General features: G+C 41.9%; 5 protein-coding genes across 6 annotated transcripts; 1 reads left to right on the top strand and 4 right to left on the bottom strand.

Moving 5' to 3' along the window:
• Nucleotides 1-23,796: 23,796 nt before the first annotated feature.
• On the bottom strand, nucleotides 23,797-32,588 carry LOC119702085 (synaptojanin-2-binding protein-like). The gene is made up of 4 exons (XM_038139563.1): nucleotides 32,373-32,588; nucleotides 28,330-28,466; nucleotides 26,705-26,800; nucleotides 23,797-25,272 (listed from the first exon to the last, which is right to left on the bottom strand). Exons 1-4 carry the CDS (start codon nucleotides 32,437-32,439, stop codon nucleotides 25,132-25,134), a joined length of 441 nt encoding a protein of 146 aa, XP_037995491.1. The 5' UTR covers nucleotides 32,440-32,588; the 3' UTR covers nucleotides 23,797-25,131.
• Nucleotides 32,589-35,418: 2,830 nt separating this feature from the next.
• On the bottom strand, nucleotides 35,419-39,565 carry LOC119701951 (disintegrin and metalloproteinase domain-containing protein 20-like). The gene has a single exon (XM_038139270.1). It carries the CDS (start codon nucleotides 39,563-39,565, stop codon nucleotides 37,334-37,336), a length of 2,232 nt encoding a protein of 743 aa, XP_037995198.1. The 3' UTR covers nucleotides 35,419-37,333.
• A 5,522-nt stretch (nucleotides 39,566-45,087) lies between these two features.
• MED6 (mediator complex subunit 6) lies at nucleotides 45,088-57,260 on the bottom strand. 2 transcript variants are annotated; one of them, XM_038139098.1, is made up of 8 exons: nucleotides 57,109-57,260; nucleotides 51,557-51,716; nucleotides 50,442-50,533; nucleotides 48,163-48,245; nucleotides 47,328-47,436; nucleotides 46,756-46,871; nucleotides 45,982-46,009; nucleotides 45,088-45,601 (listed from the first exon to the last, which is right to left on the bottom strand). In XM_038139098.1, exons 1-8 carry the CDS (start codon nucleotides 57,128-57,130, stop codon nucleotides 45,474-45,476), a joined length of 738 nt encoding a protein of 245 aa, XP_037995026.1. In that variant the 5' UTR covers nucleotides 57,131-57,260; the 3' UTR covers nucleotides 45,088-45,473. The 2 variants fall into 2 exon arrangements, with proteins under 2 accessions (XP_037995026.1, XP_037995027.1); XM_038139099.1 differs by lacking the exon at nucleotides 46,756-46,871.
• A 16,607-nt stretch (nucleotides 57,261-73,867) lies between these two features.
• TTC9 (tetratricopeptide repeat domain 9) lies at nucleotides 73,868-112,764 on the top strand. The gene is made up of 3 exons (XM_038138735.1): nucleotides 73,868-74,363; nucleotides 95,682-95,864; nucleotides 101,400-112,764. The coding sequence occupies exons 1-3, from the start codon at nucleotides 73,997-73,999 to the stop codon at nucleotides 101,477-101,479; spliced, it is 630 nt and encodes a 209-aa protein (XP_037994663.1). The 5' UTR covers nucleotides 73,868-73,996; the 3' UTR covers nucleotides 101,480-112,764.
• A 17,555-nt stretch (nucleotides 112,765-130,319) lies between these two features.
• MAP3K9 (mitogen-activated protein kinase kinase kinase 9) lies at nucleotides 130,320-191,344 on the bottom strand. The gene is made up of 11 exons (XM_038138017.1): nucleotides 190,751-191,344; nucleotides 185,437-185,850; nucleotides 163,797-163,977; nucleotides 156,446-156,594; nucleotides 152,881-153,056; nucleotides 150,654-150,894; nucleotides 149,421-149,543; nucleotides 148,519-148,672; nucleotides 142,875-142,987; nucleotides 141,399-142,214; nucleotides 130,320-141,047 (listed from the first exon to the last, which is right to left on the bottom strand). Exons 1-11 carry the CDS (start codon nucleotides 191,049-191,051, stop codon nucleotides 140,566-140,568), a joined length of 3,150 nt encoding a protein of 1,049 aa, XP_037993945.1. The 5' UTR covers nucleotides 191,052-191,344; the 3' UTR covers nucleotides 130,320-140,565.
• Between the last annotated feature and the right edge of the window lie 14,575 nt (nucleotides 191,345-205,919).

Here is a 205,919-nt window from a genome sequence, read left to right as displayed (position 1 = left end):
CCAACAAAGTCCGACATTTTTTTTTCTCTCCAGACATTGCCAAAGGAGATCCATAACTGCTTTTGAAAGTGCAAAGCCACAGCTCAGGGTTAGGCATGACGACATGCAACATGGCAGGGACCCCCGCACAGTAATTTCATCTGGACTAGTCGTTCCACAGGTGGGCTGGACAAAGTCACACACATGGTACAGGGACTTGATCAGCACCCTGACCTCCCCCCCAATCCCTAGGTCTCCAAACCACCAGTTCAAACTGTGCCATTAACCATCCATCTCAGCAGCCTGTGTCTGAAGGAGCAGCTTGTGCAAGTGGGTAAAGGTTCTCCTTCTTACCATCTCAGAGTCTAGATATTCCTCAGAGGATAAACTGAGCCCCCACTGTCATTTTAAAGGCTGTGGAGCAATGGAGATCTTCCTCTGCAAAAGGCTAAGCTGCATGGTTCCTGCCCTCACTTGTGAGACAATCCGCCTACTGAAACTCAGAGGCTCCTGCTAAACCGTCACAGATAGCCTGAGACTGTCACTTTTGGATATGCGTCCTGCTCTAGAGAGGGTGACGTTTGAAGGAGACTTGAAAGGAGGGGGAATAGCAGATATTAGGCTGATGTAACTGGAAAAGAAAAGCAGCACTACAAGGTCTTCCCACGCTTACCCACATGCTTATTAGCTAAATTAACTCCAATGACTGCTATGCTCAGAGTTCACCAAAATCAATTAGAGGCTTAAATCAGATACACATTCCAGAGACAGACATTTACAAACACTTAGGGTTGGGGAAAGGTGACAGACAGCCACAAGCTTCAATGTTTTGTCCTGTAAACATTTCAAAATTAATCACCTAGGGGAAAAAAAAAGACTAGAATTCCACTTCTAAACTTGAGAGATAGAAGAAGGGGGGAATTAAAACCAAAACATGTCTTGAAACTAATCATACTGCTTCAAGAGATCAAAGCCAGTCTAAGTGTGCATTTGTTATTTAAAGGACTTCTGCTGTAGGAGAGACAGTAAATGTCTTGCACAAAACTTGCACATTAAGACGTGGATTCTCTCCCTCTAACTTGAAACAGCGGTGAGAACTACATTACAAATGTCATTGCTTCAGGCTCCCTTTTCTGCCCCTTCACAGAGAGGAGTTCCACATTGTGACTTAGCCTCATCAGTGTTTCAGTGATCCTTTGAAAATTCCTTTTTTAATGCCATTCTACTCTAGACAACTTATTCCAGTTTCAGATAGAAGAGAACAGTCTGAAATCAAAGATCTCATTAATATGAGTTGTTTTGCAGTCACATAAACTCTTCACAAGGCTTGGTTTGCTTTGGGCTGTGTTGAAATGTTTCATCAACAGCTCAGGCTGATGCCAGTTGAGAAAGTGAGCTGCTCTATTTCAGGAACATGAGTACAATCCCACAGATAGCCTTGCTGCCTATAGGCACCAGAGCCCATATCTTGTGTTGTAAAAACATTACAATATAAATGAATTGCAAATACAGAGGAAAGGTCTATTCTTACTACTTGTTAGAGCAGCTGGAATTAGAGCTTTGGGTTGTGTTTTGAATTCTTCTTTTAAGCTGGTTTTAGGACAAAGCAGACACATTTTTTCCATACATACACCTAAAGCTAGACAGCACCTTCATTCACATTTAAGCAGCCTGTTGCAAGCCCAAACTTTCTAAGACTCTCCACATTCTTAGCACTCCCTTTAAAGGGATTCACATATTTGAGTTTATCCAAGATCATCCCCACTTACTATTATAGTAGAAGTGCATCCTCAAGGATTGGTGTCTAGAGGAGACAGTGTGGTCTCATGTGTGTTCTTTGATTAAGAAAGAGGTGAAAAGGGTTAAAAGGAAATTAGTGCTGCTACCCAGCATGGACTAAAAAAACAAGAATCAGGTACAACCTTAAGGAATTACCTGGTAGATTAAGCAAGGCAGTCATTAGCTGAGAACTTCAGCCACCTCCTCCAGGTTGCAGTCACATTGCTGGGCACTGTAAACAGAGCTGAGACATTCCACTGGGGGCAAGAACAAAAGAACAGCAGTGCAACAGAGAAATAATGGCTGTATTAGAGGTGATGCTCTACCTGCAAGTTTGCCTGCTTGTGCTGCTATTCAGGAATTCTAGTTTAAATTAACGCTTTTCCTTAATCTACCCTCATGCTCTTTTCAAAGGCTCAGAAGCAACCCAGCAGACAATGGGGCTTTCAAGTATGCTTCACAGCAGGACTGCCCAGTTTAAACTTCAAGACACTTAATGGTCTTCTCTCAACATCAGGTACACCACCTCTGGCTGTCCATTACATTTTTTGACAACTTGTAATTTTGAATTGTATAAAGTGCTTCTATGTATGTCAAGTTGTCATTATTACCCCATTTTGAGTACATTAGCAAGTCCTCCTTAAAGAAAATTTAAATTGGCTGTTGAAAAACTAGAGACAGTATTTTTTCAGATCCTTGAGAATGGTGGAAGGTATGCAAGAATAAAAAGGGAGTTGCAATTCCTGCCTTCCATCTACAGGAATAAATCATCACCTGGACAGGTGCTGGAGCTTTGTAACCTTATTCTGGGTGTATGAGAGGAGGTATTTTGATTAAGCAGTTCAATCTCACTTCTAACTGAGGCACTTGCATATACCAAGGATCTGACTGATTCTGGTCAGACCTGAGTATGGGCTATGGGAAAAAACAGGGAGAGAAAATCAGCACAGGACGCCAGCAATGTGCTTTTTCCTTGTGTAAGGTAGCATATGAAATATTTAACTTCTTATTGCACCACAAAGGGAAAGAACAACACTCAAATTGGATTACTTCAATATTTTAAAATATTTCATTCAAGACTATGGGGATTTGTAGCTCAAAGCTAGGTGTGCGTTAGTAGAAGGGAGAAACAAAGTTAATATTTGCATTTAATTCCCCATTGAGTCAATCCTGATTTTACATTTAATTTCCCTTCTCATTCACAACTTTTTAATATAAAGCTCCTTGTTAAGGAGCAATGAAGGCTGACAGCTCCTAACATGACTGGCAGGGCAGGGTCTCTGCCCTCTCCAGGTCTCTGTCCTACAGACCATGAGCAAGGTGTGCAGGGCAGGCCTGCAGATGGCCACCACATTCAGCCACAAGTCCAGATCATCAGGCAAGTCTATAAGAATAAGACATGTCTAAGGTCAAGCCAGGACATCAGCCCATGGGTTGGGCCCAGCAGAGCAGAGCTGGGGAACAGGATCCCATCTATGTCACAGGGACAGGGACTTATGGCCCCAGGCTGGGCTGAAATGGCGCTCCTGGGCCATGGAAAGGCCCCAGGGGAACAGAGGACTGTCTCCTCTGTTACAGAAAGCAACACTGTCAGGAGAGCCAAACAATGTACCCGGAGACTTTCAACCCAGAAACCAGGATGAAAATGCCAAACATGCCTATGCTAAGGATTAGGGAAGTAGTTGTTCTTATTATTGCTATTAGAAATTCACAGCACAAAGTATCACGGGTCAGAAGCAACCAACAGATGCAGTTAAAGGGACAGTACACAGTAATTTGTGCTGTATTTCTTGGAAGCAACGCAGGCTTAGTGTCAGAGGGTTTTTCCACAGCAACATCTTCATATTATTTATTTCCATTATGTTATAATAATGTTTGGAGGCTGTGGCAGGGGGCAGGGACCCATGCACTGGACACTAGATGAATACAGAGAAGAGTGCACCTACTCAATGAAAAGTGGTAATTAAAGATGTGACAGGCAAATGGCAAGAGAAAAGAAACATCATTAACCCCACATCACAGAGGTATGCAGAAGCAAAGTGACCAGACTTCAGCCAAACAGCATAATCTGCTGTATAGTCAGAACCAAAGAGAACTGAAGGGAGGTGCAATGCCACACTTGTAAAGAAGATAGGAACATTTATCATAAGATGCAATCCAAAAACCCACAGCCTGCTTAACCCTGAATGCATCTAAGCTGCCTCCCTCTGGGACGAGGACAACATTTGTTCTGCTGCTGAGCCTGCCCAGAGCTTCCCCAGCTGAGGCACTGTGCTTCTTCACTCCTGCTGAGTCTGACAGAGGCCCAGGAATCAGCATGGTGGCATGTAATACCCCCAGATCACTCAATCTGCCTGATTGCTCTAATGCATCCTACTGTGTTGAACACAATCTCGAAAAAATGGCCACGCTCCTTCAAAAACACTCTGTTGGGGCCACTGAATGCCTTTTGTATAATCACCTGTTTGTTAGATTAGAGAGAACTGGAAGCCTGGTCTTACATTCTCACAACACCTTACATCCTTCTTGCTCACCACACAACAAAGAATTCAAGAGGCCTGGGCTCCATTCCCAAAGTGTTTTATGCATTTAACACCGGGTGAAGACAACCAACAGAAAAGGAGACAGAAGCTCCAGCATTTGTTCCTACATATATTCCCCAACTACTAAGCAACACTGTTCCAGCACACTCAAGCTGTCTATGGATTAGTGTCCAGGGTGTCTTCCTCAGTCAAGCAGTCATATTCTTTGGAAAAGTGATCAAAGCTAGTGGTACAGGATATTAATTAAAGAGATGAATATACTCATCACAAAATTAGTCACAGAATTTAGGTATTCCTTTTTCTATAGCTAAACCTCTCTTTGCAGTCCTTTCAGAGAACCTGAATTTCTTTATAAAGGAAATAAATAACAAAAAGTATTGAAAGGTGTTTCAAAATTGGTCCTAATTCTTAACTTTCCTATTACTTTTCTAAATTGTATGTTCAAAGTAGGGTAAAATGCAACTTGCATGAGCTAGTCTTTAGAGCCTGTTAATAGCAGTTAGTAATTACAGGTGCTCCACTGTCTTCTTTGATTGCGTGAATTCCCTTAAAAATCACTGTGGTTGGTTGCTGGGTTTTTTCAGAATACTGCAATGTAATTCCCTTTCCTTATTTTGCTTGCCACTCATGTTGGGTGATTAGCCAGCACATACAATAGAATGCTGCAATTCTCTGGGGCTATTATAACATTCCAACAATACAAGGAACTTTTTAGCTTACAGAATAAAACAAACACCACAGGTGACAGCAGGTGCACCCACAAGTGCCTTTTGATAATTTCAGTACTACTATTACCACCATAATGTTATGACCAGCTTTAGCTGGTTGATTTTTTTTTTACCAGTTTTAACCCCTCACTTTAAAACCCCTGTTATTTTTAAAGAGTAAGCTATCAATCTATGCCTAAGCAAAAATGGTAGCTCTCCAGCTCCCCAAGAGTACTTCATCTCGTTTGGTTAGATACAGAGACTGGGCAGCTCATTCCCTCGGAAAAGCAAGAAGGTATGGCTTTAGTGTTACACCTTTAAGTTGATTCATTTGATCTCTGAATCCAGATAGCTTTTTACAGCTTTACAAGAGTTAGTGATGGGTTTTGTTTAACCCAATAAATTCTGTAACATGTGCCAAGAGCGCTCTAACAGGCCCCTTCATGAAATCCACGAGCAAACAGGCTGTGCCTAACCATTAGACATGTGTGCACTTGGGAAATGACTCAGTCAAGCCAAAACCCACTGCAGTGCCTTCTCAAACAAAACTCATATACAAAAGCATCATTAAACAGTGAAGGAAAGTCTGCTGATAAAGAAGAAAATCTAGCAGGATTTGGAGATAAACTCAGTAGATATTTTTCCTCTCATTACTCCCACCCTCAAATTATCACATAAGCCTACTGTGGTACACATTCTAGGTACCAGTGGTTTTGAGCACTGTTATAATGTAAGCTGAAATCCATACCAAAGGAAACCAGTAATGGTGTCCCATCCCATCCCACCTATACTCGTTGAGCTTAGTCCATGATCTTGGCAATGGCAAATGAGCCCACTGCACAAAGGCAGCCTGTGGCAGTGCATGCTTTCCATTTTCTGCCTATTCTTGTTGGCATCATGAGAGTGGCCCCATGCTCAGTCACCATTTGCAGATTTTCACAAAGGACCTGTTAATCTCTCACAAGTCTAAATGAAGGGAGATTCTGTTTAACTGTGCCAAAGCAAAAAGCTGTATTTGTTTCTACAGAGCTACTGAAATCCAAAGCCTGAGATTAAATACATTTGTTATTTAGAAAGACAGAAGCTATCACAGATGTCATGGGTATGTATTGGTCAAAACCAGATTCTTTTAACGGAGCCTCCCCATCTTACATTTATCAGCAATCTTGTAACACAAGTCAGATTATCAGCTGAACAGCAAAAAAATGTGAACCCAGCCACCCAAAAGGTGAAGAGAAACAATTATGTCATGCAACAATGATGAAGAAAGTTCAACTGGAGCTAGGGCAGAGAGGCTGGGAGAAGCACAAAGGCCTCTTGCAAAGTTGGTGGAGTTCATGGATGCAAGGATGTGTTTCTTACCCCTCGCTAACCTAATTCATCCTGCCAGATTTTGGGATGCTGTTCCTACCCTGCATCCTTGCTAATGTCTCAGTCTGTTCCTGCAGTTCCAGGACCGTGGCTTTCCATGAAACACAGCCAAATGGCTATGCTGCAGTAGCCACTCTCCAAACCCAAGCAGAACAACTTCCTTTCACCCAGTCAAGAACCAGGGAAGGAGGAATGGGAAAGAAGCAGTCCTGGCTCCTGAAGGCATGCATGGACAGGGTAGTCATCAGAGTCTTGGTTGCCCTTTCTCAGGGCTATTTTGCTCCCAGCAATTTGTCCTGTGACCCACCCAAGGACTGATGCCAAATCTACATGATTTCTGCAGGTGGCAGAGATGACAATATCACCATTCCAGCAAAACTACATTTGCTGCCTTCATTACTTTACATATTTCTAACTCATGAATGCTATGAAATGCCACAAAGCACTAGTGGTATGTCACTAACCACTCCAGCTTCACCACAGAGATGGCAGCTCCTGTCAGGACTACTATCAATAGTCTCTGAATCATTTTGAGATGAATCAGACTGTTCAAAAATTTAATAGTCATGCACCAGCTTTCTGCTTCCTTACAAATTATGAGTAATACTTGCATTGAACAAGGAACTAACATTTTGAAGAAAAATAATCTCTAATTCTCCCTGTTTTTCCTGCCACTGGCTAATACCAGGGCAACAATTTTCAGACTGCTGAATAAAATCTTCTCATGAGAAGTTATCTTTAAATGATGTGGGGGAAAGATTACATGAATGTTTTCCAAGTAGTTTTTATCTTCCTAAGTATTCTTGCCATACTACCTGCTCCCCAGAGGATGAGGAGGCTAGGTGGCACTGCAGACTAATGGACTAGTTTATTACTATTGGAATTAATTGAGTTTGGTGATGTTCTCAACAAGCTCCATAGCTAACAGATTTCTTCAATCCTTGATCACAGAAGAAATCAAAGGCAATGGGCTTAAGGACATAATTTCTTAAGGTCAGTGCTGGAATGAACAGCCAGTGGGAGAGAACTCACTGCTCAGTCTCATAACTTTGCTTGATGTAATGGAATAAGGATATAAAAATACTACTTCAGTCAACATTGCTTCAGACTTGTATCAGAGTTTGCCTGTTCTGCGAGTTCCTCATATAACGATCATGAACACTAAAGAACACATGCTCCCACCTACAGCCATAACCTAACAAAGAGTGATATTTGCTTCTTTCTGGTGAAAAAAATACCGTAATAAAAATTAAATAAAGTTAAAAATAAAATAACGAGCATTTTTCTTCCTATGTTGCCTATGCAGTATGCCAGTATCAGAGGACTATCTATGCTCCTAAATAAAAAAAATATTTTATCAGTAAATATTTATCAGTTATGGACATATCATCCTGCTAGCTCAAAAAAATATACACAAGAGTCTGTTTCCACCAACAAAGCAAAAACCCCATAGCAGGCTTGCTCCTCCCTGTGCTTTTCTCTGTCAGTATCACTTCCAACACCTTCTCTCTGTCTCACCTGCTCCATAAACACACACACACATCTTCAGTTCTCTGAATTTTCAGACTTCCCCAGACCAAACACTTTAGCCGTGTTCAAGCCCCTTCCTAGAATCTACTGCCTGTTGATTTCACCCCCGACTCTGGTTATTTTATTCCACAAAGATATTTCATTTATGTTCCTGCATCTTGAAAAAACAACAAGTGTCTGCCTTGCCCTTACTGGCATCTTAGCACAGCAGTAATCACATTCACCTTTTATAGCAACAATAATTCTCACGTATAAAATAATGGCAAGGAAGACTCTGCAGCTCTGAATTAGGGTGAAGATCCTAAAGGACAGGTGTTCACAGAATAGAAGCTCCTACATGATTATTCCTTAGAAAATGACTCCTTACTGAAAAGCCCAAAACAGTCTTGGCAGTATTCTAACAGAGGTAAGTTCAAGTCACAGCACTGGAGGCTAATAATAGCTTGAGACAGAAAAAAATCTTGCAGCTTCTCAGATTCTTCACCCACTTCTATAGTGTAATTTTTCTTTCCTGCTTTATGACTAATATTTTGGTTGTCACGTGTTAAATCAAATGTTATAACATGCCTTAAAATCACATGAGGATTGTAGCTTTCAGTCTCCAGGTAGACCTTGTCTAAAGAACCTGGGAATTTCAATTATGCCATCTGCTCTTTCATCTGCTGCAACAGGATAATACTGTGATCCTCAAAGCACATCACACCTGCTACCTTGATTTCATATGCACCCTTGTTGCAGTTACACCTGAATATTTAGTAAAAACCTAGCATCACTGCACTTAAAGAGATAAAATGGTTGTCCATAAGCTAAAGTTCCAAAGATACCAGTTATATCCAGACTGCACCCATATCCTTCATATGTCTTACTGGACCAGAAGGGTACTAACCTACTCCTCAGCCCTCTCCCTTTCTCCTGTTAGAGGGCTGTGAATTCCCAGACCAGCACCTCTCTTCCTTTTTAACTCCTAATGTCACCCACCAGATGTGGGGAATGGCAAAACAAGTAAAAAGTGTGCAAGAAGAAGTAGCTTGTACATATCACCCCTACTGCTAAACCAGCACCACTGTCCTTTCTCACCAACAGGATGAGAAAATAACTTCTGCTTTCTAGTCTTATCTAATTTCCTCCCAGTTTCCTCTTGCCACAGAAGGAGGAGACATCTTTGAGTCCAAGAGGAAATACTGGCCAAAGAGCTCATGCTGATACAATGATTTCAACATCTCCTCTGCAAGGCCAGAGGGCAGCCCCTGTGCTTCTGTAACCCTGAAGCAGCCAGAAGAGGGAGATGATGTACAGAGAAGCTGATGGGAAAAGGGGAAGGAGAGGGGGAAAAAGGCAGAGGCAGCAGCTGAAAACTGACCCTTCTTGAACCCATCCCCACCAGGCTCAGCTTCTTATCTGTTCCTAGTCTCTGTTTTGATTTGCACTATGAAGTCTGCTTAGTCCTTAGTATCTATTATTTTATGAAGGGTAAGGAACTAACTGGGCTGCTAGCAGAATTTCTTTTTAGAAGTGATAAAAGAATTGGTGGGAAAATAAATCAACTGGATTGTAAATCAATTGAGTTTAATGGGCAGTCTTTGTTGATCTAGAAACCAAATATGTCAAAGTAGTCATGGCAATAGCAACTGCTTCTGGTACATTTCAACAGCTACAAAGCTCAGTCATGGCAGTGCAGCAGCACCACCTGTGTTCTTTGTGAAACAGACCCAAATGGTGCATCCTATACATTTTCTGCTCACCATTAAAGAGGAAAGGAAAATGGCTGGCAGGAAGCAGAAGCCCAGCACAAACCCTTTTTTGGCCTAGATGTGCCAAGGGAGCAAATGAGAAAGACACCATATTGGCACTACCATCAGAGCACCCTGGCTGGCAGACACACCAGCCTGCTCATGTCTGGGACACAATTCTAAGTGGGAACCAACAAAGACTGCAATTAATCTATTTATACCAAAGGGAAACTTTACTATCTGAGTGAAAAAGAAGAGACAGCTCTCCCAGTGCCAAAGCACCAGAACTAAGCTATGCTGAGCTCTGCTGCAACACAAGGGCATGCTTCTGACTTAGCAAGAACTATGGAGTGACTAAGCCAAGGGTACGGTCTCAACAAAAGGAAAACAAAAGAAAAGGAAAACAATTTTAAAAGACACAATGTGAAGATATGCTGAAATGAGTGGGTAGAGGGTAATGAAGGAGAAATATGTGATTAATATTCATCAGGCCTCCTCCATCCTGCCCTGAAATTACCATCTGAAATGCTCTGGAGGTTCCTCTGGGATGGCAGAGACTGTACCAATTTCAGTACACAAGGATTCAGAAATTACAGGCCAAAAACATCACCAGATAATGAGGGAGAGGGCAGTCAAACAATGAAAGGGTTTAATACAACTTTGAGACTGAAACTAACTGAAGTGTAAAGTTACAGGTACATTTTTTGATTATCCCCAAAGGAACATGGATTATTAGAGCAGAAAAGGAAAGTCTAATGAAACTAAAAATATTGGCAAGGACATTTTTCCACAAAGGTGCTCAGGCTTTCATGAAATATACATGCAAATAGGTGTATATCCACATCTACATATAGAATCACATACATATAACAAACTTTTGACTGGAGTTCAGTGCACTGTTATTCTCTGTATAGCACTTTGTTAGAATTCCTTTGCTCACTACCCTGAGTCTCTCCCTGGAAAATGGAGAAGAAGGGAATTTGCTTCTTTTGGTAAATCCTACTGGGACTGTATGGGACAAAAATGTTTCCTGGAAAAGGAGAACAAACAAATGAGCAAAAGATCCCAAACAACTAGCCTTTCGGATGAAAACCACAGTTTTTACTAAAAACAGATAGCAGTAAAACAACTCTTGTCAATATAAAGAAAGGCACTCCTTGCAAAATGGAATTCCAGCAGGAGATGAACCTTTCTCCTTCCCAAGCTTAAAAGCATCCCAACCTCACCAAGCATTAAGGCCTCAATGAATTAATCCCTAGGAATTCAAGCAGTGCAACTCCCCCTTTAGCTACCAAGTCACATACCCCCACATCACGCACTCAGCCATCATGCTAAAATGCAGGGGGTGTTGGCTGTGTTTTATATTCTGGCCATACTCCAGCGGGGCTCTTGAAATGTTGCTGTGCTGATGGAATTTAGCTTGGCCACATTTGCAACTGTTACCGAAATCTCAAATGCAATCAGATACAGGTCAGTGTTTTCCATTATACTGAAGTGCATTGCTTTAGAAATCTCTGTGTTAATCGTATCCCTTGTACCTGGTATGAGAAGAGAAATTCAGATGCTAGATTCTAGAAACTGTTGGTTTGAATGAAATTTCTTAAAATCTGCTTAGTGGCATCTCCCATCCCTGCCACTCAGCTAAACTTATCCAACCCAGAAACGCATCCTGACCTCAGCAGCTGAGGGACAGTAAACAATATCCTTCACTCCAGCTCAGCTGTGTTACTGCCAAGATACTCCTGTATCAACTCAGAACACCTGAACTAACCATTTATGAAACCCACTGCTAGCAGAAAGGAAACTCTCACATGTGAGGTCTTGCAGATATCCATAGGGTGTGTAACAGCAGAGCAGTAACCCTACTTTCCATTCCATCAGCATTTCCACAAGGGCTACATCCCCATCCCCCTTGTACTTACTTTACTCCACCACTCATCACTGGTGAAAGATGAGCCTGCCTTCCTGGGACTATAATGCAAGAGGGAATCAATTTCTGTAGGAACTGAAGAATCACAACCAAATGTAATCTGAAGAGCTCCCTGTAAACCGCCCTGTGTAGCTTCATCACAGCTCAAGAATCTGTGAGGGAGGCAGCATCCAGAAAGAAGGAAGTCAGAAACAGTTAAAAGCAGAAAGAAGAAATATTTCAAAACCACCATCCAGCAGGGTTTCTGAGTTTACAGAAATTGGCTAAGGACCACAACAGCACAGAAATGGCAGTCAGCGGGTGTAAGTAGAGCAGATAGGCAAGAGATGAGGATTTAGGAGGAGACAGAACACAGAGCTGTGGGAATCAAGGTGCAGCTATCAGAGGCATGTTTCACATGTGCACAAGGGCATCTCCAACCCCTCAGGACTGTTAGGGACAATATTTGTACAGGTGCTTGCCATACCTTGCAGCTCTACTTTTCCTTGGAAGAGTTGCAGAGTCAAAATTCTTTGGTAATCTCATCTTCAGATTTACTCAACAAGGGTCATAGCCTATCCAGTGTCTGACTTGCTCAGGTCAGTCTATAAGGAAATGAATACCTTTGCTCTCATTCATACCAACCTCATCCTTCTAGCATGCTGGCCCAAACCATACTTTGTTCCTTCTTGCAGAGTCAGTAAAACACTAACAATACACAGGTCTTAAAGTTATGATGGTCCTTGTACCTGGAGTCTCCCAGTCTCACCGAGTTGCACTAGTTTCTCAGGTGAAGGGAGAACATGCATAGGCTCAGCAGGAAACATTCTAGTTCGGGTTTCTGGTGGATACAACATATTTCCTGGAGGGTGCTCCACTATCAGTGCTGCAAGCATGATGTTGTTTTCAATCATCTTCTCATTTCCCTTTTGACCAGCTCACATTCACACAGACACTGCCCGGGAGGCACAGCACCCACTTGTGACAAAAGTCTGCAGACTGCAGCGGTTGCTGCTCAGAAGTGTGGGGGGGGGCACTTCACTCTGCTCTCGAAAGTCAGCACCAAGGTTGTTAGATTTATCCCCAGCATAAGCTCTCTGCACTGACAGAAGTGAGAGGTTAAAACAGACCAGATGAAAACTCTACAGGGAAGCATTTCAGAGGCAGGTCTTCTAGGAAAGCTTTTGCCTCTCTGAGAAGCCCTGGTAGATCAGGAGAAATAAGCTTAGCATCAGATGTCCTTTGCTCAGCCCGATTGTTGGAAGTCTTCTGTTTGCTGGAAAAATGCCAGGCCAGAGCTCTGAACACTGGCAGGAAAAACCTGCTTCCCACTCTGGCAGGAAGACAAAGTCAGCAAGAGGAGAAGACATGGCCACAAACATTTTTCCTGACAGCAACTCAGCTCTAACGCAGCTCATGTTGCACCTCCAAATTGCAGAGGTGACAGACATGTTCTGCTTACTAGAAGAGTGCCAAAGAGAAAAGTATGATCAGTGAATCCTTCGTCCTTCTCCATTATTAAAGAAAATGCTGTTTACCTAAATGAGGAGGAGGCATTCAGCCACATGAGACAGCCACAGGATAGGTGCTCAAAGAACAGATACACCCAATTGAGCAATGCAGAGTATGTATAAAACAGAAGCCTGCTTCCTGAATAAGCCATACCTGCCAAACAAAATGTCTTTTTCTAACACAGGGTGCCTTTGACATTTGCCTTCAGTCGTGAGGAGACTTACAATTCATAAGTGCCATAACCATATATATATAATTCATCAGCTGTCTCCACAGGACTGGAAAATAAATCAGAACAAAACCATAGCCTATCTTAAAGATGCTTATTAACATGTTATTCAATGTGCCAAATTAATTTTGCTTTGTGTAGCTAAAGGATTCCTTTTTTTAGGATTTTTCTTTGTTTTTGAAAGCACTTTACCTTAAAATGTATTACACTTTGAAAGGGGTTTTCTGCTCAGAATTCATGTTGGTTGCTTTGCTTTTTAAAAGCAACATCCTTCTCCCAATATATTGAAACTATGGACAGAAGCCTCACTGCACTCAGAAGCCAAATCAGACCCAAAAGACATAGGCAGTAGGTTTCAGTGCTAGGAAACGAGAAATTTCACAGGTTTGGGAATCATGGCATGGGGGAAAAGAGGAAGGGTCCTAACCATGCCTGGAGAGCAAGGCAAGGTGTAGGGAAAGAAGCAGAGTTCATGTGCCAGTCAAACCTGCATAATGAGGTGCAGCCCAATTCTGCAAAGTGCTGAGGGCTTCTCATAGTGATGAGAACTTGTGGTGCCAAGCCTCTGTTCACTAAATCCTAAATACTCCTATAATGGTTTTAAAAGAGAATTGCCAGTGATTCCTCCCACAACAAAAAGAAAGAATACCCCTACTCTCCCTGCTGCTGGGCCTCCTTACAGCTTTCAATATATGCCCAGTGGTTGATGCTCACTTATTCTATCTGAACTCACCATGCTGTTTATAGACAGTAGCGGAGTCTGGATGTGACCATGATTCCAGGGGGACGGGAATAGGCCCGGGTAGCAGCCCCTGTGTCACATAGCCAGGACTGCATCACTGTGCACATGCTGCTCCATAGAGGAGATCCCTGTCACTGCCTCTACTGATCCTCACACTGCTTGCAGGGATCAGTACTGCAAACAGGCTTCCCAGGAGGCTTTGACTCATGGGTTCTATGTGAGCAGCACTACTACACTTTCTAGGGGAGTTTGTAAAGACTAAATCCTTTTCATTCCTGAAAAGCTGGGGCACAGCTTGCCCTGAGCACCACAGAAAATTAATTCAGTACTTTTTCACTGCCACATGGTTCCAGACAGCCCAGGCCCTGATTCCTCCACCCTTCCAACCCCAGAGTGCTGTAATGGCTCCAATTCCTTCTGCTCTGCTTCTAGATGGCTGGGAGTAGAAGCTAGCAGGTGCCAAAGTAAAGCTTTTAGCATCTCAGTGTAATAGGCAGCAGCTGCAGTATTCTGGGATGCCCCAGCACTAAAAGTAATAGTGACTCTAGAAGAGCTGTTCTTGACACTTGCCACCACACAGCTTGACACATGCTGAGCTGGCCATACCCACTACGGCTTACACCAGTTGTGTTTATAGCTGCAGCCTGGAAGGTATTTTAGGATTAAATCCAAAGTCTGCCACCAGAGACACAGTCTCATACCTTACATGTCTAAATGTTGATTTTTGAATAGCTCTCAAACAAATGGATTTTGTAGGTAGTTAATATATAAAACAGGCATACAGAAGTTCAGACATTTAAGATGTACCTTTGCAGGGAATGCTTAGGAACAAAGCTGAGTGCATGAAAATGGAGGTGAAGCAGTTGTGAGCCAGAAGTGACAGCCTTCAAATACTATCACTCCTGGTTTAACTTCCATTAAAAATGACAGGATAAAATGGCTCTCACAACAGCAGTGCTGTGAGAAGGAACCACTACCAGTGCAGGTATCTCCAAAAAGACAGCAGTAGTCTGAAGAGGAACTCAGATTATCAAATTTATGTAGCTCTACTCCACTTAATTAAAACACTTCTAGTAATTAGGGCATCCCACTGGCTTTCCCTCCTGACTACCTCCAGATCCTCCTCCTCCTTGAAATTCAAATTTGAACTGCCCTGAAGCATGGAGAGTGTTTAAACTCTGGATTCGTTTCAAGTTAATAAGCAGATAATGGCAAGCAATGGAGTTTGGATTGACACTTCCATCAAAGTTCAAGAGAGTAAGACTGAGATCGGAAATATGCATTCACCTCCATTCACAGACAACTGTGGACATTCAGCCTTTCAATCACATCAAGAATTAATCTGTCACATTAAACCTGGTAAATCTGCATAACTTAGATGTGTGGTCAAATAAAGGTAAGTTACTGAACATTGTCATTTTATTGGCAAATTGACTGTAAAATGACCTTTTTTTATCCTATAACTGGGAATTGTCTGAGCTAAGGAAACTCTCAGCAGACAAAAAAATAATGGATTCAGACATATTTCTATTATGTCAGAAAAACAGTCTGCAGAGTAAGGGTCCAAGAAAAGACAGCAACAGCAGAGGGGACTAAATACAAGTATATTGTAAATCAAACCCTGGCACACCAGTATTAATTCCATAGCTGTCAAACCTACTTCCCCCCATACACACACACCTCCTCTCATTTGTGGAAAACCTGCAAGGCTAAAAGAAGGGCATTGCATTAAAGCCAGATTAAGAGAGGCAACCACAATGTCCCTCTTTTTTTCCTTCTTAAAGTAGTCCAGAATCAACAAGGAATCAACAAGGAAGCAACTAGGTCAGATCGACTTTTGCAGCCCAAACCATATTTTATCATTTTGTTCTTGTTCTGAAAAACAAATAAGGAAAGCCATTTTAAAACCTTAAACTATGTTTTCTGCATTTGCATAGATCACATTGTTCAGCTTTGGTAGAAGGTTGAGCATGAGCAGTATCCCACCTCATTAAATCCAGCTACCCTGCAAGCACAAAATGCATTCTATGCCACTGTTAGCAATGTTATTGCAGTTCTACTGCTGTGCTGTTGAATTCAGGAGGGATTCCAGCCTATGTTTCTGCCCATTAGGAAGACTGCCAGCTGCTTATTTGCCTCCACCTTCCTGTTGCCATAACAGTTGATGCTTGAAAGAGGGAAAGATAAAGCCAAAGAAAGGAAAGGGCATTTTGTAGATAAAAGAACCTTATCTGCCAATATCCTTAAGTGATCTTCAGTTCTGAACAAGATACAAGAGTGTAACAACCTGTAAATGGAAAGCAGCTGTTAGAACACCACTAATTACATGGTTCTCCACAGAAATAAGATAACTACCTCTAAGGGTTACATATATCACTCCCTCAACACTACAGGGTCACTATAGCTTTATTAAATTGTCCCAGAAAACAATTCACTCCCTGTTGGGAGATCTTCCACTTGCTTCACTGCAATATTAATAGATCACCCCTTGCTGAGTCTCTCTCAGTGCCATCATCTGTAGAGGACTGGCTCTGACCACTGTACAGCTTCAGAGTTTGTGGGAGGCACAACCCTGTCCGTGACTCTTCAATGAGCTGAGAACTGACAGCTTCCCAGAAGAGTCCCTTAAAGAGAAGCTCCTTCCAGAGGCAGTCTTTTGGGTTGGCACTCTTTTGACTTGCAAAGTAACAGCAAAAAGACTAGAAAGTTAGTATGATTTTTGGTTGAGATGCCAGTGCAAAGCTGTAGTATCTCTTAAGATCAGCTTCCAGTCTGGAGGACAGGAGCATAGAAAACGCTGTATTGTTACAAAAAGGCACAGGAAGCAATCTGGAGAACTGTATGTAGAGAGAGTCTTACTTTCATTTCTGGTAAATTTGAGCAGTGAAGGAATAGGAAAACTGCAAGTTCATGGAGGAGTGAAACACAAGAATCTCTACTCAGAGCTCACCTGCAGAAGGAGAGACGGGAGCTCTCTCTTTGGAACAATCTTTGCAGTCAATGACACACCACCAGCCACATCAGCACCCTGAAGCCTATCTCCATGTGTGGAAGTTCAGCTGCCTTGAAGCTTGATAACAAAGGTAAGAATTCATCATAATCAACATAGTACATATTGAAGCCAGTAGAAAATCTAGGAATTATTTAATAAACTCTCTGAAAGACTTTAGCAGTCTGCACGCCAAACATGAACATACATCACTGTCCAAAGCAAAGGCATTTCTGGGGTCACTCAGGCACTCTAGAGAAGGGGCTAAGACTTACATTGCTTTTGGTAGAGGGCTGCACATACAGAGCTGCAGGAGAGTGAGAGATGAGTCAGGAGAAACACCACAAGAACCAGAAGAGTAGGAGAAGAAAGAAAAAAAAAAAAAACAAAACCAACAGAACAAGCAGATATAGCTTGAAGAATAATTCAGGGAGTGTTGGTGCAAGATATGGGTAACTTCTTAAAAGAGACAAGGAGGAAACACAAACACTAGCTGTTGTACTAGATGAGAAAAGGACCTTAGTTTTTTTTAATTGAGAAGTAACATCAAAGATTCCTATCCTTCCTATATTCTATTATCACCTTCCTTAGAATCAACAACCCAAAGAGATTTGGACTGTGCACAGCAAAGAGTAAGGCCTAGATTTTGAACTTAAGAGACTAGATACACAGTAAAAACATGCAGCCTTATTAAGAGCAGCAACTTTTACAGAGAACTGGATAACAAGCTTGCTTTACCTAATATCAAGATTCCAATAATAATCTGGGCGAGTTAGACCTTGCTCACTTTCTTAATAAATCAGCTGAATGGCTCCTAGAAAGCAGCATCCTAAGGACACCCTCCAGGATTACAGTACAAAGAAAAAGCATCGCCTATTGTAAATCTTTGATTTTATCAATAAAACACTTCGCAGGAAAGAACAGGGGAACAAGTCCTATTTTTCAGAGGCATCTAGTGAAGTTCCCCATGGTGCAGTAATGAATAATTTTTATTTGAGTTGCAAGAAGTAAAATTTGATAATTGTGACCCATGACTGAGGGCAGAAAAAGGGGAATAAATGAACATTTTTCCCTCAAAGACAGATGGTCAACAGCACGCTTCATCAACTCTTAACACTTATATGTATTTTGTTAACATCTGTGAACTGGAGAAGCAATACAATAACAGTATTTTAAATGATATCATTATGTAGGTTTTATATAGGGAGGTGAGACCTTTACCTGACTAACTTAAAATATAAGACTGTCCTAGCAGGTTTTCTAGTTAGTGACTTAATTTTCCCTTCTGCTAAGCCTCTAGTCTAGTAAAGAGTATCACCTGTCTAGTTCAACCACTAACTCTCCCTGTTGAATTGTTTTTTTCAAATATCCAAGAGATTTTATAAGTTTTCTCGTTAATTTACAGAGAATACAAAACAGTTTTATACTATTATTAGCAAGGGCTATAATCAAGAACCATTTGGGAAACCAAGTATACTTCTCCCTGCAGCATTACCCTGGTAGAAAAAGCTAGTAGCCAAATTTCATTTTCATTTCAGATAGAAATTTACTCCTCCACAGTCAGAAAAGCAGAGTTTCATGAAAGGGGTACTAAGATAGAGTTTGTCTTGTCTTATGAAGACAAGGCAAGACATTTGTGCCCAGAAAACATCAAAAGCTCTAGATCTTCATATAGCAGCATATGTCACAGTTGAGACAACCACAATACACAGAGTATCACCCTACAATATCAGAAAGCTTTAAGCATTTGCACAAACAGAGTAAGACCTGCCTCACCAGAAGGCTTCAGGTATCTGCCCATACAGAGCAACATCAGATACTTCTGAAGGCTACAAGCAGCTGCTCTTGTTCTTTACGCCAGCCTTTTGTACCCTTATGGTTCATGCATTGCACCTGTGTGCCCTTTCCTGATGGGTCAGTGCCCCTGGGCACTCCGTGTCTCATTATCTTCAATGCTGCTCACCTGACCCACACAGCTGCAGCCCATTGGGGATGAGGCTCAGAGCACCTCAGCACTCCGTGTCTCATTATCTTCAATGCTGCTCACCTGACCCACACAGCTGCAGCCCATTGGGGATGAGGCTCAGTGCCCCTGGGCACTCCGTGTCTCATTCTCTTCAATGCTGCTCACCTGACCCACACAGCTGCAGCCCATTGGGGTTGAGGCTCTGTTGCAGCCCCACTCCCAATTACCACTAACTGTGTGACTACACTTCATGGTGTGTTTTTATAGGCTGTGCTACTAATGAGCAAAAGAGCACCTAAAAAGAGCACCTAAATATATATTTCATATTGATGACTCTTACACGACTTCAGTATTCTAAGGCTGCTATTGTAGCGGGATTTGTGGCCAGACATAGTTGCTATGGGTCATCGTCAAATCTCTTTCCACTTGAGAGCAGATCTTCATTGTTATGGGGCAGCTGTGCCTTTTCCCGAGTTCCTACAACCATCTGAGGCACCTTTTGCAATAGCTGACCAGAGGCAAAGTTATCCATGTGAAGGTTTCTTCCATTCAGAGAGAGGACAGAACTTCAACAGAAGCTCTGCAATTCCAAAACCAGCAGGGATTTGGAAAAAGACCAGATTCCTAGAAAATAGTTGGTGCCTGTGAACTATTGCTTAGAAAGCTATGGCATTGTCTCCACTCCAAACACTTGGTCCGGCAATGTGTATTTGAGTTTGTATGACATTTGGACCCAGCTCCCTTGTTTGGAGTTGTCCCTACCATGCAAATGTTCATTAATATCATCCTGAAAGAACAATCAATGCAGCCTCTTCTAAAAGTGAGGAACTGTTTAGGCAGTGAAAGAAGTACAAGGCAAGAAGAACATCCCCTCTCTTTGACACAGATAGCTCCACTGATGGGCAGATTTTCCTCCTGCTGTATGTAACTTGATACTTCTAGTATGCAACTTATTATGGTTTGTAAAGCTAAAGATGTGCTGGGTGAAATATTAAAGCTCTCTATTCTCTGCCCTCTTCCTGTCTTTTTAAGGTTATTTCAATAATTAACATGTATCCCCTTAGCCAAAGGAAAACAGTACAGCCAGTTCCTGATTCTGGCATAGATCATCTTGCTGGAGAAGATCTCCATGCAGCCATGTGTGCAAGCATCTGTGAGCAAGTGGCTATGAGTGTCAGCTCTTGAACAGTCTGTGTTGTTAAAGCTTGGGGTAAACACACAGGCCCCCAAATGATAAACTTAAACCATACTAACAACTGTTTGAGAAAGAGTTCCTTCATCAATAACAGCTATTAGCACATCCGAATCTGACTCATCCCTTTTACCATCTGCACAATGTGTCATTTGCACTAATCTCTCATTTTCTTTGCTCCACATTCTTCTTAGCAGTCATGCTTCCCAACTTGCAGGAACATTTGTATGACCCTTCCCTATAAAACAACAATCCCAATGTGTATTTAGATAACAAGAACATTGCACTAATTTGATATTGCCACCTTGGAAATCAATGGGTCAAGAATTGCTAATGAATCACTAATGCTCAGTGGGTGTATCTTTCAACAGGCACTGATTGTACAGATGGGCCATTTCTGTATTTACACAGTATTAATGCATTCTTTTCATCCATACTTTGCTACACACTTCAAGCTATGTTCAGCTAGATTAAGTGTAACAAGCACCCTCATGAAAAGTATGGATGCTAAAGCAACATAGCATTGCAAAGGATTTATGTGGACAATTGTTAAATGACAGAAATATGCCATCACTGCTGGTTTCACAAAGCAAGCATTCTACTTTCAGCACCTTAGGAGTTGATCCATATGGGAGATGTATGGAATATTTTTAAAAGGCATGTCAAGCAAGTTGAGTTTCTCTCAGAATCAAAATCTCAGGACAGCTTTGTGGCACACTTGGATTGCCCTCCTGTTAACTCATCCCTGTCCCACGGCTTTAATTTTGGTGATTTAAAAATAGATCAGCACTTGACAAGTAACAGCCATTTGACAACTATCTGCCATCCTCCTTCTCCTCCCACCTCTCCCCACTGCCAGGGGAATCATGGTGGGAACACCAGCTTAACACTGGGGGTTTTTCTCAATGCTAGATGTTGAACCTCTGTATCTTCTCCTGTTTAGCTCTGCATCAGAAATGGTTGCCTACAATCTCACCTCTAAAATGTTAAATGGCATGACTGTTGGAATATATTTCAGTTAACTGAAGCCTTTGAGAAGAAATCCCTTTAAATTTAACTGCTTCAAAATCAAGACCTTACGCAAAAAAATATGCCTGCCTTTTGGGCAAGTAGGACCTGCTTTGCAAAGAATCAGCACAGATGCTTCCAAGTCATCAACAGAAGCACAAACCTTGTCTTTTAGCAGCAGCTCTTGAATCCTCAGGGTTATCCTAACCCTTCTCCATCTCCGGCCCATCTTCCATAATTAGAGCCTTTCACACCAGCCCACATCTCTCACATCTACTGCACTGTTCACCTTGAACAGCAGCATACATGTTCTGGCACCAGCAAATGAAACAGCATTTAGAGACAGCAGTAGCAAAGTGCTTTCTCTGAAGCAGCATTTTGACTAAGTTTTCTTGTTTTATAACCACAGCCACAGAAGTCCATGTGCGAGATTGTGTTTGATTTATTCTCCAGCTTCAGCTAAGAGAGTTGTAAAAGCCTAGTTAAGAAAAAGCAAGCTCTTGGGAGTTGGCTTAAATGTGCTTTGTACTTATCCGTACCTTAACAAAAAAAAAAAAAATGCAGCAAAGATGGCAATAAAAACTCCTCTTATGGGACATTAGCATGGTCAACGATGGGAGTCCCACATGGTTGGAACTGGATTTTACAAAGCAATACAGAAACTGGAAAGGGTACACAGAACCACAGAAACCACTAAAAGAGAGAAAGTACCCTACACAGAGAATCTGAAAGGGCTCAGTTGGCTTCATCTCTTAAAAATAATGTGAGAGGTAAGGCAATTACAACACATAAATCCCCTCAAAGGGAGGAACTATCAGTTATTAGAGGCCTCTTTAATCTAGCACTGAATAACCTAACAAACCAGTTGTTGGAACCTAAAGGCAAATTGAAAGCAAGACACTTCTCCCTCCCACACACTGCTTTCTAGTTTGTGTTAATTAAAAACTGCCAGAAGCAGTGCACCTACCAATCTTCAGACCAAGTTTAGCTGCTCCCTCTCACTGTTATGCTCTAGTAAAATATGTATTCTTAGCACATACAGTTCTGAAGACTGAGACACAAATACTTAGAATATACATAAAGTCAAACTAGATAGATTTGTCTTTAAATTATGGGCCTGAAAATCCATTTTTCAGCAGATCACCATGTTCACAATGCATTTGAGGGAATAGATGAAAATGGGAGAGAAACATGGGTATTCAAGAGTTTCAGCTGCGTTCAGTATCAATGGCAAATGAGTTCTTAAACAAAACAAACAAACTACAGTTAGGATGCTTTCTGTTTGTCTTCAGGATTTCAACTCACCTTTTGAAAAAACCCCAGAGATTTAAGTTGTAACAAAAGGTAAAATTCTCTCTGATCACTTGTATTTACAAGCTGTCCTCACTAGATTTTTAAAAATTTGCTTCTTCTACAATCATAGAAAATGTATATACATCACTCAGTGCAAAGATGAAACTCAAGGCTTCAGAAACCACATGGTGGAAAATACTTTGGAAAATCATGGAAAGGTTAGGTGAGACAGTCCAGCTGCTGAAAGAAAGGAGTATGAGCCACAGTTCACAGGAGAGTTTGGGGCTGGTGTATTTTCCACTTGGGTTTGGTCAATAAATGGGACAAGAGGTGGCTGGGGATTGGAAAAGGGAGTGTTTGGTACCAGGCAGGTACACAAAGGTGTTACTCACTTTTAGACTGGATGGTTTAAATCCTCAGTAAAAACTACTACGCAGACTTCTGAAAAAGCTACTCAGTGGCAGTGGCAGTTGAATAATTGGGAACACTGTGCACAAGAATGGCCTTTTCTTTTTTAATAAGCCACATCAATTATTTGAGTACTGACTATAACCCTTCCCCTCCCTAATAAACTGCCTGCAATATAGATGGCAATCATGTCTGAACAGTATCAAAGTCACAAAACTGAAAGGTTAAACAAACAAACAAAAAATCCCAAAGGTTTTGCTTTCTCTTACTTCAATGGGAAATGACTACAACTTACCATAACCATCCATAAATTCTCATCCTCCTAGTCTGTTCCACATACTTCTCATCACAGAAACTCAACTCAGGCAAAAACTAAGAAGATAGGCCATTCTCTTAGTGTCTGCCTCTTTATTCTGAAGGATGTGATAAAACAGCGTCAATTTCTAATCATCCATCTTAACACACACATGGGCTGCACATGGACACCACAGCCAAATATTCAGAGCAGGTCACTAACAAGCTGGTTCACGCTGTAGCTGTGAAGATCTGTCTACACAGCAGCCCTTCTGCTATCAGGCACAACTGGTTTGCAGGCCAAGGCAAGTCACTGCATGCCTTAGCCCAGGCCAGTCAACATCAATATTGTTCCCAAAGTCCCCTAAGAACATGGAACAAAATTCTTCCTGTTTCCTCTTCCCCTTGCACTAGAACAGTCTATAGGCCAAAGAAAGATTTCATGTGATCCAAGTGCTCTGAAACTCCAAGGTGATTTAGGAATGCCATGTTCAACAGCATAACCACTTCCATCTCCAGCAGACAGCAGGAACACAGCTCTGAGCAAACACAACAATTTCAATACATCAGCAATGTCCTACGAGAATAGAGATCAGTAAAGCACCAGGACACCAGTTTTTCTTTGAAAACATATATTGCATATATGATCTCCTCTTTGGCATCATACAGACCAGACCATGCATTTTGCTTTTCTTTTACAAAAACAACAAAGCACATTGATTTCTTGGAGACAAGAGAAACAGGTCTTACCCACAGAGCTCCTATCAAGCTGGGGCATTTAAATCTATTCAAATCACAGTGAGGAGATGAGACCCTAGAGGTAAATTCAGCCATATACTTTCCAGAGGAGGGTCTCTTCCCTCTGGTTTAACCTGCTAGGCTTTACCCTGGCTTAAAGCTGACTGCCCATCTCCTAAACATCACTTAACTCTTCACAAACAAGCAAAAGCCAGGACAATCCCAGCCTGCTCTCAGCTTCTCCCTTTCAATCATGATAAGAGTCTTCTTACTGGAGAGAGCAAGTTAGTTGCTAGAGAAAACTTTATCTGAAGCATTCCATGTGCAAAAAGATAACCCCCAAAACAGACCTCTAACCTGAGAGATGCAGACTTCAACCCACCTGATGAATGGAGGAACTACTGCTCCACTATTAATTTAAAGACTGTTGTGCAGCTTCAGCATGCCTGAATCTCTTGCCACCACTTATCCTTGTGATTCAGGTGTCTGTCTCTCTCCAGTATGCTAGCATTTTGTGGAAAGCTTTCTCTTACAACTCTGACCCAAAAATGAGCAATCATTGTGACAATGAAAATCTTCTTCTAGCAGCAGGCTATCTTCTATCTTTCCACAACTGGCAAAATATCTCACCAATACTGCATATTGCTGTTAAATCAGCAGCTACACTGAAGATTTTACCTGCAAAACCACAGATCAGATTTTACACGTTTAAGGCATTTATTTAGCAACAACCAACAAAACTTCAATGGGAAAAACAATATACCCTTTGCATTGCCTCTCTTTATTCATGGTTTGGACAGAATTCATTAGATTCAAGAAAATTCTGTGGAAACAAGGCAAAGCCTCTAGAAGATGTTTTTGATTTAAAACCACTCCCACTCCCTTTAACCAAAAGTTAAACCTTAAAATGTGGAATAGATGAGTGTGTTTGAAAGTTCATGGTGCAAAATAGAGGAGGATGGCAAAACCGCCTTGATTTGTCAAAAAATACAGCTATCCCACTCTACATAAACACAGTCCTCTCACTTCCCTTTTTTCTCTCTATTTCTATCCACCCTGCAACAAAATCAATATATACGAATATCAGCAGCAACTTTGACGATAGGCAATGATCCTTTTTGGCATCAGTCTGTGACAAGATTGTTGATTCTCTATCTTTAAATTGCATCATAGCTGTGTAAAATACGCAGTGATATCCCAGCCGTGAACTCCTCACATCCGCTGTCGATACCTCAGCAAGATCCAGACTGCTGTCGCAGCAAGCGCCAGGCCTGGCACAAGAATGGCTGCCAGAGGAAGCCCACCTGATTCTCCATCTCCTCCATGACCCACAGGGCCATTCTGTGGTTGCAACTACAAGGAAAAAAAATTATTTATGTCAGAACCCATAACAAGAGAGCCCCCAGTTCTGTGTCTGGACCAGGTGGTTCTGAGTTTCCCAAGGTACCTGCAGACTCCACACATTAAGGGTTAAAACAGCTTAGGATGGACTGAACTTAAATGCAGGGTACCCAGTCACTACCAGGCATCTTCATGTTTCTCTGCCACTTTCTAAACTAGGACTCAAGTGGAGCAGGACACACCTCATACAGCAGAAAAATGACACACACATACCCTTTCACCCCTTGAAGCACTTGCCACCATACCATTTCCTGCTCTCTTTACCAGGAAAAAGACATCAATAATTCTCTCTGGTTTTCTTACCTGCCTTATACACTGGTCCAGCAGACATACTCCTTTGTTAAGGGAGTAGAAAAGGGATCCCAGTAGATCAGTATTGATCTATTCATCTATTTGGGTAGATCAGTATTTCTTTAATCAACTTCCATGCTATCTTGGGATTAAGGGTTTATCTCTTTTTACATATAAAATGGTGCCAGTATATTTAAAGTATAGCAGTCCATATTTCCTATTATTGTAAAATCATTTATGTTGGAAGGACCTCTAAGTTCATTAACCCAGCACTGCCAAATTTACCATTAAACTAAGCACCACAACTGCACGTTTTTTAAATGCCTTCAGGGATGGTGACTCAACCACTTCCCTCAGCAGCCTGTTCCACTGCTTGACAACCTTTTTTCAGTGAAGAAATTCCTAATACCCAATCTAAACTTGAGCTGATGCAACTTGAGGATGTCTCCATTTATCCTGTCATTTGTTGCCTGGGAGAAGAGACCAATCTCCCCCGGATACAGCCTCCTTCCAGGCAGCTATGGAGAGCAATAGGGTCCTCCTGAGCTAAACACCCCCAGCTCCCTCAGCTGCTCCTCATCAGACTTGTGCTCTAGATCCTTCACCTGTTTTATCACCCTTCTCTGGACATGCTCCAGCACCTCAGTGTCTGTCTTGTAGTGTTGGGCTGTACACACAGTTCAACACTAACTTGGGTGATGGCCTCTGAAACAAAAGGACTTCTGTCTCCAGTAAGATTGTGGCCACTGAAATAAAACTGGGCAACTTGAGATTCTGTCTTCACGCACAAAACTTTACCTCTGAGAAAGGAGAACAGTGAGCAAACACAACACACTCCAGCAAAACAAAGACCTGGGGACATCTCCAAACTCACCTTTTCACTGATACAAAGGTTACACTGGTTACAAAGTTATACAGAGACAATTACAGCTGAGGCAATGACAGAAGGTCATAGGTCAAACAAAATTTTTATATGCATGTATCACACTGAGCACCTGGACACAGTACTCTTCTTCCTCATGAAACAGCCCCCAGTCATAGAAACCATTCTAAACTGAGCCAGAAATAGCCCCAAGGAAGAGGTAAAACATACCCTGCGCTGAATTTTCAGAGACACGTAATATCCTGCATTCCTGAACAGTTCCACAGCATCCTTGTGCCGCAAATCCTTCAAGTCTTTGCCATTGATCTAGCAAAAAAGGAAAAGGAGAGCCAGATGCTGAAGGTAAAGAAAGCAAATTTTTAATGATGCAGGCTAACATATGAAATATAAGACAAAAATCTTCATGTTTCACAAAATTCTGCATTTGGGGCATAATACTATAGTCATAAAGATTCTACCTAATTAATTAATATGATGATGTATTTTTATATGTTGAGACAGAACACGAGAAACTCCAAGTGTTCAACTCCAAACATAGAGGTACTGAAAAAAACTACCTGGAAGCAAAATAAGAATAAAAGACCACAGTTGTGTCAATAGCAGCTTCTGATGCTGTTGCTTTACTGGAAACAAATCAAAGGTGTGATTCTGACAGCTAATAAACATAAAAGAGCAGCTACAGCAAAATTATTATTTTAAGTCTCTTCCCTTGTTTCATCCACTGGTGTACCTTTGAAATCTCTCTGTTTGAGAGAGTGTTGTAAACACACTTTTATAAGCACACTGATGTAGCAAAGCCAACCAAAAAAAATAAATTACATACATACATACTTGGCATCCACTTGATCCACTTGCAAATGCTAGGATTTCTCTGAATTTAAAATTATATATCATGGCACAGGGTTTTATAACCCACTTGATTTCATTCAGTGAGTGAATTCATCCTACCTTTTCATTTGCACCCCCATTATCCCTAACTGTATCCCCTAAGATCACATCCAGTGCCTCCCTTCTCTTCATATTTAGACAACCCAAACACAAGTACATAAATATTAAACTATCAGGAAAAAGAGAATATTCTCTGTTTAACTTAATATCACTTTCTGGATCAATAATAGGCTCCAATTAGTGCAAGGCAGTCTATAGAGGCTAAAAAGATCACACATGGAACATAATAAGCAAAAGTAAAATAAAACTAGGGAGTACAAAAAGGTTGTGTATCATACTAGGAGAGGCTACTTTTTCACCCATCACTTTGTAAAGCTTGTTTCTTGCATGATTGCCAGCTATCTGAAGAACCAGTGGGCGCAAACATCAGACACTTGAAAACAATTTTCTAAAAGGAGAAGCAGCCTATATTATTCTTGAGGAGCTGAAATGAAGAGAAGAATATTATGGCCTAAAAATTTTATTGTTTAAAAACTCCCTGTGCAAAAGGATTAGAAATCATGGATTACCAGTCAAAAAATGGAAATTTAAGAGGTGGAAAACCTTTACTTACACATGTGTAAACAATAATCCATAGTGAGCAAGAGAATGCTTGATGGATTCTAAAACCTTAGGGAGGCAAGTCACAGAGAAAACACAAGCACAGCACCACAGAGCACTTCTGTGGCAAATCAAGAAGGCAGAGGAGATAATCCCATGTGTAGAGGCACTCATCTCCCTAGTGCTCAGAGCTCTCCCCAGACCCCGCAAGGCAACTCCTCCATGGAGTGTGCTTGGGATCATCTAATTCATTCACCACATCCTCTCTATGCACTGTGAAGGAAAACCTGCCTCTCACATCACGTCACTGATCAAGAACACAGGGGACAACAGAAGAAAGGGCTTACCGCTAAAATTTTATCTCCTTCTTGTAATCGGCCATCAAGGTAAGCTGCCCCATCCTTTTTGATCCAGCTGACATAGATGCTGTTGTCATTGGCAATGTACTGCTGATCTGTCCCACCGACAATGTTGAAGCCCAAGCCTAAGGCAAGCCAAAGAGAAAGCTGATGAGAAAAAGCTCAAAGCTTCAAATGTTCTGCTGTTTCGCTTGTTGGGGACTGGACCCTCCCGCATTGTCTTGCTTTCTCCAGCATACAAAAACACACAGCACACAAGTCTCCATTATCCTTTCCAACCACCCTTCCATTGTCTAGAAGTTTTCCTCATAAAACTGGTCTTGAAAGCAGAGGAGAGACACTAAATACCTGAGGACCCCATTTGTGTAACACTTCATTACACAAAACACCTGTGAGCTGTTTCAGGTGAGCGCTGGGGAATAGTGAGGAGCCTGCCATCATTTCTGACATGCTGATTCAGCCCTCAGCAGGAATAAACTTCTTCAGCACAACATGAAAGAAAATGGAAGTATTCTGCATTTCACATGAGATTATAGTAAATCACTACCTTTGAGCTACAAGAAATCACCTCTGACAAGCATTTTGTGAGCTGGGAAACAGGGTAAGGAAAGGCAAGGAGCATTAGACCCTGTCTACAGATGAGGAAACAGGCAAGGAGAACTGTGCTACCAGCTTGAGAGCACCTAGAGCTCAGAAGACTCCCCTTCCACATCCCAGGAGCTGGAAATGGTGTGCTTTGCCTCCAAGAATAAGATTAGGCTCCATGAAGCTACTTCAAATTGTACAAAATCACTTTGTTCTGTTTCATGAATTCAAACATGATAGGAAATAAAGACAAAGTTTGCAGATTTAATGCAAAACAAAAGGGAATACACATACATTTATTAAAACTGATGTCCACTATGCATTTTTGCCATTTTGCATTATTCTTTAAAGGAAGCCTCAGTTACAGATATCTAGCTGGATCCAGCTTCTGGATTAAAGTTAAGACTTCTTGTTTCATTGAAACCCAGAAGAACAAATAGAATTTTTAATCTGGAAAACCAAAGATTACGAGATTTCCCACTGCACATGCAGCTAAGTTTCTCTCTAAATAAAAATACATGACAAGGGACAGGAAAGACTCCCTAAGAGGCTTGCAATGAAAAAAAGAAAGAAAAGCCAAGGAAAAAGAAAAAAAAAAGCAAATACGCAATCAAAGTAAATGGAAAAAAAACCCAACTTTTTTTTTCTGATGTGAGCCAGTCATCCAAAAGCTATTGTCAAGAACAACTGAGGGCAAGTTCTGCCCACGTTCAGCCAGATTGATTTATTTGTTTTTGTTTTCTTTCTTGTTTTCTCTCTAACTTTGGGACTGGAAACCTGGGAAGTAGTTTCAAATGAAAGTAAAACCACCTTATGCCTTCTGGGAAGCAGCATTTTAAATCAGTCACAGGAGATCAAAGCATTTACAAAATGAGTCATGGTATTTTAAGTGTGCATATACAGCTGGGAAGTGAAGAAATATTAGCAGTAATTTTGCCACACCTTTTTTTTCCCTTCCCTTCCTGGCAGCTTCAGACAAGTGAGGGAAAAATGAAAGCGAGAGAAAATTGAAGAAATACTGACATTTCAACTAGAATAATATCTATTCCAAGAAGGGCCTGTTGCACACAGTAATACACCTTTCAATAGAAAATGAAAAGAAAAAAAATTAAAAATCCACACTCCTAAAAATTATTTGCCATAAAGCAAATAACTTAGGAAAGGGGAAAATCAATACTACAGAAAGTGTAAGGTTTAATCAACATTTATTAAAAAGTCAGAGAAAAGGAATCAGGATGTTAGAATACAGTGATTTTCTCTCATATATTAAACCTCTAAAATAGGTGTGTGTGTGTGTATATATATATATATATATATATATATATATATATGTATATGTATGAAACAGTATAAATTTTGCAACTTTTTACCCATGACTGGAAAAATAATCAAGATCCACAGCTTTCATCAGTAGAAGCAGATCTTCATGACACAGAGGCAGCAGTTTGTGCTAGACCAAATTAAGTATTCACAGGGCTTTTTCACTGTGTCTTTCCTTTCCAGCACTCAGACTTGCACTCTGCCTAAAAATATCTTCCCTATCAATCCTCAAGCTCTTTGCTATTCTCTTCCTTCCAGTTCATGCAGCCACAGAAAGAGACAGAGTGCAGCTGGAAGAAAAGGAGCAAGGGGAGAGAGCACATAGCACTAAATCTCTTGTCTATAAGGGACCAGAAGCAGAATGGCAGAGCTTTAAAAGCAGGCTCTGGGCTTAACTACTGACCCTCCCTGAGGCTGCAGACGTCCCTATGCCTCACTAACCCTCTTTGAACTAAAAAAAGTCCCCCAAAAATGCCTTAAAAAAAAAACCAGGACTGGCAGGATTAGGAAATGAGAGACTGAATACAAGAAAATTTGAAAAAGACAAATATACACTGTTGTGCCACTGGAAATATATTCACAACCAATGCAAACTTTTGCCAGAGATGTTTAGCATCAGATCTATTTTAAAAGTTGCAGTCAAAACTCCAGTTCAAGAGATTACAGTACCCAATTGTACTTCACAGATAAATGTTCTGTTCCTTCCACAGAAATGAATAATAGTTCACATAGCAAGTGCATCAAGGCCAGAAGGGGATGTAGGACCTCCAAATCAAGTAACATAGTTAGAAACCTAAATCAAAAGATGCACAGCCCATCTCGATGACTGGACAAATGCTGCTCATGGTAATTGAGACTGAAATCACAGTGGTCACATTCAAGACCATTCTCAACTCTGCCCTTTAACATTCCCTTATACCTTCCTTAAAATTTTAGCTCCCCTGATGTATGGAAACAGCACTACCATCGGAGCCTGCTTCATTTGGCACAGTTTTCCCTGAAAAGCACAGCTTCCTTAGCTTAAGCTCATGGCTATGCAGGTAGGGCTACACATCTTTCAGACCAGAGGCCAATCTGGCAAGCAGGAGATGCAAAGGGCTGCTCGCACCCTCTGGGTTCTGATCACCAGCATGAGGGCCAGGACCAGCACCAGCCCTGCACAGGACCTACCTCCACCAGAGAAAGGAAACACACACACCAACAACGTGGGTGCTGGGGTCTCTGGGGAGCCCCTGGAGCCAAGGCTGCCCAGCAGCCACACCCAGTAGTTGTGCAGAACAGAAGGGCTGCCACGTTTTCATTCCTACTCATTTAAATTAAAGAGAAGGCCTCAAACACCGAAGTACAACTCTAGCTCCAAAAGCCCTCCTGGAGCCTGCCATTCGCTATAGCCAGGATTTTGGTCCAGAGCTGTACATTTCATGCCAACTTGCCTCATTTCTGAAAGCGTCATTTGAATGGCACCATAAATCCTATAAAAAATGTATGGTTTCCATGAGCGCACCTGCTGTTGAGACATGAAAAGCAAAGCCAAAAAACGCCCCACGAACTGCCCTATTCCCTCCTCCTTCCAGCGTATGCTCCTCTCTCCCACCACCCTAAAGCATCTCCAGGTACGCTGCACCAGGAACGCCAAGCTGACAATACAGGGGACGGCCACTTGGGCACATGATTTCCAAATGGCCCCCGACTCAGAGCATCCAACGCGGCTGGGCGCTCAGCAGCTGCCGCCTCACTTGGAAGCAACAGCTCCACCGGAGATGGCAACTTCCAGGGGAAACCGGAGGCGAGTTATCCGCAGGGACACCAGACTCCACCGGAGCTCCCGCAGAGGACGGACTCTGACCCAGCCAGCTCTCCCTCACGCACAGCACGGGTTATTCCCGCAGCGGCGTATCCGCCACGGCTATTTCCAGGGGAGGCCCCTGGGCCCAGCACCTCTAGGGCGCTGCGCTTCTTTCCTCGCCGCCGGGACCCTCCCTCCGGTGCCCGCCACGGCCGTCCCGCCGGCCGCCGCCACCCCGGGCTTCCGCTCCGGCCTCACCGGGGGCTGCGCGGCCTCGGCGGCGCTGCTCCGGCCCGGGAGGGGCCGCGGACCCAGCGCGGAGAGGCCGCCCCTGCCTTACCTGAGGGTCTGCGGGTGAGGCTGATGATCTCCTCGGCGTAGCCGCCACCCGCCACGCTGCCGTTCATGCTGCGGCCTGAAGGAGAACTCGGCTCCCGGGGCAGCCGCTCTCACCTCCTGGGCCGCCGCCGGCCGCGCCGCGGAGCGCTGGGAGTTGTAGTCCCCGCGGGACGGGGCTGCTCCCACCGGCGCTCGCCGCAGAGGCGGAAGAGCAGCGGGCCCAGGGGAGCGCGGCAGAGCGTCCTCCTGCCCCCGCACCTTCCCAGGCCCCTGCGCGGCATCTGTGCCTGGCCCTGCCTTGCTCCCCAGGCTGGAGCTGGTTTCCTTAGGAAGGTTAAGGAGTAGGCCATAGTTGTCTGGGGTAGGCGTAGGAGAGAAGAAAGGGGATAGATGACCTGTTCCCAGCCCTTTTAATTGTCCTCACAGCAAACTGAAAAACAGATCAGACCGTGCTGGGCAGGAAAAAAGCCCAATACAGGCAAGTAGCACAGACAAGTAGCACAGACAGCATCCATGCCAACGCCGAGTTACCCTGCGGTGCAATAAAGTGATCTAGATTCAGAAACACAAACGGTGCATAGAAACACCGTGCCGCTCTGGGACAAGAAATACTTAACTAGATCCTGTAGAAGGTGTTTGGTTTGAGGATTTGAGAAATTTCTTCAGAACTCTACAGAACTCTAGATAATTACCTAGCAAAAAAAGGGCAAAGTAGTTCAACTTGCTGTGTAACAGAGGAGCCACTTGAACCTGGGACTCTGTACCTCTGGGTTTATTGAAGGAATAGATTATTGGGAAACAGCAATAAAAAAATTATCCTTTTCTATTTCAGCACATGCTACAAGTGTGTCAATACAGACAATGACAACAGGGAACAATCTCAGTTGAACCACCTGACTGCTTGGCACTACAAGGACAGCCACATCTACATGCTGCAGGAACCTCTCTGATGAAAATGAGCACCAGCTTATCTGGTCCTCAATGTTACACTTTTATTTGTTTGGTATTGCAGTAAAGATAACAGATGTTTTTGACTGCATTCATTCCAAGATTATCTGCACTTCTGGATTCCTGAATTTAACAGGGAGAGACAACGGGGCACTGGATCTCTGACTGCTCCATTAATGCTTAGTGCTAAACTGAGTGTTAGAACACCTGCCTCAGAGCTGGGAGACAGGCATTCAAGGTCCAATTACACTTGCAATGATGAGCAAAACCATGACTCTTGTGATAGACTTCTTTGTTGTTGCTAAGCAGCATTCACCTTAAGTTGAAAACTTCCCAGTGTCTCATACTCTGCCAGTGAGGAGGTGCACAAAAGCTGGGAGGGAGCATGGCCAGGACAGGTGGACAGAGGGATATTTCATACCACAGAATGTCCAGTATATAAACTGGGGAAGTTATTTGTAAGGGGGCCCAACACATTCTGGGACAGGCTGGGTATCAGGCAGCGTGGTGAGCTTCACTTGTTTCTCTTGGGTTCTGTTACTCTCAACTCCCATTATCATCATCATCATCATCATCATTATTATTATTATTATTATTATTGTTGTTGTTGTTGTTGTTGTTGTTGTTACTATTTTAGTTGTTTGCATTATTAAACTGTTTTTATCTCAACCCACAAGGTTTACCTTTTCTTTCTGAATCTCCTTCCCGCTGGGAGGGGTGGGAGGAGAGTGAGCAAGCAGCTGCAAGGTACTTGGCAAACTCCTTCAAGATACACAGTGTTCCTTAGCAGCAATTTAATGTATTTTAGAGATGACAGCCTTGGCTTAGAACAAAACCAATTTTATCTTGATCTGAGATAACAGCAATGTTAAGTAGTTTTTAGAAGTTTTCTTTAGCCAGGAAGAGATTTCAAACAGGAAACTTGGGTATATTGTAACTTAGTCCTAGGCAGCTCCAGGTGTCATCTATCACAACTGGCCTGCCACGTATTAACAGCTACCTAAGCTTAAATACCCTTACTGCACTGGCACAGATCATTTCACAGAATCACAGAATGGCTTGGTTTGGAAGGGACATTTAAGATCATCTAGTTCCAACCCTCCTGCAATGGGGTTCCACTAGTCCAGCTTGAGTCTTATTTCCTCCAGCACCATTTCATGTACTACAGTGACCCACATCTCCTGGGAGATGGTGCAGCAACATTTGCAAATTGCCTCTTCATGTACAAGTGACTTACATATTAAGCAAGTTCTCAAATCCATTTAAAGCATTTTAAAATGCAGTTAGAATCAGGAGGGGAAAAAAAAGGGAAACCAGAAAGATTAGGACAACTTAGACCTGCACCTTCACAGCACCTTCAGAGTAGTGGGGCATTTCTAACAAACCACCAGAAACATCAAGTTTTTCATTGCTGTGTTGAAATCAGAAACAACAATTTTTCCAAGGAGAAAATCTCAGAAAGGGAGCTTACACATTTTATGAAACATAGACTAGGTTTGTTGAGATACATGTCTGTCTTCCTCATATGGCCCAAGAAGAAATGGGAGAAAAGTATACAGAAATACTCTTATCCAAAGCTCACTGAAAGTCTCCTCCCAATTAAGTCCTGGTTTTGCAGAACAATCTTTAAGCATAGAGAAAAACAGAAACTACAGCATTTTATTACTTTATCTTTCCCAAAACTGCATTTGGAAGTAGGCTAAGTTGTGCTTTCATTTACACCTCTGTCTCTTCAGTATGCAGGTCTGTAAACAAGAACTCCTTGACTCTGATGTTTCTCAGTCTCAGCACAGATCTATACTTGGCAATTTATTGTATACTATTGATCAACAATGGCAGGCCTCAAGGTGGCAACCTGAAACTTCTGCCACTCTTTTTGTATTTAAAAAGCAAAATAAAAAAGTCTTAATAGGTACTAGATGTGCGTAGGTAGTTGGAAGGTGCTGGGTGTAGTGCTTTTGTTACTTTTTATCTCCAGCTTTCAATTAATTCACATCTCTCTTGTCTGTCTTCTATCCCTTGTTTGAAACACCTGAATTACAATTGTTTTTTCTCAGAGGACACCCCTCCCACTCCCCCAACCCCTAAAGGAGGCCTCTGGTTATGAGGAATAGATGTGGTGTTAGTCAAGAGCAGTTATCTTGCCTTTTGACATAAATGCAGGATCAAGTTTTCATCATCTAATCAAAACCATCTATGTTCTATCATGACAATAAGCACAGCCTAAACAAACAATGTGTTACCTCATTTCTGCAGACAGCATAGATAAATATTTAAGGACCCATGTGCTCTAGACAAAAAGCTGGGAAAAACTGTGTATCACATGCTTTGTATTTCACATCCCATCATAATGGAATTGGCCCTTTTTGGATAGAGGACACAAAAAAAAATACACATAAAAATTACAGGAAAATGCATATTCTAAAAACATATATTATATATTTGGGAGGCAGCAAGAGTTGACCATAATAATTTGTAGAGTCACCAACATCTTTCTTCCCAAACATTGCCAAGTGTTGGGGTACTTATCCTGCCTTGACAGAATGTTTGCTAAAAGTGTGCTCTTTATTTTCTAAATACAAATAATTATTTTGTTAGCAGACAAGTGCATTATAGCCCTTTATCCTGAAACACCTTTAAAAAAAAGGTTTAACTGTGGTCTAGACTACAGACTCCTCTTCGTGCTGATCTGATAGAATGGTCTAGTTACTGCTGTAACAGAAATAATAACAATAAAACTTACTGAATGGCATTTCCATGTCCCTAATATATTTCAGAAGTTAGACATATTTTATGTTGTGTTAAAAAAAATTAAAATGACAATGCTTCTGTGTAGCACTCCATAGAGCTGCAAGGACACATGCAGTTATAGCTGAAGAAAGAATCAGAGAGTAAGCCAAAAGAAACCCCCTGAGATAGTCAGATAAAACATCTATCAAATATTGCAGGTGTTCTAGGTAGGGGACACTTGCAAAATAATTCCAAATACTTTAGAAATTCTGTTAACTTGGGGAGCCCCACAGACAGCTCCTCTTAGATACAACAAAATACACAGCCTTCTCAGAAGCAGCCAGCAGTCAAGACACCGGAAAATTTCCAGGAGATAAGAACAATTTGTTCTTGTGAAATGCCAGATTTGGTGTGACTACACTGTTGACATATATTTTACGGTTCAGAAATGCAATGCTTACTGGTTGTGATCTGGATAATCCTTCTCTACTCTTCCACAAAAGGAAGACCCTGTTCCCTATGGTCTACCTCCCTCCTGAAGGACTGCTCCCTCTAAACAGCCAGAAGCACTTGTGAAACAGACACCTGTATCTCTGTATCTCACTGCAATAGCCGTTCCTTACCTGTTTGTGTGTCACAGATGAGAATTAAATCACAGAGACACAGAACCTTCCAGGTTTGCCTGGAAGGACCCAGTGGGGACTGCAAGTGCAATTTTTTCTCTTTGGTTGTTAACCAATGACAAAAGATGTTCACAAACATCTTTTCACTGAATTGAAGAAAACATTAGGTGAAGGAGGAAATTGAAGCAAGTAGAGTAGCAAGTAGTTTGACATCTGCTCTTGGCATCCCTATGTGATAGTCGAGACCCCAACAATTTCTATCCCGAACAGGAGTTTGGACTAGCGTGACATGGTTCTGCAAGAAAGGTATTTTGACTATGTTTTCACACTGACTCCTACAAGTAAGACATCTATCTACACCTGTTTTAAGAAGTTTGCATTTTTATACTGTTTATATGAAGCATAAACACAATACCTGCAGTTTTACTAATTACATCAGTTTAAGAGCTCAGGGTACAAAGAACAGCATGCCTTACTGCCTGCATTTATTAACTTAAAAGAAAATATACAGAGATAAGATTTACTCTGCATTTAATATCACATGAGATTAGAGCTGTTCAGAACCCGTTGAATTATTCTGATGAGTTATCAGATGGCTCTGCTAAAGGGATATTTCCTCAAGAGAATCCAAAAATACTGCTTTTTTATCTTTCGTGGATTTTCACTCACCAGCAGGCGAGTTTTCTTTAGGAACTTCTCTTTTTTTCCGTCTTTGAAACAACTGCAATTTTCTATGGAATTGGGCTTTTATCTTCGCAAGCCATCCCTCTACTTTCTGTTTATGACGGATGGAAAGGGCTACTCCAATGATACACATAGAAAAAAAACCAAATAGTAACAGTCTTACTTTTGCTCTATCAGGCTTCCTGAATGGAGGGGGTCCACTGTCAACGCTACCTCCGAATCCTTCCAATTCACAATATGGAGGAGCCCAGCCATACTCACAGTGACAGTTCTTGCGATTGTTACACACTCCTCTGTCATGACACTTTGTCATGTTGCAGTCATAGTTCAGCACTAATACACTCATACACGTCCTGTTGATACAAAGCATATCACTACCACATGGTGTGCCGTCTTCCACAGCTCCCACATCTGCTTTTGAGATCCCTACGTGATAGTCGAGTCCCCAACAAATTTTATCTCGAACAGGAGTCTGGACTAGTGTTACATGGTTCTGCAAGAAAGGTATTTTGACTACATTTTCACACTGAATCCTACCACATAAGACATTCTTAGTACTGCATTTTGCAAAATAGATATTGTCACGAATACCACAATTCCCAAACCGGTCACCTTGAGTATTCACTGCTTTGAAGCAATCTAAAGGGGCAACCTTGGCTTGTTTGCCAAAGAGAAGCTGACACTTTTCATTGTGGGAAGAACATTTTCCTTGATAGCAATAAACACCATCATTGCAAGGAGTTCCATCTTGTAGGTATACATCCACTGGGCACTGAGGGGAAATCCCATTGCAATACTCTGGCAGGTCACAGCTGCCAGTACTTGCTCGGCAGAGTGTTCCTGCTGGAAGGAACTTGCAGCCCTTGCAGCATTTTCCAGAAGCACAGTCTGAACCTGCAGTAAATGTACAGTTTGCGCGGCAACAAGGATCCCTTCGGCACCTCGCTGCTGAACCACAGTCACACTGCTCTCCCCTTTCTACTATCTCATTCCCACAGTATTCACCTTTCCCAGTGTAGAAACTGCCAGGTGCTGGTGGCTGACGAAGGCACGGAGCACCATTTACAACCAGCTCAAAGTACTCTTTGTAACTGCAGTCACTGAATGAATCCGTTTCAGCGTTGTTTTCATACATAATGCACGTCTTGCGTTTGCAATTACATTCCGGTTTATCGTGGACCATCCCAAGATTATGGCCCAGCTCGTGGACAAATGTGATAATCATTGAAGACAACTTTTTCTCAGTGAAGGAAACAACAGCCGCTGACCAGTGCCTATCACACACTGTCCCTATATATGCCAATCCCAGGCTGCTTCCAAACCACTGAAATGCAAATAAGTGAGCAACATCGTGGTACATCCGAGGTAACAGGTCTTTCTTTCTCCAGGCGTTAAAGTCACTGAGTACCTTGGGAATAGAGCTAGTAATATTTATAAAGTTATATTCAGTCCAGATCTCCAGTCCTATAAGAAACAGCCGGACAGAAAGCTGTTTGTACAAAATGTCTCCAAAATTGATGACTTGCATGACGTGCTTCAAGACTTGGGATTTGCTCCTGCCCGAGTTCACAAACCGCACGTGGTCCACGACCACTACCATCTTCACATACCTGATATGCATCCACCAGTCCTTCAGCTTTTCGTTCTCCTCCGCTGCCTTGGGAGCCTTGAACCACGGCAGCACAGCCTTTTGTTGCTGCAGCACCTCCGGCGTCAGTCCGCAGCTGGTTCCCTCGCGGTTGTCGTCCTCCTCCATGCGGTAGAGAATGTGCCGAAAGGCCGGATCGTTGGGGACGGGCTCGATCTGGTAGGTATCATGCTCCACCCAGAGCACGCCGTCGAGGCCCCTGCCGCAGGTGCTGAGGGCCACAAGGGAGCCGGGGCTGCCCACCACGTCGCCCTGGTAGAAGCAGTTGTCCCGCACGAAGGGGTGCTCCTCCCGGCGGGCCCCGTCCCGGCCGTAGGTGACCAGGGTGAAGGGGCGGGACACCAGGCCCCTCCTGGGCTGCAGGCGCAGCACCCGCGGCCGCCCGGCCACGTTCAGCCAGTAGGAAAGGGCCGGGGCGTCGTCGCCGCCGCGGGGGCTCAGCTGCCGCGGCACCGTCACCCAGGCGCCGCGCGGCTCCGCGGGCCGCGCCCCCCGGGCCCCGGGGCACCCCGCCGCGCCCAGCAGCAGCGGCAGCAGCAGCAGCCCCGGCAGCGGCCCCATCGCCGCCGCCGGCACCGGCCGCCCCCGCCCGAGCCGAGATAGAACCTGGAAGGGCCCGGCCCGGGCGGAACCGCCCCGAGGCTCCAACTGCCGCCGTGCCGGCCGGGCCGGGCCCACTGCCCGGGAAACGGCACCTGCGGCATCGCCGAGCGCTGCCCGGGCGCCTCCAGACAGCCCACCCTGCTCTTTGAGCCAGAACAGAGGCTCTTGTGAGAAGGAATCAGTGAATTTGCCTCTCACAAACACGTTCCCAGTTTTTAATAATCTTAATTTCAAATTAATGGGTATTTCTCCTCCTGAGCAGACACAGCGAGGACAACCCCCAGTTCAGCTTCACACTCCTTGTCATAGATGTTTGTATTGAGCAAAGGGATCATTTGGCTAGACCACAAGAGGGAAAATCTGTTTTAAAATCTCAAAAGGTTGGTTTTTGCTTTTTTTGTTGTTTTTATTACTGGATAATTTGTGAGTGGACATCATAAATGGACTAAGGCTTAGAGTCAGAAATGAGTAGGTACAGAAATACTCTCTGTGGTGACCTTAGCATGTCCCTACTACGGCATACACGCCCTCCAAGAAAAAAGGTAGAACCAGGGGAGAATTCACTTCCACTATGTTCTATAATATAGATGTAAACTAATAGTACCGAGTGTAAAATCCTCAACCCTATCTACACCACAGCTGCTACATACCTACAACAATGCACCTTAATTACAGACAGCACTTATGCAGGAGCCATTTTCCCACATCATGTCCTCTCTAAAGACTTGTGATTTCATAGCACTGGAAAGAGAACACTTACAGGTACATCTACCACTGGCTACCATCCCCATTTTGAATGCCACAGCTCTGGCAAGACACAACCATAAGACAGTGATCTGGGTTGTGGTAAGACAGATATGCACACTGGTTTTCTAGCACATAGTGCTGGGATTCAACACACCCACAGCTGTTACCTTTTAGGAACTCTTTACAACTTTCTTTTCGGCACCACAAGCACATTTGGGATGACGTTCAACCTGCTATGGCCCTTATCTTTCTCAGCTGCAGGAGGTGTATCTTTCTACCATCCCACATGGATCTCAGGAATCCTGCTCTTTGTCACCAACTTCTGTGTGCTGACCATCACCCTGGCACAGGCAGCAACACCTAATCTTTCAAGACAGGAGACAGGCACTGCCCCTCTGGAGGCTGGGCAAGAAAGAAAGAAGCAGCTGGCAGACTGCTTAGAGCCTCCTTCTGCTGCCTTATGTCCCAGGGTCCTGGGAGGGCTGGTACCTTATGCTGTGCACATGGCAGGCCTAACTAACAGCCGTGGAGATTACCAACTACTGTCCAAAGGTGCTTCAGATTCCGTGGTTTGGTATCCTGCAAGCATGGCCAGCATTAGCAGCATAGCCCTTGAAGACACTACCTCAGATTCAAGGAATGAATATGGAATGCCTGCTTCTATTAGGATCCATCTAGAAAGATCTTTCTCGATATCAATCTGAACTCATGACCTATCTATTTTAGCCTTATTTTCCTATTTGTTTTAAAATTCTAGAAACTGTTTCTGGTGAAGTCTTTTATGTGCAGCTAGTTTTTGAATGCTTGTCCACTGTTTTTCAATTATCAGTTTTGCATTTCAGTATTGAGAACTACATCGGATTATGTCTCTTGAAATAAATATAACCCAGACCACAGTAATGGAAAAATCCTGTTACATAATCTGCGTGCAGTCTGTAGTGCTATTTTTAAATGCAAACTTCTGCTATGTGATTACTCCTCAAGTTATACAAAAGACTCTACTAAATCACTCTGCCAATCTGCAACCCCTTCCATCCCTCAACATGAAGTTGCCAACTACTTACTTTCTCTTTTAATATAAACATAGCTATACAGTTAAAACTAGAAAATACTCAGGTCTCAAAGCATTAGTATAAAGCTAATCTATCCCCTTTGCCTTGTCCCTCCTATTGCCTACACCCTTCTTGCTCCAAGAACAGCTTGCCCTGGCAAACAAAACGTAATGACTGACCAGATGGCATCCAACTTTCTTTCCTAGGAAAGGGGTACCAAAATATCAAATATGGGGCCAGAGTGGCAAAGAGGAATGTGTGAGAGCAACACATAGCCTGGTCAGACCTTACTTAATGAAAAGATGACAAATACAGTATTTCTGCTGCACCTGAGACACCACTAGCTTAACACAGTAAACTGAGGCAACCAGAGTGCCCCTCTCCTACAATCTGGCTGGATTTTTGCATGCACGTGTACACATACACACACGTACATACAAATATGCGTAGCTGTTCATGGGTATGCAAACACTTATATGTACTTTCAGGATCTGAGGAGAATTGTTTCTGTTAGAGTTCCAGGTAATTTTCAGCTCCTGATACTCCATGATTTAGGCATAAGAAAAGACCTTTTGAAGTCTGAATGGTTATTAACTAAGAGCAAAAAGTAGAGATAGTTCTCTTGTTCATCTAAATCTCTCCTTTATACAGAAGAAAGTGACGCACTAACAGATTTCAGACATGCTTGCTGCTTTCCCTTTCATCTACAAGCTAGAAATACTGAACGTCCTTTGGAAGGACTTTGGACTTCACAGTCAGACTCTACATCAAGAGAGAAAAGGCTTAGATTCTCATGCACTGAAAAACATTACTGACTACAAGCTAGCTGCTTAATATTTCAACAGTAATATCTGACATAATATCACTTCAGTAAATGAATATCTCAGCTCACTTAAGTGATGAAATTATTGTAGAATATCTGGTCAGCGAGTAACAGGATCAGATCTTTCAATTCCTCGTATGCCAAACCTTCAGCACCGGACAGCTACTAGGAAATCAACACACTGGTAACGTCCCTTGCTGCTTTAAAATGCAATTTGCACAGGAAAGAAACCTGGAAAAGGTTTATCACATTCAAATGCTTGTTTTGTGAATGGAAGCCATTTGCTATCCTCTCATTAGCTTAGATGCTGGCACTTTAACTCAGATGGGATCAGACCAGGAATCCATCGCTTTTACCGTCCTTTGACACCAGCCAACACCAGGCATTTCTGCAGAAGGCAGAAAGGCTGCTGAGAGATATCAATGTGAGGATAGTCTGCCCCTTCATGTTCCACCCTTATCTCTGATCAGCTCAAATTCTGAGCATGGAGTATAATGGTTCAGTCCAAATGTAACTCCAATTCACTTTCATTTACCTGTCCCTCTATTCTTGTACTACAAGACAGAACAAGAGTACTTTACTGTCGCCATGGTATTTTCTGAAAAATCCCTTTGCCAGGATTTTTTCTCCTGAGAAGCTGAGAAGCCTCAGAGGAAAAGAAAAACAGTAACTCTCCGCTGCTGTGGAATGCAACAAGTGCATCTTTTGACTGGTCCATGCTGGTTGTTTCTAATTAATGACCAATCAGATGCAGCTGGGTCAGACTCTCTGAGAGTCACGAGCCTTTGTTATTCATTCCATTCTAATTCCTTTCCAGCCTTCTGATGAATCCTTTCTATTCTTTTAGTATAGTTTTAACACAGCATTTTTAATATATCATACTAAATCAGTCTTCTGAAAAATGGAGTCAAGATTCTCATCTCTTCCCTCTCCTGGGACCCCTCAAACACAGTCACACTCTACTTTCCTATTTGTTTCGCAACTCCGTTTTATAAAGACTTAATAATTGGCTTCCAAGTGCCATCATAGGAGAAACTCTATCATGCTCATTTTACTGCCCTTCTTCAAACCCTTCTACTTTAGGGAAATTCCTTTTCAAACACTGAATTGCACAACACACTTTATTTCAGGTGAAGTTCAGTGACTGATAGAATATTTTGCTCATACTATATTGCAGCATGCATTTTTTGCAACAGCTGTATGTGCCTTCAGCAATAAGCAAGCTTTCTTCTGCTAGTAGTGTTAAGTTTTTCCTTGGTGCATGAATAGATAATTTTCTCCATTTAAAAAACCATACCGAACCAAACAAAAAAATAAACCACCAAAAATCCTCCACAAACCAATGCGCAGTATCCTAGATCTTCATTAAGTGCAGTCTGACATCTGTCTTTGTAACTTTTTCCAAATTACATACAGGTTCTCAGCTCATTTAATGGCCATTTCCAAGGACTTTATTCTGGCCATCAATAGCAAGGACTGCTGAGGCGCCTCACCATTCATGTCTCATTTCTGGAAATCCTGCATTTCCTACATGGGGGTGGATGAGGGAATGGCTTTTGTGCTTCTTCCACTACTTGCTTTCAGAGGAATTTCTGTAATACAAGAAAGAACCAACCCCCTTTTTTTTAAAGTATATTCACAACACCTTGTCTGGTTTTGAGCATCCCAGAGTAACTGCTTTCTATATTTTCACTCGATCTGATAGTTCACACTATCTTCTTATCTACTTTTATCAACATTTTGAGAAATGGCTGTTCAAACCTGATCCAGGTATGAAATAAACCTAATAAGCGCTCAAGTACATGAATATATGAATTTCAGATCTGTATCTGCATTAACTGAGAACAGCTATTGGCATATCTACGTCTTTTAACACTACAGCTTTGGATTATATGACAAAAATGACATGGATCATTCTATCATTCAGTAATAAATAGCCCTGACAGGTCTTTCTATCATTCAGTAATAAACAGCTCTGACTGGAGAGCTAAGTTACTGAAAAAGAGTGTCTTGTAACCTGAAGATAAATTTGACACAGCTATCTAAGCATACTTTAGTCTTTCTGCCTATCTACATTTTGGCTGCTGTGTACAAACCTTTTTCTTGCTAACTACAGTTTACTGCCTGAAAATGGGTAACAGCTGAGGAAAGAAAGCAAACTATTTCAAGGTTCTCTATTACTCTATTTCACTCTATTACTTCAGTGAAAAACCAAAACCAAACTAATAGTAATTTCTTTTTAACAGATGAGTTCTAATTTTTCTGAGGAAAAAAAAAAAGGTTTATGTAAGCAATATGCTTAAATAAGTGCATAGGTGACAGTGACATTTCTCTTCCACTGTCCCACTTCTGCAAGTCTAAAAGGCACATGTCCAATGAAGGAAGAAGGAAGTGCCAGGAGCATAGAGGAAGAGATGTGATTGATATATTTGAGTTACAGTGGAAAATTAGAAATAGAAACAGCTTCCCTGAGTGTGCAACATCAAGAAATCTTAGCCTGTTTTACACCATAAATCTCTCTCCCAAAACACTAACTTCTATAATAAACTATCAGCTTAACCATTAAGTAAAACTCTTGTCCAAGAATATCTAGAAACTGAGACCATTCTGATATCTAACTACATAGATTTGAGGGTCCAGTTAGCAAATCTTTTTATCTTTATCCGAAGAACACTAGAGGCACAGCAATTTGTAGTGGACAACCTAACTTTTCCTCCTCAAAATAGAAGACAATATATTCCAATGTCCAAGAAAAAAAAAAAAAAAAAAAAAAAAAAAAAAAAAAAAAAAAAAAAAGCTGCCAGTGCCAGCACATATAACACATCTGCTACTAACAAAGTAAACATTTAAGAAAGGCATTCCAGCAGCCAGGAGTTTTATTTGCCAAGAATTCCAATTCCTTTTTATATATAAAAGGGTTTTTTTTCTTTTTACATAGGAAACCTAGACACAAAATATGCAGGAGTTTGTAAAGATTTCAGGAGGCTGCTGAACATGTCCATGTAAAAACCATTCTCAGAAGTCAGCATTCAAAATAATATGAAGACTGAAAACAGCTCCTTTGAGGCAGCTCACATCCTGACATTAACATCTGCATGAGAGGTTTCTACAGAAAAAGCTGTTACAGGGATCTCAGTCCCTGAATTATCAGTCTCAGTGGAAGAGCTTAAATATAAAGAAAAGGGAGCAAGAATCTTCTGTTTTCCAGGTTCTGACTAATCCAGATGTGCAACAGCTTCTCCCTTCACTGGAGTCTCATTCGTTTTTCAGGTGGTCCTTTAGCACCAGCACTCTGAGCATTCTTTACAGTCTCTTTTTCCTCTGTCTTGACAGCTTCGGGGACTGGTTCTGGTTCCTTCTTGATTTGATCCACTAGAGATGTAACAGCAAAAGAAAGTTAAACCTCTGATTTTCATTCCTAAAACACTCTTCAGAGTATTTAGAAAATATTGTTGATGTCACAAGGGCAACATTAATTTCAAAGGTGTAAGAATAATAAGCAGAGAATAAATTCATACTTATATCAGTTAAAAGGTGGAAGAGATTGAAGTGATACAGTTCATGCCTTTCCTCTTTGGAGGCTGCCTATGATCAACTCAAAGACTTCACTCTAATCCATTACTTTGCACAATAAGTTAATGCCAGGATTCCAAACCACTTCACGGCAGCAACACCAGGAGCTTACATGGCAACTGAAAGATACTGCATACAGAGCCTATTTTTAAAGTCTTGTGAAAATATTACAGTTTTACCTGGGACAGGCTTTTCTCCAGGCTTTTGCTGTGAGGGAAGAAAAAAAAACCAACACATCAGTGGAACCAAAGTTGTAATTCTCAACCCTTCCTGCCATTAATTTAGGAATTAAATGCAAATAATACACTCTTATATGTAAGAGGTGAGGGTAGAATGGGTCACTAAATACACTTAAAATCCAGTTAATATTTTATAACATCCAGTTTTTCCTCTTACAACTGAAAAACATTAAAGACAAAAATATGCAGTTAGCCAGTTTTTCCCAGGATTGGCTGAGGAGCACTTTTGTGAGATGCTGTAAACATAATTTCCTTTGCTCCCAAGCAGAAGACTTGGTGGAACAAATGGCTACCAAAGACAATCAGAGGTAACCACAACAACTTCACAGAATGCCAAGAATTTCCATGCTAACTAATGAGCCTCTAGAACAATGGAACAACTAAAAATACCGTGATGGCCTGATTGAGCTCACAAAGGAGGAAACTGGAAGCATCAGCAACATCAGATAGCTGAGAACAGACCCTCTGTGATCAGATAAGGAAGGTGTATGATAAAATTCACTCTCATAGTTTTGCCAAGGTCTTAATGACTCCAGTGATTACAAATGGAGATCCTACACTCTAATATGAGCCTTCCATGTCAAGTTTGTGATCTAATCCATGTTACTATTGCACAAATACACAAAATTCCCATTCAGTTTCTCCTGTTTGAATACCTATGACTGTCTTTTAAGTTCTAAGTTATAGTAAAACTGTGGCTTTTGAGTGTCATACCTGGACAAATCTGGGTGGAAACTTTTGCCTTAGGTCTAAAAGCAATGCATCTACTCGTTGTCTTTGAAAAATAGAGCTTGGTTCCTCTTTCTTCTTGGCTTTTGGTTTAGTTTTCTCTGCAAGTCACAGAAATATTAGAGAAAGATGTATTAAAATTTATTTTCTCTTAACAGCTCTTTGTTGTATGACAAGTTGGTATTTGTCTCTCCTATGAACTTCACCTCCATTTTCTCACTGACATAGGTTTGTGCGTTTTTTGTGGAAGACAGATTAAGGATGATTTTTACCTCCTGACAAACTGGCTTGGCTTCTGAAAATGCGTTTTGGTCCCCAGTGGGCTGAAGAGTTGCCCACTTTGTTCACACACAGTTCATTATTTTCATCTCCCACCCATGCCTTGATGTTCATTCCCACCAGCACCGAAGGGCAAAATTCCTTTCACCTGCTAGAGAGCCCTAACTTACCCTTCAGACACTTCATCTCACCTCTCCACCATCACTGGGCATTGCCTCAAGCTTTTCTCTACGTTCCTTTCCTCTCCCAAAGTATGCAGGAGAAACTAACAATCATACCTCGTTCTTCCTCATCTTTGAAATGCCACCAGTAGCCTTTGGATGGGTGATAGCGACAGTAGGACATAGCTTCTTCAAAAGCAGACTGAATTCCATGCACTGCAGTGAGCTTTCAGAACAAGAATGTAAGGCATTGAGTTCAGAACTCAGGAAGAAAATGCAATGTAAACTTTTGAAGGTAGGTATTTTTAAATAAGTATTCTATATTCATTTTTGTTCTGGGAAGGGAACTTGGAATATCCAGTTTTGGACTGAGAATGTAATTTTTTTAACAGGTTATTTCTCACAAGGCTCTTCTGGAGTGCTTTTTTAAACTGACAGAAAAACTTGCATAAAACCAATAGTTTACAAGAACAGAAGGAATAAAAATAAACTTGAGCAACCAATTTAAGAAGAAATACCACATCAATTAAAAACATAAGCCTCATTTAAAAATAAATATTACATTAGCCTAACATTAACTTTCCAAAGCAAGCTTCACTGATTATGTATTTAATTACTATTTCATACGTATGTCAAATAATTTTAAAGTTTTGATTATTCAAACTTCATGCTGTTCTGCCAATTGTGTTGCTTCAGTTAAACATCCTTGTTTAAGGACAAAGGATCAGGATAAGCATCCTAGTTTCTGGGCAATACTGCACTCTCACAAGATCTTGCATTTTCATGTGGGATGCACACAATATTAACCAGTGGGGTTTGTTTTAAATTACTGCACCCTTACTACACAAGATCTTTCCTCAGAATAGTGAAGAAGATATTTAAACAGCCTGAGGGACAACCAAAAGTAAAAACAGATATAAACCAGTGTACATCAAATGCACAGAACACTTACAACTCTGGAGTTAATGACAGATCCTAAGTCAGGTGCTTGATAAATCACTCCAGCAATAATGTAGTAGTCAGCCAATGGCATAACTGTGGGAAGGAAAAGAAAAAAAACATGGAATCACTTTAAAGCTCTGGCTGAAGACTGTATTTGTTGCTAAATTTCAGTTGTAGCAGTGACTGAGAAATTGCAATATTTCTCTAATCACAAAATTTTCTCTTGTTAACCTTTTCCTTCAAGGTGCTTTATTTGCACCTTAGGCACAGACTGATAAAGAGAGAAAAACCAATGTTTGCTTTACAGATAGAAAAGCATGTGCTGTAAAGTCCTGTCCTATTGCAAGCAAATTATTTGCTTCCCTGGGGTTTTCAGAGTACACTGGAACTACTACTAGTCAAGCGAACTGCTCTGGAAGTAATTCCACTAGCCTTGGCTACCAGTAGAAACCCATAATAATGTAAGATCTCACTGTTCTGGATTTAGCTTTCTCTAACTTCTACAGTCCTCTCTGTAGCTACATTTCCCAGATCCAATAGAGTGAAGCACACACAGAGCATGCTTTTCTGAATAAGCAACATTCTGCCAAAAAAAGACTACCTTCCAAAGGCATTTGCTAAATCAGATTTGGAACCTCTACTGACCCATCAAAAATTCTTGTCCATTAGAGCTGCAGTGCAGAGGAACATTACAGTTGCCTCTGTAACTCTGCCAAACATCGTTCAACTGAGAAACCACAGCAATGCTCCCAGCTTCATATTCCTAAGGACATTACCTGTGCACACGTGTTCCAGTTCCTCCATCTCTATTAACAATTCATCCAGTACTTGAATTTTATGAAGCATGGACACCTACTTAAATTAGCAGTCCCAGACAGCTGGGTGCATATTACAGCCAGTACCCACTTCTCCTCGAAAGAAAAAGGATGCTTAGCACTTCTTTACAAATGGAGCAAGACACAGAACTGCAGTTTTATTGTCTCACAGCTCTGTACCAGGGTCTACTCTCCTAGACAGGCAACTCTCCCTAATCATTGATCTAAAGATTTTCCTAATATCACTTCAAACAGTCTTTAAGAATTTAAAATATAAATACATGTGTTTTAAAAACACAGAGAAGCCATAAGACCTGCATCAGTTGTATTTGAGTATTCTACACTAGCTACACTGAACTAAATTAAATTTCAGTTTTACATCCCCATTCCCATGTCTCAAATACACTCATTTTTGTACCCTGATGAAATAAAACACATGGTAACATCTCAGCTAGGGAACTATGCAATGCAATTAAGGTACCCAGCACAAACTTTACAGTCACAGTGAGAAAAATGTTACCAAACAAGTCTCAGTTAAGTTCTACCAAACATACATCTGCCTTACAGCATCAGTCTAAAGACACATCCTGTGGGAGCTCCAACTCCAGTTTCAATCTGAAAGGTGCCAAAGCCAGAAATTAAGGGCTGCTCACTTTTAGAAGCTATGTTGAAGATCTCTAATAAAGAAATAACTCAAACAATGTACTAAAGAATCAATCATACATGTTTTCTCAATTTGGAACTGCAATGTAAACAGACTATTATCTGATATAAGCAAATAAGAAACATTACAAGACAAGGCAAAGCCCTGTAAAGACCAAAATGCATATACAGAACCTAAACCGCTAAGAAAAAAGTTAAGAAATAACTAGCACTAACCCTGCCTTTCTTTCCTACAAAGCTTACTCTGAAATAACCTAAATTATATTATATGAACATGTAGTAAACAGATAAGACAATCCAACGACTATTGAAATGTGGCTACGTATTTGATTATTCACACATACACAAAGAAATTAAAGGTTAAAAATAACAAAGCCAGTTGCATGCAGATGGGAAAAAAAAAGCTAAGGTATTTGATTTAAAAACTGGAAAGTGACACTGTAGGAAGGAATGGTGCTGTTACCACAAGACTCCATCACAACAAGACATGGACACTCTTGCATGGCCTAACAGATAAATGCAGATAAATGGAATGAATGCTATTAGCAATTTCCTGTAGGAAAACCTAGCACAGGGCAGCAGTCTCTCATTTGCTGTTCCCATTTCCCCACAAGATGGCACTCCCTGCTGCTGGCACACTGCAGGGAACTGCCGCAGAAAGATCTCCCCGCCACAAGGCCTCATACCCTCCCAGTTAGACTAGAGATTAAGACAGAAAAGGGGAAACAGAAATACTTAGACACAACTTAGGAACTGATAAAAATAACTGACTGATGGCTTCTCAACAGGGGCAAGAAGCGAGCGACTGTACCTTGTGTTGGAGATTGCCTTTGCTGCTTTCGGATAATGAAGAGAATGGGCTCTTGAGCATGGAGAAGGATGTACTCCACTCCAACCATCTGGCTGAGAAAGAAACAACCAGAGTAAGTATCTTCCTCCAAGTAAAATCTGTAGGACATGAAGAGCGACCAAATGGCCCGGCAATAAAGCAACAAAGTTCTGATGCTTTGAAAGCTCTTCTTTATAATGTGCACTAAATAAAGGCAAAGGATTTCCTGAGGTAGCTATCAAACCCTAGGTGCATAGACAAAGGGAGTTATAACAACCTGATACAACACAAGTAGAATATATTAGCAACAGATAAACAGCAAGAAAGATAACAATCATCATGGAGATGTCATTTAAATACAGCAACAAAGAACTGGTGTATGATGTGACCATCTGTGTGTCTGATGTAAAGGCCTCTCTGCAACCACAGTGAGAACGAGTGACTTTACTAATGCACTTCTAGCTCTGCTTGCAAACTCCCTATCATATTGTGGAGTCTTTAAATTGTTCTTGAACAACTTGCTTGTGCTCAGCATAGCAGATGGGGAACTGAAAAGAAAGTTAACTTGCACATGCAATCCCAATACACAACCATATGTGATCAGTTTATTTACAACACTCACTACTCTTATTATCCACACTAAAAAGCCAGCTCTTTGGAGGAATTATGTACTAATTATGGCACACAGCCAGCAGTATATGGAAACACAAACTATTTATGAACTCAGAGTATCCCCTAACATAAACTCTATTCACAGCAGAAAAAACATTTAACTACATTACACTATTCAGGTCCTGTTGAGCAGGGAGGATGAGAGAAGACAGCTTTTCTATGTCAGAGAAATATCTAAAGGGTGATTTACTGGAATCTCAAAAGATACACAGAATCCTTCCAGCTTAACACCTCCTTGAGATGGCATAGGAAGAAGTAGAAAACATCCAAATACAGAAAAAGCTGGCCTTGCTGGAAAGTGGTGGGACTAAAAAGCACAGAACAGAATGAGCTTTCCAGCATGCTTCCATTCAATCATCAAAGCCTCTGAATGGAGGGACAAGGGATACTGCATGCACATCAACCAGATGCAAATTACAACTTACTTCAAATGGTCCAGGGTCATCCGCTGCATTTTGACGACTTCATTGTTACATGTTCGGTCATAGAAAGGGTTACTTCGCTCTGAGAAATAGTCCAACACACTCCCATTGTTTAATATTGGAATCCAGGAGCTGTCAACCCAGGAAATCCCCAACAGATTATCTGGGAAAATAAATCTACACTGAGTTCCAAAGCAGTCAAAACCACTACAAATACATCCAAGAGTAAATTGACAGCAGTTAACAATTACAGCAGAGAAAGGAGCTGGAACATAAACACACCAGCTAAAATTAAAGAAGTATTTAATAAAGTTCAAATAATAATTGATAATCTTTGACCTTCTGCAGGTTTCTTAGCAGTATACAAAAACAAACCAAAACAAACAAACAAACCCAAAAAACAACAGCAAACACAAAGATGCTATCTTTGGGCAGATGCTTCCCAGTAACCTTGAACAAGAGATTCTATTCCTGACTATAAAATTAGTCTGCCAAATTGCCTGCATCAAATTACTTGTTCCATAACTGAGTGGATATTACAGGTATCAAAATACTGAACACTAACAATTATATAAAAAAGCAAGCTTTTTAAATGAACATAATTTATAAGCTACAAGTCATAATAGGCCAATTAAATCCTTACAGTTTTAAGGAAATATGAATTAAAGTCCCTGCATTTTGTTATCACACTGCAGCAAAATGTTCTTCAAGCACATCAAAGAAACCAGCGTCAACAGCCAGTTCCACAGGCAACAAATTTGCTATCATTGGAGATTCAGGAAAAAAACCCTGAAATTCACTGATTTTAAATCACAGCAGCAGCAAACAGAATTTCCTAGACACAAGAAAGCAGGAAGACACATGCATTGTTTAGATTAAAAAAACCCTAAGTGATGAGAAGTTGCTGAAGACTTACTGAAGATCTCAAATTCCCTCCTCACAGGAGCCACTCCCTAAAGTTCACACACTATATACATACCCTGAACTCCTCCTTATCATTCCAATGAGAATATTTTACTTCTGTGACAATTCAGCATGCTCAAGGATCATCGGATCACTTTCAAAAATGTCAGCTCATACACTACTAGCAGCTTTTCTGAGGAAGAGTTATAAAGCAATACTACCTGCTTAGCAAACCAGGGAACATGCAACAGAAATAGCTACACGTAAACCATTTTTCCTTGCTAATCTCAGAATTTTTAGCCCAACTGTTTCTTGCAGGGCAGGGAAAGGGAGGGAGAAGTCTAGAGGCATTCAAGTTATTTCACACAGACTATTCTCTCTCCTTACTACAGAAAAGGAAATCTCAGAAACGTGGCACTAAGATCCATTATTAAGCACCCATCGTGGTAACGGTGTTTATTCCAAATACCATTCAAATCCAAAACAGGTCTCCTTTCAAAAAATCTTAAATCTTAAGCACTTGCATTCTTCTCACTATAAACTCTCACATTATACTTCAAATACAAACTTTCTTCATTTGTATGATTAACAATACCTGCATTTCGCAGAGGATTGTTAGGCAAGCTTTAGAGATATATATATATATAGCTATCATGCTGTATATAGGCTGATAAATGTATCGTAAAATGGAATATAAAGTTGGACTCTAAGACTCAATTATCCACAGCTGCTTAGTGCCAGTATTTATAATTGCCTTTATAACTAGGAACATTGTTCTCTTAACTATTCTTGGAAAGAGGAGGGGAAGAATAAAACAAACCATGAACCTGACATAGCTGTCATACTGAAGGGGGTACTGTTTATTTCGGGTATAAGAAAGGACGTCGTTCCTGCTTCCCTCTTCCTTTCAAAAATAGGACATCTTGCGCAAAGCATTTCTTGTGGAATTTGCATCACAGATACAAAAGTAAAGTGCTTGTGACAATACTGCCAATCTGTCATGATTTTCAAGACAATTTGGAAGACAAGCCAGCAATCCATGGCAAAAAAGAAGAGTAATTCACACAATGTGCTGAATCTGGCCTTGTTGGCCAGGTAGCCCATCACTATGCTTTGACAAACCAAGAAGAACAGTAAAGTAGCCTGACAGGGTATTGGGTTTCCCTGACCAGGTCTGGCAGGTGGAGTTACAGGGGTGGCTTCAGTGAGAAGCTACTGGAAGCTCCCCCATGTCCCACAGAGACAAGCACAAACCATGATAAGGTGTTTGTCCCCCTGCAGCCCATGGAGATCCACAGCAGAGCAGAGATCCAGCTGCAGCCCCTGGAGGACCCCCCAGTGGAGCAGGTGGATGCCCAAGGGAGGATGTGACCCCATAGGAAGCCATGCTGGTGCGGGCTCCTGACAGGACCTCCGGTCCCTTGGACAGAGGAAGCCAAGCTGGAGCAGGTTTGCTGGCAGGAATTGTGACCCTCTGGGGACCCATGCTGGAGCACTTTGTTCACATTTCTCCTGATGCCCAGTGCAATACAAGCCACGCCAAGCAGCCCCACAAGTTGCCAGGCCCTGCAGAGCTGCCAGGCCATGCTCACCGGGGCAAAGCAGCCTCAAAGCTGGCCCAGAGGGTAAGGCAGGTCAGAGGCCATGCTCGTTGTGACAATGGGCACTTCTCCATCCTGACCCGGCTCTGGGTGCTGCAAAGATCTTGGTAATTTTGGAAAAGTGAGGGATTGCCTGTGTAACCAAGATAAACATCCTGCAGAGAAGGTACTTAAAAATTGTGAGCAGGTTGGTTTAAGTGCCGAATATTGATCGGTATTATTACTTCTGCCAATTTCAGAGACCAAGAGAGATTAAGCAAAATTTCTTGCTGACCTGTATTTTAGACCATATATGGCCTGGCTTCAAAAATTTGTGGAGATAAAATATACTCATACTCTTGGATTGGTGAAAATGCAGATGTTGTAGTTTCAGTAATATCTGTTTTGAATTTAAAATGTAGTCCCACATGATGGTAGGCCCAAAGGGATACACAGTAAAATTACACCAACAATTCAAATTTTCAGAGCTGCAAAATTTTGAATTTTTCATACTGGTTTTGATGCGTCACGCTGAAAAATCTGGGATGGTTTTTCATAGGTAAATCCATTGATCATCCAACACTCTACCTTAATTTCTAACCTTTCTGTTCCCCAAATTCAGGGAATATTATTATCAGCTTCACCCTTACCTGAGTCCCATTCATTTTTGAAATACTTAACAAAAGTGGCTAGGCTTAAATCTGTTTTACTGGAATCTATCAGCTTTTGGAAACTGTCATGTTGACTAACAACCCTAAGTGGGGGAGTTATGCAGGCTATATTGAATACCTGTTTACAGTGAAGAAGAGAATGGTACTAAAGAAGGTGAAAGGGGAGCAATAGGCAGAGGACACTGGGGTCTGAAAGGGCTCCCACCCTTTGGCCTGAATCAATGTACTCTTGGTAGGCAGGAAGGGACAATTAGATGTAAACATTATTTCTGACTATGAGAGGAGGGGGCTGGTGGAAAGCCCAAGGCATTCCTGGCTGACCTCACACCTCCAGTACAACCAGAAAATGAAACAATACACTTCAGATCAACAGCAGAGCCACACATCCAGCAACAAACAGAGGCAAGGGCCTGCCTAGTAAAGTTACAATACCAATTGCTGGGGCAATGGGAAAAGAGTTTTACAGCCATTCTCACAGCTCGTGGACTGTCCCAATTTGGCATACTAAACTGACTCACGGGTTTCTATATGCCAGAATGTCCCCTTCAATTGTCAAGACAAGACTTACCATGCAAGTTGAATGCTCAACTTTTTTTTGAGAACTGTGTATAGCTAGCTATGCATCTCACAGAAAAAGGCATGGAAAGCTCAAATCTGCTTACCAACAAACCAGACCTCAAAGGAAGCTGAAAAAGACATCAGTACTGACTGCTGCTCAGAGTATCAATATGAACTTAATACCTGTAAAGAAGCCTTGTTCAGCATATAGGCTGGTACAGGATTTAAGAGCAGTAAATCAGATACCTCAACTTGGTTGTGTGGATGGGCTTCTTCTACCAGGTGAAAAAGCCCATTTCGGAACAATAGCAGTGGAGAAATTCATGGAGGATTGTCTCCTGTGGGAGGGATCCCACCATGGAGCAGTGAAGACTGTCAAGAGTCCTCCTGGTGAGGAGGACAGAGTGGCAGTGTCAACCTGCGTGAACTGATCACAACCCCATGCCCTGTTCACCTTTGCTGCTTGGGGGAGAGAAGTTTAGAGAATTTCAGAGTGAAGTTAAGCCCAGGAAGAAGGAAGTGGTGGAGGTGTTTTTAATATTTGGTTTTATTTCTCATTATCTTCTTCTGATCTAACTGGTAATAAATTCAAACAATTTCCTCAAAATGAGTCTATCTTGCCCAAGACAATAACTGATGAGTGATCCCTCCCTGCCCCGATCTCAATCCACAAGCCTTTCATTATATTCTCTCTCCCCTGTCTGGTTGGGAAAGGGTCGGCAACAGAGTGGCTTTAACCCAGCCAAGATTAATCCACTGCTGATAGATTAAAAACAGAAGTATGCCTCAAAATCTACTTAATATATTGAACTACATTAGATAAAAGACTTTGAGGGAGCTTAAATTGTCTGGTGTAAGACAGAAGGTTCTCACATCAGCTAATAACTTAATACAGCACTCCTCCATTAATTGTCTACATAGTTCTTTCATATAATCTCAAACAAGGCAGTCAGAAAAACACATAATCATTAAGAACTTAAGAAAGAGTGGAAAGAATTTAAGGACTACACATAATCATTAAGAATTTGAAAACTAAAAAAGTAGAAAACCTCTGTGGCATTATCAAAATTGACCCATCATGAGATTTCCCTAAATACCTGCTCTTGTTCATTCTCTGAGACCACCACACAGGCTTCTGATGTTATTCCATTCAGACACTCTTACGGAGAAAAATAACTTCCTTTCCTATGGCCTCTGAACCCCCACTTCTCTCAAAGCTCAAATTCTTCACAACAATTTAACTCCTACTTTGTTTAAAACATAAATATTCTTTAACACTTCGGTCAAATATCACTTCTTCAAAACACAGTCTCCTTTTATTCATATCCCTGACTCCACACCCAAAGGTTTTTTGTTACTTCAGCTTTCTTTTCGGCTTTCCTAACACCTGGCCTGCCTCACCACATCCACCTGAAGCGCTCTTAAGATTACCAGCCTCACTCGCTGCTCTGGTCCTGTGCAAGTCCCGCACACGCGCCAGCGCCTCCCACTTTGCCCCACACTTCAGAGCTCTTTTTTAGCTGCTCCCTTACATCGCCATTTCATTGCAGGACCTTTTTATCCCCCTGATAAGGCAGAGTCTACCGGAAGGAAGTTTGTTTTCCCCAGGCGGCCTGGATAACACGCTCGCAGCCTGCCGCACATCCAAGAAAACTGCTTTTTGGGCAGCTTTTCCGCCCGGCCGTTCCAGCTTCCAAGGACCGTCACACCACCACACCGACCCTCCCCTGCGGCCGCCCCGCGGAGGGCTCTGCCCCGCGGGTGGAGCTGAGCCCAGGCCGGCGGGCAGAGCCCCGAAGCAGCGGGGAGCGATCCCCGAGCGCTGCCCTCGCCCCGGGCCTACCTCGGATGTCCACAGCCGCCATGGCCGCGCCGCGCACGTCCGGAGCGGGGCGGGGCGGCGCGCAGGAAGCGCCTTGCAGCGGGGAGGCGGAGTGGGGCGGTTGCCGTGTGCCCGGAGAACGCCCCACGTCCGGACGCTCGGGCGCTGCCCAGGGAAACACCTTCCTGAAGCGAAGAGTTGTGCTGCCTCAGCGTCCCACCATAAGTAAAAGTGACCTGCGCTTCGCCTGAATGGTGTATAGCCAGAACGACGGCGCCAGTGCCGAAAATCGACATGCTCGTTCGGAGCTGTTTGCTCAAAAGGGGAGACACGAGGGTTTTGCAGTCGTTCTCACCTGACCTTGGCCCGCTGGCATTTGCCGGTCATTTTCAAAGTGAAAGTGTTGTGGGCCACAGGTTGCTGCTCTGCGTCACCTCTATCCAGCTTGAGCTGGCTGGAGTGGCCCTAATTTAGTTAGCCATGTGGGAATAATAGACGTTACAGTTCCAGTCCTGAGGGATGGTCCTTGGCATTTTGGCTCTTAAGTGAACTCGTCAGTCATCAGTCATTTATAGAGTGAAGAACAACACTCAGTGGGTGGAGGAATATACAAAAACCTGAAGATTAATAAGCTCCTTATTTAGATTGACAGTCTACCAATCTGCTGTACAGAGTGCCCAATACCCCTATGTCATGCTAGCTGTACCTCCAGGGGCTCACCGTGCCTGAGCCTTTGCTGCCAAGATCAGCCATTCCTTGCTCGCAGTAACAGAGTCTAAGAGAGCCTGGAGTTATCACCTTGCTGATGGCACATGATCGTAATTGGTGATGGAATCTCTTGCCCTTCCATTAGAGGCCTGTGTGAAAAAAATATAGGAAGTACTTTACTGTGTATGAAGTACAGGAAAAGAATATTATTATTGTACGAGAGCAATCAAGAAGTTAGAGCAAAAGAGAGATCATGCTGCTTATTTGCTCTCTATTCATACTAGTCCTCTCATACTAATGCATTAGGAGACAGACTGTAATTGCAAAACCACATACTCCTTTTATTTTTTTCTTCCCAGGATTCCTATCTCATTCAAAATGTTAAAGTCACTATATCATTTGTGAATATTCTGGGCTTGTTTTCTGTGAAGAAGACGTGCCTGCAAAACACTTGCTTTACATGTTTCAGGTGTTGAAAGATGTGAAGATAACAAGCAAAGGTTACAGAAAGTGACAAGATCAGACAGAAAAATGCTGGTTTGGAAAACTGGACTCTAGCCTTGCCAGTAGCATAGTCATGCATTAGATTAATGAAGTTTTTTCAGACTCAGATGTATAGATGTGCTGAACCCTCAATACAAATAAAGTAAGGCTGGTCATGCTTTGTGAGTTTTGTAATTCTCTGCACACTGAGAAGTTAAGGTCTCTAAAATCTCTCACAGTTTATTATTCAAAATAAGATTTTTGTAACCTCAGTGTCTCACAGCTGCATTTCTACAAGGGAGCTGATAACAGGCCCCTTGGCTCTGAGTGGTTCATGAAAATAAATTTAATAATATCTGCAAAAATACAAGGCTGGGATGGTAAGTGTTCTGAGAAAATCTTTTCTACAAAAGATTTGCTTAATTGGCAAAGTAAGTGAAATAAGTAAAAAGGATTGAACAGTGGAAGAAAAAGTACTGAACAGAAATGCACTGTCCAACTGTAATACTGAATTTAGAAGAAAGCCACGAATACACAGTACTTGGTATAATTTAATAGCACAACTAGATTAAAAATGGAATCTAACCTTAATTTTTCCATTTCATTATTTGTGGGTCCTTGTCTTTGTCACTGAGATAATATTTTGTGTAACGTGTGTTTCCATGGGATAATTCTCATGTGTGCACACTGCAGATCCCCATTCATTAGTTAGTTGCTACTGGTTAGCAGTTTCTACCTTTGCCAAACACATCTATCTAGTGTTATCCACACCAGAATGTTTCAAAATAATACTATGATAGGTTGCCATTCTAAACCAAATATCTCTATGACCCTGTCATGAACAATCCTCCTGGAGAGAAAAATGCCACCCGACATAACAGCCATCCTTCTGGAGCATCTCCGATGCTCTGTTTCATTCTATTTTTGTGCAAACCATTTCTTTTCAGTAGCAAATGTAAACTCGACCTCTATTTTAATTATTCATGTTGCCCATCTTTCCTGCTGACTCTGCACCTCTCCTTAGCAAGTATGTCTTCAGATGAGCTGAAAGTAAAAGATTCTTGGCTGAAAAGTAAAGATTCCTGGGTGGGAAATGATGGGGCTTGATTGCTTACAATGAATTTTCAATTACATGGTGAGACTAGCCAAAGCACTTCTGGAAAGAATTGTTAATCTGGTAACATTTTCAGCTTCTGCTATAGCATAAAAGACAAGGGCTTTTTCACCTGGCTTCCTCTAAACGGAGAGTCCTAATGAGCATTGGAGTTCTGTCCCTCTTAGCAGGAGGTGTGGATTACAGATGGAGAGATAATGAAAGCTATCACATAAAATGAGGAATTTATGTACACAGCTTTTGATGTCAGAGAAAGGCAATGAATATTTAGACATATTCATTCCATTTGTGCGCTTTAAAAATGCATAAAACACTTGGATAAAAACTGACACCTTTTCAGGTCCTGGTGTTTGGGTGTCATTTAGTGTCACTCTCCCTGCAGTGGAATTATTTTTCTGTATTTCTATGGTCAGAGCTAATGAGGAGGCTCATGCTACTATGCTCCCCTATGCATAACAGAAGAGACTGTCCCTAATTTACAATGTTTGCTATCTCCAGTGGATGCAGGATTGTTAGCACTGAGTGCTCCAAACCACATTATGGGTACAGCAGGGAGACTACCAAGGAATCCCTTTATAGTTACAAATAAGCACAGCTAAACTGAGGGGACCACCTCTTAAAAAGGATGGAAAACCATCTCTGTGCACATTTCTAACAGTCTGCAGAGACTGAACAAATAAACTAGCTGTATACCTTCAGGTGAAAAGTATTGTTTACAAATCCTTATCATTAAACTCTGGGTGGTTTCCAAAACACAATAGAGGCTCCTGAACAAAGATATCATCACAGCACCTCAGATTCTGCCCATCTGCATTTGAACTCACAGATTAATAGTAAATATCTCCAAGTCCCATTCTGTGTTCCATTAAATCTAGTTCTGCAGTGAAGAACAAGGGAAATTTAAATTCTTATGCTAATGAAAAATTGCTGGTCTTGAATTACTTATGAAATGAGCAATTTGCTACTGGTTTATAATAAATAGGAATGGGAAAATATTTTTTAAAATTCTCATCTCATGGTCTGAGGTAAAGACATGTAAATAAACCAGAAAGAGAAATGTATGGGCAATCAAAGAAAATGCTGAAATCACAAAATGTGTAAGGAGAGAAAGGAAATGTTTGAGCGGGCTGCCATGAGTTCATCACCCATATTCTAACATTTTTGCTTGTGAAGTTTCTCTCTTTCCACCCTGAAAGCACTTATATTGCTGGTATCTTCAGATGGCATTACACATGCAGTCATTCACAAAATAGCTTCCATAGGCCTCAAAAGCCATCACTGAATTCTGCTTTAGAAACCCACAGCACAGCCAAATTGCAAAATTCTGATTTTTAAATCCTTAATCAGGCACTTTTGCTGACTTCAAAGTCTGTTAATTTCTCCTTTCGCTCAGTACATCTGCATGTTCTTTTCCTTTTCCTGAGATGCTGTTTTCTGCACAGTTTTTATAAATACTGCTAATCACATGCATTGACTATAAAAAAATTAGCCAGGCTTGTAAGCTCTTTTTTTTTTTCCTGGAAAAATGCCACTGGGAAAATCTACCTAAAGTGGCTGCAATGATAGCTGCAGCCAGTGCCCTTCTCAAAACTGTGTCATCTCCCCCTCCCGCCTTGTTGCTCTCAGCTCTGGGCTGCAAAGAGCAGAGGAGCTGGGGGACACTAGGAGTAATGTTCCTGGCATCCTCAGAGCATTTTAATACATCTCATAGTGCTTTATTAGAGTCTCCTGTTTGAAGGAATAGGGAAAGAAAAGATGAAACCCTGCTAACAGTCTAAAAGCTTCCTGAAAACAATTAATCTCCCAGTAAACCCCAAAAGGCTATCTGTCAAGAAGTTAATAAAGATGAAATGTCAGGATGCCACATGGCTGCTAACAACTGCAGGCAGGAGGGGAAATGAGCTTCCAAGCAAAGAAGCACAAACTATGTCATCTTGCATATGATCATGTATAAAAACCAGCAACTGCAGATGCTGACTTTTGTGTCTCTGCAGACATCTGTGACCTTAGCATCTCTGCTGCTGCATTGGCTTTGTCAACATAAGAGCCCATGACAAAGAAGGACGCAGCAAGTACAATCTATAGATGTTGGATCACCTAGAGGGGACTGGTGGGAGAAACAGAAACAGCCCCATGTCCCTAGAGCTTCACAGGTCACATACAGGCCAAAATCCAGCAAGAGGCAGATGAAGCTGTCAGGCAATTCTGGAGTAAGGCCTCCATCCCATACAGATCTACTTGTGTGCATTTGTCAGCTGGATTGGGAGTCAAGCAATGTTTTATTTCCCCCCAGTTTCCAAAGGGCAGATCAGGGCCCTGGAGTACAGCAGTGGCCCACTCACTGCCAACAAGCAAACAGGATCTGCTGACAATGAAGGCTTGCCCAGAACGGGGAAGGGGAGAAAAGCAAAACAATCTTCTCACCATACACCCTGTTTATTGCACATGTCTAGCAATCTGATATTCCCAATCTCTGGACTGCACCACAGCCTTGGCATTTGGTGGATACCTCTCAGAAAGCTTTGAATGCCATCATTTTGCTGTGCATTGTAACCTCAAATATGGCCAAATTGCAAAGTCTTTGATTTTTATGCCTTTAAGGCAGGCACTTGGCAGATCTGAAAGAGTTCTTTAATAAAATAGTCTCTCTAGTCTGATGAAGAAATCAAGATTTATTTTCCTGATTTACTGTATTTTCTATTGAAAAACAGAGGGCTTCAGTTTGGCAGTGAGCCCTGTGCTTCCCAGTGGGAGAACGCAAAGCATGGACAGGCTGACCAGATCAGGAAGTGAAAAGAAACACTTAATTTCTATTAATTTCAAGATTGGAGAGAGCTACAAAATCCAGCAAGCGGCAATGGTGGCAGAACATTATTGAAACTGTCTAGCAATATCTCTGCTGCAACAACTGCAGGTCTCATGATGCTAAAAGGGGTCTGTTTCACTTCAGTGAAGAATTTACATTTCTGCTCTGTCCATTGAGTCACAAATGCTTTTTCTCTGCACCTTCCATCTCTCTAAAACAGATATCCTCACCTACCATTAAATCTTAGTGTGCACACTTCATCACTTGTCTCAGGTACCTAAGGAGCCGGGCAGGTCCTTAATTTGAGCTCTTTTTCCTTGCTCTCCTTTTGCATTATTTTTTACTGGTGTTGGTTGCCTGTTAACTCTAATACCTTTGCTTTCTTCAGAGAAATTTTACGTGTCCCCACCTCAACAGGTACTGAAAAAAACATATTATTTACATCCTGGCTGCACTGTTTATCTTCATCTGTGCCTCCACACTATCCAAAGGTGAACGCAGGAGAGTGGCCCAAGTGTTGAGCCCAGGTAATGGCTGCACAGCCAGGGCTGCTCATCCCTGGGTCCAGAGCAAGCGGGAGTTCTACACTAATGTGTAAGGTAGGCAACCTGACCTATTTGCTGGGCCTGTGAAAAATGATCTATAACAAAGTGTTCCTTCCCTGCTGGGTAATACTGCACACATCAAAGGCAATTGGACACTGTTTTGGAGAGAGGAAAGGCAACATACGCAGTTTGGTAGAGGTGGCATGAGTTTATGGGGGCCTTTCATTTCAACAGCTACATGGCCTTTTGACTGCTTAGTCTGATCAAGGTATTTTCAGAGAGGGGATTTCCTTGGTCACTGCAAATGTGGCTGAGAAGGTGTGTGTTCCTTTTCCCTTGCCTTCAGAAGTGGCTGCAGAGAGTGTCATTATAGGCTTCACTTTGTTGCCCTATAGCCTCTAAGGTGCAAGGTCCTCTATGGGGTCAGAAATTACTAGTGAATTGATGATCAGCATGGGCTCTGATATCTACAATTTATAGAGAAATCCCACTCTCAGGAGGATCTATCCCTTCTTCTGCAGGACTAACAAAATTCCTATCACAGGCTACATTAAAAAATTCCAGATTTCCCTACCCAAATACAGGTTATCTTATCCTTTGCTTCAGTGGGGTCCCAAAGAAGCAAGGTAGATCCCTTGGGTATCAGAACAGTATCAGCCCATCATGCTGGTGCTGCAGTGTCCATCATCAGAGGCTGAGATCAGAGCTGCTATGCCACTTCACAGAAACTTCCAGAGCCTGTACTTGAGACCCTGAGCTCAGGATGTACTAAGCTGGGACAAAGTAGCTTAGCAGGAGGGCACTGTCCAGTACATTTTTGCACATGTGAGAATCCTCCATCTGGGATATTCTCCCAACCACATCAGCCAAGAGTGAGCCAGCTGTAAATACTTACATTGGGCTTTAGTAGGAAAGACTAGGTTAAATTAATTAAGCTCACATCACAGAGATTCAGCATCTGCTCCAAACAAGTGATGAACCCACACTGATACCAGAGCTTCATCTGTATAATGGAAAGAGCCATAGCACCCCTTTACTTTGCAGATCATACTGAAGTCAGCAGGCATGTGGCAACTGACAGAACATGGTATTTGCTGGGGTATTTGCACATCCAGCAAAGAACTAGTCGTGTTTTTCTATCAGTGCAATAGAGAGTAGACCAAGGACACTTATGGATTAAAAATCAAATTATCTTATTTGATCATTCCCCCCCCCGTCTCTTCTCCCCAGTGTTTTAAACATTCCTTTTGTTGAACAGGAAAAAATTAGAGTAGCAAGGCAGGAGATACATTAATATAGCTGATCTACTGGAGTGAAGCCAAACCAGCAAAGCCAGGAATGTGTTTCTATAGTACTTAGCACAGTGGGGCTGCACTGGGACTCAGAAGCTCTCGTAATGCAGTGATAAATAATGGTAATAGGAACATCAGGAGATGAATACAGACTAACTGTATGACCTACAAATCTGTCAAAAATTTACATTTGCCATCAGCATACACCACATGACTGTCCTTCACAGCTTGATTCAGTGCCATGAAGCGTACACTGTTCTGCAAGGGAAAAAAACATAAGGCAGGGCAATGATCACCCTTCATCAATAGGGCTGTTTCTCCAGGATGGGCTTCCCCAATATGGGACAAATCAGCAGCAAAGTGTTTTGCTCACATTTAGAGTGCTGCATCTGTAAAAAATTGCATCTGTGGGAAATTGCATTTCTGCCCAGCAGGAAATGTCCTTACATAATCAGCTGGGGCTCTGTACAGAGACAGAACAGCTTAAGCCTTACCAAGCAATGCAGTCTTATACAGCTGTACAGCCCCAAAATAATCCTTGTTTAATGTCTGACACTTTACCAAGTCTCTCTCTATCTCTATTTTTTTTTTTTCCAAGTCATAACAAGATTTGGATTTAAGGAAGGGTAGGTTAATTTTTTTTTTTAAAGGCAAGAATTTTCTTGCCTTTGTAAATCTACTATCAGACCTGTGGTGAAATCAATATCTTCCAGATTTTAGCTCCAGGATTACTGGAGTATATTTTCCATCTATATTGTCCATCTATTCAACTCACTGTTGTTTTTCCTTCCTAAAAAGGAAAGGTGAGTGGAGAGGAACATTATATGGCTAATGACTTACTAGCCTTGGACTCTATTCTGGGCAGAATAATTGATCACTTCAAACTGATTCTCAAGTGAGTATCAAGGACACAGAAGCAGTGGCCTAAATTTTTGTGTTGCTCATGGGTTTTCTGCTTTCTCATCCATACTGGCTTTTATGGCAGATCGAATGTCTCCTCTGTCTTTGAACATTTATAAAAAAAGACACAGAAAGCTGCATTTATCCCATATTTCTCTTTCTATATGAATTTCATTTTTTAATGCACATGTTTATCTGTTTCATAGTCCTCTTTAATCAAATTTATACAGTACAATTTACAAAATTCCTAAAGCCTCCCAGTACAGAATAAGCAATCTTGCTAATAAGGTCAAGCATAGCTTATTCTTCTAACTACTCTGCATTTTTTAGTACTGGTATTTTTAAGCCTAGAACTGTGATGAAAACAGTCAAATAATTGTACAACTTTATGAAGGAAGGCAACAGCCCAATGAGAGATTAACCTAGGCTGATCCTCATAAGCAAACCATACTTACTTGAAAACCAGAGGGTTAAGAATTAAATGAAGTGTGGATACTGCAGTCATTGGGTAGTTAGTTGACAGGACATGCAATCAGAAAATCAAGTAGAGGCACAGTCAATGAGTAATTAAAAAATTATATTAATACAGATATTTTCATTTTGGAGGAAAATAGTCCATTTTGATTCTATTCAGTGTCCTCAAGGAAATCATTATTTCCTGAGCTAGCATGACACTCCTGCTCAGGGCTAAGAAATTATTGTGACAGGTGTGCACAGACAAGTAGGTCCATAAGGACTGGTCATCTGACTCTCCTCAGGGCAATATCATTAATGTTAGCTGTGCATGACAGCTTAGGGGGAAAGAAATACCTTTCAAACAGCCTACCAAAGCAATGACAGTGTGTTGCAGGAACCACTAAATAAATTTTCTGCAGTGAACTCCTCAATGAGCTTCGACTGAATAGGGATAGTACTAATCTACATGTTCACACTTGAGACCTTACACTGGCAATATTAAGTGGACCAACTAAATGAGTTTGAAAGTCTTTCACACATCAAGATCCATTAGAATTTCTCTTCTCTTTGTAGGATGAAGCAATGATGTTTCCTCACTCAGCATTCATTTAAGCTCTCAGTATGCACACTGTTATACTGATACCACACAATGCTGGCCACCTTCCATCACTGCAGTGTCCTGGAAGATGAGGCCTGGCATGGAAAGCTGTCTGGATGGGGAACAGAACCATTTTTGTAACAAAATTTGAAAGATGAGAACCTCACGTAAACTGCGAGGCTGATGCTACTGGGATCACACACAGATGGTAAGTCTGTGACCACACTGCCTGAGGCTTTGTGCTCACCAGACCTCACAATTTTTTTTGTAGGAAATCTGGGAATGCACATCCTCAGGAAAACCCCATATGCTGCAGGACAAATGTTGGAGATACAGCAAGAAGCATTCCTCTTTCATAATTTTTCCTCCTTTTTCTTGTAAGCAAATCACCCATATATGCGGTAAATGAGCTTAACGATCTCCACGCAGCGTTTACTCAAATGGTTTCATTTGAGCACTTCTTTAGATACAAGTATCCCCATGCTCAGAAATGGATCTGTCTCTAGGATGAAGTGAGCCATCTGCTTAGCTGGGCACTGCAGCTCCCTCAGCATATTAGGAGAGAGAGAGAGATAAGCAAGCAGAATAATTACATCCAACTGGAAAAGCAAGAACAAATGCATTTACACTGAAATTTGACCCAGGCCCTGCAGTTTACCCTTCAGTCTCAATAACAGCACAGGCATGTTAAAGGTCAGGACCATAAAACACCTTTGTCTCACCTCTCTTCCAAGGATAGCACAGCTATCCGAGCTGCAGGGTCTGCCAGTCTGCTGACAGAGTGGCTGAGTGCTCTCTTAGGGGACAGTACCATTTACTGTATCGTCAGCCACACTTCCTGAAATAGCCTGTTTCTCCTCAGAGGCCGTTCTAATCACCATCAACAACTTGCAGGAACTTTTGAGACCAGACAGGAAAACAGCACAAACTCTCTCTTTGACATCAGCCCAATCAAGTATATCTAGCACAGCAAGAGCCTGCCGAGAGGGCAGGGTTTGGTACCCCTCAGGAAGGACAAAGTTAGTAGGCATTGAACTGTTACCTTAGTGAAGACTGTGCCATGACATAAGACAATGAAAATGGATGGGATATGCAAGACAATCCTTGTAAACCCTGTTTTTCAAAGACATTGCCAAACTAGGAACTTTCCAGACAACTCTGCTTGTTGTGAGATCTTAACTCCTTCGCACACTGCCAGATCAGAAATTAAAAAAGCAGACACTTCTCTAGCAGGTCTGCTCGCTCTGTAAAATTACTGCCCCTAGTTTTCCTCTTGCAGTTCAGCAGAAGTTGGGAATAGTTGTGTCTCGCACAGCTATTCTAAAACAATTAGAAGCACAAGCATTTCCATTTGCTCCCATGTGTCATTTTTAATCTCATAAAAAAAGAATAAGCCACAAAACTAAGAGAGAGATAGTTTTTCCAGCTTAGAGGTAATTAGATGCACTTTTGAAGTGTGCCTTTATGATACCATGGAAGAATTCAACTGTATGAGTTACAGCTGTATGTGCAAGTTGAACCCATGGGTGCTGGTGTGAGCTCTTCAGGTAATGGGCAAGTAATGATAAATATGCACTTATCTTGGAATGTACTTGCAATCACTGCTTGATCCTGAAGATGAAAGCATGGTGTAAAGACTAGGCAACGGTCCTGATGTGGAAACACAAACTGAGCATGCTTTACTACTGGTGACCTTTTGGATGGCGTTTCTCTTCGGAGTACCAGCAATTCAAAGTTCATGGGGAGTCAGTGCATTTTAGGATTCTTTTTTGTGTTGTTCAGCAATTCAGTTTCCAGTTAACTCACATACTGTGTCATTAGACTGAAACCCAAGTGACTTACTTTGTACTCCTGGACAGATCTGAACACCAAGTGTCACCTGGCCACTCTTGGAGTTAAGTGATCTTTACTAACATTGAACTATGTGCCATTTACCTGGGCAGTAGGAGGATGCCAGACATGAACAGACTTGCAGTAACTGCTTCTATTAAGTCCCTTATTCCCCACTAATGCTGCTCAATATGCAGCCTTTCAGCATTATGGGAATGAATGCCTTCACCTCCATGGAGGATTGGAACAGGCACCCTGCCAGGCTGGTGGAACAGCTGATGTGCAGTAACTTGAGCCCGTAATGCTGTGGTGTAGCATTAGGCAGTTCTGTAGGTTTTCCTGGGGCAGTAGCAACTGACAGTGGAGTGAGGGTCTGCTTCCTTAGGGTCTCAAAAAGCATCGTTCTCAAGTCAGATATAGATCACTGCTAACTCAAAAACCTCACACCACACCTCTTTGCCCAGTGTAGATGTGCCTCCAGAATCAGGACAGCTCTGGATGCTGGAAGATAAGATAGAGGAAGAATGAGGGCTGAAAGATATAGGAGTGCCTATTATGTGGTTCTCAATATCCATCTGATAAGCAAGATCTGGATGTGATTTTTTCCAGATCTATTCTTTTCACACACAACAGAGGAATCAACCTTGCTGCTTTTTTTTTTGTCCAGCCTGAGTAAAGTGCAAGAGCTACCTGGACACTGGAGTTCACTTGAGAGATTATAGCTGTAACCTGTAGATGGGATGTCAACAGCTGATTTTAAGAGGTTAAAAGTGTTTTTCAAACTTTTTTTTTTGCAGCATTTCCTTCCAGTATGACTGTTCTGCAAATCAGAGTACTCACTTTTAATTAAAGTACAAAAAGAAACATTGGGAATTATGTTAAATTGTTGTGATTTGACCTGTCCTGGGTTCATGGGTAAACCTCTTAGTAAGCAATTTGTTACTGCATTTATAAAAAAGAAGGAAAGAATCCAGAATGCTAAAACCAGAATTTGCAACAGTTGTTTTAATTCTGAACAGCTGCTCTGTTTAACCATCCACGTCTTAGTATTGTCAGCAAGCATTTTTTGTGACAAAGATGCTGCTCATATATACACACGTGCAACGGCTTGCCACGGAGACTCTCTTATTTGCCTGCAAACATTTCTGTGGGCTATTCTTCCTTGATTGTATACTATTCCTGGGAGATTCATTGTAGTCCTGATTAACCATTCTCAACCAGGTGGTCAGCAGGCATCAAACAGCTGCAGGATGAACTTACTCAACACAGAATGCAGACTGTGGAAGAAGACATGCACAATACTCGCCAAGTGTGTTGCATTTGATGGACATTTGTAAACAAAGGATCTCATATTTAAAAAGGAATTTTTTACTGCAACAAATGATATAGAGAGATCAAAGAAGTGTGTACCAAGGTGTTATCTTCTGTTAAATGTGATTTTATTTCCCTTTCCTCTCTTCCTTGGATATAACTACGTAAGACAATTTCCCCAACAAAGGATTTCAGAGGCTTCTCTGTTTTTGTTCTCCTGGCCTTTCAGAAGTTCTTTCTTTTCATTTCCCTGTATGTGGACATAAAAGGCTATGCTGCAGAGCTTTACATACAGTTTGGAAATAAATAATGGATGATTGAGTAAGCTGGTGACAGACTGTAGCAGCAGCAGCAGCTGTGTATGCTGGAAGCTTGCTGCTGTTTGGGAATTCTGCAGTTGAATTAAGGCAATGAGGGATCTCTTCTGTTCACAGGGGATTGACACCATTTTCATCACAATAGGAAATAGGTGAGGCTTGTGCTTTGGCAGGAAGGATTTGATGAAACAACTCTCACATAGTCAACAGTCCCATCAACATGAATAAATGCACAAGAACTGGACTGAGGCCTTAAATGCTGTACTGCTTTTCAAACTGATGCCTGGTTTTCACTATATATAAACTTGCTTCCTCATAGCAGCCTTTAGAGTTCCAATTTATAAAAAGCTCACCTAACAGCATAAATGCTACAGTGGATTGACATATATCTAGAAGAATCATAGAATGGTTTGAGTTGGAAGGAATCTTAAAGATCACCATGTTCCAACCTACCTACCATGGGCATGGACAACTTCCACTAGTCCAAGTTGCTCAAAGCCCCATCCAGCTTGGCCTTGAACACTCCAAGGGATGTGTTCTCTAGAAGTTTCTCTGGGCAACCTGTTCTTGTGCCTCACCCCCCTCATCAAAGACAAATGTCTTCTTTATATCAAATAAATCTACCCTCTTTCAGTTTGAAGCCATCCCCCCATGTCATAACACTACCTGCCCTTGTTAAAAGTCCCTCTCCAACTCTCTTCTAGCCCCCTTTAGGTACTGAAAGGCTACAATAAGGTCCCCCTCTCCAAGCCTTCTTTTCTCCAGGCTGAACAACCCCAACTCCCTCCGTCTGCTTTTGTAAGAAAAATTCTCCAGCCCTTCAATGCCCCACCAGAGCCCAAGTGCCCAGCCTCCTCAACTGTCTCAAGAGCCTTTCCAATTTTCTTGCAGCAGTATCCTGAAATGCAGAGAATCTGTTCCATATGCCTGTAAATTAATTGTCTTATGTGCAGGCAGAAACAATTGTACCTGGAGGAAGGCTGGGACAGCTCACAGATATGTAAGATCCAGTGTTTTTCACAATATTTACCATTTCCCCCACGTCTTCCAGCCAAGAATAGAACTCCAAAAAGACAATTTTCTTCAGGTAACCTGTGAACAGGAAATTATAGTTTAGTGAGTCACAGATCCTAAAATACCCTATGAAGCATGTGACCTCTGCATAATACTACTATTAATAATAATTAAGCAATGCAAGTGTATGCTTTTGGAACATGCTAAGGAAAGCTCAGTGCGGAGGAGGAGAGACAGGCACACTCAGGCAGTTTTGGATACTCACAGCACCTGGGGGCATCCAGATAGACAGGTACACCCCATCTATTACAGAATGGGAGAGATAAGCATGTTCTGCTTCTATGGTCAGAAAATCCCTCACCGTTGGGCTAAAGACAGGCACAATAGCTAATATTGACCAACATCATGACCTCATCTCATGGCACACAGGTAATGACTGCAAACTGCCTTAATTTTATCTGAATGAATGTGTGCTTTACTTCACAGTTCAGCGCATCAATACAGTATAATAGACTTACTCCTTCTGATGCTTTCAGGTTCCTGTCATATTTTCAAGCTGAATATCACTAAAGGTGTTGACCACTGGCAAGCCTGCATGAGGAGTCTAGTGGGCCTGAGAGAGCTGAAATCTAGACCTGAACATCACATCATATGTTAAATTAAATGTGAGATATCTCAAGCACAATTCTTGTCTGACTTGGAAAGGTGACAGCTTCTCATGTTTTCCTTCAAGCACCACATTCCTCTTCAAAAACAGACAAACAAACAAAAGCAGTCCCTTATGCTGTGGTCAGTGTGGTGACCCTATGTCTGGTGTGATGTCTCCTAAATATTTTAGTACAGCCAACTCTATTTAAGTCCTCTCCAGGAAGAAGGTTCTGGTGGACTAAACTGACCTTTGCCAGTCATCCTGCACATCTTATGGCAGGTTTGAATTCTCTGGCTGAGAGATCCAGCTCTCAGCTGAGGGATACTCTTTGCTATCAACAAAGGGTCTAAGTTGGCCAATAAACAGCAATCATTCAGACATTTCTGTTATGGTCTGTTTTGGGATTTACAAGGTTGTGGCATTCATCCTTATAGGCACTAGCCATGTCAGGAAGAGAGTTTGGACATTTCTGGAAGAACTACAAGGTGGAAAACTCATTTGAGTGCTTAGGCAGAATTTGGGACTAAGCCACAGTTTGGTATATTCAGTATAGTTCATAATGCAAGGACCACCCAGTTTTATCACTATTTTGTGACCATTTCTGACCAGGTCTGCACCTATAATGCCAGTGGCCACTGCCAAGTTCTTCCGTAAGAAAACTTACACTTTGCATAGCTTGTTTCTGACTACCACTGTTGATCTATAACCAAAGGAAGAAATCACAAAGAGCCCTTAAGCAGAGGGGGTGGGAGAGGAGAAAAAGTCACTTATGTCTCAGTGCCCCCTATGCCATGTAACTCCACAGGCTCAGGCAAATGCTGAAAAAGGGAAGCACCTTCTCCCAATGTCATTTTACTACATCACTCTCCAAGAAAACAGTTCCTTCTTCGATAGCTTCTGCAGCTGCTCAGATCTCAGCAATTAATCCTCTGTGGCAATCTCCTTTCCTCTGGCAAAGTCAGCGTTCCAGCACAAGAGATATATGTTGTCCTCGTGAATTCTCCCAAGCAGCAATCAATAATGGTACAATGAAACCTCTGAAATTACTTAAACCTACTTTGTGTAATATGACTAGCAGACAGATTAAAACAATGTCCCAACAGGAATTTTCCTTCCTTAATATTTAGGTTCCACACATCAATTCCACTCTAGCTACTGTGACTAATATCCACCACCGCCACACCCGCCCCCCAGGATTTCCTGATTTTAGATCACATGTACTTTGAGCAAGATTTGTAAGTAATTTATCTCACTCTTGGGCTTGAGGTACCTGAAAATGCTGAGTATCCATTTCATAAAGTAAGATTTCTTGAAGATGTAGCTAGTAGGGCACCTGGAAATGAAAGCACTTGAAATCAAGTAATCGTTGCTCAATAACTTAGCTATAATTTCTCTTGTGAAAGCATTTTCAAATTTGTACTTCTGTCACAATCAGCATGATGCTATTTGCTTCTCCTTGTGGCTCTGGCTTTTAGATTCAAGTGAGTAGATGAGTGTCTGTCCCACACTGTGACCACAACCTCAACAAGATCCAGAAACATAGCAGCAGAGACCAACATTACTAATGCAAAAAGCACAACTCATTTGCCCTGCTAACAAGGACTTATCCAGGCACCAGTCCCAGACCTGCATTAATACCTTTACATGGAGCTATGCCACACATTTATCCTAGTTTGCCCAGCACTGCAACACCACATGCCACCACAGTAGGCTGTACATACCCCAAAGAGAAACTCAAGTCTCCATTCTAAAATGTTCTCATGGTTGTAGAGAGAAGCTTGAAAACATTGCACCACAGCTGCAGCCTTACTATGTAAGAGTTGCATGGGTAATGAAAAGATGCATCCCAATATATTATTGTGAAAAAAAAAAATCATTGTGTTTTTTTTCATCCATCCTCTAGTTTCTAAGTCTGTGATAAGACCTACAAAATATCGTGGCACAACAATGCACCTAAATACATCCAACTGCTCTAATATTCAATGCAGACATGGTGTTAGGCCTAACAAAACAATGCCTAATGCTCCACACAGTTTTTCTGCTGCTGGTCTGCAGCAGGAGAGTCACTCCCCACTGATAACCCCAAACCAGGACATGTTCTAGGCATCAGTGAACATTGACCCATTTTTCAGCAGCACATAGGAAAATCTGTTTCAGGGAAATCAAAGTCCCTGAGTTACTGGCGCCAGGGCAGTTATTGGTCCTTGGCTTCTGCTGCCCTGATGCAGAGCACACAGGAGATTTCATGGTCTGGCACTTCTTTGCACAGTGATACGGAGTATACACACCAAAACATTTCGAGGGACCATGAACAGGTGTTGATGGTGGATGGCCACTGGTGGGTTCTGGGAGAGGATCCGGGAAACTGGGATGAGGAGGCGAATGGAGGAGATGGAATCCCAGCCTGCCGACAAGGAGGCGAGACCCTCAGGTACGGGAGGGAAAGGCACAGGGGAGCAGAGGGGACCCGGCTGTGGGGGCTGGAGTGAACTCAGTCTCAGGGAGAGCAGGACGGCGGGCGGGGGTCTGTGGGGTCAGCCAGTCCGGGGAGCTGAGGGTCCCGGCGTAGACTGCCCCTTGCCGGGCCGGCGCGGTGAGCGGAGCCGGCGCATTCCCACTCCCGGGGCTCGCCCCCTCCGCCCCGCGCTGCGCTGGGCGGGGGTCGCAGCGGAGCGGGGGGCGGCGGTGCCCGCGGCGGGCGGCGGGGGCGGGCGGAGGCGGGCGCCCCGCGGGCGGCGGGGCGAGGGAGGAGGAGCGGCGGCCGCCGGAGGATGGGAGCGAGCGGCGGAGCCGCGGAGCGGCGCGGGGGCAAGGCCGGGAGCGCGGCGGCGGGCGCCGCGGCATCGCCCGCGTAGGGCGGCGCGGGAGCCGGGCGGTGCCGCGGCCATGGAAAGGGCGAGCCCGGCTGCAGGCAAGCTGAACGCCGGCGGCCGCGGGGCGGGCGATGGGCACGGCCCCACCGGCGGTGCCCAGCCGCGGGCGGCGGCGGCGGGCAGCGCCGAGCCGGGCGAGCTCATCGGACGGGCGCTGGATTTCAAGAGCGAAGGGGCGCAGTGCTACAAGGACAAGAAATTCCGGGAGGCCATCGGCAAGTACCACCGCGCCCTGCTGGAGCTGAAGGCGCTGCTGCTGCTGCTGAGCCAGGAGCCGGCCGGGCAGCGCCCTCCCGCCGCCGCCGCCGCGGCGGGGCTGAGCGAAGAGCAGCGGCAGGCGGTGGAGGCCATCGAGGTCGACTGCTACAACAGCCTGGCAGGTCAGCGGGGCCGCGGGCGGGGGGCGGCGGGTCCCCACCTGCGCCGCGCACACCTCCCTCCCCCTCCGCACAGCAGCGCTGCCGCCCCGCTCCGCTCGCCGCATCTCCTTCCCTTCCGCTGGCTTCCATTTTCGCGTTCGCGCTCCCGCTGGGCACAGCCGTGTTGCTCTGGGCAGCGCTGGGGAGGGGGCGCACGGCCGCTTCTGGCGCTCGGGCTCGCCGCGACCCCCAGCCCTTCTCCCGGGCGGCTCCATCCGCCCGCCCCGATGAATCCGTGCCCTCCTCCCCCGGGAGACAGGTGGCCGGGCGGCGGTGCGTGCGTGGGGCGCTCCGGCTGACAGAAATCGTGGTTCGTGAAATGGCCAAGATTGCCTGCTGCGCTGTACCCTCAGCCCGCGATGTCCTTCAGTCCCTTCGCCACAGCTCCGGCTCTGGAGCCCGTAATTTATGGTATTACAGAGAGACGGGCTCCAACCACATTTGATGTAGGGAAGGGGAAGGGTTTGGGCGCAACTGCAATACCTTCAAATAGTTCTACCGGATACAAAAAGAATGTTTTGGCTTCCTAGCACTGAAAGTTGAAAGCCAATACAGTCTTGGCTTTTCACTAGCTTCCAGTCATCACTGTGGTCAGTAGACATTTGATCATGCTTCCCTTTGCTCCTTGCCATCTGTTTAGAAGTGCTGCAGGAAGATGGAGAGGAGTGGTGGGGGATTTAACTACTTTGTAGTCTGATTCTGAAGTCCTTACAGAAACAGAACTCCTGTTGACTTCAAGAAGCTTTATCCAAACAAGTGCAGGATCAGATGTTATTTTTGGTCCCCAGCAGCACATAGTTTTTTTCTTTCCAAACCTGAAAGCATCTCTACAACAAAAACTTGTGCTTAGGTACATACTGGGAAGAGAGCATTCATAACTTGGACAAGATACACAAAATAACAGCATTAAAAAAGCTCTGCTGTTTTCCAGAAGAATGAAGGGTCACTCGTGACCCTTTATATCTTTTGGGGTAAAAAATGGTGCAAATCAGGATGTTAGCTTTTGGCTTTCTAGACAGCGTTCGTTAGCTTTGTTTCCTGTTCTTTAGTGCTGGAGAAGATGCAGTATAAAGTGAATGGTTTGAAACACCGAGCCAGCATCCTCTCATCATAATGCATGCCAATCTCTTACATTCAACATGCCTTTTGGAATGTAATGGGGAGCACGATTTAGCTCCTTTTCATCATGTTTCCAAATACTCTTCCTTCAAAAGCGTATTGAAATCTCGTAGGTAGAGAGGCAAGGGAGATTTCAGAGTGATACCATAATTGCACAGATGTAATTTTGTCTCTCTACAAATTTCGGTTCACAGGTTTGTTAAAATCCATTGATTGTATTTGGCAAGGATCATTTAGATTGACAGGGTTACACAAAGAGCCCATAATACTCTGAACAATATAGCTTAGTGAGTTCCTGGGCTTGAAAAAGGGCTCACAGGCACTATCTCTGTTAGATACAAATGAGACATGGTAGGTAGAAGGTAAATGAAGTGGGAGAGAGAAATGGAATTTGCTTCTGTGGCGCTTTCTGCCAGTACACAAGTTCCACTTGCTAGAAATGTCTTGGCTCCTGCTGTTGGAGTAGTCCTGTGTCATTGTCACTATCCAGCTCACTTTTTTACAAAGTTTCATGTTTGTGCAAAGAATTTTTGTCACTGTTGGTTGTATCTGATCTTGTCAGCAGAAGCAATTGGTGTGAGAAACATTCTCCATCTTTATCCTAGATATGAACAGATTTTTTCCTAAATTTAACCACTATGAACACAGGAGGAGGTGAGTATAATTAACCCTGGACTTACAAGCAGTACTTCTCCTGGAATAACCTCACAGCAGGTCAAGCTGTCATTTTGCACAGGCGGTTGTCACATGTTTTCAGTAGATGGCATGCACAGAGCAGAGAACAGCATTTGTCTCAGAAATGCATAGCTTCATGTGTGTCTGCTGAGCTATCTGCAAGCAATTTTAAAGAAATGCCCTGCATGCTGGAGAGGGGAGTGTGCAGTTAAACTGGAATTGCAGTGTTTTTATTCCTAGCCCAGTCACAGAGCTCCCATTCTAGCAGGAGGATCAGTGAATTCACATTGAAAGAGAAAGGAAGAGAGGAGAGGGAGTTTCCTCAGAAATGTAACAATAATTAGTATATATTTCTAATAGCAGCTTCAAGATGTGCAGCAGTGAGACTTCATTTTCTAAGTGTGATGCAGCAGAAGATACCAGTTTATTTACACTGTGGGCTCTAGCAGAGGCACTGGCACATACTGTTACAGCTGAAATCAGTGTTACTTGACTTGGGGAGTAGAGGAGATGCAGGGAGTTTTGCTTCTGAGCACTGCTGGCTGCCTAGAGCTGTTTCTAAAATAAATAAATCTGTATAGTGCAGAACGCATAACAGCAGTACATGTTAACTCCGGAGAAGGCAGCTTTCACTTAGCTCTGAAGTATAGCCGGTAGCATTACCAGCTGTCATCTGAGCGTCCTTATTATCAAGTTCTTTTAGCACCTCCACTTACTCTCTAAGCCTGGCATTTGAGAAGCCCACCTTGCTTTTGCACTGTTGTTTTTCATGTGGGCACCACACATCCACCTGTCAGAGATGCTTTGCATCACAGCTACAGATGCACACACACATTGACTTGTTTAGATGCAGCATGAGAGTCAGAGGAGAGCATCAACTATAGGTAAATATACACATAGGTGAGAAATAAACCCAGAGGGTTTTGTGTGATCTCATGGGTAAAGGCTGGGGTTGTTAGTTTGGTTTTGTTCTTAAAATTTTTTAAAATCAATTGCATGAGTAGGCATGTGTGGGCAAATACTAAATGGTTTTCAGTGCCTGTCATTTCCTGCTGAAGGTAAATTTAGGCAGAGGTGTGCACACAGATTCTTGTTTAGGTCCACTTGTTTTGTAGAGCACCTTCAACAGGCAATTCTACTGTAAGATGGGGTTGCCAGCTCACATATTTATTAAAAGCCCCCCAATATTTGGTGTGTTTTCCAAGGTCTGCTGTTGTAGAGCTGCGTGGCACATCCACAGCCTAAACTATTTAGCCCATTTCAAAGGATCCCAGATTTGCTGGGTCTTAAGTTCTTGTGATTTTTAAAAAATTACTATTTTAAATCAGTCAAGGATTTTCAGAACTTGCCATTGGCAGAGCTGCTCATGTTTATTTCACTAAGCTGCTAGCTGGGCTTCATTTTAAGCTCCAAGGGTTTTGCCTTAAAGGGACTGCCCTTCACAACTGTGCTGCTGCGTTCTTGCATGGGCCTGCCAATACCCCATCATTTTACCACAAGTCATTCTGATGGATGTCACCAGAGGCAAAAGCAGCAGCATGGCCAAGGCTCCCAGAAATTGCTAGGGTAGGCAAAGACAAAAGCCTACCAGCAGCATAGAGCCTTGCGGAATGAATGCAGGGTTGTAACGCAAACAGTCCTTTCTTTATGACTCACTGGCGGTCTCTGACCTTGAGGAAGTCATTTGACCTCTTTTAGCCTCTCTCAGCCCTATTGAAAAATGAAGAACAAGGACCACGATCTCATCCTGATGGTGCATTCAGCTGAGTTTTCTAGAAGTTACTGGTTTGTGTTCTTTTAAAAAACAGATGGATGTACAAAGAATGCTTGTGGAAAAGTAAACTGGCCAAATACACTTCAGGTCTTGATCTCCCTTCCACTCGTACAGCATATTTGATCTAGAAGAAGCTCAAATGCTTTAGGTACTGCATGCAGACGGGGGTAATTTATCAACTACAAATGCAACCATTAAATGCAATGATTATTTTATGCCACCATTACTGCCTAAAAGTTTACAGGATTAAAAGCACTATGTCTACTCTGCAGAGAGAAACAAGTCCTAGTCATTCCAAAGCAGCAAAATGCTAAGGGTAAGCACAGTTTTAAGCTTTTCTGGTGAAGGAATGTTGCAGTGTGATAAGCAAACCTCTGTTGATTTTCCTAAGCATGCAGAAATTCTAGAGCTAATTCTGGCAGGAGAAACAGGACCAGAGAGAGATCTGGGGATGATGAATGGCACTGGGGGATCTGGTTGCTAATCCTCCCTCTCTGTGCTAACCAGCTGTATTATCTTCACCAAATCTTTCGTAAACTTCAGTTTATCCATCTGCATTTTTGAGTGCTGTAAAGCTGTTAATGAATGTAAAGTAGACATAGAGTGCTTATATTCCCATTCAGGTACCTGTAGTTTACTATAGGAGTCTTGGCAGAAGGGCACAACTGCTTGGACAGAGTATTAAAAATTTAGCTTTCCTAGTACATCTCAGTCTGGAAAATTATGTTTGGCTTCTTACACTGGCATAAATTTGCACTGGTATCATTCCAATGGCTATGTGAAGGTCATAGTGACAGTCCCACAGAACATGATGTGTCCAGCAGCATAGGAACGTTTTAGCATCCTCAAGCTGGGGTGTAGGTACTACTTCCAATTAACGCCAGTTGCATGGTCTTCTGTGAGTAGTTCCAGTGAGAAATCCAAATACAAATACTTATAATATGTAATCCAAGTAAAAATGTAACTAAACTTGAGAAAAGCTGGTAAAACTTTCCACTGACCACCCACTAGGAGACGTCAAAAGGAGTTTCTGCTAAAAGCCCATCCAAGTATATAGCCGTTAGCAAGTACAGACTCTACCAGGACACATGGTGCTGTGGGTGTTAAAGCAGTCTTGGATTGTTGCTTGATGTGATGGGTTTTTTTAATGTACTGCATCAACAAAAACACCCTCTATAAGGATGCCATACAGTGGGAAAGAGGGGCAGCAGCAAACAGTGCAGCAGGATGTGGTCTGCATTTCCACTTCTTGGCAGGGGGTGTTTCCTGACACTCTTGTTTTAGATACATCTGACCAGCCTGAAATGCTTGGAAACTCCTTGTTTTACAGGACTGATGCAATTACAGCTCCAGGGAGGTACAACTGCAGCAGAGAATACACACCAATGACTGTGTGTGGTTTTTTAGTGATAGGCCCAAACTCTGACATGTACTTAAGAAAGATGTGGAATTTAAAGCTATTGTGATGAATTGCTCTTTAGAAATAATCAATATTTACCTATTCCTTTTTATTTAGGATAACAAAGATCTCCCCTGTCCATGGAGTTTCTTGTGCATTGAAAGGGTGGGATGGAAATACATCCAGATGCCAGGGGGGCGTGAGAGAGGGAAGAGAAAGGATAGCAAGCTGCCACCAACCTTGGTTTAAGTGATATGTGTCTGAGACCATCTCTTGCTGAGGCAAAAGATGTGTTTTTCTCCATATATGTCACTATTCATCCCAAGCCTTTTTAAAACTTAAGGCTCTGTGGGTTGCAGGTTTTTTGCAGCCATTTCTACCACAAGTTTAATTCCCTTTGCATGAGGAGAAGCCTATTCCAGCTGACTTTGTCAGCATTTGCCTGAAACAAAGAACTGAGAAGGTATAGATCCCCTGGCCAGACTGTCCAGAGGAGCTGCAGTCTTGATCACCTGAGATCCCTCAAAGTTTAGCAACAGCTTACTATGGGAGGTGAAGCAGAAGATACTGAAAATCACAAAGCTCTCCAAGAACAGAGTGGTTAATTTGTTTACCTAAGAGTACTGCTTGTTTTCCACCATGAGAACCCTGCTGTTTTCTGAGTTCTGTAGTAGCACATCCTTCCAGCATTACTCCATCATCTTCTGAAATGTTGTCCTAGAGTTTCCTTCAGCAAGAGTTATGCAATGAGTCACAGCCTCTTACACCTCCACAGGTTTCTATCAGTGCTGAAGATGGTTCAGCTGGTTCAGTGAAACCTAGTGTTAAAGCTGGGTCCCAGTCAATTGGTAAATACACCCATGAGCTTCATAGTTACCACCTTTTCTGGGAGCTGGGCCACTTCTGAATGGTTCAGCAGGTGGAACATCCTTCTCTTCTTGCTGTTCACTTGGGCTTAGGCCCAGAAATGTCTAACACAGCTCCAGGCCTCTTTCTCCAGCCTTTCTCTTTGAACTGCTTATCAGTTCAGCAGCACATCCCAAGTTCCTTGTCACTGTCCTCTGGCATTGCTACAGATATTCCAAAAATGGAAGATCATCAGGAGTTCACAGATTAGGATTTTAAGATGGTAAAGGAGCTGCTGTGATGAAAGGAATGGTAAAAATAAACCGTGTAAATAAAAGGGGAGGTCTAAATGTTGCCAGCTTCTTGACATTGTGTTATGTCTCAGAAAGTAACATACAAAGGACTGTGAAATGGAGGAAACAAAATGAAGAAAGGGAGAAAATACTTTAAACATTTTTGAGAAAAATTACTGGCTATTTATTTGTTCTCTTGCTTCATGGATGAGAAATTGATAGGGAGGGAAGACAACTGCTATTAATTCTTGTTTCAGCTTATTCAGATGACCATACCAGTGACTAATATTGAGGGTTAAAAATGCTTTGAAAAAAAGTCAGAATTAACTATCATTAACTAGAGTGGTGTTACTAATGGCTGCTCAGGAATCTCTCTCCTTTTGTTCATTTCTGCACTGCATCTTGGATGGGAAACAGTAGGCTCAGGACATTGATGGATGAATGCAGGTAAATCTTGTGGTGCCATGGAGTGCTACTATTCTGTTCTCTCTAACAAAGATTGTAGATTCAGTGCAGTTTGTGGAAGCTTTGCTGGAATTGCTGAACGTAACTCCAGCTGGGGCACGCTTGCTTAAGTGAAGCTGAGAGGTGGTAGTAGTGGTTTTCTACACTTGCCTAGGCAGCTGAAGATGGTAGCCATTGAATGCGGGGCTGGAGCAGAAAAATCCATCTCAGGATAGCCATTTGGAGTTTAGGACACTGACAGAAACAGCACTAAGACAGTTCATGGAAATGGTTTAGGCAGTCATGTTTTTTCTCTGATAACCTGTGGCAAAAGTGGCAGCTGGGAGCAGTGGTCTTTAGTTGTCATAGCTTGACATGGCAGAATTCATCCTTTACTATGCATAAGCAATAACTGATGTCATGATCTTTACTTCAAAATCTGCTCCATTTTCCCCACTTTCCAAAATTCTTGACAAGCCATTGCCCTGAGGCTCATAGGCTGGATAGCACCATCTGCTTCTCCTTGTCTTTGTCCTGTGTACCCAGTTCTCCCATCATATGTCTCAGCACAGAAGTCGGGGCTGCTTGCACAGTCCGTGCCTCTACCCTTTGAATTCCTTTGCTTGCTGTCCCAGTTGCAACACAGCTATGTCAGACTTTTTGACCTCCCACACAAAGCTTTGTTCCTTCCCAGACACCCCCAATCTCTGTTATGCCAGTGAGGTCCTCTCATCCCCTCGGTGGGTGGTGTGACATTTACAGGAATCCAGTCATTTGGTGCTGGTTACCTGTTTTTGTGTGACCTCTCTACAACAGACTGTACGTGTGCAAGCATGAGACCCTATTCCTTATCTTTACATGCTGTGTCACTCACCTTGATAAAATCACCAACTCTTCCAATCAGTGCCACGAATTCTAACACATGCTTGTCCTGTGTAAACATGACCACAACTCTGCCCATCACAGTAGCACATACTTGACTTGAAAGCCTTAGGCAGTGTAAGTCACCATCACTGAATAGTTCTGCAGTAGCCTCCCAACAGAAGTGTGAGGGGAAAAAAGCAATCCCATGCTATTTGCACCTTTAGTAGTTGTGGATGTTTTCCAGAAAAACATAATTGCCTGACAAGTCCTGTGTCTCAGGGTCCTGACTATGGTGATATGTCAGTCCTTTTCACTCACATGTACCAGGAACTGCAACCCTGTACATGTCCCTGAGTGCAGAAAACAACCATCCTTACATTGCTACATAAGCTTTTCAGGACCCAGGACACTGATTGTTTCTTGCAAGGTTACAGCATTTTTCCTTCTCCAGCACGTCTGTGTTTGACAGATCAAATCTCTGCCCTACTAAAGCAACTACTTTTATAGCCACTGCTCAGTATTCCCTCTCTTTCTTTAGTGGGAGCACTGCCCACTGCATTTACTTGCTGCCAGTTAGGGGGCTGTCAAGTAGATTGTTCTGCATCGATGGCAACAGCAACTCCTTTCATATCAGAGTGGCAGACAGCAAAACTCTGATAATCTAGCTGTCGATCCAGTTGCCTGGGAGCTGCTGGAAAGAAACAGCTGGGTCAGCCAGCAAAGAGCCACCAAACTAGTGTTCCTCAAATTTTGATTCCAAAGCTTCTTTGATGCCTTGAGTACAACTGCCACTTTGCACACCCCTGGCATTGTTCTGGCCTGGCACATCAGAGACATCTGACAAAAAGCTCTTTTCCTACCTGATGAAACTCAGATGAGTTACCTTGAGTATAAGTCACCTTATTCTTGCTATAAGTCACCTTATTAAGTAAAGCAAAAGCGTTCAGGGCCCTCTTGGTAGAGCCCAGTCAGGCAATGGTGAAAATTTGCTGCCCATCTGATGAGTCTGTAAGGTTTAGCCTAACACGTAAAGACTGCTTTCAGATCAGCTCAGTTGGATGCTGCTTATCTTCAGCCTTTTCCAGCTTGAAAGACTCCACTGCAGACAGCAAATCTGTTTACTGCTACCTGAAGCAGGAGACAAGAATACAAAACAAGCAATGGGGTATCCGTTGCCCTGCACATTCCCTAGTGTATGGGAATTTACTCCTGAAGTAAATTAAAAGCTGAAGACATGTCTGGGACTTGAAAATTTATGTCAGACCTTTAGTGCTTCCTTTGTCTATTCCTGGACCAATGTAACTAACAAACATCTGCCCCTGGTGTGCTGTGTTATCCCTGCAGTCACCATGAAATCCAGAAATGTACTGTGATATGAAAATCTTTCAAATCATTCCTCTGCTCACTCCTGCTTCCAGAGAGAAAGAGGGCAGAAAGATTTTATTTCATCCACACTTTCAGAGAATAAATCCAAGCAAACAGGAGCTGCCCAAGGAGAACATCACACTACCCAGCTGATCATGAAGAAGCAGAACTGCAAGATCAGCTGAAAGAATGAGAGAAGGAGTGTCTTAGGGTGCTCTGGAAAACCATCCTAAGTCAGCCCCAGCTGTTTTCTGCAAAGGCACCATTTTTGTTGTCTAGTGATTCAAAAAGGATCAAATTAGAATCTCTGTACCATACCTGAAGCCATCATTCTTTCATCAAACAATGTGGTGGAAAGTTAAGCCTCAGCTCCTTTAGTCACCATATATTTTTAATACTAACATACTTCAAATCCTAGATTACTGTCCTCTTAAATGTTTTGAAATGATTAATTGCTTAAGACACAGTAGTGTGTTCATGTTGCAAGGAAACCAGAGCAGTGTAAGATCCTCACCCATACTGGAAGTACAAAGCAAATGGATTTATTTTCCTTTTTACATTCCCTAACTACTGTGATGGAACTCAAAGTGAGGCAGCTCACGGGGTGGGGTGGTAAATTAAATTAATAGATTAATACAAAATAATTTTTAAGCCCCAGGTCTGATTAACTTGGGAGTAAAGTGCCAGAAGGTATCATGGAGTTAAAGAACCTAATAAGGTTAGAAAAGAAGGCTTAGACATATAGCTAATCAGAACATTCACTGCCCTATTAAATAGGATAAAAATTGAAAAGCAAATATTACATTTTCATGCTTGAGAACAACTGCTAACTGGTTTGAATTTTTGAATAAACTTCTCTAGGATTTTAATTTCCCCATCTATGGCCATGTCACATAAGTGACTCAGTCATTCTTTGATCATCTGGTGTATTCACATCCTTTTCCTCTTCGTTTTTTTACAACTCATGAGCTCAAAAATTTTAGCAAAAAAATTCTTAGTATGGTCTTAAATTTTGTATCACCAAATTCTATTGCAAATAAATTTACTTCTGTGTACCATGTCATGTAGTTCTTTATATATGACATTGTCATCCTCATCCCTTTTGACAGTATTTTTGAACTTGACAGTCAGTAGGTCACTGAGTTTGGCATAGGGCTATTAATAAAGCACTAAACAAGCTCCATTCTGAAATTATTCCTGAGATATTCTACTAGTGATCTCTTTTCAGACTAGTATCCTTGGCAGCAGAACCTAATTCATCACATAATTGTTACACTGTATCTTCCGCTTCCTTAGCTTAATCCAAAAGGCACAGTCAAGACAGAGAATTGTATTGATTCAGTACAATGGCTTTGGTGTTTCTGGTGCCTGAATACAGCCACTGTTGGTGTGGAAGTTACCCCCAATCAGAGATGCACTCCTGCCTCATTCTTCCACTGCCAGCAATTCACTGCATAGATGTCATTTATGAAGGCTTTGGAAGTGATCTGAGATTTTTACCTGAAGCGCTTTGCCACAGCTTAAATTAAAGAGCAAACATCTTATTAGAGGACTGGCTTATGCTTTTGCATGGTTCAAACCCTGACTTTTTCAAGCAAATAATATTCTGAATCATCCTCTCATCCTCTGGTCTTTAGTTTATTCATTTTCAGCCTGATTTCCAAAGGAAATGAGTCATAAGTACATATGTTTTCTGCTGTCTGCCTGTCAGTCCTCTCTCAGTAACTTTCAAACCTGTTGGCCAGCTTGATTTGATAGGAAGAGAGATGTATCAATGATACTAAACTAATATGGTATAAATGGAAGATAGGGAAGAAGCAGGGACACTAGAGGCTCAACTGCATGACAGGGTGATGCTTTAACTGCCTCTACGTGGCCTGTCAAAGCTCAGGCGGTGGCAGCCTGGCACAGGCAGGGTGAGTTCACTGTTGCTGACAAATCACTCTTCTCAGTAAGTTTGTTTAATGCATGTTTAAGGAAAATAAGGTTGAGAACTTTGTTTTATACCTCTCTTTGGTTAGAAAACAGTTAACTTTTGATTTGCCTTTTTGGTTCTGTCAGTTGTTCTCTCTATCCCTCCCACAAAGGCATAAAGGTTTCTCTCTGTTTCAAAACATCATTAAAATGGAAAAGCTTTAGGCTACATTGGATCTGGATAAATAGTATGAATGAGTAATTAATTTAATGAAGGAAATATTCCTTCTCATTTGACATCTTCATCTTGCCAGATGAATCTTTTCAGCTAGGGAGAGTTCAAGGAAAATCCAAAATCATTTTAGTCCCAGTCAATTTTACATGGTAAGCCTGCCCTCCACCCCTCAGCAGACTCTGCAATGGTCAGCTCTTTCATGTGTCCTGGGAGGTGAACCGTGAGCCACCACAGGGCACAGCACACAGATGTTATCCAGCCACGTCATCATGCCTTGTTCATGGTACAGGATAAAGTGCTAGCTTTCATCCCAAGCTGAGCATGCTGCAGTAAGCCAGGCTTGAGGCCATCATGGCATGCACAACTGTCTGTGACTTCACTGGAGAGCCTTCATGCTGTTCCAGCTGCATTTCACCGTACTGCTGTCAGTTGTTTGACCTACTATGAGCAAAGGATGCATTTCTCTGCAGCAGAGAAAGCAGCTTGAAATCCCTCATGTCCTCCAAAGTGCTTCCCTATTTACAGAAGGCCCTCTTTGTCTCATATGGGTTTTGAAAAAATACCATAATTCCATTAAGACCTTAATTTCAGTGTTTAATATATTACAGTAAGAATTATAAATATTTGATTGTAGTTGTTGGAGTTGACTGCTGCTGAACACCAGACATTTACTAGATGGTTGTCTGCTGTTGATGATATCTGGTAAAATTCTTCCTACTTTTCCCTTGTGAAAACAAGTCAAAGACAAGATTCCTTCAGTGGGTGTCAATACCAACAGGAGGCCAGAGGAGGAAGGTGTACAGTGCAGAGAAGGTGCCACAGTGAGAAAGTAAAGCAACACAAGGTGAGCAAAAGCAAACAGCAACAAAGAGGCTGTGGAATAAATAGCAACTGGAACAGATCTGAAAGCCAAGCATATCTAGTTGACTGGACTCGACTGGATTAGATGACCACTGATTCTAAAAGATAAAGACAGGTCAAAGATTACTAGATAGTCATAGAGGAGGAAACCTCCAGGGTGTTTAACCTGGCAGATCAACAATAACAGCCTTGGCAAAAACAAACCATCTCTTCTAATGTGGCTGCAGTAGGAGCTAATATTTATAGAATCAAAATGTCATAGTAGTTAAAACCTGACTGAATGTCTTGCTCTATCAGTGCTTTGATAGGACGTTGCTCCTACCTCTCCTGGCTAGAAAAATGAAGGTGCAGTATGAAGATCATGTCCATGTGAAGCTCTTTATTTTGGTAAAATAAAGATTTGCTGACACATAACTAGAGGCATATTTTGGCTTCACCAAGTTCTTGTTTGCTTGAAATCTAGATTTTAAATACTGCTTTAATATTACCACTGCCAAGATTTTTCAGTAAGCCTCTGGTTTTGATTTGAAGGACTAGTAACTACAGGAAGTGGTACACCAAATACTCTTACAAAACAGAAGCTATGGGGATCAGATGAAAAGCTGGCTGAAATTCCTTGCTTCCCAAAGCCTTGGCTCTTTGAAGGAAAACTGCAATATTACATCACTGAATTTGTTACAAAAAGGAAGCAAAAAGCACCACAAACTTATCTTAAAGTAGCTTAAGAATCATTGTACAGAAATAATGAACACTTTTAAATAGGCTCTTCAAACCTACAGAAGTATGAGATAGTGGAATATAATCACATAGCAAAGGCCAGCAGTCATGCCAGCTGTTCTTAGATGCTTACCTGTCCCCATGTCTGGCCAGGATGTTGCTCTGACATCCTCCAACAGGACCTTCTGATAGGAATTAGAACTAAATGACAGCTGTCAAGGGCAACCCAGGATGTTCATGCTTTGGGTGTTCAGGACAATCAGGAATGGAACTGAAGAGCTGTCAAGAGTCTTCTATCCATACCCATGGGTGGTACAAGTATACAGATAGGACATATCTCAAGTAACATTTGCTTAACCTGTTCTTAAGTATTTGCAAAGCTATGAATCTTCACAATTTTCCCAAGCAGTCTCTTTCAAAGGTTTATTCTTTTCACTGCTATAGAGTTTTTCCTAGCTGGAATGCAAGCCTTCTTCTTACTTTCTGAGTACAAGGAGAACAGATAGTTTCCTGGTTGTAACCTTCTTTGCATTTGAGTTGCTTTTTTTCTTTCTATGCGGATAAATAGGGTGAGCCTCTCTTCCCTCACTGTCTTGGTGAGGCCCTGTCCTCTCTGGACCACTTGTTATTGTCAGGGTCCTCCTGTGGATTTTCAGCTGAATTCCTTTCCAACTACCTGTTCATCTGCTTGAATTACACACTTGGGTTTTTTCCTGCGTATCTGTAGGACTTTTAAATTGCCGCTGTCAAACTGCATCCTATTTTTATCAGAACACCACCAGCAATTTGTGGGGATCCTTTGGAATTCTGCCCCTAACTTCCAACAGATACTAGCTTCTCACAGCTAGAAGTTATGGGCAAATTGACAAGACTGTCATTTAGGTCTGTACAGACAATACCAAATGCCATGGGGCCTAGGACACATCAGTGCAAACTACTTAACGTTGCCTTTCATTTTGTTAACAGAATTAAGTCTATTCATTTAGACTATGCTCCTTCAACTTGCTTAAGAAAATGTACTAAAATTTGTCATTTAACTACCATAAAAGCCAAGATATCTAGTGTTTTTCTTTTATCATCAAGATTGATCATCCTATCACAGACTGAAGTTAAACTGATCTGTTCTGACAGCTCATATTAGTCCTAGGGTAGGCTGCCAGCCCCAAAAAACCTGACACACAGACTTAGCAGCTCCTTTGAGAACTACTAAATACCTTTTAATGTGTACCATGGTGGAAGCACCAGCATACTTCAGTCACTGCTACTGCCTCTCTCTCTCCTAGAAGAGCTAATTGAAATGATGAGGTTGAGATCTTTCTTCTTGATGGGGTGTGAAGGACTCAGGAGCAGCAGAGAACTGAAAGAGACCATGCTCTGTATTGGAAGGAAAGCATTGCCAGGATGGCAGGAGGGGGAGGAACAGTTGGTATCTGTTCACAAACTGAGTCAGGCTGAGAAGAAGGGGAAGGCTGTTTGGAAGAGGCGGCTCACTTTGGGCTCTACAAACATTTGTGGATCCACACTTCATTTAGCATTAATCCCTCCCTATGGAGAAAGGCAACCTGTCATACAGTTTGGATTTTAATTTTCCACCCATTTCCCTGCAAGCAGAAACATACGGGTATGTTTAGGCCTTTTTGGTACCTGGAGAGGAATAAATGAGAGCCACTGGCTGGAAAGTTGTACTGTCATTGTAATATTCCATTTTCATCCCATTAAGGTTCTCTGGGAAATAGGAGTCAGCTGATCAGATTATTGTCAGACATTATCAAGCTGTCTATAATTAGCTTTTTATTGGTGAGAAGCCAGAAAATTCTCTTTGTTTGCAAGCTTGGACTAAAGAGGAAGAAGAGAAATATTTAATGGAAGAGATTGTTTGGAAACTGTAGATCCTAATTAGTGTCTCAGTCTAGTAGGGAAACTGCATGCAGCATTTCTCTGAAAAAATAGATATTTTAAGCATCCTCTTTTGAGGAATGCTTGTTTGCATTCTTGAAAGGCACAGCACACATGGAGCTCTGTGGAGATATGGATGTTTTTCTCAGTTCCTCTACTACAGGCTTCTTACATTCACACGTTATATGGCTTCTTTTAGTGCCAATCTATTGGAAATTTAGCACAAGTTAAAACATAGGTTAAAGCTTGGGCTGTGCCTGCTACATGTAGCCTGTGCAGTTTACAAACTCAGGATCAATAAATCCAGAGAAATTTGGATAAGCATTCCAGTAGCCAGTTCTTTTTATGCTGTATATTAAAATTACACTATTTAAGTCCAAGGTGACTTTAAATCTAAAATAACCCTTTACATTTTCAGCATCATCTAGTGAGTCACATGTTACCTGATTTATTTTAGAAGTTAATTATATTCAAATTACTAACACATGACTGACATTTTCAGTCTCATATAGTAATAGTATCCATTTTAATTCTTCCATGAGCATTGTAAACTCCATGTGCTTTTTGTCAACACCATTTACACAGTCTGCAGCAAACAGAGATTAATGATACATGCATTAGTGGCATGGTTAGAAGGTTGCTGTCTAATCCAAGACAAATATTTTTTCTTTCCGCACCCCCTATCCCCCCGCTGCCTCCTGTTTGATGTGGGTTTTGTTATTGTTATTATTGTTGGTATATTCCAATAATTTCTCTTCCTAAATGCTTAAACTAGAACTTACCACTACCACGTTTTCTCTTTTCTGAGGGAGAGCATCACCAAGCCTTCCAAAATACAGGACTCTCTCAGTCTGCCCTGATATTTTGAGCCTTAAAGAGATGTGAGAACAAAGCCTGTTCAATGATATATGAAGGTCTTAATCAAATGTCTGAATAAAACCCTGAAGGAATTATATTAAAGTGTCAATCATGGAATTATATTAAAGTATCAATAATGTTTCCCAAAGTAGAAGCCCAGAGGAAGAATAGGAACCATCTTCCTGCAATTAAATAGATTTTAAAGTGAACTGCTGGCTGCTATACCTAAGGTGAGATCATATCCGAAAGCGAAGTATTTTTCAGAGTTTAATTGTGTTTATTTCTGGGAATGACACTGTCAATTTGTGAAATACAGGTTGAGTTTGTAGTGGCTGGAGTACCTAGCACTTGCTAAAGAGGAACAATCCATGTATGTTGTTAAACTCTGGTGGTGGAGTCAAGAATAAATACAATTAAGAGGGAAGATCCACTTCAGGTTCAAGCAGTAATTAGTTTAGCTACTTCTCTCTGCATTGCAACTAAATAAATCAGTATAGGCTGTTTTTTCCTTCTAAGGGTTGAAAAGAAAAGTCATTTGGATTCAGACCTTTCTGCACAGGTATATAAGAGTGGTTCAACCACATGACTTATCATTAACTCTTGTACAGGACACCTACTCCTTGCCCTGCTTGCAAGGGCAGCCTTTTGGCAGCGCCAGTTAGTGTCCCTTGGTGATATCCCAGCATAGAGAAAGGTGATCCAGAGCAGGAGTGTGACTGTGGTTAAGTGATGTGCTGGAGATGCTGCTGCCATACACAGCTAGGGAGACTGTTTTTTTCTGTCTGGATTTCACCGCTATAAATGCTCCTCCTGGTCTCCAGGCTGGCTGCACTGTCTGCTATGTCCTTAGCACAATACCCCAAACTCGTAAGTTCACATCTCCACCCATTTTACCTCCCCAATAGACCTCAGTTCTCACTCATACACTGCTTTCACCAGAAACCCCCTTATGTGCCTCTGCCCCTCCATCTTTCTGTCATAACTAAAGCAACGCCTCTTAGCCTGGTTTCCACTTTCTGCTCTTTATTCCTGTGACTAGTGAGCCAAAAAGAGGATTTTTATGATCTCAAGGTTTTCAGATGACAACATTTTTCTGGATCAGATTGTGCTCAGGCTAGACTGAATATTCAAAGGATTTGGGTACCAGATTCTAAAGCATATCTCTACAGAGTACTATATGCGGTACCATACTGGTTTTATTTTCAGAAGGTTACCAGTTGGCCAGCTCAAGATTACCTTGAGGATAACAGAAGGCACTTGCTTGACACAAATGATATCTGCCAGATTTCTGTTTGCAAAGCCAAACAATGAGGGCATGAGATGCATTCAAAGAGGCAGTCACCAGAGATCTTTAACTAGGGAAAAATAAGCTATGTTTCCCTAGCCTGTTTTTCAAAAATACCTGAACAGTCTTGTCCGACATTTTCCAAGAGCAGATATCAAAGGTAAATATCACACATGGAATATTTTGGGTCATAAACTTAAAAGTCCAGCAAAGTTATAAGCAGCTGACTCTCAGGGTAAGGCACAAAAAAATCCTAAAAATAGGCAATGCAACCAGCTTACCTGAGTGAAAGCAAACAAAACAGGAGTTTGTGAAACCTGAGTTTGCAACCCAACATCTTCCTGTAAGGCAAAGGGATTTTCATCTCAGTGTGCTGAGCCCAAGGAACATGGCAAAGAGTAGGAATGCTTGCACAGCCCTAATGCTGCTTGTACAGCAGTTCAGCCCACTCTCTTAGTGTTCTGCAACATGGATAGGCCTTGAGCTTTACCTACACTGGGAATTTAGCCACCGGTATAAAATGTGTCTGGACAATTGTTCTGGAATGAAGATTTACCCTTTGGTGAAAATTCCCAGCTAAGCAAGTCTCTTGATGTTGTTGTTCAAAACCTCCATGTTAAAGCCTGGACATGCTACTCCCAGACTTAGGTTTTAGCTCAGCCAAAATTAGAAGCCAAAATTTAGGGCCAAAATGAGTTTTTTGCATAACCTGCAGAGGTATTCTCACAGAAGAGGTTTCTGTAGTAAGATGCTAACTGACAGCACTTTCAGTTGAACTTCATTTTGAGGGTTCAGAGAGTAGCTATAGGAAAGCTGAAAAAAGAAAAGGTTGTTTGTTTTTTTTTAGGAAGAGATTCCAGATGCCACTTTATACAAGCTAATAAAGAGAAGACGAAGGACTTGATCAGAGTCTCAAAGTACCAACACAACCAGGATACCTAGGCTTTTCAGGGTAAATTGAAGGTAAACAAAAATCAGTATAGAAATGTAGTGATGTTTCCTAAACAATTAAAGTTATTAACCATTAGGAAAAAAAAGCTCTCATTGATCCCTTCTCACTGGTACGTGTCAAGCCTAGATAGCATCATGAAAGATACTCTGAAATTCAAAATTATTTCAGGGTAGAATAAAGCAGAATCCAAACCCCCTGACTGCCAGGATTTTAGTTACAACTTCACATCATTGCTCGCCACAGCTGCTGGTAAATGTTAAAGGTGTAATGTATTTTGGCTCCACAGGTGGTTTAATCTTTGTTTTGCTCAACCTTGTGCTGAACAGGGCTATACAAACTAGCTCACTTATCTACTGGTACCAGATCCATACTGCACCTCTAAAATGGAGCTGGCTGGCATAGATTTGAATCCACTAATTAAAATGTACAAATCTAGGCTTAACATTACTCTTGTGATGAAAAACAGCCACATTTTCTATTTCCTTGCTTAAACGTCAGCAGTCAGTTGGGAAGCGTGATGGACAGGGCCCCTCCTCTGGAGCTAATAGCATTAACCTTCTCCCTGTTTCCAAGGCACATTACACCCAGTAGTTTCAAGATGGTTTTTATTTGATTTGATTTGATTTTACAGCAGATGGGGATTCTTCATCACTATGTGACATACATAGGCTTAAAAGTTAGGAATTACTTATTGCTTAAGCTGACACAATGAATTAACTGCCAAATTGAGAACAATAACCAAATATGATGGATAACTGTTGCATGCTGCTGGAAGCAGCATAAGCAACCTTTCTGAGTGGGGGAGATGTAATCACCAGGTGCTGTATTACAATGACAACAAGACCTGCAGGGAATGGGCAACTATAGTTTGCCTCTGCAAGTAAAGAGCACCCTTCTAATCACCAGTGAGTTACTAGAGCTGGTGCTGTGTAGGATCAAGCCCATTCAGTTTCAAGAAAGCAGGAGGATGATCTGGATAAACGTCTAGATTTGGTCTCTCTGAGTGAGCTCTGTTCCTCAGTGGGATTCACCAGGGGCCTCTTACAAAATTAGAAGGAGTGTGATAGGGTGTTTGATGTGGTAAAGAAACACTCCTAGCCAGAGTTACATGTCTGTTTGGGAAAACAACGCATTTTCAAAACAATTCTCCCCTGACTGAATTAGGTAAGAAGTAGAAAGATTCCATGTCTCCTCCATTTCTGAAAGCTGCATTACTAACAGCCTCAATATTTTCATTGGATCACAGTAGATTAAGATCATTTCAGGCCACCAAGAACTGGAAGCACGCATGTCTAAATATTTATAAGGGAGATACTCCCTTCAGGTTCATTTCTAGCAGCCGCTTCCAACACTGGCTCTCCAAGTGGCCAGCTCTTCCAGCAGAACTGCTTCCTGCACATCCATCTGCTCTGTTTGTTCAGATAAACACACGTCTCTCCTGCTGGCCATGTGGTGCTGACTTCTCCCCGCCACGTGCACAGTTAGTGGGGATGCCCTGCAGAAGCTTTACTGTGAGTATGAGTCACAGAAAGAACCCAGCTGGATATCTGGAAACCCATTTGGGTTTATGAAATAGCAGGATGTGGGAGAGTTTTTCTTCTCTTTTCAACGAATACTTGAAGCAAGTACAGTATGGAATTACTGAGTTAATATACGTGAATAGACCACCTGTCATTTTCCCCAGAGTCATTTCTGTGACTCTCACTGGAAATACCAAGTAGCAAATGAACAGAGGAACTGAAATCTACCCCCTAGTTGCTCTGAAAGGCAGTTCCACAGAACATGAAAAGCTGGCTCAGATTGGCAGTGCGCAGAAAGCTACTGCCACTGCTGTACATGTTACTGGTCAGCAGATAAACAAAGCAATCCTGTTTCTGGGGCAGCGAAGCCAGCAGTAAATTTACACAGCCATCTTTTCAATAGCTTTAAAAAATAAAGAAAAACAAGGCACAGTCATTTCAAGCTCCATTAGAAACAGAGTGAGAAAAATCAATGTGTGACAAATAGGAAGGGACAAACTCTGGATAAGGAAATGCCACTAAGGTTTTAGAAATATACGTGTTTTTTAACTGGCAATCAAGTAACAAATCAGAATCTTTCAAAATACCTATGCACATAATGGCAGGAGCTGTTAGAATATATTGACATTCCATTATTAAAGCAAATGGGACACAGCTCTTGTTAGTAATGGCTCTGTCACTTAAACAACGTACGCACAGTGGGACTAGTTCTGCAGTCCTTGTTGAATTCGTCTCTAGCATCAGTGCTCTGGTTGTAGAAGCCTGTCTATGACTGTTCCCAGTAAGTTGTTTAAGTTTTGAAGGTGTACTTGGGTTAGAAATGTATTTTGTCCACATTAAGTGGTTGTGGATTTGGACAAATTTAGGTTGGAAGGAATCTCTGGAGGTCATCTAGCCAGCCTCCTTCTCATGAAGGAGGTTGATACGGAAAGGGTTGTAGGGCTTACTCTAGGGGTATGGGGAAAGGGGATGAAGAAGTGCATCACATTTCTGACCCAGCACCGTATCCTTTCAGCTGCAGTTACTGTGCAAGAAATGAAATCTGGCTGTTCATTGGTGACACCTGACCTGTGATGACTTGGATTTCCAGGAGCACTGAGTCTCCTCCTTGCCAGAGACACACTGAGTAACACCACCTGCCATGGGAAATTTCTTCCCATGCCCTGGCATTTGACACTGCCAGCCTCTGAACTGGTCCTTGCAGTGGCATTCTGCCTTCCTTCCCCAAATTGTGTGATTCTCGAAGTTGCCTTGAATTGCAGCACTAGATGGGCTTGTGTTGCAGCACAACTTCATTTCCCCGGAACTGTGACTGCACCATGTCCTGTTCTTGTCAGTGTTCTCCAAGCCATATTAATGCTCAGGTCACCTGTATGAGGTGCCCTCTGGAGTGGGCACTACAGAAAGCCATGAGCACAGCTGTAAAGCGTGGCTCAGGGATTTTCTCCTTTCCTCTTTATTTCACTCCTAGTTGTGGGAAACTCACAATGGACACTTTCTTCAGCTCCTAGACATTTATGCAACAATTGTCCTTCAGCACAGAGAACCCTCAGCATGCTGTTTATTTACTGTTTGCCTTTTCCTTTAGGAAGTCGGCAGATCCCACCTCTGGGAATGAACTTGTGTTGCAGTGCTTAGCAGAAACAAGCAGCATAGCACATTTGTTCCCTGTACTACAACTCCAGGTGTCTCTGGTTTGCTGACAGCACATTCCAGCAGGGCAGAACCTCTTGTCATTTCCTATAGGAAAACTCTATAGAGGATCTCCTGGATAAAAGGCAATTACATATTATTTTTAAACCTGAGAGCCTTGGATTAAGCCAAATACAAAATCTGATCCAATTTATCCCCTTTTTCCTTGTCGGATAACTGTTAGTCCACCTTTTTGTACTTTTCAGAGCTCACAGTGCTCAGTCTGGGAAGCGATTTCACAACAAATGAACCCAGCCACTGCCATGAGACTGTGTGGCATTCCAGAGCTGTGGAGGGGTGTTTATGTTCTCCCTCTCTCCCCCAGTGTTTCATGTGCCTAGGTGTCTCCCGGGAGTAAACACAATCCCTTTGCTTTACAATGCCAAAAATAGAAGCATTGGTATATAAATTGCGAACAATCGGGTTTGGCAAACAATCCCTTTCTGAATCACGGGGCTGAGTCATTTCCCTCACCTAAGCTGCTCTCCCTTGCACATTGCAAGAGCAGGGGGAACTCCAGCACTAATGTTTTCCTGTCTGTCTGTCTGCCATCCTCCCCATGCCCTGCAGCCTGCCTGCTCCAGGCCGAGCTGGTGAATTACGAGCGGGTTAAGGAGTACTGCCTCAAAGTGCTGCAGAAGGAAGGCGAGAACTTCAAGGCGCTCTATCGATCGGGAGTGGCATTTTACCACCTGGGTGACTTCAACAAGGCCCTCTACTACCTGAAAGAAGCAAGATCCCGCCAGCCAACAGGTATGGAGAAGGGAGCAGGGATGTGGCTTTGCACTGAGTGCTTTTGTATTTCTTTCCATAAGATGTCATCTGCCCCTTACTTGATTGCGTTGATTTCCACAGGGATGAGCATGCATAATTCACTGTATGTCCTTGCCTGGATCCCCTTCAAGCACTCGTGGATAGTGCAGCAAGATCACAGTGCCCAAAGATTAACTGCTGCCAAGGCTGCAGCATGACCTGGAAGAAGACAGTATTGCTGGAATGCTGAGGGTGTGGAGGGGATCTTTCCTCTCTTTTCCTCACTAACTTATTTTTGAAGAAGAAAGCAGGGCAGGGAAAGAGTGTACCCCAACAATTACATTTTCTGACTCTTTGAGAAAAAGCTTTTTCCCCTTAGCAATGCCAGGAGACTATTTGTGATCCTCAGTAGCCTTCTGCCATCTCAGTAAAGGGTTAGTATTCTGCTTTGATCAAGGAGACAGACATTTACCCACAAAGGATTCATCAGGATGCTTCAGCTTCTGCCATGAAATCAGCCAATTCCTTGTTAAGTATCTGTCATCCATCTGTCAAAACCATTCAGTTCATTTGGGGACAGCAATGAAATTATATATCCAAACAACTGAGCCTTGCCAGAGCAACCATCTCCATGCTAACCTGCCCAGCCTCAGAAGTTGGGTGAAAGGCCAGAGATGAGGCAGAGATGATGCTTTTATTTTTCACAAATCATAGGGAGATAAAACAACATTGTGGTTTTAAATAGAAAGGAATTTTGTAGAACTCAAAATTAAAGAATTTCAAGAAAGTAAAAGGAAGTCACTTTACTACAGAGTAGCTCTTCATATGAATCTGAGAGGAGTGAGAACTGCGTGGGAAAGAGGGGCAAGCCTGGGTCCTGGTGGAGCATGGTGGAACTGATACTCATTGAACTAGAGGAGGGAAGGGAGGCTGTTGGAGCTGGCTGTGCTTGATGTCCTACAGACATTGGCCCTGCAGGGCTCCTGCAGTGGCTGTGCCCTGGAGGACCGTCATGGAGGGTGTGCTTGGGAGCGTGCTGGATCTCCTTCCTCTTCCACCTCCCCTAAGGGTGCTTAGTCCCATCTGCTGTGCTTGGCCATGAGCTCCGGGCAGTCTGACAGCACAGCTGTGCACCCCACACTCCCAGAGCAAATGTGTTTCAAAGCTCAGTTTAGCCTATTTTAGTTTACAGTGTGCCCTTCTGCTTTCAGCCAGTGCCAGAACCAGGAAATGGAGAAGCATATGCAAGAGAAAAGTAGTCAGTGGAAAATAAGTTATCCTAACCTTGAAGTTTTGACTAGATTCAGATGTGAAAATTTTCTTTTAGCTGAACAGCTTAGCTTCCATTTTTTAAATATATTTCTGTGCTCCCTTAACACCCCCCTCCTCGTGATACTATTTATTTCGTATTCCTCATTGCTTCTTGAAATAAATACTAATTTATTCAACAGCAACAACTTCAAATACCATTTGCTACAAAAACATACCAGAAAGTGTCCCTAAAGGCCCTTAATGTATACAAAACCCAGTTCTGGCCTTCAGCTCTGCATCAGACGCTTTCCTGTTATTTGTAGACCATTCAAGGCTGTTTTTCCACTGTTTTATTTATGATTATGGAAAACTTGAAGGGCATTCAGGGGGAAAGAATTGAATATGTACAGTAAGAAAGGATGTGGCTGTTAAAACGCAGTAATAGGAATTAGGTAGCACTATCAAGAATTATTATGTGACCCGGAATAAGTCAGTGTCTCCACTTTAAATGTCTCCATCTGCAAAGTGTGATTGTTTTCCTTTATCTGAGGTTTCACCAGGCTCACTGGTTATTATTGCAGTCATGTTCTGTGTGTTCTTTTTCTTTTTTTTCTAATAAGGAATGTTTTTGGCACAAATCACTGGCAGTTATTCTCTTTGATGGGAGAGCTTTTGAATGGTAAAGAGGAATTAGTTAGCAAAGGGGTTTAGTGTTCTAAAGGGCTGTCAGCACAGCAGATCCCTTATGGCTATTCACTATCTGCCCAGGGTGAAGGAAGGTTGGATTTGGCCTGATTTCTTGTGCCACCTCCAAACAAAAATCACAAAAGCAGATTGAAATAACACGAGATAGTTGTATAACCCTCCTACTAAGGGAGAGGGAAGCTGCTGTTAAGTCATATAAAGCATGCATAGACCCTCCATCAGCTCTCTGTCCAGAGGTTGGGGCAGCATAGGCAGCCAAACATGCACCTTGCTGCAAGCCTTGTTCAGCCCTCTTCCACTGGGGCTGCATTGTCAGGGCAGGGACTGACTGGGATAGAGACCAGACCATCAGCTGGGAATGGCCTGGTAATGTCAAACACTGGTCCCTGCTGTCCCTGTACTGGGGGCCCACGTTCAGACATCCCATGGGCTGCCTGAACCAGATGTTTTTTGTGCTGTGCATCACAGGCTCGCGGCTGCACTCAGGCACTGCCTTCCTGCACCCCTGTGACTCAGAAATCCTGGGAACAAAACCCAGGCCATGGTGTCTGCACAGCAACTGGGATCTAAAGCTACAGGGGAAGCAGAAATGACCTTTAAAATACCATTAGGCCACTCTGCAGAGAGACACAGGCACAGTCCTAAGAGCCAGGAAACACATTCCTGTTGGAGCTCTAGCAGTACCTCTCTGCATGGGTGTGACCCCTTATCTGAGTTGTTCTTACTTATTTCCACATCAGCCAATGGGGATCACTTTTTGTCCATGGAGAGATCAGTGGATCTGTCTTCTCATTAACATTTCCACATAACTTTGAAATACTTCTGCAGGCAGAGCTAGTATGGTGCAGTACTGTTTGGTAGAAAAAACTTGACAAAGACAGGGCTCCACTTCTGTAAACAGAGTGCTGTTCTCATTATTCTTCCTTGGTAAAATAATGGCTCTCAAAAAGGAGGTAAAACATGCCAAAACCAGCCTGAGAGATCTATAAATATCTTGAAATGGGAGTGTCTCCTACCCTCAGTCAGGCTACAAATTATTTTGCCCATGGCTTCCCAGGCATGTCAAAATCTCCCAGGTGAGTGAAGCTGTGCCATCAGCAGTCACTACCTTACCTGAAAGCCAAAGGAGGCTGGTAGCTTTTCCCCATTATGAACCCACCTCTGCCCCCTCAGTGAGATGCTGAGTCCCTGCGGGCCCAGGCAGGTGGGATCTCCTCACATGCCCACAGTTATCCCTTCTCAGCTGCACCAGGCAGGCATTCCAAGCGTGGACCTCAGCAGTGGGGATGTGTACCCAGAGCACAGCCCATCAGAGCCTAGAAGAGCACAGAGCAGAGGTCACAGTGAGATGCAGGCAGCACAGCAGGACCCTGCTCAGGCTGTGTGTCCTGCCCTGCATTCATTTCATTTTAAGTCAGCCAACTGCACTCATTTCATTTTAAGCCTAAAATTCAGGACTACCCCCTCAACTGAATTTTTTCATTCCAGGAGGCTGCACAACTGAAATAATTCTGGTTTTTTTAGAAAGCTGCTTGAAAAATTGCTTGGCTGTTAAGAAGTGCTAATGCATAAACAGTCCAGGATGCTGGTGCATCTTGTTTGACAGAAGCAAGAGCAGAATTCTTAGCTTCATTAAAAATGTCCCAAATGGGTCAAGGAGCTTAGTCATCAAATCCCACCCTCTGGAGTGCCTAGGATGATGTAGTTGAACCTGCAGAAGACTCAGCAGGGAGACCCATCTCACCAGAGACAACTTGAGAAGTCACAACAGCATGGCCATGGCCCACAGATGCCCAGTGGCATGTTTGTGGATAGCTCTGTGTGTCAGGAAACTGATCTGGCGCTGATTCAGCACTGGCAGAGGGCACAACAGAGATGTCCTCATCTTTAAAGGAAGCTTTGCACCCACAGCTGCTTTGGGGGGTGCAATACCCACCCTCACTAGTGCTGGACATGTTCCCAGTAATTTGTTCATCACTTTGAAAGCTGAAGCACTTCTCATTTCCCTAGCTGGTGTGGAACACATTGCAGTTTGAATGAGGAAGGGATGAGATTGTCCTCTGATTGGACTGCATTGCACTTCTGATTGGTGTCTGAGGATCTAATAACTTCAGTGGACCAAGCTGACCCTGGTTGGCTGTCAGAGCAAGGCTCTGAGCAAAGAACCATTTTTTAATCAATACAGAAATGAAAATGGCTTTCTTTTTACTTGCTTGCTTCTGGTACTACATAGCTTTTGCCACTTTGTGGGTGCCATGAGTGTGTGAAGTTTTCCTCATGATAGAAATCAGCTTGGTTTAAGAGAGGATTGACCATGACTGCAGAATTATTAGCTCTGTCTGGAGACATGTACTCATTTAGATCAACCTTTGATTCAGGGTGAATCAGCTTCCCTTAGGGCTGAGGCCAGGAAGTAAAGCCAAACTCACATAGGTCTGTGTGATGTGTTGATGCTCTGAAATTCTGGAAGGAACAAGAAGACTCAGCTTATCACCTGCACAGGGCTGGGATATCACAGCTTTCTACTAGGATAGATCAGTGGTTCTGTACCTCTAGGAACTTCATTAGACAAGATAGACAAGGCAGTATGCAGCATATAGCATATGTCAAAATTGCTGAAAGAGTGTAATGGTGGAAAGACATCCAAGCAGAAAATTTAAGGGAAGAAGGGGTACAAGACAATATGAAGGATGCTCTTCCCAATTCTATTCATCATGGAAAAATGTGAAAAGAGTGGAATAGGCTGTAAACAGAGTGGGAGAGTGAAAAGGCAGAGTATAACTGCACAAAAAATGCCTTTAGGGGCTTGCATGCAGGTACTGCAGGAAGAGAAGCCAATAGAGGTGTGTCATTCCACAAATACAGGCCAGGATAACTATAGCAAAAGCAAGGCGACCCCAGCCGCAGGGAAGAATGATGCATCTGACTCCACTGATTCAGAAGGCTAATTAATTACTTTATTATACTATACTATATTAAAGAGATACATGCTATACTATATCATACTTCTTATTTCTAACTACTAAAAACTCATGACTGTCAGCCGACAGTCCCGACACACACGTGTGGATTCTATTGATCAATGAATCAAAACACCATCGCCAGAATCCAATCAAGTGATCACCTTGGGTAAACAATCTCCAGAATATGTTCCACTTGCGCACAAACACAGGAGCAGCAAATGAGATAAGAATTGTTTTGATCTCTGTGCTTCTCCAGGAAAAAACCTGAGAGAGAGAGAATTGTCTCTCTCTGTTCAGAGAATGTGAATCCCACAGGATGACCTGGATAGTTTCAGCTGTGTGAGTTCAACTGTGCTGACCAAGTGTAATCAGAAAGTAAAAACTAGCTGAGGCAATACTGTGAGCAGCAGGGATGGTGAGCACCACTCAGACCACGCTCTCCAAAACCAAAGGTTCCGGGTTTGGTTCAGTGCCCCTTCCAACTGGTGCTGTTCCAGCAGACAGTGCTGGAGCCATGCTGCTCCCCTCTGATGTATCAGGGATGAAGGTGCATTCTGTCTGCCACAGTGAGTTGTGTAACCATACCACCATACCTCTGTGTGTTCTTTCCCTGCAGATACCAATGTCATACGATACATCCAGCTGACAGAGATGAAGCTCAGCAGATGTTCCCAGAGAGAGAAGGAAACCTTGTGAAAATGAAGCCACTTCAGCTGAAGTGCCCAAGGGGGAACATTTCCTTCCTAGAAGCTCATTTGGTGGATTTTCCCATTTGCTCTGCCTCATCCTCATCTCCTCATCCATCCACTCTCCCTTGCTCTTCATTGAATACCAGTTTTGAAATGAAAGAGACTCGGACGCTGGATATGGCTGCTTGCCAGCCATGGTAATACCCCTTCCCCGTGGCAAAAGAGCACAACAACTACAGCCAGCCTTGTTCCCAGACAGTGTCACACACCTGGAGTAGGCAATGCTGGGGGACCTGCCTGGTCCCGAACTGACTGCCTATTACCTATTAGGGAAGCAACCCACAGAACAACGACTTCCTGACCAGGCAAGTTGGAGAAAGAGGGTTTCTGCTCTGAGTGATCACTGGAGCTTGGAAGAGCTAAGAAACCAAGAGAGCCACTGGTCATTCCACAGGGAACAGCAAATGCCTTTTTACCATCAGTTCCCTCTGCCTGCTTCTCCAGTGTGTGTTATTGGTCTCCAGTGAGAGCTCACATGCTCCTAGTCTAATGTCAGTGAAAACTGTTTCTAAACATCCTCTTGATGAAAGCACAGAGCACCCTATAAACCCCCTGCAGAGCTGTCCCAGTGCCAGAGGAGAAGGCTGTGGGCCACCACAGAGCATTGAATGGACTGTGAAAGCATGGTGTACAGTGTGAGGGAAAAACTGTGAAATAATTCATTAAAGGCAAATAAAAATTATTCATAGGCAACAAGTCTGGGCATTGCTTTTCAAAGGAGCCTCTTCGGTTCCCCATGTCCAGACAGGCAACATTATCTAGGGAGGGGGCAGTATGGGGTGGGGAACAAGGGACGTCTCCATTCTTACCTTGGCTCTACCAATGCCTTGCTGTGTGATCTTGGGCAAGTCACTTTTAGCCTCTTGGTGCCTCAGTTTCCCTATCTGTACACTAGGGATAATAATACTTCCCTACCTCGCAGGGGTGTTGTGAGGATGTATCAGTTAATGTTTGTAAGTAACAGTACAGTGATGTACAGTGCTAAGTATTATTAGTACATTGGATTGAGGTCTTGATTCTCCCACCTTGTGTTGGTTCTTCCTGTGTCCTGTTTTTTTTCTTTTGTAGGAGTATGTGGTGCTGACAAGAGGGCAGGACCAACAGCTTTGAAGCCTATTTTGGTGGCCCAGAGGGCCTGTTTAGACCTCCAGCAGTTTGGTCTTCTCTGAGAGCTTTGTCTCCTTGGCTCAAAGGTCCTTTTCTGAAACTGCCAATAATGGGATCAGTAAGTGCCACAAACATATTCTCAGTGTAACTTGCCCCAGCAGCGGCCTACAGGGACATGTTCCCAGTTGCAAGATACACATGAGTGGTTTCATCCCATGGTGGTCAGTGTCAAGTGAGTGTAGTCAGAGTTATTTCACTTGGCCCTGAGCTGAAACACAGAAACTGAAACAGAGCTAAACAGACAAAGTTCGGCCAAGTGCTGTGTGCTTTGGTTCCAGCAGACATGGTACCTGCAGACAGTTGGCTATGGCATCTCACATTCCAGCTATGGTATCTGGCCACATTTTTTCTCCAGACGAAATTCAAGAGAGTTGTTAGAGAAACATCAAGAGAAAAGGCAAATTGAATATAAGTCAACAGTGTATCCTAGCAGCCAGGAGAGCCAACTGTGTCCTGAGAGGCACAGGGCACAGCATTGCCAACTAGGCAATGGAGGGGATTGTCCCACTCTGCTCTGCACTGGGGCAGCCTCACCTTGAGTGCTGGGGGCAGTTTTGGGCACCACAATATAAAAAAGGTACAAAGCTACTAGAGAGTGTCCAAAGGAGGGCTACAAAGATGGTCAAGGGCCTTGAGAGGAAGCTGTATAAGGAGTCGTTGAGATCACTTGGTCTGTTCAGCATGGAGGAGACTGAGGGGGGACCGTATTGTTGCCTTTAACATCTTCACAACATGAAGCAGAGAGGCAGGCACTGATCTCTTTTCTCTAGTACCCAATGACAGGACCCAAGGCAACAGCATAAATCTGTGTCAGGAGAGGTTTAGGTTGGATATTAAGAAAAGGTTCTTTGCCCAGAGGGTGTTTGGGCACTGGAACAGCTCCCCAGGGAACTGGTTGCAGCACCAAGCCTGACAGAGTTTAAGAAGCATTTGGACAATGCTCTCAGGCACATAGTGTGACTCTTGGAGTTGCCTTATGTTGGGCAGGAGTTGGACTCGATGATCTTTGTGGTTGCCTTCTAGCTCATGATGTTTATGGTTCTATGATTTTATGAAATCTCTGTCATTATCCCTGAAAAAACTTCAGTCATATTATTTAGTACAGGAACACATCCAGCTCACATTGGGGGTGGGGAAGAGACCATCTAAAAGTCGCATGTAAGTCCCTGAAATAAGACAGACCTACCTCAGTTGTGTAGAACTTAAGATCAGCTGAGATGGCACAGTTCATGTTCCTCAGGTGGGAGATGGAAAGCAGCTGCTTCTCAAAATCAGGAACAGTGTGCAGCTACTGTAAAGGAAAGGGCTGCTGAAGGCAGCACAGTCACCTTCTTCAGATGGCCCTTGGTTCACACATCTGGGTCACAAATAGCCAGCACCCCTGCCCATCACTACAGATATCTAAGCAATAAATGGAACTACAGCTCCTAAGAGCACAATTTAAAGACAGAGAGGACAAATGAGGGAAATTGTTTAAGTAATTGTTAACCAGACCAGAAAATAAAGCTTAGGCAGAGATGTGCTTGGATGCATGCAAGATGATGCATAAAAGACAGTGCTAGTAAGATTCTGGTTCTCAGACACATGCAGTCTTCTATCTCCTAAATATATCACAGCACACAAAAAAATTCAAATAGAGGTGACTCTCCCCTACTTCATATTGCTGATGACAGTTCATCCTGCAGCCGCATGTGTCTCTTCACTAGGAGTGAAATGAGGATTCATCCTGCAGGCAATGCAGAAGAGGACACCACCTACGCAAACAGTCTCTGCCCCAGGAAAGCTCATGCAAGCAGAGACAGGCTTGTTACTCATGACCTTAATGTAAGAGAAAGGGCATTCTCCAGCCACTGGAGATGTAAGGCCATGGTTGTCATTTTGTCAAGGAACAATTTTAGCCCTCACAATGGCTTCACTGACGTACTGTCCCTGCATCAGTGCCATGTACATAGTAATATAAAAAGGGCACAGCAGGCTCCAGTCTCCTCAGTTTTAAGCATCTTTCCCTCCAGGAGCACTGCAAAGGGTAGAGGAAAGAGGGAAGTCTTTGAATGTGCATAAGAAAAATATTTCAGGGAGCCTTCAGGTGCTACACAACAACCTATTTTCTTTCAGAAAATTGTTGTCCTTACATACACAGACAACCAGGGCACCTGTAAACAGTGACACTCACACCAGAGGCTGGAAGAAGGAAGTCACCAAAGAGGGAATAGAGTCGGGAACTGTTTCATGCAGTGACACTGAGTTTGAGAGAATTATGGACACACCTTTTCCAGTGAGTGGTCCTTAGCAGCCAGATGTGGAGGTGTGGGCAGAGGCCACCCAATTCCACCCAAGTTACACAAACCTTGTTGTAGGGAGTTGGAGACACACTGTTGGAGGTAGCCATGTCCACTACAAGTTGATGGTATGTTTCTGCAGAGCAGTCAAGTAGCAATGGGAAGATACACATCCTGGAACTCCGAAAAAGTAAACAAAGCTTTAGCTCAGCCAGGTGGTGAATCTGTATGTCAACATGCAGTACACAGGGGAATGAACACAGACCTGTAGCTATACTCAGCAGGGCTAAAATGTCCTCAGTGCAATGAGAAGTGAGCCCATTCATCCATCTCATGGTAAAACAGCAGGAACAAAATGGAAGGTGCCAGGCAGAGCAGTAGGACAGCAAGCAGGAACTGAGGTAAAAGGAGAGGGATGATATAATCATGGGATGCAAAATGTGAGCCAATCCCAGGTTCATGGGCAGAATGATAATTGAACTAGAAAAAAAAATGACCAAAGGCTTAGACACTCTATTTGCAGTTCATAAGAGCGCCCAGTTTTGGCAGGATACACAGCAGGGAAAAAAGAGAGCAAGATTAGATGTGATTTTTCCACTTGGAGGGGGCAAAAGAGGGGGAGGCTTCCTTCCTGCTGCACAATCATTTTTGAAAGTGCAAGGAGAGGACAAACAGATGCTGGCTGTGGAAGTCTTCCAAATATGTGTTAGCAGTTGCTGTTGGTAAAGGGAACTTGAACAGGGTGGAGAAATCTTTGTTTAAACTAGGGAGAGGGTATGACTAGTTTCCAGAATGGATGGGAAACAAAGGTCTGGATATTCTTGCTTACTAGTGAAATCCAGGAGCCTCTAAGATGAAAAGGAGGGTCTTGAGTGCAGAGCAACCCCTTTAGCTGTGCATCTTGATTTAGCTTCCCCAGAATTCCTCTGCAAACCTCATCTGTGTAAATGTAATCCCCAAAATACAATGAGTATGCCCAGGAGTGGCTGTGTTCTCATGCTTCACATCACATCTCCAGAGAGTTTATTGGCACTGTTTTCTTTATGCTCAGTCCCGTGATGACACCCTTTTGACTTGCTTTTTTCCTAGGAGCAGGAGAAGGGAGGGGTATACACTGGGTGAAGGTGAAATCGAACTAAATTCACACTGCTGACTACCCATCTTCTCTGGTGTTTATTCGCCTTTCCTCCTGCACCCTGAATGACGGTGATGCTCTTCCCAAGTTTCTATGGTGAAATTTCTTGATCTGCACAGTATTTTAAAGGCTTGGGCCGGAATTACTTAAATAAGGAGGAACAGTGGTGAGCTAACATGCCTCCCAGGTGGGATGCTTGGGAGGGTGCAGTAAATGATCAGGTTTCTTAATGCTATCCATGTATTTGCATAACCAATTACTAAGGACACTGCAGCTGGTAAGAAGTGGATTCCAGAGATTGTTGTTGAGGAGTACCTAGGTTACTAAGGTGCTGCAGGCTGTACCTGCCAACAACAGCTTTGATGCTGCCTCAGTGTAGGTGATGAAAAGACAAGGCACTGTCCTGGCTCCTCCCACAGCTGCAACTGAGTGAAGGTAAATTTATGCATTCATGATAAGAACATAAGAAGAAACCTGTATGTAGCTTTGAGGCAGTTAGCAGCTTGTGAGATGCAAGGGCATATTAGTGGTCCCACAGATGTAGGGAAGGGAAAACCTCCCCTCTCCTTTGCTTCCCAGAGACAGGTGCTCCCCCTGTCACAGCACAGGCCAGCTCAAACTGTTCAGCCCAGAGAACTGTACCTACAGAAACCCTTTCCAGTAGCAGTTGTGCTTGAAATCAGGAAATAAATAGACTGTAGTGCCCAGGAAATTACCTTCTTACTCTACCTTCGTGCTCACTCCTTGTCCTTTGGATGACAATATTCAGCCATGGCCATGGTGAATGAAGCTGCTCTCCAAGAGAGGCTTCACAGGCCCTACCACAGCCTCCTTTTTTCCTTTACTGCCAGCCAAGTCTTATACACAGCAGCAGCTCTGCAAAACCTACTTCCACAGCTTTTCCTTCCACAGGGCTCCCCTTCACCGCATTTTGCCTGGAGGGAACATGAGCCTGTGCCAGCTGGTAGCTACCTCTGGCAGCTCCCCATCACTGGTTAGGAAATAATTTGTAATGCAGCCAGGTGGAACTGGCAAGGGCATCAGGAAATAAGAAGAGGAATTTGGCTGGGGCTTTGGGGCCAACACAGATTCTCATACAACTACTGCTACCAGATCTTCAGTGATTCCATGTGCCCAGGTGCAGAATGCCCGGGATCACTGTATATCCATCCACAAGGCACTCAGAGAGCTCCCTGTTGCGCTCCACAGCCTACAGAGGAGATTGCAGATGAGCTCAGAGGAAGGGTGAATCACCCATGTACTCTCTGCATCGTACTATTTTCTCCTCAGACCTGAGCTAATAGAAGCATATGAGCATATATTCTATTGTCTATTGTCAGAGCTTCAAATCAAAACTGTGATTAATCTGAAACTGTACATTTTTTATATTAGACCCAGTTTACCTCAGTACTGCAAAGATTTGGTGTTAACTTTGTGTAATATTGACATCTAAAATGCAAAATATGAGCACTGGAGATGACAGAACAACTTTCTATAAAGAATTCTGCCAAGAAAAAAATAATTTCAAAACAAAAGGAAAATACCTGGTTACTAATAACAGAAGTGATATTTAATATTAAATCATCTCAACCAGTGATTTTTTTTTCAACATTTATGGAGGCACTCCTCAGTCTCTGCCTATGTGACTGTACGTGTGGGTGGGGGCACAAGGGTGTCGTGGGGTGCAGCCCTTGGGGGAGAAATGTACAAGGCAAAGCTAAACCTGATCACATCCTGCTGCCCAGTCCAGGACCTGCTCTATTCAACCAATTCTGACATGTTCTTCCCAACTACTTGACTCTCTTGAAATGAGAGCAGGGCAAATGCTTGGTTGCCAATTATTGCTGTTACCAGTTACCAGTTCTGCAGGCTTTTCTCTGGCCATGGATCTGCTGTGAACATATAGTGGCTTACACATGCTCCCCACGGAGAGGAAGGAGAAGGTATTCCAAGGGAAGCAAGAACTTCATTGAATGTGAAAGCCAGCCAGAGTGAAAACTCACATGACAAATCAGTAAAAGCACATGCAATTTGGAGTCTGGGGTCCTGTTTGAGCAAGAAAGCAGAATGAGAGTATCTCAAAGGACAGTTTAGGTGGGAAAAGGAACACAGGAGAAAGAGACATTGATACCCATACCTGAAAGTCTGAAGGACCCAGCAGAAGCTCTGACACCAGGGCAGAAGAAGGGTTTCTGGAATGGGAGACACGAAAAGTGAAATGCAAGAGGAAATTCAAAACCAGAATGTGGTAGAAAAATTAAAAGATAAGAGTTGATAGCAAGTCGTCCCATCCCAGTAGGATTTGGGCATCTGGGTAACCAGATCCTACCACAGCTCTGGCTCTGGAGGCAGAGGGAGGAAGAGTGAGGACAGTATCATCCTGAGGACACAAGGAGGAGACCTCAGGAGTGGCTGTCCGCTGGATCTTTAAATCCTGATCCCTTTATTTTGCCTTTGTATTGCTTTCAATGTCATGAACCAAGAGACAGCCCAAATGCCTTATCCTGATGTATTTCTTAACACATGACAGCAGCATCAGGGCTGGGGGAACAGGGATAACAGGGTCATCATTTTAAGACCTATATTAGCTGGAAATGGTAAGCCACCTTCATTATGGTTTTGGGGACAGAGTTATTCTGAGCCCTGAAACAAAGCAAATGACAGTTTTTTTCCAAGGCTGATATTTTCTTGATAACTTTGATTTCCAGCCCTTATACCAAAGTTGTCCATAAAAGCAGGCTGCTGTTCCAGTTTGGTAGGGGGAGCTATTGCTGTCAATACTTTTGCTTCAGCAGTGGTCCAAACTCAGATGTAGTTGCACCTGGTTCTTCCTGCAGCAGCATCTTTGACTCACGTTCTAAATGTCGTTCAGCATGTGATACTAAAATTAAAGTGTGTTTTAATGGCCACAAGAAAAAAGTACATATTCAAATTATCCAGGATGAAACAGATGGACTGTTTCTCTGATTTTGCTTAGTGAAGACAGGTGGGGAATTTACAGTTGGGAACGAAGGATTTTCACTTAACCAACAATGGATGGTTGGCAGCCAGTTTCGTGATGGCAGCCCAAAGAAAGCAGCTTAGCATGGCCTGTAACAGTCTCAAGGGAAAGCCATGTGCAGGATGGACCATGTTTTTTGGCTCCCTGAAAAGAGCAGATGATAGAGCTACAGCCTCTGCAGGCTTCCTCCACTTCACACAGCAGCCGTACAGGGTTGCAGCAGAACTTTTGGCAGCAGATAAACCCCCAGGCTGTTTCACATTCCCTCCTACAAACTTCTGGTTAGAGAAATGGCCACAATCAAATGGCATATTCCTCACTCAGAGGTGGTCTCCTGCATTTTGTTGGGGCTGAATTAGATCCAAACTGACAGTTGCTGAATTCAGTAGGTTGTCTTTGAGGCTCAGCTGGCTCTTGGCAGGCTCTGAGCATTGACTCAGGAAGAGCATATGAGCCCAAGGACACAAGCCAAGATGCCAGCCCTTTCCTGGGGTGCTTTGGATGGCCTCTAGCTAAGCAAGATATGGGGGATGAGCCTGGGTGCTCACAAAAACAAGGTCTTGGCCTCAGCTGAGCAGAACAGATGTGTGACCCTTTTGTGGTCCAGAGGCCAGTCCCTCACATCAGCTCCCCAAGCTGCAGGGCGGTGTCACAAAGCCAGGGCTGACAGCTGACTGGCACATCCCCACTGCTAACAACCCTCACGGGCTTTGACTATCCCAGTCTTTGATGCTGGGTCTACACTGTCACCCTGAGGTCTCTCTTTCTAAAAGCCCTTTAAAACTTCAGTATTAAGGACTCTAAACATCAGCAAATAAACTGTAAAAGTCCATGAGGTTTTTTAGGTGCTCAGAATGGCTCTGGTTATCACTTCTTAATGTTTGTGGCAGGCAGTCCTGTGGGTTGTTGTGTCACACAGGCCTGAGCTTCCATATAGACATAGAAAAATAGGTACTTTGCCAGTGGCCCAGCAAAATGGAAGAGCTGAGTAAGAGAAAACCTTGCCTTGAGCATCACCAAACCAACATGTCACAGCATCCCTAATTCAAGTTATCACCTCAACCTGGCAATCTCAAGTTGCTGCTCAACAGGCCTTCAGTGTGGAAGATTTGATTGATGTCTGGAAAATTATTTCCATATGACAGAAGACAAATAGCTGTACACAGGAATAGAGTCTGAATCTGCAGTCTACAGGTAACTTCATAGCTTGACTGTCAGATCAGGGGTTGGGAATACAACACTCTCAGTTTGGAAAATTCTGAAACTTACAGCGTACACGGTGTGCTGGTTTTAGCTGGGGTAGAGTTAATTTTCTTCATAGTGGCTGGTATGGGGATGTGTCTTGGATTTGTGCTGAACACAGGGTTGATGATGTAGAGATGTTTTTGTTATTGCTGAGCTGGGCTTACACAGAGCCAAGACCTTTTCTGCTTTTTGTACAGCCACACTGGTGAGGAAGTTTGGGGTGCACGGGAGGCTGGGAGGGGACACAGCCAAGGGCAGGTGACCCCAGCTGGCCAAAGGGACATTCCAGACCATATGACGTCATGCTCAGTATATAAAGTTGGGGGAAGGAGGAGGAAGAGGGGGACATTTAAAGTGATGGTGTTTGTCTTCCCAAGTCACTGCTGTATGTGATGGGGCTCAAGAGAGCCCCATCCCTCCTCGAGATGGCTGAACACCTGCCCACTCATGGGAAGCACTCACTTAATTCCCTGTTTTGCTCTGCTTGTGTGAACAGCTTCTGCTTTCCCTATTAAACTATCCTGCTCTCAGTCCAGGGGTTTTCTATCTTTTACCCTTCCAATTCTCTCCCCAATCCACTGGTGGGGGAGTGAGCAAGCAGCTGCATGGGGCTTGGTTGCTGGCTGGGGTTAAACCACCACACACAGTCAAAACTCAAATCAACAGGAAAATGAAGAACCCACAGTAGCATCAGTACTTGTTCTGATTAACAAATGAGCTCCATTTTTCTTCTCAAGCAATAAATCTCCTTCTAAGACATATGCTGTTGTTGAGAGACATCCTTCTTATTTTCTGTGTTCTGGGACAGCCATGTCCCACTTCTCCTGTTATTAGTCTACAGACTGATGTGGAGCTCTAGGGATCCCAGATGTTTACATCTTTGTGATGTCAGATGGACTCACTTCACTAATGAAAGATGGCTGTCTAATAAAAGATAAGATCTCTCCTTTTCACTCATCAGCAGTATAAACACAAAGTCCCTGCAGGGACTTCACAGCTCTGTTCATGATGAGCAAGCCATGTCATATCATACTATAAATCTGAGGAAGTACCAGCTCTGAAAATAGGACTTGAAAAGATCCTCAAGAGAACATGTACATCACCCCATTGCCTTAAGGCAATTAGGTCAGATCAAGTTAAACTGCTCCTGAGTTTAGTTTATCTAACCTGTTCTCAAAAGCCTCCTGTGACAGAATATCACTGTCCTCATAGATAAAAAGTTAAGAGACTTCTTACTACAGCTTTAATTGTCTCCTTTGCAGTGATTTTAACTAATTACTTCTTGTTTCAGCTACAGCAGATATTATCAAAGAGTTGGTCTCTGTCTTTGCAGTAAGTCATTATGTTTGTGAAAGGCTCTTCTCTAGGACTGATCTTTTAGCTTCCATCAAGATTTCTTACACTCAGCAAGTTTTCTGGCTCCTTGCTTGTTCTACTCATTCTCCTCTGGATTTCTTCCAGAGTGTTTACATGTTTATTGGAGTCCTGCTGAAAGCAGGACAGTTTCTCTAGCTATGGCCTTCCTGCACAAGACAGAGCAGAAGCATTATTTCAGATAATTATTTCTGATATATGATAGGCTGCCTTACATATTTGCTGTACTAGCAAGATATTATTGACTCACGTTCAAGTCTCACCCCAGACTGCTTTGATTCACTCCAGTTTTTCTTCTATGTTGTCGTCATGTCCTTTCATATTTCTGCAGACAACATTCCTTACTGAATTGCATCCCATGTGGCTGAGAAACCGTCAGATTCCACAAAATCAGACATCACAATTCCTTTTCCATAGAAAGAACAGATCTGCATCTCTGCCTTTTAAAGGATGCATGTGGTCAAATTTTAAGAAGAAGTAAAAGTAAGATTCAGCATAAAGTACCAGGTTTTGGGTGGGGAAAAATCAATATACTTGTTCCACTTCTGTACCATTGTTAACAAGTTCTACTGCACAAGCTCAGCAGTGCTTTTAGCAGCTACAAAAAACACTTGAAGCTGAGAGTCACAGGCTGTTGGGATCATCACTCACAGTGTCTTTCATCATGCAAAGCAACTCCTCGCTCCTTTAAATTATGTTGCAGAGTCAGGCACATTCAGATCTTCCAAAATAAGCAGGATTAATAATGCCTGAGCAAGACTGGAACATTGAAGAACCAATGGCACAAAAATCGAGTGTTATTCACCACACCTTGCAAGCCCTTTCCCCAGCATACCCCAGTCAGGCAGAAGATTCATGTTTCTTTCAAAACCTTCTAAGCAAAGGTCACAGGCAGTGCAGCCCAGAGATTTGAATTACCAAAGCTCCTGTGTGTCTTGGTTTTTTAGCAGCTCATGCACCTGACCATGAACAGAAAACCAAGTGATGCTCAACAGAAATGAAAACTGAGGATGAAAGATGGAGAAAAAAAAAGAAAAAAAAAAAAAGGAAGAAAATACTAATTGAAGTTTGTAACGATTTCAGTGAAGATTATGGCTTGGCTTCTCTTCATAGATTTTTATTCTGTACTCACAGGTAGTGAGTAGCTCAGTGACATCCAGAAAGACATTCTGAATGTCTGACTTGCTGTTTGCTCTTTCCTAGCAAGAGAAAGTGTGTGCAGCCAAGGACTTGGCTTGGTAGGTCATGGGTTGGAATGCACACATTCCAGTGCTTCCGTCTTTAATCAACATGTAAGAAACAAATACCGTTACCTCCCCAAAGCATTGAAGCAAATAATGCTATTTAGAGTAGCTGAGGATCTGACAGATTGGGTACAGTACTGAAAGTGGATCAGAGGGGAAGAAAAGTAGTGTAGGGTACTAGAGGCTGGACTTGTCTCCTAGTTCTGCACTCTCACTTAGCCCATGTCAGAGAGCTGTGCTGAGCCCCACTTCTCACTTCATTGAACAAGCCCCATCTTCAGTTGCAGAGTATGGAAGAACTCAACAAATAACATTTCCAGCACACTTTTGAAGGGACCCTATGAGCATGAAGTATTACTGCTGCTGTTGTTAGGATTAAGAACAGAGACTGCTGCTGAATAATTCATTTGATGTGAAAAACAGCCAGCAAGTTGTTGAACAAAAATGATGTACAATGAGACATAATTACAGAGTGGTTGCAGAGAGCAGGATGCAGATGGGGCTCTCAGGTTGGTTGCTGGTGACATCAGAGCATGGACAAGCACAGATACGTGTTGGCTTGCATACTTCTTTTTCTGAATTATTGTATCACTTTGCCTTTAACTTTTGAGATACTCAAGGACTGCCTCATTTGGAGGGGCCATTTCTGGTGGAGAAAGAGGATTCACTATTCCCAGTTTTGTAGTACTTACCATTACTGAGAGGGCTCTAGAAGTCTTAAGTACTGCTGACTGAGAGGCACTATCTTGTCACATCAATACTGGTTTCCTTGACAGGAGGAATGGGCAGAGCTGCTAATTCCCCACAGATGTTGTGGACACCAAAACTTTCTGTAGCAAATTTTAAAAATTGGAAGGAGATTCTGTGCCTCAGATTGCTACTTGCAAAAAGATACCAGCATTCACAGAGCCCAGCCTGCAGTGTGGGAGCTTTAGAGCTGTCTCTGTTTTTCATCAAATCACACACGAAAAGCTTTCTCTGCCTTGGCTTGGGAAGAAAATGAATTCCTCTTGACTCTGCTTTCTTTACACCCCCCCCCCCCCAACACCTAGAGTACTGCATCCAGCTCTGGAGTCCCCAGTATAGGAAGGACATGGATGTCTTGGAGCAGGTCCAGAGGAGGGCCATGAAGATGACCAGAAGGCTGGAGCATCAGCAAAAAACAGACACTAAATCAAAAACTAAACCAGAAACTGAGACCTACTTCAGCCAATTTGTCATCAGAATTAAACAAACAACCAGAACTTCCAGATACTACTGATAGATTCAAGTCTGGCTTGGGAGACTGAATGACAAAATCCCTCCTGTATCCCAGGTCTCTGGCTATTTCTCACCTGTGAGCCAGATTCAAGGGATAGGGAGCTTGGAAGATATGGATGGCTTGGAGCCAGGGAGACAAAGGGGAACACGAGAAGAGGCTTTATCCTGCATTTCCTATATAATAGCCAAAATACCCTTCTGTTCTTTCTCATATATTCTAGAGAGAGCACAACTGAAGTGTGAAGAACTGTTTAGTGGATTTAGTAATAGTATTGATCTTCTGTCATTTAAAAAGGGTCTCAGGGCCTAATCAGATCTGTAGAAGTGTCTCATTATTTACTTTGCCAAAGGAAAGGATTAGATATCGGAGAAAGAAAAGGCCCTTCTGCAGGCATGGGTTTACTCAGCAGGATGCAAATCCATTCCATTTACTCCTACCTGTATATGTGTTTAAATAGGAAAGAATCCAAACTACCCTCAATGAGATTCTGCCTGGAGGAATCAGTACAGTAGCAATAAACCGAAGTAGACTCAGCAACACAGCAAATTGACTCTTAGATTTCCAGCATCCTGATTTAGTTCCATTATATGGTCATATATGAAATGACAGCAGAAATCGTACTCTTGATGACAGAGACAGATTGAACAAGTTTTCACCTTCTGAGATACAAAGGTAGAAAGAGTAAACCAGAAACACTCTGATGGCATTTTTATAGTCACTTTTGAGACAATAGAAAATTATCTTATCACACCATTGCCTGTAATGTCCCTACCTCAGAAAACAGTGATGGTTTTATTTCCTTGACACTTGAACCCAACTTAACTTCCCAATCTGTCTTTCAGGGTGGCTGCAGATGAGACAGCCCATTTTGTACCTATGTTGTGGCACAACTGAAGCTATGCAGACATGGAGTAGCAGCTGTAGAACTGCCTACTCAGCCCATGTTGGGTCTATCAGCAGAGCAAAATATTTCAGGTTGAACCCAAACATTGACTTTGCAGTGAGATTTCTTTTGCAATGATATTTTTTCATGTTAACATTCCAGATATTATCAGTACATTCTGAGATAGGCACACACACACAGACATATACTTGCATGATAACTGTAATGAATAATCTGGTTTGATTTGGCTTGCAGGAGATACTTTAAACATCTTTTTACTTAAATTCCATGCAAACTCTACGCCAGTTTCTACTGCTGAATTCCACAAACAATACAGCTAATTCAAGAATCTCTGTATTTTCCATCACTGGAAAGATTTTGTGTTAGTTCTTTCAGGTACTTCTTTTTAGAGACTTACTTAAAACACCTCAGTGTTTACCACAGGAGCCTTGCAGGTGGCTTGCTTTCTTGGATCAACATTGATCTGCCTTGCTCAGCACTGTCATTGTACTTATTCATCCTGATGCCCACTTGCATTTAGTCATGGATTTGCCATATCCCTGGCAGGTTTATAGTTAAGTTAATGGACTGTTTTATGGGACTTGAAGGTTTTGGACATCCCCTGTGTCCCAACTACATACTTGAAGAAAGGAAGGTGCACAAAACCGAATGACCAAGAAAAGGTTAATTCTTTCATCTTTTAAGCACAGAAAACAGGGTTCTTCTTCCAGGTCAGAGATGCATTAGCAGGTGAGCAGGGTATTCCCTTGGAGCAGCACAGGCAGGCAATCCCAGCATGACCTTCAAAGCACAGGGACATGGCTCCCTGAATCAGAGGCTTCAGCACGGGAAAAAGAGCCAGTGCCAAATTTTAAGAGAAGCCTGAAAGTGACTGACAAGCCCACAGACTGTGCCGAGGTGTCGAGAGCAACAGAAGGTGTGCTGCTCTGCCATGGCAGCTGCAGCACTGGAGAGAAGTCCCCAGGATGGTGGCTGCTCCCAGGGCAGAAAGCCCAGGGCTGGCAGTGGCAGCTGGAGTGGCAGAGGGCAAGGAGGAAGGGGTAGTGGGAGTGTAAATTGTCACTTCTTGTATAACCAATGGATTTCACCTGGCAGTCACTGATGGACAATAAATTTAGAAAGAAAGGAACACCATTATTTTAGTGTTCCTCTTACGAAGGTGACAGCATTGGAAAGGTGCTATTTATTATTTACCTGCGCTGTAATACCTTACATACTTTAGGCTGACATTAGAGTCCAGTATCTCAGAGACACTTTAATAAACCTGTACCTTTGTAAATCTGATGTAGATTCAAAAAGCCTGCAGTGGCAGGAGTAGCCAGCTGCTACAAATACATTCTCTGATTACAGGAGTTCCAAGGCAAGAGTAGCTTTGTCTAAAAAAAGAACCTTCCCCTTATGCTCAACCATCTATTTTGTACAATAATTGAATGTCTGCTGAAAAACCGTCTTGTGATCTGTTGCAATAAAAGGAGTATGTTTGATCATAGCTTGGTTTTGCTCCCTGAAATGCTGCAGCCCACAGCCTTTAGGGCAGAAAGCCTGACATGTTCCTTCTCAGAGCACCTCTCATTCATACAGAAATGTTTTGAGCCCCTTCCACATTTTACCTAGAGTGCCAGAGCCCTTTCCTTCCTAAAGCAAAAGCCTTCAAGCTCTTCCTCCACTGCTGGAGTATTTCTTACACAGAAGGGTACCTTGGGCTTTCTATCAGGTTTGTAATCTCCTTCCTAGATTTCATGCTCTGTATTATATCCACAGTTGATCACAAAAATAGATGGCAGTTTTTATTTCATGCTCAGCCTGAACCCTACTGACTTAGCAGGAGCAAGGGAGAGGTGGTGAATTCATCTTAGCTTGCATCATATCCTCTCTGCACCTTTTTAGCTATAGGAGGACCTGCTATTTTATGAACGCAATCTACTGCAGTAGATCCAGACAGCAGTAAATACTTTACTTCTATTTTTTTCATTTGTCGTCACCTTGAATCTAAATCAAGTTTTACAGCCTAAAACCAGATATTCCTTAGAATTGCAGATAATTCAGCACAAGTAAAATGCCTTTTTTAGAACTATATTCAATAACAAGCGTTAGTAGGAGTGCTAACATCATTAGGAGTGAGGAGATGTTTTGGTTTTAAATTCCTGATTTCATGATGCTGAGAAGCACATCACACTTGTTCTGTGTTGTACTCCAGTGGCTGCTGCAATGTCAGCTGCAACACCCTCTTGGAAACTACAAAGAATGGATGTCCTCTTCTGAGCTGGGTTTGGGTACCTCCCCCAGCTCACACATACTTGGGTGCATGTGTGAGAAAGTACATGAATGCACAGGCACATACACGCTTTAGGGTATTTTATATTTCCTGCAACTGTATCCCACTTGCCAAAGGAGATTGTTGACTAATAGCCTCTGAAGCTCAATGCATAGCTATTCCAGCCTTTCCCTGGCTTATTTTCTCCCTCACTGAAACAGATTTCAATTCTACATCAGACTTTCCCTCATGCAGATTAACATCATCAATTTTTGTTTTGACATAGGTGACCCCACGACATCAAGAGATCCCTGGTGTCTTACATGGCACCTGCTCGCTGGCTCAGAAAATCACATCCTTCCTTGGCTATTCTTCACCAGCTCAGCTATTCCCATCATGCCTTTAGTCTTACCCCAGGCAATATGACTTGCATGTGAAAGCTTATACATTTTGTTGTTCTTTGGTACAAAGAGGTTGTTTATTGGAGTGATGCCCAGAATATCACTTGTCTTTTTTGAGCACACATAGGCAGGAAAGGGCAGGAGCATATGAAGAGAAGGAATTTAAAGTTGTATCAAGGTCTTGACTTGCCTCTTCTTACCTGTACAGGAGAGTATGTCATCTGTAACACCTACCTTAGGGGAGGTCAGAAATTACTCTCCTTTCCTTGTCTGCCACTGGAGCTAGAACAGCAAAGACTGGATATGAGAAAAATGTATTCAGCCCACAATGCCAATCAGAGGGTCATTAAATGGGACTAACAGAAATCAGCACCAAGTAGCTGTTAGGAACACCTGGTACTTCACAAAGTGAAATGAGTGGAAGAGCATCAGACTCCCAGGATAAGGGCAGTTCCAGAATATTCTATGCACAAAGGCAAAAGTACCTCTAGTTCCCTGGCCTCCTGTCCCCTCACGTATTTCCCACTCAGTGGAAGACAGTAACATACAATGACAGCTTGGGACTTCATGTCTCCTGTATCATTCACATCCTGTTGCTATGCTGGGTCCTAAGGGGCAGAGAGAGCACCAGGACTTTTCTTCCTTTAGTTATGAGGAAAGTTCTATTCCTTTCTCCACCAAAAGTTATTTTGCCATTTTTGGTTTTGATGTTACCATTTGATGTTAATCCACAGGTGACTCTATTTCCAGCCTCAAATCCTTTTCTGAGGTCCTGATTCTCCACCAGCATTTCCTTTCTCTCTTTCATGTAATGTAACGTTTATTCCTTTTCTTTGAATCAATACAGCTTTATTTAGGAGGCATCTTTCATATTTAGGAGGCATCTTTCATAGCAACTGTATTCTGAAATGCCTGTGAATAACTCCAGACCATGGCCTGTATATGGGACAAAGCACTGCAAGTGGTAAATACTGCATGGGGTCAAAACATTCAATCACACTTTGTTTCACCAAACCTCATATCATGGACTCCTCACTTTTTCTGCATCTTAGAGATTTTATATCTGCATACTTTTCCTCTCCCCTCAAAGGCTTTGTCCTTTATGCAGTTCTGATCACAACCACATGAAATCCTCGGGAAGGAAGATGTTCTCAATTAAAATATGTGCCCAGCCTATATTTGCAATGGGCACTGAGATGCCCACATATATAGCTCCTTACCTCCCAGAATATCCAATCTCATTAATTCTACCTACGTTATTGAAAGTATTGCTTATTCAGAAGAGGCATTGAGTGCTGACCCCAGGACACCAGCACAACATGCTACTGTAAGAAGTACCCAGTAGCATACACTGAAGCACTTGTACCTGCCCTGAGGAGGACACTTTGAGCCCGGGCTTGTCAAGATCTCATCAAACAAAAGGCTATCCTGTAGCAGGAGGAGGATGAGAGGCATATAGGTGGCCTCTTGGAGGAGGGAAAAAGGGAAAATGACAGTTCTTCCCCAGCAAAGCTTTAGAATTTCTATATTCTCTCCCTATACATCCTTTGGCAACCTCCCAACCCTTCTCACTCTCCACACCCACTGATGCAGGAGTACCAACACTAACTTCTGCAGAGGCATCTTCTGTAAGCGCAGGTTTGTCCCCCTGAAATACGAGCAAAATAAGGGGCAAAATGGGAGGAAAGAAGACTGTCATTAAGACTTATTTGGTTTTATATGACCAGAGTGGGAACAGGGATTAAAAAGTAATAGCACATACAGTGAAAAGTAGAAGCAGCAAAGACCCCATGTACTCTAATGCCCAAATGACTTGGTTCCCCTCAGGACTCACCGGTGTCCCCGATGCTTGTCCTGCCCGCTGGAGTGTGTGGCAGATAACCACTGTCTGCCACTGAATGTCAGCACCTGCCTGCATCCCTGGACCTGGGAGACTCAGGAAGCCTAATGCATTTATCTGAAGGGCTGGGAGACCCTGCCATGCCCAGCAGGTCAGGAGACAGCAAACACAGCTCAGGGATCATCTCTGGTGGAGTGCGCAAGGGGACCCATGGCTTGGACTGTGCGGGCTCAGCACTGCTGCTGAGCAACGCTTTGTGTAACATACATCACTGCTGAGGGATGCTGAAACTGTGTGTTTTAAGTTTTGACCAAGAGAAATGCTGTAACATTCTGCATTCACACACCAGTAACCCTCCTTTATTAGCTAAAGCCTGCAAAACTCACAACAAAACATTTGACTGATCCTCTGTGTAGAATGCAACATTTTCTTAGGAAACAATTATCAAAATGAAAAAATAGTCTCAACTTTTCTATGTAATTTTTCTTCTTAATGGGCCATTAAAAGGCTCATTCTTGTGCTGCATTCATCTCTTTCCTGTTAGTGCTGCTTTTATTAAAGCATCTTGTGCTTCCCTGTAGCCCTCTAGAGACATCCAGCCATTTTGTTTTAATATTATTATCATTGCTAACAGCTGAATGCAATTGTCCAAGAGAGCAAGCTAACATACACCTACAGTGAAAAACACTTGCAGGAAATCAAGGAAGAGAGCTGTGGCCAGAGAAGGGAATTTAGAGGCAGGACTCCTAAGATCTACTTCCAGTTCTGCTCAGAGCTTACACATCTGGAAAGATTTTTTTTTTTAACCTCCTTTTGCCTCCATTTCTAAGCTGTTGAATGATCCATGAAGACCTGGATTTAAGGTACCAAGTGCACTCAAAAAAAGGTGTTCCACACTTCCTGTGCCCCTTCATCACACCACTTTCAAAATATATATTGGCAATGCTACCTATCTTTTTCTTCCCTTCTCCATCCTCAACTCATCCTTCTTATAAATTTACCCTCCATGGGATTAGAATTTCTACCTTTTTTTTTTTTTCGGGGGGGGGGGCAGGTGGGGGGTGAATATTCCCCCATTTGTTGCTAAGAGACAATAACTATCGATATTTAAAGAGATAAAAGAAATGGCCAAGGTGAGGGAGGGGGGCAGCTGGCCACTCTCTTACCTGGGCAGTTTTCTCTTCAGAAGGGCAGAGATACCATGAGATTCTGGCCAGGGGCTGCGGGGCTCGCTCTCCTGCTGACGGCATTAGAGAACGCTCGAGCTGTTGCTTACTGCGGGGAGATTTCACTGCCACCGCCGGAGCCCAGCCCCGCACTGCTTCTTTCTTACTGAGGGTGCACCTTTGCTCGTAACAGCAGCCATTGAACTGGGACCTTATTAACACCCTACCTCGCTGGAAAGGACCCTCAGCATCTGCTCGGGGGCCTCAGGAGAAAACCCTTCCGAAGGAGCCTCTCCCGGCTGCTTTTGGGAGCCCAGCTGCCACCACCTGGCCCTGCCCTTTCTCTGCCTCTGCTCCGGGTTTTTTTGCTATACTGTAACCCTGCACCCCCTGCCTGCCAGGACACCCCACAGCTCCTGCCACAGCCGTGGAATTTCTGCTACATTTCTCTTGCTACACGGGGTCTGTTGGTCCCTGCGGTTCCAGCCGCTGCTCCGAGGTTCCTCCCCAGCCCGTTTCACTGCCCAGCCCGCCCGCCATTACCGTGTGAGGGAGACGCGGCCGGGCTCGCGCCGCAGCGCCCCCTGCAGGCGCGGGTGATCATCGCCCTGCGCTGCCCGGCCGGGAGCCAGCAGCGCCCCTGCTGGCCGCGACTGGAACTGCAGCCAAGGGGAAGTGCCTGCGGCCGAGAGACGGCTGTGCTTGGGCTTCTGGTTCTGGTTCTGTTTGTTGTTGTTGTTTGTTTGCCTTGTCATACATACTAATAAAGAACTGTTATTCCTTTTCCCCTGTCGTTGCCTAAAAGCCCCTTAATTGCAAAGTTATAATAACTCGGAGGGAAGGGGGTCATATTTTTTCCATTCCAAGGGAGGCTCCCGCCTTTCTTGGCAGACGCCGGTCTCTCAAACCAAGACATCCTCCTTTTTAGTTGTCACGTGCACTCATTTAAGTTACAGCCAAAGACATCTGTAGTGGATGTTAGGAAAGCAATTCTAACAGAAAATATAGTGAGGTGATGATGATTTGCCCCATAATGTAGTTAAAGAAAAGGGAACGAATATGTAGAAATGCTTGTCCCTCAATTACTCTGTGTAGTTGCAAAGTGTTGTTATCCTCAGGCCACGTGGCCAGAAAGAGGTCACAGCCATGCAATGCTGTGGTTTCATGTCCTTACTGCTGCCTCTCAGCTGTCCTGCCTGCGGCACCTCAGTTAACTCTCATCCTTCAGTATGTGGCTTTGCTTTGCTTCCACAAGCTCCTGCACCTAAGGCCAGGAGTGAGGACGTGCTGCACAGCCTTGCAGAGTCAGAGGTGCTACCTTGTGCTGGTGTGTACTTGCATTTCACTTATCTGTCTCCCTCCTTGAATACAGAAAAAGTAAAAATTGTTGTTTTTCAGATGTGCTATGGCTCTAACCACCTACTAGATGTGGAAAACACAATTCACAGTTCACTGGAGTAATTTAGCCAGTGAACAACTTACAGACACTAGAAGTGCCAGGAAGATATTTTGGGGAGATGGAAGCACATAATTTGCACTTCAATCATGATGTTCACTGCCAGATAAAATCAGCACAAGCCTTAGCCTGTACGTGGGACAAAAATGAGAAATGGTTGATGAGCCTTGATAGACAGAAAATGGAGAAAAAAAACTGAAAAGGCATTACAGAACCAAATGCAAGCAGCTACATGAGCTAAGCCCAGTTCTGTGATGGTCATACACTCACCTTGATTATTATTTTGTACCTTGTTACTAGCCTGTGGTTGGCACCTATAAGTGCAAAAAGTCAGCTCTGCTAGAAATAGATATGCTCATCTCATCCACTCGAAAATACAGGAAAAGGCACAGCTACATAAGCTGCAAAACTGAGTGCTGGCAGATGAGGCTCTGGAAATGCATCCAAGAGGGTCAGGTGGGAATTGGGAAACAGAATGGCAGCAGGAGGAAAGGAAGGATATATGGGGGTCATTGCTCCCAGAGTTAGCAAGAGGAGACAGGGTTTCGTGGTGCTCAGTCAGCAGACTTGGAGATTTGCAGGCATCCTTATATCTGACTCACTCTTGACTTATGTGTAAGGCTGCTTGGAAAAAAAACACTGAAATCCCAGGGGCTCCTGAGAAAGCTGTCATTTTGCAGCTTTTGAAGGCACTAACAACATGCTGTCAAGTCACTGAATGCCTGCTGTAAAATTCAAGCCCTCTGTGAAATGCGGTTTCTGCACAAGCAGCGTGCCGGACAAGGGGAGGGCAGGAAGGTGCAGGAACATAGCACACACCTGCTTCCCACAGACCCACAGCTCCCCATCCAGCCTGACAGAGCTCAGCTAATCCATCCCACAGATCCTTTATAGCATCATCTCTTCTCTGCAGGGCTCTGCTTCAGTGTGGTTCAGGCTGCAGAACCCAGATGGGAGCTCTGGATGTTTTCTTTCCACCCACAGAAGCCCTTTTATCTTTCAGCTGCCAAGAGGCATGTGGATCCTGACAGGAAAACAATCAGCAAGTCTCTCTATCAGCCAGAGACATCAGGGACACAGGCATGTTTATATTCTGAGCCCTTATCTGCCCGGATGGAGATGTGGGCCCTTTGAAGAGCCCAAACTGCTCCCTCACCCTGCACAGTGTCCAGAGTGATAATCATTGTCCTGCCCAGATCCTCTGAGAGCTGCTTGGCCTAACACCCTGGGCACAGCCCTGCTTTTTTGCCAGCTCTCTTGGATGAGTGACAAGGGGTGTTGAATGGAAAGGGAATTGTGACACACCCATGGGGACCCTCGTGACTTGTCAATTCTGGTGTGGTTCTTCCCACTTCCCCTTCATCTGCTCTGAACTGGCACCAAGTGTGCCACATCACCACTGCTTCTTGCCTAGTAATCATGCAAGAAAACTGCAATCTATTTTTATAAAAGGGCTGAGTACTCTTAAGGATGAGGGACTGGGGCAAGGAATATAACTAAAACAATAAAACAGGAAAGAAAGTACACGTGTTCCCAGGTCTGTCACTACAAGCTGCAGAAAGGTTATGTAAGGTGCTGCTCACATCCACATTGTGCTGCTGTTGGGAGTTAATGCACAGTCTTGGAGACAAGAAGCTTTCAGCCCTGGAATAGGTGCCATCAGACTTTCTGGGCACTGTCCTCCTGCTCTGCCTGGGAGAGAGGCAACTAGCAGCAAAAAGAGCACCTAATCAGCTGTAATTGAAACCAACAAGCTCCAATCCATCTACCAGCAAAGGGAAGGGCTTCATATACAATGTCCTCTACAGGACATGGAGGTGTCTGTCCTCATGAGCCTCCTGGGAGTGAGCAGGAGCCCTTTTCTCACAAGAAGGAAAACTGAGCAGTGTGTGTGCTAACCATGGATTGCCAAGCCATTGCACGGCTTAACTGGGACCAGGTCTGTGCAATGCCCTGCTTATAATGCCAGAATTCCTTCAGGTGTACAACAGGTCTTGAGTGTGGTAGTGCCTTTTTTGTTGTGACTGATCAGGGGAATGAAAATCTCTACAGTGTAAGACTGTTGGCTGCTGGCTACCACAGGACCTACCACAGAAGCAAATCAAATCCAATGACCTCTTTGAGCAAGGTTTCTTTGCCCTGTTGTCCAATGGTCATACAATAAAAGAAACTCTTATTTTTGGCCTGTCACAGCATAACACAGATGCAGATGTGGTAAACTTTCTCGGGCATTAAAGTGTTGAAAGGAAACAGTCATTGCAGCAAGTTTTGTCCTTCAAGTTCTTAAGCAGGACAGAGACCATCACATCCTGAGTCATCCAGCCTCACAGCAGCATGAACTTGCTGTCTACACCTTGGGTTGCTTTTTTTACAATAAATCCACTTTCCTACCATCCTGTCACAGCACAAAGCATTTAACAATGAATAATATTTCTGCACCAATAGGAACATCCCCTGCAGTTTTAGGATGCAAACAGTTTCTTCCTGGCAATACATAGTGCAGCTGCCAAAGGCTACCAATCTGAGCTGGAGCCTTGGTGTTATTTTAAGCACTGTTCCCAGCTGCAGCAGTGCTGTGTTTGCCAAAACACTTCCTTCTAGAAAGGAAGAAAACTAGCCAGGCCATATGGTGTCTTTCAGGGAGATGAAGTGTTGACTTTTCCCAGCATGTCATGAGGATAAAATTAATCCACACTTTAGCATAGCTGGTGAAGAATCTTGCACATCTTTCATGTTCAAACCCATGTGTTTTGTCTGTCCTTTTAACTCTGAATTTATATGTCCCTCAAACTCCAGTTTGATGCCAGGACCTAGATGAATACCTTGTTCATGCCTATCACTGAACAAATATATGGAACATCCACTGAGGTGTATTAAAAGCCAAAGGTAGGGACCCAACTATAAGTGTGGTTAAATGAGATCTTTGAGGGACAGGAGACTGGTGTCAGACTGACACAGAGAAAAATGCCAAGAATTTGTGCGCTTCTGACTCATCTCTGGCTAGAGAAGGGAGATTAAGATAAGGACTCTGCTCCAGGGTTACCAAACATTTCTGGACAAGTCTTGCTGTTTTTCTGCTCCTCTGCCAGAACTGAAAAGCTTAGACATGTCCACCAGGTACCTGGGTATAAAGGTAGACACAGGTAGTATTCACAGAACCTTCCCAGCTGCCAGCAGAGAGGCTTCCCTTCCCATATGCACAGTCATCCCAGGACACAAACCCAAACAGCTGCTGTTTTAACTACCCATCAAGAGACACACTCAACTATCATCTCGGTCAATTTAGCAAATGTTTTTCTTAGATAAAACTAAAGAAAGGTGAGAGCCTTGTGTAATGTAAATCACATTTACTCCTACACACAGAGTAAATAAAGAAATCTTTTATATTGTGCACTGCAGCCTATGGACTCGTATGTCTGTAAAAAACACCCCCATTCTAGAAGTAGTTAAAGAAGGGGTATAATGAGCCATATAGGAAACACATTGGGAGGATGAATCCAAGTGCTCAGTCAGCTCTAAGGTCTCCTAGCTTCAGTCTGCTTTCCTATGGCAGATCACAGCAGCCAATATCAGCAAACTGAAGCAGACCCCTTGGCAAAGAAAATGGCCATATGAGTTACAAGATTAGGCCCGTGGCACTTCAAGGAATGGCTGGCATAGTACTTCAGTCACGAGAGAGGCTGATGGGGCTATTGCTCAGGGGCAATTCCTCTCAGCTGGTGTTATTTAGATTATGTAGAGGCAACATCCCGATGCATACCAAAACCTTTGGAGAAGACTAAGTTTACAAAGGGTCTGACACAAAGTTAAGACTGGCTGTCTGAGATGGAGCCCAAGGTCAGAAGCACTGCATCAAAATAAGGCAGTCTGGATGTGTCATGCAACCTGAGAGGAATCTTTTGTGGTATGAGACAAAACAGGAGTTGCACAGAACTGGTCAGGCCCCCAGATTCCCTTACCCACATGGTTATGAAGCTCTGTTCTTAGCTTGTGTGCAAGCTTGCTGTTAACCACCCACTGGATAGTTTAGATGAGGAAAGAAAAACAGCTTCCAGCACCCTCAGCTGTGGCTTATCCAACACTTAACATTATTGTTGCTCAAAGGCTCTCATAGAAGTTTCTGCTTGATCCCCCCCTAGTCCCAAAAGCCCTGTGTTCCTGAGAGATATTAGGTAGCACTTACCTCTTCAAGACTGTGTAGATTAAAGTCCAGAAAGGACTTGCTTAAAGAGCAGGTTATTGCAGCAAATTCCTACACTCCACCAGACATTTTCAGTTGTGCACTGTCCAACAGCAATTTTTAAAAAATCTGTTCCATCTTTAGTTGGATGGGAAAGAATTTGCAATTGAGACTTAGACATCTGTTTTTCTGATAACTGTGTAAGTTGAGGAACTCTACAGACTAAATGGCTGTGATGCCATTTCAGAATTAAGATCTGATAATATTGATTTCTTACCCATGTCTTTAGGCAGGGGGACAGTGATGGACATTGCTTGAAATAGTACAGCTGAAAGGTTTTGTACAACTGGTAAGGAAATCCTATCATGCATGTAATTTGTAATAATCTATGCATATGAAGGGAAAAAGACTTCAGGCTAACCCTGAAGAGATGACATGTGGATGCAAGAAGTGTTGTCCTAATGTCAGAATTGAATACAGGTGAGAAACCAGTTGGCAAACATGGTTATGACAGATTGCTCCAGAGAAAGCTATGTGATTGCAGAAAAGGAGATTGGATTATAAAGACAGAAAATTGCATGGAGGAGGAGAAGGCCAGCAGAGAATCTCAGCTCTTTGTACTGAAGATATGAAGCACTGAGGCTGCAGGAGCTGCTTCCTCCACTAGACTCAGCAAAAGCTGAGTTTTTGAAACCCCCAGTGGTGGTGAAATCTCCTGGCCCCTCCTCTCATTCTCTAACTACACTTGATTGGAGAGCTGAACTGCAGAACTAGAAAAAGATAAGAATGAACTTTAATGGATTTTGTCATTGAATAGGTGTCTGCCCCACTAAGTATCCAACAGCCTCTCTAACAACAGCCCCTTCTACATGGCTCCCTGAGCTCATGGTCAGCTCAGATACAGCTGTGTGGCTGTGGCTGGGACAAGAGCTATGAGAAACCTCATCATAACCTCCTCCCTTGACCAAGAAGCCACATTTTGTTGCCCATAATCCTTGCCTCAGCTAAATTATGATTATGGCTACACTTGCCCAGTACCTTGCTCTCCCAGGCCCCTTTCTGCCTTCCTAGCTTGACCTTGGACCTGCCTTATCCCTATCCCAACTTGCCTGATGATCACTGGCCCTGACTGGCCCCACTGGACTGACTGGCCTGATGTCACTTGACCTGCTCTGCTTACCTTGATCTGGTACTGTATCCATGAGGCCACTGCCCTATTGTCACCCTTTGCTCCAGTTCATCTTCCCTCACAGAGCAGCTCCAGCCACAAGCCATTATCAAGAAGTTCTCCTTTACAATGCACCAGCTTAGAAGATTCTCTTACCTCTAAATAAGGCCTGCAAGATCTGGGGGTACCTGTAGCAAAAGTGAATAACCAGATGAAATTGCAGGAAGATCACCAAAAGCAAAAATTCCAGACTGCTGCCGAAATAGTAAGCTCTTTGTACAATGAGCAGTTCTCCAACTACTGTTTCAGGGGACCATTGGAGAACATGATGGTGTACAACATTCACATCCATGACAGCTGGTTCTTTTAATACTGGCTCCAATCTGTGACATGTAACCCCATTCATGTTTTTTTTTTTCAAAAATTCAAAACCTGTGATTTGTTATAAAGATACTGAAGCAGGATCCAGAGAGAAAAAAATAAAATTCAGAGCAAATTTTGCAGGCATGAAGTATACAGACTTTGGTTATATTTAGTAAAGCGATTACAGTTCTGTTCTACTTTGTGTCAGAGTGCTATCCGTTGATCCTGCCTCTTTTCATTCCACTCTGATTTGTTCATTGTTAAATTAATGAGGACTTAACAGCAAGTAAATCACATGCCATTTAATAAGATTTCAGATGAAGCAGCAAAGAGGCACAAAGCATGCTGAAGTCTACTTGAAAACGCCACAGCTTTGTTCATCCTTAGTTACAATTATTTTCTTTCCCTGCCAAAGCAAACTGCAGTGTCCATTGTGCCCAAGCATAAAGACAAAGCTTGTTAATCCTTGTTAAAAGATTCTGACGTTTGTTATTGTCATGTTCACTCCAGATTTTTTTCAAGAGCTTAGTCTGTTTGAGCCTGATAGCAATATATCTACAAACTTTTCATGTTACATGCAATTAAGCTCTTGTTAAGCCTAGCTTTAGTAGGACATCTTCTCCCTTTACTTCCATGCCAGAAGGACTAAGAATGTCAAAATTTCACTAGAAATAGCAGATTAATTAATCAAAATATATGAGCTGCATGATAGAGGAAAGCCTGCCCTCTTCTCTTTTAATCTGCATTGCCTTGGAAGTCTACTAGAAGTTTTATCAAGATACGCTATGGACTTTCAGAGCACCACTTGCATTTACTATTTCAGCATGTGCCATCTGAATAATAATGTAATACATGGTGATTTCCTCACCTGAGCACATCCAGAGCTAAAGGCCACATATGATTTGCACTGTCACAGTAGAACTTGTACACCCAACCCCTGCCTACACATCAAACAATGAAAAACTCGAGTTGCTCAGCCTAAAGCATCTGCTGGTATGTTTGCTCTGCTTTGGTGCTGACTCTGCCAGTTTTCATTTAAGATGTTCCTTCTCGGCTAGAAGTTAAGATTTTCCTGCTTAGAAAACTGCTATTTTATTTTCTTCTTCTACCCCAGTGCTTTGTGCTCCTGCCATGTTCTGCAGAGGCTGCAGCTGCTGGCAAAAATTGATCTGCCATGATGCATGTAGATTTCTGTTGCTGATGAGGCCAGCTTGAACATTAGGGTAACCTTGTCATCCTGACAGGTGAGGAAATTCAGCTAGAAAATCTGAATATTTTAAGACATAATGCTACTTTCAGAACATTACAGGAGGCAGAAGTATTTGTTTCAGTTTGAGACACTCCAGATTTGGGGCGGAGTGAAAAATAGCTTGAAAAACAAAACACTCTAAGAGATCTTTTATTAAAGCAAGTGAAAAACCAATTCATCTTGCAGGCTATTATTTCTAACAAACTTAATTGACTATCTGTTCACTGTCCTCCTAGTTGGTCACAAAACACAGCACTACAGCACTCTGAATGGAATATATGACTAAAGGTAGCCTACCTATGCATTGTTCAGTCTGCATCTGTTGGAAGGGTGAAGGATTTCTTGCATGTACCTGCATTAGAAAAAAATCTTTTTTCAAAGGAAATTATGAAATTTAAGTGCTTGTAGTGCATAAATACTGCTATATTTCTTAAAGCAGAGAAATGTGAAATGATGGTTTTGTGGCAGAGAAGAGCAAAAGTATAATCTAGGATTCAAATACATGACCTAGGAATCAAAACCATGTTGTTCTGGTTTTCACACCGACAGCAGATGAAAACAGCTTGGAAAGATCCTTGTTCATGTAACTTTGTCTCACTGAATGATGTGGCAGGGACAAAGGCACATCATCACAAGTGAATCTAAACCATCTGTTAAATGTCACCGTGCACAAAACATGTTACTGCATAAGCTCCACATCCAGCCATTTAGATTCATATTCTAGCTGGGATATTAAATAAAGAGTAGAAAAACCTCAAGCTAACAGAACAGAAATATTAGCCTTAATAAAAATGCTATGCAATTAATTATTTGGTTCAGAGAAAAGCCAGAAGGGGCTTAGCAGACAGGTACTATGTGCCAAGACCTGCACTAAACTGAGTTTTCACAAAAACATTTCAAGAGCCCTCAAAAGCCCTATGGAGAACCCAGAGCTGGTCTAGCTGATCAGGACTGAGGTACCTAATGAAGAAAAATAAACTTCTTGTTGCACTGGGAAAAATTCTGAAATCCTCATAGCAAGGTAATGCCACTGTTATTCTAAATACCTGCTTGAAATTATTTGGAGCACAAGGCAAAGAACTCAAGGCCTGAAGACAATCGCTTTTATAACAGTTTTATTCAAGTTTGTGTGCTCTAGTGTTGAGACAAGGCCTAGATCAGCATTACACTGTAATACAATAATTTTAGCCATTGAACCAAGCCTGCTTGGCATCCTTGGTTTACAATTTACAGTACATCCAAAAAAAGAGCAAAGAGAAAAGAAATCCCAAAACATCAACAACTTCCATTAGCTCTTTGCTTCACTTAAATATTGTTCTATAACATAAAATAATTTAATACAAAAAGAACTGTAATCCAAATACACATAATACATTGACACAGAACAGAGGAAAGATACAGTAGATTATGCACAAGAGTATTCAGTTGATGTGTTACCTACAGTGAAACAAATGGACATTAATATAATTTAACTATTTAAGCCCAAGAGGGTCAGAGGCAACAAGTCCAGGTCACAAATAAAGCTTTTTAAAAAATAATGCAATCTTCTTTTCCTCTAAGCTTACTGCCGTACAGAAGTTAAAGGAAGGCTCCAACAAATCACTTAATTTGACAATATTTCATCACACAAACAAGAAAAACTTGGTGGCCTCTGTTATTTTACTCAATTCTGGGGTACATTGCCATTTGGTAATGTAACTGCTTCATTGCAGGTTCTTCGGGCAAAACATACCTTCAGGTGCTACTTCCATAGCAACAGACTTTTGAACACCATAAATGGAAGAGAAGACATACAGGTCTCCAAAACCAGACTGAAATACTTGAGCTGTAAGATGAATCCCAGTCCTACAGAGTTTGGAGTTCCTTATGAAGTACCCAACACCCTCCACACAGTGATTTCAACACAAGCAGGAACTATTCCACATCTCAAAGGATCAGACATGGGGGCATGATCTTACACTAGAGAAATCTACTCACCTGGTTATGCAGATTTACAACATTGTACCTAGGAAAGTCAGGTCACCGAATTTTGCATCTGGCTTGAAATAGAAGCAGGAGCAGATTCACAATTAATAAGGCAAAAGAAAGAAGTAGCTTATCAAAAGGAGGAGGAAATACATTCCCTGGCTGAGAAATTCTTGGACTTTCAAAGCCACAGAAGAAACATTGTTAAAAGCACAGGTATTTTCCCTGATTTTTCCACCACTGTTGCCTGCTCACTCCATATAAGCCTCTCAACTTAAGTCAGGCAAAATATCTCAGATATTTCCAGCTTGTCCTGAATTTATGACAAAGAAATCAAATATAGCAGCACAGTGTGCTGTGCCAACAGCTGACAGACAAGAATCCTAGAACTCTAGTCAAAGTGGCGGATGTTGATCACCACTGAGCTTGTCAGGTCTGTCCACCAGCCTGGAGGGATGCATTTGTAAAATGGGAAGAAATACTTGAGAATAGGCTTCAGGTTAAACTGCCATTTGCACACACAGCCTCCAGTCACCACTTAACTGCCCCTTTACAGCGAGCAATCTGCTAATGCAGAAGTTCTTCACCCCAGCTCAGAAAACATTCTCAGAGCTTACTCTGCTTATGGTTAGAAGTAGCAGTCAAATAGGCATGGCATGTGAAGCCATGGAAAGGCCACAAGAGTCAGCAATCAAACCAGCATTTACCCAGGGGCTTGTTGAGGAACTTTTTCCTCAGGATAACTGACTTCTTACTCTAACAATCAAGGTAAGAACCTGGTCCTTCACCATCAGTCTCTACGCAACAATCCCCCAATTCAGAATAAAAGAGCTTTGCTCAGCTGGGGTCTTGTGCATTTTGACCCACAAATACATTCCACTGATTTCAGTGATATTTAAGTATGTGATGAAGAGCTTTCTGAATTGAGGCCTCTTCCCCTTCAACTTGAAAGTTAATTACCCTAAACACAAACTTTTATTACTAGCTGCTCTTGGGTTTATGTGGTATCTTCTTATAACTGCCAAACATGATGGGCACCAGTGCCCGTGGACTTTACGTGAATCTAGGTAAATTCTGCAGTTCAAACCAAGCCATCCCCCAAAGAGATCTATGTTGCAAAAGAATGGATCCTACTCTCTGCCAAGAGCACTGGCCAAATGGCAAAATTCAACCAGTTCAACTGGCAAACACTCCTAAATATGCTTTCATTTTTACCTATTATTTTTTCCTGTGGCTATATTCTTTACAGTCTGGATAGTATAGTTGTCAAGATAACCTTGAAAATAGAGCAATGGCAGAACTGATGGAGTAACAACTGCTTGAGATGCAGTGTGAAAAGTCAGCTCAGAGATATTAGCTGCTCTGCTCATATACAAATGCTAACCCTGTTGACATTGTAAGAGCTGCTCACTAAAGCATGCAAGACAGAAGAACAAGCCTACTATGAGTATCTGGGCAATAAGTTGAGGGTGACAACTGATTTTGTGACATTGACCGGGCCTGGGAGAAAACAAATTACCCAAGCTGAGAAGTGGCCACATTCACAAATTCCAGCAGAATTCAAGGAAGAAGCTGTGTTCACCTCCAGATACAGTTAGACTCAAGGAGCTCAGTGTGCAACTGAGCTATGCCAAACAGTAATCAGAGGCCAGGTTTGTTCTGTAACTTGATAGCTGCTAGCAGCACTCTTATTGATGAAGCTTGAAACAACACCAGCATGTCCTCCTGCACCATTATAACTTCTCCAGCTAAGATCACAAGACACAAAAGATCGGGACATGGCTAGAGCCATCCTTCTTCTCTCTCAGATCTACATGCTTCTCAAAGACAAGAGAGCCAGTTTTATCCAACCTCAACATCTGTTCTTGAGAAAATGCTGAATCCAAGCAATCAAGGTAGAATGGGAGACAGTGTTAATCAGTCTGAAACAGCATATATAAAATAAATTATTCTTGTGTTAATGTTGAGGTTTCAGCCACATTAACACAATGCAGATTCTGACTAGCTATCCTGGCAACTAAAGTTTGAGCATGGACAAGATCTGATAGATGTATTTCTGATTAATGAAGGGCCTTCCCCCTGCCTCCCTCCATGCTTATTTTTCAAATTGCTTATTTTAAGCAAATACAACTTTGGCATTGCTCCTGCAGATTTGTTCTAAGTCCCCTTTTTCTAGCTGTGCATCCACCTGACCCATCAGCAACGGACCTAACAGTAGCTCACTTCAAGCTGGGTTACCAAATCCACTATACTGCACACTAAAAATGTGCCATAGTTCCTTAATATTAGTTCTATTGGGCTGCCTGCACATCATCAGCATTCAGATACAGTAAGGACTGTATTAGGAGCAGATCCACTAGGAAAACAATACTGCAAATGCAGGAAAACAATCAGGATTGTGCACAGCTCCACTGGAAGAGCACATTAAATTATTAGAAAAAAAAAATCTGTTTTGAAAAAAGAGACTACACTTCTAAAAGCAGTAGTGAAATCTCCACCTTTTTGTCTCTGGACAATCAACTCTTCCACAAGTTAGAAACTATCAAGAAAAATGCCCCACTTTGTCTTTATTGTTTATTTTGGAGACAGAAATATCTAAAGCAAGTATAATCTTAACTTAATAAACTGAATAGCTGGTTTTAGTTTTCCATCAAGAATTTACATGTCAAAGACCCTAATACAAGTTTGCCTCTGCCTTCCCATCTCATTCCAACCTTAACTGCATACTTAGAGCAATTCTTACCAAAACTTAAGACTTTCTGCCCATTCTATCTCTACAGATGAGGTAGTTCAGGGTAAAACAAAACAAACCAACCAGAAACTGGGTAAGTTGGATGGGGCTTTGAGTAACCTGATCTAGTGGAAAGCGTCTCTGCCCATAGCAGGGGGACTGGAACTAGATGACCTTTAAGGCCCCTTCCAACCCAAATCATTCTATCAAATTAATAACTGTACATTCCTCAAATTCTTCTTTAGGATCCAATTTAACTATGATGCCAACAGTTTAGCAAGTAGCTAGTATTCCTCTGTCCTCTGACTTGCATTAAAAAGGATAATTTCACTGTGTTACTTCCTGCCAACCTCCACTTCCACTTCACCCAGTTGTATCTTACACTTTTAGTGTGGAGATCTTTTAGGTCAAAGCCCATCTGAAATGTGTATGGTTTTCTGCCTTACACTTGTTACTATGGCAACAAGAATAAATTAACAACAAAGATGGGATGGGGCCAACACCCCAATGGAGAAACAGGGAGAGGCAGTGATAGCGCGTGGATCAACACAGGAGGGTAAATGGGAGGACACAAAAGGTCTCCAGTGATGGTATTTGGCCTGAAAGTACTGAAAGCTACAACTAGGAGGTCCCTCCAAAAAAGCAACCTCAGGGCCCAGCAAGGAGATATGTGAGATGGAAGGCACCTTGGCATACAAGGATGCACCTAACACGTATGTATATATTTGAGAGGCTTAAAAACCAAACCCAAAATAAACAGTATCCCCAAACAGAAAACTAACAAAACCACAGGGCTCAAGAAGCTATTCTCAGTAGGAACATTATGTTCCTGATTAGAAAAAGGAAGATTTTTCACTATGTAAAAAGGAGCTAAAATGTATTTCTTGTATACAAACGTTAAGGAGGTGCTGAAGAGTTTCCAGTTGCAAAAAATGAGAGGTCCTTGTTAGAAAGGAACAACAATAATTCCAGAATCTATATCAGACCCACTACCCAGTCACCAGTGGCAAGCTACTTGTTAATCAAGCCCACACCTCCTCACCTGGGAGTGACTATTTCCAACGTAAAAAAAAAAAAAAAGTTTACATAGGTAATTTCAGAAGTTGTGTTCATCTCTGACCAGTGTTTAAAAAAGCCAAGCATGGGAAAAAAACAAAAGCAAATGCACATTTTAACTGCAGCACGACTTTCTACTAATGCATTCAATAGAGGGAGCACCAGAATAAGCCAGAGATTCATGTCCATAATGCCTCATGAAACTGTAAAAGTGAGGTTAATAACAATAAGTTCTTCTTAAGACTCTATTGATTGTTAAAATACCAAAAAAAGACAAAAAATAAAATTTAAACCCAAACCTGGATTGAAAATAAGAGGGGAAAAAAGCAAATTTGGTTAAAGATCCCTTCTGTCTGGCTAGCTACCATATTAGCTGGCTGTGCAAACAACTGTATTCTAGAACTAAAATAGTAAACTTAAGAAAAACGTAAGAAGGCATTTTTTCCTATAGATACCTTAATTATACCATCAACCAAAGATTCATGAAGTCTGAAAGTTATGCTCTGTGACAGTGTATTTTGGTTCTTGTATTTGCTGTATTTTTTGCTAATGTCCAGTTTTACCCAAATTGTAATCTTAAATGAGTTCTAAACATGGAAGCTAAGAAACTGTTCTTCAGTGTCAGGGTAAGGATCAGAAATATTTCCAAATGTAAATGTCCTTTTTCATACAAAAAAAAAAAAAACAGCCAAAAGGAGAACTTAAATCACGCTGCAAGATATAACCCTTCTTAGTCACCATAGATTTGGTGAAAGTTCTTGACAGTATCTCCAAAATGCATGTAAAAGGTTAGAAAGCAAGAAGCATGTTTTCCAAGGAGAAACATTACAAAAAACCAAAAAGAAACAAACCTGTTTACATTAGCTTAAAATTACTTGCAAAAATAACAGGCTATCACTGAATTTTGGGACGTAGGAGTAGGTTTGATTCCATACATCCAATGAGACTCCAGGTCCCATATTCATCCCACAGAGATGAACTAGGTTTCAAATAAAAATTAATCTCAAGATAGAAAGGCGACTCAAGGTCGGAGGTTTCCTACATGTTTTATTGAACAAAACACTCCAAAGACCTTTCTTTACTTGACCATTACTGCCTCACCTTCAACAGAATGAGAGGTATCCAGTTTTGTGACATATCGAAGTAACATCTCTATGCAGTATTGTCCACAATGTCTTAAGATAACAGCATGCTATGAAGAGGAAGGCAACTACTCCCATTCCTAGAGGTACACAAAAATATTTCATCAACAAACCAGAACAGGTCTTTCCCCATCCATAACAAAAAATTCACTTTAAAAATACTCATTTTGTTAGAAAACTACTACAAAAAGAGTATTTTCACCAAGGTTCCCTGCCCCATACTGAATATTAACCCATTGCAATAATAAACTGGAGGGAAAATATGTATAAAAAGTTACATTTGCACCTCTGAAAATGACTGAGAGGAGATTGAGACCTACTTGCTGGTAAAACAGACCACTGTGCAGTCTGAAAGAAGCAACAGTATTAGAAAAGAATCTGTAACTATTTAATCACCTTAGTTGTGACACAAAAGATTTCTTCTCTCTACTTGTCCCACACTCAACTTCTATGAAACCAGTAAAAATTTATCAAAAAATTTGTCCTCTTTTGCACTGGTTGCTATGTCTGTGCCTGCCCCCCAATATCTCTATTATATTCCAATTACAGGAAAACTAAAGAGGCTACAAGGATAGCATACTTTGAAGGCCTGACAAACTTCTTTCTATTTCCTAAGTCAGCACATCAATTACATAAATTAGTAATACACACTGCCAGCTGACTAAACAAAAATACAAATATATTTCTAAATCACAAACATTTCTCTCAGCTACAATCTCATCATTACTATCAGTTAAAAAACTGCCACTTCCTCTTTGTAAGGCTTGTATTCAAACATATTTTTCTCCATTCTTTTGTCATTGTTTTAGACTGCTCAGTCACTTTCATGTTTTCTTTTTCTCATTTTCTCAGATAAAACAAAAGTAGAACTTATTCAGACATTTAGGAAACAACACATTTATTAGAATTTTTTTTAAGTAAGATTTTCAGCATCTTCCTCAAGAATACTACTATAAAGGTAGGTCAATGACAATATTCTGACAGTTTTGTTTCCCTGACAAATGGAAATACTAGCAACCAGTAGGAAAAAAAAGATTTCTGAGCTGATGGGATCATACCTTCTCACTGTCTAGTGGACTAGAGTCATTTCTTTGGAGATTTGGAGCACCTCAGCTCCCATAACTGCAAAGGAAAAACTCTAACAGATTAAGAAAACAGAGAATTCAAACCAGGAGGGGACAGATGGATATAGAGAGAGGTTTTGACCTACCTTAAACATGCACACAGCCTCTGGGCCTTAGGACACTGGCTGCAAAAGCTTTTGGAGTGCATAAGGTAAGATAGCTGACAACTGTTGAGAGCCCCTTCTCTGCCTGCCAGAGAATACCCCACCACCTACTGAAGTCAGGAGCCTTGTTTTCACAACTCACTCCTCTTGCCTGATACCTCAGGTTGGCCACTTAGAAGACAGTTACGGGTGGATGCTCACAGACTTCCTCAGGTTAATTCACATGCTAGATTCAATGATGATAATTGCACCAAAAAAATGTTAAAAAAACCCAAAAAACAAATAAAAAACACAAAACAAACACATACCAACCAATATGCTTCTAACTAGTCTGTCTGGCAGCTTTGTAATAACAGTATCTAGTGTAGTAACCCTGACCTGAATCCTTGACTCTTGTCATCTGTCCTACCAAGTTTTTTGATGTAGCAATGTCCACTTGGCATTCGGGAAGGTACTCTTTGGAGCAAAGTACTTCTCAAAGTTCAGCTACATACCACCTTCACCACGTGATTGTATAAAAGGGGGAGAGGGGCAAGGGGGGATTGATTCTTCATCCTCAACTTTCCTAAGTAAAAGAGGAGACTGAACAACTTACCTTTACGTTTCTCTTTCCTGGGAACTTGACAAAAACCTTAAAAGTTCACTTGGTGAAATCAACTGGCCAGATATTACAAAGTTTAGCAGACTGAGTTATATCACTTATATAGTGTGACCTAGAAAGGTGTCCTCCCATTTCATGCAAGCAAATGGATTTTTTAAGATTTCTGTTCAAATTGAGTTATTCCAGGTGATGCCTTTGCAGAGCAGATGATACTCCCTATGACATTTATAATGATACCTTTTGGATAGAAAACATAATATTTCAGAACAGCTGATCCAGTTTTGTTCCAGACTTTTTAAAGTTATAAGGAAGACTATGAAAAATAAATTGTTTTCATGTCCTTCTTTCAAATCCCTCTGACATAGTCTCTTACTGAGATTACATTAAGGTTGATTTATAGCACAATCAAAATTAGCAATCTGTTGGATGAGTTTTGCATTTTTGCTAGTGTCTGGGTCACAAACTGAGTTTTCAGAAATGGAAAGCAAAAGGATGCTTAAGAAATCAATAGTGCCAAAGGTCTAAATTTAACAAAATAGTCAGAAATGTTTTCTTTAAGTATCTGAATCCCATCTTGCCTCATCATAATACCTTGTCTAAACAGTCAACAGTGTCTCCAGCTTCAACATCTAGTGTAGCACCATTAAGGCTAGCTCTGGAGTATTTAACAGGCAGCAGAAAGTAATTCTGCCATTAAGCATTTTTCATGGAATGTGATAAACAAGAAATATGTGACCTTTAAAAACTAAACATACTGTAATTCCTTAAAAAAAAAGGTGCATTTGACTAATGGGAACATGCTGGTTTCAGTCCTCACACAGAACTAAAAAGCCTTACGTACAGTTCTTCCTCAAACATGCTGGTTTTTAAAATCAGGTTACAAACATCTAAACACACAAGTTCACTGTGCTGACAGCTGCAGGAAGTATTCGGCTCTCCTGCCTTCACAGCAGGACTGGACTGCCCCAACAGGCTGAGCACTGCATTGGCAGCACTGTCAAATGACTTATTTGCAACCAAATATCAGCGGATCAGCAAAACAAGCACAGATCTGTACAAAACAGTGAACAGACATGCTGTACCCTGCAATAAAGCAGACTACCCTATTACACTCACAGAAAGGCCACATCCCTTATATATAATGCCAAATTTGGGGAACATTGAAGCTCTCATTACAGCCAGTAAGACATATCTGCAGTGGCACAGACACACTTGAAGTCTTTGTACAGAAAACTCTGAGCACAGGCACACCCTATTTGTGTGACTTCCTCCTTCCAGACAGGGGTCTGTTCTTGCTCCAGATCTAGGAGTGGTTTACATATTTGAACAAGAATAAAGTTCTACATATCTATAGTGCCTTTCACTCAAAGATCTCAAAGGACTTTATACCTATTATATATGTCCCAACCCCTCCCCTTGTGAGGTAGGTATTATTCCTATTATTTACAGATGGGGAAATTCAGGCACAGAGGTTACATTATTTGCCCAGGGTCACACAGTGAGTCAGTGACAAAATAAAGCAGAATCCAGATGTTCTGATTCCTGTTTGCACAATCTAACTACTAACAAGCCTCATTTTCAAAACAGCCTAAACAAGTACCAGCGTGCATAAGAACAGTCTTGGGTTTCATGGGTCACTCCTGAAAGGCATAAGAAAGGAGAAAAAAATATAAAGAGAAAGATTTGGAAACACATAACTTACTTCCTTCTGCAAGCCAACACATCTTTAAAGAAAGTTTCTGCTAACTCCCCTCCCAAAGCTGAGGCAACTTGACTATGAGCCTGAGAAACAGGGTGGGAAGAAAAGAGACTGATGAAACAAAAGTCTGAAAAAAAAACCCCAAGCTAAACAGCTATACTATAAGCGTTCATCTTGAAAGCACAGGGTCATAAAACAAATAGGGCTGAGAGGGACCTCAGGAGATCACTGAAGTTCATCCAATCTACCCTGAAACCAGGATCAACTACACCTACTTGTTTCCAACAGTCTGGTTCACCTGCTCTCAAAGACCTCCACCAGTGGAGACGCCATGCCCTTCCCCTGCCATCTGTTCCACCTTACACTATCACATGAGCAAAAGAGGACAAACAAGTCTTAAGATAGCTACTTCTGCTATTTCAGTGGGGGTATGATGATTCCCAGGCCTGTCTAATGATCTGAATGTATTTCAGAGAAGGTAGTCTCCAGATATTTATTTGCTTCTGTTCTGGATTTCTTGGGAAAACATCAAACACTGATGTCTGCTGTAGTGTAATATTTGACTATTATTTGAAAATACTGATTAATACCAGGATACCAATATACTTACTGCCAAGTGCCAAATCCTACAAGGTCAGTAACAAAAGACTTTGATATGATAATTTTAGCTCATTGCAGATTCAAACTGCAATAAGAGGGCAGGGAAGACTACAGGAAAACCCCACATCAAAAGTCAGCAGCTCAGAGTTGTCAAGTTTCACCCAAATGCAGACAAAAATCAGGCAGCTGACAACACATCTTCAGCAGAGGCAGCACCATATGATCTCTGTAGCATCCCTCCATCTCATCTGTTTTCAAAGTGCATTCTCAGTGCAAAAAGTAGGATTGAATTTAGAGGGGCTCACTGCCCCCAGTGGTTTCATATTAAGACCAGAATTCTTGCTTGAGTTCATATGCTGCAGCTTTGTGTGTGTTAAGTTCACTTCTGCATAGCGGAATGGTGCTGTCCTGGCTCTGCCCCTCAGCATCCATGTCCAACAGTGTCCGCTCCTCTGCAGGAGGACCCACCTGGAAAGGAAGCAGTGCAGGCAGTCCAGGTCTCTCTTCTACAGTGCTGCTGCTACTAGCAAAACAAGAGTCCAGATTGCTTGGAGTATCAGTACTTGAACTGTTGGCAGAAGATTCACCCTTGGCATTGCTGGGTGACACAAACCACCAGGGATCAAGCCGCTGCCGACTGGCTGCAGGACGTGGCCGGGGTAGGAACTCCAGTGTCTTGGGTCTTTCCAGTGTGGGATCCTGCTGTGCATTCCATCGTCTCGGGGTTGGAGGAAAAACAAGGTTGGGGTCTGGCAGGCGAGGGACCTCACTGGGATCTCTGCTTGGACTAGGTGTTTTTAATACACCTATCCAAAACAGACAGTGTAAGAGAAGAGGGAAAAGCATGTTAGCTGTCACTGCTAAGTGGTTCCTACCGATCTTAGTTTATTGTATATACAGTGCAAAAACATATTCAAAGCAGAAAGCCTTCATTCAGAACTTACAAACATTGTATCTTCAAGATTATGGCAACCTGAAGATGCTGGAACCAAAACTATTACTTTGTTAAACCATTATTCTCTTAGTTACTTGCGTAAAGACAGCCTCCACAAGCAAATCTTGCGGGCTGGTCATCTCAACAAATGTGTAAGCAACAAGTAATTATACTGCTTCTATCTTTACTTTGAAGAGGAAAAAAAAGATGGCTGAAAACCTACCTGCTCCCAGTGCTCCAGTTAAACAGCTACTGGAAGGGCATCCACTGGTTGGGCACCCATTGACAACCAGTCCACCCCCTTTGATGGCTCCATCAGAAGGTGTGCGCCTGTGTCCACTTTGTTGGGTGTGGGAAGAGACCGTCACGTGTGTGGGGGTCAGGGACTGGTTGGGGTCTTGTTTGAACCTCTCGATCTGGACATTAACCAGTGGGTTTGTAATGGCTGGCAAGGGAGCCTTGACCGTCACTGGGCTGACAGGCATCTCATAAACCACAATCTCATCACTGTCTGAGCGCAGCAGGGACCGGGTGGAATTACATTCGGAAATGGAAGACAGGGAAAGAAGGGTGAGGGATGTGGATGGCTCGCCTAGCAACAACAGGGGATCATCCTTCCTGAAGATCTTCCGGGAAGGTGGACTAGTGCTCCTGCGTGGGCGTCCAGCTCGCTGAAAAATGCTGTCACGCTTCTTCTTCTCTTCCTTGGGCACCTCTGGCTCTTCCTCAATCAGCAGCTGACACTTCCCTGCTTCTAACAGATCAAAACCCAGGCCTGCAGCAGCCAGCACTGCTCCACAGCCAAGCAATGCAACCTCACATCGCTTGTGGTGGGAGCCGCTACGTTTGAGGCTGTTGGTGGGTGTCAGCTGTGGGGTACTGGTAGCAGAGTTAACAGGGGTGGACTCCTCATTGGCATCACTAGAAGGGCCATCCCATTCTTCATTCTTCTGAAATGGGATGCAGAGGTATGACTGATTGTGCACAGGTGAAGGGTGCACTTTGCCCTCTCCATTAAAACATTCACTGTCCTCATCATCTGTAAAGCAAATGAAAAGAGACTTTGTGTCAATGTAACATTTTCACTGGCAAATTTCATTGTCTGACAAATATACTTCAAAATAAGATTCTCCTCAGAAAATGCAACTGTTCTCCTCACAAACATCATTTATCAACTCCCAAATACAGTCTATTGTTTCTAAAGAAGACAGGCTGAGAGAAGTCACTGGAAACATTATCAAAGTGAAAGAAATCAGTGAAGCATTCATCCACTTGGGATTAATTGCACAACAGCTTTTCAAAGGCAACCTACACCTCAGTAACTTCTAGAGTAAATTTATGTGTTTGTGAGTGAGGAGCAAAAGGTAGAAAATTTTTAAGGATTTCTCCTTGCAATTCAAGGTGTAAGCATGATGCACATGTAAATATTATTCAGGAAAGGAGTTGAGACACAGCATGGAGCTAGAGGAGAATTAACAGAAGCTTGTTAGCTTGACAGAGGGAGAAGCAGAAGCAATGAGGTGAAAAAGAAGAAAACCCAGAAGGAGAAAGTAGATACTTGACAAAGAATAAAAGAAAAACAGATGCCAAACAAAATTAAAACACTGCTGTAAGGTACCAGGTGAAGGTCAGGAAAGAGGTTCATTGAAATGTGAATGGAAGTGGGGATGAGAGTACCAAGTCCAGGGAATTCTTTTACCCATCTCTGCTAAGCTGGTGAATCCTGGAAAAGCAGGTGCAGTTCTCTGGATCTTCCCAAGATTTGGTGCACTGGATGACCACTGCTTGCATCCTTCCACCAGAGCTTTCAGACTGAAAATAGTAGAAGGATGTGAGAAAATGTACTGCGCTCACAACCAGTTTCCATTCTCCCCTCCCCTTATATATTCGCTATTGATTTATAAAGGATATGCTTGTATCCATCTCAACTACCATAGATCTGAAATCCTCCCACACCAAGAAATTTTCTGACATCTTTACAGCACTTTAAAAGAAAAAAAAAAAAAAAAGGTCTGTTCCTCATTTGTTACACTGTGGCAATCAAAAGGCCTCTGCTGATAACTAACAAGCTATGAATGCAAAGTAACAGAAGGCACCACTACAAAAATCAGATTAAACATTTTCTTTTCAAATCAAGGCATAATCTTTTTAAATCTTGATTCCTTTTTGCAATCAATCTTACCATGGAAGGTAAAAATTAAATTGCTCAGCAAGGGGAGGGAAAAACACCACCAAAAATGTTTTCATGGGAAACACAAATGAACAATGAAATTCAAACATCACTCACTAGGACAAATGAAATAATAAGCTAAAGTCACTGCAACAGCAAAGCCATGTCTCTGTACCATACACCCCTATATTTTTCTTATAAAGAAAACATGGTATTGAAGGACAGTTAAACGCACAAGTTCTAGATTATGGAAAAAAAGGCAACTAAACTTATACATCATGTCATTGTTTCTTTTACTTATAAACAAAAAAAAAAGCCCAAGAGAAGAACTCAAACCCAAATCCCTACTTTGGCCTGTGTCTAAACACATGTTACCAGGCTCCTGAACTTATTAGTGATCTCTATTCATCGGTTCTCATTATCATGATCCTGCACTAGTTTCATGACATCAGACATGTCAACAACTTCTGTTAGCACACAACGTTCTGGTATATCAATATTCAAAGTTTTATTATTCATTTATCAACACATTCTGAACTTGAAAATTTTTGTGCCTTTCTCCACAAACTCCAATATGAAACATCACAGTGTTGTGAAAAGCCACACACACTTAGGACAGGCAGAAATTACATGGAAGGAATAAAAAGATCTGCAGATAGTCTGAATGATCTCAACTGGACACACAAAATAATCAACTTGTTATTGAAAGAACAGAAAACTCAGTGATAAGATCTCTTCCAAATCCATTACTAACTTGCATTGTTTTCTGGTAAGCCACATAATTCACTACCATCATTCCCTTAAAGGGAAATACAACCATATGCAAGTTACCTCTCATTTTTCTTATTTTCCACCAGAAATTATATGGCATTTCTAAGACAGCTTCCATTCCAGGATTTCAAAAAATTTTGTATATTGGGGTCTTTTTTTGCCTTGGTATGAGTTTTTCCTCTGCTCTCTACCCAACTGAGTTGCTGTACTTGTCACCAGTACTGCAGCAACAGCAAGGCCACAGGACCTAAACTTGATCCACCACATAATCAGCTGGTTGATGGCTGTGGTACAGACATCACACTAAAAGTATCCTGTGCAGTCCTCAAGTGCATTGCAAGTCCATCCTCATTAAACATCCTGGCACATGCAGTACCCTGCTGCGATCTCTAATCCACACAGCACAGCACTGAACCCTGTTTGTCAAGACAACCACAGGGTTTTATAACACACTTGCCATTCAGTGTGTGGATCTGGTCTGATTTACTCCCTCCACAGCTGTGTAACACACCAAATAGCATACGTTGGAATTACCCAGGTGTGCAACATGACCACCTAGGGTACATACTATAAACAGAGATGTATATTAGGGGAAAGCTGGTGAGTGAAAATGAACCATGTTAGCAGTGTGAACGCCTCTGAACCTGAATCTCAAAGCTCTTATGAAGTGGGTAGAGAACTACCGAGGAATGTGAAATTTCCACAGAGCTGGGAAAACACAGACTCAACTTAGTTTGCTTCTTTTTCACTTCTCAGAGCAATCTTCCCTTGCAAAGAACAGGCTGAAGGTTTGCTGTTACTGTCAAAGTGCAGCTCAGCCTGAGCAGGAAGATAAATAGCTACCACAATAATTTCAAGGCCCCCAACATTTCCCTTAAGGTTATAAAATTTTCATCCTTCCTTTTTTTTTTTTTTCCCTTCTGTTTTTCTCCCAAATTATGAGCAGACCTCAAAGACCTGCTCAGAAGATTGCTGCACATAATTTTAATTAGACAGTGGTGTGCATTTGAAAACAATTCAAAACATGCTGACTTAGAGAATGTTCCTACTAGAGAAGTACTGTCTGCTATTGCCCTAAGGAAAGAGCAACTGGAATGATTTGAAAGCACTAGCTCTAAAACTGTATTTCAATCACCAACACAACAACTCAGGAACCTAAAGACTGCTTACCTGTAATCTACTTAGATTAACTAACCAGAAGGCTGTTACTTACTTCGTTGTATTATGGCTGAGTCACTTTTCTGTTGCCTTTTTCTACTGGTAAGTCAAAGGCACCTCTTTTTAGGAATGGTAAGATGACAAGGTTTATTTGCTCAGCAAATTGCAAAAAACTTTCTTGCAACTGTAAGACAGCATCTCTGGTGTCTCAATACCATTCTGTAATACCATGTTAAGACATTAATACAATACTGTAGTGAATAAAAAAAACCCAAAAACTGTTGCCAGGCTCACCCCTATTTAGCTTTCAAGATTTTAGGATATAACTGCTAAAGGATTTTAAGTTACATTCACTATCACCTTCTGTAAAATTAGTAACCTAAACAAAAAGCAGGGTGACCATCACCCATGCCATAGTAAGTCTGTGACTAATCAATGCCAAGTTTAAAGACAATTAAAACTTCATAGTATATCCTTGAGAATACACTATAAAATCACAACTGAACTGCCACAGAACTAGTCCAACATAAAGCTTCATCCAGCCTCTGCAATTCAGTACAAAACCCTTCTGCTGCTGTGCATAATCTTTATGTTCAAAGACAGAGAAACATTAATAATCATTGCATCATCTTTTCATGACTGCCTTTACTGATGTTAATTATAGGTCACTGCAATTCTCACAATGCTATTCTCAAACTTGGAATTATCTCCTGTGAAGAATACATGGAAAGTGATAAAACTTATCAAGATAAAAGTTCCCTGGATCACAAAGTTCCATAAGCAGCAGTAACAGCAGCACTTCTGCTATCAGAATAGCATTATGGAGAATACTTGAACTGGACTTCTCTATCCTAAGTTAGCTCTCCACTTTACCCCAATTTTCCCATGGTTCAGTATTTGGGTCGACCGTGTTTAATATCTTTATCAATGATCTGGATGAGGGGATTGAGGGCACCATCAGTCAGTTAGCAGTGACACTGAGTTGGGTGGAAGTGTTGATCTGCTGGAGGATCTGCTGGAGGGGAGGAAGCTCTGCTGAGGGATCTGGACAGGCTGCATCAATGACAAATCCAGGCCCACTGTATAAGGTACAATAAGGTGAAGTGCTGGGTTCTGCACTTTGGTTACAACAACCCCACACAATGCTACTCATCCCCATCAATGGGAACAAGTGGCTGGAAAGCTGCTTGGTGGAAAAGGATCTGGGGATGCTGGTCAACAGGCAGTTGAACATGAGCCAGCAGGGCGCCCAGGTAGCCAAGAAAGCCAAAGGCATCCTGGCAGGGAAGCGATTGTCTCCTGTATTCAGTGCCAGTAAGGACACACCTTGAATCCTGTGTTTAGTTCTGGGGCCATTACTACAAGAAAGACACTGAGGAGCTGGAGCATGTTCAGAGAAGGGCAATAGAGCTGGGGGAGGGGAAGGTCACTCATTTGAAGCATAGCTGAGAGAGCTGGGGTTGTTTAACCTGCAGAAAAAGAAGCTGGGAGAGACCTTATCACTGTCTGCATCTCTCTGAAAGGAGGGTCTCGCCAGCTGAGAGTCAGCCTCCTCACCTAAGTAACAAGTCATGGGACAAGAGAAATGGCCTCAAGTTGCTCCAGGAGAGGTTTAGATTAAGTATTAGGAGAAATATTTTCACTGAAAGGGTGCACAGGCATTGGAATAGGCTGCCCAGGAAAGTGGTGGAATCACCATCCCTGGAAATGTTCAAAAGGTGTGTAGATGTGGCTCTTGGGGAGATGGTTTACTGGTGAACAAAGTAGAGACTAGGTTAATGGTTTGACTCAATCCTAATGGTCTTTCCCAACCTTAAATATTCAATTAAGTTTTATCGCCTTACCCTGTGTAAAAGAAGAATTTAGAAATACTAAAAAATAGCAAGAACTATCTTTTGAGTCACTAATATTTACTGCAACTCTGCTCCCTCTAAATTAAATTCTGCAGTCTGGCATGATCTTAGCAAGGAGTGGTTCATCGTATGTTAGCCACTGCCCTCTCAGCAAAACTCTCATGTTTCAGACACTCTGCAAAATGCGATATCTGTATCAAGTCTCCCTAGAAGAGACTCTGAGTATGACAGAACATCTCAGTTGTAGAGAACAGGACAGTTTTATGAGCAACCACAGTTTGCAAGCAACTCCATTCCAGCTGTCTGTAACCAAAAGCAATCAGTGCTTCAGACTGTACGGTAATGAACAGAAATTGGAAGAGGTTTATTCCCAGAATTCTAAGAACATGATTTCAAGGTAGAAGTGTTTTTTTCCAGCTTCAGTGATCCCCCCCTCTTTTACATAATTAATGATTGTAAAGTGTGACATCTGTTTTAATTCCTTAGAATTAAATCCTTCATTTGTAGAACAGGTAAAGCATAGATAGCAGTCAAAGAAGCTTCCTCCATATTGTCCTGCCGACATGTCATGAGTATCTCACAGAGAGAATGTTTTAATAGATCCAGGTCCTCTTGCAGGGGGCTATAATACTGATTCACTATGCAAAATAAATTTTTCAGGCATTTCACACCTGACCACACAATAGTAAATATAAAGATTATAACTGGTTATTTTATTTTCCCTGCTAAAAACGTGGCAAGAGTCAAACCATCAATTTATCAGGGGGAAAACACTCAAACATTACTAAAAATTACGAAGCCTTCAAGTATTTAAAAGGCCAAAATAGCCCTATGTTTTAAGCAGCATTTCAGCATTTCAGCAATGATTCATTGGAGTCCTGGTATAAATAATTCACACACACAATGAAAAGAAAAAAGAAGCCACAGAACAATAACCTATAGAAACAGAGGTACAACCTGTAGTTCTGCAAAAATCACTTTCAGGACTGATTGACTCAAGGTACATCAAGGTCTTTTTCAAAAGAATAAAGAGAAGATATTTGCTTGGCTTTACCAGATACTTTTTATATACTAGCATTTAAGACAATGAAACTACAGAAAGCTGAGCCTTAAAAAAGAGAAAACCTACTACAGAGAGTTTTGCACAGCTCACAAGTTTGACAGCTTACAAATGCAACTAACAACGTAATATCAGACAGTGAAACATCAGTTGCTAGGGAAATGAACTGAATGCAATTTTGTAAACTGTTCTGAATCTCTAACATCTCTGGCACAGGAAAGATGTTTGGAAGCAGAAAGGCGTTTGCAAGCGGATAGGCAAATATCCTGTGAGCCAGCTCATGACCACTTTTAGAGCCTAGAAATGAGTTTTCCTCCAGGCCCTCTCTTACCCCTCTTCTCCTGCACCTAGCTCCTTGTGACAAAGTGAGCTTGGTCCCCAAGTGCGTCCCTTTTTCTTCTGGCCTCTCTTCTCTTCTTCCTCTCCTTCTTCCTTTGGAAGGACTGAGCTTCGTCCCCATGTTTTACTGCTTTCAGCAGGTGTCACTTCACAAGTGGAAGGAACAGTGGAAAATGGGAAGGAAAAACAGATACACAAATTAAAATAATTGGTTCCATGGCAACATAAAGAATAAAACATAGGCCAGAATAGCAATAGTAACAAAAGTGATTTTCCCATAATTCTGACCATTTATCAACACAAATTCAACAAGCAAATGTCAAATTAAGCATTCCCTAATCCTTTCAAGTACAGGTAGCCTCTCCAGCTTTATTCCATCACCAGTTTCTCTTTAGAACCACCAGTTTGAAACCAAACACACAAGTGCTGTGATATCCAATACAAACACTATACATTAGTTAACACAACTTTCATAATTTTAGGACATGCATGTCTGCCTAATTCATGTTATTATGGGAACATTATTTGCATGAAAAGTGCCCTTGTTTTTATTTCCTTAAAACAGTAACTTAATACACTACAGCAACGTTTTACAGATCTACTCTGCAAATTAGTATTTTTTAAAATTAACTTGTACACCCAAGGAATATATTTTCTATAGAAACAGCAGTATTTCACAAACTTGAGTAAGCATGGTTTTAGCTCCAAAGGTGGTGATACTCCCTCCATCACTAGGACACTCCATTTTTCTCTCCAAATGTATACATGCAAGGCACAAGGCAAACATTTTAGGTGCTTTCTTTAACAGTCCTGTCCTAGATATGGAATCTTGGCATCTTACCACGCTGACAGACTGCACATTTCCCAAATTCAATACTACATTGAGCTCCTTACACTGTATGGCCCTGAGTCTGGGGATAATGGTAGGACTTGCAGGAGGGCTGGAGCAGCTACTGATCAAGCTTTTCCTTTTGTCCATCGTTGGAGAAGCCTGCACAGTGAATTTATGCTGAAAATCTGTTTAGCAAAAGAAAAAATCAGAAAGACACAGTTAAAATTATCTTTTTTTTTCATATAAGAAAAAAAAGAAATAATAATTTATGGTAACTTTCAAAGAGTGCAACTTATGGGATCTATGTAGAAATGAAGTTTTACAGCTAATTGCTATTTCCCCATTGTACACAATGAAAATTTAGAACAAAGATGTGCACTCACAGCCGTGAAAAATGTATCTTCTTAGTGTATGTGTGAAACACATACACACACAGACGCTTTGAGTGTTACGCCAAATTATACCCCTGTATAAATCCTTGTACCTTACCTCTCAGTTTCTTAAGCACCACCAAAAATAGGTGTTTGCAAACTTAAAGACAGGCATAGGTAACAAACACATTTTATCATAATTTCTCTTCTGAACAGCCGATATCTCCCAAAACAAAGAATATAATGCAAGTCATCATCCCTGATGCAATGATGAGCACTAGGTGATTTATAAACCCCAGACTTTTGGTTTTTTGACAAATTTAAATCTCCACAAATAATCTGCAGTAGAAATGCTAACATCACACCTTCACTCTTAAGAGTGACTTTGCCAACACCTTATTAATATTTAACATTTCTTCCAGAAGTTGCTTCCATGTTAATAGGAGTTCACATATGAACTAGCAATCTAGGGGTTTAGCCTCACAGCTATCAATGTATTTTTTGTAATTTCTAGATTCCTACACCAAAAGAATCCAGTAGATTATAGTTTCTCCTGCAGCACTATGTAAAATATTCCCCAAGCAAGAACCTCCATCATCTTCTACGTACATTCTTTAAAAAACTGATTCTTTTTGAGTATTAACATGTTAAACTGCAACACCACATTTTTACAATAAGCCACATACAGCCAATGGCTAACAAACATGTTACATTTCAAATTTATTTCTGGCCTTCATATCGGAACTTTGGCCAATGCTAGCCACAAGAGCATTAAATTTAGTTTTTTGATCCCAAAGAGGCATGTTTTTCCTGAAGTACATCAAATCCTTTCTAGTGCATAAGGGTCAGTAGTAAGGAAGGTAAGTAGTATCAAACCTACAGGTTGCTCCCATGTCACCTGGCACAGCCTAACACATCACCAACCTGAAGGCAAGCTGATATGATTGCCATCCTTTAATTTGAGCCGGCTCCTCTTGAACTTCCCCATGCGTTTCTTGACCCGAGGCTTCTCCTGACACAGCTGGTGGATGATGATGTTGAGCTCCCTTTCCAGGATATCAATCTCGCGTTCTGCCAGCTCCTGTTCCCGCCTCCGTAGCAGCTCCTCATGGTTCTTCTGTTCAACAGCAGCACGAGACAGTTCTTCTTCCCATGTGCGCAGCTCCTGCAGGGAGATAAGAAAGTAGAAACAGAAGGCTACCTTGCGACCTGTGGGTTAAGGCCAACATTACTGGTTCTGAAGGCACAGCTTCAGTGGCTTGCACCCACTGGTTACAGCTCAGCTGAGAGCCAAAAACAATCCTCCAGGACTTCAATGCTTGCCATTCAAGGCCCCTCATACCAGTATTAAAATTCAGACATAACCACTTGTGAGGCCACACCTGAAATCCTATGTCAAATTCTAGGCTCTCCAGTACATGACAGATATGGACATACTGGAGAGAGTCCAGTGAAGGGCCCTGAAGGTGATTAAGAGACTGGAGCACCTCTCCTATGAGAAAGGGCTGAGAAAGATGGGACTGTTCATCTTAGCACAGAGAAGGCTTGGGTGGGGTGAAGGAGTATCTTACCAGTGTATATAAAAACCTGAGGGAAGGGTGGAAAAAAGAAAAAGCCAGGCTCTCTTCAGCAGTGCCCAGTGACAGAACAAGAGGCAACAGGAACACACTGAAGCACAGGGGTCACTCTCTGAGCACTAGCACAGGTTACCCAGAGAGGTTGTGGAGTCTCCCTCTTTGGGGATATTCAAAAGCCATCTCAACATGGTCCTGGCAATGGCACATAAGGAAAACCTTTCGATCTAGCCCTTGCTGACATAACAAATTAAATGAAACTGTCCTTGAAATCCCAAAATCCCACTGTGCTCCTCTCCTTCCACCACAAGGACAAAAGAATTCAGCACTTCAAATAATTCTCTCCAGATGGCCAATTCCAGTGCAGAAGGCAAAAACTCCTTCAATTAATTCAAGTTAAACATCAGATAGATAATCAGATAGATTTTAGTTCAGGATTTTTTAATAATGGCATGGTTACCTGGCTCATCACCAGGGAGACTTTAATAAGTTCAATAAGTGAACAGCACATAAAATTATTTTCCCATCGCTAAAGAGGAATGCAGTACCCAGCCTAAGAGCAGTGTAGTTAGTACTGTTTAGCTGTTTGTCTGTTGAAGCTTCTGGTTTTCAAAAACTGTTCCGACACAGATACTCCATGGGACAACAGTAGCAAGGAAATGCCTAGCAGGTAATTTATTTTTCCCAAAAGCTACTACAATAGGTGAATAGAAATGTTTTAAGTATTCTTGCAGAAGTTGACTACTTTCCTCTCACCCAAAGTCTTCTTTGCCTTCTCTCTCTGCCTCCCAAACCCAACCTCTGAGCCCAAATCAAGACAGCTGCTTATTACGAGTTTACTTTCAAGCAAGAGACTGTGAACTTACAAATACATTATTACACTAGTGATTTTGGTTCTGCTGCAGTTTTTCTTACCAACAACTAAAGACAGTCTCTGTAAGGACCTTAAATTAGATGCAGCAAGCATGCTTGAAGAAAACTTCAGCTTTTTAACATCTCCTCTTCAAGGCTGAGGGTCATCAATCCTGTTATTCCTGCTAGCATTTTTGTTTCCTGCTATTTGCCCAGATGGACTTCTGTTATAGCAGTTACTGGACCCTTCCCCTGGTAGCACTCATGTTTATTAGTCCATGCATTTTGTTTGTGCTCAAAACCTTGAAAACAAAAACCCAGCAGAAACAAAGCTGCGATGTTAACTAGAGTATATATATATGCTGAAACTACCCTCCTACATCTCCTGTTAATAGTTTTCATTGGGTTTCTTAATTAAGATGCTAATAGTTAAACAGTTATCAGATGCAATAAACAATCAACTCAGCAATTTGCACAGAATATAATGGAAGCTCACTACAATATTAGAAAGAGTAGCAGCTGAGGATGTGGGTATTTATTTTTCTCATGATTCGACCCTTGTGTGCATCATAACCTGCCATTGATTCGGGGACTTAATATAAACTCCAGCAAAACACAGACAAAATTAGCTCTGGGATGCATGAAACAGTGATCCCCGCTTGAACTATGAAATGGGAAAATTACAATCCAGAGAGCACCAGCAGGGAGCATTGCTCTCTACTTACCTTTTCTTTGGCTCTAAGCTGATCAAACATCTCTTGGATCTCTTGTTTCCAGTCTTCCTGCAGGGAGTGGAAGGAATCTTTGGGCATTTCAAAAAAACCAGACTCTTCTATGGCAGTAAGATGGTCTAGGATAGTGGCAAAGGAAGGCCGTGAGTGTGGGTCAGGGTTCCAGCAATCTAGAACAGAAAAAAGACAAACGATTGTCAAGCATCTCTAAGTATGGAGGTCTGAGAGGACAGGTAGTAGTACTTTACTGATCCCCAGTGGCTAAGAGTGGCATACACACTACCTGTGTCACCCCAGCTTTCCCAATGTCCACTTGCACTGACTATTGTCAAGTATGGAATTCATGCTTTCATGCTTGTACAATATCCAACAACACTTAAAATCTTGAACTATCTAACTACCTAGGTCTCTAGGTTCTATTGCAATAATATGTCAAGTAAAATACAGATTTATTAATTTTACAGAAGGGTACACCTCAAAGCATTTTTTAAAAATAACAATTTCCTTTCATATCTTGCTTTAAGATATATATATGTGTTCACAGAGTAGAAATACTATGCAAGGCTCTTGCAAATACTTCTTTTATAACAGTTACACTGCAGAGTTAACAGCCATACTGCAGGAGGATATCTATCAGGGTTTTTCCCGATGCCAAAATCTAATACTGAGCTGAGTCATTATGAATCTTTTCTCAGGATGGAAAACCTCTGCTGCAAAGCAAACTGGGCATAACTTGTGTGAAAATAGGAGATTTAAGTAAATAATGACATCAAATGATGCATTTGGAGTTCTCCTATTTTAACAGGTCCTTTTTTATTATTTGAGAGAAAATTAATCACTCATTTTTCTTTTGCTTTTAGGAGAAACCACAGATGTAAACAAGTTTTTTGCATTTACATTCTAATGCAATTATTCAGCCAATTACAGAGCTCTAAAAACACAGAACTGAAGGTAGCCATCTTGCCACATAAAGCAGCTCAATGAGCAGCAGTACAAAAGGCAATGTTTTACAGTGATGGGAATTGAACACAGAAAACAGAAACAGAAAATAGTATGAAGTAACCCCCAATATATTACAAACAATCCCCCAAACCATTGCATCAAAACATTTGATTTAACAACACTTTTGAATAGGAAATTTGCACTCATTCAGTCCTCTCTCTTCCTTCCCCCTCATTTCTACTCCAGCAGAAAAAAAATCACTTTCTCATTCTCATTCTATGTTGTCCTGTACCAGCATTTACACAGGCTCTTGTTCAGCAACTGTCCTTCTTCTCTTTAGTACTGCTAGATGCCTGCATGCCAAAATTCCTGAGCAGCCAAATACAAAAACTTCCCAGTCATATGTATTTGTAAGGAATACAGCTTTTCTGCATGAATGGAAGTAACTAACATGTGGGTCTCTCTCATCATACAGCATTGCTCCACATGGTCACTGGACTTAAGACAAGCATTACTGCAGCACAAGACATGAGTTATAAAAGTGTTCTAAAAGTTTTCTAGACCTTTAAGTCAGAAAAAAGGGAACATTGTTAAAAATATTAGGTGATGTTCTAAAAGAAGTTCGTTCATCAGTTTTGTGGACTGAAGTACACCAAGGGGCAGTAGTAATTAAAAATAAAAATCACGTCACAAAACCTGAGCAACAGCCAAGGCTTGGTTCTGCAGTTCTTTCCTTTGATTTTAACCTTACTGAGATTTTGCATTTCGGAGTTCTGTTTTCGAAACTGTAGGTATCTACAGGTTCCATGCTGGAACACATTCGTATTTATGGCTTTTGATTTGCTTCTTTTATCAAAATAAAGAACTGAGAATGTTAAAGAGTGCCCTGATGATCCCCTGCTGCTGGCCAATTAGTAGCAATGGGTGTTACAGCTAGACTGTCAGTGCCATAATCCCTGCCTCTTTACCTCAGGTTTTAAGCATGGCAAAGCAAATATGACCCAAAGTAAAACAAAATGCTGCAGCCAGCCAAATGCATGAATGAGTGCACAGGATAACTAGCAGGTGGCCCGTGGCATTCATTTTCCCCGGCCTAGATCAGCCATTATTTGCACTAATGAGGACAGTTGTAACATATAACTTTTCTGTGAAGAGCGAAAGTTCAGCTTTGTTGCCTCAGTGAAGACCACCATGGCAGTAATTCAAAAGTGAAAGCAGCATTAGAGGAAGAAGAGTTCACCCGAGATGGGAAACAGCCTGTTTGAAACACAGCTTTGGTGAAGGGGCAGATAGTAATTGGGTTCTTTTGTTCTCATCTTCTCCATGCACATGGAGAAGCCAAGTGTTCCAAAGCCATGCGGGTGCTCACCCGTGGGCTGCTGGGTTCAGGCACTGGCCAAATACCTCTACCTAAGCTTCCCAATAGAGGGCATGATTTTTAAATCCTCACTTAGAGTGAAGAAATTCAGGAAAGTGTGTCAAAACAAACTACGTGGCACACAACACTGAGCTGGTAGTTTCACCCACTCTTTCAGATGCAGTTTCTCACTTTACCTTCAAGCTACTCTACCTGCAACTCTATTGTTTACTGTCCAGTAGGATATTTCTTTTTTAGCAGAACATACATGAAATTTTTCACTTTAAATTAACTGTAGCCTGTAACCTAAAGAAAACACCAGAAAAATGCAAAAGTATTCCAAAAGCAGAAAAAAAATTCCATCAGAAATATTTTCTTCATGATTCATATTCTTTTCCTGAGGCTAGAAGCACCACCAGAGGCCACAGAGTAACAGTTCTATGTTGAGACTCATTCTTTGCTCACCAAGACTATAAACCAAGTTTGATTTCTCTTTATCTCTGTTTTCCTTTCTGCCAGATAGGTGTAAAAATATTTATTACATATAGACACCTACAAATCTTACTGAAGGTAAGGAAGAGAGAGAGGGAGGGAGAAAGGGAGGGAAGAACAACTGAAGCTCAGGAGACATGAAAGTAGTTTCAATGGCCAGCAGACCAGGTCACATAAACACACCTGAAAATTACCTCACACAACCCTTTTTCATAACTACAGCAACTCTGATGGCTAACTCCTGTATTTCTTTCACCTCTCTGTAGCCCACCTTGGGCACGAACTACCTCCACAGACAAAGCAGAAAATCACATCATTCTGACTGGAAATATGGGTTGGAATGTCAAAGCCACATTTAAAACCTCACCCTGAAATGTCAGTAGGATAAAGTTTCATTTCAAACCAATCTGACACTATTAGCAAGATGTTTGAGATATGAATTTTAAAACAAATTAGACTTCAAACAAGACCTAAATATGTGAAGTTTTGGTGTTGGTGAGTCCTCACTACTAGAAAACAAGCTAAGAGATAACAGCAATAGCCCCTCTTTTCCTACAAAGCCAGTTGATAAAAAATTTTCCATTATTCTGGTAGTAGACTGACTATCACAGCACACTTACAGCCAGGCCTGGCTCCCACAATAACCTGCACCACTGAATAAAGCCACTGGAGAAATGTTTGCTCTTAGGTAACAAAACCAACACAAAGAGGCCACGCTCAACAGCACTCTAGAAACAGCACAAACCACACACACCACAGCTGGCTTACCTTCCATGAGTTTGGCAAAAGGCTCAGGACACGTGGAAGGGATTGGAAGGGCAAGCTTATTCATGGCAACACCATATGCTACTGCAAGACCATCAATTCCTCTGAATGGTACTTCTCCTGTCAGCAGCTCCCAAAGCAGCACACCATAACTATCGGGAAGGAAACAAAAGAGAGAATAGGTGTTTGACTTTAACACAGCCTTTGTTAAGCAACAAGGTACTTGAACCTGGGAGTTTAGAATACTAAAGAAATTGCAGTTTGCAGGACAAGCTTATCATGAACGCCAAGCTCGTGATCTGCCCTGTTTTACCTGCTTTTTTTAATAAGTCTAGAATAAGATGACATTTTCACCTTTTAGGAAAAATAATTTTCTCTCTGAAACTGGGAACAATCTGAAAACCATACATCTTCTAATTTAGTTTCAAAACATCCAAAAATACGAAGAAGACTGTTTGGTGGCTTGTGATTTCTAAAAATAAGTGGAAAATACTTCTTCAGAATTAAGTTCTTATCTTAAGATATTCTACAAAATACTTCCTATGAAGTTATGGAAATAGTTCCAGGACTGTTCTCCCCCAAAGTATATGATGAAAAACATAACCTCAGAATATTTTTTTCTGCTTCTAGGAAACAGAAATTGCTTCTTCATCTTTGGTGACCTGACAGTTTTTTCTTCCATTGATCTCTTACTCTCTTCTGAACCCATTTACCATCCATTATATTCTGTGGTAGTGAACTCCGCAGATTGAACAATGCATTGCCAAAAAAGACTTCTGTGTATGTGTTTTGAGCTTGTCACTTGGTAATTTCATTGGCTTCCCTGTAGTTCAATACAAGAAAGAGTAAACATATGTTTCCTATTAGCTCCTTCCATGCTGTCCATGATTTCACAGGCTCCCATGCATTCTGCCTAAATCATCATCTTTCCAGACCTCCAAATCCTAATCTAGCTAAATCCTAGTCTAGTTACTATCCTGAACAGAAGCCATTTCATATCTTTCATTGACTTTGACATCTTCTGTTGGAATAAGCAAAATCACAAAGTTTTAAAGATATGGGGAAAGGCAAATAGTATTGCTTGTTTTCTTTCTTTCCTACTAAATTTTCATTTGCCAGTTGCCTTTCTCACTCTTTACAAAATAAGCAAAATTATCCATAGGAGCTCCAATGTGTTTTTACTGAATCACAATAGTAAAACTTAGAGTCCATAAATTGTACATATGAAATTCTCCCATGGGTACTACTTTGAATTTATCACCATTACCTTTTTTTTTATCATTCATTATAGTAAAACTTTTCCTCATCTCTCTGCAGTACATTAATTTTTCTTATCCTGAATAACTTGGTATCATCAACCATGCCAGCTAACCACGTATTGTTTTTTCAAACCACTTATGATTGTGTTGAACACAGAATTCCCCGCCAAGAAGACTGATTTATTTTTTTATTAATTAATAACTGATTAAAGGATGGGAAAAATACTTGCCCTCTTTTCCCACATAAATTTACTTTATTTAAAAGCTTATGATGCAGGATTTTGCTTAAAGTCTTTATAAATCCAAATACAGTATATAAACAACCTCACCACTTATCCACATATTCAGTATATCCTTCAAGCATTTTCACTTTTCATGAGGTATTACATTTTCTACTGTAAAGCTGACTCTTCCTCAGATATGCTCACATGTCCACCAGCTCCCTGCTCTTTAGTGCTGTTTCTACCATTGAAAAGAACTGAAGATCATACTTGCTAATCCTTAGGAAGCTCTTTTAAGAACTGCCACCATGTCTCCTGCCTTCCATTTCTCTGGTACTACACCAGCTTTAAGCAACAGATTGCACAGCACAGCTACTAACTCAGCTGACTTCCATGTTCTTGTAGAAATTTTGGGTGTTACTGTAAATCTCAGGAATTCTTACTGCTCATTTAATCAGTCAGTTTTAACACCTCTGTGAATTTTACTTCAGTAAGATATGTCCTCCAGGCTTGACTCCCTTTAAGAGAAATTTTCAGCTTAAAATGCCTCTACTCTATTCTGGCAGACACAAGTCACTGAGGTTTTTTTCTAGTACAGCCTTATCTTCTTTGCACTCCCACATTTTGCTCACCTCTGGGCTATTATGTTCTCCTGCAGGGTTCTCACCTGTGCTGCATTTTAAAGCAAGGGATTAGATTTTATGCTGTAAGAAGACACTCTTCAAAACCCTTTTATCTTCTTTGTTTTATGTTCAATTTGAAAGAGCTCAAGTCAATGCATAATTTCCCTCATTTGGATACCGACTGAGCTTTTAAAAAGATGTCTCTCAGGAAGTCTTTTCTACACTGCCTTCTTCATTCTTTTAAAGGATTTCCCATACATTCAGTCAGAGCTTTAACAGTGTCCTGAAAAGATATCCTTGTGGGGTGTTCTGCTTTTGTTGTTTTTATATAAAATTCCCAATGTTGTCAATGATCTTGAGATTAAACACTACTGTAATGGACTAATTTTTCTTAATTGTGCTTGCAAAGAGATAATATCTTAATATACATATATTTGGACCATGTCATACTGTTCCACTTTAAAGGCCTCCTAAGCACAACTGAAGACCAAATGAAAAAGTGCTTCTCTTCCTAAAAGCTCTTTAAATAGCTGCTCCATGAAATACTTAAAATATAAATATAATATAAGCTGAAATATTAAGCTTTTGCTTTGTTTCAAAGCAAATTCCCCTATTCATTTGTGAGTACATTATTACAAACTGTACCCTTGAGATCTCCCTTCCACCCCATCACATCTTTAACATTCACTGTAACTGCTGCTACCTTACTTGGACACCTTTAACAGTATTTTTCCTACTTAGATAAAGGATTTTAATAACTAAAGATCCAAACTTTGCTGCTAACACAGTTGTTTTACTTTATTAAGCAGAAAATAATATTTTTGACCTACACAATCTTTTGCCTTTTTTTAATGTAATTCACACTCTTGATATTATAATTTATCATTTTTTAATGTCTCAAGAGCATTATTTGAAAAAAATAAACTAGAGTCTAAGGAGCTCCCAATCTCTTCTTGGGCTTCTGGGATTTATAAAACACTCAAAGAAAATGAAAACTGAACTGAATGTATATTTGGACTGTCTAAATCCGATTGATCATTCATGCTACTTTTCAGTTTGGATATCACTGTTGATAGTAAAAGGTAATAAAACCTACTAAAGAGCTGTATTATTACTTCAACACTAGTATAGGATAAAGCACCACTGATGTGCTCAAAGCACTTCTTCTGCAGGGTAATTTTTAAAGGAAAAGGAATAGACAGATTGGTGTTTCTTCTAATGTGACACTAGAAGTGTATATTGCAAGAAAGGTCACTTTGCTTCTGACAAAATTCAATGCCACTGTACTTACACCTCATTGCTGAGAATACTGCTTCCACAGAACTGGGGAATACTGCTTTGTGGCACTTGAACAATAATCCCAAGTGAATAAACACCAAGAGAGGTGCTGAACAGAGTGTTTTCTTATTAACTCTCAAGCAGATGATTGGGAAGTACAAAGGAAAAAGCCAGATCAGATGACTTACACAAAAAAAGGCATAGAAAGAAAGAAATGAAGGCCTCTATGCATTCTCAGTGGGGAGAAAGAAAAAGTGAGAAAAAGAGATCAAGATAATTAATTTTTCCAGCACCTAGTAGTAATTTTTGGACTTTAATTATGAAATGAACCATGTGACACAACCCATGCATCCAAGTCAACTGACACTTGTGTGAATAATTAACCATCTTTTCAGTGATCCAGTAATCCCTTAAGCCATTTAACATCAGGTTCAATCCTACTCACTGGATTTTCAGGGCAAGGGAGGCTGGAGGTCTGCAGGATTTCACATGTGATTTTGCCACCTCCCTTGTTAGTCTGTGAACTTTTAAAAATCAAGTAATTGTTTCTCACTGGTACTGTTTCATGGCATATGTACCATAGGCTTCTCTTATCCATTTCCCCAGGTTCAACACTTTCCCTGAGGAAGGAATTATCAGCCCACCAAAGAGATCCCAGTTCCAACAGCAGCAAAAACATGACTTCCATTAAGAAAAAAAACCCCAAACTTATTACATTTTTATGGCTATTAACAGCTGGCATTTTGCATCTTAATGAACTGACAGTTCCAGAGATGACCTTTCCAGCCCATTTCACAACAATCAGTATCAAGTGCTTCTCCCAGGTGAGTCTCTCCTAATATTGCTAATCAGCATTTATCTGCTAGGTATTGAAGTCTTGACAGTGCTTCATGACACACAGAAAACTACAGAAGCCTACAAGTGGTCAGTTGTGGATGGAAGTGCTTGACCAACATTTGCTTAAAACAGAATATTCTAATGGCTGAAGTATCTACACCCAGCACTGAATGCCTGAAGCTTCCTGATCTGCTAATCTGATGGTTTTAGCTAGAACTGGTATTCCATTCCTAAATGGAAATCAAATTCCCAATTATTTCACTGGTTTCAGAGTAGATATAGCTTAAAAACATCTAAATTGAGGAACATAGAGAACCCAGACGATGGTTGTATGGTGCCTTTATATTCCATACATCAATAGTACTGACTATATGACTGTCTTTTAAGTAGTACAAGTAAAAAACAAAGTGTACAGAAAACAAGAAATATATTTAAACAGCCAAATGACATAAAAAATGTTATTTATATGCCTACTAACATTAGCGTACAGTACTGGGTGAGCTGCAATATCCAAGCTTCAACTTTACCCCTGTAAATCCAAAGCAAATAGAAACACATAACAGATTTACAGGAAGGGACTTATTTAAATAAAACTGTAGTTTCACTGTCCTCTGTACAATATGAGCACAAGGCTTCTATTGTATATCTAGAGCCTGTAGGATACAGCACAGCAAAATTCACAGCAACAAGTTTTCACTAGCAAGATTTACTAAGTACTGGTACTATGAACAAGCTTCACAGTGGCCCAGACCCTGGTAATAAATACCATGTGTGGCCATTCCTCACTCTTTTTAAGTTCTTTGCCAACCCTACTCCAGAGTAAACAAATGGAGCTTTTTACATGGAGCTTGAAACATGTTTTGGAAAGATGAAGCAGTCAGTTATGATAAGACTGACTCGGTCAGGTAATTTCAGTCCTAGCATGCATCATCTTCAGCTGTTTGTGCAACGAGAACACAAGGAGAACAAGATTCTTGTTCAAAGGCTGGGCAACAGTTCAGCCAGCAGTATTACTCTAATAAGCTTTGAAGAAAAGGTGTTGAAATAAAAGGGTTCACGAACATTAGAGACAATTCTGTTGATGCTGCATAGACTAACTGGAAGGCTGTCAGGCAAAACACTCCCTATGACTCCAGTGATTAACCAGGAGGTTGAACTGGACAAGAGGAGGAGCAAGTCTAATAGGATAAAAAAGTTCATCCTGTTAGGAATTTCAGGTTGCATCCTTGGGTGGGGACAGGAATTATTACACAAGTCCATGACCGCTTTTGTAAAATCTAGGGCTACAGTCATTGGCAGACACTGGCACTGGCAAGCATTTGTCCTTTGCATACATGTTCTTTTCAGCTTGTTTTACTATGAATAGAGGTTTTAGCCACCAGAAAGAAAAAGCTTATTCAGAGACAGTATATAAGTTCCCTTAATGGCGATGACTCTCTGTTTAAGGGAGAGTATTGTGAGAAACTCAACCTCTTTTCAAGGGAAGACGGGACACTGCAATAAGAGAAAGTGATGAAGGAATCTTAAAAGCAGAAATAAAGTATTCTGAAAAATGAACAAATAATTTCAGTTATTTACAGTCCTTAAGTCCTGAAGTGATTCACAGTCCTTAAATCAATCATCAGACTGGTACTTTTGCACGGGCATAGAGGTGCTTCATGAAAATCGCCAACCGACTGAATAATTCTTAACTTTTTTTAAATGAATTCATACTGGTACAAAAAATCTACTGATCTGTTCATAGCATGCCTGGATTACTAAAGTTACAATTACAGGAAAACTGGTCCCCCTTTTGCTTAGGTTACCCATAAAGGCCCTTCCTGGCACAGTTTCAGAGAACAGCAAGTTTAGGTTTGAGGTTGACAAGCTGTGTACAAACCGGTACCATCATCACACGCACAGAAAAGGTGCACAGCTTTAAGATTTTCATTTCTGCCAGACTTGACTCCAAATGGTTCTTGCTCAATCTGTCTCAGATTAGCTACGGAAGCTACCACATTTAATTACAGAGTCAGAATTTTAGCCACACTATGAGAGTGCAAAAATACAAGTTCACAGAGTTATCACAAGGCAATACATTATCTATTCAGCAAAACTGGACAAGGAAATCCCCACACCAAACAGCTGCCGTAACAGCCAGACACATCTACCAGCTGGGCTATTTCTTTATCCTGATGGGTTTTACAGCATGCACTCACTTGTGGAGGAGCATTAGTGGCCAGCAACAGAATCTTACTGTTATGAAGACAAAGATCCTGACATTTCAACACCTTTTTCTCCACAAGAAAAACAAAATTCTCTCTATTTTATCTATTTCAGGTGTTCAGTACTAATTCTATGTCATCCAGCATTTAGAAAAGTCACTGTCCTGGAGCTATTTACTGAATTCTGTATTTACCAATCCACTTAACAATGGTATTCCAACTCAATTTCTGGAAGTATATGGGCCAACCCTTACACTCCTCCCCACCAAATTAGCTCATTCACTAAAATTCCAGGGCATGAATGAACAAGACAATATATACATGCAGGTTGCTATTTATGGATTACATACTCAGATGGACTCAGATAAGAGATCTATTATCCTATGTGAAAGACTAGAAGGGTGAAAAATAATTAATATAATTATTATGAAAACAAAAAACATAGTATTGGGATTGAAACAGGATGGGGAATTCAATTAAGTACACTGTGTTTGTGTACACATACATTAGTGACAGATTACTACCAAAACAAAATATTTCAAAATTATCTTGTATGTAAAACAGTATAAAAATAAAGTACTTCTCAGATTGTATTATGGCCTTTGATTATGTCAGTCAATAGCCAAATAAGCTAAAAACATTTGGTTTAGATAAAGCAGAGGGGATTTGGATTATGAATCTCAAAATAATCTGAATGAAAACTTATAGAACAACAAAAATTTAGAGGCATGCAGTAGCTGGTCCACCTCTTATTTTCTACAATAACAATAAGTCTGAGATAAGTCTGACAGATGGAAAGCTGGTTGATAAAGTTTTCTTAAGACTTGAGTTTTAATATTTAGTTCACCATTACTCATTCTTACATATAAAAGAGACTTCCTGGCAGGTCTAGTTATTCTTTACTATCCAGTCACTTAATGCCAAATCAATACCTCCAAACATCGCTGCCTTTGGAGAACATGGAAGAGCGGATGACCTCAGGAGCCATCCAGGCATATGTCCCAGCTGCGCTCATTTTGGTAGTTTTATGCCACTCCCTGGCCAAGCCGAAATCCGTGATCTTCAACATCTTGTTGCTCAGATCTCCATTTTCCACCTTTTCGAGTATCAGTACTGGAGAAAAGAGGGGGGGTTGGGAATAAAACGTATGCAGAGTAAAGCTAGTATTTATGCAATAGAAGGTTTTCCTGGAGATCCCCCAAGTTTCAAGATTTTCCCTGGCTTTTCATTATTCAAACATACCATACCCTATTACAGGTTATTTCAGGCTGATTCCTTCATCTGTCAACTGAACAGTTCTCTAGCAAATAACGTCAAATTTAACCAAAGTACCAAGTCCCAGAGAAGAAATACATAGTAACATAATTATTTAATGTAGTGCCTAGTGTCATTCTGTATAATGCTCTGCTAAGAGGAAGTGAACCACTGTAACTTCTAGAAATCCAGATAAGGGAAGACATTTCCTAATTAATCCTCTCTCAGCAAGCCAGTAATAGCATCATTTTCTTGAACTGCTTAGAGGACTTTTTTTTGTAAATCCAGATACACACATAGGCTGGATATACCCTTCATGTAAATGTATTAGGAGTAGAAGCTCTATGCACAATTTTTTTTAAGTCACTATTGAAAAAAATTTATTTTTGATCGGTAATAACATGCCGAATTCCAGAAGGCATATAGACTCCCATAGACTCCCTCCCCCATCATTTTTTTCTGCCCTTACTGTGGCAAAGGAGTCCATAGCCAGGAACTTTAAAAACACCTTGAGGGAGAACTCAAGAATGCTGTGATATAAGACATGTTCCTCTGCAGCTGGAAAGTTGTACTGTTACACCACTGAGTTTAAACCAGAGCCCACAACTATCCACTCTGCTTTAGCAGCATCTCATTATCCTCTTTCTTTATCTTAGTGCAAAGTGACCACACGAGTCACACCAGCAATGCAACATAAAGCAGCAGAATATGAGGGCACTAAACTTCCATAACTAATGGAACCATAAGCCCCTGAAATGTTTTGAAGCCACTCTGTAAAGCCCCACAAAGAAAGAAAGAAATATTTGTATTGGTATTATGCCAAAGACTTCACATCAAAAATCACCAAGCCAGTTACACACCATCACTAAATGGCTACCTTGTTTTTAATGTCATTACAGACACTACAGACAGAGGTTCTTAGAAAACATAAGGACGTTTTTTTTCTTTTTCTATGGATGCATCAATTGCAAAAAATCCATACCGAAAAAGCCCAAACCAAACAAAAGAAACCCCATAACCTCCATAATCAAACAATCATGGATTATAACAAAACCTATAAAAGGCAAATGTGCTGCAAAAATTACAGAAAATAATCTTCAGGATCATTTTCAGCAGTCCATTAAAAGATTCAAGTGTCAGCCTCAAGCTAACACAGCTTTCTTTTTTTTGGGGGGGGCAGTATAATTCCTTCCAATATATAAAATGGGGGTTCCCACCAAAAAAAAATTCAAAAGTGCTATTTGAATCCTTCTACATTATAAGTAACACACACGTAAAATGTTAAAATACTGCTTTTACTTCAATAATAGAATTCACAAAATACCTCTTCAAAGATTTTTGTGGGACAACTCAAGGTGTGAAGAAACTAGACGTATGGTTAAGCTCCTGGTTCTTGCTTCTTTTGCAAAATTTCTAACATGACCAAATACTCCTTTTTCCTCATCACAGAGAAAAGAGACTGACGCCTAGAGTTACTGTTCTCTTCATTTTGGCAAAAGCACATACATTTTTAGAGCAATACTTCAGTGCACAACAGAATTACCACAAGAAACCATGGTAGAGAAGGTGCCTTCCGGTGCCTTCCTTTGGGCCTCTTCTTCAAATTAAGTCTAACTTTTTTACTTCTTTCTTGCAGATGAAGAAGTGCTAAAAGAAATTGCTAGCAAGTCACTCATTGATTGCAAAGTGAAAAGCTTCCTAGAATGTACATAGTGTTTCTTTTTCTAGCTTGTACCCATTCTGCCTAAAGAACTGGCAGAATAACAAAATGTAATTTTAAATTTAAATGCAGTCATTTAGAGATGTACAGTGATGCTGTAAAGTTAAAGTAAAACTTCGAGACAAGAAAGTATGGGTTTAGGGGGTTTGGGGATTTTTTTGCTTTCCTCCATAATCACAATGAGGAACAAACAAATTTATTGTTCACAGATCATATTCTGTCTGAATGAGGTCACTAGCAGGACAGAGCATCATGTATCAGAACTGATACATACTTTGTACATACCTTCCTGCTAAGAGGTTATTTAAACCTAATTACCTTGATTTGTATTAAGTTCTAACAAAATAATTAGTACTTATATAGTTCTTTTGATTCCAGAACTTGTTCTTTTGTCAGATCCAGGGTAGTAAGAAAAATTACCATGACAAAAGACCACAGAGAAGGACAACAAAAGAGACACATCTATTCCAAGTCTGATTCCTTAGTTATATCCGTGGTTCCTTTTCTATTTCCTTGTAATAACTGCTTGAAATAGTAATCCTGCAATCCAAATTTTAAGAATGGTATCTCTTTCCAGCATCAGTTTCAGTTCTCTTCATTGTATTATTCAGTATCAACAGGCTCACTTGCCAGGAGTCTCTCCCACCCATCTGTCAGACTTTCAAACCAAAAGCCTTGACTCTCCCCTCCTATTTTCACCTGAATTTCAATGAAGAAGTTGTAAACAGGTGAAATGTTCATTTGTTTCAGTCTCCTCCTTAAAAAAAGCCAACAACTTTTACAGAGAACACACAGGAGGTTGCTAGGACACTGCATATGCATTTTGCTTATGCTAATCAACCTGGTCTCATTTGCTTCTGAGTTTTAACTACAATCCGTTATTACTCTTTGTTTAATGCTCTCAGTGCAAGTCCTCTTCTGCAAGTAACTACTTTCACACCTATATTAGTCTATGACAAAACAAACAAGATTAGTGAAACACGAACAAGCAACACGCTCTCAACAGTTACAGAATTAATGTGCTTTCCCTATTTGAACAGATTTGATCACTCAGGACTGAGATAACAGCGGACAGATGAGTAACATCTGGCATAACTGCACTGAGTTTGCATGGCCAGGTTTTGGTAGTGGGATGGGTGGAAGATGCTAGAAGCTTCCCCCATGTCCAGCACAGCCAATCCCTGGTGGCTCCAAGATGGATGTGCCACTGACCAAGGGTGAGCCAACCGGAAGTGACGGTAACAACATATTTCAGAAAAAGAATTAAAAAATAGTTATCGTGCAGATGTAATTGCATCAAGAGTGGAAAGAGAATATGAGAGAGGAACAAATCTGGAGACACCAAAGTCAGTGCAGAAGGAAGGGGAGGAGGTGCTCCAGACACCGGAGCTGAGCTTCCTCTGCAGTCCATGAAGGATCACATGGATGCAGAGATCCACCTGTACGACATGGAGGAGACCGTTGCCAGAACAGGTGGGTGCCTGAGGAGGCTGTGACCCTGAGGGAGGCTCATACTGGAACAGGCTCCTGGCAGGGATCTGCAGATCTGAGGAAAGGTTTCCTGGCAAGACTTGTGACTTCCTGGGGGACCCATGTTGGAGCAGGCTGTGCCTGAAGGACTGCATCCCATGAGGGAAGAGTGCAGGAAGAGTGACCCATATTGCAGCAGTTTTTAGAGTTGTTGCCTGTGGGATAGTTCTCCATGGACTTTTCAGCATAAGTCTATCTCCCGTGGGAAGGACCCCACATCAGAGCAGTTGAAGGACTCCTCCCCCTGAGCACCAGCACAAACAATGTGTGATGAACTGGGCATAACCCCCCTTCCCTGTCTCCCTATGCTGATGGGGAGAGGAAATACAGCTGGGAAGGAGGGAAGGTTTTGTGGTTTTTTTAAGGTGTTCTTTTACTTCTCATTATCCTGCTCTGAGTTTTTTTACTAAGAAATTCAATTGATATTTCTAATTTGAGTCTGGTTTTGCCGGTAATGGTATTTGATGAGTAATCTATCTTGGTCCTTATCACAACTCATTAACCCTTTGTTGTATTTTCTCTCCCCTATACAGGTGCAGAGGGGAGTGACAAAGGGGCTTCAGTGGGTGCCTGGAATCCAGCCAGCATCAACCTACTACACTACCAAAACAAGTTCAGGTGCAGATATAGAGCACTTACATCAAAACACAGCTAATACACTAAGAAAGTCCATCTCAATCTTGTCTGCTGATTTTAAAGATCTGCAAGCGATACAGAGGTTTAAAATAGGTAGAAAATTTAATAGAAAATCTTTCATGTTCCCAGCCTTCAGGAGAGAAACTGGCAGCAAAGATGCTGGACCTAGTCTGCAAGCAACCAGGGAAGAACAAGTTTCAAACCAGCAGCAACATGAAGAACGTGTATCAGCTTGTTAGGGGCAGATCAGCCTTTCCCTGTTTCAGCAAGGCCCACGCAAGAAATCTCTTCCTGTGTGCAGGCTTAGAGCCAGCCAAATTGTAGATGAAGGTCTGCTATGTACTACTGCTCCTCTTTTTCCTCTGTGGCACAGGCTAAAAGCTGATCTTAAGTAGCATGGTAGGAGCCAACCAGCAGCGTGCAAAGGGGACTGGTGAAGCAAATCAGGTATTACAAGCACATTCAGACAGCTTTCAGCATCCAAATGCCTCAGCAAAACAACTTAATATAGGAAATCACCCTGTTCTTTGCTTACTGTGCAAGTACAGAGGAAAGCATGGTGGCCTAAAGTAACATTAAAATGGTTAGCAACCTTTGGTGAAGCACACCGTGCATGTGTGTCCTTACAGGAGTAATAATCCATTAGTGCTCACGTATGTTTTCATATGGTCCTGAAAGACTTGGAAATTGTCCTCAGGAAAATAAGTATTTGACAATGAGAAATTAATTACAGCTCACAGAAATTCTGTTCAGCAAAACAGCTCTTCAATACCTCCATGTGTCTCAGTGCAGAATGAATATGATCAAATTTGCCTTAGTATCTCTTCACAAGACCTTCCTTATATCAGGCAGTCATCCAGATACAGATTCATATGATTTAGCTGTGCAATTTCAACCACTAAGAGTGTACCAAGAACTTTATTACCACATGGACTTTCAAGAGTCATTACTGACCCTTGATCAGACCCCACTGTTTTATCCCTTGAGAGCCAGGCAGACTGCAAGTGCTGAAAGGCATCAGTCAATCAAGGCACATTAGAGAGCTGAGACAAAGTTAGAAATTAAATACTGAGCCTCCTCTTATCTAAGTTATGATGAGATAGTCCTTTTTCTTTGAAATTAAAATGTTTACTGAGCTTCCTCCATATTCTTCAAGAACTTCTTTGGTGCCCTACAAGAAGCATCAAGTTATTTTCCTATCAGACTCTTGTGAAAAATTTTCTAATTTGTCATCATTATATTTTCAGTACTTTTTGATACAGGTTTCCATCTATGTGATGCTTTGGCTTCCGCTCTGGCCAAAACAAGTTGCAGCAACAAAGGGAAAGGCAACACTGCATGGCATGCCAGTTTCAATCCCTACAAGGAAAGATGGGGTGTTAGCTCTGTCAATACTGGTACCATTTAAAAAATGGTTTCTTGCTTAGTATGGAAGAGGAAGAACAGATGATGTACCCAGAATCCTGTTATGCTTGTCTGTGATTTGGGCTAGCAGCTTTTCTAGCAGAGTTGAAAGCAATGGAAACCAACTTCTTGAGGTCAGGTGAAGCTAATTTACCTTTCCCAGTATTAGACCATTCTGTATGTATACTAGTAGCTAGCAGGCTTTCCACACATTCCAATGTCAGTCTTACTGAAAGTCATACATCCTGCGGAAGCACCCAGATCCTAGTGATAACACATCTCAAAGGTTTTGGTTCTCAGTTTCATGAGCCACAGCTGTAGTGGCTTCAAGAAGAATGAGGGTTTCTTTTCTAGAGAAAAGATAGATGTCAACTTAGATGCTTTTGTTGCTTAAACAAAGATTTGTACTGAAAACAAACATCACAGGAACAGATCCACTGAAGTACAACTGACACAATGTTACCTGACACCGAGTCAGCTCTTCCTCTTGTTCCACCAAATTCCAAATTATTATGCTTTACTAGAAAGACAAAAAACATCTGCCTTAATATTCAAAGCAATACAAAAACCAATTTGGCTAAGATTTCTAAAATGCCATCATATCCTTCAGCCTTCATGTAGTTCCAACTGCAGGATCTTCAGTTCTGTCTCATCATCACAAGTCACTATGGAGAGAGATGCCTTTCAGAAGGAGAACTCACTGTAGTGAAAATACTGACACCTGCAGCTTCAAAATTTTGTTATTAAGGACATCGTGTATTGTACCAAAACCACTGGTTGGTTCTAAGTGGCAAAACAGAGGACCAAATGATCAAATGAATTCTGAAGGAATAAAACTGAAATTAGAAAAAATTAACAGTTTAAATGCTAGCCAAGTTACAACTCTGCCATAAATTAGCAGATAAAACTACAGAAGGGTTGCCCTGGAGGCAAATAATAAACATTTCTATAGAGATGAAGTTCTGTCTTGCACACTTGCAACAGATGCACACCTGCCACAGCCTCCCATGTCCAAAAGGTGAATGTCTTCTCCTTCCTGTTCTCCTCCCTCTGTAGCTGTGGATCATTACCAGTGAAAACTGGCTTACATGAAACCAACTCATAGCATCTCAGAAGGCAGTCTTCCCAGGCTCCAAACAGTCAGAGAAAAGACAAAGCCTCTACAGAAGGGGATTCCAAGCATGTATCCAATATACATGTCTGAATTACCCTCCACAGGAGCCTGTCATGACAAGGGGCACATCTGTCCTAAGTGCTTACTCAAGCCACATAAATCTCTCTGGTCTGGTATAAACAAGCTATTTCAATTACAGAAGTTCCCCTACACACAAGATGTTAGAGAGACATCTGGTGAAAACCAATTTACTTATCATTCCAAGATTACCTCAGTGGTCTAAACATGTATAAAATTAAGAAATCAGAAATACATTGTTCTATTACTATGACAGCTAATGTAAACCAAACTGGTACTACTGTAAAGTAAGTCTTAACTAAGCCTGTCCTTCTGTCCACAAAGGCAGCTGAAGGTCATCTCTCATAGCATTTCGCACCATCCACCTTAATAATCACTACATCAGTTGAAAAGTCAATGGTGAACATCACTGACAAACACTCAAAGCCTTAATGCAAGTAAGATGTCACTTCCAGATATTACACAGCTGTGTCTTCCCTACTCAGGTATCTACAAGAAAGACTTAAGAGCAGATATACAGATACACCAAAACAAAATAAAGATAGGGGGATAAAGATGTAGAACCTTTGAGGGGAATAAAGCTATATATCCTTTGATCTACTTGTACCTATGTTTTAAAACACCTGAAGAGATTGGGTAAACCACATCCAATATATATCACTTCTTAGCCACTGCATTAGGAACTTCAAAACTGCTGAGCAAATTTTGTTTTTGGGATATTTTCAACTTTGCTATAGTGTTGCAATGCAAATAACTGCACTGCTGATATACTCCTCTTTCTGCTCAACCCAGCTTATTTGTATTAGAATGCTTTTCCTCTTTCCAATTATGTTAGAAGCTCTAAGTCTGAATCTCTTTCCTTCTGCTGGAATATATACACTTGTACCCCTTTCCTTTAATGTTCTTCTTAAACTCATCTACTCTCCTTCTAAACATGCTCCTCTATCCTACACAAACAGAAAAACCATCTGCAGCAAATTTTTCAATCTGATCACTAAAACAAAATATAATGAATCTTTACTTAGTTTTCAAGTTGATTACTACAAAACCTCGGTCACATACCTACTATTTTTAATCCAACGCTATATTATCTCCTGTAAGCACAAAAAAAGGATAGTTTAAAGAGGTAGATTGCTTTCACCAAGGGAAATTTTTCGCAAGGTAAATAAAGGAAAAAAATATGGCAATGAAATTAACAGCTGCTGTTTTAATTCTCTGTTCTGCTTACATTACACCATCAAAACAAGAAAATGTATTTCAACCTCCTTTCACAAAGATACTCCCCCTGGAAGGTGGTAACAACTGTCAGATTTTTCCTTGTTTCTCTTGGAATGGTTGTTTTAGTTTCCAGATACACTTCTGAACAGTTTGGACAGCATTCTTAGTGTCCAGTGGGCCAAAGCAATGGGGAACAGCTAGTAAGGAAAAATAAACACCTAAACCATATTCTGATCCAGTTGATAACAACATCAAAGAACTGGTAGAAAATGTCTCAACAGTCAACATTAAGTGTCAAGGCAGCAAAACATGGCCATCATTGCCTTTCTCTGGTTTCTGAGCCTAGAGAAAAGATTAGGTTAATCTGCATAGTTTAGTGGTGAACAGAATACTCCTTTGCTTTGCTTGTGTTAGAAGCTGACTCACCACTTCAGAAGTAGAACAATATTCAGGAAGGAACTACTACAGTATGATCTTCCACAGCAAAAATATCCCATTTTTATCTATCAAAGTAGAAGAAAGGGGCTGCTGTCTAGTGCACAAAATAGTATGAATACCCAGGCATACCAAAAGCTGGCTTCAGCTTTTTCAACTATTCTGTGTCATACTCCCAGTTTATTTGGCACACAGTACACTGAAAAAATAAAGAAGTTCTTGAGTTAAAAGACAAAAGTTGGTAACAACAATACCAAGGAAATCAGGATTCCCCTGCAATACCACAAGAGCTGACCACCAAACTGCCCATTGCCCCTGTACCTCATGACAACAGCTGTATCAACAACTTCATGCTCCATTTCCCAGCCCAGAGAATGTGTGTATGTATTAAGAAATGTGAAAAAAGTGCAAAAAAATCTAATCATGTATAGTCCAGCTCACACCAAGTCAATTATCTGTGCATGATGCTACTCAGTAAACCCGGAGCACAAGAATAGAAAGCTATTAGCTAATGAATGTCAGGCCTGATGGAAATGGTCACAATAATTAGGTGAAGGAGAAATAGATAAAGAAATAAGAGCAGGACTGAGTGTAATGAAAACTGAAAGCATACAGAAAGAAATGTGTAAGGAAGAAGGTTAGAAGACAAGGAAACCTACTGTGGGGGAAAGAGCTGGATTTGTTATACCTGTGGTACACCAGGATATAATTCTAACTTGATGGATGATTGCTGGCTTCATACTTAGCTTCCATATAACTTCTCCCCAGCAGAGACAATACAGTCAGATGTTAGTGCCAGAGTAACTAGTACTCTTATACTGAAATACAAGAGGCATGAAAAAATTTACCATGAAAAAAAATTACCTAGTGATAAAGCAACATTAACTCATATATTTTATTTTACTGTAATATTTTTAAGTTTTATCAATTTTCCATAGAGACCTGTACCATTCAGTGGTGTTTCTAGCAGGCCAGGGTGGATATCGATGCTTTGAAACAGGTTGGGAGAACAAAGTATCAGAAGCTCTTTTGCCACTAATGTAAGAAAAACTGACTATAAAGATACTCCAAGCAAGCCTGAGCTTAAAGGGACCTCCTGCACCTGGAGACAGAGTAGGTGGTGGATGTCCCAGGTGAGGCCCTGACTGCTGGCTACCAGACACAGCCCCTGGATGATGTAGAGCTGAGAAGGCCTGAAACCCTCAAAGGTGCTGGAAAGACCTGAACACCTTTAAGTGTCAGTGCACTTGAGTAGTTTTAGTTGAGTCTCTACCAACATTAGCACTGATGTGGGTCAAGTGCTTTGTTCCCCAACATTCTACAAATCCAGAAAGAAGTCACATCAATATAAGAGGAAAATCTCCAGCAAAAGCACTCAGCCTGTAAATGTATCCCACTCACACCCATTCCCAGGAGCCACTACCCATTACTTTGTGCAGTGTTTTCATCCCCTAAGGGCCACATCAGCTGCTGACATAGGCCAAGAGCTAGATGGCAGCAACAGCAATGGGTGGGAGTGACAACAGAGGAAGGACTATAAATAAGGTAAATGTCATTGTTATTTTATTTACTGTAGAAACACTCAATTCTAATATTTAAATCATTAACTAGCTGCATGGACTCGGTAAAGTTTGTTTCCCAGTCTCCCTTTTATCTGGACTCTAAACAAGGTTTCTGCTTTACTTCCAATGCTTCAGCACATTTATTCTCATTTTGTTAAGATTGAAGAGAGGTGAAAAGACCACTTGTTATGACCTGAAAGGCTGAAAAATGGTAAGAAAAGTCAAACTCACATGAAATGATATTATTTCACCTGACTTTTCTCTCCCAGAATAAGACCATACCTTTTTGACACAGTTGGATGTCTTTGCAGATCATTCCAGAGCAACTGAAGCGCCAACGGACACAATGGCCTAGTACCGGATTTGTTTTCCCATAGGCTTTTGCTCATCTGCTACTGCACAATCACTATTTCCAACATCACTAAGGTCAACTGTAAAAAAGGGAACTAATGCTTATCCTGTCATAGCTGGAAGGTGAAAGACCACTGGCTAGAGTACCATTGTGGGTGGGAATACTGGACACATTTTATTTCTTCCTCCCTTTTGAAAACACACAGCCTACTGTGGCTTTACTGACCAAAATGGAAAATACCAAAATGCAAACTACCAAAAGTGGTCAGATGGTAAATACCCATCAGCCCATTTACTTCCTCCATTTAGATAATTCAGGTACTGTAAAGAGATAGATCAAATACTGAGTCCACCAAATCCCAGGTACAGGAACTTTAATGAAAGAACAAAGTAAAACCTTTATGAAAACTAATGCTGCCTCACTCCAAGATCCTTAAATGCAAAACATGAGCAGGGTTTCAGTTCTAAATAATGCAAGTCATTTCTGTGGTATGATTTAAGAGGAATCCAGGCCCATACAGGGAAGTGCTAGCATTAAAACCTCTCTCTGCTGCCAATACAGCAGAAGTCTCAAGTGCAAGAGTTGAAGGAAACAGAAAATATTTTCATTTCCAAACAAATCCAAATTTATCCAAAAATTGCTTGACACAAATCTCCCAAAAAAGCTAAAGGCTTACTGAAGTCAAAGGTTTGCCAGAGCAGATAAAAGACTGAGTAATATCACAGGATCCAGACTCTGCCACCCACCCACAGCAGAATATGTCCAAAACTGAGCCAATCTGTTACAGGAAATTTTTTTGAACAAAGAATCTTTTCACTCAACCACATATGTTTTCTAAGGGATGTTTTTCAGACCACAGAATACTTATGCAAGCAAGGAGAGCTCTGAAGGAGGTTTATTTAATTTTAATTTCTTCTCTGACACACATAGGCCCTGGAATTTCACAACTGGGACAGACAATTTCAGCCTACAGAATTTTTTTCATTCATACAGGTATAATTTGCACTTCGTACAAATCCCTTTCACTGTCTTCTAGATCTGTCTCCAGACCAAATACTTTCAACTACTGCAAGGCTGTGAAATTCATGCAAATGTGGATTAATACTTTTAAATGAAGACTAATTCAGAAAAATCATATGAGCATCTTTTGCTTCTTGCATGGGACAATTACTACTTTTTCTACTTGCTTTTATCTGAAAAAGAATTAAAAGTTCCACTGTACTCTGAAGAAATGCAATGCAGTCTGAAATCTTCAGAGTTTTTATATATAAGGTACTATAGTAATACAAGTATTAAACATTGTCCTCTAGCTTTTGAACAGTCCTTATTTCAAGGAGACAAGTATTCACAGATGAGACAAAAATATTCTTGAATAGAAGACTGTTCCACTGAACTTACTCTGATTGTTCCAATCCTATTTTCCCCTCCTATAAATAAGCAAAACTTCCCAAGATACATGTCAGCTCAGGTGCTGGAGGTGGCAAAACCTGGATGTTAGATAAAAAGATAGCCTTAATATACTGTTTCGTGCTGCTGCATTGTCTCAGAGAGACAGAGGATAGCTATCAAGTCTGCAGTTAGCCTAACAAGTCAAAAAAGCAGCACTATTGCAAAGGGAACAAGGGACTGAGGTTGCCAGGCAATCCTGTTTTTAATTATTAAGTCCTTTTGGCAGTACACTGGCATTCTGTCTTGAGAACAGAACTAAGCATTTGGGAAAGGATTTCAAAAATTCGCTCCAAAATGAGATCTCATATTGTAGCAGTTTGCCAAATTCTAATTTGCAATTTTAGCTCTACCTTCCATAGTCAGCCAGCACAGCTTTGCTTCACAAGTATCCAGATAATGAGCAATCTGCTCTTGATCCTGCATTCAGAGTGCTTAAAGTGATTAACAGATCTGCACATGGAATAAGTCCGGGCTTTCTGCATGTAGCCTTTACCTACCTTCTGTTGGGTACTCTGCCATTCATTTCAGCAGCACTGCATCTTTAATATCAGTTTGAGTTACAGAAAGGCTAAGTGTTGCATGAGACGCTAGAGAGGACAGAATTTAAGACCCACTCAAAATTTCACATCTTAGAAGCAAAACCAAAACCCACAAATACTGCCTCTAGTAATAAGCAAATATTTTCTCTCTTATTATTCAGCAACAGTACAATAAAAATAATATATGTACACCTTGGAACCAATACCTTCTTAATTACTGTGTATGAGTCAGGGTTCAGCAAATCCATAAAGCTGCATGACTGTCCTCTTCTATCAACCTAGAGGAGGTGATGGATGTGACAGCACAGCAGTTCTTGGATTTTAAGCCATGCAGTACAGTAACTCTAAAGAGCTAATGCATAATGGGGGAGGGGAGAGAAAAGGCCTCCAAAGCCCCGATATTTTTAGAATCGATCCTTTCACCTAGCCAGGCTGTAAAAAGTCTTATCAGTTTAGTGATCTGTACAAAACACTCTGAATGCTCAGGTGAATTTCTGGGAAAACAAGAGCTGTTCAGTTCTGATTTCAGACTAAATCCTACCATACTGCTGACATTGCAACACCCTCTAGTTCAGGCATGGATTACTGTACTCTTCATAATCAGTTACATGCTCCAAGGAAAAAAAAATATAATTACATCTGTACTCAACACAGGGCATTGCCAAACTGCATCACTTTGAAAGCCTGCAACAAATCAAGAACTGTATTAGGCAACAACAAAAAAAAAGGAAAGGAAAGAGTAAAATTATATGATTCATTATTCATCACTCAAGAGACTGTCTGAAAAGAGATTTAATAATAATGCTGGTTCAGTGGGAGCTGTTTCCAGGCAAATATGAACATGAAATTCATGATGGAAAAAGGTAGCCCAAACTGTTTTGTTTTGGTTTCAATTAAGACATCTTTATGAAACAGTAAAGAACACCAACACCAACTCATTCATGGAATAAACTGGTACTCCAAAATCTAGAAGGTAAGAAAGACATAACTTCACAGGCAGCAGCACAATCCACACCAGAAGCTGGGGTGTTTTATGGGGTTTTTTAAATCAGATTTAATATAAAATATTTTTAAAAGGTAGAGAGGTGTATTTTCATTAATCAGAACAAATGTTAAAAGGCTCCTAGATGCAAAATCAACACCAAGCTACAACTAACAACAGCAAAACTCAAGAGTTTCTTGGATACTGTTGAGTTTGACCTTAAAGTGAGCAGAACAAGTTGTCAGCTGCTGAGAAAGAGGAGATTTCTGCACTACTGTACATGAAAGTCCACACAAGATAGCAACTCATTCAATAGAGCTATCAAAAAGCTGTTGACTTTTTGATGTGCTACACTTCTGTTAGATTTTTTTTTGACCCAGCTTACCCTGTGATTAAAGATTCTAACTACACAATAACCTGATGAAGTATTAGGAATATTCCATGGTTACCAGATAACCATAATCATATCAAAACCACACATTATGTGACTGAATACATCAAAAAAGAAAAACCTAACCAGGGCAAGACTGACAACACTTCAACAAGCAGAATTGGGCATATTGAGTCCTACTGATCAAAGTTATAGTATTTTTCTTATTCTCAGGATCCTTGAACAATGCAAAGTCAAAAGGAACTAAAGACTATTCTCTAATATCTTTCCATAGGCTCATACTCATAAAGGAGAAACAACAGGAAATGCAATGCTTTTGTGGTAGGTGGACCACACAGCCTGGTCCATGTACATCCCACCACCCTTATATGTACCATCCATACAGCAATTATTCATACTAGCATTTCTTTATAGTATACCAGGAACCTCCCAGGAATCCCCAATTGAAGCACAGAAATTGTTGCGATAAAATCTTAGTGGTAAAAGTATTTACCTGTTACTAGTAAGTGGAGCTGCTGGCACACTGACTATCATTTGCTACACATCTCAACAATTAGTCTATACACAGGCAAGGAGGAAACCATGCTTGCATTTTACATGTTTCCAGTGGTAATACAAACAGGAGATCCTAATATTTCTCAACGGCCAAAGCAAAAGCCTGTTGCACAACACATCAGAGACAGATGTACAGAAAACTGGGAGCTTGGCTTGCAGCTGTAAAAATTATCCCAGACATTCAGCATTCAAAACACATACAGAATTTCAGAGACAATTTGGAATCCACGTGTGCACAAGATAATGCTTTCTCTTTTGGGAGGGTATTTTTGCTTTTAATAAGAAATGGTATTATATAAATGTGTGAGCAATACAACAGCTCTAGAAAGCAAAGTGGAAGGGCTGTGTGTGGCAGTAATACAAACACTTCATAGGAAGGCTGCGTGTCCTCTGGCTACTTCCTTCCCAAGAGGATCCTAAGTGATGCTGCACCAAGCTGCCGTTACCACCACAATGACTACTCTACAGACTGGGACACAACAATTTACCATTCTGTGGGCAAGAGCTCTTCTTTCTGAACTTTAGAAACAGTGATGAAGCCAAAAGACATAATTCTGAATTGTTATGCTTTGGAATAGTTTCTTTTCTCAGTGCATGAGGTTCTCTTACTATTTCTTTTTCATATATGCAAAAAGCTCAGGAAGACTTTCCATTAGCAGTGGGACAATTAACAAGCAATTAGCAGACATTCCAGTCAACTCTGGCAACCTTTTGGCAAAGTCACACCGACATAACACACTATCCTAGAATCAGAAAGCAAACACGTACCAAAAAGCAGCTACTTAAAACCATCTGCTTAAAACCTCTGTATTCTTTCAAACTATTTAAGGTTTCCCTTGTCCTGTCATAAGGAAATGTACAAAGTCATCTAGATGAGATGTAACTTAAAATTAAAGAACCATCTTGGGTGATGAATCATCACTTCAAAGAGCAAGACTGTTTTATGTCTGATGCTTCAAGAGCGAGTTTGTTTCAGGTATGTTGAAATTCTGAATGGAATCGTTTGATAAAAAAAGCAAAAGTGAAGCTGCTGACAGAAGTCAGTCAAAATTAAAATTAAGTTTATTGATGTGGAAGAAACACCAAAAAAAAAAAAAAAAAGTGGAGATCAAGGAATTATTCTAGCTTTCCAGAAATACCACTAAGCTGTTCTCACCCTTAACTGGCTCCTTAGAAATTTCAGAAGAACACAGATCTTTCCCAGCTCTGTCGCAGATGGTCAGATGGTGAACTCAGGGGATGCCTACGGACACCTGCTGCATGACTGTGCTTAGGTCTGTTCTACGCTTCCATATGCATAATTTGAATAAAGTGCTTAACACCACAACTCTAAGTTATTTTTTCTTAGGAGCAGAGAGAACCCTGCAAAAAATGTACACAGTGGCTCAATTACATGAAAAGGATATTAGCTAGGGTTTCAAATGTAATAGACACAAATGAATTTCTTAAAAACAAGAGGTACTCTTCCCATACTTGCCTATGAAGGTAACAGATTCCATTGGTGAAGCTGCCTTTTTACTACTTAGTGTGGGCAGGAGGACACCAAAGCATTCTTGTGGACATCAAACATTTCATAAAGACGTCATGTTTTTGACTTGCACTTAACAGTGAAGATATTCAATTTATTCAACTAAAACCAACCATTTACAGAAGACGTATTTCATTTTGGAATTCTTAGAAATCTACTAAGACATGAAAATAAGACTGCAACATCTGTCAAAAGCATCTGTCAAACCTCTCTGAGAGGAAAACAGCTGCACTAATTTACAAAAGCTAATGAAGAAAAAACCCAGTAAAGTACCAAAGCACAACACAGAAATTGTCACCCTACTTCTGTGAATTCTTGGTATTTTAACATCTTAAAAATTAGCAACACTTTCAGGCATAATTTACATCTTCAGCACTAATAATACTTTTTTTTTCATTTTTTCAGTGAAAATGTGTAGTATTAATAGCATCAATTTCCTTGTGGTATTACCACAACCAAAAAAATTAAGGCTGTTTGGAATTTTTTTAAACTACAATACAAGTGACCAATACATCTCCCAGCTGCTGTCTTTCACACCATCCATCCTCCCACAAAACTTCACCTTTTTACCACTTTCCTCTTACAGGCCAAGGAACTACCCAACTAAGGCCAGACCAACTACTCACCCAATGAAAAGTATTCAGATATCACTGAAATAGCTTCACGATATTCTACATGAAGCATTACTCAGTCTTTTAATTGCACTGACAAAGGAAATCCTTTCTGATAGAAAGTACAACACTGGAGAGTTAGTCAGCAAATTACACTGGAGTACCAGAAGCAGCAAGAATAATGCATGGAGCTCCAAACTGCTCTGCCAACATACATTCAGCAGACCCTGGAAGAGTTCTCCTCTACACCTCTGCCAGACAGAGGAAGAGGTTTACAAGTACTTTTCCTTCTCCACAAACACCAACAGAAGAGTGTCAGCTATGACTGGATTAAAATAAAAATAACAAGGAATATTGTAAGTCCTAGGAACAACTACCCATAAACCACATGGAAAGTCGGCTCTACTGGCTTCTTCATGAACAGATAAAGGTTTAACTACATTAAATAAGCAAAGCTATAGCAGAGTTTGGAATTCTTTCACAAAGCTGCAGCTTTGAATCTCGGGACACCACAAGCTTACATTGGTGGTCCAAAAAGTACGAGAGGTAAAGACTTCAAAGAACTTGAAAGGATAAACTACTGACTTGGCTTAATCAGAATTGTTGGGGTTTATTTTGACCTCTGTCCTTTCCTCTTTCTTTGACCTTGGCAATGTCACTTGGCTGCTAATCTTCTGTGCCACTTTGTGGAACACAGCCATGGTGACTTTCTTTTAAAAAGCACTTTGCTAACTGGCATGAACACCCTCAGCAAAATCTTTCAATGTAGTGCAAATAACAAACGTGTTTTGCTGAGACAGTCAAAAAAAAAATCAAATATGCTTTTGCTAGCTCTCCAAGTATTAGTTAATTGGCTTTATTCCTATAGCAATGCTGGCATATCTAACACTGACAGACAAACAGGACCAAGTTCGTTATTTACAATACTGTCTCTTTTTGATCCTAAGCATTATGTGCCAGGCACTTTTCTCTGGCCAGAAATAAGACTTGAATCACAGATGAGAGATAAAAGAAAGGGAAACTGTGAAGAGCTATTCTAAGTGCAGTGATGTTGATGTCAGTGGGCATTTCTAGTTGCTTTTTTCCCTACAGCTCAGCATTTAGATTATTTAGGTGCTTTCACATTGGGAAAGGCCTACTAAGGATTCCATAGCATATGCTCAATGGCTCACCAATGTGCAGCTGAAGAAGGAAAGGTTGGAAATATCACCACATGAAGAGAAGCAGCAGCAGCCACTGAGGACTCTGTCAGATTGGTAAGATTAATTTTCATATGGAATACCTTGAATCCCTTAAATCAAATGCCCAAAATAAAAAGAGAAATACTTATCTCCTTACACTGCAGAACCAAATAATGTCCTAAATTATCTTTTTTCTCTCATGCAGTTATATGACTGACATATGAGTTGGTAATGCCACTGGAACACTTGTCTACCAGACTTAATGCCAGCTGAACTCAGATTCAAGAAAATAATATCAGCATCTCTAAAACTAAATTACAGGTGTACAATTCATTCTGCAAAGACCTTTCTGTACTCACTTCCTGATTGCATCTCCAAAGCAATAAAACAGGCAGCCCTCAGAACCTCCAAGATATAAAATAAATCTTCCTCAAACAAACATGGTATTAAACACACAGGACACTTTTCCTACACTCTAAATGTATTAGCATTAAATGAAAGTTATGAAAATGTAAAGAAAAAAAATTTAGAAAACTATAGAACAGAAAAAATTTCCTTCTTTTAACCAAAAAAGATGGGCAACAGACAATTGATTTGGAGTGCTTTTTGATGAAGAGTATCTCAAGAAAGAGACACCTCCTGGAATATTCAAATAATCATCTGAAGTTCAGTTCACATGAACAAAAGTGACCTTATCTCCCAAAGTAATCAAAACCCTATGTTCTTTATTACATTACCAGAAATGTTGACAACTGTTCTGAGTATTGTTTTGGTACATACTATCTGAGTCCACCAAGCTGCAACAGTTTAAACCAAAAAAGATGTTTTTTCGAAATCCTTATATAATGGGGTAATTTCTCAGACTTGCATTAGGGTGCCCACTTGATATGCTCAAAATGTAACATGATCTGCTTAAAAGATTCATCATGAAGTACCTTATGCATTCTGTGTCTGCCTAAATATAAGCAGACTTTTGACAACAAGACACTCTATGATTTTCTTCTATTCTAGTAGAAAAATTGATTTTGAATAAGGCAACTCTGTTCTTTCCCACTGCCTGATCTTGTTCTCTAACTCATCCTGCAGCTTCAGATGCACTGTGTACATCCCAGCTGGTGCTTGAAGGCAAGATGAGACGTACAAGAATCACCATCTATTACTTAACGTAGGCAGTACCAATCAATAGATCAATATAGCTGATGCTCCCATGACAGCTCTACAGCACTTGTAGATGTTTAGTACACTTAAGAAATGCATCTGCAAGAATCCTTTCCAAGCTCTTGCAAGCAGAACCTCTTTCCTCACCACAGACACATCACTGCCTATCACCTAGTGGGTGGTAACTTGTGCAAAGGAAATGCTACAAGCTTGTAATTGTACAGGCCCAAAGCTAACCAGAACCTGCTCTCCATTATCCATGGTAATTAAGAAAACTAAGTTCATCAGAAAAACAGACAAAATGCAATATTAATCAGGATGCAATAATATACTCACTCCAGTAATCTTTACAAAACTAGTAAAAAGCTTTCTACGGGAAAAAGAGCAGAGAAATTTCTAAGATGCTTATTATATATAAGAGAAAAGGGATTTCAGCAATGCAGTGACAGAGTAATCAAGAAAGACATGACTTAGGCAGCTCAAAGTTGTTCATCCTACAATCCCTTATCCCCACAAAAAAGCTTCACCATTGTCATAATCTAATATTTATGATGCTTGCTCTGTAGATACACTCAGAAAATAACATGTATTTCAAATGTTTAAAATAGCATATATTTTAAATTTCTCTTCAACCACACAGCACAGAATTAAGAACTTCATTTTGTTTAATAAACAGCTCTTGCAATGTGCTAAGCCCATACCCAAGGCTACTAATTTATCTAATTTCAAAAGAGAAAAACAAACCAGTAATTTTTCCTTAAAATATCTTAAGTTCTTTCCTTCAGTACCAGCTCCTACATTCATCTAGTTTCCCAAATGTAATACTGCTTGCTCCAGCCTTATCTGTGATAGAATTTTCCAATACCCATAATTTCTCTACTAGACCTGATGCTATCTTGGTCACAACCACTATGGAAATTCTCTGTCTTTCCCCTTCAAACACACAACATCTCTGAATCCTTTTGGAGGCATTCCCACTCATTCTTCCCCTTTCTTTACTATTGCTTCCTCCCAAACGATGGAAATTATAGTAATACATGTAGCAACTTCTCACTGAGCATTTACAGGGCAGCACAATTACACTCTGCTGATTCATTTTGACAAGAAACATTTACTCTTGCTGCTGACAATCCACATGTTTTCTAGCATCCAGATCTGGATGGCAACACTGTGCACTGGGTGTCCCTCTGGTTAGCCTGGTTCTCTTGCTGAAGCTTTTCCCTTCCACAACTAGAAGTCTCTGCTCTTAATAAAACAGTGAAGTACTAGAAGCTAACAGTTTTTTATCTTAGAAATAACTTTCATTCTAAACCTCAAAAATGTTCAACTAGCACTTAGCAAGGAAATATTAATGGCCTGTTAGCAAAATAAACAAACAAATAGTTTCTTAGGTAAGGAGGAAAGGCACAACACTGAAAGGCAATTATTTCTCATTCACAGATGCAGCCAGTCATTCATTAAGTCATGAAGCAAATCATTCCTTAATTTTACAACATTTATTAACATGTCCATATATTTGCCATCTGTAAGGGAAGGGTTTAGATATCAGGAAATCTTTATTGATATTAAGATTGCCTTACTCTAACAAAATGGGAAACTTTGTTACTATAAGAACAATACAGTAGAAACTAATTTGAAGGCTCTTATAGTTCCCATTTTTCCACTAACAAAAACTAATAATACTTTTTTTTACTCTTCCACAAACAACTAACATTTGAGCCACAACATTTGAGGCCAAAAAAACATAGGAAGATACTGGAAATTTACAGCATTGCAATGGTTAACGCTAGTGAATCTACTTAAGATATTAAAATTCCCATCTATCAGACCTCTTTGCTAATGTCTCTGCCCTCAAAGCAACAGGGAACATATGCCTGCATCCCAGACACCCAGTTCATGGAGCTTCTTATTATCTTAAGCCATAAATGACAATGGGTTCATACTAACACACTAATCTAAACTACCACATCCAACCTGCAGGTCTGTGTTTGCACTTGCCATCTAGACAGACAAGCAGAGAGAAACGCTAAACAGCTCCATACAGGCATCAGGAAAGGAAATTATGATCACCACTGCAGCACTTTGCTCCCACACTCACAAATAATGTTCTGTGTGTGTGTTTGACTTTGAGAAGTTGAAGTTTTTGAAAAGAAACACACTACAAGAACAGCACCCAAGCAACACACAGTAAAGCTGTATTATAGAGCAGCTGAAATCACCATGATTTCCACAATCCTAACTACCAAAATGCAGTTCCCCTTGCTCTCTAATGGGTGAGCTGTATCATATAAAGCATCACAAATATCAGCTGAAGTCCTGGGTGTACAAGGACATTTTATTCACCTCAGTTAATGTTCCTGTCAACACCAGCTCTACGATGGATAAAGAGAAGATCCAATTCAGCTGGGATGGGTTAAATCTCCCATAAGGAAAACAGGCTTGCAACTCATCAATACAGCAAAATCTAGCACGAATAATGAAAGCTTAGGAGCATTTACCCTTAGAAAGGAGCACTTATTCCTCCAAAATGTGGAAAAATAATACACATTCTAAGTTCTGTATGTTAGAAAGCCTTATTGAAGACTGCTGAAATGCCAATAAAACCTAGACACTATATGAATATAAACTACTAGCAAAGCATGGTTCATTCACAGCTGCTTTTGCATCCGATCATTTCAGTTGCTTCTATAGATTGAAAGCATTTATATTTTTCCTGTGATCTGTAGCACCATACTGTATAAAAATAAACCCTTCTGGGATTGAATTAGAGGATACAGTGGTTCACTAAATTAACATTACTCCCCTCTTTTCTTTGTATGATTTTTTCCCCAAAGCCATATCCCAGCACCCTGACTGTTCATTGTGTGGCACTTACTGTTGCTGGACTTGAGGTCACGGTGAATTATGGGAACAATTGCTTCCTCGTGCAGGTAGTTCATTCCCCTGGCAATCTGCACTGCCCAGTTCACCAGTATGTCAGGAGGTATCCTTTTACCAGACAACACCCTATTGAGCGATCCTCCGCGGGCAAACTCCATGATCAGGCAAAGATTAGGTTCCTTCAAACACACACCCCTGAGGGCAATGATGTTGGGATGTTTTAACATTGCAAAGAGCTTGGCCTCTTGGCGGACATTCTCAATGGTCTGGCTGATGTCCTCATCAGGGTCATAGCGAGCTGCCTTGACAGCAACCTCATCTCCTATCCATAGAGCTCGATACACTTTTCCGAAGCCCCCTATGCCAATGATTTCTTCCAGAACAAGCTCTGAGAAGTCGATCTCTAGGACTAGGGAAAGAGGAAAAAAAGATGTAAGCATTTAGAAACTATGCAGTCTGCACATCAGCTGAAGGTCCATGCTGGCCGACCTCACCCCTGCCCTTGGAGGAAGGGCCAATTTTCACTCCAAAACAATACAAAGGAAAGCAGTGGGCCTTTCTGACAACCTTTTAGTGCCGAATAGTATGGTAAAGCAGACCTTGCAGCGTCATAAAACTGGCTTGAAGTACTCACTGTAAATGGTAAAACAATAGAATAGCCTTCTCTTACCATAGTTAAAACACTTAATACTGATGCCCCAGCCCCTACTTCCCTTAAGGATACTCTCAGTGACAGTACCAGATTCTGAAAATGAAAGACACACTCACCAACTAATCTTCGCTGTCTTCACAATACAGTGCTTAACGTAAAATAGCTAAAACTCAATACAAAACGCATCTGCTTCTCCATTTGTCCCTTATTGGAATGCCTCTTGTTGAACTGCCACAACAATCTTTTAGTCCTTCCCAAATCACACTTACTCTTCCACACCTCTCCAGGCTTTGCAGATTTGCTCCCCACAAGAGATCTGTTAACCAGCTCTGACATTACCAACAACAGTGTGACAAACAGATGGATCAAACCATATACTGAGTGTACACAGCAAGCAATAAAAAAACATTCCTTGATTAATGCATACTGCATTTTTGTTACAAAAACTTCCTATTCCCATACATTGACAGCTGTACTTAACAGGCTGACACAAAAAAATCCACAGATGCAGCTGTCTCAATTCAGCACACAAACTGCACCTGGAGCAAAAGCAATGAGAAAATGTATCCTGTACAACTGTACACTAAACACAGTTTACACGGGTGGCCAAAAGAACCCATCCAACACTGACTAATGTAAAATGAAAATTCCACATACTGACCAATGAAAACATGTTGACACAGCTTAATTTACAGTAGTGGAAGGCTACCACTGGTGCTACTCTGTATGACGTTTGCATGGTTACCAATTACAGTCAGTGACATTTAAAAAAGTTTTAAAGGCAGGGTACCATAATGCAAGATTTGAACAATACTTTTAATACTTTCTTGCCTTTGAAATCCCAAATCTGACATGGTTCCCCTGCTTTGTCTAGCAGAAAGCAAATTAAGTATGTAAGAGAGCAGGTTAGATCCCACTTAAATAAACTAGTCTCCTTATTCCAATCAAATGCCTTTCCAATGTATAAGCCTACAGTACAAGACTTTGTCACAAAACTGTATGGAATTAATACAAACTCTTCTGTCTACAGCTGCAGGCTTTTATTTTGTCTGAGCTCTACCTTTCCTGAACATGATTTTTAGAAGTTGGCTTACTTTTTTAAGTTAGTCAAACCTATGAGTTAGTTTAATAAGGATGCCTTTGCTGCTTTTCCTAATGTTCCATGAACAAAAGACTAACAGGAAACAAGACAGAAAACCGACCAAGAAAGTCTGCCAGAAGGAGAAAAGGTCTATTCCAGTTCAGAACACAAAGAGAATTTATTTTTTCTGCTACTGTGAATACATATTTTGGGTAACACTCTGAGCTTCAAGGATTTGCACAACAAAGAAGTTTTCAGTCCTACAGCAGCAACCTTGGTGCTCAAATGCTTGAGACAGAGATTACTAGAAAACATGAAAGGAGTAGATTCTGACTGGAAACACTGAAATTTTAGAACAAGACTGTAATGACAATAACTCCAGATATGAGACTACTCTGTCACTGAGAATACACAAAGAGTACTGTATTTCTCAATGTATTGAGTCCTATCTCTTCAGTCAATAGAAGTTCAGCACTGCTAGAATCCTCACTTAACTGGCTCCTAGGGACAAGGTCAGTTAAAAGGCTGGAAGTGAACAAACACGCACCCCATACCACCAGGGTGCCAGCTCCGGACAGCCAGCGTTCAGGTGCTGTTCACAGCGGGTGTTCTGCTCGGGCATTTCACGGATTACGAGCACGTCAACGAGGCGCCGAGCGAGCGGCCCGCGGGTGCTGAAGGGACAGCTCCGGCGGCAGCGGGGACGGGGCGGGACAGCCCCGCGGGCAGCACCCCGGCCTTCCCCCTCCACACCCCCATGCTGGGGAGAAGCGCGACAGGAAGGTGGCAAGCAGGAGAACAAGATGGGCAAAGGAAACCGAAGGGCTGGAAAGTAGAACACTTTGTGCGTCGCCACCCATTTTCCATCAGAAAAAGCACATCCCTGCTGGAGGCACAAATTAATCGGGGCGGGATGTAAAGCTGAGAGACTTCAGCTTCCACAAGAAATCCAATGCATGACATTGAATGTTCTTTTATCTGGAAGTAACCTTAATTTAGTTTGAAAATGTATACTTCTGCAAGGCAAACCGGCCAGCTTACCCTCGTGGGTAGCTTATTCATAAAAAAAACCCTGATTTTTAAAAAATGTTCTGTTTATGGTTTTTAAAAGGTATTTTCTGCTGAATTAGTTTATTCATTTTCATAGTTTGAGTTACACAGCTACATTAGGGCACAAAATACTTGTTTTTTGTCACATTTCTAAACACACTAACTCCAGTGTCATTTGGCAGATGTGTTGTACAGGACTGTACAGAACTCAAGAACTGAAGTGCTCTCATTCCTCTGTGGGCTGGTGAGGAATTACAGAGCCTGTATGCCATGAACCAGTGGCCGTGTTGACAACTGCAAAGTAGGTGCTGTTTAATCAGCCCTTATTAGACCATATGATTAAACTGTTTAATTCAGTCTTAAGTATTTAAGAACCCACAGCACAGATCAGAGTCCCTCAAGTTGGCCCACTCCTGATAGCGGCTACAGGCTACTTTTTATCATTCATGGTATCCTGACCAAGGCAAGATTCAAGCACACTACATGGATGGCTAAAATTACCAGCTAAACCAGGACAGCTCTCAGTAGAAGCAGAATCTCTAGGACTTACACTCCTCAATTTTCATTAAATATATAGATAAACTTCAGGAAAGCAACTGTTAAACTTCTGTGCTAAGGTGCATGTCCAGAACAACACTTTGCATCACTCCTGCAAAACTGGCCTTACTGGACTATGAAGTATTAAACAGTAGATGGTGATTCTTATTCCAAACAGCTATCAAACTAACACCATAAAGCTTTAAAAGTGGATTTCATTCCTTGCAAAGAATTTCTAATACTCAACTTGAAAATCCAATGCAATAGCAACCAACTTTAGCCCCTATCCAAACTGCATTGTTTTTTTTTTAAAAGCCCCATACTCCTTAAGCATTATAAAAACCTCTGGGGGGCAATAAATTCTACTTTGTCATGAACATATGGTTGGTGACTTGACAAAAAAGAAGTAGTGTAGTTCTGTGGGACATGGGAAGAGTAAGGCAAAGACAAAGGGAGAAGCCACGAAGCCACAACTCTACAACTGTTGGTGAGCTATCAAACCATAGAAGAGGCAGCAAGACAGGAGAATCCACAGTTACAAAGCCTCAACTTGAACACTCAACACAGGACAGGAGCTGAGGGTTCGAAAAGTTCTATGGAAATGCCTCTCTTAAGCATCTCAAAAGCAAAACCTAATAAGCATTCATCCACAGCTTTTTGGAGGGGGGGGGGGGCTGGGTGGGTGAAATAACTTACCAGTGCTCTTGCAGCATGAAAGAAAGGAACAGCACCTAGTCCTTTCACAAGCCCAAGGGCAATACTACAAATTACTGAGCTTTACCTAAACGCTTTTAAGCAGAATACAAAGTAAGAAAAAAAAGTATTAGTTGTACTCCTTGGAGATAGGGCCTACATAGGACAAAGCATCTTTTTACTCTCTTACTTTCTAGAAAAGCCTACTAGTCTGAAGATCTTTCTCTGCCCCTCCAAAAAAAAAAAAAAAAAAAGCATCCTTGCCTGAATTGTCAATGGTGATATATAAACAGGACCTAGAAAGTCATTCCATGTTGTTTCTCTTTCCACAATTGTACATAGTGACTAAAAAAATGTCGAGACGAAACAACCCTATTCTCTATCCCCAACAAAGGTTTCAAAACTGCACTGAAATTCAGGGAAACAAACCAATCCCTCAGTGCTTTCAGCATCATAACACAGTCAAGTGACCCTCAGGCGGGCCCAGATACCCAAACACGGATACAACTCATTGACAGGTATTTCAGGACAGAATTTGTAAGAAGGCAGAGGAACCTGGTAACACAAGTCAACTTAGGACTTTTTCAGTCAGAAATAATAAGCTTTTGGTTAGTAAGTAGGATAATACTGAACAAATATTAGCAGTGAATCAACACTTCAGAAAACAACTGTTTCCCTCCCAGCAACCTTTCTTTAAGAATATTCTTAAAGGCAGAATGACCAGAGCCCTGGTGACTCCACCACTGCCCAGCCGGCAGGATTTTGTTGCTTGATGAAAATTTATCAGCCCCTGGAAACGCAGGTCTTAACAATGGGAAACTGCTCCCGGCGTCGCCGAACCGCTAACACACCGAGCCAAGCTCTGCCTCGCAGCGAGCGGCGCGCTAGCCGGGAAGACAGAAGGGCACTGGAGCAGCAGGAATACCTCCACGGCTGGGAAAGAGAACACACCGGGGGCCTGGGCCGGCCCCAGGCCGGGGGGAGCTGAAGCGCCGTAGCCCCTCCGCTCGCCGCCGAAGGCCATCGCAGGCCCCCCACCCCGCCGCCGCCTGGGCCCGCGGCCTCCCACGGCCGCTCGCCATCGGGATGGGCCTTCCCTTCCCCCTCAGCGGCGGCACCGGCTTCCAACAGGACCCACGGAAGGGCCGGGCCAGGCCCCTCCCCAGGGACATCGGGAGGGCCGAGCCTCCCACCCAAGCCCGCGATAGGGGGGCATGACCGGGCCTCTCCCCTGGCTCCCTCCCTCTCGGCGGAGGGGCCGCGCCGAGCCCCCCGCCCGGGCCCGGGCTCCCTTACGCTGTATGGCGGGCGGCGGCGGGTATCGGGCGCGCAGCTCCGGGCCGCCCCCCTGCACGCCGCTGCTCACGTAGTTGCTGGGGAAGATGCCGACGCGCTGGTCGATCTTCCCCGTCCACCAGCCCTCGTCGCCGGACACGTGCGAGTCCCGGGACAGCACCTGCACCACGTCCCCCGGCCGCAGGCTCAGCTCGTCCTCGCCGCACGCCTCGTATTCGAAGACAGCGGTCCAGAGCGGCCCGTCGCCCGGCGGCTCCCCGCCGCCCGCGCCCTCCTGGCTGAGCTCGGTGAGGGGCTCCATGGCGAGGCTGCTCCATAGGGGGAGGCGGCAGCCGGGCGCTGCGGGGGGCGGCGGGGCCGGGACCGCCGCCTATTGTTCATGCGGCCCGGCGCCCGCCGGCACCAGGTGCCGCCGCCGCTGCCGGGACTTCCCGGCGCGGGGCCGCTTCAGCCCAGCGCGGGCAGGGGCGAGACGAGGCAGCGTGTGCCGTGGAGGAGCCGCCGCATCCCCCCCATCCGCCGCCTCCTCCGTGCCCGCCTCCGCCTCCTGCCGCCGCCGCCGCGCATCCCGGAGCCACCTGACTCTCTGGCAGCTTCGGCGGCGCGAGGGGTGGGCAGGGCACGCCCCGCCCCCGCGCCGCCATTGGCCGCCGCCGCCGCCCGTCAGCACCGCCCTCACCTGATTGAGGGCCCGCGCCCCCTTGGCCACGCCCCCCTCCCCGCCCGGCCCCCGGCCCCGGAGTCGCGCACTCACCGGTGTGCCCCCGATTGGCCCCCGCACGGTCAGCTCTCGCTTCCCATTGGGCCGCGCGCTCCGAGCTCCGCCTTCCCCGCCGCGTCTCATTGGCTGGGCAAAGGGGCATGACACGGGCCGAGGGCGGGGCGGGGCGGCCCGAGGGCGGAGCGGGCGGGCGCCACCTGGTGGCGGGCGGAGGCGGCGCACACCTGGGCCGGCCCTCGCCGCCCCCGGGCTCGGTGTGCCCCGGCCCGCGGGGACCGCCACCGGCCCGCGGGGACAGCCACCGCCCCGCGGGGACAGCCACCGCCCCGCGGGGACCGCCACCGGCCCGCGGGGACCGCCACAGGCCCGGAGCGCGGGCTCGGGCCGGAAACCCGACAGCGTCTCTGTTTTCTGTCAGGCCATGGAGTTCCATAACCCGTCCGAACTTAAGCACGGGTGTGTTAGATGGTTTGTGCGCGAGGTTATCGTGGGTGTACCCCTGCTGAATGCCTTTGTTAAAAATTAACAGAATTTATTTTTCACTCTTGCAGTCAGCATGTAGCTGCTCGGTCCTGAAAATCCAAATGCCTTCTCCCTGCTGCCAGGGTTTTCACAGCTTGTGGAGACACCAGGTCTTGTCAATGGAATTTGTTTGCTCTTAGTGATATTACTGGGAAATTTTCTTTGTATTTCACTCCATTTTTTATTTTTTTTTTAAATCCTCATTTGAATTCCAGTGGTAAAACTGGAAATGAAAACTCTCTGTTCATGCTTCATCATAACAAAGCCCACTAATGCCAAATGAGAAGCCCAAGTACCGTGACCACACCTGATGTCTTCACATTTATACATGAAATGCAGAGGCTTCATCATTCTTTAGTATTTAGTAAATGCAATTGCACAATTCTTGTCTGCAAGATGGATTTTTAAAAAGTCTCCGTCCCCGAGTGAGGCCTTTGGTTTATGTACAAAGTAGCTGCTAGTAATTCCTTAATTTTCTGCATTGTGGTTTTGTCTATTTATCTATCCTTGCATTAGCATTATGCTGTAGCACCTTTATGGGCTTTTAATAGAATTGTGAAGATCTTAAGTGTAACATGCTCTGAGTTCATTCAAAATCTTTATCATTGTATGTAAAATATTTGAATTTACTTAAATTTACTCTGGGAGTACACCTCCTCTTGACTGAACCTTAGTAACAAGTACTGCAGAGAACCCTACTGGGAACTACAATTATTCTATTTTCTCTCCTTTTTTTCCCCAAACTTCAGAGCCTTTATTTCTCACAGAAGCCAAATAAACATGGTCTAGAAAGAGCTGGTATATTAGTAACCTTATTTTACAAATAGAGACCAAAACATTTCTAGTTGAGGTCAGAACTAACATTTCACTGCGATGCACGCAAGATTTAGGCATGCTCCAGCACAAGTTTTCAATTGACTTTGTCTAAGAACTGAGCTTTAGGTTTTCTCCTCTCTCTCCACTGCCTCTTGTCAGCGAGGGCAGAACTGAGGATGCATCCCCTCCACTATTCCTTTGTTACTTAAGGGTGTGTTTTCACAATTAGTGTAGGCTTATCCAATACTACTCTGTTGCTGAAAGGGACTTTCCTGCCCCTTGTCACATGCTTGACCTGCTTTCCTGATTGCAACAGTAGTGACTGTGTGGCTGTGGAGTCATTTCAGCTCATTTATCTAGCTGAAAGCTAAGCCTCTGAGTAAAAGCAGCTAGTTTTCAATCAGCTTTTTAGGTTGATCTGACTTGCATTAGGACTGTAGGCACAGACATTAAAGCCAGCACAAGGAAGCAGGGCAGGTGAAAGGGACAGCCACCTGGATTTTTCACGAACATCCCATCTTTCAGTTACCTTGTCTTCATCATGAAGACAAGGGGTAACAAATAGCTGTACTGATGGTTTTGGAGTTCAAATAATAGATTACTGAGATGGAATGAGAAAGACTGCTGTTAATGTTCCTAGTTAAAGTAATTTCAGTTACATGCAATAATTTTCTGTCTAATTTTATGCAGAAAAAAAACTTATTCAATTCATACGGTGAGAAATAGAAATTATAATGCTTTACATGAATGTGGCACTTTAAATGTTGTAATATTAAAAAATGTGAGTGAGACATAAGAAAATAGAGGCCTCCTGTCTTTCAGCTGTTTGCCACTTATTTTGATCACTGCTATAGAGCACTGATAGGTTTAAAGTAGAGAGCTATATTACTGATGGTGAAAACTGTGGTAGGAAAAAAATTGCTACTGTAGAGGCTCAGGTTGCCGGCTGTAGTGACCTGCCAAGACAGAACCCTGCCATCTTGTGGAATGCCTTGATATCAAAGTACACAGCTTTGCTTCTCAAAAGACACCTTCTTTTTTTTTTTTTTTTCTTTTCTTTATTTCTTATTTCCCGTGATGATATGTTTGTTTCTACAGAAGCAGTGTGACTGGCTCAGGAAGCTGTGCCTGGGGTGTCCAGAGAAATACTCTGAAGAGCCATCATAGGATTTTCCCACTCTCATAGACTTCTCTTAGCATCTTTTACCAGCCATGCCAGAGACTGGTTTCTGAATTAAAAGATCTGGCCAGATTGGGTAGGCTGTTCTTAGCACTAAGGTAAATAGAACTGTCAGTAAATGTTAAATTCATATTCCAGTAACTGGCAAAAGGTAGATGAAAAGAACATTAAAGACTGCATGCAGCCTTTGAAAGATGACATTTTAGCATTGGCAAGATACAGACAGATTTTTGAAAGGATGCATGCCTTTCTGATGAACATATAGCCCAAATGCTACACTCAAAGTTTTTTCTTATGCATTTTCTAATAAGATTGTATCTGTTCCCATTATTATTCAGCAGATCTGAATAATGGGAATTAGATCCTATAAATAACAGATCCAGTTCCTAAAGTCTGTGTTTGAACACGCACTCTGCTTCTTAAAGTTTAAACATGGATTTTGCTATAATGTGTTTCAAAAGAAGAGTCTAGCCTGCAAAATGCAGATGATACTCTGAATTTAATTCAAAGTTTCTTCTAACTGAGAACTTTGAACCAAAGCTTTTAATTCAGGCTCATTTTTGCATCTACATTTTAAAAGCACCAACAAATTATTAGATGGTAAACAAAAAGGCCAGTCTATTCCCAGTCTTTGTTTTAAGAAGCCATTGAAAGTATTCTGCTTATTCAGTATCATTATTAATACAAATTTAGGATTATTATCTCAGCTTTTGTCCTGTGTTTTCTAGAGGCTTGTGCAGACTACCACTGGACTTAGCAGCTCTATAACTTATTAAAACTTGGCAGTCCATAGTTACAATTCTAACTGGATATCAAAATGTTGGCAGTCTAGGCTCCTAGTATCTGTGTTCTGTCAAGGAAAAAAAACCAGAATGGTATTAAAAAACAAAAGGAAGAGGAATGTCCAGAAAAAAAGGAAAGACTGTGCGCACAGTCCAACTACAGTGCAGTACTAGAAACATACTGCAATTCCAACTCTAGCTGCAATGGCAGCATGTCTCTACCAGCACAGTAAGAAAGTATAAAAGATTAAGGAGATGCCCTTTGGCACATCTTATTGCAGCTCACTCCTTTTACATCCTGTGGTAATTTATATTGCATATTAAATTAACACAGCACTCTCATTTGGCTTGTATACACTTCAGAGGATATACCACAGATCTGCCCCATGCCTATATCCCCAGATGTAGCCACATATACCACTCTGGAGATGAATCTCACTACCGTAGCCAGATTTGTTTCATCAATTGCTGATAATTTCTGCTCAAACAATGTAAGCTTTACTGACAAATGGATTTTTCTGTCATTAAAAATCGCCTCTCTACGTGGCTGTAAAGCTGGACTGGGTTTTTTTCCCCCACTTTAGAACAGTACTGCTTTTCCAACATCACTTTAGTGTAGGTTTGTTCTTGACTTGATGAGGGGGAGAGGGGTAAGCCACTGGCAACAGAAGCTTTATGAACTGTGCTGTGCTAGCTAGGAGGCAGGCTGCAAATCTGGGTCTTGAGCATCTGAGTCAGTAAAGAGAGAGCTCTACTCTGCTTCATAAAATATATATGCTAATCTCCCAGATGGCTATATGTTCTTTCTCCATAAAACAGATGACCTGGAAAAATAAAAGATAAAAACACTGGAGAGTGGGAATTCTGGGCCAAAATCTGGAAGCTTGCAATAGATTTTACAGACAGACTTGGATTTTAAATATAGTTTGGATCTGGTTTCATAACAAAATAGAGCAATGGCTATTATTATAGGTCACAGCATAATTTCACATGCAACATGAATCATTCATATATCTGCATCCCTCTAAGAAAAATTTAACAAAGGAACACTTTCAAGTAAGATTTCTGTCTGCACTAGAAGATATACACCTAACAGAGATAATGGTTAACTTTGGCTTAGTAATGATTAACATTTGCACACAGTGTATTACCTCAAACCAAGCTGCACATACAGCTCTCCTTTGATTAGCCACAGACTGAGTTGCTGCTCCTGTAAGGGAATATCAGAACCACGCTGCCACACTGGCAACATTGTGCCACAGTTTCACAAATGTGTGGAACAAATATTTAACTTATTTGCAGAACTGTGATTAGTGCAATGCAAATGATCTCACCAGAATTCAGTAAAGACACTACAGAAAACTTTTCAGGTTTCTGAAATCTTTGTAGGTGCTGATAGCCTTGATCTTTGTTTTCATGTTTCACGTGATAAACAAAGCAGCAGTGGACTACCCTGCAGTGTCATGGCCAGCATATGGTGCAGCACTCACTCAGAGCACTCTGTACTGCCTCCCGCACCTCGTCTCCCATTCAAGGCCTTCTGCCCATGAAACAACCAAGGCTCCTTGTTTGTGAGGGCAAATGAGATTTTGTTTGGAAATAATAAAACCAAGAAGGAAAACAAGATATTTTGTTTAGTTTTTAAGTTTGTCAATCAAAGCCTTTGGGACAGTTTTCAGATCACCAAAGCCACCCTTGAATAGCTTCAGAAAAACAGTACAAAAATGTAGCATCTGAGTTCAAACCATACAGATGCAAACTTCATTTCTACACATACAGAACCACAACATTCATTATATAACAGCATTCATATGCAAATCATAGCCTCATACCCAAATCATCACTCTGCTAAATCTGCCATTATAAAGTTATGGACATGGAACAGATAACATTTTCATTTGGAGTAGCATAATCCTTTTGTCAATTGAGGCTGATGTCCTTTTCCCCCTAATTTGTATTTACTGAGTTAACTTACTATTCAGAATAATAAACCTCAATCTAAAATAAGACCAACTAGGTCAGCGCAGTAGTAATTATCATAGAATTATATAATGGCTTGGGTTGGAAGAGATTTTAAAGATACTCTTGTTTGAACCCCCTGCCTTGTTCCAACTCTCCTGTCCCCTGTCCCAAGGGTAGGGACATCTTTCCCTAGACCAGATGACTCAGGGCCCCATCCAAACTGGTGCTGAACACTTCCAGGGATGGAGCAGCCACAGTTTTCCTGAGCAACCTGTTCCAGTGTCTTAACACCCTCACCTTCCTAGGAAATTCCTACTAAAGAATTTCTTCCTAATATCTAATCTAGACATATCCTTTGTCAGTTTAAAGCCATTACCCCTTGTCCTATCACTACTTGCCCTTGTCAATTGACCCTCTGCAGCTGTCCTGGAGCCCCCTTTATGTACTAGAAGGCTGCAATAAGGTCCACCCCCAGCCTTCTCTTCTCTAAATCGTTGTTGTAATTGGTTTTTGACACATTGTCTTGAGATAACAGGTGACATTTGCCGACTGTTTCCTTTTATTTACAATCTCAGATTAAATCCTTAGCATAATTAGTTAGAGGAGCCTCTTTTAAAAAATGGATGACTACTGGAAAATTTTCTCTCTTGATTTCCCCTTACAGTGTCTACTCTATGCCTGGTGACTAAGCTCAGATATGATACTGTATCCATTCTATATTTCATAAGGCAACTGGAAGGAGATTTCCTCATCCTTACATGAAAATAGACCTAAGTCTGTTTTGATCGTTTAGTTAAGTGTGGGCAGAGAGACACATCATGTTTTTATTGTGATGCTATCTCTCAGTACTGGCAGCACCCATATCCACAGACAGCCAGAGACATGCACTGAGCAGGGATTTCATCTTACAGGGTTGAAGCCATTTCAAGAACTCTGCCTTTATAATCCAGAAGTAATTTGTGTTATCTCTTAACATGATTGTCTTTCTCACACTGGTGGTCTTAATTCGTGGGCTTGGTCATGCATCAAGGCACTGAACAGTTCACTGTACAGCTGAAGCTTTTGTAGGGCAAGGGAAACGTGATTCATGGAATGAGCCTAGACAGTTCAGTCCCGGACTACAGACTGGTCAGTGCCATTGAGTCTAATTGGTACCTGAGCAGTTTTCAAAATATTTCAAAACATCAAACAAAACTAATTTATGAAGTATACATGCTGCCTTCTTTCTCTTGGCGTCCGTATTTCCCCTTCAAATTATGCTGCTACGAGAGCCGGTAAGAATGAGACTGGTTAGCGTATGAATGACAGAACGTTTGCACGTATATATTGCTTGACCATAACTCTTGCTCCGCTGCCGGCAGGACCGAAAATTTTGCCCGGAGCGGTGGCGGTGAAGCCCCCGGAGCCCTGCGGGGGGCGCCGGGAGCCCGCGGTCCCGCCCGCCGCCCCGCAGCGTCTCCGGCCGCTCCGCGCTGGAAAACGGAGGGATTCTCGTCCGGTCTATTTTTGGTCCTGCTGGAGCCTTGCGCCGTTTCCTCAGCGCTCAGAGCTCATTGTTTTTGTTAACTTAGATGAACCAATTGTAGTCTACATGGGACGCATTTGTTTTCCAGTTCCTCAAACCATTATTACCTTTTTCCTGTTCCTCTTGAGAAAATGGACTTTTGACACCCTGCCAGACTGCATTACTGAATTCCCTTGCCTGTTTCAGGGTGAAATCATGATAAAGGCAGGCGCTTTTACTGAAAGGAAAAAAAAAATCACAGAAAAAAATGTGGAAGAAAACCTTACTGTGGGAAAAAAGCAAGTTGCGTAATAGTGAAGAAATGCGGTAGTGTGAGTCATCCCGCTCATGAGCACTTCATCTGGTGAAGTTAGCACCATCCAGGAGGGAATTTGCCAGGCCCTGCTTACATCCCACAACCAGTAAGCCTTGCCAGAGGTACAGCACTGAAAATAGAACTGTATCAAGTAATCCCCTAGCATATATGAGAATCCATATCACAGTTGTCTTCAGTAGAAGCATCAACTCTCCTTACCTTCATTTTATTACAAATAACACCACCAGGCCCACCTAGGTCCACAAGGTAGCCTGGAAGACTTAGGTCCACAGGCTCCCCTAAACACCCATTTTGTCCTTGGAAGACTCCTTTTTATGGTCCATGCTTCATACTACTCTTATTATATTTTTCTCCAGCTTCACCCTCAAACAAAATGGGTTCAGTTCTCAGAACTGATTCCAGTTCTTTTCTGTTCTCCAGTTTATCCCTTTTAACCTTCTGTGGATTTTAGGGCTGCCATTACAAATCCTAAAAGTGATGTAAGAGTGAGAGGAAAGAAAGATATGCATTTTGGATGCAATCTTGTTTCCTTGTCTTAAAAACTCTGCAGAAGGTAAGGCAGGTTAACTAACTTTCACTTGAACTTTGAATAGTCTTAATTCAATTGTAGCTGTACATGCACATCTAGGACTTCTGTCTTTTTCCTCAGCTCTGTTACTGATGGATTCAGAGAATGTGACAGGTGTTCAGGTTTGTGCACTCAAATACTGACTAATTCTCGGCTCACTTCTATCCATTCTATTGTACAGAGAGTGTTAGAAAGAAAGATGGGTCACAAACACAACGGCCATTGCTATCTCATCGGTGGGGAAAAGATGAGCTGTTACTACAAAAGACAAGATTTCAGTAATGAAATCTCTCCTTTTCCTAAGACTACACAAGGCCACACATGCAGAGTGTGCAGCCACTTCCTACTGCATTTCTTTGAAGGTCATTCTAGCTAATTGAATTTGATGGATTTTCTGGAGACCTCAGTCCTCTTCCTTCTAAACATTTCTAGCCTGGAGCTGATATTCATCCATCACTCCATTAAACTCAGTCCCTCATAATTGCTCTGTTGTATTTATGAGCAAATCTGACAATTTAATCACTTGTCTCAAAATTTGTGATATGATGAGGTACACAGAACCAGGAGATGAAATTAGCTAGTGAGAATAGCATCTGACAGAAGCTCCTACCAGGCCTGCCAGTCACACAGAAGTATTTTTGAGAAAGTATGTGTTGTTTAGATCAGTTCTAAGAAGTAAGGCAGAAGGGAGGCCAGTGAAAGGCTGGATAATTATAAGTTCTGAACTCTTTACTTGTACGATTCAGATCCTAGGCACTTTCTGCATTAAAAGAAAAGCAGAGATATGTACAGTTTTCCTGATGTCAGTAGAAGCAATAGTTGTGAATAGAGATGCTTTTCAATCTAGAGCTTTCAAAATTACACCTGAAGCTTTGACTTTAAAAAATTCTAAAATGTTTTGCTTGTTTTCCATCATATGTCATTTAAAGATTTACAAGAAAGTATTAGTTGCATTGCTACAAGCTAACTGTGAAAAAATTCAAAATGCAGTCCAAGAGTCAAATTACTTTAGCTACCTGTACTTAATTCTCTTGTTACCAATGAAACTGTTTTTCCTATGATTTATGTAACGCTCAATAGTGAATTAAATCTTTGGAACACTTGTTCTACTGCAAAATATCTTTTTGTGGTAAAATATTTTTTGTAACAAAACTTCCTCTTCCACTTTTCAGCATGTGTTCACAGCACATGCTGAAACAATGGCAAAAAGATAAATTACTGCAAAACTAATTTTAGCTGCTGTAAATTTTGTAATGGGTTGTAATAGGGATGCTGTAACAGGATTCCTCATTTCTATAACATTTAGAACACTGTATATAACAGCTATAGGCATATGGCTTACAGATTTCTGACACAACCTTCACTGACATTTCTGGGTTCTGTAAGCAGCACAAAACAGAGTATAAGTCTCTCCAAAAGGGTTGCTTACTCCACCCTTCCTTTGTTTCAAAGTGGTTTCTGATTTTTTTTTTTTTTTTTTTTTTTTTTTTTTTTTTTTTTTTTTTTTGCCTTTAGAGTTATTTTTAATGTTAGATCATTTCCATTGTTTATCTCCAGAAAAGTGTTTCCAGACCATTTTGCAGTCACCACTGTTCTGGAAAGGCCTATGAAAAACTGAAGGTTTTCCTGGCAGATGTGGTCAGAAATATATAGCTATCCTCAGCATCCTATACCTACAACTAATTCTTTGCTTTCTAATGGTTTTCTCCCTGATCATTTTTCATTGCTTAATCCATCAAAGATTTCCCAAAGGATTGAATATATCTTTCCATGCTGCAGACCAATAAAGAATGCACCAAGACTAGTGCTATTAATATGGACAGTGTTCTGGACTGAAGAACACAGCAGCTGCACAAGGCACCCATGCAAGCGGTGTTGGGAAATACAAGCATCTCTGGATGCCTGAGAATTCCTAAGGATCTGCCATAAGGGATTTGCAGGCTGTTCCATGATGGTTGAATTCTCTCATTTCTGAGCAAAAGATCAGGAAGAAACACATCAAATGCTTGCACCTTCTCAGAGAGTGTCCTGTGGGTTTCTCCGCAGAAGGGATGGACAAATGAGCAATGCTTGTAGAAAACCCTTTAGACTGGCTGAGAGCTGGAATTCATCTACCTGCAATTCTCTGACCTGTGAACTTCACCATTTCTGTGCTGGTTATTATCTGCTCCTGGTATGAGCTAGGAAACACTTATGGGATTAATAGGTATAGGGGAAAAAATAGTCTTAGTTTTGTCCTGCTGCCTTGTCTCTGAACCAAGAAAAAACTCACTTGTCTACCACTGACTTTGCAGAAGCTGTGACAGTTTGTGCAGATGTAATGTTCATGTAAAACCTAACTCTGTTTAATGGATCAGGAGATCTACGTGCTGGATTTGCCTATGATTTACATCATGACCCAGAGCAGATTACTCTATTTGTAACAGTTTTAACATCTGTACAAAGCAATTAAGGATACCTTCTTTGCAGGTTGCTTTCATCCAGATTAAAAAAATATATCCAACATGCATTAGTATCAGTGCCACTTAACAGATAACTTTGAATTGCAAAGAGTTCATCTATTTCTAAGTCTACTTTTCTTGGCTGCACATAGTTCTCTAATCAATCTGGTGCTACCGTGACACTGCTCATGATGAGCATCATCAGGCTTTACTTGTGTGGCAAAGAATTCTGATGTCAGACCTCATGGACACAAGGATAAATATAAAAAGTGAAACCCCGTCCGATGTGAGAAGAGGCTGAAGACTATCAGGTCATGCAGCTGAAAGATTTGCATGAAAAATTATGCTGTCTCAGAGCCTGTGGTGTATCTACACCTGTGCATGAACACACGGGTCCATATACACAGGTACATGTGCTCTTTGTTCACAGGGATTGCTTTATTGGGTTACAGCAGAGAGCTGGCTGAAGGCAGAGCCTGCAAGGAGAAACAAATCAAATGTGTGCAGTTGTTTCTCTATAGCTATGGATTTCTTTTGCACTAAGAGCTTCCTCCCACATCAGTTTAACATGGAAAGCTGTTTTTGGAGGTTGGCCAAAACCAGTTGCCCATTGAATGGCCGTAACAAATATATTCAGCCAGCACAAGAAGGAGAAGAGCTTTGCTCCTGCTGTTTCCTTGATGAATGCTTGTGCCATCTCTAAGTGGCTGCCAAAGACCCTTTCCTTAGAGGCCATATGTACTCTCTAAGAAAGCTCTCATCACACCTCCTTCAGGCTTCCATCATTCTGCTGTACTTATGCTTGATTTCATTTAGCTCATGAAGCAATGCAACTGTAGGATTATGGCTTTCTTCAGCTTGTGCTCAGAGAAAACATGGCCTAGGGAAGAAGAAACAATCGCTAGGATAGCAAATGTTACTCACTGGGTAGCTCATATGGATTTTCTTTCTAAATAGCTCTTTAAAGGGTTGCTGGAACACAAGTTATTTTAGTTCTGCCATAAAGTGGCAGTGTTTCGGGGCACCCCCCTGATTAATAATTTTCACATTCTGAAATCTGTCAACCATACCTCCAGGCACTGCCAAGTCAAGCAAATACAAAAAAGAGTATTCACAACACCTCAGGGCATGATTTAACATGTTCTTCTACACTAAGCAGGTCTGACCTGCTCAGAATTTTTCTGGAAGACTTCCAGAGAACAGAAAGAAGAGTACAGGAATGGGCAGATCTTGTGAGGCAGCTGAGATTTCTTGCCAATATAAATCATGCAACATCTCTGGGAATTTAAACCTTGGTTGTTTAAAAAATAGCACTGCTTCTTCTGCGATCAACCTTTATTGGCACTGAAGCACTGTAGGACTAGAGATGCTACCTTCCAAAAGGGATTTTAAAACTGAGATTCTGCAGTTCTTTTCTCAAATTCAGGTTGTTAACTATGGCCACATTCCATCTCAAGGCAATGAATTACATACTGTTTCCAATAGTCTTGAATGTCAAAATTATTCTTCACACCTCCTACTAAAGCACACAGTCACTGCCATGTTCCACTTCAGACAAGGCTGTATTCACTGAGGAATCTTACATGCACACTTAGCAAAGGAGTTGAAATCAGACAGAATTATGAAGTTACTTTTCTAATTATTCAGAATGAACTTAAAATCCAAGAAAGTTCTAGGGAAACTGCTAAGACTCGCAGGACCTCACAGCTAATTTTTCCCAAGCAAATCCTTGTAAGAAATGCAATTACATGAAATTGTGACTTATATTCACTTCCACACTCTCGCCTAGCAGTGCCACTAGTTATTCCACAGATTTCCACAGCTCCCTGTTGACAAGCCAGGTGTCTTAGCACTATTCTCCAAATTCTGCCCACATTTCCTCCTCGGAGTTCCTAATTTTTGCCTATTTTCAGTACCCTGAAATTGAGAGGCATTTAATATATGTTGTAATTCTGCCTCTGGCAGTGTACTTTAAACCAGAACTGTTTCCTAGGCAGGAACTGACCAATACAAAAGGCTGAACTTAGAAAAATGGCTGCTAAGATGAGTCATAACAGAGAGAAAATCCTTCAAAACTGACAAGATGCTCTTGGGGGCTCATTATCATACTGTTGGAGATTTCTACTTCAGACAGAGAGTTTTAACTGCAAAGATCTTAAATTGCAATTTATCCCAGTGACATCATGAATCATTGTTTGGTAGAAATCTCTTACAGTGAGGCACCACTGTGCTGTACTTTAAAGAATGTGGTATAAATGCTACTAAAATACTGTCAGCTGAGTGTTTGGATATTCTAATTTTAGCCTTGTTTATTATGTTTCATCTCCATGGCATTTTTAGGCAATTCATGTACCAGCAATGTTAGCAAATTCTTCTTTTTCAGAGAGACCTCACAGTCAGCAGGACACTGATGATGCTTCTTGTTGTGATTTCTGTATGGACACATTCGCACAAATAGGTCCTATAATGCAAAAGTGCACGATGCCCTTACAATTTTCTGGTAAGAAGCACTGACGGAGCTATTTTTAGGAGGAAAATCCATGTTAAAACTCCACTCTTTCTTCAGCAACGGGACTATTAAGCCATTCTGCTTGATTTTTCAACCATGCTGAAGCAGCTACAGGAAGTTAGAATAGGGAGACTGTGGCCTACATAGCTGTTTAAAGTGAGGAGCAGAAAGATGCATAAATACAAATTCTAACATTAAATATAAGGAATGGAATTGAAGATACTATTGTTTGAGTGGCAACTTACAGAAAGCTGCTATCAACATGTCGGTAAGAATTTGTTTTTATTAGCTGTCATGGGACTTCTTTGTCTGTGTGGATCTATTTTAAACAGTTTTCCCCTTTCAGCACTCCCTGTTAATAAGAAACTTATGTAAGTGCTCTTTTTTGGAAAGACTCTTGTTTTGGTCTTCGTACTTCGTCTTGAGAAAACCAAAGGGCTCAGACAGTGTACGAACAGAGCTTACATACTCAAAAGGTGCAGCAGACAGCTGAGATAAACTGCAAGGGCAGGATTAGTGGGACTGTAGACTCCACAGTTCAGCTGTTTGCAGATGAGTAATTAGCATCCTCCACCCAGCAGCACCAGTATCTCCTCCTCAGTAGCACTGTGAGGTAATATGAAGAGTTGCATTAGTCATAGTGATAACTGAAAAAAAAAATATTAAAAAAAAACCAAAACCAAAACAAAACAAAAAAACCCAAACCAAACCTAAGCCTTTTCCCCCCTTTTTCTATTGTGACGCTAAGAGCAATGTCCTCCCACAGCGAGAGGGAATAGTTTGGCCTTTCCTACAAGGTGCTGGGAAGGGTGTAGCTGAAAGCACAGGTGGATCTGGGAGTGTGATTGGTGGTGTGGCTCCTGCAATAAAGGTGGGTGTGGAGAGTAGCCTGCTATATAGCTGGGGCTGCTGAATGTGATGTTTGTGGAAAGCCTACTAGCGCAGTATGGAGAGGATGTCTCTTGCTATGGGATTTTTCTGCTAGTAAATCCCTTTCTGGTCTGTACTAAAGCACTGAAGAACAGGCATATTTTTCATGTTATTTCTTAAAGTTGTATTCTAGCTGGGAGTCAGGGTAACATATAGGACTAGGTTTTGTGGAGTAATTTCATAGCAACCTAAAGTTAAAGTGCAAGGCTGAATCTGGTGTGACTTCTAGAAATGGGGTCTGTGAGAGGATCTGGCTCATACTTAGAAGTTGGTTTAAAACCTGTGCAAATAGCAGTCAGGCTGCCATCAGCTGCTGATGTTGTGGCAACATGTTGAGTCCTGTAGTTGCTAAAAACCACTCTACTGTAATTAAAAGTTAACCTAGAACAACTTCCTGATAGGCTTTATAAGAAAATTAATTATCTTATAGTGAAGCTAGGCTAGCAAATATTATTGTAGAATGACTTTCTGCTTTCTCTCATCCTTGGAAATAAGTTTGCTTCTCAACTCTCATAAAAGATCAGAGAATAAAACACATCACTGCTCTTTATAGCAATGTTCCAAATTCAGCTAAAACATTTTCTAACTTGGTTGCAATTATAGGGAACGGTAGGGGAAAAAAACGTGAAGACATAAAATTACCCAAAGGTTTAATGCCTTAGTAGCAAGCATACATTTTACTACTGTTTCTCCAGAAAAGCAAAAAGTAGGTGCACTTTTCTCCTAGCCTAATCAATTATATACAAAATTGACTTCTGTCTTTTTCTTGTAGTTTTTTTAGTTTGGTTTGGGTTTTTTGAGCCAAAGTTGTTGCTTTGGATGCAATTCACATAGTCTGTGTCAGCAGGATGCAAAAACTGGGGCTGAAATGCTGCTGTCTCATTACAGATCCCAAGT

This window comes from Motacilla alba, chromosome 5 (assembly GCF_015832195.1).
Source record: "Motacilla alba alba isolate MOTALB_02 chromosome 5, Motacilla_alba_V1.0_pri, whole genome shotgun sequence".
NCBI lineage: Eukaryota > Metazoa > Chordata > Aves > Passeriformes > Motacillidae > Motacilla > Motacilla alba.
This window is presented reverse-complemented; position numbering and strand designations above follow the sequence as displayed.

Bases quoted from the DNA above. Each gene is read 5' to 3' on its own strand.
- LOC119701951 (XM_038139270.1), bottom strand. From the start codon at position 39,565: ATGGGGCCGCTGCCGGGGCTGCTGCTGCTGCCGCTGCTGCTGGGCGCG.
- MAP3K9 (XM_038138017.1), bottom strand. From the start codon at position 191,051: ATGGAGCCCCTCACCGAGCTCAGCCAGGAGGGCGCGGGCGGCGGGGAG. The intron at 153,057-156,445 runs GTAAGCCAGCTG...TTTCTGTTCTAG, and splicing joins TTTTGCCAAACTCATGGAAG to ATTGCTGGAACCCTGACCCA. The intron at 142,988-148,518 runs GTAAGAGAGGGC...TACTATTTTCAG, and splicing joins CTAGGTGCAGGAGAAGAGGG to TCTGAAAGCTCTGGTGGAAG.
- TTC9 (XM_038138735.1), top strand. From the start codon at position 73,997: ATGGAAAGGGCGAGCCCGGCTGCAGGCAAGCTGAACGCCGGCGGCCGC. The intron at 74,364-95,681 runs GTCAGCGGGGCC...CATGCCCTGCAG, and splicing joins CTGCTACAACAGCCTGGCAG to CCTGCCTGCTCCAGGCCGAG. The intron at 95,865-101,399 runs GTATGGAGAAGG...CTTTCCCTGCAG, and splicing joins AAGATCCCGCCAGCCAACAG to ATACCAATGTCATACGATAC.
- LOC119702085 (XM_038139563.1), bottom strand. From the start codon at position 32,439: ATGAACGGCAGCGTGGCGGGTGGCGGCTACGCCGAGGAGATCATCAGC. The intron at 28,467-32,372 runs GTAAGGCAGGGG...GGCTTGCCTTAG, and splicing joins CCTCACCCGCAGACCCTCAG to GCTTGGGCTTCAACATTGTC. The intron at 26,801-28,329 runs GTAAGCCCTTTC...CTTTTTTGCTAG, and splicing joins AAGGAGATAAAATTTTAGCG to ATCAATGGCAAAGACTTGAA.
- MED6 (XM_038139098.1), bottom strand. From the start codon at position 57,130: ATGGCGGCTGTGGACATCCGAG. The intron at 47,437-48,162 runs GTAAGTGTTCTG...TTGTTCTGAAAG, and splicing joins CTGTCATTAACTCCAGAGTT to CTCACTGCAGTGCATGGAAT. The intron at 45,602-45,981 runs GTAAAACTGTAA...TTACATCTCTAG, and splicing joins TGGAGAAAAGCCTGTCCCAG to TGGATCAAATCAAGAAGGAA.